We start from the raw sequence: 264,540 nt of genomic DNA on the forward strand, positions 1-264,540 counted from the left end.
TATGAGTACATGAAATGGATACATATAAGAAAAATAACAAGAAACAATAGGACAGGGAAGGTAGGCACATTGGTGCGCTTACACACGCCCGCAACAGACCTCTTAGGAAAGGGGTGAGGTCAATAGTAGACAGTCTAAGGTTAAAATTTTTGGGGTTTGGGGAAGAAACCACAGAGTCAGGTAGAGTATTCCAGATGTTGACCACTCTGTTGCTGAAGTCGTATTTCCTGCAGTTCAAGTTTGGTGTAGTTAACCTTGAGTTTGTATCTATTGTGTGCTCTTGCATTGTTATGGTTGAAGCTGAAGTATTCATTGACAGGTAGGACATTGCAATGTATGATTTTATATACTATACTTAGATCGGACCGAAGGCGGCATAGTTCTAGGTTTTCTAGGTCTAGAATTTCAAGTCTGGTGGCATAAGTTTGACCCCCAAGGTCAGAGAAGGCAAGGTAGGTATCATAATGTCCATCTTTAAAAAGCCTATTTCATTTGGGACTAGAAAATGATGCATCCAGATAGAAAGAAGTCTATATAGACAGGGTTTCTGTATGATTAATTCCCTTAATATTGATTTAGCAAAGCCAGGTACCCCATAATAGTTCTCAAGTTCCAATTCTGCTATCTACTGATTTCTGCCAAAATTTTATTTTGCAACATTGCGGTTTCTAAAGGAGGTGTGTGCACATAGCTTAACTGCTGAAATTTGTGCAAATATTAATGCTTGGGTATAAATAGGTACATAATGTTGTCATCTTTACCCTATATTTTTGGCTGTGTAAGAGCTAGGTTTCATTTCCAGCTGCCCTCTCTATCATAAGAGAGATGGGTCCACAACTTTTTTTTAATGTGGATATTGTACATTTGGGAAATTATCTGTGTAAATCCATAGGAAATATTTTTTTTAATCTGTAAGCTAAGTTTAACAAGGGCTCCCATGCCTTCAGATTGCATTGATAGAAACACAAATGGAAATTAAAGCTACTCCTATGGTCTCTTTTGGGGGCAAAGCAAACTCTCGGGGTCAAAGTGTCAACATTTTGATGTTACGGAAAACTTCAAAAAATACAACTTCCCTACTTGCTTGCGTATACGCCATGAATGATATTTTACAGCTGCATTTGTTCCTAAAATAATCTTCCCTTAACCTTGCTGCTTCCAACTTCAAAGCTCTTAATCCAGGCACAGTAGGGAAAATTGAACTTGTCATAAGTAAATATTTGAAGGGGATAAAGTGTGCCTGAGAAAATATTACCTCGCATATGGAAAAGTTTCCTTGGGCTGGTGCAGTTCCAGTCCAACCTTGACTGTGATTTAGGAAGTTTAGATTGCCCAGGTACTATAACTCACCTGGGTGAGCTCAGCCAGACATCACTGTGCCCATATATACTATATTTAGTTATGGCATTTGTGTGATGGGTTTTGTCATCCACGGTGGACTAGAGGAGAAGCTCTCACCTCATAATCAGGAGGCTGTTAGTTTGATCCTAGGAGTGGTAGATATTTCTCTCCCTGGGCACAAAGAGAAACTATCTGCTGTGAACTCTGGTAGGCGTCAGGAAGGGCATTCAGCCAGTAAATGCTCAATTAACTCCACCCAGATGAAAGGGAGTACAGGGTTTTTAAAAGAAAAAAAATGTATATATTGTCAAACCACATTTGATAATAAACATTGTAAAATGAAAGAAAGGTGAAGGCTTATCCTTACTAACAACTATTGTTTGGTTTGAAGTATCTTTCTAAATGTCACTTCAACCTTCTTGTCGACTTATGTCATGCCCCAGGTGGAGACTGACTCTGAGGGAGAGGAGGAACAGCCGACAGGAAGTGGAAGTGTGGCTCCGGAGATTGTGGAGAAGGCTGGGGAAGGGCAGAGGCCGGCTGAGCAGTTAGAGGAGGACCCAGGCCCATCCCCTCTCCATCCTATGGTACGTAGGGAGGAGAGGATAAGGGAGAGACATGGTCTACTTGGGAGGAGAGGGCTTTGATCCTTCCGATTTTCTTTTACATCATGTATAAGTATAAATTTACATTAAGATTTTACTCTGTTTGCAATGTAACTTTCATTGTTTTATTGTCTACTACTTTAATAACCAAACCCATACAACATAAATTCATATTTTTCATTTTTTGAAAAAAGTTTAGAAGGGGCTTCCGATCAGCATTAAAATTAATATATTTTCTCTAATTAAAGCTGTCAATTTTGCCTTTCAAAAACCAGCCAGCTCCATCAACTTCATCATCTATTCTTCCATTGTAGGTAATGTTAAATCTTTCCAGCATTGTGCATATAAAAGTCCAACTATCATCATATAATGTATTTTAGGAGAAGGAGTGGCAGAATCTGGATGCAGAGTCAAAAGAAGAATCAGCGTAGAATTATTATATAGTCATAAATTGATTTCGTTTAATCTTTCTTGAATTCCGTTAACCCTTATCTAGTGCCAAAGTATTGCTAACCATCGGTTGATTCCTGTGTTTTGCACAAGTAATAATAAATCAATTTAATTGGAACTTCATGGATACTCCTGGTCTTTTGCACCTGGCATATATAAAAACAAAATATCATGAGTTATTATTCTGCAATTGTTTGTTCAAAAGTAATGTATATCTCTGGTTTCAAATGTATGTTACACTTTTGAATCTTCTGAATCTATTTCTCTACATCTATCTATCTATCTATCTATCTATCTATCTATATCTATATCTATCTATCTATCTATCTATCTATCTATCTATCTATCTATCATCTATCTATCATCTATCTATCTATCTATCTATCTATCTATCTATCTATCTATCTATCTATCTATCTATCTAATCTATCTATCTATCTATCTATCTCTCTACTATCTATCTATCTATCTATCTATCTATCTATCTATCTATCTATCTATCTATCTATCTATATCTATCTATATCTATCTATCTATCTCTATCTATCTATCTATCTATCTATCTATCTATCTATCTATCTATCTATCTATCTATATCTATCTATCTATCATCTATCTATCTATCTCTATCTATCTATATCTATCTATCTATCTATCTATCTATCTATCTATCTATCTATCTATCTATCTATCTATCTATATCTATCTATATCTATCTATCTATATCTATCTATCTATCTATCATCTATCTATCTATCTATATCTATCTATCTATCTATCTCTATCTATCTATCTCTATCTATCTATCTATCTATCTATCTATCTATCTATCTATCTATCTATCTATCTATCTATCTATCTATCTATGCAGGATAAAAAGTCCTATCTTAGTCACATTTCCAACATACATTCAAAGTACCTTTATATGTTTTAGTTCTGCTCTTAATGAACAGTTTGTTCAGTGTTTTTTCCTGTAAACATTTTTATGCACATTTAATTGATTCAGGATATAAAAACAAGAAATTGGCTGGGCCTTTTCCTGTCTCTGTCCTATCATCCTGACACAATAAATCATGACCATGCATAGGCTCGCTCAGAGTTGTGTTGTTCTAACCATACAAATGAGCCAGTTAAGTATGCACCCTGCTCTGCGTTTGGCCTTTTGTCTGTTCTTGGAACATGTTTGGCAGTTGCACAGTACAATTTATTAATGCAAGATCAGATTCCAGGCACCCAAAATCTTTCCCCTTCTATTGGAACAGGCTTTGCCCTGCTCCTTTGCTATACTAAGCTATTAAGCCTGGGTTATTCCCCCCCCCCCCAAAAAAATTAATAACTAGTTGGATTTCATGATGAAGCTTCTTGGATGAGAAGCGAAACATCTTGTTCTTCTTCTTTCTCACAGAAAAAACAGTCCAAATTGCTTTTTGAAAAAACATCTTTGACACAACTGTGACCTGGATCAGGGGTCTCCAACCTTGGCAACTTTAAGCCTGGCAAACTTCAACTCCCAGAATTCCCCGGCCAGCCTTGCTGTGTGCTTTGCTGGCTGGGGAATTCTAGGAGTTGAAGTCTGCCAGGCTTAAAGTTGCCAAGGTTGGAGACCCCCGACCTGGATGCCCGAAAATCTCCACAGACAAGTTGGATTTCAGACATTTGTTTTAACCAAGGGAATAAAGACAAGAAGCAATAGACATAATTCCACAGCATATAATTGTTATAAATTTTAAAAAAAGGGAAATTGAACAGTTAGCTGTAGAAAATCTGATCTTCAGCCATCCGCTGATATTTCACATATGAAAGGGTAAACAACAAACAGAAGCTGAGTACAAGCAGAGCACAAACAGCTGGAAGGGCAGAGGTGCTTCTCCATCCCTTCATGCATTTTAGATAAATGCATGGGGAGCTTCTAGCTTGGTGTTTTCTAAACTTGGGAGTCTCCAGTTGCTTGGACTTCAACTCCCAGAATTCTTAGCGATGGCTATTGTTGGCTGAGGAACCTCAGGGAATTGAAGTTCATGCATCTGGAAATGGCAGAAACAGTGCTTCTGGCTTATGGATCAGTATACCTGCCAGCCTCTTCTTTCATGGCACATTGCTAGAAAGATAATGATCAGGGTAAGTCTTCTTAATGTTATTGATTTTCTATAGTGAGAGACTACATTTGCCTATGGCAGGGGTGTCAAACTCGATTTCATTGAGGGCTGCATCAAGATTGGGTTTGGCTCGGGGGGTGGCGGCCAGGGTGTGTGTGGCCAGCTCCATGTCACTCATCAAGGCTCCATTTTTGGCCGCAACGGACTCCTGCAGTCCTTTGCCAGCAAAAACAGAGCATGCGGCCTCCTCGGGCTCCATTTTTGCTGGCAGGGGGTTGCAGGAGGCCATCGTGGCTGAAAACAGAGCCCGGGCAGACTGTGCGCAGCCCTCCATTTTCACTGCTAGAGGCACCGCTGGCCAGATCTAAGTTTGACCTTGAGTTTGACAACCCTGGCCTATGGGATGACACATCTTTTGTTATTGGTCAAGGAAAGAATTTGCCATCCCAAGTTTTTTTGGGTCAGCTGAGAAATTGAAACTTGAATATGGAGATGATGATTACAGAAAATATGTCCATTTAATGATTTCACATAGAATGTATACTTAAGCATTAACTTTGACATTTAGGTTTTGTGTTACTGTTATTGTGTAACATCAGTAAGTTGATCTTCTCTGCTATAACCCTATTTAGACTTTTTTCTCTGCCTCAGCTTGTCCAGCTAAGCTGTTTTGGGATCTTAAGGACACAAATTGTATTGCAGATTCATATTCAGCTTGTTATAATTTAAAGACTCTTTCTCTTCCCATATCTATTTTTGTGTACTATTCATATTCATGTGGACCATTTAATATTGTTTTGATTGCAACCATAAATAAAAAACATTACATTAAAGAGGAAAAATGTTGAAAAAATAATTTCTAAATTGTTATTACTTTGTACTGACAGCCTTTGAGAATAATTAACTAAATCAGTGTGATGTCATGGAATGTTCTATTGTTTGAAATATGAAGCAGATTGCTGTTTACCTTCTATGCAAAAAAGAAATATTGTCATTATGAGTAGGGATCATAAAACATCACAGAGGGAAGGCTAATGATTGGAAAGAAGTCTACAGAGATTTTCTTTAAAAAAAAAATTAAAAACCCATTTTGTGTTTAATGAATTCTGATTTACATGGCCATTCCTGAACTACAAGTTATCTTTATTTCTTAAGATTCCTAACATATCAGCATCGGGACAATTCCATCTTATATTATGACTCATTAATCTCAGCCACAAATAATTTAGGAAACCTAGGCATTCCTAGGCTTATGAAGGCAACTAAGATAATCATGACATTATAGGCATATATGACATTTAGGACTTTTTGGTTTAGATAGAGCAAACAAGGAAAGGTTATTCTCCCTTTCCCAAATACTAGAACTAGAGGTTGCCAAGTGAAATTAAATCCTGGAAGAATCAGGACAGACTAAGGATGAACATTTCACACAATGCCTAATCAAATTTTGGAATTTCCTACCACAAAATGAGATTTGTGACAAGCAATAATCACTGTTTTTTTTTTTTAAAGACCATTCAAGATGTTTCATAGAAAGCATGCTAGGAAAATGGCATTGCTTCCCTTCCTCTTTTTCTGTAAATTTGAGCATTAGTTTAGTCAATATGCAAAAGGAGAATACTTAATTCATGCAAATTTCAAAACTTATGAAAAACGGAGGAAGTTTTTCATAGCATAATTTAAATGTTATTATCCATTTCCAAGGGAAATATCTGATTTCATACAATTTAAGGGGTTCTACCATCATAAGATTGGGTTTATAGATAGAATAGCAATAGCACTTCGACTTATATACCACTTCATAGTGCTTTACAGCATTCTCTAAGCTGTTTGCAGAATCAGCATATTGCTTCCAACTATGTGGGTCCTTATTTTACCAACCAGACTGAATCAACCTTGAGTCAGTCAGGATTGAATTCCTGGCAATGAGCAGCCAGCCTACAATACTGCATTTTGCTACAACAGAATGGAATAATTAAAAGTGGCATATTCATTTCTTGTCCAAACCTAGCCCCAATGAGATAATTAATGTTTTGGTGGAGGGTGGGGGTGGGCCTCACAAATTTATTATTTTAGAATGTCACAGCACCATGAGGTTTGAGAACCTAATTTTTAAATTTAATTTTGAGTATCAAGGTGATTTTCCTTTCCCAGTAGAGAATGAATGTGTCAGAAAAGTATGTGTCAAAATATTTGCCAGCAATCGATGTCAAGCTGAGGATGAATGGATATTCTCATGAGATGATTGATATTAACTTTTAGATGATGTTTGTTCAATGAATAATAATTTCTGCCTCAGATAAGAAGCCATGCTTAATTAAGTAGCGCACTGAGTGACAACAGTTAAAACTGATTCTCCATCTCATTTCCTGTAATGAGATTATTTTTTAAAGACCCTGGGGTCATAAAGAGGTTAGTAGCACTTTGTGATCATCTGTCCCTCTTAAAATGGTCAATGTTTTAATAAGTGAAATATTTGAAAGCGGCCACTGATTTTTTGCATTCAGGAGACCCGAGAAGCAAATAAGAGAACAGAAACTGTTGTATCATTAGAAACATATTGTATAGTTAAAGATCCAGACCTGGAAAAGCCAAATAGGTAAATATTACTGGTTTTCAGGCAAGCTTAGCCTAGCCTGAAAATTCATTGCCATGATAAGAATGTTGAGATTACATAGTAAATCTGTCATGAAAATATATATGTAATTTGCATCTGGCAGGATGGCTAAGCCAGACATTTCAACACACAAAGTCACCAGAATACAATTTTGATTTATTTATTTTGATTTAGACTTTCTTCCTTTTCTGTCCAGTGGATTCAGTGGCTTGCTATGTTCATTCGAGCTTTGTTGCTTTTCTATGCAATGATTTATTTATTTTGGCTTTGATGGCTACTGTCTGCTAGCCTCCACATCCCCTCCCGCTTCCAAATATTATCTACAGATCATTCCTATGAGATAATTAGCCTCTGGAGAAGATGTGTGTCAAGGAGCCAAAGAGTTCAGTGACATTTTCAGCCAAGATGGGATGCATGCTCTGAAGGCAGCCATTTTCTGAGTAGCACCTATAACATTTTCTCAGAATTCCAAATAAATTCCGAGACACCCCAACACATTGAACAGGTCTCAATATAAGCAAGAAGGAAGCATGACCACTGAATTAAACAAGAAGAGTGTATTGTCTAAATTAGTGAATTCTGTATTAATAACAAGGTTTACAGGCTGTAGAGCAGAAGTGAGCAAAGTAGTTAGACTTCTGTAACCAAAGATAGATCCAGAGACAACATCGAAATGCCAAGGGTTATTAGGCATGTACGATATGCACATAAGCCATGGGTGGTCCAAATGCAACCATTTGCAAATCCAAGAAATTGACAAACATAAGCAAAGATTTATGTTTTTGTTTTATTTATTTGTATCCCACCTTTATTATTTTTACAAATAAATTCAAGGAGGCGAACATATCCAACATACCTTCCTCTTCCTATTTTTCCCACAACAACCCTGTAAGTGACTGTCCCAAATCAATCTTCCAGTTTTTTTACACAGACAAGGATTAGGGCCTGAGCAAAATGAGTTAGAAATTAGGATTCTTTTTGTAAATCCATCTTGTTTAATAGTAAGATCATGATGAGTTGTATAATCTCAGTCGTAATTGATCCATTAAGGCATAATTTTGCCTCATCTTCCATATTCTGACAAATATCTGAAAAGAGGGATTGGGAGTAATGAAGAAGAAAGGGACAAGATTTCCATACTCCTACTTACACATTCTTAAGATAACAATAATTTTATTACGATTAACACTGGCCAGGCTATCTTTTTGATTGATTTCATTATGTATTCATTTTTCAGTGTAAGTAGGAAGGTTACCAGTTTTATTATGACTTAAAAACAGTGCTATGGATAACACTTCTCTTTTCCTGGCTGGGTGGGCATCTCATGTTTTGATCTAACTTGTTAACCATACGGTTGTTGATTTTTAAATGTCCCTACATAGATGCATCCTCATAAACTATTCTTTTTCAAAGTAGGGACCATGGCATAAAAAAGTTCTAAAAATATTAAATGAAACAAATTAAGGAACAAAACAACAAAGTGCTATTTCACTAGATTTTCTTAGACATCAACAGCACTCACTGTATTTCTCATCAGCATCTGTGTGCTGAGATCATCAAAAAAGATGGTGGCTCTGCAATTGAAGCTTCAGCTTATTCTAACACATTTATTCTAATAAAGAAGAAGGGGCTTTGACTGCACAACTGATTTGTCCCATGCTGATACCTATCAATGTTTCTTATAATGTCTGTTTTTGCAAACCATCTTGTATCCATAGTACCAATTAATACCCTAAGTCTCTTCTTGACTATTTTTTTTTTAACCTAATAACTGGACCTGCTTAATTTTTAAAATATTACTAATTCAATTTTTTTTCCATTTTTACATCCTAAAGTCAATCTTTCCATTGTGAAATGGGTATATGATCCATGTCTCTTTAAAACTTGTGTTGGATCAGTGTTTAAAACAAAGGAGATTAAATCCTGGTGGGGGGAGACAGATCTACTGTTTTCATACATTGCAGAAAGGAATGTAACTTCAGTCAAATTAAGTTGGTATCTTAAGGATTTTACTTTTTATTTTGCATAAGCGAGTCAGCACCAATTCATTTATTAGGATGCTTCCTTTGTCAACAATCCAGATAAAATGGTTCAAGGAGAGACTGAGCCTTGAATCCATAAATGTTTATGTTTATAACATAAATTCATGTTTATGGGTAAGTATAGATAACACATTATTTAGATGTCGATCATTCACATACTATATCTTCAGTGGCCATTTTATAGTTTTATTTGGATAGCTTTCTTAAAAAGTTGGAGAGCTTGAAAACATAACATTTCTATGGGAATATTTTCCTCAACAAACTGATTAGTTTTAAAAACCACTCTAGCTCTGCAAGCATTAGCAATAAGTTGCATACAGACAATACAATTTACTCAAAGGAACTCAGGAGAAATTCATGTGATGTTCCCCTCTTTTATATCTTTGATCTTTCAGCCCCCCGATTCTTCCAGTCATTTCAGTGGATCTGTCTTAAAATAAATATTTTGAGTCTACGTTTAGATTTGCTTTTAGAAGGCAGGAGTTTATTTTTTCTATCTCTCTCTCGCCAAGACATTTAATTTGTCTTTGCTCACTATTTATTTTCATACCAGAGTCTTGTGCTTTGTGTGGCAAATTTTATTATGGCTGCATATTTTCATGCTAAAAATAGAAGGAAATGAAAATAGAATGAAAAAAAAAGTAGTATGTCATCTGCAGACATAGTTATTGATAGATGCTCTTGGGAAATTAAAAGCCAGAATGCTAAGCCTGAGACTGATCAGATGAAATTTATATTTTTAATATAAACTACTTTATGCACACATTGCAGTTAGCATTTGTTGAGCCCTACAATTTAGCTCAAGATTCTACATTCATTAACTTTCAGTTAAATTCAATCATGACTAAACTGTAAAAACTGCAATGTGCTGTAAAGTACTTGCTGAGAAATAAATTTCACTAAAGATAGAGGGAGTTCTTTCTTAATATCCATAGGACTGCATTGTCAAGTGGCAAGCATAGTTTTTCTAGAGAAAAATGTAAGTTATTGTACGGACTGAGTAACATTCTATAACAGGGGTGTCAAACTCACGTAGTCATAGCGTTGTCACGTGTTGTATCGTGACTTTTCCCCCCTTCGCTCAACTGGGTGTGGGCATGGCCAGCATGTGATGCATCCGGCCCATGGGCTGCGAGTTTGACAACCCTGTTCTATAGTATGCACCATTGAGGAATCTGGTGCTGACAACTTTCTCAGTGATGCAAAAGCCCTTTTCACTGATTACATTTTAACCAGAGTTTACAAAATCTTAACTAAGTTTTGCAAAAGCTTCACGGTAGACATTGCAAATTCACTATGCCCCATTTCTTGAATGCAAGTTAGTTTTAGTAACTTCCTCAAATGGCAAGATTGGCAATCGCTTATTGGTTTGGCCAAACTTGCTGCAGACATTTCTGTAGATCATACCTTCAGATATTTGTTCCTAGGAGGAGTTCTTTTCATTCATATGTGATTTGCTATATAGACTGTCACCCCAAAAATGTGAAGAAATTATTCAAGCCCCCAAAATGCATTCATTCAGAAGACTTTCCCCTATAATATACTTAATGAAAAAGTCAATTTCAAAGTTCAAGTGAAATGCCTAATTTGTAAGCCACATTAGAATAGAATAGAATAGAATAGAATAGAATAGAATAGAATAGAATAGAATAGAATAGAATACTTTATTGGCCAAGTGCGATTGGACACACAAGGAATTTGTATTGGAATAAATACTCTCAGTATACATAAAGAAAAGATACATTTGTTAAGAATCAAGAATCATAACGTACAACACTTAATGATAGTCATAGGGTACAATCAACAATCAAATCATACTAGGAAACAGTCAATATAAATCGTAAGGATAACTTCTGGTTTGAGCTTCTTCAACGACAGACCGAAACCTCGTCTCTGCGAGGGTTCGATCCATGCTCGCCGCTGGAGCGCCCTGAGCTGGCTGGTTTTGGGGCTAAGCCACCCCGTAGAGGTGGTGAAGAGGGAGGAGACTGCCAGCAGGGTTGAGGAGAGCCGTATCTCTCCTCCCCAGCTGGCCATTACTCCCTTTCCCGAAGGCGGTTGTAGCAGTGGTCAGAAATGGCCACCACAAAGAACTCGACCGAAAAAGAATGTGCAGGAGGAAGATAAGAAGAGAAAGTTTTGGTTGACCGGGTCAAACAGCAAAAGCAACAAATAAGGTATCCTGGAATTGAAACTGTTAAAAAACAATAACATTGTTCCCTAAGAAGTTTTTTAAGCTGCGAAGGAGAAAGAAAAGGGAAAAGATTTGGTTTTCTCCTTTTCCTATACTGACAGCTAAGAGACTTAAGCAAGAAATTGGAAAAAAAATCCACTTTGACATCAATAGGCATTTAATGCTGAAAATAAAAAGTCAAAGGGATAATAAAGATTTCTGGATAATTAAAAGCTTTTGAAAACAGGAAAGGAGAGAAAAAGAATAAAAGGGTAGGATCTGGAAGGGAGGAAACTGCTTGGAATTAAAAAAGAACTCACAGCAAAATCTCAACAAGACTTCCAAAAGATACATTCTAACTGAAATATCACAACAAAAACTCCAGGAAGAGAAAGTCGAAAAAGAAATAAGAAGATATAACTCAGGACTATCTGGATTACTTGATGATTTCTGGATTCTTGGTTATTGTTTTGAATGACTAAAATCAATCAGGTGGTTGTTTAAAACTTTTTAAAACGGCTCCACTTTTAGAAGAACTGAAAATGGAACTTAAAAAGTACAAAGAAGATGCACACGAAGGGAGAGGTTCTTTTGGCTTCATATTTCAGTTTTTAGAAATGGAGATTTGGAATTATGAGAAACAACAAGAAATGCCTGCAGAACAAGAAGATTGCGACAAAGAAGAAGCCATCTTTAATGAACAAGTAATCTTAGATGGGGGGAAAAAAGGAAAGGGGGGGAAAGAGAATGGAAAGTTTAAGATTGGGAAAAACAACGCCAAAAAATATAGAGTGAAAAATAAGTATAAAATCAGAAAGCAACAGAAGAGGGAAATGCAGAAGAGAGAATTAGAAGTAGAGACAAGGGGGTAAAAAAGGGAGGGAGTAGATGAGAGGGAAGAAAGAAAGGAAAAGAAGTTATAAAGGACAGAAGCAAAATATAGAGAAACAGGGCCTATTTAGAGATAATGGGTGAAAACTTAATGGAAAAAGGGATCCTGCAAAGGTACATAAGATAGTATTGTTATATTAGAAACAGAAATAATTTTAGAAAATATGAAACAATGTATGATTAAAATGTCTGATAAAATAGCTATTGTAATTCAGTGGAATGCTTGTCAATAAATATATGTAACAAAAGGTATATAATGATTTATAAAACATATGTGAAGAGAAATAAGGGAAAAATTAATTATGGAGATTATATGTGTTTTTAAGAAAGTATGATATTTAATTGAAAAGAAGTGTTAAAGATGTGATTATTAATGATAGAACTGAACTGGAATGGAATGAGGGTTTATAATTACATATATTTATAATCTTTCTTTTTAATCTTTTTTTCTTTTTATAATCTTTTTTTTAAAAAGAATATAGTGTATATTATAAGAATGTGCCAAGCAGAATTCAATTGGAAGTTATGTATTATGTATTATATTGAAGGTCATAACCTTGAGGTATATATTGAAGTTTAAATAAGAGTTGAATGGATATAATTAAAAGATATAAAGGTGTCATACTCCAATTAGTAACTACACGAGAAAATTTGTTTAATGAGAAAAGATAATATGAAATTGAAACAGAACAGACAAAAGTATAAATATAATGATTTGAATTGAGATGAGATAATCAAAATAAAATTGAGAAAATTAAAAGAGGGGAAAAACTATATAGAAAATGTAAAATAGTATAAGATATGGAATAGAATACAAAAAGGAGCATGAAATTGAGTTTTGTGTCTGTATAAAGAAGTTCAACCCGGGACCATGCTATTTTCAAAAAAGATGTTTTACTTGTATTTTGTGTGTGAAAACCCAAATAAAACTTTATTAATATATATATATCATAAGGATACAAGTGACAAAGTTACAGTCCTACAATCACAAGTGGGAGGAGATGGGTGATAAGGAGTGATGTGAAGATTAACAGTAATAGTAGTGTATACTTTGTAATAGTTGAGCAGTGTTGAGGAAATTATTTGTTTAGCAGAGTGATGGCTTTTGGGGGAAAAACTGTTCTTGTGTCTAGTTGTTCTGGTGTGCAGTGCTCTATAGCATTGTTTTGAGGGAAGGAGTTGAAACAGTTTATGTCCGGGATGTGAGGGGCCTGTAAATATTTTCACAGCCCTCTTTTTGACTCGTGCAGTATACAGGTCCTTGATTGAAGGCAGGTTGGTAGTAATTTTTTTTTCTGTAGTCCTAATTATCCTCTGTGTCTGTCCTGTTGGGTTGCAGAACTAAACCAGACAGTTATAGAGGTGATAGACTCAATAATTCCTCTGTAGAATTGGATCAGCAGCTCCTTGGGCAGTTTGAGCTTTCTGAGTTGGTGCAGAAAGAACATTCTTTGTTGTGCTTTTTTGATGACGTTTTTGATGTTAGGTGTCCATTTTAGGTCATGTGATATCGTAGAACCTAGAAATTTGAAGGTCTCTACTGTTGATACGGTGTTGTCTAGTATTGTAAGAGGTAGTAGTATGGGAGGGTTTCTTCTAAAGTCTACCACCATTTCTACGGTTTTGAGTGTGTTCAGTTCCAGATTGTTCCGGTTACACCACGAGGCAAGTTGTATAACCTGTCTGTATGCAGATTCATCATGAGACCAATCGCTGTTGTGTCATCAGCAAACTTCAGTATTTTAACAGATTGATCATTTGAGATGCAGTCACTGGTATATAGGGAGAAGAGAAGTGGAGAAAACCTTGAGAAAACCTGTGGAGAAAACCGGTGCTGATTATACAGGTATCGGATGTGATTCTGCCTAGCTTCACCTGCTGCTTCCTGTCTGACAGGATGGTATTGAATGCTGAACTGAAGTCTGTAGGTATTTGGAGATTCAAGGTGTTGTAGAATGTAAAGCAGAGCCATGTTAACTGCATCGTCTGGCGATCTATTTGCCAGGTATGCAAACTGCATGGGATCTAACAGCAGATCCGTGATGGTTTTCAGGTGGGACAGCACAAGCCTTTCAAAGATTTTCATAACTACAGATGTTACAGCAACTGGTCTGTAGTCATTCAGTTCCTTGATGGAGGGCTTCTTTGGCACTGGGATGATGGTAGAATGTTTGAAGCAGGAAGGAACATAGCACATCTCTAGTGATCTATTGAAGATTTGGGTGAAGATGGGGGCCAACTGGTCAGCACAGAGTTTTAAGCAAGAAGCAGTTATCTTGTCTGGCCCTGGTGCTTTTCCTGGCTTTTGTCTGTGTAAAAGATCTTGCACTTCTTTTTCTGTGATCACCAGAGGTTGTGAACCCAATGGATTGGGGCCAGTTGTAGGAGGCTTGACTGTTGTTGGTGTGTTTGAGGTGTGGGTTGTGGAGATAGGTGGCTGTAGTTTCTTTTCAAACCTGCAATAAAACACATTCAGGTGATCTGCTAGTTGTTGATTTCCTTCTGCCTGGGAAGGAGGTTTGCTGAAGCCAGTGATGTTTTTAAGAGTTTTCCACATGTGTGCTGGTTCATTTGTTGAGAACTGATTCCTTAACTTTTCAGAGTAGCTTCTTTTTGCTGCTCTGATCTCTCTTGTTAATATGTTTCTGGCCTGGTTGTATAGCATTCAGTCACCTTTTCTGTAGGCTTCCTCTTTGGAACGATGTAGCTGCTTAGGTTTAGCTGTGAACCAAGGTTTATTGTTACTATATCTTTGCAGGTTCCTTGTTGGTTCACATAAGTCTTCCAGAAGCTGACGTATGATGTTACAGTATCTGTGAGCTCATCTAGGTCTGCAGAGGCATCTTCAAAAACATTCCAATCAGTGCAATCAAGGCAGGCCTGGAGTTTCAGCTTTGCCTCATCCGACCAAGTCTTCACTGATTTAATTCTTGGTTTCATGGTTTTAAGTCTTTGTCTGTAGGCAGGTACAAGGTGAATCATGCAGTGGTCAGAGTGTCCCACAGCTGCTCCTGGTAAAGACCTATAAGCATCTTTTACTGTTGTGTAGCAGTGGTCAAAAGTATTTTTGCCTCTGGTGGGACAATTTACATGCTGGAAATATTTTGGGAGCTCTTTCCTTAAATTTGCTTGATTGAAATCTCCTAAAATGATGGGAAGGGAACCTGGATGTTTGGCTTCAGCCTCCATAATTTGATCAGCAAGGGTTCGTAATGCCTTGTTTACACAGGTTTGTGGAAGAACATACACAGCTATTAGGAGAAATGAGGAGAACTCATGTGGAGAGTAAAATTGCTTGTAGCTGATGTGTAAAGACTCTAAGTTTTCATCACAGAACTTATATATTATAGTTATATCCTGAGACCAGCTATTATTGATATATAAACATAATCTTCCACCCTTTGTTTTACCTGATGTCTCTTCAATTCTGTCTGATCTAAATGTCTGAAATCCTGGGATGTATATGGTGTTGTCCCCGTGAATTTGTGGATTAAGATTAATTAGGTGAATGTTCTGCTCATATGTATTTACTCTTATGTAAGAAGTGATAATTTGAGATTCATAATGATACCGATCAGTACGACCAAGTTTGAGAAACAGTGCAATAGATTATAGTGCAAATCAAATGCAAATCCTACAAAAGGAACACAATTAAACAGTAATCAGCACTAACATATTTGAGACATCCACCCTTCAATGAATCTATAGGAAGAGTAATAATGTTGCAATAATAATTGTATTATTATTTTTCCTTTACTAGCAAGCTGTTCCATTAGCTTCCTTTAGATAAGAGGTCATTTTAAAGGGCTCACTTTGCAACATTTGCTCCACTTACAGTGGGTGGAAACAGGTGTCTTTGGCAGGCAGCACAGCTGCTGATTCTGTATGATTCTCAGACAACAGCTGTTGCTGTGGAATCTTCAAGACCACATTTCAGTTTAGCTAACTCCAGCTGTCTCTTCTCTAACTTCAGGCTGAAATTTACGTTGCTCCCTCACACTGCCTGCGGAACATTAGAGTAAAATTCCAATTCTGCATGGGGATTTTCTATCTAAAGAGCCATCGGCAGATACTAAGGTTGTCATACATCTGGTTACACTCGTAGGATATTTCAGCTAGGAAGTCAATCCTCACATCATACTACCTTCTTCTCTCAGAGGAGGTCTGGATACTCCATGGCAACCTAAATGGCTTACAGCTGCCCGTTCCAAAAAAAAGAAAAACAGACTTGCTAACAGCAGTTGAGAACATGTCAAAGGATACATGGCCATGATGGTTTTTTTCCTTCTTTCAGGCTAGACTCTTTTTTTTTTAAGTGTGAAATATTTACAAAGCTGTTTGGCAAACTCTTGGAAATGACTCGTTCAAAGTAGACTTTCTGCAGACAGCCAAATTCTTTTCCGTTGGTCATCAAATTGTAATTTCTTGAACCCCTTGAGATATGCACACCTTCCTATTACTTAAATAATTTTTCTGTGTTGTACTTTACGAAGACATAAGAACTACCATAGGTGGTTTGGATAAAGGCCAATAAGCTGTCACTGAAAAGATGGCAGTACTGTGAGTTACGTTCTTCTTGGGTTTGCAAAATCATTATAAGAACTGTTTGGATAAGACTACACATAATTGAAAGAACCAGTGCATAGTTTGGGTGGGAGTCCTTTGATATCTAGCTTTGTCTGGGGCCTCCATATGGGTGTGGGGCCTTAAAGATGAATGGCAAATACTGCAGTCTATTTTTAAAGAGTCATTATGGGGATTCCTAGATGTATCATATTCTGTTCTGTGTTTAAAAACTGGCTCTTTTCCAAAAAATATGTAAGCCTGGGCCCTCATTTTTTCCCCTAGATTTGTTTCCATTATACAGGAGCCCTTTTACTTTTCACTGTTACTGTGAAATCCTTCCATAATTCATGGTTGCCAATTGTAAATAAAATTATGGAAATGGTATTCCCCTTTGAATTACTCTGCCTAGAAGGAAAAGAACAAAATAAATCCTTCTCCAACGTCTTAGGATATTGAGCACCATAATCTACTATCTTTGGCTTAGAGAATGTATTCTTCCCTCTATGGTGATATATATTTTCCTTTGAAAAAAAATGTGTATCTTCATTTATCCTTCACAAGTTTAAGATTTTCTTCTTAAGGCTAATTTTGACAGGTCCTGTTGATTAAAAAAGCTCACCTTGTGGGACCCAGGAAGGGCATCTACTCTGTTACAATTCCTGGCCAATGTAATGACCTCTTCCCAGATATCCATAAGGATCTCAATCTTACATTGTTCAGAAAGCTATAGATCTAATCGTTCCCTCAGGCCTTGGTATAGTTGCTGTGTCCTCTGTTTGTCCTGTGGCTGTTTTATTCTGCTTTATTTTGCTCTTCCAGATAGTTGCATATATGATTGGAGATATCAGATATGAGATGAGATATACTCCCCTCACATACACACATACATATTGAATCTTAATTATAAGCTGCCCAGAGTCTTTTGGAAATCAGGTGGCCAAAAGATAAATAAAATAAAATATTCACTACATGCCTTGCAGAAAAGAGATTTTCAAAGTACCAATTAGACCAATCAGCCTAATATCAATACCCGGGAAGATACTGGAAAAAATATTTAAAAATCAGATTTGTGAACATCTAGAAATAAATAAAGTTATAACTACTGGTACTAGCACAGGTTTGTTAAAATCAGGTAATGCTAAACCAATCTTATTTCATTCTTTGACAAAGTGACTAAATTAGTAGGCCAGCGAAATGCTATAGACGTAGTATATTTAGACTTCAGCAAAGCATTGACAAAGTAGACCACAACCTACTTCTTAGTAAGCTAGAAAAATGTGGGATTGACAGCATCACCACCAGATGGATTTGTAGCTGGCTGACAAACAATACTCAACAAGTAGTCCTTAACGGTACCACATCAACATGGAGGGAAGTAAGCAGTGGGGTACCATAAGGTTCCTTCTTAGGCCCAGTACTCTTCAATATCTTCATAAATGACTTAGATGAGGTAATAGAAGGAGAACTCATCAAATTTGCAGATGACATTAAACTGGCCGGAACAGCCAACACCCCAGAGGACAAGCTCGGGATCCAAAAAGATTTTGACAGACTTGAACAATGGGCCCTAAAAATTAAATTTAATGTGGAGAAAAGCAAAATTTTACACCTGGGCAGAAAAAAAACCCAAAGGTACAAGTACAGATTAGGTGAAACCTGGCTCCAAAACAGTAATTATGAGAGGGACCTTGAAGCCTTAGTGGACAGTCGCTTAAACATGAGTCAGCAGTGTGCAGCAGCAACCAAATAAAGCTAATACAATGCTCGGTTGTATAAACAGAGGCGTAGAACCAAAATCATGTGAAATATTAGTACCATGTTATAAAGCCTTGGTAAGACCACACCTGGAATACTGCATTCAGTTTGGGTCACATTACAAAAAAGACATTGAGACTTTGGAAAAAGTGCAAAGAAGAGCAACTAAGAAGTCCTGGAGACTAAAACATATGAAGAATGGTTGGAGGATTTGGGTTTGGCTAGTCTAGAGAAAAGGACAAGGAGAGACATGATAGCAGTATTCCATTATTTGAGAGGCTGCCACAAAGCGGGGGTCAATTTATACCCAATTGTGTCTACCGTCCCTGTCCTATTATCCCCATTTATTCGTACCTATTTCCTGTGTTCTTACTCATGTTTATACTTATACCTATTATCCTGTAAGTGATTAACAAAATCAATAATAATAATAATAATAATAATAATAATAATAATAATAATAATAATAATAATAATAATAATAAATCGCATTAACGTCAGTAGTGATGAAATGCTTCGAAAGACTGGTTCTCCAACACCCTAGGACATGCCTCCCACCAGACTTTGACAAACATCAGTTTGCCTACAGGGGGAACAGGTCGACAGACGACGCCATAGCTACTGCCTTACATTCTGTAGAGAGCCATCTGGAGAAACCAGGAAACTAGGTCAGGATCTTTTCATTGACTACAGCTCGGCCTTCAGTACTATCTGTGGTGGTCTCCCATGGAAAGAATGAGACACAAACGTGTGTACTCGGGATGGAAGCCCAGAATAATTTTCAGTGCTCCCTTTTTATTGAGAATTTTGTACATAGTAAGCATTCACATTGTGGATTACAATAATTAAATATAGTACATAGAATTGTTTATACTTTTCTGAGCTGATTAATTGTTTCTGGTGTTTGCTTTTAATTTCCTTGCTTTATCTCGGTGACCTTTAGGCAGACATGTATGTATAAGGTCTTAGACTAATCATTACCCAATACTCAAGTCAAAGTTTATTCCCACATCTCCCCTGTTTTAGTTTTTTGATTATCGCGGATGCCTCGGTAGCTTTTCGCCATCTGCAACAACAGTTCTCCTTCCGTAGGCTTCACCCGACACATTCCTAAAAGTCCAGGGAGACATTGGATACAACAGCATACACAAAGAGAAAGTATAAAAAGCAATATCACTCCAGCGATTAGGTGACGAATCCATGAACCATCTGGCAACCAGGACCAAAGTGCAGACCTCACGTCCAGTCCCTCATCCTCCAATTGTAATGGATTCTCATTCAGGGTTTGTTCCATATCCTGTATAGTAGCTGTAATGTTTGGAGAATAATCAGAGATATACATGCAACAATGCGTATGAATCACAGCGCAAACTCCCCCTTGTGCTGCCAAAATAGTGTCCACCGCATATCTGGTTTGCAGGACAAAGTCAAGGATTTTTCCTTGCTCTTCTTCAAGCAGCTTTAGCATTTTAATGGTGTCTTTAAACATAGTAACTGTCCAATTGTTTAAACGATGTAAATCTCTATAGTTCATCATGACTCCTAAAGGAGGAATAACTCCCCTTGATATCTGTGTCCAGTAGTCATGAGTCAAAACAGAGTTTACTTCGGTTGCGGAACGCGCATTGCGGATATGAGCAGTCCCCAAAGATTTTTGAATGAAATGAGATGGGATTACTTTCCCAAAGGTGCAGACCCCTTTCCATCATGCTGGCATGCGATCATAGGCCATCCGTCCACACAGCAACCATAGATTTGCTCCCAGGAGATGACCAACCGTATTTGGTTCAGCATAGATTAATTGTGCAAAGGATTCCATTAACATAGCCAAATAAGTGGACGGTGGTGCGTATTTCCTATTCGCACATTTGTACAACTGGTTTTCTCTCGTGGTGGGACAACATGTGGCAGGAATATATGGACACCTATTTTCATTGATCAAAGATGTGATATCATATCGAGAAATGTTATGTACAAAGTAAATGAGATTTTTAGTTTTCATATCATTCGAATAAAACCGACTTCCATTGCTAATAACAATTGTTTTGTTGCAAAACGGATATGTCCCCAAGTAAGTCATATTTTCTACTGTCTCATTGTGGGTCCAGCAGATACCCGCCACCTCTTGGATTCGGTTTCCAAGGTGCAAGGTATTTATGTTACTTGTAGTCCAACTGTTAGACCACATCCCTGAACAACCATAGCATTGTCCCTTATACCAGTCACCTTCAGCCAGAGGTACTGCAACCATTGGAAGCCCTGATGTTTTGTGAGTTGGCATGTGCATACATATCCAACAATCAGTTTTATTATGAAGGTTTGCTAGCTTCTCCCATGTCCTGGATCAACGTGTTTCTTTTCCATTCCCCAAATCCATCCCCTTGCCCCTTTGGCTGATGATAAGGATGCACACAGCGAGCAGGAACCCAAACAACTGTCCCCTCATCTTCAACAGCAGCGTATCCTCTGCCCCAAGTTATCAGCGGGACAGGTCCTCTCCACATTGGATCTGGTAGTCTCCTATACCGAACTTTCGGTCTTGGCGTACCTGCAGAAGGGAGGAAGCAAAATGCCTACTGGCTGCCGTAGCAGCTGTCATGTTTAGAAAATTTAAAGTATATAATGTAATATTAAGAATGTTTTGTATGTAAGGCAAGCCATATCCATCCACTTCCCCCGTTTTTGTTTTTATGTGAAGGAGTGCTTGTTTGAGCATCTGATGAGCTCGTTCCACAATGGCCTGACCAGTGGAATTGTTGGCATTTTGATGAAAATAGCTATGTGAGTCCCACAGAGTAACAGGGGAAAGCGAGAGACAGGACATGGCTGAGGCTGCTGCGTCAGGCACGTCATTCCCTTTCTGCAGCTCCCGGGAAGTGGCTGGTGGCTGCGAATGTGTGCGATATGCAGAAAATGTGTGCGAGAATGAAGACAGCTTTGCAGGGCTAAAAACAAACTCATAAGATTAGCATCAACAGAAGGAGAAAGATAAGCAAATTCAATGTTAAGTATCAATTCATAAACGTAAAGAGAATCTACAATAAGATTTAGCGGTTCTTGTGCAAATTCCTGTAAGGCCAAAATAGCAGCAGCTAATTCAGCCCTTTGTGCTGATTGCTGAGGAGGGGTAATCTCTGTTTTCCATACCCCTTCCTGTCTCCATGCACAAGCACCGTAGGTCTTACCACCGTCCGCATAAACGGTCACTCCCTCAATTGGCTGCTTAGCAATAACTGAATTAAAATTTACAGATATGTTTCGAAGCAACTGGAAACGAGGGTCACTGGGGGTGTGGCAAGAAATCTTCCTGGCCAATTTTCAAGAGCAATTTGCAATTCAATGGATTGACTATACCAAGTTTCCCACAAAGTGAGGGAGATAGGTAAAAATAACTGAACTAGATCTATGCCATATAAATGCATACTGCGATTTGGCCTTTGATGATTAACTCACTATAAAGCATAGCCATAGTAGAAACTGTTTTTCTGGGAGTGTTTTGCAAATGCAACCATTCAATGATATAAACCTGCGCTTCATGTAATTGAAATAAAGCTGCAGTAGGCAAGGCTGGGGTTTGTATAAAGCTATAAGCTTTTCTTTTGGAAGTGGCCATTGGTCAATCCAAACTGGCTGAGAGGTTAACAATTGTAATTTTTCCATTATCCAATAACAATTTTTGTGCGAAATTGTGACAGCAAATCTCTACCCCACAAGTTTATGTGCAAGGGCAACACAAGAGGTTGAATCCTTGCAGTCTCACCAGTTTCTCTATGCAATGCCTTCAACCAATGTACACTACTTCTTGCAAACTGCATACCACCCACTCCACGAACAGCCGGAGAGTCCTCAAGCGCCCATTCATTTGGCCATTCCTTTTGGCGTATCACAGAGACATCTGCTCCGGAATCTATAAGGCCAGAAAATGATTTTTCTTGAATTTCAATTGTCATTTTTTGGTTGGTCTGTAGGCAAATTTTTTGTCAGCGCTAGCAATTCTGCAGCAACTAGAGAACTGGCCATTTCAGTGGACCCAAAACCGCCAGTTCGTGGGATCCCAATTAAAGGATTCATAGGAATGTATGGAAGCAATAATAACTGGGCAATAGAGTCACCGGCCATTAATGATGTAGGAGTATCAGTGTACAATTGTATCTTAATAACCCCTCTATAATCTTGATCAATAACTCCTGGAATAACAAAAAAAACCTTTTTCTGATGCAGAAGACCTGGGAAGTACCAATCCCACTGTTTTTTCTGGCAATGGCCCATGCAAATGAGTGTCCTCAATGTACACTTGATTAGGAAAAGTCACATCAATTGAGTTCAACATTTTTAAACTCAAACCTGCACTCCTAGTAATTGCAGGCGATGCTTTTGTGACAGCCTTGGGAGCGGGGCTAGCTGCACGCCCCAAATTTAGTTTCCCGGATTTTGGTTCTGATCAGAGCGACATTGATTTGCCCAATGAAACCCTTTTTGCATTTTGGACAGACCGATTTCGGCGAACGTCCCTATTTTTGGTTTTGTTAAATGCCATTCCCCTCCCCCAGGGGCACGGCACTGGGCTTTAAAATGGCCAGGTTTCCCACAATTAAAACAATTCCCTGTAGGTTTCATCCTTTTTGTAATGCCATAGCCAAAGTCTCCATGTTGTAAGCCTGAGAACCCACCACTGCACATGCCTTTAACAGATCAGCCAGAGTAACCTCACCTCTAGCCACCAAAGGCTGTAAGATATGCTTGCAGTCAGTGTTTGCATTTTCAACTGCTAATCTCAGCAAAAGTTCCTTTGCTGCTTCCTCATTAGAGATTTGCCTGGTAATAGCCAATTGTAGCCTTTCCACAAAATCGTTGTAAGACTCAGATGCTGTTTGCTTAATTTGAGAAAAAGACTGTGCTGGGGTTCCCACATCCTGGATGCAGGACAATGCCCCAAGGACAGCTGCCATAACCACTGGAAATACGTGATCAGGCAAATTAGCAGCTTGATCAGCAGTGGATTCAAACAAGCCTGCCCCATAGATTTGGTCTGGCGTATACAGCCCCCTGAATTCCTTCCCTAGTGATAGCTTCTCTTTGATATTCTGAATCAAAAACCACATACTGAGTAGAACTCAATATCATTCTCATTAAATCTTTCCAGTCATTAGGAATCATGCGTGAGGTAGCCAAACTTGTCAGGAGCCCCTTTGTAAAAGGACTTTGAATACCATAATCTTTAACTGCTTTTTTAATTTCCCTAAGAACAGCTAAAGGAATCGGAACCCATTCAGTTTGCAGATTACCTTGAGCATTTATTTGCCTATTAACTGGAAACAAATTCATCTGGGGAATCTCGTCAGGCTCTAATTTCCCTTCATTGAAAGCCTGATGCATCATTGCTTGAACTTTTCCCATTTTTGGTTGGATTTTCTCATCCACTGGAGTAGGCGCTGTTGGGGGTGAGGAAACATACTCCAGTTTTGGGGTAGGAGGGTGCAACACAACTCCTTTATAAGGAGGAGGTTCTACTAAAGTTTTTAAAAGAGGTTGTTGCTGGGTTTCTAAAGCAGTCATAACAACCTTCCAATATATCAAAATTTCAGCTGTTGCCCGTGGCTCTTCATGAAGGATAGTTCCAATTCTCCTCCACGTGTCTAACTTTAAAGATCCCTTCTCTGGATACCAGGGACATTGTCTGCCAGATCTCTTGCAGCAGCTCTTTCACATTACCTTTTGAAAGAACTATTTGCTCCCCCCAGAGGGTTTAAAGATAAAGAAGTTTGTCCTGACTAACTTCAGCAGCTCACTAACATGCCGTTCCTGTGGCTGAGAAAGTTTTCCCCCCATGTTCCCTGAAAAAATCCTATTGTCCAGCAATAGTTAAGTACGTACTTTACCTATTCCAGGCGAGGAAACACGGAGGTCCGGACACGTACCACCTGCAGTGGATCACGTCGGGGTCACCACTTGTGGTGGTCTCCCATGGAAAGAATGAGACACAAACGTGTGTACTCGAGATGGAAGCCCAGAATAATTTTCAGTGCTCCCTTTTTATTGAGAATTTTGTACATAGTAAGCATTCACATTGTGGATTACAATAATTAAATATAGTACATAGAATTGTTTATACTTGTCTGAGCTGCTTAATTGTTTCTCGTGTTTGCTTTTAATTTCCTTGCTTTATCTCGGTGACCTTTAGGCAGACATGTATGTATAAGGTCTTAGACTAATCATTACCCAATACTCAAGTCAAAGTTTATTCCCACAACTATCCTGCCGAGCATCCTTATCGAAAAGCTGACTGACTTGGATTTTTCCCTCTTCCATCTGCGACTGGATCAAAGACTTTCTGAGGAACCGACCACAAACAGTGAGGGCTGGGTCTGTTGCATCCACCTCCCTGAAGTTTAGCATTGGCTCCCCACATGGCTGTGTGTTCAGTCACTACCTGTACTCACTGTACACACATGACTGTGTATCATCTGACCCATCCACTGTGATCATTAAATTTGCAGATGATACTACTTTATTGGGTCTCATTACAGGTGGAGACAAAATAGCGTACATGGGGAGAGGTTCAAAAATTATCCTCGTGGTGCCTAGAAAACAACCTGCACCTAAACATCAGCAAGACAAAGGAGATGGTGTTAGACTTCCGGAAGAAGAGAGAGGAACCTGCCCCACTTTACATCGAGGGGGGCTGTGTGGAGAGAGTTTCCTCCTTTAAATTCCTGGGAATGTACCTCAGCGAAGATCTTACCTGGAAAATCAACACAACCCAGATGGCCAGAAAGGCCCAACAGAGACTCCATTTCCTTAGGGTCTTGCAAAAGAATAAAGTGGAACAACTGATGACCTCCTTTTACCAGTCCACAATTGAAAGTGTCCTCACATATTGCATTATGGTGTGTTATGCTGGTTTGACAGCTGTGGACAGAAAGACATTACAGAGGATGGTGAGCGCAGCACAAAACATTGTTGCCTGTTCCCTGATACCACTATATGACATCACTAGGGCTCGCTGTCTTAGAAGAGTGAGGAAAATTTTCAGGGATGACTCACATCCCAGTCAGCACTTCTTCCTACCATTGGGTAGGAGATATAGAAGCATAGTCAGCCGCACCAACAGGCTGAAGAACAGTTTCTACCCGTGGGCTGGCAGACTTCTGATGGAAAATAACACAGACTTGTGGGGCCGGCATGTTGTGCAACAAGGTCACATCGTGTAATAAGATTGGGACTTGGGTTAGGGACTTCTGTCCTCACTGTGAGTTGTGTTGGGGGGTTGCATGAAGGGAGGCTCAGCCAATCTCATTGTACACATGTTGTAATCTGACAATAAAGGTAATAATTCATAATTCATAATTCATATTCAAAGAAACATCTCCACTGATATGTCTCTTTTTTGGAAGATTTTCTGCAGGTTCCTTTTATGAAATACTTTATTCAGTAAATTAAATGAAATGCCTTTTTCAACAGTGGTGGTGAAGCTATAGAATTAATATAGAATTATTTTTTAAAACTCTTGCAACGTGTAAATGTTGCATTAATTACGTAATCTTATCCAAAGCTACTCAAAATATATTACAGAATATAATAGGATTTTCTGTTAAATAATACTATTAGATGGGTTTGTGTTTATTTCATTCTTGTAAGGAAGGGTCTTAGTCCCTGGATTAAGATTAGTATGAAATTAAATATCTGATCCTTGTGGGTACAGGTTATGCTTTTAATTTAACCTGAAAACAGCAACAAAACTATTGCAGTATCGGAGATAGAAAATGCTTCTTTTTATACTACTATCCCAAATTAGACAAGTGTCTTTACTATTTACAGTTGGTTCTTTTGGTATCAGTTCTTCCTGTCTGAAACCCAACTTAAAACATTTGTGATACCCTATCTGTGGGTATAAGAAAGTCTTTTCACCATCAAACAGAAGTCATTCCAAGTAGTTTAAAAAATAAGCAGCCTTTCCAGCTGTGAAGTCTGAGCTAGGATGGGGCCCTCAGAAAGGAGGAGAATAAACGAATATATAGTATGTGTACATTCTGCACAGTGTCCACGAAACTCACACCATAACTTTGACAGTGCCGAAAACCAGTTAGATTTATAGCTTTAAGGCTGAAATTCCCTGGGGTTGTAGGAGGGTTCCAAACTGGATGAGATTTCTATGGTTTAAGAGTACAGAAATAACTAAAGCCTGCAGGATGCTTTCCTGCAGCCCTAAGGCTTTGTAATAAAGACTCCCTCAAGGTACTTTCACATTTTGCCTCTCCAAAGCTGTGATTTTCAAATAGGGCATGTGGTTATTTTTGGCAAAGCATGTTGAGCTTTCAGTTTTTTTGAGGGTAGTTATTTTTGCAGACCCCAGTTAGAGTTTATAGCATTAGGCATGGTTTACTCTTATCTGCATAAACGTATCTCATTGCATATGCAATGGAAAGGTTTGTTCTCTCTGCCCCTGTTGATCTTCATCCCAGCTTTTGTCTGGCCTCTGCAAACCACAAAGTCTTTCAAATGATTAGGCTTTCAGTCTCTCAGCCTTTCTTAACCCAAATCTAATCCAGGATGTTTTGATTATTTGGAGATCTACTCAGATATTTGATGCTACATGTTTATATGTTTGGATGTCCAGAAACCATAGAGAATTATCGTCCAATCAGTGCTGAGCAGATTATTGCTAGCCAATCAGTGCCTGCTTTCAATCTGTTTCGGTCTGTACTCAGGTGCAAACCTGATTCCATTTCACAGACAAATTACTATCTTTCCATGTTTGGGGGCATACATTTGTCCTTTGGTCTTCAATAAAACCCTATTTGGTGTGGAAGCTGTATGATGGGCACAAGACTGTTAAAAGTTAAAAACAAAATGCATTCAAAGGGTTTTTATTTGCCATATTAGCAAATCTCAGTTGCTTTTCTTGCTCTGAATACTAGATTACTGCATTTCAGCTCTTTTTTCCAGAAGTGACCAGCACACTGCTAAGACAGGACACCAAAGTTCCCCCAATAGGAACAGAAAGTATCAGTTCATGGTCAATTTGATGCACTGAAGTTGCAAACTAAATAGAGTAAATGAAGGATTATTACAGAAAGATTTGATGGTGGATCACTGTGGCAAAGAACTAACCATTTTTGACAACTTTGATATAGGGATGGTGGGGTATTTGGGGTGCTAATAAAGCTTCTATGAGAGGTTATTTTTTATTCCAACATAACCAAAAGTTTTAAAAAATTAAGAAAAAATACAGGCCATTTTGTATGAAATTATTTATTAGATCCCATTTTTATTAGATTATAAGTAACTCAAGGTGGCAAACATACATAGCACTTCATCTTCTTTCCATTTTCCCCACAACAATTCTGTGAGATGAGTTGAACTGAGAAAGACTGACTGGCTAAAGTTAAACTCAAAGAAATTAGAAGAGTTACAGAATACACTGATAACTGCAACAGTTGCATATCAGATTAAACTCCTACAATTATTTATATTATGTGTATAGAAAAAAAATGAAATATGTAAAACAGAAGAATTTTGAGTTTGCAAATAAACCTGAGAAATAGTTTCATACAAAATGAGAAAGCAAAGATAAAAAAGATATTGAAAATTCAAGGAGATAAGGTATTAGTGGACAGTGTCAGTGTACAGAAAACTATTTTTGAGTACTATTCTAATTTGTACAAAATATATTTCCTTAAAAAAAGGAATATCTTAAAAAATAAAGTTTACACAATGCTTTCCCTGTTTTAATCTTTCATATAGCTTCCAGTATTTCCATAATACATATACAAAAGGTTAAAACGGAAAGTACCAGGACTGAATGGATTACCAAGTTCTTAAATGTAAAACATTCTTCAAATGTTTTGAAGATCAACTCTTGCAACCCCTTCAGAAAAAGATGAAATCTATTTTACAAACAGACACAATGCCAGGATCTTGGAAAAAGGCCAATGCCAATACACATAGTCCCCAACTTACAACCACAATTGAGCCCAGAATTGATGTTGCTATGTTAGAAATTTGTTAAGTGAGTTTTGTCCCATTATATGATTTTTCTTGCCACATTTGTTAAGTGGATCACTGCAGTTGTTAAATTAGTAATCTGGTTGTTACGTGAACCTGGCTTCACCATTGACTTTGCTTGTCAGAAGGTCACAAAAGATGATTATATGACTCCAGGACACTGCAACTGTCATAAATATGAACCAGTTGTCAAGCATCCAAATCATGTTACCATGGCAATGCTGCAACAGTCATAAGTGTGAAAAATTGGTCATGTCACTTTTTTTCAGTGCTGTTGTAACTTTGAACAGTCACTAAATAAACTATCATAAATTGAAGACTACCTGTATGGTATTGTTATCAAACGAAATACAAGATCACTAAAGATTGCACTAAAGATTATAGACTAATTTCTTTATTGAACAGTGATTATAAAGTGTTTTCATCAATTATGGCAGGTAGGCTAAAAAAATTTCATGAATAAACTATGCAACTTTGTTCATGAAAATCAGCATGGATTTAGCTAAAAGACAATTAAAAGATAGTTAGAAGTGTATTGGACATAATAGAAAATGTGTTTTCAAATAATTTTACCCTGAGTTCTTTATTTGAAAAGGTTTGCAAAGTGGCCAACAGATCAATGGAATGAAAGACAGGTGGGAATCACAATGTTTGCAGAAGTACAAAGAAGCCTGAAAGAGAATAAAATGAGATTTTAAAAACTGTGTACTACGAAATGAGCATGATCAGTGTTGATGGAATGCTGATGACTGAAGAAATAGAAAACCCGGAGAGAATTGAATGATTTATCCAAAGAGAAGCATTACACTGGAATGTTTTATTGCAGGAGTCTCATTTCCCCCCCAATCTGAATCTTAGCCAAGACAGAGGTCTTCAAACTTGACAGTTTTAAGACTTGTGGACTTCAACTCCCAGAATTCCTCCTCCAGTCATGTTAGCTCAGGAATTCTGGGAGTTGAAGTCCACAAGTCTTAAACTTGCCAAGTTTGAAGATCCTTGGTATAACCAAATGGCATTGCCCAAAGTAAACAGGAGGAAAAGTTCTAAAATGCGCAGAGGGACTGAATTTGGAACCAAAACAGAACAATGTAGGCTAAACATGTTCAGAAAGTGGAATGCTGGCTGAATTCATTTTTCCTCAACAGGAAATGTGGAGAGGAGGAGGAACACAAGATGACACTGTTTGATGAAAGGGACCCAGACTAGGACGTCTCTGCTAGATCTGGTGGGCCATGCAGAAACAACGGGAGACAGGCAAATAGCCCAGTCCTTTATTCTTTTAATGTGTAACATTAAAAAAAAGTTGACATCAATACATTTAATCTTAAGATGATCCCTGCAGGGAAATATAAACATTTCTTCAGGGGAAAAAAGCAATAGTTTAAATGGAATAGTTGTGCCAACTGTTCAGCTGTGGATCACTATTAGTTGAGGGGGATGGAGAAACCAAGAGCACCATGGACAGTAGCATCCTTATGGAATGGCTCCAAAAAATCACAATGAGGACCATAGTGATGCAATTAAAGCTCATGGAACACAAAATAATAGGATTGGAAGGGACCTTGGCAGCCTTCTACTCCAACCCCCTGCATTGCAGGAGATCCTATAGTATTCTGGACAAATGGCTGTCCAGTCTTTTCTTGAAAACCTCCAGTGATGGAGCTCCCACAACTTCCAGAGGCAAGCCGTTCCCACTGATTAATTGTATGATAGCTCAGGTTCTTTTAAAAATATGTTGTGCACATAAAAGGTCTTTGGCTTTGAAGTGGTCATAGGTGATTTTTTTGGGCAGCCCCTTCCTGTTTGTTTGAAGAATGAAGAGAGAAAAAGAGATTAAAAACCTATTTCATTTGTGCTGGGTAGAACATTTCCTCATTGAAGCTGCAAGGCTTACATTTTCTAGAAATGGAAATAATCACACTCAAAAAAAGAAAGGAGTTTGGAGGTGGGAAGAAAGCAGGTAAAACCCATCCTTTACATAGGTCCATTATTGTCAACTGCTTTGTTTCTTCTGGGTCCTTAAATAATTTTATTGCATTTTATTTATATGGTTATATGGTTTATAAGCTTCTTTGCAAAGTTTTATACTGAGATGCAGAATAAAACTAATTGTAGTAAGAATGTATATAAGGCCTTAGGGAAGTACAATACTTAGCTATGACTCCAATTTAATGCTTCTGGAAGTATTCAGTGCACAGTTTAAAACTGTAACTTTGTTTATGAAAATTTCAAAAGAAATAAAAGTTCCATATTGTAGGTGGAATGTGTCTGCGGCTAAGCAATAGTAACTTAAGGCATTCCTGAATTCATACTGAACACTGCGATTCAGACTATGAAATAATTCACAACAATGCTTCGATGTTATACAGAAGTATTTCAGAAGACTTAGAAAAAAAAGTTGACAGGAATAGATGTATGAATGTTGGTTGGTATTAATATTTCATGCTTTAAAAAAGGGATGGCATATTCTTAGTCAAACATCTCCCTATATTTCACCAATAACAGTAAGGATCAGCAGTGGTATTCAGCAGGTTCTGACCAGTTCTGGAGAACCAGTAGTGGAAATTTTGAGTAGTTCGAAGAACTGGAAAATACCATCTCTGACTGGAGATTTTACAGTATCCTCCCCCTGCCACGCCCACCAAACCACACCCACAGAAGCGGTAGTAAAATAATTTGAATCCCACCACGGATATGGATCAATCTACTTAGAGATCCCAGATAACTTCTTGGTTGCGTGAAGATATCTTAGGATTCTCGGAGTAGCATATATGGTAGATCAGATGTAGTTATAAATATATATTGATAATAAGTTTTGTAAATGTAGCAAATCCCAATTAGATCCAGAATTTCTGTTCAATGTTTACTTTTTCAGCCTTAGAGTTAAGAAATACACCTTCACCAGAGATCAAATTCCAATGGAGGGTTCAACCTATAGGAAATCATGTTGCTTTGTGGGCTTTTCAGCTCCTAATTTTTTAATTTGGTAGCTTTTGGTAGAGATACTTACAGAAAGAAGTTGGGAAAATATGTAGTGTTTGCAAAATTATTAAAAAAATTAATTAATGAGAGAGAAAAACAGTCTCACTGGTAGTGAAACTTTTCTCTAGACCTAGACTATAGAGCAATAGTTCCCAAAGTGGGCGGAACCGCCCCCTGGAGGGCAGTGGGATACCTTAGGGGGGCACTAAGAGGCAATGGGGCCAGCAGGAGGGGTGCTATGATGTGGCAGGGGGCGTTCAAGGTGCTGGCCCCACAGGCTCACTGACTCACGGCCACGCAGCCCATTGACTGTTTCATTGCTCCGTAGCCGCCGCCTCGAATGCGGAACCCACACGCGGTGAGCCTTGCCAAGCCTGGGGGGGGGAGAGAGGTGGGAGGTGGTGGAAAGAGGGCGCCTTAGCTTGTAAGCTGCCTTCTCCGGTGGAAGTGGTGGAGGCACACCAGAAGGCCCGAAAGCAAAACCCTCCCAAGGCGCGCAGTGGAAGGGGTGGGTGGTCCGGCATTAGAGCCCCCTTCCCTGGAAAACAAGGGAGCGCACAGCGCCCACCTGGCCTCTGCCTCTCCAGCCAGCCGGGCTTGCGCACAGGATGCGGGTGGGTGCAGTTGCGGCTCTCCAAGGCACGTGGCTCGGTTCGGTTTGGCTCTATGTGGCCGTCCCAGACCTAGAACCTAGCCTCCTTCTGCAGCCCGGTTCTTCTGTCTGAGCCCTGAGCTTGCTTGCTTGCTTGCTTAGTTTCCAAGCGATCGTCCCCTCCGCCTCCACCAGTCTGGGCTGCTTCCGCATGCCTTCCTCCTCCCGGGCGAAGCATAAAGATGGGTGGAATGCTTCACTGAAGTTGGGAGTCTCTGAGTGTGTGCAGAGTACCTCCCCTTGCTTGGCCCGATGGAAGTGGACCTTGGGTTGAAGCAAAGAGGGTGAGGTCAGCTGCATCGCTGCCTCGTGGAGGTTGGCATTGCAAAATTGGATGCCAAAGGGGGCTGGAGAAGGGGCAGAGGGGCAGCTGCAGGGGGCTTCAGAAGGGGCAGAGGGGCAGCTGCATTAAGGAGCAGGAAGATCTTAGCCATGGTTTATTCACTGACTAAGCCAGAATCAAACAGCATGCTAAACTCTAAACCAGAATGGCTGGGTTGATATATTCAGCCCGTGTTTCTCAACCTTGGCAACTTGTGTGGACTTCAATTCCCACTCTGGCTTTGCTTTACTTTCTCAAAGTGCCGCCGCTGTCGCATTCTTTCTTTCTGTCCATCCATCCATCCATCCATCCATCCATCCATCCATCCATCCATCCATCCTTACATACATCCAAAAGATCTGTCTGCCTGCCTTTCTGTCTACCTACCTACCTACCTATCTACCAATATAGATCTATCTATACATCTATCTATCAATCAATCTATCCATCCATCTATCTATCCATCCATCCATCCATCCATCCATCCATCCATCCATCCAAAATGTCTGTCTGCATGCCTTCCTGCCTACCTACCTACCTGCCTGCCTACCCGTCTTTCTGTCTACCTACCTACCTACCTACCAATATAGATCTACCTACCTACCTACCAATCTACTTACCTACCTACCTATCCATATTCATTCAAAAGGTCTGCCTGCCTGCCTATCTACCTATCTATCTACCAATCTATCTACCTACCTACTTACCTGTCTCTCTCTGTCTGTCTGCCTGTCTCTCTCTCTATCCATCTATCCATGTTCGAAGTGCCAGCCCCACAGGCACATTGGGAAAGTAGAGCAAAGCCAGTCTGGGAGGGAGGGAGGGAGGAGGGAGGGGAGGGAGGGAGAGAGAGAGAGAGAGAGAGAGAGAGAGAGAGAGAGAGAGAGAGAGAGAGAGAGAGCTGATGCATCTGATTGAAATGAGGCCTAGTTTAGACTGAGGCCCTTTTCCACATTGAAACATCTTTGCCAGCACATTGAAACCTCTTTGGCTTCTATTAAAGGTTTTTGTGGACGAAACATGGTCAAGACTATCAGGAAGCTCTCACATTTTATTGAGGCTTTAAACAGGATCCATTGGACCAGTTCTCCACCCTAAAAATTACTTTTCCCCAATGTATTAATTACAGTGCCAATTCTGAAGAAGGCAAAACCAAAATGTACTGGTAAATTACAAGGAGAACACACACACACACACACACACACACTCCCTTCTAAAACTGCTGGAGCAGGTGATTGGACTAGAATAGATATCTCATTATCTTTCTCCTCCCTCCCTCCTTCTTTATTTCTTTTTCTTTCTGTCCCTTCCTTCCACCCCCCTTTCTTTATCCCTTTTTTCTTTCCCCTTTCTCTTCCTTTTCTTCCTTTTCTCTCTCTCTCTCTCTTTTCTTTCTCTCTCTTTCCCTCTCTCTAGCTCACCCCATTGACTTGACTTGCTTGGGCAGGTCCCTCCAATGCAGTGGGCTCAATTGGGTGGACCTGTGGGGCTGCACCTAGAATGCGGCAGTGTCAGCATGTTTGAAAAGTCGAGCAAAGCCAGACGTCAGTAATTTTTGCTGCAAAGAATCACAAAAGCTTCTGGGTTGTGCACAAGAAGGGACACACATGTCAATGCAATTCAGCAACATAAAATAATGAGATACAAATAAAACAAATCAACAAGAATCGGCAAAACATCTCTGATCAGATTTTATTCACTGCTAGAATCTAATCAGAGATGCTTTGCCGATTCTACTCAATGACCTGCTCCAGCAGGGTTAGAAGGGAGTGTGTTTGTATGTGTGTGCATGGCTGTCAAAACTCCAAAAACGGGTCAAGTATCTCTGGGGAGGCCAGTCATAAATTAGAACACTTGCTAAACAACCGGCCATTAAGTGAGGACCACTTGTATTTGGTTTGCCAGTCACCTGGCCACGCCCACCCAGTCACATGACCACCAAATCACACCTACCCCATCATGTGACCAGCAAGCCATGCCCAGCCAGCAAGCCACGCCAGCCTGTCACGTGACCAGCAAGCCACGACCACCCAGTCACATGATCAGCAAGCCACGCCCACCCAGTCATGTGACCAGCAAGCCACACCCTCAAATTAGGCCATGCCCACAGAAATTTGAATCCCACCCCAGGGTGTGGGGCACCGAGGATGAGTTTGTAGCACCAAGGGGGCGGTGGACTGAAAAAGTTTGGGAACCACTGCTATAGAGAAATGGATAAATAGAATGGAATATTTTCTAGAAGGGAAACAATGGGTGAAATTCTACAAAAAGATTCCATGTGATACATATCAATATTAAATTATATCAGTAGTTCTGAAATCACACAAGCAATATACAAGGTTTTCTCAATTGCTTTCCTCACTGAACTGAAACAAAATATTGGAAAAATAAATGGATTTTCCTTGAATTTCATGTAACAACTATTCAGGAAGACCAATGTTTCATTATTGAGTTTCATTCTACCTTGTCAAAAATTGTGCAAACAACCAGATTTACCATAAGGGAACAATTCTATTTCATATGCAAGAATAATTCAATAATATCCATCCACATTTGTATTGCTAAAACATCTGAAAGGTAAATTGTGCCCTTTTTGCTTCTAAGTTGGGAGAGAGAGTTGTTTCTCTCATTTTTCTTTTATCATCGATCAGATTATAAACAGCATAAACAAAAGTGGTGTTATTTATTACCTCAAAGTGCTTTTTGTTAGAACACTTAGTTGGATGCAGCTTAAACATTAGGAGGGTTGAAATGTACTAGATATGTACAAATTCCTACATCATTTGAAGTTTATTAATAGACTGGCCTGGATCTAAGACAGTTAGCCATTATTCTTAGGATATTTTTTAAAAGTAGTTAATATTTTATGGTGAATGTGGCCTTTAGTGATAACTTAATAAGTATTAATTTGCTTCTTTATTCAAACTTTCAAAGTAACTTCTTTTGTCTTTTGTCTCAAAGTTTGTCTTTGTCAAGAAATTAGAATCATAGACCTATGCTGTTATAGTAAACAACTGAAAAGTTTCAAATATGGGATAGCCTAACTTCTCCTGAGTAGCTGGAGACTGTGCCAGATGCTACTTTAAAGCGGAATGTCTACAAATGAAAATGCAGACATGCAAATGGCAGATATTTCTCCTTTCATTGCAGGCAATGTGCAAAAATAAATCTGATTCAGACAATGCCAGAATGATAAATTATTTGAACTTCCTCAACATAAAACATTTCCAGGAATATAAAACAAAATGTATATAAAATGAATATAAAGCAAAAAATATAAAGCAAAATGCCATATCATTTCAGGAGAGTTTTGTCAATAGTATTTTTAATTTCATTGATAATTATACCACTTGTGGATAATTTATTTCTTGCTTATAGAAATAGCAATAATTCAATATACATAAATATTTTCCATTTGTACCCTGCTTGGCAACTTTATGATGTGTGAACATCAACTCCCAGAATTTCATGCTGGCTGATGAATTGTGAGAGTTGAAGGCCACACCTCTTAAAGTTGCCAAGTTTTAAAAACACTGCTTTACATTAAGGAGCTAAAATCAAGATACATAGAATCCTTTTTTGTTTTTATAATAGCTCTGCATTTTCTGCATACTGAATGATTTACCCCAAATCATCCAATGAGGTTTCAAAGATCTGTACTCTTGAGAATAGAGTTTAAAATGGAATGTGGCTCTTATGGCATTGACATTTGCTTCACAGTTAATCTGAAATATTTACAAAGCTAAATCTTCATTTTATGGGAAGGTTTCATTATATAAATCTTGGCAATGAAGTCAGTGTATGTCTTCAGAGGTCTGTACAATGTAACAGCCATTTTCTGAAAAATGTAATCAATGGCTACTGATGTTGCAAGTGAAAAGCTACACCTTCCAACTTAAATGAGAATATTCTATGTAAGTTCTTTTCCCCAGATGTTTACTTTGTCTTATTTTTTGACAGATACATATTTTAGGTTTCTTGCATTGAAAATAAAGGATACAATTCATCACTCTGTTGTGTTACGTAACAGTCAACCCTCTGTAACACTCACTGTTAGGGATGGCAGAAGGATATTTCAGCAAAGCCTATTTTGAAGAGGATATCTGATATTTCTTTGGGCAGATTCATTGTTTATAGAATCAGGTAACATTTTGGGAACTAGGGGGCATTTTGAGATTGTAGGACTTATATCAGAAAATGGGTATCACAGGAAATTTCCCTATTCACAAAAGGACCGCCATGCTAACCATAGCTGATCACAAAACACCCATTTGCCAGGAGGTAAACTAGCTTCCTATGATGCTAGCTATCATCACCATGCACTGCTGCCAATAAATATAGTGCTGGTGCTGTGCTTTGTACCATGCCAGCTGCAAAGCATTGTAGCATTGATATATATATATTTTAGAGGCAGGTGAATCAAGGAGCCTGATAGGCACCAAGGGATGTTATGGATGGACATATTACTTTCAATGAGCACCATACTGGCCACCCCTGCTATATATGTGGAAGACATAGCCCTTCAGATTAGTAAAGGGGGAATGTTTAGCAAGCATCTTCAATGGGCATCTTCTGTGGTATGCAGTATCTGGTTCTTCACTTCTGCATGCTTATTATCCTTGTTTGTCAGGTGTAGGCAATTTGTAGATGTTTTAGTCTTCAAGTCCCAGCAATAACACAGGAGCTCAGTTAGTTAGCAGGCTTTCAGAGACCAAGGGAGAGCAAATTTAAACAGTTAAACCCATGTCTCTTTTTACCTGGGTGAATGTGAATTTAGCCACCTGACAATCCTTGCTTTCCCTTTGCCTGCACAGATGTTGGGAAAACACAGCTAGAGGCATTTAAACGTGCTCCCCTTTTGCTTGTGCGTTGTAAAGGCAAAGGGTATGTGTGTGTATATATGTGTGTGTGTTTGTGTGAATTTTGAAAGGCTAAAGGCTGTGCCCCCAGGCTTGCCTATGCTGGCCCTGAGATCATGTTCTTTGACATAGTTGAACTACTACTTGAAAACAGGCTACCTAGTGGTTAGGGAGTCTCTTAGAAACCGTAGATCTACAGAAAGTGGATCCCTGAAATTCCAGGCTTCTCCCTTAAAATGTTGTCATTAAATTTTAATTTTAATGTATTGAAGGAGAAAATCATTACATGGGGAGCAGTTGTGTTAATTGCAATCAATTTCAATATAATTATTACATTTATGGATTATTGTGGCTTTACGGATGTTTGGATTTTTATTAACTGCTAAGTAGTTTTGGCAGAAGCAAGTAGGACAGAATAAATATAAATTAAATATATATCTAAATAGTAAATTCCAAGTAAAATGGTAATTGAATTACTTCTTTCAAAAAAATAGATTTTAAATTCTATATCACAGCATTTTTTTTACTATGCCTTTACTGCTCTAAAAGAGCATCACTAAGCCTACAAACACAGGATTCACATATTTACTGAACCAGTGATACTTCAGTAGTTATTGTTTAGGATATCCACTCTGGATTTAGAAAAAAAGTACAATCAATGAAACACAGTGGGATATCTATAAACAATAAGTTTTTATTTGATTTGAAATACAAGCTGAGCACCACCTAGTGGAGATTTGGCATCAACAGTTTTGTCTCATTTTGGCTGTGATCATATATATATATATTAACCCATGTGGCTAGTTTGTACAAGATGCTATACTGACATCTGGGCAGTCAGTTTGTGGTTTTGTACACTGGTCTAACAAAATCTTTATCTCTTCAATAGGTTTCTATCCAAAAATATTTTCTAGATGATCTTCCTTAGAATGTAAATTTTGTTAGAAATGACTGGTAAATAAAAGGAAAGTGTTTTTAAAATTTAACACACCAATTTATCCATCCCATTTAGAAAGATGCTATTCTCTAAATAGTGAGAAAAATCTCCAAAATGCAAAACTGCAAATTATGCGGCCGTATTGTAGCCAGCATGCTGGGCAAATTCAATTAGGTAAGTACATTATGGTTCAGTTTGTCAAGTGAGGCTTAAAAAATAGATAAAATAAATCTTGATTAAATTATCCATGAGTGAAATGTGCTGTACAAACACAGCCAGTGTTTTATTGTTACAAGACATCCCTTCCATTTCCTGGCATGGCAAAGTACAAGTCAGTGTACGAATTATCTAGTAATCCTGCCTTGAACAATTTTATACCCTAACCCTAATCCTAACTCTAACATTTAAAGTAAATATTCTCATGCATTGCTTATATCAATTCTTGCCCCACCCTTATTGACCAACTTCTCCATTGACTTCATCGCCTATGTCACAGTATTGTCAACTATCTTTCTAATGTTGCTAGCTCATGCATGTGCTGAGAAGCTTTCATTTCTTTACAGCTGGCATAACACAAAGGAATTGAAGAGTATTTGCCACAAGGAAATTGCATGTTGTCATACCAGTTAAGTAGTACAGGTACTCTTTGATTTATAACCATTCTTTTAGTGACCATTCTAAGTTACAACCGTACTGAAAAAAGTGATTTATGACCAGTTTTCACACTTACAACAATTGCAGCATCCCCATGGTCAAGTGATCAAAATTTGGGCGCTTGGCAACTGGCATGTATTTATGAGAGTTGCAGTGTCCTGGAGTCACATGATCACCATTATTAAATGTTCCAGGCAGCTCCCAGCAAGCAAAGACAAGGAGAGGTCAGATTTGCTTAATGACCATGATTCACTTAAGAACTGCAGCGATTTACCGAACTGTGGCAAAAAAAAAAGGCTGAAAAATGGGGCAACTCATGTAGAAACTGCCTTGCTTAGCAACATAAATGTTGAGCTCGAGTGTGATTATGTCAAGGATTACCAGTAACTAATGAATTACTTTGTCCAGGGGTCCTCAATCCCCATTCTGTGGATCACCGCTGGACCACAGCATGCCAGGTTGTGCAAACAAGCAAAACCCTATCCGCGGGATGCAGGTAGCACACAAAACCACACCCCTCCAGTCCGCAGAAAAACCTCTCTCCATGGAACTGGTCACTGGTGTCCAAAAGATTGGGGGCCACTGACTTAAGCCATTACCAGTGAAAAGTGCTATCCATCCTTTATGTCAGCATAAAATACACCCACAAAATTGGTGGTCTGGATCATCAGTTATAACCTGCTTCCATTGTGCAGCCAAATGTGTGAATTTGTTGCTAGTTCGTATAAGCATAGTGTTTGTTTTCTTCTGCTTTACTATTTACTTTGGCACATTAGCTAATGGGAAAATATAGTGTCTACAAATGTAGACACTGCAGCACAAATGAAGCATAACGTCACTCTGTAATTTGGGGATTTGCTGAATGTCTGGAGATAGGTTTAGCCTGCCTTTCCTCCCAAACATCATTTAGGTATCTCATATATTAAAAACACAAGATGTAGAAATGGATAGACAATGGCTGCCAATTATAAATATGTATACCTTCGACCATTTTAAAAATTAAGTTAATTCTAATTCAAGCAGATATGATTGGTTACACTGAGGGAGGCACAAGGAAAAAATAGCTCTAAGAAAACAGATACAGACTCTTCACTAGTGTCTTGCTAGCTGGATCATGGAGAACTGGAGAACTGAAACTGACTAGCCAATGGGCTTTCTTCACTTGGGAAAGTGATTGATGTTAAGAAATTGGTAATATAATTCAGGAAAGTTGTTAGACATTTTTCTTTATTTTAAGGATGCAGCATGTAAGAAGAACAGGACTACCACTTGAATCCTAATGCAATTTTAGAGTTCTGTTAATAAGGAGTTAAAAGGCACATTCCCCTTTCTTCCCTAAATAAAACAGAACTTCTTTTCCTTTCACCTATCTGGTTTAGAACCTGAGCTATTTATAACACTTGTTCCAATTACATTTGCCTGTCATATAGGGGCAGGATAGGCATGAGCTGGACCTTATCAACTAAAATGGCCCACACTATGGGACCCAGAGCACATTTTCTTTGTTGCCCTTCAATAAAATATTAGTCAGAAGGTTCCTAATTTTTTATCATCACCCTCTTCCTCCAAGGATACTTGGTCTTGATCCTGCTATCCTTTAGGAAAGCTTTAAAAAGTTAACTTTTCAAATAGGCAAAGATCAGGGCAACTTACTAATTTATTTTTGGAATTCTTCCCTCAAAGAAAAAATTAAGAGTGACTGGAACTATGCCATATATTAATACATTAATATATTGCTACTTAATATTAATAATACTATTAATGTATTAATACAGTAATATCACCAGAAGATTGGTTAATCTGCCTTGCAGGCACATTTTAAAATCCAACTTGTGTGTGTGTGTGTGTGTGTTTTCCCTTCCCCCTCCCTAGAAAAAGTAACTTTAAAAATACACTGAATATATCTTAACATGGAAGCCCTTTTCCTCATGTTGATACTACATTCACTTTGTAACCTTTCTCTCCATGTTCAAATTAAAAAGTGAAGAAAAATCAAGATTACCCCCAGGCAGCTAAATGTTGTTTCAAAACTTATTACCTATGTATCTACTGTAACATGTTACTTTTTATTGGTAACTGGTTTGGATTTCTGGTAATTTATCTGGTTAGATTAGAACACAAGTGCTCATGTTCCTAGCATGAAGACGCTTTCTGCTTTTGCCTCTTGCAGCAAAATAAACAAGCTGACCACATAGACATGTATTTGAAATGTGTGTAACAGTATCCTATTAATCTGAAGATAAAGGTGCTTATTGATGCATAGGGCTTCCCAAAATGGGCTGCAAAATTTCCAACAATATATAACTGTCTGGTTTGGTTCTGCAACCCAACAGGACAGACATAGAGGGTAATTAGGACTGCAGAAAAAACAATTACTACCCACCTGCCTTCAATCGAGGACCTGTATACTGCATGAGTCAAAAAGAGGGCTGTCAAAATATTTACAGACCCCCTCACATCCCGGAAATAAACTGTTTCAACTCCTTCCCTCAAAACGACGCTATAGAGCACTGCACACCAGAACAACTAGACACCAGAACAGTTTTTCCCCCGAAAGCCATCACTCTGCTAAACAAATAATTCCCTCATCACTGTTCAACTATTTACAAAGTCTGTACTACTATTACTATTAACCTTCTCATCACTCCTTATCACCCTCCCATTTGTGACTGTATGACTGTAACTTTGTCATTTGTATCCTTACGATTTATATTGACTGTTTCCTAGTATGATTTGATAGTTGATTGTACCCTATGACTATCATTAAGTGTTGTATGTTATGATTCTTGATTCTTAACAAATGTACCTTTTCTTTATGTATACTGAGAGTATTTACACCAAGACAAATTCCTTGTGTATCCAATCACACTTGGCCAATAAAGTATTCTATTCTATTCTATTCTACTCTATTCTATTCTATTCTATTCTCTACTCTACTAAAAAGAAATAAAATTAACAAAAAAAGAAACGATTTTAGGCCTGCCAGATAATATTAATTCACCAGGGGCCAGTCACTCTCTTTCAGCCCAACTCATCTCACAGGGTTGTTGCAGGAGGAAGGTGCGTTAAATATGTTCTCCACCTTGAATTACAGGTAGTTCTTGACTTACAACCACAATTGGGCCCAAGAAGTCTGTTAAGTGAAGTTTACCCCATTTAATGACTTTTCTTGCTGCAGTCGTTAAGTGAATCACTGCAGTTGATAAGTTAGTGACCCAGTTGTCAAGTGGAATCAGGTTTCCCACTGACTTTTGTTTGTCGGAAAGTCGCTACAGCAACGGTGGTTAAGAATGAACCAGTTTCCAGGCATCTGAATTTTAATCACCCGGGTCGGAATGCGAGGGTCGGAACGTCACGTTTTTTTAGTGCCGTTGTAACTTTGAACGGTCACTAAGCAACTGTTGTTTAAGCCGAGGATATCTGTATTTGTGAAAAATAATAAAGGCGGGAGATACCAAAAGTGAGAGGCACTTCGTAGTGTCTCTCTCTCTCTCTGAGGGGAAAAAAGCAGGCGATCACTGCAAGCGGCTTTATTTCTTTTTCCCTTTAAGCCCAACCCGTTGACATTAACCGCCCTTCCTCAAACACCTTTTGCAGGTCAATGGAAACAGAACGCGGCCGATTCTTCTGGATTTTAATAGCGAAGCCAAGTGCGCCAATAACCCCGCTTTCGCTTTTAAAACTCTACCCTTCCCTCAGCCGTTATATGGCCGCGTTCAAATGCCTGCTCACACCCCGCCCCCAGCGATCCAAAGTGGGCGAGGCCAGAGCAGAATTATTCGCATCTCCTTACGCTCGCTTACACCCATCTTCTATTTACGTCGTTGGATTTGAGCCTTTCCAACCAGGCCTCTACAGCCGCACGCGCGCTTCACCCTAGGACCCCCTTTTAGCCTTCCAAGCCAAATGCCTGACCGAAGAGACCGGAAGGGGGTGCTTTTTTATTACCTCTCCGTGCTCGGTCAGAAACGGAGCCCATCCCTAAATAAGCGAAGGAGGTCGTCCGCTCCCGTTTTCATCTTCTCCCGCCTCGGAGGGTTGAGAAAGCGTTATTTTTAAACAGGCATTCACGGGGGCGGGGCGGAGGCCCCCGGCGCGAGAAACGCGGGTGAAAGAAGGGGTCCTGGAAGAGAGTCAAAACGCGCCAAGTTTCTCGGTGCGGGGGGCGACCGAGTTTGGACTAATCCAAATATTGGTGACCTCCGTCTCTCTTCCCCCCGCATGTTTTACCCCTTTGGGAGCGCGCAGAACAGCAAGATGTAGCGGGTGAGGAAATTGCGGCCGCGGCCCGATCAGCGAAGGAGGAAGCGCGGGAATTAGTGCCGCCGGCCGGGCAAAAACCCGGCCTGTGGCTATGTAAAGCGCCATCCTTGAGGACTAGAAACTTAAGCTCGTCGTTCATCCTTCCCCCTCCCCGAACTGCCCGGGTTGAGCTGCATCGGCTTTAACAGCCCTGGAGCGTTGAGGGGAAGAAGGGTGGGGTGCGGTGGGGTGGGGTGGGGTGAATCAACAACCCCGCTTTCGGGCTAGGCTGAGGGGAACTCTTCTCCCGCCAACTGAGGAGAGCGGCGGGGTGGCGGCCATCCTTGGAAAGGATGCGTTGGGGATCCGCTAGCCGGGGTGGTCGCGGGGAAAGCCCTGCCGAAGACGGAAAGGGTTGACTGTCGTTCGTCAGGCGTGGTGGTGGCGGCGGGAACAGGGTTGAAGACTTGAGGCGGCGAAACTGCCCCCGTTGGTGGGTTGTTACACCGATGCGAAACTCGAGTCAAGCGCGTCCCTTGAACTGAACCCCCCCCCCCCAAAAAAATAAGAGTAGGGCCCGAGGCTGCGTTTCTCCCGATCAACGACTAAAAAATGTTATAACGATATAAAATGTGAGGACTCGAACTCCCTCAATGCCCCTAAGCCAAAAGTGGGCATAAGAGGCTTCTTTCTGCCCGCCTTTAGGAACTGCTGGTTTTTTTTAAAAAAAAAAAAAATATTTCCAAGAAAGATCTAAAAGCGCCCTTGAAAAGTTAACTTGCTTGCTAATTATATCCTTTTCGTGCAGAAGGTACTTTTTTGGTCCCGTTTCGCAAAGTCCAAAAACCCATCTTGACTTATGGCGCCTTGATAAAAAGGGCGGCTGCGATTTTACCAGCCCGCTTGTTTGGGCCGGGTCGTCCCTTTGGACTAATGCCCCTGTACCACTTAACAAAACGCAACCGTCTTTTGTGTGTGCTTCCACAGGAGCAACTTAGCTGCACAGGTTACGGTTCCCTTTCATGCCTTCCTCAACGTTTGGCTGAGGGAGGAGGAAATAATGCCTGGCGCGCTGCCCAGTGACAGCCACGGACTTTCAAGAGATCCGCCGGCCGCAACAAAAAGCAGGCTGTCGTTGAAGTTTTTCCAGAAAAGGGAAACAAAACGAGCACTGGATTTTGTAGAATCGGCGGAAAATGAACAAAAGGCTTCAGAATATGATGAGTCTACCGAAATGTAAGCTTTTCAGTTTGTTAAAGTTACTCCTTTGCATACTTAAACCACAGTAAAAGATTATACAGCAGAAGACTTTAAGCATACAAATGTAGGCTTTTCCAGCCTGGTCCAGTGTCTTGGACAGGAGCAGTCAATGGACCCTGCAAGAAGAAGGGGTTGGGGCAGGACAGTGTGTCATTTATGAAAAATATGTTATACTAAGCCGGTGATTTTTGATTTCTTGAAAGATATTAGCTTCTTCAATATTTATTTTCCTTACAGGAGGATAGATAATTTGTGGTCCCCAGTGCTGCCTTTTTATGGCTTCCATGGGCTCTGTGGCTTTAGTTGCTGTAGACAGTTTTCTTGGGGTTTTGAGATGAGAAGTACTAAAAAAAAAACCAGTGGAAGCGCTAAAAAATGCTCAGCACATTAAAAAGCAAATCCCCCCAAAAAATTCCATTCATAACTAAAATTTTACTCTATCCAGTTTTCATCATCCTCTATTCAATGTACCCCTTGATCACCAAGTGTTAATAAGTTCAGCCCTCCAATAGATTACCTATCTGATTTTATGCAAATAAGTGTTTCCTTTTTTAGGTTTTTGTTATCAGTTTAGATATAAAAAATGCCTTACTTCAAAAATTAGCTTGAGTGTGTTAGAAAGTACTGTAGTGTGCTATAATGTTAAGAAACAATACAATGTTGATTTTGTAAATATGAAAAGTGTATATTACTTTTTAAAATGATAATTGCAATACTGTAACTGTACCTTGAATATAACTCATAATTGTTTAAATACAAATTCATGTAAGTGTTATAAACTTCCATGTAGTTATTTGGGCAATCCATTAAAGTCTGTGTGTCTTCTGGAATGTTATATAAAGGATAGTATTATTAAAATGCATACTATATTTTTCATATGTATTTTGAAATTGATTTTTTTTTTTTTGTATATACTAGTGATCAAATAGTTCCTGCAGCACAACCTCTTTCACCTGCCTGTTGTGATAAAAAAGACAACATGCTACCTTTTGTGGGCTTGAACAATCTTGGAAACACTTGTTATCTTAACAGTATACTTCAGGTAAAATTTTAATATGGTTTTAGAAATTTAATGTTTTTGTATCTAACCTTATTGGATGAAGCAGGTTGTTTTTAAAAAGCACACATGAAGCAAATATTTCTGTATTTGTATTTAATCTTTGCTTTCTTGTCAACATTCTTTGTCATGATAAGATGCTGATAAGCTGTCTTTTTAAAGTAACTTTTTAGAGCTTGATTTTTACCCAGAAAAAAAGTTTTGTAGTGTTAATTTCATGTCCTATTTTCGGGACTTTTATCTGTTTCAAAGTTTAATGTGCTTTATCCCTTACAAGTAGAAATATTGATTAAAACAATTGTAATGCAATCTGAATATTTCCCCTGCTGATCACCCATAATTTACATATAAATACTTTCTGGGGTATTCTCATTCAAACTTTTTATAACCAGAACATTACTGCTGTTTTCCTTTTGCCCAAAGTACTCATTCACTTTTTACTAACTCTGAATTCTCTTCTAATGTCTCACTCCCTCTCTTAGCTTAGATGTCTGACTTCTAAATACCACACCCACTTTTGGCATTGTTAGGCTTGACTATCTTATCTGTTTCACAGAAGAGGAAGTAGTTATGTTAAACATAGATAATAAATTCTGCAACTCCTTTCCCCCAATTTAAATGTGATTAGGCCAAAACCCTCATACACATTAAAGTAATACATAAGCATAATTTGAAGAAAACTGTAAAGATTACCCAATATAATTACCATAATAAAAACAAATAAAGCATACTCAGTTTAAGAAACCCCTAAATAAAAATCGAACAAAAAAACATACCTCTCCTTCCCAAATATGCAGACATAGGCATGTCCTCCTCAGATTTGAAATCGAAACCCCATTACTCCAACGTAGAGAAAGCATTTTCTGCTTCTTGGTTGGATACCCTGTGCTTGCATGAAAAGGATGGAATCTCTTGCTATACAAATAACTACATGTGTACTATCGTGTGTGTTTTTATTAAATAAGTAGCTAATCAACATCTTTCTTCAGTGTTATAATAAACAAGTTTGGTAACATAATGAAAGTATGTCATCAGAGACATAGGTAATAGTAATGTCAGTTTACACCTTTGAGATATTAGCATGTAATTCAAGGTCATTTGGTGATTGTGAGCTTAAATACGATTTCTGTCCATTTATTTTCCATATAATGTATTCTTATTTTATTATTTTTATTCTAATTTTAGGTGCTCTATTTTTGTCCTGGCTTTAAAACAGGAGTGAAACAATTGTTTAATATAATTTCAAAAAGGAAGGAAAGTTTAAAGGATGAAATAGATAAGGTAAGTTTTACTGCCCACTATTACATATATCATAAGCAGCCTTTAGAGAATTCAGAATGATGGGGTAACAGTTTTGGTTTTTTAGGAGTTTATAAGAAACAATGGCAGTTATATTATCAGGATAATTTGTCACATATCCTGATGCAATAATATGCAGGTTTTTGGTGGCTTACCTCATGAGGAAACAATGCATAACCATAAAAAATAATTGAACAATTGAAAACCATACATACTGGCCATACTACCCAAATGAAATGTGTTCAGAAGGTTCCAGAAGGTAGTAGGGTTGCAGCCAAATGCATATTTTTGCAGGACACCATTCCAGCCAGTTGCTTCTCCTGGCAGGATCAAAGTGGCTGGGCTGACTCTAAATACAGGTCTGCAGGTAGCCCTGCTTATATAAATGTGCATTTAACATTGATTGAAAGGCTGATAATATTTACTACACTTTTTAAATATCTCCCCTCTCCCCAGAGATTCATGTCTTAAATCTTCTGCACTGTATTATATTCTTTGTACAATAAAGTAACTTTTGGCTGCATGAATGTTACAGTAACAAAAGTTACATCTATATGTCAATGATACAAAAAGACTATTTTGTCATGTAACAAAATAGAGAAGAATAAATTTGTAAAGCAAACTATTTTATGTCTTTATAGGAAACTACTAAAGAACATTCTTTTGGAAGTTGTGAAATGGTATGCAGCTTACACACTTTGATTATTTCAGTTGAACAGCTTCAGGCAAGCTTTCTCTTAAATCCAGATAAATACACAGATGAACTTGCTACTCAACCAAGAAGACTGCTAAATACACTTAGGTAAATGATGTTTTTACAATGTTTTCAAATATAAGAAACCGCCTCTTTTGAAATACTACAATAGCCTTCTGTAAGCAGTACTGTATTATTTGTATTAAGGTCATATAGTCTTATATTATTTATAGTCAGGGTATAGAAAATTTCTGGCAAATTATTAGTTTTAATAATTAGTTTTAATTAATGTAGCTCAATAATGATCAATTTAGAGTTTGCTCTTTGTGTGATCTCAATGGTATAAATAATAATTGAAATTAATAGTTGGTTTAGGCAGGCTTTTTATAGATTAATGCACATATAATCATTCTAAATGAAACTGCTTACTATAGTTTGAACTACATTCTATATAATTAAACTGCGGTTCTTGTATACCTTGGAAAACGGTTGCTAAGCTTGCTTAGACTCATATATCCTTCTACAGGTTTGATAAATGCTATTAGATTTAAGTTAACAATGTATTTTTTTTATTTCTCATGTACTTATAGGGAACTAAATCCCATGTATGAAGGATATTTGCAGCATGATGCTCAAGAAGTATTACAATGTATATTAGGACATATTCAAGGAACTTGTCAACTCTTGAAGGAAGAACTACGACAAAAATCACTGGAGGAACCTGCAGTTCAACTGAAAAAAAAGTCTAATTTGGATGCCAATGGCACTAGCTTTGAGGAAGATGACAGTGTGCTCCAGAGCCAAACTATAAAGAATTACGAAAACAAAACAAAAGAAAATGCAAAGAGGAAAAGTGTGATGGAAGGTGGCAATGAAAAGAAAAAATCAAAGGTCTCTAAAGAGAAAAACGGAATAGAAGAAAATTTGAGACAGACTCGGTCAAAAAGAAAAGTTTTAGAAGAAAAAGTAGAAAATCAAACTGAAGCTACCATCAAACAGTCTGTTGAAAATGAAAATACAAAACCAGTACATAAAAAATCAAGACTTAGATTAAATTGGTTAAAATCTTCCAATGACCAGCCTAGCATTTTATCTAAATTTTGTAGTCTGGGAAAACTGAAAACAAATTTGGTGTCCAAAGATACAGTTAAAGACATTAACAACTGTGAATTTACGGAAAGTTCTCTCAAGTGTGAAAACGATAGCAAATCAAGCGGACAATGTTGTGATTCCTCACCTACAAACAGTACAGTTGGAGAAAGAATTGAACGCTTTAGTCAAGGTTAGCCTATACCCATTACATGGGAGAATGGGAATTTTACCAACTTTGCTTCTCTAATGATCTGAATATCCTTCTGTGCCATCAAGTTTAATAGTAAAAGTTTATAACTGATTATAAGCTATAAGAAAAGGCAAAGTAAACCAGGTATCTAGGTTTCTTATCTCTGCACATGTGTTTACTTTCAAGTAAGATGCAGTTTTCCTATGAGTATTTCAAGCATGGTTAATCTTTCCATATGTATGCTCCGCCAACATAAATATAACTTTTTAATATTTTTAGCATAATTGTGTTCCAGTGTCATACCTGAAATGTTTAATTAAAATTTGTTATGGAGTAGAGTAAGATGGTCATGGACATATGAAGTCTTCCAACTGTTCTGCTTCAATCATTTTCATTTTTACTTCAGTTATTCAGACTCATTGATAAAATATCAAGGAATTTTTAAAAACATAATCAGAAACTTTTTTTGTAAACAAAATACATTGAAAGTATTTCACTTACAGTTTTTTTTTTTGTACAGAATTGGCTATCTTCAATTTAGTGGAGAGACTTTTCCAAGGTCAATTGGTCTTACGAACCCGATGTTTAGAATGTGAGTGCTTTACTGAGAGAAGAGAAGATTTTCAAGATATCAGTGTACCCGTTCAAAAAGATGAGCTCTTAAAAGTAGAGGAGAATGCTGAAAGTAAGTAGAACCTCCAAAGTAAAGATAGCTGGCTTTATGTTCATGATTTATAGTAGAACCTTATTGGATAGCAGGTGTTGTTAAAGAGTATTCCAGTGGACACTATGAATGAAAAGTAGTTTAGATTCTCTAGTGAAGCACAATGATTGTTATGGGATTAACTTTACAACTTTTGGGAGGAAAATTCAATAAATGTCATTGATGTCATAAATTCTAGAACCACTTCTATTTTTTGTCTAAATATTTTTGTCATGCTCATTGTCTATGAGATAATGTACATAAGCAATCTGAGTCTTTGTTCAATTTAGGGGGTTTTATCCTATTCTATTGTATTACACCATAAAGAAAGATACATAACTCCATCTTGTATGCTTATGATAAACACATATTACTGGAATGTTGTATACATTGCTTAGTTCAGAAGAAAAAATTTTAGGATTTTTTTTTTCAGTACAGTTTTAATAACCTGCTACACAAGCTAGTTTGGTATAGTGACTGAACTAGGAGAAGGGAAACCTGAATTGGATTTGCCCCAAATGTATGACAGTTTCTCAGTAGCAAAATGTTTCCCTCCCCCCCGCCCTCAATATATTTTTAAATCCTACTATAAATGTAGTTAAAGTGTCTATATTAATGCTGCCAGTGCAATGATGATGTGATACATAATGGACATTACTGATTCTTCTCTATCTTAAATTATGGCATTCTTTGACCCAATATTAATAAGCTGAGGACATAAACTTGACCTGGAAATTCTGTAAGACCAAAATATAAGACCCAATGTTTGTACTTAACATTGTTATTCCTTACCTTGTGCTCTTACAAGTAATTTGTTTTTCCAATTTTTACTGCTACTATAATTAACAGCAATTTCTCTTTATGCTTGCAGAACAGTATTAAATATTGTTGAATTAATTAGTGTTATCTTTTACAGTTTCCCCAGAGCCCAAAATGGAAGTAAAGACTTTGAAATGGGCAATTTCACAGTTTGCTTCCATAGAGAGGATTGTGGGAGAAGATAAATACTTTTGTGAAAATTGCCTCCATTACACAGAAGCAGAACGCAGTCTTTTATTTGATAAAATGCCTGAAGTTGTAACAATTCACCTGAAGTGCTTTGCTGCAAATGGCTTAGAGTGAGTATAGGGCATAAATAGTATGAAAAAAAATCTGAATTACTGGAAACCAATTAAAATGTAGACTAATGAAAAAATGAAAAAAGTGTTCTATTGAACATTATTCAGACATTAATGTTTAATAAACATTGAATGAAAAATAGAGCCCCATAAATTTAGAGGGGTAAATTGTAAGGTTTTATTCAATATGTAAGTTCTGTTCTCCAATTTTTATTTTAAGATAATTCTGCATATAAGTACAACTTCATTTGATAGTATGATTTAAAACAGTTTGGTACAATTAACTGAATGAATTTTCTTTATACTATTCTACTCTCTACTACTCATCACCCTTGATGGCTTAGCAGAAAAGTGCTAGCTAAAATGTGCGCCACTCAGAGTCATGATGTAAAATGGGCAGCTATATAAATTGAACGAATGAATGAGTACAACCTGAATGAGTATGCATACACATACACACACACACACACACACACACTCCCAGTAGGTCATGCAGGTTTACCTGTAAACCTGTACTGATTATGTTCTTTATTTAATGGGAAGTCTGTGATCATGGATAATCCATATGCTCATAACTTTCTCAAAAGTCTGATCATGGATAATCCATATGCTCATATAACTTTCTCAAAATTATGTAATTGGAGAGATATCTAAAATTATTTTTTAACTCCTACAATTGATCAGATTGCGTTTAGTGGTGAAAACATTTGTCTATTTGTAATGGTATATTGCATATAATTTCAGCAGTATGCTGGAAAAATTAAGTAGAATTTAAAGATTCAGTACTTATTTGAACATATGTAGTATCTGAAATTAGTATATTTGAAATATGGCTGATCAGATAAGATTCTTACCTTTGATTGCTTATTATGAACGCTTGAAAGATCTATGTGGCTGCAAGACATAAGATAATTGGGCCCTGCACTCTTGGTATCTGGCAAAAAAAGTTCACAAATCCTTAAATCCATCCTTTTGTAAAGGTGATATCCAGTCTAGTGGACTTTTTAAAATATAGCCAAAATAATGCCTTTCATAATAGCATAAAGATAAAGCAGTTAAACCAAGAAGCTATTTAATCATGGATTTGATATGATTTTAGAGATCTCAAAGTCAGCAACAGTGAGCCTATCTGTTGCAAAAAAAATTCTTGCCATCTTTTTGGCTGATGATTATAAGAAAAATCAGAAAATATAGTATGTTAATTTTAAAATATAATTAAAATATTTGTTTACATCTTTAAAATGATTGTAATGGAAAGCAGTGCTCTTAACTTTATATGTTATCATCTTCTCCAAAAGGTTTGATTCTTATGGTGGGCTCTCCAAAATAAATACTCCTTTGCAGACACCTCTCAAACTGTCCTTGGATGACTGGAGCATAAACCCAGCCAATGAAATCTATGGATTATTTGCCATCGTGATGCACAGTGGAATTACTATCAGCAGCGGCCACTACACAGCCTCAGTGAAACTCACAGATCTCGACAGCTTGCAAATAGACAATGATAATTTCAGCAGTGATGCTCTTTGTAAATTTTGCCCAGAGCCACTAAATGAACAAGAAGCTGTCACTGAGGACTATGATGATGGTGAGGTCTCTTTTACAATTGGAGAAAGCACTCAACCTAACAAAGGACTGAACAAAAAGAACATGGAAGGTGTGGGTCTTCTGGGCGGACAGAAAAGCAAGTCCAACTGTGATTTGCCAAATAACAAAGTAGCCCATTCTGAGAAAATTGCTCATGTGATGGGTGAAGCAAGAAATGCCGAATGGAACTGTCCTAAAGCAATCATGACATTTGAAGAGTGTGAACAAACTGGCACTACATCCACTGGATTAGACAATGAAGCAGTGCGTGTGATGCATTCCCTAAAACAGTATAAAGACAAGTGGCTACTTTTTGATGATTCAGAGGTTAAACTTATAGAGGAAAGAGATTTTCTTAATTTGTTGTCTCCAATTTCATCATCTACATCTACTCCTTATTTGCTATTTTATAAGAAAATTGTAGAGTGAGGTTGTATTTTGATATGCAAATGATAGTTTTTGAAAAGCATACAACGGCAATTTTGTAGATACCTGTTACAATTATTTTCATTCTATAAAAATGCACATGTGTTTTTTAAAGGCAATAATTCAATTTGTAGATGTTATACAAATTGTTTTAGAATACAAGTCTGTATATATTCTGTTGAATAAATAATGTCTTAAGAGCAAGCACTATATAACAATGATTCTAGCTTCATCGCACTACTTGTACAGTAAATATATTATTTTTTAAAAAATAAAGTTGCATGTATTCACAATCTTGCAAAAAATTGTAGCTGGTGTTAAAAGAAACATGCTTTTTATTAAAAAAAAAAAAAAAGGAAACTTTGTGTATGATTTGAGATTTCATTTCACATTTGAAAACCTCACATTCTTAACATGTTCTTCCTTTATTCCATGAACATTTTTTGTAAGTGTTCTAATTGAAAACAAGATGCTCCTCTCTTTCAGTACAGCCAATGTACAGCATATTATGGGTATTACAATGATAGTTGTATCATTGGCTGACTTCCATATTATTGGCTGTATTTCTGTTTCAATGATTTATTTGATCATAGTTAATGGTTAGTGATGGCATGCTTCAAATTGATTTTATTATTTAATGCTCTTTCCACAGCTGTTTTGGAAGGGAAATAGAAAACCCCATAGGAAACCCAATATTGGCCCTTCAATTCAGTTGCGATAGAAACCATAGCCTAGCTTTTGTATTGTCAGTTTTATAAAGACATTCACCAGTTAATTACCTAAACAATCAAGATAAACGTATTTCTCTAAAAGTAACAAATTTTGCTACATTATATGTAAGCTTCTCCCACAAATGGTACTATACGTCAGTGTTGGAAGCACTGAAGTGAAAGGATCAGCCAGTGACATTACCATTGCTGGGGGGTTGCCCAGTTGGGGGCTCCTCTCATGTCCCCATTAATGAGCCCATTGAAATGATACCTATTTACTCATATTCACACACTTTTGAACTGCTAGGTCAGCAGGACCTGGAATGAATGACGAGCTCATCCTATAACAGAGCAGCACTCGGGCTTCGAACATGGGCTTGCAAATTGCCAACCTAGTATTCTAATGATGTGAGCCTCTGCAATTTTTGATATTAGGGGGACAATTTTTCTTGTTTGTTTTATAGAATGCATTTGTATTGATTGATGATCAATCAAAATAAAGGGCTTTGCATTCAAAACTGGCGGAGACATGCCCCAATAGATAAGGCTAAGTTAAAAGGTGCCAAACCTGTGATTTGGGTTTCTGAACCACTTTTTGAATTTGATGAGAATTTGTCATCAAATTTCAGTGGTAGATCATGTTGGTAATAGAACTCTTATTGAATTCCATCAAGCTTACTGTAATCATGGAGATAATTTCTTTTCCAACTCAACAGAATGTTGGAGACAATTTATCTAAAAGAAGGATGAAAATGTCCATTAGTACCATAACACCATAATAAAAAATATGATACCAGATATGGTGCTAAGGAAAAACAATGGCACAAGAAAATTTACTTTCAAATGTGTTAGATCAGGCCAGAAACTGCATGGAAAACATTTCAGATAATTTCCTCCCTGTGTCCATATAGAAGAGGCACTTGGAAAGTAGCCAAGAAAGTTGTCCAATCATTACAAATAAAAGTGGATAACTTTACAGTGAAGAAAAATAACCAGAATGTGAACATTCAAATATGTAAATAAAATAGATGGATATAGTATGACAGTATATGATTATATCTTAAAATGTTACTTTAAAATTCACACCATCCTTTCAATCTGGTGTCCTAGTATAAACACTTTAGCAGAGATGGGGGATAAGATATATTTGTAAATTGTGTCTTACCTATTAGTCAGACCTTCTGTTTTATTTATAGTGGCCCCAAACAATATTAGAAAGTACAAATTAATACTAAAAACAATGTTCCAATCTACCCTAATAATTTTAAGCTCACATGTAATAATCATGCAAATATAAAATGAGTAAATTTATTATAGAAAGCATTCCTTTCAGCAATACCTGTTCATAATTTTAAAAAATCTCTGTTTGCACATGGCAATGAATAGAAAAAGCATGAAATAAAGTGGAAACTTTCAAATATTTAATAGTACCATTAATATAAACAAACACTATATTAAAAATTGTTTGCTTTTTCAAATGCTATTATAAATTAAATATACAAACTGGGAAAAAAAATCACATTGCAGAATGCTATAAATAAGGTTGATGAATTTAGAGTACCTTTGGATATTAAAAAAAAGAAAAAGTTTTAAAAATACTTTCATACTGTTGTAATAGATTTTACAAAAACAGACTTTTTAAAACTACATTTTCCAGGAGAAAAGATTTGGCCACTTAATGCTCTCATGCAAGTCAAAAGAACACGTGTTAGCTGCCCAGAGCAAATTCCACAAATTTTCTGGTATTGATAACACTGAACCTGCTTTTTCAGTACCTTAAACCTCTTTAAGTGCCTGAGGTGCTTATATGTCCATTTTGCGAAGGCTCATTCTGCTGAAGGAATCTCTGGAGAGTGGAAAAAAACATGAAATGAGCTACTACAACTTAAACAACAGAAGTTTATTTCTTGCCAATTGAATAAAAATCCGTTGCACAAGGTGTTGTAGAACAATTTCTCCCAACGAATGCAATACAGGTAGCCCTTGGTTAAGGATCAAATGTTCAACAACATTTCGAAGTTCCTACGGCACTGAATAAGTAGTAATTAGGACCAGTACTTGAAGTTCTGACTGTCTCACCACCTGAGGTCACATGATCACAATCCGGGTCCTTGCCACCAGCTCATGCTTAATGACTACTGCAGTGTCCCACATCATGTGATTGTCTTCTGCAACCTTCTCTGCCAGTTTCCCACAAGGAAAGTCAATGGACAAGTTGATAGGGAGAGTCACTAGTCACTCTCACCTTTGTACCCTACTCTAGCCGCTCTGCACTCATGCTGCACCTCCCTGGCCTCTCCGTCACCCTCAGCACCCTTCCCAAACATACCCTTCTCAAGTGCGTGCTGCACTTGCACCACCCCAGCCATCTGCACACTCCCAGATTCCCTCTCCCACCTGCCGGCAGCCACTTACATGTCCGCTGGTCTATTGGTGAGCCACTGGGACTTGTAACTTCCTGCCAACTTTCTCACTAAGTTTGATTGTTGGAAGTCAGCAGGAAGTTTTGAGGAGGACCTCACTTTGTCAAGTTGTGGAATCTCTTACTCTTTACCCAGAATAGATGGGGAAAGATGGCCAGGCTTTGAGCCAGGCAAAATGTAATACAGGTAATCCTAGATTTAACTATCTTTTGTTCCAGGACTGTTCAAAATCACAACAGCACTGAAAAAAGTGACTTACAGTTGTTCCTCGCACTTATGATCTCCACGGCATCCCTATAGTCGTGTGATCAAAATTTGGGCGCTTAGCAACTGGCATATATTTATGGGGTCATGTCCTGGGGTCATGTGATCGATCACCTTTTGTGACCTTCCCAGTAGGCTTTCAACAAGCAAAGCTTAACAATCACATGGTTCACTTAACAACAGCAGGGATTCACTTAAGAGATCGTAAAATTGGGTGTGACTCAGTTAACAACTGACTTGCTTAGTAATAGAAATTGTGGCTGTAAGTCAAGGACTACCTATATGGAAAATGGCACCATCGTATCCAATAGGTTACATTAGGTATAGTCATAGTAGGTTTTTTTTTCCATTCAGGAGGCCTTTGGGGAAAAATGTGAATGTTATATTAGAATGACCTGTGACAAGCAGCAGGTAGAACAGCCTTGTATAATTGGGGTATTTTTCTATTTATCAAGGGCTGAAGGGCTTCCTTGAGACGATGATAATTTCTTTCAAGTTCCCGTTGATACTCTTTTTGGTCTGGACCAATCAAGCTTTTGTTTTTGCGTAGTGCGTCCTCACACCTAGAACACAGTACAATGAATTTTAAGTGAGCAAATGATGATAAACGTATTAGATAATAATTAAACATTTTGTCAATTTATCTTTGTTCATCCTTAAGCTTCCTCGATAATGCTATCTATGCCTGTTTGAAAGTCCATGTCACATAAAATCAATGCAGCTTGCTTTTTGGGGGGTAATTATATTGTACTGCTGAGGCTGGTTTTTCAACATTATAGTTTCTCTATATTTTGGCACAGTTGCTCCCAAGTAATTCTAGACATCTTTTTTCTAATACGGGCAACTTTTTTTGAAAAAAATGAAACCAATGTACTGTCTATGCTATATGTCTGGCTTCCACAGCATTTTACAAATGTAAATAGGTAGCAGTTGACTCAAATATAAGAATGAACTGTGCTTTTTAATTAAAAAAAAGGGTAACATTTCAGTGATTTCTCAAAATTGTATTAAGAAAGTATCTCCTATCCATTAGACTGAAAAAGGTACTCAAATAACATAAGAGACATAGCAATAAGCACTCAAAAGATTTTCTCTTTTGGCTAACTCAGGAGAAAAACGTACAGGTCTTTACAAGAAATGACATAATACCTTTTTGTAAAGTCTTTGAAACAAAGCCTTAGTTTGTTATGGTGGCGGAAGAGTTTAGGATCATTGGGTATTTCAGATAAAAATACTTGGGCAACCTCCAGCGGCCCCTTAACAGAAAAAGAGGACAGAATAATGTTATGGACACAAAATGTAAGATTTCTTTAACATTATACACCAAAAGCCCCTAGACAGCCTAACTGTAATGCTCTTGGTAGAGTCGGACTCTGAGGAAGAGGAGGAACAGCCAACAGTGAGTGGAAGTGTGGCTCCAGAGGTTGTGGAGGAGGCTGGGGAAGAGCAGAGGCCGGCTGGGCAGTCAGAGGAAGAACCAGGCCCATCCCTTCTGCATCATAGGACACACAGGGAGGATGCAGAAGGCAACAACTTGGGTTGCGAGAGAGGACGCGGCCATGATCCTCCTCATTGGTTGCAGCTGGGGAGACTAGTATAAAGGAGGGGTGTTTCGAACACAACGTTGCCAGAAGCAAAGCGTGTTTTATTCCTGGATGAAGTTTTTATCTTGGTTGGTTCTTCCAAGGACGGTGCCTTGTTATCTTATTGAAGTTTGTAATTAATTATCCTGGTCTGTCGTGGAACTTTCTTCAGTGCTGTTTGTGTTTGTTTTTTTATTGTTCCGTTATCTGCTCTTTGAGTTTGGACTTTCTTTCTTTCTTTTGGAATATTATTTTGGAAAGAGTTTAATCTCCAACTGCGAACAATTGAACAGTGAAGCTAAGTTGGAGGCAATAAAGGAAATTTATTTACGTTTGGAAATGTATTATGTGTGTGCTGTTTCCTGGGTCATCACACTAACACAAAAACTGCATCACAATGAAAGGAGTAAATTGCCTTTGATATATTGTAGGAGAGTATTTTTGGACTAATTTGAGGTGTTGGTGTTTATTTAAAATTATGCTGCTTCAGTTGTATGACACTAAGCAACATAAAGCTACAACCTTGAACTATCTACAATATTGCAAAAATCAATAAAACTTCAGAATACAAAACCACAGATTAATTCATAAAGACACTTCTTAGTTATGTTACTGGCCCTACTTCTCATTTCAGCAGGGCTGGGCAACTGCCAGTATGACTCTTTTATGACCTGTGGACTTCAACTCCCAGAGTCGCACATTGAATTCATCTTTTGGTTGATCTGTATATATTGCCCAAGTCTCAAAGATACTGGGCAGGTCACAGCAATCAAATTACAATAAAATAAAAAATTACAAGCACAATGAAGTGAGAGGTCTCACTCTTTCTTGCCAAAGACCTGGACAAAGGACCAGGTCTTCTCAGTGGAGGCCATCTGGATCTTGGATGATTGTGGCTCTTTAGAGTCAAATGGAGTTGAAATTTTACCTCCCCTTTTGCCAAGCATAATAATTGTGTATTCTTGTTTCTTATCAATTCAGGGGCCAGAATGTAAACCATGCTACAATAGAAAATTATCCATTCTTTTCACCTTCATATATGCTAGCAGGAAGAAATCTGAACTGTGCTAAAATTGTCTGGTAATGCTACCTGTATTACATCTGCAAATGATTGTGGGAAAATAAATTCAAATTTCTAGCTTGTGCTCAAACATATTCAATAGCACTTTCCACTCATTTCTGTCCCACACATTAAGTTACAGTTTCTCTACATAATACATTTGACAGATCTAAATGATGGTCCAATCATCCATTTTATACCTTGTTCCATTATTCTAATGATCTACTATGGCATGCCTTTTAAAATCTACCCCGTAGCCATTAAAATACAGCTGTATTTAACAATGTACTCTAACTTTCAAATATCCAACCCATTGTGCTTAAGAACCCATTATGATAGTCTATATTCTTACCTGATTTACAGTGGTGCCCACTGAACCCTGAAGCACCATCTGGAGCATTTTTGGGTCTGCTGGATCTTGATGGGTTGCAAAAGCCAATTCTTGGGTTTTTTTCTGCATGTCCTCAATGGCAACTTCAATTGGTGTCAAAATTATCTGACAAAATAAAGACCCAAGAGATGTGCAAAAGCATTCAGGAATTGAAAGGAATTTTATTTTCCAAATAAGGGGAAGAAAACTTTTGGATTTCCCTCCCACCCCATTACTCACTGCAGAGTATTACTAAAAAAAATAGGGCGGAAGGATACCAAGCAATTGTACCTAAACAGGTGATCACTACTGCCAAATGTCCTAGGAGCCCAGCTCACGTTTCAGCTAATTTTCTAATGCCCTATATACTAGCTTTCTGCACTAGAAAACCTGAACAATCTGAAAAATATCCTGGGCAATTTAGTAGGCCAGAGACTCTAATTACTAATTGATGATGCCAAGATTCGCACACTATGTTCAATTGTGGTTTATTTTAACCACAGTTTCCAGAATACAGGTAGTCCTCGACTTACACTTCATTAAGTGACTGTTCAAGGTAACAATCACATTGAAAAATGTGGCTTATGATTGTTTTTCATAGTTACAACCTTTGCAGCATCCCTGATCATGTGATCAAAATTCAGATGCTTGGCAACTGATTCATATTTTTGATGGGTCCCGCGGTCAAGTGATCACCTTTTGAGACCTTCGGACATCCAAAGTCAATGGGGAAGCAGATTCACTTAACAACTGTGTTATCAACTGCAGTGATTCACTGAACCACTGTGGCAAGAAGAGTCATAAAATGGGGCAAAACTCACTTAACAAATGTTGCGCTTAACAACAGAAATTTTGGACTCAATTGTGATTGTAAGTTGAGGACTACCTATATTCCATAGTTATCTGGGTTCATGCACGAAATCCAAATCATGGTTTATAAAGCACACAGTATATGGATTTGTATGTAGTACAAATCCAAAGCCAAAACTATAAACAAAAACATTACTTAGTGTGATCTCTGGATCTAATCCGTTCACAACTCTCGGATTATGATAATGGTCATAAAGCAAAAAAAAGCTTTTATTTGTGAAAGATGGATACTACGTAAGTCAATACACGAAATAGTATTTTGAGAAACATACTTTGATTTGTAGGGATATATATTTTTAATCCTGAGAACTACAAAGCAAAATGGTAGAGAGATTCCCATTGCAGATGAAATACCTATGTTTTGTGGAGAAAAAAATGTTTCCCTCTGAAGATTGCACGGCGTTAGTCCTTTATCCAACTTTCAATTATGTTTTTTTAAGGAATGAAATTGAACTATGGGCCATTAATTTAATTTAAGACTGGAACAGATACAGTGCAATTTTTCACTTCACTTTTTCTTCTATTTCATCCCCTTTACCATATTTTAAATTATAACATTCTATAAATTCAGGATCCTTGTTTATTCAACATGTTAATAACTATGTTAATAATAGTAGCAGCAGGAGCAGAATTTTTTGACGAGCAAAGCATAGGCTGTTTTCTCAAAGGCTTGTGAAATGCTATCAAATTAAAAATAACTTGAACGTTTTTGAATGTTACAAATTAAAACTGAACTGTGTGAAAATATTGCCCTAAGCACATTGTCCATCATATCCTTTATCCTCCAGCCCCTTCATCTCTCTTCAAGGCAGAGTATAATGGAAGTGCAAGACTTACTTCTTCCTTATGAATGACATTTATCCTTGTCTTAATGTAAGGAAAAGCATGTGATGTTGTCAAGATAGTCTTCCTTTTGAACTGTTCGTGCAACTCCCCATGAGCTCTGCCATCCAACGTGAACGGGGTGCAATACATGAATCGGCGCAAATTGTAGTTTTTGTCAAAATAGGTTATCCTGTCCTTCATTTCGTAAGTATCAAAGTAGGGCTCAACGTAAGTGATTTGTATATAAGCCTGAAGAAAAAAAAATATTATCAGCAATAGAACATTCGAAAATAACTGTTCGTAGAAATGAGAGATTCTGTTAATGGTGGAACAAGTCCTTTCCCACAAGCAGTTCATATCCTAAAGGAACTTTTTCCGGAGGCAACTGGACTTCTCTTGTTTTTTCTTCCTCTCCTTTTAAACCAGGGGTGTCCAACCTTGGCAACTTTAAGACTTGTGGACTTCAACTCCCAGAATTCCTCAGCCAGCTTTGCTGGCTGAGGAATTCTGGGAGTTGAAATCCACAAGTCTTAAAGTTGCCAAGGTTGGACACCCCTGGTTTAAAAGGATGCTAATGACCAGCTGTCTACAAGGATAAGACATCTCTCCTTTTAGACATTTGTTTAAAAGGATGCTAATGACAAGGAATATAAATCCTTTCATTCCCCACCATCTAGTCAGAGCTGAAGAAGCTTCTTAATAATAATAACTGTTATTATCATTGTACATATATACAACGAAATTGATTTCTTGAATGAGAAGTGAAATGTCTTCAAAGAAAAAAAACAAGAAAAGTCCAATTGTCTGCTGAAAAAGCACCTTTGGGACAATCATGACCTGGATGACTGAGAATCTCCACAGACTTCAAGTACTTCATGGTTGTTTTGAAAGGGTTCCTATACTGAAATGATTTGTCATGGAGACACAGGCCAAATTCATACACAATGATACAAAAAAACCTATGAGATATTAATGCAAAGTCTTTCGTTGATATAATTACAGGTAGTCTTCGACTTACAATCACAATTGAGTCCAAAAACTCTGAAACTAAGCAACAAAGTTTTTAAGTGAGTTTTGCCCCATTTTACGACCTTTCTTGCAACAGTTGATAAATGAATCATTGCAGTTGTTTAGTTAGTAACATGTGGTTAAGTGAATCTGGCTTCCCCATTGATTCTGTTTGATGGAAGATTGCAGAAAATAATCACGACCCCATCCTAAATATGAGCCAGTTGCCAAGTGACCAAATTTTGATTATGTGACCATGGGGATGCTGTAGTGGTCGTGCGAAAAATGGTCATAACTCACTTTTTTCCAGTGCCGTTGTAACTTTAAACAGCCACTAAATGAATGGTTATAAATCCAGGAGTACCTGTATAGAAGTTGCAAACAGTTACAGAATCTAATGGGGTGATTATTTTTTCACACTGGCCTAGATTGGATGATTTTGTTTTATGAAATAAATGAAACATGTGCCAAACAGCATCATTTATTCAATCAGATTCTCTTCCCGTATAAGGAAGATTTACATGAAAATTTTGATTCAGGAACAAAAATATACAAACATTCAGACAACCAAAAATGGACAAACATATTTTCACACAACCATACCAGAATCCTCCACAACTGTACATTATCGCTCTGGGATAATAAATCCAGTCCAAATTCCTCAGGGTGAGGTTTTACGGTCTTGTGATGTATCTAACGCAGGTAGTCCTTGACTTACAACAGTTCATTTAGTGATCGCTTAAACTTACAATGGCACTGAAAAAAGTGACTTATGACCATTTTTCCACACTTCCAACCATTGTAGCATTCCCCATCGTCACGTGATCAAAATTCAGATTCTTGGCAACGGGTTCATATTTATGATGGTTGCAGTATCCCAAAGTCATGTGATCACCGTTTGTGATCTTCTGGATTCAATGGGGAAACCAGATTCATTTAATAACCATGTTACTAACTTACCAACAGCAGAGATTCACTTAACAAACGTGGGAAGAAAAGTTGTAAAATGGAGCAAAACTCACTTAACAAATTTCTTACTTAGCAACATAAATTTTGGGTTCAATTGTGGTCATAAGTTGAGGACTACCTGTACACAAGTTGACAGACAGAAGCAGTGTTAACAAGAGTGCAGCTTTATTCTTCCTGGTCAATTTCATTCCTGAAACAAGCTAAACATATTTAGATTGAAAGGGAAAATGTAAATACAATTTGTTATCCTTATTTTCTTGAGAGAAGTAGTCAGGTAGATTGAGGCCATTTTTAACACCAAAATATTCATTGAGACAAAGCCTAAAATACAATGTTTGATTAGAAATTAATATCTTACTTTATTGGCATCTAGTTTGCACTTGTCAACAGGGTTAGAATCTTTAATAACCTCAACAGCATCTTCACCAAACCTTTCTCCATAAAATCCCTGAAAATGATAAACATGATATTAAAAACTGAACAGAAGCCAACATTTTAAACGAAAGTAGAGCAAAAGCAGACATTCCATCTCATCATACCTGACTTCTTTTCCCCATCTTTAGAACTGGAATATACAGTACCTGCTATAAACCCAGTGATTTTATCTGATCTGAAAGCACCATTTCTTATCTCTTTAGCTTCAACCATTACTCATTCTTACCATGCTTTCTGCTATCACATTCTGAATAATAAATGAACCATAGTTTGTCTGATTTATGTTCTATGCTTTCAGCAGAGACCCAAGGTGTTCATACACAGCATTCTTTCCAACAATTTTATCCCCATAACAAATTTGTGACATACAGGGCTGACTATGGTAAGCCTAAAATTATTTTACCACAGCTGCGATATATCTGAACTTGGGGCTGCCATGCCATAATCTTAATTCACACATTCTCAGTTTAAGCTACCTACAGTACTGCTGATGTGGGGAAAAACAGAATGAAGCGCTGTATGTATACAACATTAAAGTTGTGACTGAAAGGCTTAAGTACATTTTAGAATTATATTCATTTTTCACAACTTCCTCAGAGAGGGACACTGCATTTTTTACATGTTCTTAGGAAGTTAATTTTCCCACTGCTAATCCTCATATAGACAAAATAGAATTATCTACAGTATCAGCATGATTTATTATTGTATACAAATAAAGAGAATTTTTAAAATCAAAAATATTGGTTGATATATATACCCCAAATTCCAATGCAACTAGATTATGAAAGTGACTTAGAGAGCAATGTAAACTGAAGTTACTAAAACTAGTACAGTTAAACTAATTTTGAACAGAGTAAAAGAAATAAAGCAAAACAATTTAAAATCTTTATTAATGTAAGCAAATATTCTAAGCTTGATAAGGAAATCTCACCTCTAATCTATGAGAAATTTCAGCAAGTTTTGTTATAGCAGGCTCCTTGTACATGAACTCCTGTTCATCCAAATCTCCAAATTTAGTTCCATAAAAGCCAACACGGAAGTATGTACCAAACATTCGCTTACCATCCTAAGGTACATAAAGTTATGTGATATTTAATGTAAAATATATTATTATTTTTTAATCTAAAATATAACCTCATGCCAGGATAAAACAACAACAATCAACTAACCTAAAGCACTAGTGATCATTTGTACAAGTTATAGCACAAAGGCAAAATTCAAACTCAAATTTTACACTTATGAGATCTATGGGAATCTCATGCATTATTTTGGGAGGGGGGCGGGGGAACCCAGTGGGTTAGCTCTGCATAGGAAGAATGGAATAACTTTTAATGGCCTGAATTTAGATAATAGGTGTATCAGTTGAGGAGGGTTCCTTAGAAATAGGTTTCTTTAACTATTATTTCTACTCTTATTGGAAGATACATTTCTAAATTCTACAAGTTTGAATAACTTCAGAATGAATCTGCACAGTACAGTCTGAGCACTAATATGAACTATGTTCAACATAATTCAACTCAACAGGGGCAACTGAGGGACAAGGAGGCAGATGACAAAACATACATAATGATGCCATCAAGCAAATGTTGTGATTTAACTTAATTGTATCTCATGGACATGAGTACATAATGGTTGCATTTTGTATGACGGCATTGTGTGTGTGTTCATTTTAGCACTATTGTGGTTTGACTGCACTCAAAACAATCCACTGAAGTGCCACAAATGTGTAATGACTGTTATTTGTAACTTCTTCTCTTAAAACAATGGCCAAAGATTGAAACAGCAACCTTGGTATAAAGTTCCATTTTGCTATGCAATGAACATGACATTATCCCAATGTCATATTGTGATGCTTGCTGTATATGTAATGTAGAGTGGAGAATGCCATGGTAACTCTAGAGTTGCTCTCAAGTATAATTTTAACTTCTAGAAGAAACAAAAACAATTTAGGAAGATGATTTTAGTTACACCATCACCAAGCTTCCTCCAACCACTGTCCCTGAGATCATTCCGTGTGTCTGCAGCTCCAATATCAGGGACAGTTTAAATTCTTCTGTCTGTAGTAATAAAATTTGCACTGGTAACACTGCAAGGGATACAGGTCATCACTCTACCCTCTGTGCAGTATAGGAATAATGGTTATGGTTTAAGAAAGTTTTGCCTGCCAGTTCTCCCTTTGTGCCACGAAAACCATGTGTATGTCAAGGGGGATTTGGGTCATGGGGTGCAGAGTTCCATAGGATGGGAAACATCCTATTTATTCTTTATAGGTTCCCATGCAGTTCCTTTCACTTGGGCATTTAATCAAAGCAACACTAACATCAAGGAGAGCAACTGGTGTTTTCCAGACTATTGAGATTACAATACCCAGAATCCATGACCATTGACGTACTAACCATGGATTATGGGGATTGCAATGGAAGGCATGTGGAAGGCACCAGAATGCTTATCCCTGATTTATAGCAGCAAAACTGAAAAGTACACTCTTTTATAAAGACAACATGTAACTGAAAGACACAAAGCAGCACAGAGTTTGAAATTAAGGTTACCAATCCTGGAATTTCCTCCCCCACAAAAAGATCACACTCCTTGAACAAAAATAGCTGAGAAAAGGACTCCAATGTTCACCTTGACTCTCATGGCACAATTATACCTTTCTTCTTTTTCTTAAAAAAACAACAACCACACAGATATATTTTGAATTATGTGTCCCATTACTATGTTTCAAAATATGTTTAATAAAGGAGAAAAAAATTAAACCAAGCCTCCAACTTAGTTTCCAGCTTTAGCCTGAACAGAGAAACTTTTAGGAAGATGCTCAGACTGCAATTTGCAAAAAGCTTCGAGGGAAAAGAGCTGCCTATTGTGGTTTTGTAAAGGACCTTATCATTCAAGCAATTAAAATTTTAACTATTAATTAATTAATTTTGTATCCAAGATTGGAGCCAGGCCTATTCTTTCAATGCTTATTGGTGTCTTTCCTCCATTTAGAACAGGAATATCCACACTTGGCAACTTTAAGAGTTGTGGACCTCAACTGCCAGAATTTCTCAGCCAGTATACTGTAGCTGGCTGAGGAACTCTGGCAGTTAAAATCCACAAGTCTTAAAAGTTGCCACATTTGGAAACTCTTGTTTTAGAAAATAGGGTTTCATCAACATCAAATGCAATCAGGTCCAGTTTTTAAAAGGCAAAAAAACTCATCATGTGAGCAGCATGGGTGAGGGTCACCCTTTTGAAGTCACATAAGTTTAGTAACAATATTTGCAGCCCAAAAGTCTTCTTGTGTAGGATAATATAATGCCAAGCCTTTCTACGATAGATTGTCAGTGAAAATAAGGTAATTTGCCTTGGTATCGGAAGGGAAATTGGCAACAGAACATGGAATCAATGTCATGTTTGCTTATTACGGAAATAGAAAAAATAATTTTCTGTCTTGCATTCATGGACCTGTGAAATGAACAGTTTTAGCCATATAAATTTAAACTGGCATCTTTTAATTCAGTCTTGAGCCTTAGAAGAATGCCAGCTTTCATTTCTACACGGGTGTCAAACTCGCAGCATGTTGCTGTCGCATGATGTTTTGTGACATTTTCCCCATTCGTGGAGCTGGGGTGGGAATGGCCTGTACTTGACTCATCCAGCCCACAGACTACCAGTTTGACAACCTTGTTCTAACACGACTTCAAGACTAGTAAAAATATCAAGTGATATAGACAAAACAAGCCTATATGGCTAATTCTGGCCATTTAGAAACAATAGGTTGTTTGGATTTGCATATCACCACATGGCAGTTCTGAAAAAGTCTGCCAGTCTATGATGTGGAATATTTTGAAAAAAGTTTCACTTTTTATAGGTCAGAATTGTCAAGCAACTAGTCCTCAACTTATAACCACAACTGGGATGAGAATTTATGTTGGAAATCATTGTGGTCATGCTGAATTGGACCTGGTTTTATGACCATTTTTATGATGGTCATTAAGCAAAATCATCCTGGACATTAAGTGAATTTATGGTTGTTAAGTGAACACCAGGATTGCAAGTAAGAACACAGATGCAAATTTCAGACCCATCTGTCAATTAAATAATTGGCCAAACAACTTAGAAAAGAACATTAATATCATTTTCTACCTTGTGTGGTTCTAAGACCATAAACCAGTGAAGATGTATTTTAATAATACGTTTAATTGGATCATTTTAAAGTGTAATTACTTATGGATTTGTAAAAACTTGGTCACTCTCAATTCAGGCTCAGTCCTCATATATCCCCAAGGTATTTGTAAAAATTATGAATTTTACAGTATAAGATAATATTCTACAAATAGGATTTAAGAGCTGTCTCACTACAATGAAGGTGTTTTCTATAGTTTTACTTTGCATTCTACCCACAAACTCATGGAGAGATAAAATACAGAGAAATTTGTCCTCCTCCTGCCCCTATTATTTTTAAAAAAATCTGTTAAACTAAAAAGCTATATGCTCTTCATTTCCCAACTGTGTGCTAGCTGATATAATCACAGCCACTTCAGATTTCTTTGATCGTCTGTCCAGGATCATCAAATAGGATCAATAATTTACTATGGGAAAATAGCTGATAGTCAGGCATATCGCACAAACACAGTTTAAAAGTAAAAGCTCTGTGAAGAATATGCTGGTTATTTGGCTACTGCTTTCAGTAACAGGCTATCCACAGAGTTTAAGGCTGCATATGGCCTTAGTCTAGCTTTGAGTTTGCAGTTTAGATGTCTCCACTGACAGCTGGATGGATACAGTCAAAAAATAAATGGGAGAATGAGAGAAGCAGCTAGAACTAAAATAATAATAATAGGGGAGTAGCTGAAAAAGGGAGAATGGGGGGACAATGTTGGCTCAAGCTGTGTGCAATCTTGAGTATCTAGTTCTGAAAGACTACCTCTACACACTGCCTGGGTGTGGTACACACTGGATGAATATCCTTATATGACATAAGCAAATTGCCAAAGAGGATGCATTCTAGTGTTATATGATTCCAACTGCATGGACTTCTTAAAACCAAAGCTTTAGATGCGTTGTGTCATGCCCCTGGTGGAGACTGACTCAGAGGGAGAGGAGGAACAGCCGACAGGGAGTGGAAGTGTGGCTCCGGAGGCTGTGGAAGAGCAGAGACCGCTGGGCAGTCAGAGGAAGAACCAGGCCAATCCCCTCTTCATCCTAAGACACGCAGAAGGCAACAACTTGGCTTACGAGAGAGGAAGCAGCCATGATCCTCCTCATTGATTGCAGCTGGGGAGTATAAAGGAGGGGCATTTTATTCCTGGATGAGGTTTATCTTGGTTGGCATTCTTCCAACGGACTGTGCCTTGTTATCTTCTTGAAGTTTGTAATTAATTATCCTGGTCTGTCGTGGAACTTTCTTCTGTGCGGTTTGTTTTTGGTTTTTTATTGCTCTGTTATCTGCTCTTTGAGTTTGGACTGTATTTCTTTCTTTTGGAATATTATTTTGGAAAGAGTTTAATCTCCAACTGAGAACAATTGAACAGTGAAGCCAAGTTGGAGGCAATAAAGGAAATGTATTTACGTTTGGAAATTTATTACATAAGTGCTTTTTCCTGGATAATCACAGTATTGTATTTTCTAAACCCAAAAGACATGTGCATAAGCAGATAAGAAGTCTGTGTTAAAAATGTCAGTTTTCATAACTTCAAACTGCTAGCTGTTTTGGGGAACACAATAAGTATAAGATTTTGGTCAATGAACGAGCATACACTAGAAGTAAAATTGTATTATTAACTGATTTTTTTAGTCTGGCATGTTTGCTGTGAACAGAGCAAACACGTGCTAGTGTATATTTAATTGCATGGTCTGATTTTTCTGAAGTTATTGTCTATCCAGAAATATTGCAACTGGGAAGAATTAATTAATCTAACATTGAATTAAAATGGAAACTGCAAATTGTTTTAGGGAGCATAAAACCAGATAAAGATACAGCCAGAGATTTTGTCTCACAGGTGATATCAGGGAAAAGGGAAGAAAATATGAAATCTATTCCTTTATTCAAAGCATGAACAGTTATTTAGGGTGACTGTCTATGTTCTATCCAATTTGACAAATTAACACAAAAAGAAAGCTTCTGTCACAAGCAGTATTGTTTACACAGAGGCAAAAAGCCTGTGTATTGTTATATATAGAAAGTATACACATATAGCCCTATTATGATCTTATTATGCATATGTGTATCATTGTAACTCCTTTTTTTTCCTGCATGGAAGAAAAAATATTAACCTTATGTTCTCTAGAGTTGGTAAGCTAGTCAATGTTAGGCAATTTTATAGCTGGCATTACGTACTGCTACACTGAAACAGGCTTGTCACAGAAGGAATCTTACAATTAATGTCATCCCCTAAGCCAGGGGTGGGCAATTAACTTTCACAAAGGGCCACATCAGAAACTAGGACTATTGTGGAGTACAGAACCAATAAAAGCTGTGAAGGTGCATAGGCACGCATGCATGTATGCACAAAAGTAAATTTGAAAAAAAATAGCAGTCACTTTCAAAATAAAAGCAATTCACGTGGGCTGGGCAGGGACAGTCAAAGGACCAGATGTGGCCTGTGGGCCTTAAAGCGCCCAAATCTGCTCTAAGCTAATTATTATAGCGGTCTAGCAAGTTTTTTTTTTTTTTGAATTTTTTTTGCCTCCAAGCCCATTGTACAAATTCTAAGACTGTTCTTATTTTATATGTGTAAGATATCTGCTTGATATCTGCTAGAAAATGTACACCTTTCTTTATCGGATTGCAATGCAACATTACCTAACAATTCAAGAACAGTGAATCTGCGATGCTCCAAATGAATTTCTGGGCTTTGGATTCTTCAAACTTTATTTCCCAATTATCCTATTTACAATCTACATGGAAGAGTTAAGAAAATGTTTGATGCCATGTGATTAATTAGAAGTATTCTATGATAATGAGTTTTAAACAGATTATCATAATTCTAAAACAATGGTCACCCAAGACAAATTAGGATTTGGCGTATGAAAGGAAGTCTTTTTCCATTTAGCTTCCATTTATTTGGGGGAGATGAGAATGCGTTGATGGGTCAGTTCCAAGGAAAATTTTATAATGGAGTGAATGCAAAACATGTTGGAATGAAATGAAGCATAAACAGGCAGAAAATGGAGAGGGCAATAACATCATAGGGTATCATGTTATTGTTCAGAATGTGAAATGGAAAATCTGATTTTGATCAAAGGTATTCACAAAAATCAAACTCTTGCTTTCAAGCCATAAAACACATTAATACTCCATGGTCTTTGTTTCTGAGAGATGCAAAATGCAGTTATGAGTAAGGAAGATATTATAAAAGCATTTATGTCTATTATTTTGAGAAAAATAATAGTCCTTGGGAGGCAAAGAGAATGAAGGTGAACGCTGTAGTCATTACAGATCTGGCAGAGCGGGTATACAGCCATCATGATTTATGAAGGGTTCATAATATGTTATTATGCACGGTAAATACCTGCTAGGTGCAAAGTTTTACTTTTTTTTCTTCTGCATATAGACCAAAAGCTTTGCCAACTGGGTTTACTTCACCAAAAATGACTAAATCTTACTTCTGTTGTTTCCAACAGGTAGATGAAAATAGCCCCAATTATCTAATTCTAAACTTACAATAATATCTTATAACCTGAAATAGAAAAATTAAAGCCAAAAGGTTTTGTTCCAGCAATTTCCTATCTAATCCAGCTTTTGAATTTATAACCCAAATTCTGAGTGCCATCCAAACTATTTACTTGAGGAAAAAACTACTCACACATCAACGGTGACCCAATCAGTCTCTGAGGTAATTTCCTTCCATCCCACCAGCCCAATTGAGGAGAATTTATATGGCATTTCATAAACCCCTGAGCTGGCATAAGTCTTTGATTTAAAAAAAAGAAAGAAATTATTGAGGGATGCCATGGTGTTAAGAATCATCAACAACTTAGTAGGAACTTACCACAACAGACAATAGTAAAAGTGGGGAGGAGAATCAGCAACCAGGGCAATAGAAGAGAAAACAGAAAGTATTTTAATGAAGGAAAATAAAAAAAAAACAAATAAGCAGCATTTGGCAGCAAATAAAGGCAAACAAGCATTCTACAAATTAAGAACTGGCTAAAAAGCATGCAACAGGGATTAAAGGCCACATTGGGAGAAATGTCCAGCAAGAGGAGATGTCAAGTGCAAAGCGGTGGACAAGAACATAAAACCATGGGTGTGTTTTACCATGCAATAAAACATTCCTTGACTATGTTAAAACTAACTGAGGAGAGGGTGTATTTCAGGGGTCGATTTAGCATCAGACATTGAAAAGACTCCCCTTAGGCTGTCCTGGTCACTGAACAGCCATATAACTGGGAGTGCCTCATCTGTCCCTTTGTATCTGTTTGTCTCTTGCAACAGATTTGTGCCAACTACAGGTAGTACTCAACGTACAACCACAATTGAGCCCAAATTGATGTTGCTGAGAAATTTGTTAGTTGTATGACTTTTCTTGGCACATTTGTTAAGTGGAATCACTGCAGTTGTTAAATTAGTAACACGGTACACTGCAACCATCATAAATATGAGTCAGTTGTCAAGCATCCAAATGTAAATCATGTGACCATGGGGATGCTGCTACGGTCCTAAGTGTGAAGAATGGTCATAAGTCACCTTTTTTCAGTGCCACTGTAACTTTGAACAGTCACTAAGAGACCTGTTGTAAGTTGAGGACTACCTGTATTAACCTCAATGGGAAACCCTTCCTTACGAGAGAGATATAACTCCTAGCAGGGGTGGGATTCTACCAGGCGAACCGGATGTTAAATTTGCATCTGGTTCACCGAACCGGTATTTGAACCGACCAGCTGGCCCCAGCCACCCCGCCCCACCTCTCCCAGGAGTCTCCACACAGCCCATTTTTGATGCAGGTAAGTGCAGTGTCCACGCGGAGGCTCTGGGAGAGGGAAAAAACGGGCCTTCCGGCTCTAAGAGGGCAAAAACGGTCTCCCCCAATCTCTGGAGGCCCTCTGGAAGCCAGAAACAGGCCTGTTTCCAGACTTCCGGAAGGCCCGGAAGTCTGGAAACAGGCCTGTTTCTGGCTTCCAGAGAGCCTCCAGAGCTTGGGGGAGACCGTTTTTGCCCTCTTAGAGGCCAGAGGGAAGCCTCCGGTCCCTTGGGAAAGCAAAAAACGGCCTTCCTGAAGTTCTGGTAGGCCACGCCTACTATGGCCACGCCCACCCAGCAACTGAGCAGCAATCCGGTTGCTGGGATTTTTGAATCCACCCCGACTCCTAGGGACAGACATTGCTAGGGGCAGCAGATGCTTTTGATTTCTTGTGATGTCAAAAGGGAGAAAACTGAAAGACTGAATAGGCTTTTAGGCCTTACCTTCCCCAAAGTAGCCAGGGTTTGTAGTGAAAATGATAAATGGAGACTATTTACCATTTCTTGCTAAATTGTCCTAAAGTCTGATCAAGCTCCAGATTTGTAATTATAGGAGGTCCTCGACTTACAACCATTCATTTAAGGTTAAAACGGCACTGAAAAATGTGACTTATGAGTGGTTTCTACACCTATGACCATTGCATCATCCCCATGGCCATGTGACCAAAATTCCAACTGGCATGTGTTTATTGTCCTGGCGTCATTTGCTCACCATCTGTGTAACCTTCCCAACCGGCTTCCAACAGTCAATAAAGGAAGCCAGATTCACTTAATGACTGCATGGTTCACTTAACAACTGCAGTGATTTGCTTAACAAGTGGGGCACAAAAGATGGTAAAATCACTAACAACTACCTCACTTAGCAATGGAAACTTAGGGCTCAATTATGATTATAAGTCGAGGACTACCTATAGTAGGCTTACATAGACGGTGTGTGGCCATACTTGGATTTTCTTCCGTGAGTAAGCTTTCAAGTGCTGCAAAGTTGCACGTTGGGTTTCAAAACAAAATCTGAATCCATGAGGGTCTTCTTGAAGCTGAATGGCCATGGGCCCAGGAAGTCTGACCTCATGTGCTCTGAGAATCTTTGGCTCTATTTGCCAAGTGTCTTTCTAAGCAAAAGTTCTTAAGATCCCAGTTCTGCAGTGGGAATGATCAAAATAAAGCAGCATGAGCCAGGAAAAAGCAGAAAACATTATTTTCACAGTACATTATATTGGTGTAGGGGTTGGAACTAATATAGTAACACCAAACCAAGGTGCAGATTTTTAAAAATCTCTTCTAAAACTTCTCCACATGAACAGTAAGTATTTGGATATGATATGCTGGCATTATTTTCAGAGGACGATCAACGTTTTGTTAGCACATATTCCACACAATTATAAGAAGGCCACATGCAATGAGTTTCCATTGAAATTAATTCAGGACCTACATGCTTAACTGCAGTGGATTCCATGGGAACATGACACAATCAGGAATTAAAGAGGCAAAATACCAAAGAGCAGAGGACAACTCCTCCACCAAAAGGAAGGGCTTTCCAAAAAAACGAAAGAATTAAAAGAATTTTTTTAAAAATATTATATTTTTACTTAGCTCGTAATTTAATTAGTTCAATTTGCATATCACTTTCATGGATGTAGTGTAAGGCAGTGTTTCTCAACCTGGGTCACTTCAAGATGGGTGGACTTCAACTCCCAGAATTCTCCAGCCAGCATTGTTAGCTTAGGGATTCTGGGAGTTGAAGTTAACACATCTTAAAGGGGTCCAGGTTGAGAAACACTAGTATATGGTGCAATCAAATGGACACGTTGCACTTAAAGCTGCAAAATTCTTAATCCTGACTAATGAAAAAAGTGTGTAGCTTTCTGAAGGTTTCCACCTTTTCTGGCTGAAAGATGCATGTGGAAAAGTTACACCTGCTGAATTCTTTGTGTTCTATTTGAAGTGTATACATGCATGGATGCCCCTGAAACCTAAGAAATACAGGTAGTCCTCGACTTACGACCACAATTGAGCCCAACATTTCTGATGCTAAGTGAGACAGTTGAGTGAATTTTGCCCCATTTTATGACCTTTCCTACAACAGTTGTTAAGTGAATCACTGCATTTGTTAAGTTAGTATCATGGTAGTGAAGTAATCTGGCTTCCTCATTGAGTTTGCTTGTCAGAAGGTCACAAAAGGTGATTGCATGACTTTGGGTTACTGCAACCATCGTCAATACGAACCAGTTGCCAAGCATCTGGATTTTGATCACGTGACAATGGAGATGCTGCAATGGTTGTAATTGTGAAAAATGATCGTAAGTCCCTTTTCTCAGTGCCGTTGTGACTTTGAACAGTCACTAAATGAACTGTTGTAAGTTGAGGACTATCTGTACAAAAAAAAATCTGTTGTACAAATGAATCTGACAATCTTGGTTGTTCTTTTAAACTAGCCACCCCTCACAGCTATCTATCAGATATACCAGACTTCAGCATTTAGAATTCCAAAGAATGATCAATAGAACATGCAGTGAGGCAAAACAATGGGGAAGCTTGTTTTATTCTCTTAACGGAGTGGTAAAGTAACAACCCACTGATTTGATCTAAATTTAAGGCAGTATCAGGAATAGTTTTGGGCTTCACCCAAAAAAAAACCACTGATGATAAAAGAGAAATAAAATTGATATGAAATCTATTGATTTGGATTATTTAAACTTATTTAATTTTTCATTTCTACCATTAAATCACACTTCTACCTAAAAGTAAGAAAGTTTGTACCAGATCAGGATTTCAAATTACAAAATTCAAAAGTGTGTTGCTGTTATTTGGCTTGCCCTTTGTGTGAGCAAATATTCTGATTAGTTTGAAACTATTAACCATAACTTCCCCATTTTGACCTAAATGAACGACTGTATTAATTTATTAAGCACCTATCTTAATTATTTGACTGTGGCCTTTCACAGAAAAACAAGACTGAATAACATTACACTAATGAGATAAAGTTGGTAGGTTATATTTAGATTTGTGGTTGCTAAAGTCACAGCTACTTTTACAGGTTACCAATTTTTGTATTGGATCATAATGTAAAGTAAATTTGAAAAGTACTAGAGACATTGAAATTATACATCAAAGCAAATATATTTACTCAATGGGTACTTGAAACCCGTGCTCTAACAGGGTATTTGGGAGCTAAGTGTTAATCTGAATTAATTTGGTTTTCGTTTCAGTTTTGTACAAGAGACAAGTATATACAATTCATAAATAAATACTTGTTATGTGTTATGATATGAATAAACTTATGCATTTCTATATTCAAACTCCTTGAACGTTAGAACTTAAATCGACCCCTGTGTTGGGGGTAAGAACATGGTAGGAAGAAATGATATTCTAAGTCAATATAGATGAGAAATAAAATTAAAAAACAAACAAACTCACAATGGTAAAAATGGTTCATTCCCCAAAGAACCTCATTAGTGTCATAATTCATGCACAACCTAAATTGTCTAAAATGACCACAACAGTTTTACTAATACTTTTTGGTTAATTAATTCAGGTCAATCAATAGCAGACAGCAACAGATACCCACAACTAGCATATGCGGGCAAAGCATTGGCAGGAGGCATCAAACCAATCTATTAGTCTTTTTTACTAGCTAAAACAATACCTACCTCCCAGCCAGTACTCTGTATAATAAAAAGTAAAAAAAAAAAAGTATGTAATAGAAACAAATGCAGAACTTTCTTGACATACCATCAACAATAAATCAGTATACATCTACAATGGTTTAATGATTTTTAGGGGCCACATTAATAGGGGCCACATTAGCAGGGTTTTTTTTCTATTTCACCAGAGGAAACATCACCTGGAAAGAAATACCTATGGGAATAAGACATTTTTGCTGAATGCATGAAGGCTAACTCTGCAGAGGATGTGACCATCCATTCTGCCTCCTATATAGATGTTTGTTCTAACTATCTGTTTTTTGCTTCATTGTGAAGTTCGAAGGAAGGAGAACATGACAAAGAAAATATCCAACATAAATGGGTTTAAAAGATTTGATGACAGGAGTACAGGGATTACATCCCTGGACTCCATTGCATTGGCAAGTATACACAAACTCCTGGCCCATACATATACACAGTGTGTTTGTGTGTCCAATTGTTCTTTTTTTGGATTATAAAGGTCTGAGAATCAAATGAGAATAGAAAACCTTTCTTACCACTGCAACATATTCATCATTTCAGCCTGAGAGTCAGACTGCAGAAATTCAAACTTTGTGCAATACTTTTTATGCAGTGCTTGTTGTGCAAATCTGGTACAGGTAGTCCTTGACTTATGACTGATCATTTTACGGCCATTCGTATTTACAACCATTCGTATTTACGACAGCCTGAGAACCAATGCTTTACAGCCTGTAAAGTGCCTCCAAGTCATCGTAAATGAGGTAAAGCCCTCATCTCCCCTGTGGCTCCATGACTGCATTTTGGGTGCTTAGCAACCTGTTCGCATTTATGATCTGTTGTCAAGTGGTCGCCATTTGCAATCTTCTCTGCTGGCTTCCCCATAAAGTGAATGGTGAAGTCAGAAGAAGCCAGCAGGGAAGATTGCAAGCAGAGGGGATGGAGGATCTGAGGTCTGTTTCCCCAGTGCACTGAGGGATTTCCCCTCTTCTCCTGGCAAGGAAGAGAAGGACAGACCTCGAATCTGGCAAAGTAGCTACTAAATGCAGCCTTCTGAGCCGTTCAGAAGGGTGACGTCTACTACTGTCTGGGGAGTGGCGAATACCAATCAACAACAGCCTTCTGAAAGGCTAAGAAGGCTGGCCTTTGCTAGCAGCATTAGGGGAGGGAAAAACCCCCATGAATGCCAGCCTTCTGGAAGACTCAAACAGACATTGTATCTGGCCAAACCACAAGTGCAAATGATCATTCAGAAGCCTCTTCAGAAGGAGCTTTTCGTATCATTGTGAGAATGGGGCTGACTTGCAAGATGGAACTGGGGGCCTTGGCAATCAGGAACTTCAGGATAACACAAAGGTAAGTGGATCTGGGTGTGCTGAGGCAGGGAAAGGGCCCGGAATCAGTGTTTACCCTCTAACCTTTTGAAAAGGGAAAATTATTTGCAATGGAACATTCTCAATAGTAGAGACACCAAGATCATTTATGTTGATATAATAGCTTCTAGAACAGATTTAATGGTTAGTAAGTTCTACACATCCTATATGTGATATGGCTGAAAATCATGTTTGAAAGATGGTAGAAATAGTGTAGTTTTATTTTCAATTTACAACCGGGTTTTATCATAGTTAGCTAAAATTATGATGCAAATTTCTCTTTGCTTTGGCCATGCCATAAAAGGCTTACTAGCTGTTGCTGTAGGATGCCATCCTGTTCTCTACATCCAAAAATACAGCCATCTATGTTCCCACCATCTGAACAACACAGGACACAGTTTGGATAAATAGTTTCTTGGATAGATGGTTATATAAACTGGATAAATAAATAAAGGACTAAAATCTAATGGGGAAAATGACCCACATAATAATTGTACTCAATTCTTTCATGTTTTGTGGAGCCAGCTTTCTGTTTGTACAATAGGCACAGAATAGAATGTACCAATGGATACAATAATTGCCACCTGACTTAAGTAGGTGGCTCTAAAAAAAATAGAATAATTATTTAGCCATTGTTTTGTCCCCCAAGCTGATTGCACACTTTGTAATACAACCCATGGACATCTCCTGTATTGTTCTGTTCTGACAAAGTGCATTGGTCTAATAGAAAATCAGGCTGATATATTTTGCCACTTTCTTGCCATAGATCCCATAGGCATTACCTGATGAACTATCTTGCTGAATGCATCCTGGAGTTTACCATGAATTGTGGCCAGTTTCTTGGCATCTCTGTTAGCTTCATGAATTGGAATAAGGATTTTGTAAACCTCGTTGACCGCTTCATACATACCAGCCTACAAAAGACTGCATGTCAGATAGATCTACTGCTTCACCAAGAAAACAAACATCCTAAGTGCAGCACATGATAAAAATGCTTCATTATGACAAAGAAACTGAAAAGCTTGTTTGCAATGCTTTCATTATTATAAGAGAATGTAATCTAGAGAGCACAGAATAATTCAGAGTGCTCCTTTTTGTACATTCCATGAAAAGGCATTAGCTATCTATCCATCAGCCATTTCCCTCTTTCCACTGCCTTTCAGAGGGTTGAAAAAAATGGCCCCATTATTTGCATAAACAAAATGTAACTGCTCTCCTTGTCTTCAAATTTCTTTCACTTTCAATCTAAACAAGATTTCAAAGGAATCCCGTTGCTGAACTAAAAGGCTTAATAGCAAATTTTGAGCAAATATAACAGTTGCATCTTGGCTAACTAAAAGTGTTTGAAAACTAACTTTGGTTATTCTCCCAATAGCACAAAAAATGTCATCTTATCCATATATATAATCCAGTCAATATTCCTTCCACTCCTATTCCATTTCAGCTCAGTTAAGCAACTGAAATGTAAACCCACTGGTTGAGATGTTTCATGTTCACCTCTTGAGTGCTCAGTGCTTTCAAATATTTACATCACATATCATCTGTACCAGGAATCCCCAACCTGTGAGCCATGGTCCACTAGTGGGTGATGAGGGGACTGTAACAGATCAGTGGAAATGGCTGGCAAGAGCACACACACACATGCGCATCCTCATTTGCATGAGCATTGGGCAATCATGTGTTCCATTTGTGTGAGCAGCATGCATGCATGTACTCTTCTTGTGCAAATGGAGCTGCATGCATGCACATTTGCCAGCCACTTGTGTGGAACCATCCCTTCTCTTCCACCCCGCCAGTCTGCAAAGCCAGAAACTTTGGAGAATTCTGATCTATTCTATGCAGCTATAAGGAAGTACCAGAGAAAATACAGAAAGTATGAAATTCTTCTACCATGGAAAAACAGGCTGCGGCTTGCTCTAGCAGTCCAACCAGACCCGCTTCGGTAAAATACTTTCCAGAACATATCCCTTCTTCATCTGGAGAGACCACATCGTCAGAAACTGCAGATTCTTCTAGAACATTTGAAGAAATGTTCTAAGGAAATAATAAAGCAAAATACTTTCATTAATGTCAATATGCAAATCTCCTGACCAAAACACTAAATCTTTTCTTTGACGTGCAATTGTACTCCAGTATAATTATATTCTGGTAATAAAAGCCATATTCCCTTTTCTGGTTTATCAAGAGAGAATCTCCATAGACAGTGAACATTAAGAAAAGCTATTATGGGGATGTCCAGATTATGCCTGAAAGTTACCATTCTCTGTTGTAAAGCAACTGGCTTAGATTAATGTAGTGAACATTCATTCATGGAGGGCGTACAGTTAAATATATACAGATTGTGATAACACACTATTTGTGATAATTCTTACGTAACTTTACTCAAACGTTGAATCTCTGAACTTTCTCCTACTTGCTGTAAGTTCCATTGGGACTGATGCAATCATTCTGTGGGCTTCATCTAATATACTACCAGCATTTCCTGGTATTTTGCATTGCTGGTAGGACAGCTACAATTCCAACAGTTTATCTTTCTGTATTGGATGTTCTTTGAATTTTGTCAAAATAGTCAGTAAAAGAGCCAAGCCACACAGTTTGCTTAAGATGAACCTTCCCCAACCTAACGCCCACTGGAAAGATGAGAATCACAACTTTTAACAGTTCTTGATCAAGATAAGACATTTTGGGAGGTGTAGTTCTAATATACGCCGTGTGCATAATATACATTCCACTGGGAAGACCCCTGCAAATGGAGAAATATACAAGTAGCTTTCCTACCAGGAATATCAAGAGAATGTTCTTAAAGTGAAGCATTATGGGAGAGTCAGTAGTCACTGAGAGATCACTGGATTTAAATCAAACAGATTTCCCAAGGGGCAAGTCTTGTTACTTCCTGAAGCTAAGGTAGGAATACAGGTAGTCTTTGACTTACAACCGCAATTGAGCCCAAACTCACTGTTGCTAAAGCAAGACTGTTGCTAAATGAGTTTTGCCACCATTTTACCACCTTTCTTGCCACAATTGTTAAGTTAACAACATGGCTGTTAAGTGAATCTGCTTCCCCGTCAACTTTGTCAGAAGGTCACAAAAAGTGATCACATGACCTGGGACACTGCAACTGTCACAAATATGAGTCAATTGCCAAAGTGTTTGAATTTTGGTCACGTGTACATGGGGAAACTGCAATGGTCATAAGTGTGAAAAATGGTCATATAAGTCACTTTGTGCAGTGCCATTGGAACTTCGAATGATCACTAAAGGAACTGCTGTAAGTCGAGGACTGCCCTGTACAATCCAGTTTTGTAATCTGAGAAATTTAAAAAAAAAACAAAATACCTGAAATGTAACACATCCCACAGGGAGATATTTCCGGTCCTCCAGCATGCTTAGATATTCAGCCACCAAAGCTGCAGAGTGAACCAAACACTGGGCCGATTCGGCGTGGTTATTTCTAGCGGAGTGTTTTCCAGCCATGTTCTGCAGCCAGGTTAGTCGAAGATCTGGGGAATTCTGATATCCTTTTGCAATCCTAGTTTTGGAAAAGCCAGAAGATTCATGTTAATGTGTATTTCTTTGCCTGCGATTTTTCTGAGAGAGAGGCGAACTCCCTTAATCCTACCTGTACATCAAGTCAATTAGCATTTCTGGATCTTCCTGGTGTTCCTTCATTTTAACTGTATCCGAGAGGATCATATGGAGATTGAACACAAGATCCTGTACCTGAAAATTTGAAAGACGAAAGAAATGAAATCATACTTCTTTATATATATTAATCTGTTGATATATCATTCACTCATTGCTCAAAGCCTGATAGCAAACTTTAACAGAACCAAAAAGATTCATCATTAGTTTAGTCTGGTTTAGAATTACTTGTCTTATTCAAATTTTGTATTGTCATTCATTGTATCAGATATCAGGTTTCTACTGAGCCCCAAATCATTATTTCCCCTGCCCCATATAAACTACTAAAGCTGGGGGGAGAAAGTCAAAATTTTGCAAAAGACATTTACAATCTGAATTGAAAAGTGAATTTGAATTTCAACCAATTCTGAAAGTGATGTTTATATCCAAACCACAACCTGAGTCAATACACCCATTTAATTTTAACTTCAACTTTCTGTGCTGACTTCCAGAAATGTTACTTTACATTTTCTATGACTAAATATTGACTTCACATTTTTGCATCAGTAACTCTTCTAAGATTCTGCATCGATTAGATCTTCTGAGAATGAACACTTGTTATGCTAAAAAATTTTTTTTTGTTTTTTTCACTAAATCTAAAAGCACATAGACTGAAAATTGAGGATTTTCAGTCTATGAATGGCAGCTTTGATTTGCCTGAACAAGCTGCTTCATGTTGCGTTTACCCTATCAAAGCAAACAGACAATCTGATTACCATTAATAAGCTGCTTTGCATCACTTCCCATAGCCCAGCAATTGCAAAAGTTGTAAGAAATTCCTGCACATGCACAGAAATTACTACTAAGTGTTGTAAGTATCAGAGGACCTGTAGAACTGTTATTGGACTGAGCTACATTGTGGTTTAAAGCAAGGGAATCCTGTTGCTTTATGAAGTAGTTTCAGGGTTCTTTACTTACAATTTTGTCAAAGCACCAAGCTCTTAAATATTGATACAAGACATCTCTAAGGAATTAAATACACTTAAAGGTAGTTCTCAATAATAGTCACCCAAAGTCACCTCAAGAGTAAGATGGGTGGCATATAAATTTAATAAATGAAATGAATAATCACCATTATTCTGATATTTTGGTTTTAAGGTGTTGTGATCGTTAATGGCTCAATTTTATGGCTGATTTTACTATGGTCATAAACTGCGTCAACATGTTTGTTAAATGACTCTTGTGGTCATTAAGTGAACCACATGATCGTTAAGTAAATCCATTCTCCCTAACGGGCGTATTTTGACTGAAAACCAGAAAGACACATCCCAAATAGCTGTCCTATGACTACAGGATGCTGCAATTGATCATAAATGCAAGCTGGATCCCAAGTGCCACAGGTGACCTCAGGGATAGGTCTGTGTAGCACACATAACTTTGAGGATGGCATTAAGTAATTTGGGGGGGAGTCCGTCATAACATTGAATGGTCATTAAGCAAAGATTACTTGCACTTTTCCACGCTGATAATTTTTTCAAACCTGGTCAGGGAAGGTTGTCTCCTTTAATTCCAGATCCTCTTCAGCATAAGTCAAAATGGTCTTCAGAGAACGTCTCAGAAACTCTTCATTAAAATTTTGAGAGGTTCCCACTAGAGACGAGAGTGACATTGTCACCTGCATTTTCACTCTAGCAAAGTTCTGAAACAGACAAATTACCCCTAAGTCATTAATCTGTTAGTAAGTTTCTTATTAGAAAAGCTTTATAAATTTCATAAACCCAAAAGCAGAAAATAATCTTGTGAGAGGCATCTAAACCATACTCCCCCAACATCAGAGGTGGTAATCAGTAGGTTCTGACCAGTTCTGGTAGCGGAAATTTTGAGTCGTTCGGAGAACCGGCAAACACCACCTCTGACTGACTCCGCCCCCATCTATTCTCTGCCTCCCAAGTCCCAGCTGATCGGCTGGGTCTTCTTTTGTCGCTCTGCACAGGAGAAGGGAGCTGGGAAGCAGGTTAGTGGGGTGGGGGGGGAATGGGGATTTTGCAGTAACCCTCCCCCAGGAGTGGGAAGGGAATGGAGATTTTACAGTATCCTTCCCCTGCCATGCCCACCAAGCCACGCCCACAGAACCGGTAGTAAAAAAAATTTGAATCTCAGCACTGCCCACCACTCTTTCTCCTAGTACCTGAGGTTCTCCAAGACCGAACTATTAAATGTGGGTGATAGAGCATCAAATGAAAGTAACACATTTTTACCTAAAGTTATTCAGCACAAAATTAAGATGGATATGTTAAACCAAGTGAACAAAGTAGAAGAAAAAGAAGTTAGCTATATCCCCACTGGTGAAAAAGAAATATAATTGTCCATCCCCTCCCAGCCTACATGACTTCCTAAGTACCAAAAGTTTACTTGTTCTTGCTTTAAGAAAGAGATAAGAATAATATTTATGTATTGATTTAGTTATATGATTTTGAAGCCATCCGACTCCAGATGTTTATATTGTTAAAAGAAAGAAGCAATAAGACAGGGAAACTGATTATGTACATCCAGAAGACTAAAAAAACTATACATCTCAGGCAAAAAACTTCAAATACCAACATGGCTTCACAACCTCCCTATTCCATAGATGGGGAGAATAGTGGAGATTTGGAATATCATCAGGGTGGGAGCTATACAAATCTATAGATAGGGGGATGCTATTCCAGAGAGGAGGCACTGTGACAGAGAAGGCAAGAGATTTTACTTGATATCCATCAAGTCTAATACAAGTCTTTTAGTCAGCACAAGGCTACTGAAATTCTCATTTTAGAGGAGATGTCCCTCCTTCCATAATTCCAGACACCCCACAATTTAGATTGGGGTCCCCAACCCCCAGGCCTCAGCTCACTACTGGGCCTGGGCTATTTGGAACCAGGCCGCATGAGTGGAGGGCAGATGCACGCACGCAGTTTGACTTGCATGAGTGACAGGCCAGTGTGCATTCACATGCACCCACAGCGCAACTTGTGCATGTTGAGCTGTACGCATGCACGCCGGCCCACCATTTGTGCAGCCCAGTTCTCCTCTCCCCCCCCCACCCGGGCTGAGCCGCCAAGCTGCCAAGGTTGGGGACTGCTGATGTAGATAATCTGTGCGCTTTCAGAAATAATGTACTCACATTTCCAATCTCAAAGTTTTGCCTCATGAGGAGATACAGAGAGGCACTGGCATGGGACCGTATCGTGCTAATGCTACTGCTGCAGTGGCGCAGGAGTCGGAGGCATAGATCGGCACATTGCTCAGTCTCTTCTTCAAACAGCAGTTCTGGGAACTAAAATGGCAGGATAAGAGGCACGTCATTCAACAAAAGCTAGAAACAATGAGTGTTCCAAATATCAAGATGATTCTACTGTGTTTCTCCAACAATACACCAATAGGAAGGCCCAGCATGATTTCTAGGCATGAGGTGAAATTAAGCCCTGCCCCCAATATTTAGGCTTATTTAAACCATACGTTTCCCCGCCATTTCTCACATCGTTTGTTAGAACTACACGAGGTGAAGAGAAATGGGGGGAAGGGTGGGGGGATGGGGAGAAAACTTGCCTTTAGGAGTGCCCTGCAGGTAGCCTAGGCTAGAATACCCCGATAGCCGATAGAACCTCCCAGAAGGCAGAGTCCCCAGCTGCTTCGGGGCATGGCATGGCTGCCCGTGTCCCCTCGCCTTTAGGCAGTCTCTTTCGGGCGATGGAAGCTCCCCAACTGCAGTCACCAGCCACTTCGATCGGCCAGTAGAAGCGGCCTCGGGCGAGGGAGTGTGTGTGTACTTGCCCCGAGGCCGCTTCTACCGGCCGATCGAAGTGGCTGGTGACTGCACTTGGGAGCTTCTATCGCCCGAAAGAGACTGCCTAAAGGCGAGGGACACGGGCAGCCATGCCACACCCTGAAGCAGCTGGGGACTCTGCCTTCTGGGAGCTTTCATCAGCCGACAGAAGCGGCCTTGCGGCAAGGGGAGTGTGTGTGTGCACTCGCCCCGAGGCCACTTCTACCGGCCGATCAAAGTGGCTGGTGACTGCACTTGGGGAGCTTCCATTGCCCGAAAGAGACTGCCTAAAGGTGAGGGGACACGGGCAGCCATGCCACGCCCCGAAGCGGCTGGGGACTCTGTGTTCAAAGGAGCTTTCGTCGGCCAATAGAAGCAGCCTCGCGGCAAGGGAAGTGCATTTGGGCCGCTCTAGGTGGGGAGGAAATTAAGTCAAAAGACGGCCTAGCCGTTTTTTCGGGGGTCAAAAAAAAATAAGGCCCGGCCTTATTTTGTGAGAAACACGGTACTTTATTTGTACTACAATGCTAATTATCTGCTCTCATCTTTCCTGGGATCCCCTGCTCACCAGTCCAAGTAAAGCAAGCCTTCAGTTGAGTTTTGCTTGCAGAAACCGTGGAAGTAAAGCTGTCCCGGGTGCAAAGTAAGCTCATTCAAGAGTGGCAAGGAATGGTAACGTACTTTGAGCTATTGAATTTAGATTAGTCTGTCTCAGTCCCAAAATTAAATAAAACCTCCTCACTCGGTACTCTATTTTCAAAACACTCACCTTTGAGACTAAAGCTCTTTGAGTAGCGAAGCAATGCTGGAGATAAAGAGCGCTCTGATTGCAAGCCATGCTATGTAGAAGAGCCTTCAGTACCCCACCAAGAATACTTTCCTTGGATTCAGTCACCGAAACCGTCTGTAGTCAAAGACAACAGGGCATCAGAAGCAGTCAAAAAAATCATTTTAAAGTGAAGTGCTGTAAATGCACAATGAAAAGCTAATCCTCATTCTGAGGCATCTATAGCCCAGTCACAAGAGCTGGGATGGGACTGTTGTTCTCAAAGAACCATTATGGGAAATACTAAGCATACTCAGGGCAATAAAACTAGTCCTATGCACTCTGAAGCATATGCTGAAGAGGACTGAAGCAGATCTTCAACAACACACAAGCTTATCCCCCAGAGCAGTGTTAGACTAGCTGAGGAATTCTGGGAGTTGCAGTTCACGCATCTTAAACTTGCTGAGTTTGAGAAAATACTGCCCCAGAGGCTAACAACTGAGAAGTTTGATGATTAAAAGCTCAAAAGTTTATATTCTACAGCAAGGAAGGAGAAAATATCGATATATTTTCAATCTTATGCGTATTTGCTTGAGGAGAATTCCCAGCAATATGGAAATATTTGGTTAATAAATACAAATTGCGGGAATTGTTATTTACAAGGAAGCAAACTGATGAAACCAATGAATAATAAAAACAGAAGAAATTTCACCAAACTTCCTTTCATTTTATGTTCAAACATTTCTTAGCCTGTTGGGCCTGTGACTGTCATACATGAGAACTGTTGCAATCCTGCCAGATTGGAAGGATTATATAAGATAATCGTTGACCTATCACTATTCATTCAAGTGAATATGATGGCATGAATGAATGTTGGTTAGGAGCAGCCCTCAGAGTTCCCGTTGTCGCAGCATATTACACATACACCAATTAAGTGATTGCAGTCTGGGAGCTTGGCACACTTGCAACCAGTTGCAGCGCTTCATGAAAACAATTTACATTTTCAATCTTCTCCACTGACTCCCCAGAAGTTCTGTGGGGAAACTTGCAGGGAACTTCACTAGGCACTGGGGTAAGTCTCCCAGACGCGTGCTACACTTGTGTTGCCCCAGCTATCCACATATCCCCTCGCACTCAGTCCATGACATGTCATTCTCTTGCTCTCTCCTTAACCTGTGCTGTGCCTCTTGCACATACCCTTGCACTCTCGCACAATCTTACCAATCCACACCATGCCTCCCTTGCGCCCTTGAATAGCATTAACCTATGATGTGCCTCTTGCGTACCTCCCCACCCTCATGTACATTCCTTGCAGTCTCTCACACTCTTCTTGAACAATACTCTGCCTCTTATGCACCCCCTTAGACTCTTGCACACCCTCCCCAAATTGTGCTCTCGCACAGCCCTTCCACCCTCACCGTGACTCCCCCACACCTTCCCTAATCTTGCCTTGTGCACCTCCCCATATCTCCTCATTCTGTCTGCCGAGAGCATCCTTTTACCTGCCTGCCAGCCTGGGACTTGCAACTGAATTTGGCTGTGGATATCTGTCATGACGTTGCTCGGCCTAACAACAATGGGATTCAGTTAATGGCAGCAATTAGGGCTGTAGAGATTACTGCCGCTGACCAATGCAATCATGCTTTACAACTGCCCTTAGCAATGAAAATTTTGCTCTCAATCATTGTTGTAAGTTGAGGACTACCTATAACCAGCATTCTCAGCATACATAGTTAGCAGAGGGGATCAGGAATTATATGAAAGAAAGTGATAACTACTCTGCCTCCAATATTTTACTTAGTTTCTATATTGGTTGCAGATGAAGAAAATGATTTTTACCTACTGCTGCAATGAACACAGTGGAGCAGAAGGTCTTCATGAATCTAAATGACAGAAGACTGTCTCACTGGCTTTGGCAAGATACCCAATAAGTCTGAACCTCCCTAGACCAGGACAAGAAATCTACCCCCATCAATTGGACCCAAGCAATGTTTCCCTCTTGGTTGCTTATGTAACCATCAAGGCAATCCTCTTTCCTCTCTAGGTTTGCATGGAAGATGAAACTCTCATATTTTTGTGGTCGCTTAAGAAACGTAGCTTTCTTCATAACAAGTTAGTATCAACGATTGGCTTATTTACCAAGCCAGCTGTGATGTCGATCGGTTTGCAACATGTTTTTGTAGAATTTTGCATTCTGAATTTTTTTTTTTTACAGAAACAACACATGTTGTATCCAGGTCATTAGAAACCATGTCAAATACTCCTTAGCATCCTCACCTGCACAATTATCTCTAAAGTATCCAATATGATCAGATTGGCTTCTGTTGCCAAGTTACCATCAATAAGTGCTTCATGTTCAATCTCTGCCCGGGACCTAATAGAAGTAAAATATACACTAAAAATCCATGTTCCTTCAAGACATAAAACAAAGGAAAACAAATGTCATTCTGCTTGGAAAATAGCATGCCTCCTAAAACCCCTCCTACAATATAAAAATAGTTCAAAAAAGGAGAAAATAAAACAACTAATATGTGTCTTGTTGTCTTTTCGCAAGTTTTTAAATCGTGCTTGGGATTTGAAGATGTTGCAGAACAGCAACACTTCCAAGGAGTAAAATTGGGCTGGATGGACCAATAATCTAGCTATTTTGGAGAAACATTTTTTCTGGCAAATACAGATAAAATGCAGGCAAATGCATACATATATAGAGATGAAAAAAGACAAATTATTGGCTTAAACAGATAATGGCTAGCCTAAATGGGATAATATTGTGATTGAAATGGAACCAGAAAGCTTAAGCAATCTTTTTGCTGCCCGTTAATAGATTTTTACATACTTATAATTTAGGTTTTCATTAATCCACTATTCTTTCAAATGTTGCTAGGGAAACAACCCAGTTGCAGCTTCACCGGATTGTTTTTGCAACTGCTTCTGATGTTACTGAGACTGTTAAAACATTCCCAGATTTTGTTTTTATAGCACAAGGATGATTATTTTATATTCCTCGTCCCACCGTGCCTTATATTGTTACATTTTTCTTTTAGTTTTCCTACTAGGTCAAAAGACTAAATGATACCACTGTTTCTTTAGCTGAAAAGAATGATTAAACGTGTAACCATTCTGTCAGTACAATTTTAAATCTCTTTTAAGTTGAAAAAAAACCCCAACATGATATTTGTATCAGTGAAAATGGCTTTCCATATTTCATAATGTGAACACAGGGTGGTGCTGTGTGAATAAGTGTCTTCCTAAAATATCTGGTTAGTAAAAATGGAAATGTGCATCTGGCAGATACCTTTGTTTTTCTATCCTATTCTTAAATGATACCTGCTTTTTAAAATCTGATAATGATTCCTCATAAACAGTACATCACACTACTCCAAACGAGTTGCGGACAATCTCCAGTTGTCTGTGGAATGTCAATGCTAAATACCTCAGAAGAAAAGCAGCGTAAGTTTGATTTTAAGTGAAGAATTTTATTGTTTCATAGTAGAAGCTGGTCCTGATCCATACTGACTTCTACTGGTCTTATAAAACCACAGCCATTGCTGAGAATTCTGGAAGTTAAAGACTACACAACTGGAAAGTATCAAGACTGGCTCAAATCCACATGACATGAACCTGGGGTCCAGATATTACAGCACTCTTTTTGGGTGCTCTGCAATACATCTTTGTATGTTTGGCTTTCAAATTAATGGTTCTGTGATCAAGAAAATTGTTTTCAGAAATTAGTAAGTAACTCAGGTCCTTAATATATTGTGATCACTCACTTTCTAAAATCTCCTTTACCTCAAATAATTCTGGGGCTGAGAAAGAAGAGGTGATTTCCTTACCCTCTGCGTCTTTCTCATTACAGATTGTTTTAATCTCCATCTACCACTTTTAACTGCTGCAAGATTTACCCAGATCAGGGCAACAGATTTATTAATTATGTAGTCTATAGCATAAATATTGTTCCAGCAGAAAAATACATTTCTTATAAATAAATATGTCCTATGACATCATGCAATCCTTGAGAAATATCCTTGGAGCTAATTTAGCCCTTGGCACAGTAGCGGATCCCCCATTGGTGGTGGTCCATGGCAGGGCCCCTGGGCTCTCTTGTCAATTTTTTCCAGAATCTCATCTATAGCAAATTAAAAAGGTATTAAAGATACAATTCATTTGGCATATAGAGCTGTTTCTGACCCTTATCAGAGATGTTAAGGGATTATGAGACCATATGCTAGATATGCAATAATCACATAATACAGACATGCCTCGTGCTACAGAACAGGAAAAATTTTTGTAGCAGTATATATACACACTCTCTTTGATAGCCAATAATTTTACAAAACAACTTCTGCAAAGCATCTCAGTCTACCAGGATCTTGGGATAAACAGCATGCCAGCCAGCCAGCCAGCCAGGCAAAGCTCTATTTTTATAGCTAATTAACCCCAATGTTCCAAATTCCAGCAATTCCTGATATAACAATAACTGCAGTAACACACAGGCATATAAAACCTCTGCAAAGCATCAAAAAACACAGCTGCAATAACAAAATAGGCAAAGGTACAAAGTTACAACTGAAAAACAAAACAAAATAAAACCCATAGCAGGATACCAATGCTACAATACCTGATCGGTTTGTGGCTTCTAAAAATACAGCACATGTAGAAAAATAATTAAAGTCATGGATTAGAAAGAAGCAACTTTTAAACTCCAGAATGCTCTAATGGACGAAGTGATTGATGACGTATCTATTTCCTGCATGTACAATTTATGGCTCTTGGCTGTATCTAATAGGATGCCATATCAGTTTTTACTACAGCAAAGATTACTTTCTTACACAGGTAGTCCTCGACTTATCACAGTTCATTTAGTGAGCATTCGAAGTTGCAACATCATTGAAAAAAAATGACTTATGATTGTTATTCACAATTATGCCATTGCAGCATCCCCATGGCCATTTGATCAAAATGCAGACAATGGCAACTGACTCATATTTACATATTTATGGTCAACGTGATCCCCTCTTACAACCTTCTGACAAGCAAAGTCAATGGCAAAGCCAGATTCATTTAACAACCATGTTACTACCTTAACAACCACAATGATTCCCTTAACAATTGTGGCAAGAAAGGTTGTAAAATGGGGCAAGATTCACTTAACAACTGTCTCACTTAGCAAACAGAAATTTGGGGTTAAATTGTGGTTGTAAGTCAAGGACTACCTGTAATAGCATAACTTAATATAATCCAACAGGTCTATTCAGAAGTCCCATTGAGTTCAATATCTTATTCCCAGATACACCGCAATAAAATTGCTTTAAACATAGCTTACACAGGCATTTAACCCCTTTCAAAGCCATAAGGTGAGAAATCCTTTCTAAATCTTTCCATATTGTAGCCCACAAAACTTCAAAGGAGACAACAAAGTCTCCATATGTTGTATGCCAGTTGCTCAATCTATTAACCTAATTAGGAAAAGATGACATTACTTGTCAAGTTTTTCAGTGTTCTGCCTCCAATGCGTCATGTCCTTCCGCCACCTCAGGTTCTCTTGACTTCCAAAAGCACTTCCAGAAGGACTTCTTTCTGCCATGGAATTGTAATATTTAACATGGGGCTATGAAGTGATTCAAAATAGGACAACTGTTCCTATGCAATTCCTGCCAACCTAGCAGTTCGAAAGCCTGCAAAGGTGAGTAGATAAGTAGGTACCCCTTTGATGGGAAGTTAATGGCATTCCGTGTGCCTTGCTGGTCACACAATCACAGAATGTCTTCAGACAAAGCTGAATCTAAAGCTCCCTTGGCTAAGAAACAGAGATGATTGTTGACCCTTAAAGAGTTGGACACGACTGGACAGGGGAAATCTTTATCTTTACCCAAGCAATAATAAATTTTGGTAAGTGTTACTGTTTAGTTTCCCAGGTATAACTTAGTACAATGATAAAGACTGCCTCAGTGGCATAAGGAATGAATTAATCAGTGTTTTCTCTCCCTCCCTCTCTCCCTCTCCCTCTCTCTATCCTTCTCATCATGAGTAGGTATATTAACAAATGGAAGACATTTGGTGTTCATCACATAGAATTTTCATGAGGCAGACTTGAGCATTTTACAGCTCCCTGGCCGACATCCAGCCCTTTGTGCAGCCCATGTGAATTGCTTTTATTTTGAAGGCAACTTTTTCTTTCAATTTATATATGTACGTGCATGCAGGCCTACACACCTATTAGTTCGGCCCAGCCCAACAGTCCATGTGGCCATTTTGGAAAATTAATTGCCCACCCCTGATTGGAAGGGATAATGCAACGATAGGAACTCTTCTTATTTCAAGTATAAAAGCAACAGTCCACTCACCCAATTGTCCTCTGCTTCTTCGTACCATTTCTTGCCTGGCCCCAATGCTCCCAAGTATAGCTTCTTCAAGTTTGGCCCGCATATCTTTTGACTTCTTAAAAGTCAGACTGTTCATTCTTTCAAACACTTTCTTCCCCTAGATATTTCACAAAATGACAAGAATATAAAAGAAGAACATTTTCTTTCTAAAAATTAGAAGTTCTTTCTAAAAAATAAATATTAAAAAGATGGGGAAGCCTGTAAAATGCAAGTAATGTTAGAGGAGAAACCAGAGTTGCTCTTGTTTCATCCAGAGAGAAACTTACAAAGTGAGGAATATATAAAAGTATTGGGAGGAAAAATACTATTTTAGAACAGAATTTAACAGAAAACAGTATTTTTAATTTGTTTTAATCATTTTTAATATTACCTGTCCAAAGTAACATATTTGAAATGAGCAGCCATATATAAATCTGCCGTATAAATAAACAAATAAATTTGACACACATATTTACAATATTAATACAAATCTGCTTTAACTGTCAGTGTTACTATTCTCAGAATCTTGAATTTGCAATTACAGTACAGGAATCTTCCAGCTAAGTGCACTCATTATAATTCTTATGAGGAAGCAAAGCTATTCAGTTTATGTGTCATTAAGTATTTTCTGGAAATATTCAGTGCAATTCAGGCTCTCAAGAAAATCATGCAGTATCAACAAAAGCCTATGTGTCTGAAAAAGAGCTCAACCTCCAATACAATTTAAAGACCTACATCGTGCAAACATTTGAAGAAGGCCCATTTCCAGTCAAAGGTGCACATTTTTAAGTAGGCAGTGTTATTTTACCTTATATTCAAAGCAGGAAATGCATAAATAAAGCAAATCCAACAAGCGATTGAGCTGCAACACAGACAGATCTGTGAACCATTTCTGCAGAACACTTTCGTCAGCATTCTTCAGGACCCATAAGAGACAGATCAAAAGGTTTCGACTGGAATCAGCTGAAAATGTTGAGTGTTGCCTGCTGGCCTGCATTCAGAGATAGAACAGATCAAAACTGTGGTTACCAGTTTGGTCCCGAAATAAATCTCGTCCAACTAAAGAAAATTGTTATGTTCTTTTGCAGATTTCAAAAAAGGGATGCAAGCTATTCAGATAGACCTAATGCAGGGTCCCCAACCACCGGTCGCGGACCGTGCCGTCCGATGGAACAAGTCCTACCGGGCCGCTGGTTTGCTGGCGCCATCTTTTTTGATGAAAAAGTGCTTCCGGTGAGCTTTTCGGGTAGAAAGCTCACGGAAGCTTTCATCAAAAAAGATGGCGGCGCTGCGCTTCGGTGAGCTTTTCCGGGTAGAAAGCCATTTCTACCCAGAAAAGCTCACCGGGCGCTAAGCGCCATCTTTGATGAAAAAGTGCTTCCGGTGAGGTCACCGGAACCACTTTTCATCAAAAAGATGGCGGCGCCCAGCTGAGGCGGTACCGGGCCGCGGCGCCCAGCTGATGCCGTACCGGGCAGCGGCATAAAAAGGTTGGGGATCACTGACCTAATGCCATCCTGCTTAGTATTAACTTATAAGATTTGGACAATCTACCAGACTCTGTATAAATGGGTCACAGTATCTCCCCCCCAGACTGTGGGATCCTATGTCAAACTGTAGATCACATTGTGACCAGCAATAAGCTGGGGGCATATACCAATTCGGGATCTGATTTTTTAAAAAATATATATAAACAATGCTGAGATTCAGTGCCTGAATGGCCTAGACCAGTGATGGCTAACCTTTTGCTTGTCGCGTGCTGAAAGTGCATGCGCGTGTCTCCACCTATAATGCAATGGGCGCGCAATCCTCCGTCCCCCTGCGCATTCCCCACCCTTGTACATGTGTGCGCATCTCTCACACACGCGTCTCCCCCACACATGTGCAGCAGATACCCGACAACCAGCTAGGTGGCGGGGGCACACACACACGTGCAGTGAGGCTGTTCCAGGTGACCTCTCGCATGCCGGCAGAAATGACTCTGCATGCCTCTTGCAGCACATGCCATAGGTTCACCATCATGGGCCTAGACATTGATATTTGAACACAGATCCTTTTAACATTTATATTTTATTGTGTTTTACTAATCCATGTGAAATTTTAATATGTACTGCTAGTCCATGTATGATATGCAATGTGCTAAATAAATAGCAAGGTATGGACAAGTCTTTCAACAAGTTTCAAAATGAAGAGAAATGTTATATCCTGATTGTCCCAAAGGTGCTTTTTCAAAAGGCAACTGGACTTTGTTTTTCCCTAAAGATATTTCACTTCTCATCCAAGAAGCTTTTTTTAGTTCTGAAGTGAAACGTTTACAAAGAAAAACAACAAAAATCAGTCCAGTTGCCTTTTGAAAAAAAAAAAAAGTACATTTGGGACAGCCATGACCTGGATGATTCATTCTTTAGTTTTCATGAAATATGTTAAGAATAGTGGCATCATTTCATGGCTTTCACCGAGTCTTCTTGTTCCTTGAATGCAGATTCCCAAATATTTATTTATACATAGATCTTTTGAAGGAAGATGTTTTTGTACCGTTGATGTGAGGAGAAAACTGGTAGGCCGGGTGAGTTGTGGGACAGAGGTTCCTGCAATGGCCATAGCAACTGTCTGACTGATCATGTTCCCACCCTCACTTTCACAATCTTCCACTGCGACGCAGCTTGGTCTTCCACGCTGATTGTGACTTTCTGCAGCAAAATAGACCAATTGTAATGAAATGAAACATTAATGCGGTTGCTCAAATACAGTTATATGGAATACAGACACTTAATAGCAAAACACAGAAAAGTTTCGTATTAGATGACATTATAATTAACCCACAGAATACCAATCAAAAAGGTTCATTTTAGCCATCTAGTCTAATTCAAATTAAAATAAACCCTTCCTAATTATTCCTATTCAAGTAGAATTTGTACTTAAATGCAGTAAGGTCCTGCATGCTGGAAGAACAGCAATAGGTATGAGCCTTTGATGACACATCCTTTCAGGTATTTCAGAACTTCATAGAATGTTTAGGTCAGGGCTGTCAAACTCGCAGGCCCTGGGCTAGATGTGTCAGGTGCTGGCCACGCCCATGCCCATTTTAGCAAAGGGGGAAAAAACCCCAAAAGACTTGCAAAAATGTTTCCAAACTTAAACCGTAATTGCTGGAAATGTAAAAAGGTGGAAGGTATCTTCTTCCATGTATGGTGGCTTTGCCCGGAAATTAAAAAATACTGGATCAAAATACAAAAATGGTTAAATGAAATCAGACATTACCAAATAGAATTGAAGTCTGAATTCTTTCTACTGGGGATTATTAAGGGAAAATATCATAAAAAAAATAAATATTTGATTATACATATTATCACAGCAGTGAGAATTGCACTTGCACAATCTTGGAAAATGTCCATTATACCAAGAGATTGTTTAGTAATCCGTAAAATTTTCAATTGTGCAGAAATGGACAACCTCACTACAGAATTAAATAAGGAAGACTCGGAATATTTCTCAATTTGGGGTAATTGGTATCAATGGATAGATAGTAGGAGTATGAAACATATAGATTAGAATAAGATATAAGCTTTGTATATGTATATGATTAATTAGAAATGTCTGGAAATGTATGAATATAGCTAAGATTTTTGTACTGTCAAAGACTGATGGTGAATTGTACAAACTTAATTCTTTTTTATAGTTTTATTTGTATTTTACTGTTTTAAATTTCAATAAAGGTTTAAATTAAAAAAAAAAGCAAACGGGGAAAAATCCTGATAGGTCACGTGATGCTGCCATAACAATATGAGTTTGATACCCCTGGTTTAGGTAATCATTTTTAAATGAATGAAAGAATGATGTCACTTTTTTAAAAATTTGTCCAATTAATGTTCCCCATCACACAAGTGACTCTAGCAGTTCTTTGCTTGTCAGAAGGTGACAAAAGGTGATCACATGACCCTGGGAGACTGCAACAGTCATAAACACATGCCAGTTGCCAAGCATCTGAATTTTGATCATGTGATCATGGGGATGCTTCAATGCTCATGAATATGAAAAACTGGTCATAAGTCACTTTTTTTTTTCCAGTGCCTTGGTAACTTTGAATGGTCACTACACAAGTGCTTGTAAGTCAAGGACTACCTGTATGGCATGCATTCATTTCCTACTCTGCAGGTAGTCCTTGACTTACAACAGTTCATTTAGTGACTGTTCCAAGTTACAACGGCCCAGAAAAAAGTGACTTTATGACCGTTTTTCACACTTACGACAACTGCAGCATCTCCATGGTCACGTGATCAAAACTGAGATGCTTGGCAACTGAGTCATATTAAATGACCGTTGCAGGGTCCCAAGATCATGGGATCCCCTTTTGTGACTCTCTGAGAAGCAAACTCCATGGGGATGTCAGATTCACTTAATAACTGGGTTACTAACTTAACATCTGCAATGATTCACTGTGTGCTTGACATGGGATTGCAAAGGTAAATAGACATTTCAAGCACACATTCAAACTTTTGGATGCAGTTTAGAAACTCTTCAGAAAAACAACAAAACAATTTGCTGCTTTAACTAACTATTCAGGTAGCAGTGCAGCTAATGGGCTAGCATACCAAATACCTGTGAAATCATACAGCTGGGGCACACTCTCCATGATCACTCCAATCAGAGGCAAGTATAGAGTAGCCACCCTGGCCTTTACTTGTGGGTCAGAGTACCGTGGGTCAGAGTCATGGCTAGATAGCAAATTGTGTACCATGTTGATGACTTTCTTATGCAATCCAAACAAACTATGTAAAAAAGAGTCAGTAGGATGAGTTAGAGCAGATATGGCATGGTAAACACACATATACACATACTCACATTCACAAATTTGACTCCTTTCAATTATATCCCTTATTGTATGATTTTTTTTCAATTTCATGTTATCCTTTATTTAGCTAATTTGAAGCAATGTAGCAAATATATTGCAGAATTAGAATTAACCTCCTAAACTAGAACGTGCAAAATAAGCCAGAATTAGCCACTTGATTCTGCATCTTTAGCTTCAGACACAAAATGTAGACAGTGGTTAATATATAAACTGATCTGCAGATAAATTATTATTATTGCGATGTGCATATATAACAAAGAAAGGGGAAGGGAAAAGAAGATACACAAACAAAAAAAGGAAAAAGAGGGGGAAATGAAAAAATAAAGCACAAAATACACAAATAATTTACAAACATCATTAGAATTTTTTAAAAGTTTTCAATGCTCCATTAATTTAAATCAATAAATGCAGGTCATCATTTTAAAAACTCCTAATCATTATTAAAAAAATATGAAAATCAACTGCAACAACAGTCAACATGGTATGTAAGTCATATAATAAAATTAAAAATTACAGGAATTTCTATCTAAACAATTAAGGACTTTATACTAAGAGAAACCCACATCTCAGATATGGAACAAGCCTATAAATAGTGTTGTAATCCAAACATATTTCCAAGTTGAATTACATTCTGTTTCAGATTTATTTTTGAAATACAAAGTTATTTTAGACACCTAGGCATACACCAAGAACTTAATTAGACATTCTTTTGAGTTTCCCAAAGGAAATGTGGACTACTCTTACAGCAGTTACCATAAATAAAACTAATTCAGCATACTTTGGGAGAATATGAGATTTTGTCATTCTGAAAGTGTTTTTGATGCTTGGTATGTTCAGTTTTAGATGGTTGATACTTTCAACTACTTTGCTTCATCCTATTCTTCCCTATTTCTGTTTTTTTTTTTTTTTTTTTTTTTGCATTGATGGCTGCAGCAAGAATGCCCAAAGATTAACTCTCAGAACCAGAGATAGCCACAAAGTAGCAGAACGTAATCTGTGATTATTCTAGTTATTGAATATCACAAACCAAGACTGGAGCACAACACAGATTGTTTAAGAAGTAGTGATGCCACAGCAACCCGTGTTAATAAGAAAACAAAAATGTGTGTGGTAACATCATAGTACAAATTTCTTCTTACATATTTCCCACCTAATATTGGACAAACATATGTACAATTTGGTATCTATGTCATTATGTTGCATTTTCATCACTTGCCCTCCATTGTAGAGGCCCACAGTTGTGCAAGAAAAGAAAATACACTGGGATGAATGCATAACGAAAGAAAAGAAAAACCAATCTAACTTTAGTTTGGAGCATTCACCTTTATTGCAGGTAGCCCTCAACTTATAACAATTCATTTAGTGTCCATTCAAAGTTACAATGGCACTGAAAAATGTGACTTATGATCCTTTTTCAGAGTTATGACCCTTGATCAGCATCCCTATGATCAAGTGATCAAAATTCAGACACTTGGAAACTGGTTCAGATTTTGCTATGTCCCAAGGTCATGTGATCACCTTTTGCGACCTTCTGATAAAACCAAGTCAATGGAGAAGCCAGATTCACTTTAACAACTAACTTACTAAGTTAACTTCCTAACTTATCAACTGCAGAGATTTACTTAACAACTGTAGCAAGAAAGATCATAAAATGGGGCAAAACTCACTTAACAACAGAAATTTTGGGTTCAATTGTGGCCATAAGTCGAAGACTACCTGTATTTTAATGCTTCCTTTGGGTTGAGCAGCTTGAAGTCTAGGCCAATAATTGAATGATTAATTGATTAACAAGCCCTATTCAAAACCTATATATGGAATTAAAAACACTAGTTCATTGCCATGAATTTTAGAGGTACTAATAGGTGCATTTTCAAAACCATTTGATACTCGTAAGTTATGTGTGAATAAAATTACTGCAACCAATCTTCCTTCAATGGCTAAAGATAGAGCAATTTCTGGTGACAAATACAGTCAAAGGGATCATTATCACTACTTGGACTCTGCTTATTCTTTTAAATTCATTATTTATTCATAAGCAACTTTTACGTCATACCATATCACAAGTAGTTTTATCACACATAGATAAATAACGGTCTTTTGTTTGGTTCTGAAGCATCCCAATGATAGTTCTCTCTAGGAAATGGGGACCTAGAACAGATCACACAACCTATAGACAAAGATTGCTAGGAATATTAAGAGAGGTGAACCCTGAACAGACATAACTCATCAAAACTGACCCTAATATAAATGGGAAATGTCATCTTTGCAGTTGGAAAAAAATATATGGGAGAAAAACATCAATAATACATATCATGTCTTGCACTGATGAAATGAAATAATTGCTATATTTTGGCTTTACATGCTTTATTCATTAACAAGTAATGGAGTGAGTTAAAATTTATCTACTACTTGCTCTATCTACTTACATTTTTCATTGTGAGTTGTTACTGACCCCAATTATTTCATATGAGATGATACTATTCAACCACAGACTATTCTACTGGAAAATAATAGCTTGGTTTAAAACAAAACAAAACAACCCTTTTCTAAAGCGTAATAAATTTTATCTTATTTTATATTTGTACAATTTTCTGGATGCCTGTGGATTCTCAAACCTGAGTGATAATTAATTTTTTCTGCCAACGGATAGTTGTCCAAAAAGACCATATAGTACAGTGGAGAATAGAAAACATAGTCTAGCAGTCAACCATGTATTAGCTATGGTTCCGTTTTTTATTTCTGTAATTAGAATATTATGCTAGGCTGCCCATGCTGAAAGCCCTTCAACCTTTTAAGAAATATGTGGCTGTTCTACTTATTTCCTGTTTTCAATGAACCTGATCTGAAAAGGCTGTTCTGGTGGGCAAAAATTGTACAAAATTGGTAGTCCTCGACTTATGACCATAATTGAGCCCAAAATTTCTGTTGCTAAGTGAAACATTTGTTACATGAATTTTGCACCTTGTTACGACCTTTCTTGCCAGAGTTGTTAAGTGAATCGCTGCATTTGTTAAGTTAGTAACACGGTTGTTAAGTGAATCTTGCTTCCCCATTGACCCAAAGGTGCTTTTTCAAGACGCAACTGGACTTTTGTGTTTTTTCTTTGAAGATGTTTCATTTCTTATCCAAGAAGCTTCTTCAGCTCTGACTGGATGTTGCGGAATGGAAGGATTGATATTGCTTGCAGACAGCTGGTCATTTGAATTTCCCGTTGACTTTGCTTGTCAGAAGGTTACCAAAGATAATCACATGACCTTGGGACACCGCAATCCTCATAAATATGAGTTAGTTGCCAAGTATTTAAATTTTTTATCATGTGACCATGGGTATGCTCCAACAGTTGTGAGAAAAATGATAGTAAGTCCCTTTTTTTTCAGTGCTGTTGAAAAGTCACTAAATGAACTGATGTAAGTGGAGGACTACCTGTATAATTATCTGAACAAATTTAAAGAATGGTTGAGTGTGAAAAGAACAAAGACTTGAGAAGAAATACATTCTTTTTCACAATCCTGTGACAATGTGAGAGAGGAAATATGTTTTAAATTATTAAAACATATTTCTGTTGGAAACAATTTTAAAATTTACCTATCTGCTTCAGGATCTAGAATGACAGCTAGTTCAGTCAGCACTAGTCCTGCCAGATAATGTTGTTGACGAAAAGGAACAGACAGTTCAAACATATTTGCAATCTTCTGATCCTGGACATTTGTTGAGAAGCCAGAACTCTGTAACACAAAAACACAACTTCTTGTAGATTTTATTATATGTATTAGTCCTAGTGGCCTCCACAACTGTGATCACATTATTTATTTATATAAATATATTCATAATAAAGTAACAGAGCATGAAAGAAGAAAAAACAACAACAAAGAAATACATTGAACCGTAGTTCGGGAAAAGAATTTATCTGTTTTTTTATTACTGTTCAACAGCCAACTGTACCAGGACTTGTTTATTGCAAATTAAAAGGGATTCCTGATATTTCTAGATGGAATTTATGAACAGGATTATTATTATTATTATTATTATTATTATTATTATTATTATTATTATTATTATTATTATTATTATTGATGTGTACTATTCAGTTTCCATTTTTATGCATTCAGCACAAATATTGGGTATTCAAGTTAGGAATTTTAGAAATTAAATAGTTTAACAAGAAATAACCATGTTGATAAGCTATAATAGGTGTGTGTGTGTGTGTGTGTGTGTGTGTGTGTGTGTGTGTGTTGTCACACTAAGGCAAAATTAATCAAGTAACTGGTTTATATTTATATTTATTAAATCAAGTCAAAATCAATCAAGTAACAGTTTGGTTTAACACAGTTGCAACTTTTTTTTAAAAGTCTGCATTTAAATTAGAGCAGAGCTAAAGAGGAATCTAATTCTACATGAAATCCTACAGTCCATTGGTTTATTATTAGCCTTCTAATACTACATTATACTTTTGGTATATTACCCACCTGTGATGTTGCTGATGACACGGAAGGAGATGGAGAGGCAGGCGGTGTTAGCAAACTACATGGTAGATTCAGAGTAACATAATGCTCATGGCTACAGACAATCCGAAGGAAATCCAGCCTCAAGGACACTAGTGTGCTGGGGATTGGTAAAGAATAAAGCTTGGAGGACACCTTGTGAAACAGGAAATGCAAAGTTAAAAAGTGACAAGGAAGCTGGGTATCTACAAAAGTAAATGTATCTCTGTTCCCCTAGACAACAAAAATAGAGAGCAAAGGACAGAGTCGTTAAATTTGGTGTTCATAATAAAATGAGCAAGATACTGTTACTTTCAATGTCAGATTTAAATCATTTTGAAGCATTTCCATGCTGCTTGGATGATATCCTTTCTGAGTACAACCATGCTGCTCGCCCAGAATATGTTCTATCTAACCCAATGTTTGTTTCCAACATCAAGAGCCAAAAAGATGCTTTGTTGTCTACAAACTGACTCCAACCATGATAGCATCCCTGGCATTTAGTCATCAAATTAGGAGGGGTAGAGAGAAGGGACAGAATTTTGGCCTCTTTGGATAACATCCTTCAATCTTTGGCGGGCCGGATTAAAAAGACCAACGGGCCAGATGTGGCCCGCGGGCCGTAGTTTGCCCACCCCTGTTCTAGTCAGATACCACAATGTATTTTACTCCTCCTCCCCTCTTTCCTTCCCTCTCCCTTCTTGGATGTAGCCAACTCCAAGGATTCTCTACCCCAAGCCCAGGACTACCTTTTACCTCAATCTTGCCACCGTACCTGCTTGTAGTAAGTCTTAACAAGGCTAAAGACAAATCCTCTGTCCATGACAGACAACAGATCGTTGAGAAAAAATGCTAAACTAGTGTTGAGTCTTTCAATCATTTCAGTATCCTGTATCAGAGGGAAAAAGAAAAAAAGAAGGAAAAGGACAGGATGTTTCAAAACAGAAGCTTCATGCCAAGGCTCTTATCCAACCACTTGTACGCTATTTAGAAATTATCTCTTCATATCGGGGTGTACATTTGACAAGAACACAGCTGAATTGCTTCCATTACCTTCTGAAACCGGGAGACTATATCACTGGCAATTGTGCTGACCAGCGCAGATATGTCATCCATGAAGCGCTCTGGAAAACGATTTTTCCTCGGGGCGTCGAGTTTGTCAGCAAAATACAAATGATGCACAATACTTTTTACCTGGAGGAAACATATATTACCACTTGCCATGCCTTGCACGAAAAAGGTCAGCTGTGGATAGCAGTATGATTTGATACTATTCTGTAAACCAGATTTAATCATTGTAACAGTGATTCTTCTTTTCCCATTGGTCTAGCTCTATCTACCATTTGGAGAGTAACTTTCAGAGGCAAGTAGATATTATCTGGATAACGAGTGGCTATTTTCCCTGAAAATATCTATCTGTGGTAGGGATCAGGAAAGAAGTCCAGAGGCAAGAACAACGACAAAAGATAAATAGACTCACTTTCTTTCTGATCGTCCCCCCCCCCTTTCCAATACAGGAAAGGAATAGGCAGGTCTTAGCAGAGATCTCTTGCATAAAGGATGTGACTTTTTAGGCTGGGGCACCTGAAGGTTGCTTATCCCTGCACTGAACAGTTTTTCTCATTCTCTTACCATAAGTTCAAAGAAGAACCATGCTTGCTGAAGAGCTGCTTCACGAACACTTCCACTGCAGACAACCCACTGCAAAGCCAGTTCTTCGTGAAAAAGCTAGCAGGATTAAAATCCATGTTTACTCATCCAGCATTTAATAATTCTTGAAACTAATTCAGACATTCCCCAACCCCAGGACCACAGCCTGGTCCTGGGCAGTGGTCTGTTTTGAAAACAGGCTGTGCAAGCAGCATGCGAGAACACATGCAGTTCCATTTGCACAAGTGGCAGGCAAGCGCAGGCATGAAGTTCCTTTAGTGCAAATGGCATGCATGCGTGCCTTCCGCTTGCACAAACAGAGCTGTGTGAGCTTTCACCTGCTGCTTGCATGGAACCATCCTGTCTCCCCTCCACTGCCACTGGTCCACAAAGCCAGAAGGGTTGGGGACTACTGCTGTAATTAGTAAAATAATATCATGTAATATACAGGGATGACAATAAGCAAAACATTTTTATGAACATTATAGCAATGGTAAACGGTTCTTTAACAGCCTTTTTAAAAGGAAATATTGCACAATGGGAAGTGTAAATCCAATCTATGTCAGGTAGAACTAAAGACAAATTGTAATTTTTGATAAAGTTATGGTTTAGTTTCTCCTGAAATGTTCTTCTTATTTCCGATAGAAGAAGGAGCAAAATGAGAGCTCAGGAGGAAAGAGAAGTCAACAGTTCCACTCTTTTCTCCAGTTTTACTGAGAAGAAGGTAAGGGAGAAAAACTTCTGATCTGTTGGAAAACTAGTAAGAAAGATCTTTTCATCCCCCCCTTGGAAAAACAAACCGGTGGGGAAAAGCCATCCATATAGATTTCCAGCTGCTCAATCCGATGCCTCCAAGCAGAAGCAGAATGTCAGTAATCTACAACAACGTCTTCCTACCTCCATGAATGATAAGAATTCACAAACCATAGAAGATAGTAAGTGGAAGCCCCTTGTAAGCTACACAGAAGCACACAGAGCATTTCTGCAATCCTTGCATTGCTCTCAAGTGTGTGGTCGAAAGGAATTAATGTTTTTACAAAAAATGAAGTGATTCATCTGGATTAACATCCAAGCTATTTTATATTTGTGGAACTAGAATCAAGCCACTGCAACTCTAGTTGACTCAGCACTCTTCAAATTTAGGACTGAACTGAACTGTTTATCACTCCTTGTCTTGCACAACAGCATGAAATGATCTTTGCTATATCTACCTTTTTAGTTGGCAAACGCCCTGTTAATGTTTGTAAGAAACTTGGTGTCTCCGTATGGGAAGACATACGATTACAGCTTCGATCTGCAGCCTGCAAAATAAAATGGTAACAGCACATTAAAATATGCTGTGGATGACACACACAGTTTGAGACAATGGGCATTAAAAAAAATAACAGAAATATTTCAGATTTCAACCTCTAATTCATTTCAATAAAAGGACAAGTAGTACTGAACCTTATGGAGATTTTGAAACTTATTAATAGACAATAAAGCTGTTTGTTTTAAAAAAAAAGGTTTCTAGGGTCTGAACGGAGATTAAACATTATGTAATGTTTTCGCTTAAAGACATGAAGTGTTGCAAAAGTATGAAACTAGTTTGTAATAACTTCCCCATTTCGCTGACATACAAGAAGACAACATCGTCTAACTTCTGTGTCATTCACCCCAGCTTAAAAAATATTGAGCTATTGCTCAAAATATCAATATTTATTGTATAGAACTAGATAGCCCTGGACTTACGGCCGCAATTGAGCTCAAAATTTCTGTTGCTAAGTGAGACATTTGCTAAGTGAGTTTTGTCCCATTTTACAATCTTTTCTGCCACAATTGTTAAGTAAATCCCTGCAGTTGTTACGTTGCGTTTGTTAAGTGAATCTTAACTTTGCTTGTCAGAAGGTCACTGCAACCTTCCTAAATATGAATCAATTATCAAGCAGCTGAATTTTGGTCACATGATCATAGGGATGCTGCAAAGGTTATAAATATGCAAAATGGTTGTAAGTCATTTTTTTCAATGACGTTGTAACTTTGTCCGATCACTATATGAACTGTTGTAAGTCGAGGACTACCTGTATACAATCAAATGGGGTTTTATTTATACATTTGGTTTTAACAACCATTTTTTTTTACTCTTTTACAAAATAATTAAGCTGATTAAAAGCTGAAAGCATGGTCAATTGGACTTCATTTAAATAATCCCACTATGTTAAGAAGCAAGCAACTAAGGTTAAAATTATCATGACACTAAGCATTTCGTATTTTGCAGTGTATTACTTGACACATTTTTCAACATTCAGTTTTCATCAAGAAAAATAACTTCTTATGAACTGAGAGATTCACACATTATGTAATAAAAACAAGGTGGCAAGCGAGGATCACAACAGATACAGATAATGATGATGAAGATACAAAATATAAGATTGGCCTCCTTAAAATAAAAGGAAATTAATGAGACATATTAATTAGATGTGGCTAATGTAAGTCCTAATTATTTCAGTAAGCCAATTTTATATATGATTAACGATGTAATATTTAGAAATGTTACATTTGCATGTTACATATCTCTACTTGGACTATATTACACGTGATGAAAAGCTATAAAACAAGTATAAAAATTAATTATAGAGAAGGAAAAAATTGTTCTGAACATGCGTGAGAGCAGAAAAAATTAGGGATGGATGATTTCTCATGCAAGCTGATGGATACAAGAGAAAGGAACCATGTGAATTCTTCAAAGCAGGTGAAAGTATGTGAAAGGGATTGCAGTGATGAGTCGAGGGAGAAAGATTTCTGTAGGGTGATTATCAACCAAAGATATTAAGAGGAAAGTAAGGAAGCTCTAAGGGAATCACCACCTGTGAAGTCTCTGCATTCGGACTGGGGTTGGATCCCCATAGGGCAGCTTTTGCAGCACCAGTGTTTACCCAAGAATTGGAGCGATCTAAACCCTGGGCACATAACAGAAAGCAGCAAGGAAAGGAAAGGAAAGAAATGTTACATGTTGCATGCCACATTTGCATTGGAAATCGGAGGAGATTAATTTCTTCAAAGAAACTCAGAAGATATACGGCACAAACACATCACCAATTAGTACTGTTAAAATAATTTGCTTAGTCCAAACAACTATTTGTATCAATAGAAGAGAATATTTGTAGCTCGGGATTGAATTGTGGGATCCTTGGTGCTCTTTGAGCATGCTTGTTTTCTTGCAGATGTTTCATTACAAAACTACGTAACATTATCAGCACCAAGGACCCCACAGTTATTTGTATTTCCCCCCCAGGTATACATGCTAAAATGTCATCAGACCAAGTATATCTTGCAGCAGCTTATATAGGCATAGCTAATAAGTGGCACCTTCTTCATTTCTGTTTACTTTTAATTTTTTTTCCAGTTCCTGTTTATTTATGATTTTACTTAAATCATTTAGGTGCTATATTTAGTAAGCTTGTAAATAATTAATGCATATACAGTAGTCTCAATTCTAAAGAAATTCAGTCAGGCTGCAAAGTCACTGAATATCAGGATATAAATTAACCGCATCTTCCTCTACTGATTTTAGCTAGAATAAAGCCAAACCAAATTTCTCAGGATTTGGATCATTGATTATATTTGACTACTTCAAAAACCATTTATTTTATAACACACTGTCTTATTTTCCGTCATTATTGCATAGTAGAAAAGATAATTCATATACATATATTTCTGGGAATCAGTTTTGTCTCATGGATTTATATGCTTCTGTAACTTGCTGTAGCCATCTATTGACACTACATAGGCATACCATAAATATATGAATTAAAAAATGGCTATCAAATAATAAATAAAAGACCTAGCACTCTATTTGTAAACCATTATATATAAACCATAAACACCTGAATTTGTAGCACGTCAGAAATTCATAGTAAATAAACTGAGGCCGAAACATCAGTCTTGTAAACTAAATCTCACTAAGAAATGTTCTGTGGTTGATTGGTTGATTGTCTACACCAGGGGTGTCCAACCTTGGCAACTTTAAGACTTGTGGACTTCAACTCCCAGAATTCCTCAGCCAGCAAGCTGGCTGAGGAATTCTGGGAGTTGAAGTCCACAAGTCTTAAAGTTGCCAAGGTTGGACACCCCTGGTCTATACTGTACATGGTTATTAAAACAATTGCCTGAGGACCACTGATGTGATTTGGCTTTTCAGGATAAAAGAACTCCCAATTTGGAGAACCTGCAGTTTCTGTGCCATAGTTCACACGCTTTACAAGGATCCCTTGATATCCTTGTCAGTTTTTTGGAAAGTGCTGGAGAATTCAAGAAACAGAGATGTTCTGCTATATCAGGGATCTCCAAACTTGGCAACTTTAAGACTTGAGCTGAAGTCCATAAGTCTTAAAGTTTCCAAGTTTGGAGACCACTGTGCTACATATGCATTGCATTATAGATAGTCCTCGACTTATGACAATTGAGCCCAAAAATTCTGTTGTTAAGTAAGATACTTGTTAAGTGAGTTTTGCCTTATTTTACGATCTTTCTTGGCATGGTTAACTGAATCACTGCAGTTGATAAGTTAATAACCCAATTGTTAAGTGAAACTGGCTTCTCCATGGACTTTGCTGATCAGAAGTCACAAAAGGTTATCCCATGATCTTGGAACACAGCAACAGTCATAAATATGAACCAGTTGCCAAGCATCTGAATTTTGATCATGTGATCATGGGGATCCTGCCAAGGCCATGTGAAAAACAGTCATAAGTCACATTTTTTTCAATGACATTGCAACTTTGAACGGTCACAAGAAGAACTGTTGTAAGTCAAGGACTACCTTTAATACATTTTTGAAATCAACTATTTATATCCTAATATCAATTTTAAGTGAGCTACAAGAATGAGCACAATGTCACATTTTGGTAAGTGGCATCATTCCATTTTAAAGGGGAAAAAAAATAAGGATTGAATGTCTTGAGAGCTTTATAGGATCCTATCAGGCAGAAACATTAGCTCTTCTAGTTTATTAAAAGAACGAGTATGCTTCTGTAAGAAAGCTTCTATCTATTTTATTGCCAAATTATTCAGGCCAGGCAGCTCATGCAAAACTTATCATCTCCTAGGTAAATTTCACGTGCACATTGCTCCCTCCAGCATTTCACAAAAAAGGTCAAGGTGGTTTAATTAAGCAAGACTATCAAATGAATATTAAAAGGCTCCTAGCTCTTCCAGACCAGTGTTTAAATGTTTAATAAGAACAACAAGTAAACCTTTTTGGAGGGTGATGGTTTCTTCCCCTCCCTTCTCATTAATTAAAGGATTCTTTTCTGTGCTTCTTGTATTCTTGTTTTGCCCTTAGTATACAAGGAGGCTGCTAATGTAAATACTCAAAGGGCTCTCTCCATTTGGGTGGGTAAATTTTGGGATGTAAAAATGCTTTTTAAATGCCTTCTAAAAGCTTTTAAAGTGGCTTATAAAATATTATTTGCCAGGAGGGAAAGTGAAATTACTTATGGTAAGTTTATGACAAAAGAATCTGTTCTTTGGTGTCATTATCCTCGCTGAAAAAGTTATCTGGAAATTCAATCTACTAACAGTGGAAGAATATACACAACATAAGTATCCCCGTAACCGGTTAGGAATCCTATGCTCACAATTTGTCCAATTTGAGGTAGACAATCAGATCTGGAGCCCAATAGGGTTCGTGACTTGACTCTTATTGATTAATAACAGCGAGCTGTTATTATTAGCCATCTTACCTTACTTCCAATGATTGATCGTACTTCATCATCGGGTGAGGTTGGAGTCCCTGATATGTCAGGGTTGCTATTACTAAGGCTCCTGGAGCGATTCAAGTTTAGGCTTGCAGGCCTCACAGCTGAACGAGCCATGGTAGCGTAGTGCATTGATCCTCCTAAGCCACTGGGAGCTAAAGAAATGCACAACAGGAGTTAGAAATTATCTATCTATCTATCTATCTATCTATCTATCTATCTATCTATATGCTGCCCATCTCTGCTATGAAGCAACTCTGGGTGGCTTACAAGTTATCAAACAAATAAAAAATAGTTAAAAGATTAAAATGACACAAATCGCAATATAATTATTAAAAACTATATTAAAACAACAGCTAAGATAGCTAAGAGACGGATGGGAGTGTACCTAAAGTACTAATATCACTGGTATCACTTTGCAAGGTAGCCCCAGCTAATTTTTCTCACTAACAGATACAGATTCCATTCTTCCATTCTGAAGAAAAAATCAAATTTGCCTGGAAGTCATATAGTAGCATTTATTATAAGTAATCCTAAACTTATGACCATGTTGACTATGGAGTTATGATCGTAAGTGGTGGTGGTCTTTAAGCGGGTCACCACGTTTGTGCTCAATTTTACAACATTTTTGCAGTTATTAAATGAATTCTGCAGTCGTCAAGCAAATACCATCATTGTTAAGCGAGCTTGTTCTCAGCGATGTTTTTTTTTTTTTGCTAGCAACTAGAAGCAAACTAGTCACTTGCCAAAAAACACCAAAAAGAGCAGTCACATGACATAGGACACTAACAGCCATAACTGCCGAATGCCAAAAACGTGATCACCCAATTGTGAGGTGATAATGATGCAGTCATTGGAACTTCAAACAGGTGGTAAGTAGGAAGTCTGTGCTAACTTTGAATGGTTGCTAAGCAACTGGTCATTAAGCAAGGACTACCTGTATAGATTTCCTTTCCTTAATCAAAATATCTATGTTTACTCATGACAGAAGTATCCTGTATATATGAGCTTGAATACAACCAATCACAGTCCTCCATTCTCTATACTCTCTCCATACTCCTAAACAGCTGTTCCTGTAGGTAATGGATTCATACAATGGTATAGACTATGACATAGGAAGATGTCAAAGAAATAAAAATTTGGCATAATTTTTTTGGGGGGAGGTGCTTTTAGTAACTAACCTTTCTTTATTAATTATTCTACATGTTTGATCACTAAGGTACGATTTAGAGACTAAAGTCTTGATGTCATTTGAATCCAATACAATTGCATTTTGAAAGTGAATGTACCTGGGCATGGAGAATTGGGAGATGTATTTGGTAACCGAAAAACATAATAAATATATGAAGTAAGAAGATTATTTCTTCCATGCTGATCTTGGTTTCCTTCAAGGTTTTTGTGAAGTCTGTTTACAATAGAGGCCATGGCTTCAAAAGATGCTTGACCTAGATTGACTAGAAAGAATATAAAGAATTAGATATCAAGCTGTTTATTTCTACTGACAAACTATCTGAGTGAGTGAGTGAGTGAGTGAGTGAGTGAGTGAAGGGAAGGAAGAATAGTTATCAAATTCAAATAATCCAACAGTAGCTTAAATATTTGTTGTATGAAAATCAATGGAGATGGCAAATGAATTCATTCAGCTCCGCCATAACGTCATATGGTCGTTGAACAATAGTCACAACTTAAAGACTACTAGTTCTAAAATTATCATTTATCTTTAGTTATGACTTGTAGTTGTCATGATAGCCAAAATAAGTTTCTTCCCAGAAGGTATGTTATTTTATAGTTAATTCCAAAATCTTACAATAAAAGTCAATATTTAAAATTTATCTGGATCTTTAATCTGTTTATATCTTTCCTAGATTGAAATCTTATTTAATTTTTATTTATTTATTTATCAACTTTGTTTGCTGCCCATCTTGCTGCAAGGAGACTCTTTTTGCTGCTTATTTCAAATTCTTTCAGTTAAGCTTGTAGTTCATTTTTATTTTGTTCAGAGCTGAAGACAAACTCACCCAATGAAAATTTTCCAGACTTGCTCTGAAGATCTCTAATAGCTTTAAGATATTAGAGACAATTTCTGAAGTGATTTAAAATGAAAATATCTATAAATTTAACTGTACCTATGGCATGTTAAATTATAGTGGAATAATTACAACAAAGAGAATTTATATTACAATAAAGAGAATTCATATCATATTTTCACTTAAAAACATAAGCCTAAGTGAAATACCTATTTGGCCCGCAATAATAGGAGGTCTTACAACCAAAAGAATTAATTTGTCAAGCAGAAGATGGAGAAACCGCACCACAGGCTCCAACTGAGATGAGTTCAAAGCTGAAATGCTGCTCTTTAATTCATTTTCCAAGTTGTTCTCCATAATTCTCATGTCACCTATCCGTACAGGGAACATATGTTCATCCAGGGCATGAACAAGGGCAAAGAACTTGTCAAGATAGGGGTCCTAAATAAAACAAATAATAATAATAATAATATTTTTAATGTTTAGCTATTCAAACTAATGTAATCAAGGCCAGAATTTAAAAATCATCAAATGATTCAAAGTGCAGATTGTGCAAAGAGGCAGAAGAAACAGTAGACCATATAATCAGTTCATGCAAGGATATTACACCAATTATAAACAATAGCATAATATAGTCACCAAAATGGAACATCTCTAAAAAATTATCATGTGCTAGTAATGAAAACACTGGTGGGGACATAGAGCTGAAAAAGTAATCAAGAATGAGCAGGTTAAAATATTGTGGCATTTCTTCACATAAACTGAAAACTCTTGGTTTATAACACACCAGATTTAATTGTGGTTGAAAAGAGAAAAGTATGGATAATTGACCAGGGGATAGAAGAATAGAAAACAAGAAATTGAAAAAGATCACAAAGTATCAGGATCAGAAAATAAAAACTGAAAGGTTTTGGCATAAACTGGTTGTGGTGGTCACAATTTCCACCTGACACTTACAAAAGGCCATACTGCTTATAGATCCATACACCGCTTGCACCAATACATTACAATATCCTAGGTTCTTGGGAAGAACTCATTGTGTATCAGGGCCAACACCAGTTAAAGAACTGGTAATTGTGATTTCACATTTTTGTATTTTAGCACCAATCGATTGCAAAAGGCACTTTACCTGGAGCAGCTTATAACCTGTGACAAAACCTTTAAAACAACCTGTTCCAGGTCCTTAGAAAAGGCTTGATAGGTGGTAAAAATGCCAAATCCAGTCTTTGATACAGGCAGTCCTCGCCTTACAACTATTTGTTTAACCATTATTTGAAGTGTCCGATCCTTACACTTATGACCAACTCCCTCTAGCAACCCAGGAACAGTATATACGCCTTTGGCATAGATAACAGGAAAAGTACAGTGGAACTGGAGGGAATCAGAGAGTACATGAAGTCAAAGCATGCTTCCACTTCTTTTTCCTTCTGTCTTTTTCTGTCACCCTCCAGCTGGTCTCTCTCCCTCCCCCCTTCCCTTTTTTCTCCTCCACTATTTTATGCTTTCTCTCAAAGTCACCCTCCTCTCTCTCTTACACACATATGTCTTCTCCCTGTTTTTGCAGTTTCCTAGAGAAGCAGGCACCACCAAACTGATTACTGGAGAAGGTCAGCTTCAGCTGTGCTTCCTGACCATTAAAACCATCAAAATGATTCCCCTGAGAGGAAACAGATCCATTTTCATATTCTTTCCATCCATGCCAAAGGCACAAGTGCTCTTCCTGAGGAGAGAAGTTGACACCAGGAACCACCACAACTGAAAAAGCAACCCTCCCCAACTGTTTCTTTGCTGGGAGATGAAGCTTCTCTACAAACTTATTTCAGTAAATCCCTGTTACTCCTTTGCAGTCAACTGTATAGACATAGAGACTTATAATACTTGAATTTTGGCAAGTGCCAAAGTGGAGAGGCAGCGGTAACGTAAGGATTGTGGGCTGTCTCAGGTAGGTGAAGGAGACACAGTGCAAGCCAGGCATGAGTGTTTCTCTGCTCTGACACTGAAACTCCGCCTTGTTGAAACCCAAGCGGAAAATTTGGACTTTCCAGGGAAGATTGAAAATAGGGTCCACATGATTGTTCGGCACTGTGCAACTATTCATAAGCACCAGTGGGTTGTCAATTCCCAAGACTGCAATCACAGGACGGGCAGAGATGAGACAATTTGTGATGGTTGAAAGTGGGTTATAGGTCATAAAGCACTCTTTCCAAGCCGTCAAAATTTCAAACAAACATTAAATAACCGGTCATAAGTCGAGGAGTACCTCTACACCCCATAATATTAGAGCAACCTTATTCACTGTTACTTTCTTTATGTTACGGGATGCCTCTTAATACATACCTGTGTATGAATGGTTGACACAGCAATTATTTCTACATTAAAAACTCCTTTATGGTTGTCAACCCATTTCATTCCAGGCAAAGGCACCTGACAAAAAACAAAACATAATAAAGTGTAGGAGATATCCAGGCTGACCCCGAGCGAGGGGTCAAATGCGCCGTCGGTCTCGAATCCCTTCGCTCCCACAAGTCACCTTGAATTCTACTGACTCTTATCTACCGCCAATTTGTTTTGACCATTAGTAGTTCAGATTCCGTTCAGATTATGCAGAAAACATAAGCTGGCAATAAACCCATATATTCATTTGAACTGTTTGGTCTTCTGATTTTTCCATCCTTCACATATATAGTAGTCAGTTATGACTTTCATTATGGTGAAGGAATAGTTAGCAAAAACAGACATTTTAATCAACAAATGTGGGTAAAAATGTTTCTAGAATTTACTTTCAAAATAGATATTCTTAATATTTGGGATATTTGTTGCTTAACCCACTTTACTGAGTCAAACCCACTATAGGAAGTTGCTAACCTCTGGAGAAAGTACAGAATAAGCTTGTGGTGGCTTCTCCAAAGAAACAGGCAGGCAGAACTGGCCTGTTTTTAATCGTCCATTTTGTAGCATCGGTATCCACTTGAATGGGAAAAAAGAATCAAAACATCATTAGCGCCTACCAGATATACTGGAAGTCTTTACTTATTCACTTACCTGCTTCAATTTTTATAGCTACCCATCTCACACCCATTACTCTGGGTTGGTCAAGTTAAAATAACCCAAACAAAGCCATGTAAAAGAATTAAAACAATTAACCAGAAATGTACAAAAACTGACTTAAGCGTTATTCCAAATTAACATGTACGGAAACAGTATCAATCAAAATGAATTCTGCAATGCTGAAGGTCAACATGAAGGCAAGAAGGAATGGAAGACGTTTTGTAGCAGCTGTTTACCGTGTAGCCAACAGGAGTCTCAAGTGGTGTGTTTTGTTTCTGTTGGCAACTGACATGGTAGAAAGTGAAAAGCAAGTGATGATGGTCCGTTAGAGTAGCAGGAAGCTTGATCTTGATTTCTTCATGGAAATCAGGAGATCTGTTTTGAGGTAAATAGAGATTTTATCTGTAAACAAAAAGCTTAGTTTGATTGGTTTATAAAGGAGCCCTATATCCTGCTTTTTCCTTGGAGACGGTTCGCTTCCCATCCGAGAAGTTTCTTCACTTCTGTTGACTCAGAATTGAGGAAGCATCTTGGTTGAGAAGTGAAACGCTGTCAAGAAAAAACGAACTCCAGTTGCCTTTTGAGAAAGAACTTTTGGGACTGCAACAGACAAATTGTCAACAATTCCAAAGTCATTCTGGCAATAGATCATAAAGTTACACGCGACATTCTGCAATCCCTCAATCAACACTACACTTGATATCCTCTCACTGAAGGTAGTTTTCGAGATTATTTACAACAGCTTCGGAGCCAAAGCTCTTCCTGGTAGATCATATGGCCTCTTTGGGATTCTTTCCAAACAAAAACTTTCCCATGAAACAAAGCTAATCTTGGCAGTTCTCCCTCTCCGAGGTTGGAGTGCTCTCTCTGACCTGGGAGGAAAACCCAGAAAATCTTGTGGTCCGTGGAAGACCTTTCAAGGAGCTCCGGATTGTAGTTTTAATTGCTTAAGGCTTCTTCCCACAGTGTTCAATTATTGTATTGCATTAGTTAAAGAGAACCTTTTCAGATAAAATGTCAAAAGAAAGATTTCCTGGGATAATTTCCTATTTTGAGATTTTTATTTTTTTCTATGGGCTGATGTATTTTCCCTACATTCATCTGCATTTGTTTAGTTAGTTAACTATTTCAGAAAATACTACAAGGTTTTTAGATGTACCCAATACTACAAGATGACAGATTCACTCTTACGATTATTCTCCAGCTCCTGCTCACAACAATAAATATTTCATTGATTTGTTCTACTAATAAACATTCTCCTTTCTTCAGCCTCCTAATCATGTGCAAAGGGAGAAAAAGGCTTCTATTCCTTTTCATACGATATCACATATGCAGAAGATGTGACCTCTCTGTGTGCATAAGCCATAATTTCAGCAATTCAGACCATCATGATTATGGGATTATGAAAGGAAAAGGCGTATGAACAAGATGCTAGAGATCAGATACATGTAGTTAGTCCTAGAATTACAACCATTTGTTCAGCAACTCTTCAAAGTTACAGGGTAGCTATGCTTGGTCTTCAAAATTACAACCATTGCATCATCCCCATGGCCACATGATCAAAATTCAGATGCTTGGTAGTGTGCTGCTTGCAGGGGCACCTCAGTTCCCTCCATCTGCCTAGATCTTCCTTATCTCTGCTCTTTTGGCTCTTTTGTTGACCCTGCCAGCCTACACTCGCTGGTCCTCCCGTGCCCTGTTATCCTTGCTGCCTCCAATTGACTTTCATTATGTTTTTCAGTCACTTTTGACGAGGTGTGCCTGGACTGGCCTCGTCAAACAAGGCAGCTGCTGGATACACTGGGCCTTCTTCCCTTGTCCAAATCCAACATGGCCTTATCCAAATCGCATGTGGCCTTGTCATCAGGTTTTGGAAAGCAGGTGCACAGAAGAAGGCCCTAGCAGCATCAGTGCAAAAGACGGTCCCTTTTAGCTGGGCCCTTCTTTCATGCTGTACATCTAAGGCCTTATTTTGTGCATTCTAAAAAGCCGCACACAATTCGGATATGAGATGGGCACCGCTTCTGGAAGAAGGCCTGGAGCAGCCAGCAGCTGCCTCACAAAGACCAGGCTGAGCGTGCCTTATCAGTAACCAGAGGAAGATGGCAAAGGTCAGCCAGGGGCAACAAGATTGGGAAGGAGGCAGGGCCAGAGAGCAGAAGGCAGCAAGGCCAGTAGAGATGGCCTAATGCAAGACAGCCAAAAGGGCAGAGATCTGAGGGAAATAGGAGAGTAGGCGGAATTGAAGACGAGGTAGTCCCTTACCTTACCAAGACTTGGTAAGGCTGGGTGGAACCAATTCAGGAATGGCTTGACTTGGGGTGGGTCCTTAGCTAACAACCAGTGGGATATGGTTAACAATGGCAATCGAGATTACTGGGATTGCAGCATTAAGTGATGTAGTCACATGACATCAGGCTTTACAGCTGCATCCCTTAGCGACAGAAATTCCAGTCCTAATTGCCATTGTAATGCAAAGACTATCTGTGCTTACATGATCATGGCTAGACAACTACAGAATCTCTGCTTCATTATAATCAAAAGTATGAAATTCTTGTTATCCCGAGATCACCTTTGTAACATATGAGTACAGAATATGTTTTGTTTCTGATCTCACAATATGATATACAGTGTCAAATAAAATAAAAAAGTTGCTTTTCAGAAAGTTTCTGCTTTTTACCTGTTATGGTAAACAACAGCTGTATAAGCTTCTTTTGAAAATTCAGCACAGCTAGATTTTCCAAAGATTACCTATAAAAATAAATGATCATATGTATTTTCAAAAAACACTCATTATTCTTCAGAACGGGAAAATTTACTAAGTCAAAAATGTGTATCAAGATATCTATTTATGTGGCATATACTTATAACCTTGAAAAATATAATTTAGTTTATATTTCATATAATCTAGTTTATATCAATACTGACTTGTTAAAAATAAGAATATTGGCTGCAGAAAGTTATTAATATTTCAAAAGAAAATAAATTTTGTATATCTGCTGCATATTGAGTGGTGTGAACTATGTGCAGAAGTATGTAATTATTACTCATTTAATCACCAAGTGACTCAAGGTGGCTTTCAAGGGTTCAGATGCCATAAATAGTAAAACCAAAATCAGATAAAACTTGGATCACAAACATTTCAGCAAGTTAACCCTATTAAGTTACAAACGGAAAAGTGCAGAAATGCCGTTGAGTAGATTTAAAATAACACGAAGGATTAAAAACAAAATAAAGTGTGAAGAAACAAATTCTTGAATAACTAAAAAGTCTGAGAAACCAGTGATCCAGTCTGTCTCAGCAGGAGTACAGCCTGGTATAGCACAACATTTTGATGTGCATCTAATGTATAAAATACAGAATAGATAATTTACAGCATCAAAATCATAATGGAACAAATACACACAAACACACACACACACACACACACATACCGGCATTGCATTGCTTGGATCCTCTCCAAACATAAACTGCACTTTTACAGTAATATTCCGAGCAGATCCTTGGCGATTGGCAAAGTTAAGGCTTTGTGGATAGACATATAGAATATTTCTACAAAAAAAGAGAGAGAGAGAGAAAAGTACAAAAATTACATAGTGACTAGGTTATCTGAGTTATCTGTGGCTGATGAATTATAAAAACATGCATCAAATAATAGGAGATGGAAACTACTTAGCCAGAGATAATAAAAAGCTGCAGGGACAAATAAAAGTTAGCTGACACATAAGCCTGTAATTAGTTAGTTGATTAGGACCCCATGAAATCAATTGGGTAAATTAGGGACAACTTAATTCTTATTGATTTCAATGTGAACTAAGCATAGCTAACTTTGATTTATTCTTTGGTTCTGTTTCCAGGTATCTGTTGAATGGGGAGAGAAGGATAAAAATTGATCACCCTCGATAAAAGCTGGCAGTGATAGAATTACACTTACGTTATGAACCAGTGATTCCCTTAAATTAACACTCAAATTTAAATCTACAACGAAGATGACATAGCCCTCTCCTTATTTCCTGAAACTATTATAAACATCTATTTATTATAATATTTTTTCCATAGAGAGAATATTATTATAAAAGCTTTTGATTCATGCCTTTTCATGCCTGTGAATTATTTTATTCTACAATATGTGCAATATACAAATCAACCGACCACAAACATAGTGGCTACTTCATGTTGTTTAATCCACAATATCAAAACAGACTAAATTTGCTCTTAATAAATTAGGCTGGAAGTTTAGTAATCTTTACATTCAATATTCATGCATTGGCTTAAAAATCTGTACAGATAGAATGTTACAATGACTATTGTACTGGGAAGGAATGGCACTATGGAGCACATTGGAAATATCATAGAATTTCAAATCAGATGGGAAAATTTATATTTTAAAAAACCTCCTTGTGAAGTTTCCATCTTTGTTGAAAAAAATTGCCAATTCTTTTGTTGTTTGTACACATTTTTCATATAACATTAACAACAACCAGATCTCATTATTTTTTTCAAAAATGCTAGATAGTTTTATTAACTCTCATTTGCTGAATGATAGATGACCTTGCCAGTCAAAATAATAAAGGAATAATTATATCCATATTTGAAGCAAAAATAGGATTTGAAGATCCTCGCTAATTATATATCCCAAAGATGTGGACCACTGCTCCTGTCCTTCATGACTACCAGCTTATATGCTTAGGGTAGACTAAAAAGAAAGACCTCTGTTGTGCGTCTTGAACAGCATGCGTGACGATAAATGAATGGACATGGCAAGGTCTGTATCAGTTATTCCAAATTGCTCAAAGCTTTCAAAGTTAAAATAGCACAGCTGGCATAATATGTGTGCCATGTAAACTGACAGCCACATTCACGTTGCCAAGTTCTATATCAACTGAACATTCCTAGTCATCTTTAAAGGTAACCCTTATTTACACTTAGCATAACATTTGCTATCAGGAAATGTTCATCAGATGGGCTCAAAGAGCCTAAACAGGACACAGGTTACATTCATTCAGGTTTAATTATCAACTACCTCAACTTGAATTTTTTTTTTTAGGACTGAACATGCTATATGTATTTATAGGCATACTAGAACTCTCCCAGAGAAAGACAAATAGCAAAGGGGGACATTTCTTTTCCGAACTAGAATAAGCAGAAAGAACATGAAAATTATTCTAGTATTAGTTTTTATGATTTCTCTAGTAATTTCAGGTAGACTAGATGATCACTTGGAATCAGCAACTCCTGAGCCTAAGTCAAGATTTGCTATGTCTGATGATGTGCATTTGCTGGCCACTGGACTACTCCAGCTTGGGCGTGGCCTTCAAGACTTTGTGATCAAAACCAAAACCCAGATGGATGACATCTTTCAAAGGCTTAACATTTTTGACCAATCTTTTTCTGAGATCTTGCAACAAACCAATGAAATGAAAGAAGAAGAACAACAGTTAAAAAAAGCCACAACTAGATTGCAAGCAACTGAGGAAGAGATGAGAAATGAATCTTTGCAGCTTAATTCCAAAATAGACGTCCTTTCCATTGAGAAGATTCAGCTGAAGAACAAATTAGGGAAGCTTGAAGAAAAAATAACTGAACTTGTACAGACCCAGCTTGATATCCATGAGTCAAGAGAAATTGCCTCACTTAAAGTAAGTAGAAATGAAACATACTGAGTATTGCCAAAGTAAATTGTATTCTGTGTAATGAGGTAATTCAAAAAGATTTAGTCATTCCTGTTGCTGCTGGACTAATGTGCTGCATTTTTAAGGAATAAAACCAGCTTTTTTCTTAATGCTGCTTTATTATGCTTTGAATGCTACCCATAGCCATTAAGGGAATATATAGCATGTAAAAAGTCTTAAAAATAAAGAAAGTAATGACTGCTTCTTGAAAAAAATTTGCTCTGGCAGTTTGCCTTATTAACACACAATGTAAGTTACTACTTTTATTTTGAGTTTGGCATAACTGTGAACATTTAGACTAAAAGATGTAATTAACAAGTGATAATTTTATGCCAAAAAAAAAAAAAAGGATAGTAAAGTTAGAAAACTGCCTTTTCCTTCACCCTATAATGCTAATAGGTATGTGCTTTTTAAATAATTCATTTGTACAGTTCATAAGGAAGAAATTGACATTCCTTCACTTTTAAAAACCTACAGCTCAATCCCAGGCATAAAAATTGCATCTTAAAGTTGTTAATCTGATTTTATATACTGAAGTTGGCCAGTAAAATTTGAAAGATCATTTTAAAAATAAGAATACAACATTTGCTTACTTCTACAGCCAGCTTCAATAATACATTTCTGAGATACAGTGTAATTATGGTACATGCACTAATATTTTAGCCATTAGCTGAAATGGACTAGAACTGTACAGTTTGAGTTAGCAGACCATACTGTTTACAGCTCTGAAATGTGAAAAGGCTGTCCAAAACTGAACATATAAATAAATAAAAACAATGCTTTCCTGAAAGATATACCACAGATAGCACTTGGAGACAATGCAGTCAACAATTGAATAATATCCACTGCACTTTGTGGACAACTTTTTAATATGATTATCAAATTTATATACCAATCACTGATGCAGAAGGAGAGGAGGCTGCTGCATTTTGTGGTCAAGTTCAACCTAAAATCAATAGAATATTCAAGCAGCAGGCTGGAGAGTTGAGTGCCAAAGTTGGAAATACTAAGAAGAAATATATAATTGGACTGAATCGCCTAGGAAAGAAAAATGAAGCAGGAGAACAATTTCTGGCAATCCAATGAGTTCTTTATCAGCAGTCTTCAATCAAAATGATGTCTATATACTGTACATGGATTTTACTTGAAGATGCACACCGAAATCAAATTGATTACATTATTAGTACAAGAAGATGGAACAGCTCAATTATAATGACATGGCTAGGATTGATTGTGGAATAGATCAAAAACTGCTCATGTCCAACTCAAATTAAAGTGGAACTACTAAGCCAATCCATTTCCATGATATAATCTTCAGCATATATTCACCATTATCAAGGAGAACATGAGGAACTGCTTTGAAGTCCTGAACTTCATTGAGAGAACCAGAAGAATAAGGAATCTAATCAAAGTAAGTTTTTAAGGATGAATTTGAAGAGATTGCCAAGGCTGAGAATCAGAAGAAAGCAAACTGGATGTCAGAAGAAATGGCAACAAAACAGAGAGAAAAGTCAAAGCAGAAAAAAATTCAAGGAGAAACTGTCCATGAATTAAAAGAAGTATTATGACGACAACTTTAAGCATATAGAATATGGGCACAAAAAAACCAAAATCTTCCAAAGGATCTCTAATCTCAGGAGTTTCCTGTCTCAAATTAGTATGCTAAGATTAGAAAGAGGTCAGTCAAAAGGAACCTTAGCAGAATGTGCAAACTGTCACATAATATACAGTATTTTATGTGTTTCACAATGCTTAGAATTATCCACTGCAGATTACAGCCCAACATGGAAGATGAGCAGGTTCAAAGTATTGTTTTGGAACATTAGCTCTCTTTAGTGGTGGGATTCAAAAAAATTTATTACCAGTTCTGTGGGCGTGGCTTGGTGGGCATGGCAGGGGAAGGATACTGTAAAATCTCCAGTCAGAGGTGGTATTTGCCGGTTCTCCAAACTACTCAAAATTTCAGCTACCAGTTCTCCAGAACTGGTCAGAACCTTCTGAATACCACCTCTGGCTCTCTTGAGAAGACAACAATGCTAGGAAAAGGGGAAGGAAAGAGACAAGATAACGGCAATAAAATAGATAGACTTGATTACAGAGATAATGGATAGTGTTATTAGAAGACTTGAAGGGTCATATGGGGACTGATTATTCTGAAGAGTGTTACATAAATGATCAGCAATTTGATGACACATAATCTATCAATCAAACATACTGTATGCTATCCTCATTTTTCATCCATAAACTTCAGAAGACTGCACCCTAGGGAAAGCTTGCTATACTAGCCTATGTCAATTTCTTAAACTTGATGCCTTCCATGTATATTGGACTATGGTTCTTTTCAACATACATTGAGATGACTTAAGGACACACTGGCCAAGAAATGATAAAAATTTTAATTGCGTGTTGAATATTGGTTAATAATTTTGGCCAAGAGTAATAAGGAAAAAAAACATACATTTTATTACTCAACAATATGATATTGAATATAATCTTTATTAATTTTGGTCACAAGAGTAATAATTAATAGGGAAAGAGAATAGAAAAAAAGAATATACATACATACATACATACATACATACATACATACATACATACATACATGGCGAGAGTTCCAATCTTCATTATAAGTATAAACAAATTTAGTAATATTCACCCATGTAAGATTATAGTGTAAAAAAAGTACAGTGATTTTGGTAGAAATGAGTGGGAAGATGGGCAACAGAACACTCAACTGGAGACTCAATTTTTAAACATGTGCCCAATGATGGATATATTTAATGGATTTTTGAGACAGCTGGCATAAGGATTTCTACATGGATTGCGATGGCCAAACATTTATTAAAACATAAGGCAATAGTTTTGAGAAAACTGATTTGCCCATCTACTTGGAGAAGCACTTCTGGTTTGGCAAATAACACTAGGTAATGAGTTTATCTGGTTAAGCTCTTGTATAAAATCTCTGCTGCTTATACTTCTGCAAAAAGTAATATAGATATATTTTATGCTTCAGATTATGATCCTTTAGGTCTAAGCTATTGTTTTCGCTTTCTCTATAGAATTTTGTTGAACAGCAAGATGGCCACCTCAAACACCTTCTCAAAATTGTTCAATTACAACATGCTCAGCTCACAAAACAGCAAGAGCAAATACAGGACCTGGAGGAAAAGGTAAAATTGCTGAATTTTAATAGCAATTTCTAATCTAGGTGAAATTTCTAAGGGTTCAAGTGACTTATAAGAAGGAAAGAAAACCGCAGCTTACAGAAAGTTTTTATACAGTAATTTCTACATTATCTAATGACTCCAACTTTCAGCTTTCATAATCTCATTCCTATATATGAAAGATTAAGTTTACCAACAACCAAGGTACAATTATTTAAAGAGCCAGGATTGAGAACTCTAACTATATTTGAGTTTGCCATATTTAATGTGAGAATGCAGAGGATTTTTATTCACGTTTAAGGCTTGTTGCATTCAAACGAGCTTCATCAGAACATATGTTTAGGATTGCAGATTTCATTTTCTGTGTACCATAAGAGGATTCAATTACTGGGTTCATATATCATGCAAATTATAATTTGGTTTGTTTGGTCAACAAATTATGTGAATTCAGTCACTGTCTAGATAAATTATGGTTTATGGATTAGCATGTGTATGAATGCCACCCATGTAGCTCTTTAAAAAGTCTAGCGTTTTCTAGTTGAAAGAATTTACTGCTCATTGAATTGGTTAAAGGAAGCTATCTTAATCTTCCAGATTTGGGCTGCAAATATTTGAACAACTACTAGATGGGAACAGAGTTAGTTTTCTCCAGGTATTTTAGCCCTAAAATGGCTATGTTTAACTTCATCACATGACATGGTTGATACTGCTGTCCCTAGTCAAATTAATTTTTTGCATAATGTTTTTTTTTCTTTCTGATAACTTTTCTTTGGCAGAAGACATAGCTTTCACTCAAGCATACAGCTTCATAGTTTCATATCACAACTCTGAATGTAATATAGGTGGTCAGAACAGACATATGCAAGAATTTTTGTCCCCAAATTTTTTCCTGGCCTACAAAGATAAAGGGACTCTTGTCTTTCCCTCCCCGCCCAACCCTGATGCTCCAATAATTTGAGCTCCAAAGTGTTCTGAGAACAGGTAACCTGCCTTACTAATGAAGTATAGATATAGAAGTAATTTCTTTCTATTTTCAGATAAACAGCCCCAATTTTCAAGAGGACTCACAATTATTTTCTGCGAAGGAAGATGACAGACTTCCTAAATTGAAAAAAACAGCTAAAAATAGCAATTCTAGAGGTAGATGTGCTTACGGATTTTTTTTTAAGTAATTCTAGTGTTTGGAATACAGTACTATTTTAGAATACTGTTCTGGTGTATGTTTTGATACCAATAGTGTTCATGTAAGAAACAGATTTGATTGATTATGCTTATTATTCTCCCAACAACACTAAAAAGCATTTAGTTAAAAATAAAGGTGAGATCTGAAATAGAAAGTTGTGTCTTGCCTATCTCCTGAAATAAGATTAAGTGTTCTTGTTAATCCTTTCCTCCAAAACAAGACATTCTATTCAATCTCCCATGATTCTCTTATTGAAACAGCTGTACTAGCCTCTAGCTATTTTCTGGGTACAATTCAAAGTTCTGGCAAAGATCTTTAAAGTCCTGAATGGTTTGTTGTTGTCTATTTATGACTTGATTAACATTATTTTGTCTGCCAGTAATGGCTTTTTTAGGATTTTTTTAAAGTTCACATTTCTGTTAGTGGCACATTATCTTCTCTTCGGTTCCTTTTCAAATGCCTTTGATTTTTACAAGTATTCTGGATTTTCTTTAATTACTCTTTTATCTTCATATTATGTGACCAAAATTTTAGCTCTTTTATGGCTTCCAGAAAGCAATCAGATTTCACTTCATCTAGAACTGAATTATTTGTTCTTCTTACAAAGAGGCATTTTCAACCATTTTCTCCAGCACCATAATTCAAAGGCATCAGTTTTAATTAATTCAGACTTTCTGGTGGTCTAGCTTTTAGAAAACTGGAAAACCATGGCTTTGATGACAAATAGGAATGGCTTGAAGTCAGGACATTTGAAATATCAAACTGCAAATCCACAAAAATCATCTTCAGAGGACTCCTTGTTTGTCCCTACAATTCCAGAGAACCTTGATCTGCTTCATGCTATCAGATAGACCTGTCTCATTTCCTCACTAAAAGCTATGGGAAGTTATGAAAAAAAATATTCTCTTTGCCTTAGGATAGTCATCCTGCGATTTCCTGCTGCTGTTTTTATCAAACTGGCTTGTAATTTATTATTTTTTAATCACTGCTATATATCACATGACTGCACCCAACTTAAGCCATTTGTTTTTGCTGCAATCATTAATCAACACACTGTGGGTAGTTAACTGTAGTGTTATGTGGCCGTGACATGCGACTTCCTGTTGGCTTCCCCATTTACTTGTTGGAAGCCAGTGGAGAAGGTCACAAATAATGACCATGAGACACTGTGACTATAGTGAATCCTTGTTGGTTGCCAAATTTCCAAATTGGGACCATGTGAATGACTGTGAGGATGATGCAATGGTTGCAAGTTTGAGGACTAGTTGTAAATCTCATTTTTCAAAGCTGTCGTAACTTTGAATGGTCACTGAATGAGCATTCAGTAAGTGAGGATAACCTGTTGTCATGTCCCTTTTTTCATTCCACAAGATATTTAAGTACATGTGAATGTCATTCTCATAAGCCTTTATCTATTTCCAAATTTTAAAAAATATTAAATAGATTCAAAGTTTGTTTAAATTACTGCTCAAAAAAGTAATGTACATTCTGAAAATATTGCATAGATTTTCCTAAATTTCTGTTTCTTTTAGGTAATGCTACTGATTGTACTTGGATTTACAATGCAGGGGAAAGATCTAATGGCATTTATTCTATTAAGCCCAATGGATCCAAGGCATTTAATGTTTATTGTGAAATGGAAGGAGGTATGTCCTGTTACATTAGCAGTCTTCTTTTTAAAAATCGAATTCTTACCTTTTGCAAAGTGCTGACTTCCTTATATATTTCTTTATTAAACAAACTTGCTGTCACCATTCTTATTTGCTGAGAATGCAATTTTAATCAAATAATAAGTAGCACGAAGTTATTTGGATTTTTAACTATAGTCAATTGTTGTTTAGTTTAGAAAATATGTAAATCACTAAGTCATTGTCCAATTGGGTTAGACAAATGCATATTATAATTGTCTCCGAATAGAGACTAAATTGGATAGATTGAAGTTCATGCAGAAATGCAAATTCAGTCAACGTTGTGCAAATAATTTTTTTGTTAAAGTGTACTCCAGCTCTCTTCTGCATACAATCTGATGTACAGCATTCATACAGATATATTATACTCTGCAAGCTCTAAAAATGATTTAAAACAATCAAATGGTTGTATTAATAGTTTATCATCTTCATCCACAGAAAACCCATGGACAATTATTCAGAAGAGATCCAATGGATCAGTAGATTTCAACCAAACTTGGGAGAGCTATATAGATGGGTTTGGTAATCTTGATGGTAAATATATTTTACAGTTTTCTCGAAGTAACATTTATGTGTTTGTTGACTATAGTTTTTGAAAGGAGAAGAAAAACCCTAGACCAAGGGTCTTCAAACATGGCAAGTTTAAGACTTGTGGACTTCAACTCCCAGAATTCCTGAGCTAACATGACTGGAGGAGGAATTCTGGGAGTTGAAGTCCACAAGTCTTAAAGCTATCAAGTTTGAAGACCCCTGCCCTAGACGTTGGTAAATGAGATTACTTATTTGGTCTAAGTGGTTGGTCTCAGAATTGTTTACTCTTTTCCCTCCCTTCAACCATGTCTATTTAAATTCCTATGCACAGGACACCAGTCATATAAATTATTACAAGCACATTTAAATAGATTTGATTTAAGCAAGTACAGATCTAGTTAGTCATAAATGTAGATTTGAATAGATTCTATTAATGCACATGCTACAAACATTTCTGAAAGAGGCATGTAATTTGTTCCGTTCCTTTCTAAGATTTTCAGGTGAGAAAGAAATGGAATGTTAGGGTTTAACACTTTTTCCCTGGAAATAGTATAGAACAGAAATAAGGAAAAAGATGAGATTTTCAGCATCTTTGGAACCTGAGTCATTGAACACAGATTTGAAATTAGAAAAGTCTACAAAGCCTACATGACTGAGATCAAAGCCATAAGTTATAAACTTAATGGCCAGTTTGCAATGTAAAATAACAATTAATGAAGCATAGCTTGCTGCAGTGAAACTTGCTTATATAATAAATATATCCAGTTTTAAAGTTGCAAGACTGCTGTCCTTGCTGTAGCAGATTCATACAGCTATTCTGTTCAAACCTCTATTTTGTTAAGCAATGTTTTTCTCTGTTTCTCTTAAACATGCTGCTTATTCAATAAGGTTTACTTCTCAGGCTTATGCTATACAGTCCACTTAAAATGCTAAATTTATGTGTGTCATAATATTGCAAATGAACTCAATATCCATTAAGGGTATTTCTCCCCCCCCCCCTTCAAAAATTATAGTATATATTTATATATACCACTTGCTTCACTTATTACACAGATTCACTTACATATATACTTTATTTAAGAATGTCTTTACCATCCTTTGCAGACTTTTTCAAAGTCTTTTTCTATTTATACTTAGCTTTAGTTTCCTGCTTTATTGTTCATTGATGAATATTGTAAAAGGGATAAGCCTTTTGTAGGTGATCCAAAGTTCAAGGACTTCCAAGACTCAAGCTGACTGTGTAATTCATGCAACTCTCAAATCTAGCACTAAAACTTGCATCTTCCTCTCGGATCTGCCTTAATTGTTCTGTTTGTCCACTTGTATTTTCAGGAGAATTTTGGCTGGGCCTTCAAAAGATCTATTCCATTGTAGATCAAGCTGACTACATTCTGCGTATTGAGCTTGAAGACTGGAAAGCTAACAAACGTTATATTGAGTATACATTCAAAATGGGAGGTCCAAACAGAGATTATGCGCTCTTTCTCTCTAGGATTACTGGGAATATTCCAAATGCTCTACCTGAACAGAAAGAAATTAAATTTTCTACTAAAGATCATAGCAACAGCACTGAAAGAAAGCTTAACTGCACAGAAAGTGACTCAGGTAGATATTTTCTGTATATGCCAGTGTTTTAAATTTTCTTATAATCTGGGAAAAAAGTGGCAGGGGGTAAGATTTTCATAAATGTACTATGCTAAGAACAAAACACTAATAATATAGTGAGAGAGGGAGGGAGAGAGGAAGGAAGGAAGGAAGGAAGGAAGGAAGGAAGGAAGGAAGGAAGGAAGGAAGGAAGGAAGGAAGGAAGGAAGGAAGGAAGGAAGGAAATGAAGGAAAAAATAAAAAACTATATATGAAAGAGGATTAAATGTCCCTTCAATTTTAAAAAAGTGTATTGCATGCAATAAGGTAGTACACAATAGACAACCCAATGTTTTAGCCCATTTCACATAATAGCTTTCCACAGATTGAGATAATTTAAAGAATATATCATGTTACTTTCTGTCAGCACAGAAAGCATTACCCTGAAGTTCTCCTGAATATGTAATTGTCTCCAGATAACCTGATTAGAAAATATTTTCTTCAAAATACAGTTGTTGTCATCTAGTTACCTTAAAAGGTTTTATGTATTTTTCCATGTGGTTAATATATTGGTATGTCAATTCAATGATGTTTCTATTATGAACTTCAGGTGGTTGGTGGTACAATGTATGCGAAGAAACAAACCTGAATGGAAGATACATCAGGTCAAGCTCAAAAGGAAAACTAGAGAGGAAGAAACGAGGACTGTATTGGAAGCCTCAGAAAGGAAAACCTTATCTTCTCAAGTCAACCAAACTGATGATATATCCTACAGATTTTGAAACATTTGACTGAGCATTATCAAAGTTTACCTAAGAAACTGCAAGTACTTCAGTCAGATTCCAGCGACAGCCCTTTCTGGTGTACAAAGAAAATAACATTAATGATGTAATCAAATCATAATAATAATCTTCCTTTGGCTATATATTTCAGTGTGCTTTGTCCTGTTCCATATGGTCAAGAAATAAGCAGAGCTTTGCTGTGAGACAAGGTCAATTATCCTTAGTAGAATATTTCTTAGTATCAATGCTACCTCAAGAAAGACAGGAAAATGGAAAGTTCTCACACCTTCCTTGGAACAAGACTGTGCATTAGGGAGGGAAGGTGAATCGTCACTACTTCACTTCTGTGAAGTGTGGGATTGGGGAGGGGGGAAATTTTGTCTCACAGGATGAGGTAGAAAGTGTCTAATCAGATAAAGAATCACTATATTCATTTTTGCCAAGGATAGTAGTGGTCTCTATTCACTTCTTTGCAGGGAGATCAAACTGTTTGTTTTCAAACAGAAGGGCAGGGGACAGCAATCTTAATGCTTTAGGCACAGGGCGAGCTTTTTCTCTTTCTCTATTTAGTTTTATGCTTTATTTCAGTTCCCTAAAGCAAAATGTGGGCTGCTTTTTTGCATCTGGGAGCCACAGAGGAATGTATCCTTGGAGTTGTTTAACAAAAGAAAATAGGAGTATGAAGTTTAGTAGAGGCTTAACATATCTATTTTCTTCTCTTGTTTTTTTTTAACGAAACTATCACAAATATGATCTGGGCAAGGATTAGAGAGACTGGGGTTGGCTGCATATGGAATATAGACCATGGATTTTCCATCTCTTGTTAAAGCAGGAAGCAAAGGAGATGCCTAAAATTGGAAGTCATTTAAGGGGGAAACAGGCAAGTTATGTTGCTCCTAGCTGTACAGCTCTGTTCATAAAATCCAAGCAAGATCTTCCACTGAAATGAATTACATAAAACAAATGAGCCTCATGTTCAAAAAGTTCAGCTGGGACATAAACATTGTGCATCCCATTGGGATTGCACAACCTGCAAAGTGCACCCCTTTATTCATTTTTTTCTGTATACAACAGCCTTTCCTAGCTTTGTGTTCCCTCTCTGTGGTGTCTACATATGTTGGGCTCATGTATTAAATAAACAGACTGGTTGGGAACCTGGAGTATTGCTCTGACATCCCTGACATTTACCCTTTGGGAGAAATGTGACTTCCTAAATATAAATATCTTAAATATCACCCTAGTGAACATAACTAGTTCTGAGAAACTAATCTCTAATGAGGGAAAACCAATATGTGTATTGTCTGCCACATTAAAACCTTTCACTGTAAGTCTAATATTCCTCCTCACTTTTCTAATAATATAAATATCTTTATGTCACAATGGCTTCTTAAAATAGGCTTCGACTAAGAAGATAACTTCAAATAGCTCCTTGTTATTTCAAAATTGTAAATTATAAATTATTGCAATTACAATACAGATAACTACATTATGGTATAGAATGCTTGACTTGTATTTTTGAATTTTGTTGTTGTTGATGATTGTTTGATAAACCACCACAAATATGTAAATGAATTGGTGGTATACCAGTAGAGTAAATGAAGGAATAAATAAGCAGGCTTCCTGTTAAAATAATATATACTTATATACATACACACATACACACACACACACACACACACACACACACATATATATATATGGTATTCAGCTTTGTTCGGGTATTTTCCCACGTCATTGTAGTTGTGCTTTTAAAGTTGTAGCAATGTTTCGGCAGAATCTCATCTGCCATCATCATATATATACACATACATACACATATACATTTCTAAAGTTCCTCCCAAATGTGAGGACAAATCCAATTATATACTTCACTGGAAGTATACAAAATTTGAATCAGAGTATCATGCTTATGCCATTAAATTACAGTATTTTGATGTCATTATCTATATAATTCATATTGACAATAATGTTAAACATTTAGGCCTATGACAGATTAAGTTAGAATAGTTCTGTGAGAAATTATCTCATAAATCAACTGCAATTCTGAAAACAACTGATGGTTTATAAAACCATGAAAATTACTTGCTAAAGTGGAAAAACAATCCTTAGATTTACACCAGCAATTTTGTTTAATCAGTGGACTTTCAGAGGGCTTTCAGATAGATGTAAACAATATACCCCAACTAAATATTTTTTTCTAATACATGCCAACAACAACATAGATTAAATGTGCACATTGCCAAAAGAAAAACTATGTTAATGGACAATGCATACAAAATATATGTTTCATGCTTGCAGTTCAAGTCTTCACAGAAATGTCTTTTTAATGTGAATTTTCTTTTTTAGACTGAATTATTAGTATTGTATCTGGGCAATTACATAAGATTGTATATTATCTAATTAAAAATCTGTACCCATTTGAATCATTTTAATAGTTCAATAAAAAGACTGTAGAGCTATATTTCATTTATACCATCTTTCAGTTTACAATAATAACCAGAGGTTTGTTTGGTGGTAATTATATCACAATGTGATACTAAAATATTATATCTATAATGAAGTATTTTAAAAGTCAACATAAAATGCCCATACAGTGCAGAATTCCATATCAAAATTAAGTGGCACTGTTTTAAATTTAGAAATCAGTGCTTTTAAAGCAAGGAAACATCTTTTAGCAGTTAGGCATTCTGATTCAAAATTTGTATCCTAAAGTATCAGTTATTGGGGGACTTTTATCTGGAGGATAGCTATGGATGTTCAATATTATGACCAATTAAATGAAAGCAAAATAACATCACCTGATCCTGGGAAACAGTACTGGAGAGAAACTCTGTTGTACTCTCTCACTGCTTACCTGTGCATGGATATTATTTATTGCAGGATCAATGTTTGTGTGCCCCTGACAATGACCACCTGCCCTAGGACTGCTTTTCCAACAACGTTATTTCTCGATAGGTTATTTTTTAAAAAAAAAAAATCACTGACTAATGCTTTTTCTATCATTGCTTCTCACACAGCTGCTATCTGCTCTATCTCCAGTATTTAAGATTAAGAAATCTGGGCTGCAAAAATCTGGATGGTCACTAGATGGTAGCAATGAGTTCAGAATTTTCTCTCTTTAATGCTATCTAGGTTGGTTGGAAGTACAACAGCCCTTTCAAGAGACTGCGCTGGCACAAACAGCAATGAATCTGAAGAGGTTCTGTCACACTACTGCTCACATAAACTGATTGTTCACACAGTTATTGCTGCTGGCAAGCTGAGATGGACTCCTGAAAACTGAGGCCTTTTCTTCATGTTGAAGAGTTTGCTTATGACACATGTTGCTCAAGTCAGAACATCTGGTAACACAAAGTACATTCCCTAACTATTTGCATTTGGGCTCTATAGAAAATCTATGAAAACACTTGTGATTTCCCCCAAGCTTTTAACTATTAAATTATTTATCCAAGTTGTTCATGTTTACATTCTTTGTTTTGTGGGGGGAGTTAGTAGCCTTGATTACATGGCAAAGGAGAAAGGTAGAATATCATCTATTAAATAAATGAAAAATAATAATTAAAGAAAATAACAACACAAAAGCAATTCTGTCCAAAGATATTAAATGCAAATTCTGCAACTACTGAATAAAATCCATATTATATTTTCCTATATATTAGTCTGCTACCCAGAATCTTATTTAATATACTTGTTTGAGTGGACACATGTTATTACTATGCAGCAATCTATAAAATATAAAGAAGGGAGTTTAAATCTGCAACTAAATGAATAAGTAGCTGGTGGTTTATTCCTTCTCTTTGAAAGGTGAGACATAATTCAATTGTAAACCATAATCTCAATAGAAAAAAAATTCTGGCATAAAGTTTTCATGTTTTTATTATAGATATATTATTCGGTACCATTCTGTCCTTGCTAGGACTTTTACTCGCATTGATTTATTGCATACTACCTAATGGTTGGTTGACTGCAACTATTATCCCTCTTCCCCAATCCCTAAAATATATATAGTTGTAAGAGATAAAATTACCTCCCAAACGTTCTTCTTGATATGGCATTGAAGATGATTAAATTTCTCCTTCAGAAATTAGAAATTTGGCTTGCTCCCTCCAAGAACTCTCAAGTTTTAGAGAAGGTTGTTCCACAGGTTTCCCTAGCAAAATGCTTCTTGAAGAACTACTGCATTTTTTGATAATTTGTATATTATCATTCATAGTGGTCAAAGTGCTAAGCTAAAGAAAAAAAGTTTGGCATAGTGGTGAGGGCATCAAGCTAGCAATTGGGAAAATGTGAGTTCTAGTCTTGATTTAAGCACAAAGCCAGCTGGGTGACCTTCAGCCACTCATTATCTCTCAGCCCTAGGAAGAAGGCAACAGCAAACCACTTCTAAAATTTTACCAAAAAGGCCTGCAGGGATTTGTCCAGGCCGTTACCAGGAGTCAACACTGACTCAAAGGCGCATGTGCGCATATGCGCACACACACACACACACACACACACACTGAAGTGGTTTTAAATAAGATTATAATGAAAAGACCAAAGGTTTAATTTTGATATACTATTCAAAGCATGTGATACTGTTCTTGCTTTGCCTGAAGGGGCACATTGAAAATTGAAATAATAATGCACAGATTTGATTAGCCAAGAGCTCAACAAATTCAGATGAACTAGCAAATCCATTAGGAAAAATTACTCTTTTCTGGCCCAGTTTTTAGAAGAAAGATCAGGCTGACATTTTATGAATATCAATTGATTAATATCAAAGGAGTTGGTTGGCTGATGTGGGAACAAAGATAAAAAGTGAGAAGCCCTTCTATCACCCCAGTTGGTAGAAGAGTTAGAAGTTAGCTGAGGCTGCAGGAAGTTGTGCTAGCAAGTGATGACAAAACATCTAGCAAGCAGTCAACCCCTATGCCAGCAAGCAGATCCCAATACCTTATTTGCAAAATAATGCTTTTAGTCTTTATTTAAATGATCCTGTTTTCAGCATTGTAAGTCATTAACTGAAACAGGTAGCATGTCTCTCTAGCTGTCATATCACTTTCATAATATAACACTAGGATACTTAAGCATGATAAATGTCCATATAATTTGCAGCGGAAAAGAACTAAAGCACAGAAAGCTATCAAAGCTAATAGCAAACACCTGAATCTTCACAGATCAAAGCAGAGTTCATTTATTATATCTTTGCATCATCTAGAGCAGGGGTGTCAAACTCAAGGCGCGCGGGCCGAATCTAGCCCTTAGATCTGGCCCACAGGGCTGCCCTGGAAATAGCGAAGGACTGGCCCATGCTACATTTACCAGTGAAAACAGAGATCGGGAGGGCCGCACGCACACACCCCCAAGCTCCGTTTTCACTGGCAGAGGACTGCAGGAAAGTGTTGCAGCCAAAAATGGATGTCGAGCTGGCCTTGCCCAACCTGGCTATTCCCCCTGGCCCCGAGGTCAAACAGAACCCTAATGCGGCCTCAATGAAATCAAGTTTGACACTCCTGATCTAGAGGTTTTTTCTGCATTTTTCCAGACCCAATCTCGTACTGTACTATATATGTTCGCATATATGGTCATCCCCAGATAAGCTGATCCTAATCTTTTTTAACCAAAATACCATGAAAAATTCTCCAGCTGCACATAAGCCAACCCTCATATTGGTCATCTGTTTTAATTTTCACAATTGGCTTATCATAGACAATCAGAAGATTATCTATTTTTCATAGTATTTTGGTTAAAGATTACAGGGTCAGCTCATCCAGTGATGGGTGTATACACAAATATAAATGGAATACACAGGTACTTTAATTGACTCTATATATACAGTATATTGGGAAAACACAATTCCATCTAATTCAGAATATTAAAGGAATTGAATTATTTGCATATATCATATCAGCAAACAGATATATATATGTAAACAATCAAAAGGTTGCATCTCAGTGGTAAGCAGACAATTACAACTGGCATAGTGTCACAGTACCTTCCACAACCATAGTTCACTTTTGATTAAAGTGAAAATGCAATCCATTCTTGAACTAGTATCATTAACAATAGGAACACACAATTCATCTCACTGTATTTCCTTCATCGAAATCTTAGTGGAGTAGCACACTAAATTACGTTGCAGTCCTAGTACTTTTACTATAACAGGGGCATTGTATAATTTAAATATTCCATTCTATCCACACATATTCCCTTAGCAGTGATGTTTTTTTGTTTTGATCTAGTAGTGATATTACACAGCTAAAGAATAGTCGGAATCCAAGCAAAACAAGATTAATTCAACACTTATATCTTGGAATGTAAAGACTCAACGTTTAACTATTGAAATTAAATGAACACAAAAATAAATTCTGGTAACTTACCCTTCGGTGTCATAAGTGATCTTCTGAATATACTCTAAACTGAAAACCAGTGATTCAAATTGACTCTGATACAATTCAAAAACAACAGCATAAGGTGAACCTGGTTTAGGTTTAATGAGGAACATAAAAGCTATCTATATCAATTAGTCCATTATTGAAAAGGTAATTTGTCTCAATGTGTTCCACAACTTATATACAATTTGCATCAGCCAATTATGTTTGCATGAAGAATAGCAGAATATGAGATAAGTTGCCAAACTTAAATGTGCTAAAATTATCTTTTTTCTTCTTACCTGTAAGTTGTATTTGGAATATAAACATCTCTTGCAGGAAATTCCAAGATCTCTCTTGTTGGTCGAACTCTACTATCTGGGTAAAGTTTTACTTGCAACAGTTCTGGAGTTAGACAATAGTGTGGGTTCTCTGGGGCTGGAGAAATATCAATCTTCAACTGAGCTATGGAATGACAAATTATAGTATAATCAAACTTTAAAATAGCCATTTGCCTAGAAAACAAAAACTGATCTTCAATATGGTTTTCAGCAGTGATATGTACACTATACCTGTGATAGGTCTCAGGCGCCTTAGAACAGAAGAAGGCCTCTTCATGTCTGCAAGGAATTTGTATAAATCTTCATCACTCAACCTGTCACCTTCCTATAGTTGATAAATAAGAGAAGCAATCATTTCCAGCCATATAACAAGTCTCCACCAGTATTCCATGTTGTCCTCCTCTAAACAAGTCATTGACTTACAACCATTCATTTAATGACCATTTGAAGGTATAACAGCACTGAAAAAAAGTGACTTATCACCATTTTTTTCAGCATTCCTATAGTCAGGTGATCAAAATGACTGCAACGTATTTATGGCTGTTGTAGTTTCCTGGGGTCGTGGAATCATCTTTTGCCACCTTCTGACAAATGAAGTCAATGGGGAAGCCAGATTCACTAAACAATTGTTTTACTCATTTATTTTCATAAACAGGCCCTATCCTTTTTTATTTTTTTGCATTATAAGCAAACCCAATAAAATAGATCAGACGGAGTTCAAACCAAAAGGAATACTACATGTTTTCTGCATTCTTTCAAAAGTGAGAAAAAGCCTTTTCCTGGACTATCAGTACAACTCTTTTAACTTAGTAATTACTCCTATTTCATTGCATCCTTGGAGCTACTAAACTTAGAAAAGCATTAGAAATAGCCAATTTAAAATATGGTACACTTTCCTAATTAATGGTGCCACAGCCAAACTATGTTACACAAGGATGTTGGAGAATTCAGTGGAAAATGGTGCTTCAAACACGCTGAATGATGCTTATGACACACAATTTATCTCATTTGAAATCATATACATCAGAGTGAGAATATAAAGCTTAGTGTTACATGTCCTCTTGCGCTGACTCCACACATGAATTAGGTAAGGAGATAGAGGCAGGCTGAGAGGATGCACCAAACTCTTTCCCCTCAAAACTTTGTGGCTACCTTGATTCCTTCAGAGATGTATGTCTGAGAAAGTGTGAAATCACAGACCACTAATTAAATAGAAATGCTATACAAGAAAGGAGTTTCAATTTGCATTGGAAGCTTACACAGGTAAAAATAATATAGCTTTAATACAAGGATGGATGGAGACCAAGTTTGGTGTAGTGATGAAGGAATCAGGCTAGAAACCAGCAGACTGTGAGTTCTAGTCCTATCTTAAGCACCAAGGCAGCTGAGTGGCCTGGGGCCAGTCAGTCTCTCTCAGCACTCGGAAAAAGACAGCAACAAGCCACTTCTGAAAATTCCTGCTAAGAAAACTGAAGGAACTTTTCTAGGCAGTTACCAGGAACCAACATTGACTCCATGGCACCAAGACAAAAGAAAACAAATAGATTGGATACCTCCAAGCTATGCATCAATACTTGTCAACAAGTCTCACTGTATTTCTACAATCCATAATCTTGGTTAAGAAAGTTATGGAATAGGTGCTATTTATCAAATATATCACCAAAATATAGCTTATTTGTGCCTATCTAACTCATGGAGACTACCTTGTTTCTATCTGATGTTACACTGGCTTTTTTGTGCACATATGTGAATACAATTTATAGTTTTTGAAGGCCTAATGAATAACGTATTATAAAATAACAACAATAACAACATATTAGTTGTAGCAAGTGTTACTATATGAAGAATGGCGGAATACCTGTTTAAAAAAGTTTGTCACTGTCAGAGTAGCTGGTCTAAAGTTAGTAAGGTTACAGGCCTCGTCCCCACTCGTGGTTCTTTCTAGAGAACGCCTACCAACGATGCTAGAGTTTCTTCTTTCAGACCAAGATCCTTTGCGTTCTTTAAAAAAAGAGAGAGAGAAATAAAACTTTTATAATTATTTTTGAAGGCTAGCTGTATGAACTTTGGGAAAAACAAGATAAAGAGACAGTTATGCCAATAGAATTTTACTCCTGAGGCATGAAAAATGCACAAAGCAGTAATTATCCTTACTTGCCTCACAACAACCATACCAAATGGCTTGTGATTATAAATCATATGGCAATTTATGTCTTTGTTTCTGAAAAAAATGATGAAGTTAGTCATTATGAAAGATATGGGTGATTTAGAAATAGGAAATACAAACAAGTAAAATTCTGAATATACTGAATACTAGTATCCAACAATATAATACTCCATGATACTTCACGATAATAATCTCCCTCTTGTAGAATATGTTCACCAGCCAGTAACACTTTCACAGAATTAGCAGAATAGTTTTAGAAAACAGCAGATGGACTAGGAATAAAATCCCTAAAATATCATTCTATTTGTTATTGCAGGATTATCATTTTATTTCATGGGTTGCACACAAGGATCCTTAGCAACCCTGGTCTTCAGTTGGTGCTGGTCAATGCCAGGTTGATAGAATAAAGCAGTGACAAGATCTATGATCTCATAATGAATGAGACAACTAATTTGAGATGAAACATTCAAACCTGGGTAATCAAAGTGTGTGATCACCTCTTGCATATCAGATATGCTCATCTGAGTTTTGGTTTTGGCACCAGCTGCAACCCCAGGGATTGGAGTAGCAACAGTCATCCAAATGCATTAACAACTTTCAGAGGATCTATACCATAGATAACATGTTTTGAGATCCTAGGTGGTCTCTAGAAAACAGATTGGTTTGTGAATGTTATACTGGCCACTAAAGCTTGCTTCCGTTATCAAGTCTGCGGGCGGAAATCTGCAAAACTGTTAATTTGGGGAAATGTTAACTTGCCCTTATGTGCCAGAGTAGTTATGGCCAGTGTGGCAACCAGGGGTCTGAACCAAATTTCTGAGGGTCCAATATATGCATTAGGAGCACATATTGGATCTACTTTTGGCTTGCTAGTGCTGCCCTCTGTCCACGGAAAAGTCAGAAGCTACATGATTCGTCTGTTCCAAGTGACTAACAGATCCAGATGGATTTCAGAAAGGCTGAGATTTCTTTTCCTGGGGATCTGATGATGGTCTTAGTCTCCATCTGAAATAGATGTGCACTGAGGGTCTTGGGTCCAATTAACATCAATGCATTTTTCTGTGTTTGAATCCCATAGTACTCCTTGGTATTCTAAGGGGTTGTGAATGATAGACTAGTAGAAGAAATGCCTAGATCACTACTGAAAAAGGACAAGGGGAGAATCAGACCAAGCATATGTAAGAAACCATATAAGAGATTATACTTGGTGCTAAGAGCAGGAAAATGTAGTTATTCTTCTCTTAATGCTTATTCCTAGTGGGTGAAGTTTTCCTGGAAAATAATGTAAACTTGGATCCATGAAGTGGTAAACATGTTGTTGAAGTAGTTTTTATTCTCTGTGACTAGTTCCAGTTTATGTTGACAAGTGGAAGGAGGTCTATCCAACCACATGGTTTGCATGGTATCTCAGGGCTTCATACTCTCATCTCCCCTGTTTATCATCTACTACATGAAATTACTGCCTGTTATTCAGCGACACGAGATAAGATATCCTCAGTAATGTTATCCCATAGTTATGCTATGTCAATTCATGTCTGTGTCTGAAGCTGCCTGGACCTAGATGGGGAGTGACAAGCTAAAGTTTACTCCTAAAAAGACCTAAAATACTTATGGGTATACAAATTGTCTGGTCCTGTTGATTTCTGATCTTTGGCTCTGAATGGAGTTGCACAGAGCTGATATGTATGGTACTTATCCTGAACTCATAATTCCTGCCTGCTCAATAGTGGTAGGTTCTTTGTACAGAATCATCTAATGCACCAATTGTTCATCTCTCCTCATGGTCATTCATATTTGGTCACTTCAAATGTGGATTACAGCAATGTGCTCTACATGAAGCTACCTTTGAAATCCACTTTAAATCTACAGCTCATGCAGAATGAACAGCGGAAAAAGTTTATGGATACATCTTGATAACTCCTTGAAATATCTCTATGTGAATGTTGCAACTAAGCTTCCAGTTGCAAAATGGTGGTCACCAACGGTAAACTCCTTTATGACATTGAACCTGGCTGAGAGACTGCCTCTCCTTATTTATTTCTGCTCATCCTGTACTTCAAATCTCATTCAACTGGCAGTATCATAGGGTCTTCGCTGTTCCTACCCTTTGGGAATGGCCTTCAAGCATTTAAGCATTTCTTTACAAACTGTGTTTTCCCACAAACTCTGATAAGATAGGTTGGTGATATGAATATTTGAAATATTTGGCTAGTTTTTGTAAAGATATGGCTTTTCCCCTTTTACGGGATGTTCTTTTTGTCTTTATTGTTTTTATATGTTGTGTTGGTTTTAATTGTATGCAAATTGTGTTTTTTAATGGTTTTTACAGTTTTTTTATTGTTTGTAATGCTGTTTGTTTTCATGTATCTGGTTATTTTTGCACTTTTCTGTGTGTTTTTAACTTTATAAGCTATCCAATATCATGTATGTGAGATGGATAGCAATATAAACTGAATAAATAAATAAAATACCAGCCAACCAGTTTGTCTTTGAGTTGAGATAGCTTTAGGAAGGGAAGGAGGAAGGACTTAGTAAAAATGAAAAAAAAAAATGAAATGCAAGTTAATAAATATGTAGTGTATGGCATATTCAATCCAAACTCTGTGACAGTCAAAGAAATACAACAATAATTTACATTTTGTAGAAAAATAATTAGTATGTGCTTGGACAGTTCTATATTATTACTAGATTTTTATTGTATGTGTATGTATAGCAACAAATATACCTAATACTTCTGTTTCCTATTTTCCCTACAGTAAGAAACCAGTGAGATGAGCTGGGCTGAGAAAGTATGACTACCTCAAAGTTACCCAGTCAGCTTTCTTGCCTAAGGCAAGAGGGCTAGAACTAACCATTTCCTGTTTGTAGGCCAGCGCCTTAACCACTACCAAACTTAGCTCTCTGTTCTATGAAAGCAAGAGCTAATCTATTTCTGGAAGAGGTTGATATATTTGCCCTTTTTGTCAACTTCCCTTTTAGTCTCCCCCAACAGCTATTTGTACCTTGCCCTAATGCTCTACGCCTTTCATAAAGGCTTAAAAACTTGCCTGGGCTCCTGGCCTCTGGTGCTGAATAAGTTAAGTACCCAATTTCTTGGCTATATTGCTAAGTGACCAAGTATTTTGCTCCTATGTATATTTAATCTGGATATTTTAATGTTTTTATTGGTTTAAAATGTTTTAGTATTATTAATTAGCAGCTACTGAAATTGAAGGAAAGGTGGAAAGAAGGAAAAGAGCGGGGAAAGAAAGAAAGAAAGAAAGAAAGAAAGAAAGAAAGAAAGAAAGAAAGAAAGAAAGAAAGAAAGAAAGAAAGAAAGAAAGAAAGAAAGAAAGAAAGAAAGAAAGAGGGACGGAGGGAGGGGAAGAACAAAATAGAACAAACTTGGATTAAGATAAGGGAAGGGGAAGAATTATCTGATATTTTAATGTTTTTATTGGTTTAAAATGTTTTTAGTATTTTTAATTAGCAGCTGCTGAAATTGAAGGAAGGGTGGAAGGAAGGAAAAGAAAGGGGAAAGGACGGAAGGAAGGAAGGAAGGAAGGAAGGAAGGAAGGAAGGAAGGAAGGAAGGAAGGAAGGAAGGAAGGAAGGAAGGAAGGAAGAAAGAAAGAAAGAAAGAAAGAAAGAAAGAAAGAAAGAAAGAAAGAAAGAAAGAAAGAAAGAAAGAAAGAAAGAAAGAACAAAATAGAACAAACTTGGATTAAGATAAGGGAAAGGGAAGAATTATCTAAACCAGATGAAAAGAAAAAAAAAGGAAAGGGAACCTCTGCTCCAGCATTACAAACCCCACTCCCTTCTAGAGTTGAAGATGTTACCTACTCAGGTAATGAAACACCTGCAAGAAAGCAACAACGCTCAGGGAGCACCAAGGATTCCACATTCCCAAAAAATTAAAATTCACCAGACACTAAAACCCACTAAGCTAACCTAGTTTTTCATCAGCAAAATCTGCAGTCCTTTGCATCTCTAATCCATTTGCTTGTTTTCAGCAGCATGTTCTATATTCTAAATATATACTATATATTAATTTATTTCCTAGTAATGAAATGCTATTTTTAAGTGATAGGTAGTATGTAACTCAAAACAAATATTGCGGCTAGTAAGCAAGTAGTTTTAAAAAAGTAAGTCTTCTGCTAAAACTTATTTTCAATTTCTTGTACTATGTTTAGATATCTACCTCCAGTAGCAATTTCTACTTCTGCAGAATCTCTTTCCAAACTTCCAGCACTGCTGACTATATTCATTAAATGAATAGCAGTCCACGCAAAAGGCATACGATATTTGCCAAGTCTTTGGCAAAATTGTTCTGATTGGCTTTTCAGTTTGTCTAGCTTTTCCTTGTTCTGCAAAAACAAAAATAAGCAAATAAACCCATTCATACAACTGAAATATTTCTACAACATTAATAGTTCTCTGTTAATTATAACATGTCAGTTCATGTTTAAAAGCTGAAACTTGGCATATTTCTAAAAAAACTCTTTTTCATAGATGGTAGGAAATAAAAAGTATTTTTTTTTATTGAAGCATTTGATTGTATAGACATTCCTCCCACGAATTAAAGATTTTTCCTAATATTGTATTAAGTAATGCAATGAACCTTTAAATGTGGTATAAATATGCATGGCGGAATGATAGGACTTGCCTCTAGTTGAAAGTGAAAATCACAGCATTTGCAATCGAGTCAGTAATAGAACCTAAGAGAATTCCCAAAATATATCTCTAAACAAGTACAAGCTACACTGTAGCTAAAAGAGAAAATATCAAAAGGAGACTGATGCAAGATTATAAAAAAACAGCACAGAGCTGTTATTTATTTAGAATTCTTTTTAGATTTATGCCAAGACCTCAAAAATATTAACAATATCTTATTTTTATTTTAAAATACGAGTAGTCCTCCACTTACAACCGTTCAGTTAGTGACCATTTGAAGTTACAACAGCACTGAAAAAAGTGACCTATGGCTGTTTTTCACACTTACAACCATTGCAGCATCCCCATGGTCATGTGATCAAAATTTGGATGCTTGGCAACTGGATCCTATTTATGACAGCTGCAGTTTCTTGGGGTCATGTGATAATCTTTTGTGACCCTTTGACAAACAAAGTCAATGGGGAAGCCAGATTCATTTGAACCGTGTTACTAACTGAACAACTGCACTTAACAACTGTAGCCAGAAAAGTCATAAAATGAGGCAAAACTCATTTAACAACTGTCTCACTTAGAAGAAGGAAAAATTAGGCTCAATTGTGGACATAAGTTGAGAGCTTCTTGTATTCTTTTACAAACCCTTATCTTGCTAGCTTTCCATTTATTATAGCACATAATTCTGTTTGGAAGGCAAGCACTAAGGGGCAACAGTAAACCACAAATTTTCATTGAAAGAGGAAGAACAGGGGCATGATGCAAAGAGACAAGAGCAGGAGTGAAAATGCAAGATTTTGGCTTAGTCACATAGTGACAAATATAATTGAGCAATATGTCTAAATCCTCCCAAGAACTTACTCAAGCAAATTACCTATGAGAAATTATATTCAATTGGGTTCAAAGAACAGGATAGATAAAAACTTTAGCAATTTTGGCATCTCCAAAAGGCTAAAATACAAGGGAAATGGGAATTACCACAAATTGCTTTATACTATTTATACTATACTTTATACTATACTATACAAATTCACTTTATACTATTTGTCAGTAGAATGACTTACAATTCACAATTTGTATCTCCATGCAAACTCTAATATGTGAACTGCTCCATTTTGTTTAATGAATGTAGCAATCAACTGTTAAGTGCAGGGCACAATCTACTTTTGGATGAAAAATTTATAAAGTGCTTACCTTTGCAGTATCTACTTCTTTCATAATCATATATGGCTCAGCACATTCCCCAATATCTCCTTGCTGTAGTACCTTTTCCAACTACTCAAAGAAAAGGAAGCAAAAAGAAAGATTGTAGCTTGTAGTATCTGTCCTTTCAAAGAACAGTCAGGATTTATTTCCTTTAAGAATGTTGTGTATGTATCTGCATTTATATAGTGCCTAATCTATTTGGCTCTGCTGTTTCTCTTAAAATATTTCTCCCTTGCATATTTCTCCCTACATATATAAAGAGAAATGATTACCTACAAACAATATTCAGTCTTATGAAATCATATCTTCCACCAGATTTTTAAATGACTTTCGTCTCTAATTTTTAAATACTCATATATTGGATAGCTATATTCCCAACCTTTATCATCACATAAAATATTCTCTTTTTGAACAAGAGAAGAAAAATCTTACCTTTATTACCAGGAAGACATCTTGGGAAGGGTATGTAATAGAAAATATGGCTGAACGAGCCAAAGTGGTTATGGCCGCAGGGGGGACGTGAGGCCGCAACATGCTTTTCATTTGTTCGGAGTTCAAATCAAAGTAAAAATTCTCTGAAATCTAAAATAAGACGGTGGCTAGTGGCAGGTTATTAGGCAGACAGAGAGATATTCTTTGATGAATCCAAAATTTTAAAGTATCAAATCAGTTCACAACATAGCTACTCTTTAAATTGCTAGAGATGGTAGTAACTCAAGATACTTTTTATATTTTCACATAGTTTTATGCCATTTAGGACTGCACAAGTCCAAATTAGGTTGCTAAAATGTGATTTGGAATGGGGACGGTTATGCATACTTGTAAAAACACTTTAAACCAAACATGGTTTAATTGACACTGGGCATACATGGACTTCTGGATTAAGCCTAAAAATGTGTGCGCTATTCATACATTTGCTAGAGTCAACAGTGAGTTAAATAGTGACAGTGAGTTTTTAGTTATTCTTCAAAAGATTTGACTTTTCCGCTTTTGAATTGTCGATGTAATCCTTGTATCATGATAGCAGTAGCACTTAGACTTATATACTGCTTCACATTGCTTTACAGCCCTCTCTAAGCAGTTCACTGAATCAGCATATTGCCCCCAACTCTCTGGTTCATCATTTTACCAACCTCAGAAGGATGAAGGCTGAGTCAGCCTTGACCAGGTGGGAATTGAATTGCCGAACTGCATTTAACTGGCAGCCTGCAATACTGCATTCTAACCGGGACTTCCGGTTTGAGCTTCTTCGGCGACAGACCGAAACCTCGTCTCTCCGAGGCTTCGATCAGTGCTCGCCGTGGAGCGCCCCAAGCCGGCTGGTTTCGGGGCTAAGCCACCCCGTAGAGGTGGTGAAGAGGGGGGAGACTGCCTGCAGGGTTGAGGAGAGCCGCATTTCTCCTCCCCAGCTGGCCATTACTCCCTTTCCCGAAGGCGCTTGTAGCGGTGGTCAGAAATGGCCACCACAGAGAAGAACTGAACCGGAAAAGAATGTGCAGGAGGAAGAAAAGAAGAGAAAGTTTTGGTTGACCGGGTCAAACAGCAAAAGCAACAAATAAGGTACCCTGGAATTTAAACTTAACAACATTGTTCCCAAAGAAGATTTTGAAAGGAGAGAGAGAAGGGAAAGGATTAGGTTTTTTTTCTTCCCTTCCTTATACTGACAGCTAAGAGACTTAAGCAAGAAACTGAAAAAAAAATCCACTTTGACATTAATAGGAATCTAAGCTGAAAATAAAAGTCAAAGGGATAATAAAGATTTCTGGACATTTAAAAGTTTTTAAAAGCTGGAAAGGAAAAAAAAAGAATAGAAGGGCAGGATCTGGAAAAATGGAGGAGATTGCCTGGAATTAAGGAATGGAACTGTAATTAAAAGGAACTTACAGTGAAATTTTAACAAGATTCCTCAAAGATACATTTTAATGGAAACTTGGTAACAAAATAATAGAAACCCAGGAAGAGAAAGTGGAAAAAAGAAGCAAGTACAAACAGCCTTGGATTATTTGGATTACTTGGTGATTTTTGGTTTTTGCATCTAAATTGACTAAAATTAACTGGGTGGTTGTTTAAAAGTTTTAAAAATGGTATCACTCTTAGAAGAACTGAAAACGGAACTTAAAAAATGGACAGAAGACGCACAAGAAGGGAGAAGTTCTTTTGGGTTCGTATTTCAATTCTTAGAAATGGAGATCTGGAACTATGAGAAGCAACAAGAAACGCTTGCAGAACAAGAAGACTGGGACAAAGAAGAAGCCATCTTTAATGATCAAATAATTTTAAGGGGGGGGGGAAGAAAAGGGGGGAAAGAGAGTGAAAGGTTTAAGATTAGAAAAAACAACCAAAAAGAAGAACAATTTGAAAGATAAGTATAATATTAGAAAGCAACAGAAGAGGGGATTACAGATGAGAGAGTTAGAAGTAGAGAGATGAGGGGGTAAAAAGGGGAGGGAGAAGAAGAGGGGGAAGAAGGCAAGGAAAAGAAGTTGTAAAAGACAGAAACAAGAAATGGAGAAACAGGGAAAAGATATAAAGATTGTAACCATAAGTTTGTTTAGAGATAATGGGTGAAAATTTAATTGTAGAAGGGATTCTGCAAAGGTACATAAGATAGCTTTGTTATATTACAAATAGAAATAACTTTAGAAAATATGATGATGGATAAAATATTTATTGTAATGCAGTGGGATGTTTGTTAATAAATAAATGAATTAAAATGATTGAGAGAATTAAAAGGGGACATTTTTTATTATTAGTAAAGATTTATAAAAATATAAGTGAGAAATATGGGGGGGGAAAGAATTAACTATGGAAAGTTTATAAGTGTTCCCAAGGAAGTATGATATTCAATTGAAAAGAAATGTTAAAGATGTTAAGATTTTAATGCATATTAATGATAGAATTGAATTGGAATGGAATGTGTTTTATTTACATATATATAACTTTTTCTTTTTAAGAATATAGTGTCTATTTTAAGAATGTACCAAGCAGAATTTGATTGGAAGTTATGTATTATATTGAATGCTATAATCTTAAAGCTATACATTGAAGCTTAAATAAGAGCTTGAATGGATAAAATTAAAGGATATAAAGGTGTCATACTCTAATTGGTAACTACAGGGAAAAATTTGCTTAATAAGAAAAGATAATGTGAAATTGTAACAGGACAGACAAAAGTATAAATATAATAATTTGAATTGAGATAATTAAAACAAAGTTGAGAAAATTAGAAGAGGGGAAAAACTATGTAGAAAATATAAAATGGTAATAAGATATGGAATAGAATATAAAAATGAGCATGAAATTGAGTTTTGTGTCTGTATGAAGAAGTGATAACCTGGGACCATGCTATTTTCTAAAAAGATGTTTTATTTGTATTTTGTTTTTGTGAAAACCCAAATAAAATTTTCAAAAAAATAATAATACTGCATTCTGACCACTGAGCCACTAAGGCAAACAAAATATCATTACAAGTGCTGATCACAGAGACATTTGTATCTCAGATAATGTACAGCATTCAAGTTCCATCTAGAACAAGTAAGTCTCAACTCACCTTCTTCTTTTCTTTAACATCGTACAATGCCAAACTTGCAAAAATGGGCTCTATTTCAATTTCAAACCTTCCAAAAAAAGAAAAAGATAAATTACAACCAAAAAGTAGCAACCTTATTTCAATCCACTATATGAACTCTACAGGCACACAGATACCAAATTAAGATTATGATGGATTACAATGATTCTATTTCTATAACGTTAACAACAGTTTAACCCGTAGCATTGTTCAAGGTATTCCACCAAGATGCATACAATAGCAACCAAAAAAAGCTTTGAGCACAAATGCAAGGATATTATAATGCAAGTATTTAATAAGACAAAATCAAATATTTCTGAATGCTGCTTTACATTCTTAAAGTTCCCTCAATATATCTAGCCAATAAAAAGAATGAGAGGTATTCAAGGGTTCCACTGGTTGTGCAACTGCACATTTTTCTAGTCTGTTTTTAACACTGGATTCAACCAACACCTATATAATCCATTTGATCTTAGGCTGTATTTTCTGCTATTTTGCCCTGGAATTATAAGCCTGTATTTTGTTTTTGTTTATTACTTGTATTTTCTGCTATCTATTTTACCCTGGAATTAGATCCTGTATATTTTAATTTTTTTATATCATTGTATTACTAACCAATTAATAAACTTTCTATCCTTCTATATAATCCTAACACAGCCTATAAATGTTACAAATATACTTATACATAACTGTTCTCTATGAATTTCAATGGCATTTTCACATGTCCAAAACCAAAGTTTCATCTTGTGAAGCTTCAAAAAAAGGCATAATAATTTGACTTCCCAATTTGAGAGATTCTATGGTAAAGATTTCTGACCAAAACAAAAAATTAAGCTTTTTGCTATTGTTACTGTTTTGTAGACAGTGTGATTGTGTGCTTGCATACAACCATCTTCTTCAGAAATAATTTTCACTAAGGATTAAACTAACAGGGAACTTTAAACCTTTGTAGTCCAGACTGAAGCTCTTATCTGATTTCTCCAAAGTAAAACAGGAATCGTAAAAAACAAATAATGGTTTACAATTATAACTTGAAAAAGGAACAAGGCTCCACAACTCAGGATGTCATGTTAAAGTTTACATTCTTTTTTTAATGTGGTGATTTTGTTCAACACAGTGAACATATTCATATATATAAATGGCATGTCCATACCCACACTGAGCAAGAAAAACATATGATCAATATAACTGCAACTGACACCATTTTTCCCCATATATTTAATAATTTTTTCCTTTTGCCATGCTAAAACTCAATGGCAGTTGTTGAAACTCGGGGGGAGCCACAATCAAGGCTTTGGGGCAACATTTGTGGCCCCAGAAACAGAGGGAAGGAAATTTGAGTGCTCGCTTGTAGAAGGAACAAAGGCATCTATTTCAGCACACAGCTTAGGCACAACATGAGAATACCCTACTGTTCTAAATTACTGGCAGTGTTTTAAGCCTTTGTTTTCTGGAATATTTTCTTTCTTATTTCCTGATTCTATTTACCCTACAGTTCACTTAACAAAGATGAAAAGTGCTACTTGTTTTCCAGACCGTGGATCTAAGTAGGTACTTGACAACACCCATATTCATTTACAAAACAAAACAAACTAGTGATTCTGCTCATCATCTGTGTCCCCCATTCTTGTAAGTGATAAATTGAGATTTCTTCTGACTTTGTGCATCCTAACAACAATATACCAGGGTGACAGATAGTCATAGTAATAGCACTGCTTTATAGTGCTTTACAGCCCTCTCTAAGCGGTTTACAGAGTCAGCATATTGCCCCCAACAATTTGGGTCCTCATTTTACCCACCTCAGAAGGATGGATGACTGAGTCAACCTTGAGCCCGGTTAGATTCAATCTGCCAAATTGCAGGCAGCTGGCTGCAGAAGTACTGCACTCTAACCACTGTGCCACCGAGATGTGACAAACTTCAAGACTTTCATTATCTGCTGAATTAATATATTTAAAATGGAGGCTCCCCAGCTATCACACTTAATAAAATAGATTTATAGGTTTTCCCTTTGCATTTGTACTGGACTGACTGGGACAATTTTGAGATTTTTACATTTGGCATACAAGGCCCCAATCTAGTGGATCTCAGCCTTTCATATCCTAACTCCCACCATTCAATCTACCAAAGCATATGAGTCCCTTTTGGGGACACTTAACAAAATTCTAAACTGCTTCTGGAACATCAGTACAAAGTACTCAGGAGCTCTTTATGTTAAATACCCATTCTGGGATCCAGCAGAAATAGAGCTCAACAAAGGGCCAACTGATATATTACTTCATTGCATGTGTACAACTTCATGCTGTAGAGTCTTATACAACACTGTAACAGAAAAATGTTCAGAATTAGCTAAATTACTGCCAAGAATTTTGTTTCCCTCTGGGATGGTGTGGGCAACTCTGGTCCCTTTACGACCTGTGGACTTCAACTCCCAGCTGGCTCAGGAATTCTGGGAGTTGAAGTCCACAGCTCGTAAAAGGGGGCAAAGATGCACAGCCCTTGGACTTAAGTCCCACTTACATCTCAGTTTCAAAAGCTGTAGTAACTGGCGCTCCCTAACAAAAAATGTTGACAGAACTAAGGACAGACAAGATGAATAAAGTCATGTGGAAAATCAGTTTTGTGCTTTATTTCTCTAAGGGAATAGCAGTAAAATTTTACCTCCTGTTATTAGAGAAGAGTTATAGGCAATGAACCAACTACAGGTAACCCTCTATTCTGGAGCTCCACTTCATTAAACTTGTTTAACAAGTTTCCTGGCTCCCCGGTGAATGCTTTGCTGGCTGCCTCAAGACTCAAGGTTTAAAGAGAGTTTGGATTTCTGAGCCTCAGTTTGCCTTTTAGAAGCAATGGATTGCAACTTCCAGAATTCCCAATCAGCATGGGAATTAGTGTTGTTGCATGAGTATCAGGGTAGCTCATGTTTAACCCACCTGGTCACTATCACTTTGGAGAAGGTGATCTATCCCATCCAGCAAATTCTATGTATTAGTTACATATTCTAGGCTTCTATTCACCATTTCTAAACTCTTTCTTGGGTTTTTTCTTATTTTTATTTATTTAATTTGTGTCCTGTCTTTATTATTTTTACAAATAACTCAAGGTGGTGAATATATAGAGCACACCTTCCTCCTATTTTTTTCACAACAACCAGGTGGGTTGGACTGAGAGAAAGTGACTGGCCCCAAATCACCAAGCTGGCATTCCTGGCTAAGGTAGGACGATTTGAACTTATGGCCTCCAGCTTTCTAACCTGGTGCCTTAACCACTAGACCAAAAATCCAAGTCTTCATTGCACAGATTGAGTTTTAATATTATGAGAAAGTAAGAAGTTCTCTTTTTCTATTTTCTCCGTGCATGCTGTTATAAATCTCCATCTTGGGTTCTTACAGTCCATCAAATTCAAAAGCCTTTATATTTCAGTTTACATTTTCTTCAGAAGAAATATACCTCAGCTACTCCTTTTTGGGAAGAGGCGGAAAGAGATAGAAGTAAATTGCAACTAAGGTGTATATTATTTATAGTTGTGTTAGTTGTGAATATGAAACATTCAGACAGGTAATTCGCCTCAATCGTCATGCACCGAATTGCTATTTAATAGTGCTTCAACTATTTAAATGCTATTTGGAGAATGTGGAAATGGTATGTTTGTGTCAAGCCATAGTTACAAGTTTCACAATTTTACAGAAAGAGTGCATGCAAGTATTTTAAAAGTTCATTTGAAAAATCTAAAGGATTCAGTGTGTCTGATCATCCAGCACATTCTAGTTGAATAAATTTTATCAATTAGCCTGGGTCAATAGCTGAGCAGAATTCAACCAAATTGAAAACAAATAGATCGAAGGTGCAAATGACTACAAGTGTGACTGAAAGACATGGATGACTCTGAAGATTATTCATTGTTTGGGAGGAAGTGTTATCTAAATTAATTTTAAACCTTAATTATTAAACCTTATTATAAAAAAATCCAAAGTGCGATTTCCCCCCCTCTTCTGTTCCCTAATGCCTCATCCCGTTTTGTTATCCACTGCATCTCCTTTTCTTTCCTACACAGTGCAGCTACACCTTTCTCCTTCATTCTTTTTTGCTTCTTTTGGAAAAAAAGGAAGAAATGCATTTGTGCCTCCACATGTCTAAATTCTATATTATCATGTGCAAGAATAGTCTTTGTGTATGGGATAAAAGGGCTGAGATACGAAGGGGGAATTAAGTTCGCATTGCTCATGTCAGAAATACCAAGGCGCTTCCAGGTTGAAAGGATTAGCCAGTGATACCACCGCTGTCTGAGGGACACCCAGTTGGGGGCTCCCTTTATGTCCCCGGCAGGAGCTGGAACGAAGGACAAGAGCTCAACCTACCTCATGACAGCTTATAATGGTTTAATCAAGTGTTGTTCATTTAATTTGTATCTATCAATTTATTTTGGAACTGGGCAACCTTTCTGGGGAGCAGTGTGCCTTCCAGAATGTATATACACCCACCTATGCATTATACAAGTGCACCATATGAACATACATAGCATCTATCTCATGGAAATTTTATGGGTCCATGTTATGGTGGTTTTATTATGGTTTTATCTTAATTTAGCAACAGCACTTATACACCATTTACCAATATAGACTTATATACCATTTTATAGTGCTTTACAGTCATCTCTAAGTGGTTTACAGAGTCAGAATATTGCCCCCAACAATCTGGGTCATCATTTTATTGACCTCAAAAGGATGGAAAACTGAGTCAACCTTGAGCCAGTCAAAACCAAACTCCTAGCACTGAGCAGTGAGTTAGCTTGCAAAACTACATTCTAATCACTGAGCCACTGTGTCTCTTTTTAATATATTAACATATTAAACTTTTAATATGCTATGTCCTATACTGTATTGTTCACATCTTACATACACACATACACAAACACACACACACACACACTTGTTGATGCTTTATTTAAACTAAATTTGTATATCAGTAATTGCACAACCTCTGTAGATGCCATATGCTAAATAAAGAAACACATTTATTTCAGGGAAAACACTGGAGCTGGCAACCTTAGTTTGACAAGGTAAGTATTATGTACATGTATGTGTGTCTGTGTATACATGTGTCCATGTGTCTGTCCTACTTTCTCCCACCCCTAACCCGCAATTATTTTAAACTCAGAGTCGCTTCTAATAGAGGGGAAAATACAACAGCATTTTTTTTAAAAAATCATCAAACTGGCTGAGTTAATACTTACTTTAGAGACAAACACTTGACAAGAAGCCTTTGACCAAAGTGCTCTTTGGGGATTTCTGGAATGCTGAGCCTTTCTATCGGCTCCTCCTAGAATTGGGCATGAACCATGTAAGAAATGAATGCATCACTTCCGTAACAAAGCATAGCATCAAATAACAAACAAAAATGCAAGACAGATTCCCATCCATCCCTTTCTAAAGCATAAATGCAATTTCAAAATTGATCAACTGGCAGCAACTAAAAATAATAATACATAGAGGGGATTAATTTCGGATTACAGACCGGAGGCCTATAAATGTAGATCTGCCTGTCTATGAAGATTCTCAGTCACCCAGATCATGGTTGTCGCAAAGGCAACCTGGGACTTTGTTTTTCCTTGAAGACATTTTGCTTCTCATCCTAGAAGCTTCTTCAGTTCTCTGTAGATCTGCCTATATATGCAAGGCAATCTAGATTAACTTCAATGAAAACCTTCATGCTGCAAAAGTGCCACCATCTGCCTTATTAAACCAAACAGGAATGTCATTTTTTTTTCCAGATAGGAGCTTTGAGTCTCTCTGCATCCAGTTCTGATGCACACAGAAGGTGGCAGAGAAATTGGCATGAATGGAGCACCACTGGAAAATCCTGGTCCGGGTACTTTTCATACCAGATGAAATTGCAGGAAGAAAGCGAAGCAGTAAGATCAAAACAACATAGCTGTTTCACTTCTTTCTGCCAAATGAAAGGGTTGCTCTGCTTTGCATAGGACCTTCAGTAGGAACGTTGTCAACTGAAATACCTTTTAAAAAAAGCCCTGGAAAGCAATATCTAAAGGATTATATTTTTATTCCTGTTTCTTCAAGCGAAGTTGTTAATAATCCCATAAAATAAACTAAGGTGGTATGTGGCTAAATAGTAGCTGTTTTATACTTGGCAAAGGTTGTTGATTATTGGCCAAGAACTACCACACCAAAACCTGCATTGTGATGGAATGTGGTGGAACAAGCAAACATTAGCATTTGTTTTAAAGCACACAAGGCTATGGAAGAGAGGAAAAGAACATATGGGCAATTCACACTGTAGGACTGTGTCAATTCAGAAATAACTCCTGCTGACTTATTTATAGACAATTCATTCTCAGACAGGAAAGGTCATAGAAATATCTTTATATGAGATCTTTCCCTTGTCTGGATTTGTAATTATTATTTTTTGCTTATTTATGAAATTCACAGCTGTGCATATACCTAGTAAAAAGCAAGTGCTTACTAACTTTTTACAAAAATGCCAAACACATACACAAGAATTCTACTTATGTGTCCATAGCATGAACGAGTATGAGTGAACTTGAAGTATTTATTCATTCATTATTCGTTTGTTTGGTTTATTCATTGGTCACCCATCTTACAATAGGGTAACCCTGGGCAGTTTACAGTCATAAAAATATGTCTATACATATAGAATTTAAAAATTAGCAACAAAGTACCCAAACAGTACCTCGTCAGGTGCTGGATGCAAGGCAAACAGCTCCTTGTGCCTGTTGGATTTCCTCTGCTCATCATTTTGGTGATCGATTTCTTCATTTGGGGTCCGATCCAGAAGATTAGAGAGCAAAGCATCGGGAAGTGAATTTTTCAAGTCAAAAATACTGCAGGCCCAGCTACCTCGTGGTGTATCATCTATTGACATGGACCGTCTTTTCAGATCATCCTAATGATAAATCGAATGGAAGAGACTATAGCTCAGGATTGAATTTTTCAGTTCTTGGTGCTCTCTGAGCTTGGTTTTCCTTTACAAGAAAACCACCAAATTCAGAGAGTACCAAGAATCCAACAAATTATACAGAGTTTGCAAAAGGAATCACAATCATAAAAACCCTAGCAAATAATTTTAATGAAGTAAACTGAGCAATATTACTTGTTCATCCTGGTAACTGTTGCCATCTGGAGCTTCATCAGACTCAAAGATCTGTTTGGGCAAGCCCTTTTGTCTTTCTTTTTGCTTGTCCAAGGTGTTGGGATTGAATCCTGTCCCTAGTTTGTGGTACCTATTCAAAAGAAAAGAAAATTATAGCCCTGCCTCAATATTAAAAGCCCAAGTTATTGACTCTTGAAAGCTTAATCCAGTCATCAGAAATAATTATCAATAGTCAAAATAATATTTGTAGCAGTATATACCAGGAGAAGCTGCTTTGGGTCTAAGAAAGTTCAACTGGTTTCACTAAAGTACATTTAGGATTGTAATCCTCAATTTATATAGTTCCTTTGTTCCAATAAACAATTACTGCTAACAAGTATAATCACAACTGTATTACAGAATATAAATGAATGTTTAGCAATTAATTCCAATAAATTGTGACATGACAGTCAATTGAGAGGAGGGGAAAAGCAGCTTTTAGTTGTTTTTTTTTTACTGTTATAGCAATTTTATATTCTGAATTGTTTTACATTGTATATTCTGATTTTAATAGAGAGATAGCATTTCATATTCTCTTCTACAAGCATATGATACTTCCATAGTCATACAGAATCTAGTTAATTATAAGTTAATATTTCCCTTGAAATACTGGAAATATGTCCTTTAGGGTCATATCTAGTATATTCAGCTAGAGTGCAATTATCATAGAAATACAAATTTCTTCAGCACAATTCAACTGAAGAAATAATGCATGCTCATAATAAATTCCATTTTGCTGTTTCAGTTCCAAACGCGTGTTCTTTTACTGTTTGTGTTGTTTCTATTTATCTTCCTCCACCAGTCTTGGCATTTCAATATCTAAAATTCCTTTTTTTTTAAAGGAAAAAAATTATCCCTAGCATCTCCATTCTAAATGCAGATGCATAAAGAACACAAAATATCTTGAAGGTGAAATCAGGCACAAGACCCTTAACAAGAAGAACTGTCAAATGGAATAGATAGGTTGAAAATGCCAATATATCAACATGATTGAGATTGTATTTGATTTGTATTTCACTTTCAAATTTTAAGCTCTTAGGGTTTCATTCTGGCCATTCTCTCTGGGAAACCCTGAAGGTATACAATAACAAGAATTTATATTCTATATAAAGGAGAAACAGAACTGTACTCAAAATAACTCAGGACTCTTCACTGGCTAAAAAGTGTTATTAGGAAACATGTAAGATGGCAACACAATCCTATACATTTCTTTCTATCATGAGCCTTCGTGACTATTGATGAGTAGAAATAATCTCATGATACTGTAAATGTAGTTCTGTTACTGTACAACAAGGTGAGCACCCTGAAGTTCTCCTACCGTTCTGAATTCCTGTTCCTCTGAGCATATTAAGCATGGCCAACAGGCAAGTTTTATTACTGTCAGGTTCAAAAAATCTGAAATGCTCAGCTTAATCCCACAAGAGACTAAATTTGCTATTTAGAAGTGGAATTTATTTCATATAATTTTAAGTATTAGTGGCCATACTTCAAAAGAGGCAATCTTTGGCAACTTCAGATAGAACGCCATTGAGCACAAACTAAAAAGGGGAGCCTCCCTCCATTTATTTTCCCCACTTCTTTCTCTGGTTCACCTTTTCCCTTCCACACTTCTTTGATCAACTCTTTAATTTCTCTTTTAAAAAATTCTAAAGAAGGAAAGACAGGAAAAACGGAAGCGATGTTTACTGATAATAGATGTTTTAGACTCAGGCATAAATGGCATTTGAACAGACCTGCTAGCAGCATGTCATCTACACAGTGCTGCATACCTAATCCAAAATTAGCAACCAGAACAGCGTGAATACTGTTTGAGATGCCAATATTAAGTTTTTATGAACCCTCTCTATAGCACACAGAGGTATGGGATGTATTTCATGCAAGTTAAGAATCAAATCAAATTGAGCCTTGTCTTTCTAGTACCGCATCAAATCTTGAAAGAAGGTTCCCCTGAGGGCAATGGTCTGTTCTTCCTGCAAAACCAAATTGCTGCCTAGGAGCAAACCAATATTTACAAAAAGTTCATTTTTATTAATGAAAATGATAATTAGTGATGGCTGCTTGACAGTGTTCTGAAAGCACCACTCCATTTTTATAGATAATGGCCTCTGTTTATACCCTCTTGCACAATTGTTTATTAAAATATAAACACTTACTTTCTATTCACAATAGCCCAGTCTTCTGTATAACTTCTTACACAGTCTCTCACATGGGGGTCCATTTCACTGCAAATAAAAGAGATGAAACAAGAAAGAGGTATGACTATTTTTTCCAGATCACAAAGATCTCAAAAATCTTATTTCTAGTTGGCCAACAAACCTCCACCATACAAATATTTATCTTTTCTTTTCAATTCAATTTATGTCCCCCTTCCAAATATATTGAATGTTCAGGGTACTTAACCAAAATAAATTTAAATAAACAATGTCTCCCTTTCCTTAATTTGAAATTTACTGAAGTATAACAACAGAGAAGAAGGGCAAAACAGTTGTGAATTGTTGCCAAGAAAACAGATATTGACCTGTCAGTGAATTCTTCAATAACTGAACTTTACCTTGAAAGTGATTTTTTTAAAAAAATCCAACGAGGAAGAAAGAAGCAAGTAAGTACATACTAGAGTGGTACTTCAGGACTTATCATTAATTTTTTTCCAGGAAGAAACGATGAGTGCCAAAAACAATGAGGACCAAACAAATTTTTCCAATAAGAAATGTAGGGAGTCACAAGATAGCCAATACTAAAAAGTTCTAGTAAGCAAATGATGAGTATCGGGACAAAATATAACAAATATCAAAGGGGTAGAGTACCAGGGTACTACTGTATACATACATCTCAAATATACATACAGTACATAGGTATCTGCATGTGATCTAGTTACATTTTCCCCTATGTTTCTTACCTTTCCTCTGGTACAGCTGACACCAATGTTCTGCATTCTTGAGGGCTGTAGATGACTTCAGTATCATCAGAAGGAAATTCAAACAAGTCTCTCATAGGGCCGGAATCCACTGCAAGTGGATGTGTAAGAAGATAATCCTCCAAATCCACTGGATCCACAGGCTCAGTAAGAGGCACCTATTAAAAATGAAAGAGAAAAGAAAATGACCAGCTTTTTAAATACATAGTATATAATAAAGATACACATTCATTTTTTCCCTACTGTTTATTGGGTCTTTTCTGGTATCTAAGCATGATGTAGAATGGCCATTAAATATGAATATTTTTATACCATATTTGAACTGGCTTCCAGGCAACCGCTAGATAATTGTGAGGAGAAAAAAAATCCAGATGTGTAATGTAGCACATTTAACACCCCACCCTACCAGCCTTATGCTTGCAAACTTCAGTCATCATCTCCTAGATTGTGTCAGAGTGTTCTTTAAGTACAGGTAATCCTCAACATACAACAGTTCACTTAGTGATCATTCAAAGTTACGACAGCACTGAAAAGTTATTTATTACCATTTTTCACAATTATGACCTTTGTAACATCTCCATGATCATATGATCAAAATTCATATGCTTGGCAATTGGTTCATATTATAACCACCGCTGTGTCCCAAGGTCACATTGTGCAACCTTTTCACAAGCAAAGTCAATAGGGAAGCCAAATTCACTTAACAACTGGTTACTAACTTATCGACCGCAGTGATTCACTTAACAACTGTGGCAAGAAAGGCAAAACCCACAACAAATATCTCACTTAACAACAGAAATTTAGGGCTCAATTATGGTCGTAAATTGAGGACTGCCTACAAGAAGAGGAATAAAATTAAATATTATATGAAAGGCATGATCAATAGATCAGATCCAATTCTTACAATCTGTTCTGAAGAGACCTTGCTGGAATTGTCTCAAAGTCTGGATGGAAAGTTACTTAGGAATTCCACGTCAACCATATGAAGTTTCATGACAGAGTGTCAACATAACGCTATTTCAGATTTCCCAACCTGGTCCCCATCCAATGCATCAAGCATCAATTCCCCAATCCCCCACATAATTTAGATTTTTAAGATGCAGAAGTCCAATACATCTGGACGGCAGCAGAGTGGTGTAGGTTGATTTATATGGATTCTCTTATTTCTGAGCTATATCACTTTCTATTATACTACAAGCTTAGGCATCAAGGTGACTCTGAAGACAGATGTTTCCACCCTGAAGCAAACCAAGTCATGAAATCTGAGAAGTGCTTAGCTGCAATGTCAGGTTAAAGTCACACCGCTGAGGCAGTTCCTCTACTATTTAAAACTAATTACGGATGCAAAACAAAGCCTCTGATCTGACTTTTCTTCTGGGGAAAAGAAAAGATGTTTTACAACCTTCAAGCAAGTTTTTCTCAGCTCAGCAAGGGAAATACGAACAGACACTGCCAAGGTCCAAAACATCTTGTAAGGCCTGTCATATTTCAGGTTTCCTTCCCTTTATGCAAATTTGCATTTGTGTTAATGAATATTGTCATCCCAGAATTTGCTTTAAGTGAGATATATTTATATTTATATTATTTATATTTATATTTATATTATTTATATTTATTTATATTTATTTATATATATATATATATATATATATATATATATATATATATATATATATATATATATATATATATATATATGGTGTTCAGCTTTGTTCGGGTATTTTCCCACGTCATTGTAGTTGTGCTTTTAAAGTTGTAGCAACGTTTCGGCAGAATCTCATCTGCCATCATCAGGCTTCTGTATTGTGTTCGTCTGTATATATGTATATATATCAGCATATATATGTATGTATGTATGTATGTATGTATGTATGTATGTATATGTATATGTATATGTATATGCATATGTATATATATCAGCAATTACACAATTTATACCAACACAGTCAGTTTGCACTAGCGGTCTAAAAACTTTTTCCAAACCCCTTTTTTGTGTTCATTCATACATTTAGCATCCAACTGTACAATTGTTGTAATCGTGTGTTCATGCTCTCGTTCCCTTTCCTACTATTATTGTTGCTCCAAAAGAGCCATCAACTACTTGCCCAACCCTTTCCCAAAAGAAAAAGGACTGTTTAAATAGAAAAATAAAGTTGGACATATTAAGAGCTCTGATGGTGCAATAGGTAAAGTGCAGTATTGTAGAGGAGGAGGGTAAATTTGAGTCTGCAAAAGAAAAGTGTGGAGCTGAGTATTGGTCAGGATCGGGGCTAAGAGAATGCTAGCCTGATGGAAAAGCCTCAGCTGGGTCAATCTGACCAGAGACAGGCTGAGGCTGGCCACTGCAGCAGGTTGGCCAGGAGGCTCCAGGCAAGGAGAGGGAACAGCTGCCACCCATTAGCAATGAGAAGGTGGTGGGGTCCATACACAGAGCAGAGAGAAGACAGGCATAATGTCAGTCAGCTAGATTACTCATGAGGAGGCCATCTTGCCTCTCATAAAGGGCTGCATTGCGTACTTAACCCTGACCTGAGAATTTGAGTGTTGCTAGAGCAATGTGCCCAGTGTATCCTGGCTGTTCGACTCCTGGACTGCTTTCCTGGATTTTATGTGTGGTCATTGGACTGAGTTATCCAGTGACTATTGCTGGACTGAGTTTGGAATCCGGGACCTGCGCAATAGGGGTGCTTCCCAAGGACCTGTCTGGGGGGAATAAATACCTGTAGAACTTTTGCCATACATTGGGGGAGGGGCGTACCAAGGTAGCACAAGAACATGAGACAAGGAATAAAGCAATGATGACGAACCTGTGGCACGCGTGCCGCAAGTGGCATGCAGAGCCATTTGTGCGAGCATACAAGTCCCAGGCAAACGTACCTGCACTGCGCACGTGTGCTCCCCTCAGCTGATTTTCAGCCTGTTTGAGGCCGTTTTCGCCCTTCCAGAGGCTCAAGGAGAGCCTCTGCAGCCTCAGGAGGTTGAAAAACGGGCCTTCTGGAAATACCAGAAGTGGCTGTTTTCAGCCTCCGGAGGGCCTCTGGAGAGGCTGTTTTTGCCCTCCAGGAGGCTCAAGAGAAGCCTCTGCAGCCTCAGGATGCCGAAAAACGGGCCTTCTGGAAATACCAGAAGTGCCGAAATGGGCCCATTTTCAGCCTCCCGAAGCTCCAGAGGGTTAGGGTTAGGGTTAAGGTTAGGGAAGCAAGGGAGGACTTTGGTATGAAGAATAAGAATACAGACTACTCAGTTACAGGAAAGCTGCAAGGTTGCAGATGGGTATCCTTAAGCTGAGACTGCTAAAGAGAATCAGAAATTAGAAAGGGAATAATATATAAAACTTGTTTTACTGAATCAGGGCTTGAACCAAGGCCCAAATGGCATGATAATCCCTATTTGTAGCTCTGTTTTATTCATGTGAACATGAGCTAATATAAAAAATTTCTGAAAAAGAGAAATTATTGGCCTTTATATAAGTCAACATATTACCCATTAATACAACTGTGCAATGAAAGAAAGATTTATCCCAAAGTATATTGTGCATATATACTTATCTGTGGGTTATTAGGCTGATCAGGGAAATTATCCAAAAGTAGCATTGCACACATTCTATTTACACATTCATAAAAATAGCTAATGGTTAAGCATGCAGATTTTTAACAGACGACTACATGAATCAGCTATGCATATAAATATTGTATTTGATTAATTCCGCAGCTCTGAATTCCTTTGAGATTTGTGTGCATGTTCAGAGGAAGGATGAATGAATCATAAACTAGGATAAAAGGCTGTAAAGATATTAATCTTTTCCATCAGGGAAATATGAAATGTACACAGAACAATAAAATTTCTATTTTAAATACAGACAATGTGCCAATATTTCTCTTCAAGGATTGTATATCCTTTACTGATTAGGAAGCAGAGGTGCCAGTCACTGAATCACTGAATTGTAGGGTAGGAAGGGGGGTACAGGGTCATCGAGTTCAACCCTCTGTCATAAAGTTTTTACCCTGAAGCAAAAACTCCATCCTGAGACATTTTTGCTCCTGTATTTTTTTCAAATATCAAATATAGCATGAAGATATAAAACAACATAAATATCAAACTAAGAAACCAATATTAATCTCACCAACCTGGCAAGAGTAAGAAATGCTGCCTATCAGATGAATAAACATGCATAACACAAAGTCATAGCTCCAAAGAGGAATCAGTTTGTATTAGCTTATTGAAAGAAAGGTAGAAAGATTTGTAAGTCAGCCTATCTCCTTTCTGGCTGAAGCTAACAATAAAAGGAGATAGTTTTAAAACTGTTTCACCCAACTATCCCTTTTCCAGTCTTGAATAATAAATGTACAATAATTACACCACCACCAAGATTCTGTTGTTTTACACATGCAGTGACAGTCCCAAACGGAATCTTCTATTTATAAGCAAGTACAAATTGCTTCATTAGCCCCAGTATATGCCCAAATATGGTGTTTGGGAATAATTACCCCTCCTCCAGTTTAAGAACTGGTGTCATAAGAGATCTGTTGATATCACCCTTCTAATAAATAGACAGCCAAGTCCTATTAAAAAATAATATTCAGGCCTTTTCTTTCATAACTGATTATCAGAGGATGAGAATCTCTCAACTTCTTTGTTCAATAGAATATCACAGGAAAGATAGTTTCTTTTGTTTTAAAGATAAGTAGTTTGCATAATCCAGAAAATGAAAACTAATTTGCAACCAGACAGGATATTCCAGCTTAATTTTCTTTCTTTCTTTTTTTAAATGCAGAAAGTCAAATTGATTCAACGTGTCATATTTCTCCTTTTCTGGCATCAAGGCTTATCTGTTGCCATGTTTCATGTGCTACGTAATGTGCAGTAGAATCTGGCACAGACAGAATATTATGTTCTTAGTAGGCACTACAACTATTCCTTCCCATTACAGGCCTACAAAGACTTGATTTCATGTGTAAATGTATGCATGAAAAACTCCCAATACTACATTGAAAGTCATTTTAAAGCAATCTTAAATCAGTATAAATGTGCAAATGGCCTTTCACAAAAAAATGAGATGCAAGTTTATTAGATAAGGTTCATATACACTATCATCTTTCTAACCTATTCCGTCTCTCAGGATGCACAGGGAGAGTTACCGCTGTCAATGCTTACATTATAAAATCCTGTCTCAAATGTTTATTACTGGATGACTACAAGGACGTTGAAGCTTTTTGCCTTTAAGGCTCTGTTAGTCTTCACTGCTATAGTACTTTGCAAGATTGAAATCTGCTTATCAACTTTGTCCTTCCCTGGATGTCAAACACAGTATTTTGATGTATTTTAACGCTTTTCCCAATCACCCAGTACTTGTTTCTGTTTGGTCTCTTACCTGCCTGCCTATAATACCACATGAGGAATGTGTTAGCTAAGCGTATCTATCCATTATTCCATCTATACAAAACTGTTGTATTTCCTACAGCTGTTTTCATTTTTAAAACTGTCAAGGAATTTGATACATATGCTGTTTTGTCAAAACAGGATCATAGTGTTGCAGATGGATCAACATAGCTAGCATAATCTATAGCCTGTATGCTAAGAGAATCTGTAAATGTTCTTCTCTTATATAATTTTACCTAATTATTAAGATTAAGGAATACTTGTGTAATAGTTATTAATTTGTAAGAAGTTAATGAAACCAAGTGTAAGTCCCACAAAATACAATTTTATAACATAAGGCAATCACATAGGAATACCAATAGCACTCAGATTTATATACCACTCCATACTACTTTATGGCACTCTCCGAGCAGTTTACAAATGCCAGCATATTGCCCCCAACAATCTGTGTCCTCATTTTTCTGACCTCAGAAGGATGGAAGGCTGACTCAATCTCAAGCCCCAACTTTGAATTCTTGAAATTTAATTCAAATTCACATGTACATATCATTATAATTATTACTGTTGTTATATTCCCCAACAAAATGTTTAATTTTCCCAAATATAAATACAACAGACCTCGGGTCGCGAATGCTTCTGTTTGCGACCAAATCGGGTTCGGACCAAAAAATCTACCCAATTTTTGAATCCGGTCACGATTCAAAAATCAGGTGGCGAACAACCTGACTGCAGCAGATTCCCTTTCTGCGCCAATTTCCCCTTCTGTGCATGCGCAGTCCACACAAATTTTTGTCCATGCATGCACAGTTGGTCATGCTTCCGGTCACAACCAAATGGGTTGCATCTGTGGATTATGGGTCACGACCCGAGGTTCCACTGTATTTATAAAGATGTTTCACTGTGAAGTCTAAATAGCCTTTTTATACTGGAATTTATTTCCAAGAATTACAAAATTAAAATACCTCATTGTCGGTATTCTGAGAGGCTGATCCAACCGACAATCAGCTGCTCATGCTAAACCAGGCTGTGCTGAAGGTGACCAGGCTGTTTGCTGCAAGGAGGCAAATTGTTGGGAGGCAGAGGCCGAAGGGTGGGGGTTGGCGGGTCTTTGTCAACATTCACTGTATAAGATGCACAGACATTTCCACCACTTTTGGAGGGGAAAAATATGTCTTATACACAGAAAAATATGGTATATGGGTTGTAATGACCTGTGTGTGTGTGTGTGTGTGTGTGTGTGTGTGTGCAGGTTTTGGCGTGTTCGGGTCTTTTCCCATGTAAAATTGAGAGTATCTTGGCGACGTTTTGGCGAGGTCCCACTCGCCATCTTCAGGCTGGTGCTTTCGGCTTTGTGCTTGTGCAAGCAAAGCGTGATCGGAGCTGCCGTCTCTCTATAAATACTGGTGGGGAGGTTGGCTGTGTTGTCATTTCTTGATTGGTTGATGGAGTTGATGTTTGCAAATTGGCTGGCTTTTTCGTAAGAACATGTGTGGCTGAGGTATTGGCTATGTGTCTATCAGCCTCCTGTGTTGTAACGACCTGGGTAATGGGCTGTGTGATGACCTTCTGAGTTCTATTGTTGTGACATCCTGGGTCTTGTGCTGTAATCTCCTGGGTCGTTGGCTGTGTTGCTGGGACTCATTCTATTCATAATCAGGGAAGCCATCGAAATAGAGAAACACCCCCATAACATGAATAAACAGGACGATACCTCCTGCCTACCACATCTGGAAACTAGCCCTTATCAACAAATGAGTTCCAGCCACAAAAACCAACACTGGACCCAAAACAACACATGACGCCACCACCAATCTCCCTCACCAGACTCAAACCCAAACCCACCCCATAGACGAAAGGCAACCACTGTCCAGAAACCAGACCACGGCTGCATCACCAGCTGCCACACACCCCGACCCCCAAACCAAGCAAACTGACACATGCCATGAACACATAGCCAGGTCTCAAACTCAGAGCCAAACCAAAACCCGGAACGTCACATCACAGCCACCCGCTCAAATCACATTCACGGAATTCAGGAGGTTACACCACAAAACCTCAGGATGTTACAACACAGCCAACGACCCAGGAGATTACAGCACAAGACCCAGGATGTCACAACAATAGAACTCAGAAAGTCATCACACAGCCCATTACTCAGGTCGTTACAACACAGGAGGCTGATAGACACACAGCCAATACCTCAGCCACACATGTTCTTACGAAAAAGCCAGCCAATCTGCAATCATCAACTCCATCAACCAATCAAGAAATGACAACACAGCCAACCTCCCCACCAGTATTTATAGAGAGACGGCAGCTCCGATCATGCTTTGCTCGCACAAGCACGAAGCCGAAAGCACCAGCCTGAAGATGGTGAGTGGGACCTCGCCGAAACATCGCCAAGATACTCTCAATCTTATACGGGAAAAGACCCAAACACACCAAGACCTACATACCTGTACCCATGAAAATCTACGAATATATATTATATATACATACATACATACATGCATACCAGGGCTCCCAACCCCTGGGCCCTAGCTCACTAGGAACTGCAGCCTATTTGGAACCAAGTGATGGGAGAGTCCATGCGCGCAGCTCCCCTAGTGCAAGCAGTGGGTGCTCACAAGTGCAGCTCCATTTGCATAAACTGTGTGTATGAGAACATGCACCTACCACTCGCATAGAACCATCTTCCCCTTCCCGGCTGGGCCACCAAGCCCACCAAGCTGGTATATATCATCAAATATGTGGAACTCTATTATACCTACCTGACCTTGGCTAAGGTAAAAAAAAAAAAACTTTAAAGTTAAACTTTTTTTAAAAACCGAAAAAGTATTAAATCTAATTTGTACTTAAAAGCAAGATCACATTATAACTCGGAAGGAAGTCGTATAAGCTGCAGGAATTATCAGGAGTCAGGTTTTACTCAAGGGGGACTTTAGCACTGAATAGACAAGGGGTCCATTAAGCCTTTATAGTCTTTCCCCAATGCATTATTTATTTACACGCCTCCTCGCTTTATATCTCATCTTTCTATTTAACTGAATGTGCACACTGGCTAAAGTTTTTCAATATTTTGTGGCACTGCTCTCATCAGTCCTAGCTGGAAAGTTGACGAGGAGTCACCCCTCCCATTCCATTAACAAGATATTATTTGCATTTTAACTAAATAGCTAAAAGAAAAGTTTTGTGCATAGACAGGTGGATACATATGGAAATCCAATAAACCTCTCGTAATGTAGTCTTCAAATTACAACCACAATTAAGCCCAAAATATCCATTGCTAAGTAAGACAGTTGTCAAGAGAGTTTTTCTCCATTTTATGACTTTTCTTGTCACAGTTGCTAAGTGAATCATTGCAGCTATTAAGTTAGTGACACATTTGTTAAGTAATCTGGCTTCCCCAATGACTTTGCTCATCAGAAAGTCACAAAACGTGATCACATGACTCTGGGACACTGCAATTGTCATAAATACAGGCCAGCTGCCAAACGTCCAGACCTTGATCATGTCACCATGGGGATACTGCATTGGTTGTGTAAAAAATAGTTATAAGCCTCTTTTCTTAGTGCTGTTGTAACTTTGAATGGTCATTAAATGAATGGTTGTAAACCGAGGACTATCCGTAGACATTTAGACTACAAACTCATAGGATGAAACGCTAACCTCCAAAACAAACTTAATCAACACATGGAAAAACTAATATATCAGAACGCATTCCTTCTTAGTAAACATTTTCCCCATTTTTGGTGCTGTAGTTTCAACAGGAGGGTTCCTAACATTGGAGATACTTAAAATATTTCACAAAAAGTTAAGCCTCAAAGCTGAAGAGATTTGTTTGTTTGCTTTTTAGAAAAAAACTTTTGCTAGAAATCTATTTCTTTTGTGCAGGCATGATATTCCCCTCTGAAAAAAAAATCAGGGCCGGCCAAAAGAGACCCCCCACCGCGCGCCAAGAAATCGCTGCCCAGCTCCCTTTTCCTGCCGCTCAGCGGCCTCCGCTCGCACCGCCCGCCACTCGCACCGCCCGCCCGCCCGGGCTCCGCTCACACCACCCGCCGCTCGCACCGCACGCCCGGGCTCCGCTCGCACCGCCCGCCGGTCGCACCGCCCGCCGCCCGCCCAGGCTCCACTCACACCGCCCGCCGCTCGCACCGCCTGCCGCTCGCACCGCCTGCCCGCCCGGGCTCCGCTCGCGGCGATTCCCAAAAAAATCGGAATTCCAATTTTAATCGGAAGAATATCATGTCTGGTTTTGTGCAAGCTCCAATTAAATGAGGAAACCTTTAATTACCTTTGTTTCTCATGCCATCAAAATCTGGAAACTATGATTACCACATTGGAACAAAAACAGCATATTAACCTATACTTTTGGTAACTATAGGTACTAAAATAAGGGAGTAATTTCCTACTTTAGAAAAATGAAGTTAACTTTCTGGTTGGTAGACTCACTGTGGGGAGCCAGCATGCCAAAGATTTCTATTTGTTTAATATACCGAAATATAATTAAAGATGTACAAATATATTCCAGTTTCCACTCATTAATTCTGCAGCCATCAGAAGCTTTTCTTTATCTTTATCATCATCATCATCATCCAGATGTTTAGATTGGATTTGGCATTTTGTCCAACAATTAAATCCTTTCCAAAGACCCGGCAGTCAGATGTTGTTAAATAATATGAAATGTATCAGCACGGGATGTAAGCTGTTCCAAGTAAAGCTGCCTTTTGTAATTGACTGATTATGACATTGTTAATGCCAATGGTGGTACTACAGATATTTTGGGATTACATCCATGGTGCTTCTTATAATTGGTATTATTTTAGCTTTCTTTGCAAGTCTTCATATTTTATTATTTTTCTCCAGTTCTCTCTCTTTTATTTTGCTGTCTACCGGTACTGTGAAACCTCCACTAACCAGACTTTTTTGTCTTTCTTATCAACAATTGTTAATTCTATGTTAACTCTGAAGTATCATGTGGCAGGTGCTTATTTGTTTGAACGTTTTAGCTTCTTCATTTTCTATAACTTTTGAGTGTGGAACCACAAAACAGACAAATAGGCAGCAGCATATCTTCAAGCTCATCATTTGAAGTAGCTCTTAGGAAGCACTTGTCTGATAAGAATTGAAGCAAATTCATTTAGAAATGTCACCAGAACTATTTGCAAAAGCTTTGGAAACTGTATTCTGTCTGATACCAGTAAGTTATTTCATTTCATTCTTTTAATCCCAACCAATCTAAATCCAGAGCAGGCTATAAATTTTTATATTTTAATTAAGACATGGTACTTCAGCAAGACTTCCTCACATGCTGAAATGTATCAAGACACAATTCTTAACCAGTTCACAATCCATCAAATAATTGGGGCCTAAAATCTCACCCAATCGATCGATTTTCTTTTTCCCTTGCTGGTAGAATAGCCACAACTCTGCTGAAAAGAATGAACTTCTTTTAATAGACAGAATGAATTCTCATCAGTCCTCTTGATAAATCTTGCTCTAATTCTCGTACCCCACTGGGCAATAGCAAATGTTCAAAGAAATGTCTCAGAAATGAAAGAAAAGAGTAAGAGTCGTTGACCTTTTCATATTTCAATAAAACAAGATTTAACAAATGCACTGCCTTTCATTTAATTTCTATCTGACTTTTACATTATCTGTCAGGTGATTTGCAGTCTACCATATAATAGTATATGAGTAGGCCATCCATTAAAGTTACTGTCCTGTCACAGATTACATGAACTAAGCATGAACGCACAACCCAACTGCTAGCAATTAAAGAATTCAGTGGGATTAAGAAACTGACTATACGTAACCTTATTCTCATTCTGGGTAGGTATTCTTTTAAAGAGGAACATCCAGAATATAAAACCTGATTTATAACAACGGAGCTGCTAAATTTATCAGCAAGCAAAGTCAGGATTGCTAGCTCCCTCTATTCATTTACTGGAAATGTACAGAAACTGTACAAGTGACATAGGATTCCAGTAAAGTAGCAAACTTGTATAAAGATTTTATTGTAGAAATTAGTACCGTAATCACTGTGCGCACACGCACACACTGCTACCTTTCTTTTTCTAGGGGGCTATTCAAATGACACCAATTTAATTTTTAATAGCTTCCTAAATAGAATTCTAAATAAATGGCTAATATTGTATCCTAGAAGTCTTCATGTTTGCTAGTAACTCCATGAGCATACCAATTTATGTTTAATTAGAATAGAGATTAGATAGGTAACATTCTTATACCCACATTCAATGCAAACCTCCTGATTTTTAGGGGTTAGGAATTAAGATTCCCTATCTAATTTGATTAGAGAAAAATTGGACATAAGAACCCACACACCAAATCAAAGTTCTAATATGCATTGGCATGCCCCCTTGCTCAACAAAGCCTATTGTTATTGTGGCCATTATTGTTTAATTGGTTAACAATAAACAAATTGCATTTTACAGGACAGAAATAAAAACCCCAAACTCAAACAACAATGCTGTATAATCTTGCACATTCCAAATATCAGTAAATAGACTGATTGAATCCAGAAAACTTCCCGCTGACTTCAACTTTTGCTATTACGCAAATAATACCTTTTGTACTTGGAATCCTACAAATTCCAATGCAATTCATGAACAACCAAAACATAATTGTTCTTAAATTTGGAAAGGTAAGCTTAATCTGATGGTAATATGCACTGGGCCTGCTGCTTACAAATCTAAGAAGTTACTTACAGTTGTATGGTGGGATATTGTGCCCCCAATATTAAGGTTTTTGAGAAGTTGTGGTGATCCTCCATATTGCCCTGAAATCTGTTTCCGTACTTCAGCGGCCACCGTTCTAGAACAAGACAAGTGATGGTACTTAATTACAGAATTCACTACTTTGATCAAAAGGAAATAAAATATACAAACTTTATGGAAAAAATAGGATATACAGTATATTAAAAAGCTGTAACAATATAGCGAAACCTTGAGGCAACAGACCTTGCATGGAAGGAACCAAATTCCACCGTTAGATTCAATATTTTACATAATTTCCCCACTATGCAAATAAACACCCTTTGTATAATGTCATCGCATCCATGACACATGTGATACCATCTGTATTCATTGATATTATTTGTACAATGATGTAATTTTGCAAATATCATTTACTGCATCATCACACTAACAATATAAAGGATGTAAATAATACAAATTGTGTCACATGGGATAATGTCATTATAAAAATGATATCAAATTGTAGTAGGGATGTGCTCTTCAGTTTATTGACCTTTGTTACTAACAGGCATTCCAAGCTATAATTAGTCCATTAAAACATTTAATTCTAGTGATCAACAACTGGCCTAATCCAACATGCAGAACATATTTCATTTCATAGTAAATGAAAGAGTGGTCATTGTTATTTTAACTTACTTAACACATCTTTTTATCACTAATTTTGTATATACCACATAGTGATTAATACCTATAAAACTTATAAGAGTGGCAATGGGTTTTATCTTCCCAAAGGTAATATTAAACAAATCCTCCACAATTTCTCTTTTAATTTACATGATTCAAAAATTGGTATGTTATTTTAAGATCAGTAATTCTATTCTAAGAATAAACTAACTTTTGTACTAAAGTTCAGCAGATATCCATTGTCACTAAGGCTTCTGTTGAAGTCCAATCCATCTTAATGCTTCTAAATTAGATGGCCAAATATTACATGAGTAAATTTGCCAAAATTTCTTGATTTTGATTCCAGCTAGTCCTAAGCCACAATATATTTATTGTAATTATTGTTTAGATTTTTTTTTATCCTCTTTATTAGTTTTATAAATTCCAGCTAGTTCTAAGCCACAATATATTTATTGTTATTATTCCTTAGATTTTTTTAATCCTCTATTAGTTTTATAAATAATTCATGGTGATGAACATATTTAATATCCCTGCCTCTATTTTCCCATAACAACAATCCTATGAGGTGGGTTAGGCTGAGGGAGAATGATTGGCCCAAATTACCCAGTCAGCTTTCATACTAAGTGGCATTAGAATGCACACAAATCATCATTTTTGATTTCATGCAAATTTAACAACCGTAACTTAGTACCATGGTTCTCCAACAATACGCGCCCCCCCAATAGGAAGAGCCAGCATGTTTTCTAGGCATAAAATGAAATTAAGCCCCTCCCCCCAAATTTGGGCCTAGTTTAAAACATGCGAAATTGGGGGGGAGGCGGGGGGGAACTTGCCATTAGGAGTGCCCCGCGGACAGCTACGCCTCACCATCAGCTGCTCCTAACAGCCAATCATGGTGGAGCATGGAGGGCTTCCTTACCCCTCCCTTATCCTGGTCAGCAGGTGGGCGTCGTTGGCGTGGATGTCCGGCAGCATTTCAGCCGCTTCTCAGGTCTCCGTAGCCTCCCCGGTTCCCACTGGTGCTGGCGCCTCTCTCGCCAGCGCCGTCTCCAACAACAGCGTCTGAGTCGCTCCCACTTTTCCCCCGTCCCCGTAACAACAGGGAAAAAAGAACATTTTGAGGTACCTGGGAGCGCCACGCGCTGCGTTTTGGTTTAATCCTGAGCAGCTGGGTGGGCATGAGAAGAGCCGAGCGAGTGTCTTTGCTGCTGCTACCCTTGGTGCTCCAGCCTTGGGCTCTGCACGTTTGCAAAAGTCCCGGTGCGCAGCCCGTTCCTGCATTCCAAGCGCCCAGGCCGAGCTGCAGCTGTCCCTCTCTCGCCAGCGCCATCTCCAACAACAGTGGCAGCAGCGGCGGGAACTGTGGAAGTTACGGAGGCGGCTCCCCCACCCGAGAAGCGGCTGAAACGCTTCCACGGTTCCTGCCGCTCCTGCCGCTGTTGTTGGAGACGGCGCTCCCAGGTACCTCAAAATCTTTTTTTTCCTGTTGTTACAGGGACCGGGGAAAAGCGGGAGCGACTCAGATGCTGTTGTTGGAGACAGCGCTGGTGCGCAGGGGGGGGGGAGAAATTAAGTCACCCCTGAAAAGACATCCTAGCTGTTTTTTCGGGGCTCAAAAAAAAAATAAGGCCTGGCCTTATTTTGTGAGAAACACGGTAATAGCCTAAACAATCTTGGTCAGCATACTAGGATTTAAAAATTCTTGGTCGACGTTATATATAAATCAGGATAAAGGCCTTTAGGAAGCATTCAATATGCAAACAGATATAAATACAAGATCACAAAGATAGTTACAATATAATATTCAAAAAATAATGTATAATGCATCAGCCATAAATTCAAGCAATGCATTACCAAACTAGTTCTTTTGTATCTTAATAATCAATATTCAGAGCGCCAGAATTGAATAACCTTTTCAGAGTCCATTAGATGTTTTGAAAGTTTTTTAAGCCTTTAAAGCATGAAAATGGCAATATTTTCATCACTGAAATAATCAAGCTAGGGAGAAGACAAATAACTAGCAATGAAGATGACTATTTGCCAAGACTATTTGCCAAGAATAATGAATTTAGAAGACAAACTACCGTATTTGCCGGCGTATAAGACGACTGGGCGTATAAGACGAGCCCCCAACATTTCCACTCAAAATATAGTTTTTGTTATATACTCGCAGTATAAGACGACCCCCCCCCCACTTGGAGGCATGCTTTTCAAGGCAAAAAAGTCGTCTCATACGCCGGCAATCACGGTAAGTTGTAACACTTGGGGTATTCTGGATATAATTCTTGATTGACACCCCAACCCCTTTCCCCCAAACTTACAAAGCCACCAAAATGCTTTAGAGAGGCAGCTTCGCCTTTCTCAGGCTGGCACTCAATTCCTCTCCCTTTCTTTGTGACAGCCCCCGCGTGCGTGCCATCGGGACTCCAAGGGTGGGGGATGGACAGCTGCCAACTCTCTCTCTCTCTCTCTTGTGTGTGTGTGTGTGTGGTGTGGAGGGTAATTCCGGCTATCTCTGGCCTCCGCTCGGTTTTAAAGTCGCTTGGCCGGTTCCCAAGTCGCAGCGCGCGCTGGCCGGGAGACGCGGCGCCGGGTGGAAGCTCGGTGCAGGGGAGGCAGATCTTTCTCTCTTAAGCGGGGAGGGGAGGAGGGGACAAGAGGAGGGACGGGACGGGACAGGGGGCGGGAGGAGGGCGCTCGCCTTCTTCCACCGCCCACCGGACCCTTTTCTTCCCAAGGGGACCCTGGAAAGCAGCTCGGGAGCCGGGTGGTCCTGCCCAGCGGGGTCCCATCAGGAACTTCCTGAGGACACCCCCCCCCGCCCCAAGCACAGCCCTCCCGGTCTTTCAAAGAGGGAGGGAGAAGCGGGAGGAGCAAATTGCCGCCCCCGCCCCGCTGCCCAGAAGGAGGGGCGCCACAGTCCACCCCCACCACCTTCTCCCCCCCCCACTCCCCGGGCCCATTAGCGGCTCGGGGCTGGCTGGCGAGCGGCCCGCCAGAGACCCTCCCGCTCCACCCCCACCCCACCTCCAGATTGGCCTCCGCAGCGCCCGAGCCGGGCGGAGGGTGGGTGGGTGGGTGGGAGGAGGAGGAGGAAGAGAGACTTCGGCTGGGCTTGAAGGGGCTTCGCAAGTTGCGGAGCTCCGCCCCGTCGCTCTTGCACCGAGTGACAATGTATTTACCGGCGTATAAGACGACCCCCCCACTTGGAGGCATGTTTTTTAGGGCAAAAAAGTCGTCTTATACGCCGGCAAATACGGTATAAGGAAGAAATATACTCATAACTCTAGAACTTGATGTCTACTCTTAAAACTTATTGACAGAAGATTCAGAAGATAAAAAGACTTCCTCATACCCCACAATATTTACCCTTATGAACATCACTTCCACAAGAGAGGTTGATGGCTATTAATTTACTGTCTATGGCAGGGGTATCAAACTCAAGGCCTGCAGGCTGAATAATTTTAGTTCTGGCCTACTTCCTTTTCCATATGATAACCTTCAGAAATGTGAAGCCTGCTACTATAAATGTCTTCTATAGGCTAAATATATCAAGATCCTACTACTTCCTTGCAGGATTCAGTTTCTAGATACCTCACCATTTTAGCAGCCCTTCTGAACCTGCTCCACCTTCACCATGACCCCTCTCAGTTCTGATGTCAAGAACAGGACCCAAGACATCAAGTGTGCTTTATTTAGCATGAAGAATAATGGAAGTATTGCTTCCTGTATTCTGTAAATTCTGATTACAATGCTTCTGTAAATGCACAAAGGAAAATAAAAACAAAAAAGGGAAGAGTTATAATCAGAGGTAGTATTCAGCAGGTTCTGACCAGTTCTGGAGAACCAGCAGTAGAAATTTTGAGTAGTTCAGAGAACTGGCAAATACCACCTCTGATTGGAGATTTTACAGTATCCTTCCCCTGCCACACCCACCAAGCCACGCCCACAGAACCGGTAATAACAAAATTGTGCACTGAACCAAACAATAATCAAGAGAATGTATGTTTATATAACAACATAAAAATTTCTGAGGAACATTCCATCAGGAGCTCAAAAAAGTAAACACCCATGTACAAGAAAGGCATACTAGCAGGTTTCAGGGTAGCTCAACATTTGCAAAGTACAAAACAAAAGCAAGCAAAACAAAACCTTTCTAGAAAAAAAATGCTCTAAAGAGGTGTGATGACCCAGGGCGTGACACACAAAAAACCAATTCACAAAAATAGAAGAAAGACCCTTTAAAGCCTCCAACTCGGCCTCAATGTCCAATTATCCTCGGCTGGATATCAAACTCATAAAGAAAACAGTTTATGGGGGGAGTAAATGCAGTTCGCACCCAAAGTAAAGTTGAAATAAAAAACCCAACTTACCACACTGAAGGAATTACTACAGCAGGCAAGGATGATTAATTTCAGACTTCTACCAGATAACTGCAGCAACCACAGTTGGGAGGAAGCCAAAACACAGATAAGCTCCGACAAGAATGCAGGCTTTGCTTCCATCAACTTTGGCATGCGCAGTTTGTCCTTTTAAACAATCCTCCCAGCTGCAGCCTATGAAGGGGATCAGGGCCCCTTCCTCCCCCATAGACCACGCCACTCACATTTCTCCCTTATCCACTCCTCCCTGTGTGCCCTAGGATGAAGAGGGGATGGGCCTGGGTCTTCCTTTGAATGCCCATCCGGCCTGTGCCCTTCCCCAGTTTCCTCCACAACCACAGGAGCCACACTCCCACTCTCTTGTCAGTGTTCCATTTCTCCCTCAATTCAGACTCCAACAGGGGCATGACAGAGGGATTGGATGAGAAAGGAATCCAAGATAAATCTGCTCTTGGTTTGAGAAGGGAAAAAATTGCTGAGTCAGGGAATAGAAAAGTGTGTCTTTAACCCTCAAGGATTCCATGTTGCAACATTTTGTTGCAGAATTCTATTTATCATTGAATGATTTTGAAAAATCCGAGTTTAAGTACACAAATATTTAAAAATATAAAACAAAACTGGACTCCTTTTTGAACTGCGGAGCCCAGAATTGATGGCAGTATTCCAATCTGACCAGAGAAAAGTAGAATGGAGTAATTATTTCTTACAATATTGACTTTGTGTTCCTCTTAATATACTCCCAAGATAGCCTTTTTTAAGCAGCTTCATCCTACTGCTAAGTCATATTTAACTTAACTGGCTGAAAGGAAATTTAATCTCTTTTACGTGTATTAAAACCAAGACCGGTTATTCCCAACTTATGCCTTTCATTTAACCTATCCAGATGCATAGTTATTATTTTTTTTCATATTCTATGCCATTAATTTCAACCCATTACAGGTACTCCTGGACTTAAAACAGTTCATTTAGTGACAACAGCACTGAAAAAATGCTGTTGTTTATGACATTAGAGAGGTGGGCTGGAAAATTTTCTGGGATCAAAATTTCCCACAGAGAATATTCCACTTCAGGCAATTTTGGCAGTTTCATATATTTTAATCTTTTACTGTCTATTGCTCAACATTGTTTCCAACATAATCATATGTTCTCCATATATCAAAGCTCTTTTCCTGAATGTACAGTTTAAACTTAATAAAAAGGTAGTTGTAATTTTTTCACATCAAGTAATGTTGTCAATTACTTGTGTGTGGACTACATATATATTGGAATAAATATGCTAATTTGAATTCTGTTTGTTTGCATATTTAGGTACACACCTGAATCAATTATAGCACATTGCTCATATAGAAAACATTCTAAAACAGCTCAAATGGTGCACTCCAAGTGTGGAAGACTAGTGCTTTCAAAATGTTCCATCAATATGGTTGAGTGGAGACTAATCTAATTCCAGTGGTGGGATTCAAATAATTTAACAACCAGTTCTCTGCCCTAATGACTGGCTGGTTGGGCGTGACTGGATGCTGCAATGACTGTAAGTTGAAAAGCAGTCATTTCAGTGTAACTTTGAATGGTCACTAAATGAACAAGTCAAGGATTACCTGTATGTGTAAATCATCTGTGTAGTGTTCCTCTGAAATTATAACAACATGCATCAGAATGTAATTATTGTTCCAAGGAACTTTGCAACTGTAGTCTATTGTAAGCCATTTTACTACTTAAGATTCTCAGAATTCCATGAAGAGAACCATCGTATTATTAGGAAATATGATCATAAAATTATTAACACAATGTATTTCAAAAAGTCTAATTAAAAATCCTTTACTCAAATGGTTGTCACTGGATCACTGATTGTTGGCTAATATTTTGCTAAGTTTCCGTTACAGAATAACTACCACTAATCACTATCCCCATCCTTCTCCCCAAAGAATTATAATCGTAATTCTTCATAATCACTGATCAGGTTTACACCAATGTAAACAAAACCTCCTGCCACAAAAACACTGCATTTACCTGGTCTTCCTTTCCCTTTGATTTTCTCTCTTCTATTTTCAGAGTTAAAAATGGAAATTCAACTGCTTTAAATTTTAAACTAATGATTTTTCCAGGAACATACCAAAAAAATCAGTCAATCAGTGGTAGACAAAATGATAGGCAAAGCGACATGGGTGCTTCCCTTGGTGGCTGACTCTTTACCCCAATAAACTCCATTTGTTTTAAATCTTTTAATTAAAAGTAAGAACACTACCATAGTAACATGTTACAAGCCACCATTGTTATTATAGCCACCATAAATTTTATTATCAAGAATGTCTCTTGGGCCCCACAGAGCATAACAAACATAAAACATAAATGATACACAGCTCCAATCCAGTGCTTCTTTGGTAAATATGCCCATATAATCCAGAAAAAGAGACACAGATAAATTCATGCAGTAGAAACATTTCTGGAAGGATTAGAGTGGAAAAAGTAGCTGGGGTTTTATTTTATTTTCTGTTTTTATTCATAGCTATATTGAATACATGCATACATAATAATTTATAATCTCATCATTCCAAATTTGCTTATCAGAACAAAAATAGTTTGACAGTCCATTGAATTTCTTAAGTTTAGATCAAGAAGCAAAGCAACTGTCTTGCTCTTTCTTTTCTCCCTTTAAATCTCTGAGATTCTTGAGGAAACTTAAGATTCTATGGAATTGAATTTGAAAAGGCCCACTTTACTAATATTTTTTTCAAAATGTATATATTACATGACAAAAAGAAATCTGCTTCATAGATAAAATCACATCTAATAAAATTCACTTTGATTTACCAAAGATATATCAGTCTAATAATCTATCATATCTTACAAAAATCATTCACTTGGTAAACATAGTTGCAAGATCGGAAAATGACTGGAGGATCTCTTCCTGAATTCACATCTCTATTGTGATGAATATTTGTCATATTTAATTGTTATATTTGCTAGCACAATTTTTAAAAAAGAAAACAAACAATAGTAATTAAATATATCCCTTCTCTTATTTCACAACACTTCTTAGGATAGATTTCCTCATTTTTCATTTGCTGTAAATAGCTTCAGTTATTAGCGCATGTCATTCAGGAGAAGCAAAATAACATCCTTTCTTTTGAACAGCTATAATTAAAGCAATATTTGACTAATCTGGAGAAGCCAGTAGCTGAAAGAACCAGGAAGTACATAAATCAAATGTCTTGATCACACAGTGCTCTGACAAAATGAAGAAAAGTTTGTGTTGAATCTGTTTTAATATGACTGATTGGCAGAGTGGAAAAACATCCCTATATCTTTTTTTTAAATACAGGTAGTTCTTGACTTGCAACCACAAATTGAGCCCAACATTACTGTTGCTAAATGAGACATTTGTTAAGAGAATTTTGTCCCTGTTTACCACCTTTCTTGCTATAGATGTTAAGTGAATCCAGCTTCTCCATTGACTTTGCTTAACTGACAGTCACAAAAGGGGATCACATGCTCCCAGGATGCTGCAAATGTCACGAGTCAGCTGCCAAGCATCTGAATTTTGATCATGTGACCCTAGGAATGCTGAAACTGTTGTAAATGTGAAAAACATTATTAAGTCACCTTTTCAGTATAGCTAAAGTAATAGTAACAGACTTAAACTTATATACCGCTTCACAGTGCTTTACAGCTCTCTCTAAGTGGTTTACAGAGTCAGCATACTGCCCCCAACAATCTGAGTCCCCATTTTACCAACCTTGGAAGGATGGTAATCAGCAGAATTAGCCTGCAATGCTGTATTCTAACCACCACAGCTCTTATAACTTTGTATAGTCACTAAATGAACTGTTGTAAATTGAGGACTATCTGTATATGCAGAAGTTAATCCTGTTAATTTCAACGGGCCTACTCGATTCGGCTTCCTTTTGAACATGTAATTTCCAGAATAAAGTTATTGGCGTCATGAAATGGAAGGTGGGAACAGAGGATGGAAGGAACGGTTGTTAAATCGAGGGCTACCTGTATGGACTTCAACCTCCAGAATTCCCCAGCCTTATTTTTGCTGCAGATCCCATATCCAGTGTCAAGATGAAGAGATGAGACAGCATTTTATCAATGCAAATTTTAATTTTGAATTATTCACTTTATATTATCACAATCTTAAAACCGATGTAAAGATATAGGCAGATTTCATGTAAGAAAAGATAGAATATTTGCTAGCTGCTACCCAATCTCCCTGATCCTAACACATTACTAGCTAAATAACAAGTTTCACTGAACACAGCAGGAATAAATTGACACAGATTAAAGGTAGTCCTAGGCTTGCAACCATTCATTTAGTAACCATTCAAAGTTAGAACACTGAAAAAAATTGACTTATGACCATCTTTCACACTTATGTTCATTGCAACATCCCCACGGTCATGTGATCAAAATTCAGACACTTGGAAACTGGCATGTATTTATGACAGTTGCATAGTTCCGGGGGTCATGTGATCTTTTTGGAAAGTCAATGGAAAGCCAGATTCACCTAACAACTGTGTTACTGTGTTACTAACTTAAATGCAGTGATTCACTTAACAATTAGTCATAAAATGGAGTAAAACTCACTTATCAATTGTCTTGCTTAGCAACCAAAGCTTTGGACTCAGTTGTGGTATAAGTCAAGGACTACCTCTACAGTAGGAATCTGTTAGACCCATTTCAGGTTAACAGGTAACATAAAAAGACATTAAACTTTTAATTTCTTTTCATCCAACTGATGGAGTAGCTAAACTGATGAAGGTTGTTGTTAGCTTGAAAGGGAGCTACCAGATTCCTGATTTTTTGGCTACCAGAGACTAACAGGGTTGTTTCCAAAAACATCTACAGTATGAATACATTCTAAGTTCTTACTCTTACAACAAAACTTTCTAAAATGCACAGATGAAAAACTCTATAGAGTTTCAAAGGCAGTACTTAAGATAAAGTGTACTTCATTAATGTGTCGGTTGCTATTTACAGTACAGAGGGTATGTTGGAAGACAGCATAAAGTTCTTTCCACCAACATTCAAATTAAGAATGGGATATAAAATAAAATCTGAATGATAAAATATAATTAAAAGTAAAAAAAAGTAAAACTAAAAAGTAACAAAAGAAAATTTGGATAAAATATTTTCAAATCAGGTGGCTTTTTTAGCCTATACCTACTTAAGTTTGGAAGCCAAATTATCCATCCATCCATCCATCCATGTTTGGAAGCCAGATTATACATAATACAGAAACTGAAATTTAGAAGTCTGGATTTCCCCCACCTCTCTCATGTGCACTGGTGAACATTTCGACTGAGAAAACGCTGCAGAGAAAGAACTTCAGGGAATGGATAATGCAACCACAGGAGAGAGTATATGACAAGTCCAGCATCAAGCTTGGCAGCAAAAAAAAAAAAAAAGTCAAGACAATTTTTAACACAATTAGAGGGAGCTGCTCTGCTCCATTAAACCCCCGTGATTTTGTCTTCTAAAAGTTACCAAGAAATCTGTTTCCAATTCTTCCTTATATAACCCTCACTTCAAGGCCAAGGGCTTAAACACCCCGCCCACACACCCATCCATCCGAACATCAATGCAAAAACCACAGCTCACCCTGTCCGAAAAGGACCCTCCAAAAAGAACAGATTTGTAGGCAGCGAACCCGAACGCAAATCCCAGGAAGGACCATCTACGTATAAGGCCAAAGGACAAAGGAGGAAAGGGAGCAGATCAACCCGCAATCCTGCAAATCCTAAAGCCAGCGCCCCTTAAAATAAGAAAATCCCTAGAAAGCCCATATATACATACATACATACACAGAGAGAGAGAGAGAGAGAGAGAGAGAAGCAAGCAAGTTCTCTACAATCAGTCCCATGAAGGGAGCGTGCTTGGGAATCAGCCTGCGCGCAAAATGCATCCGGCTTGGGAATCAGCCTGCGCGCAAAATGCATCCGGCCGCCCACGCGACGGCCTGCCCTTTGCTGCCGCTGCATAAATCACATCCACGGCTATGGGATCGGGCTCTGGCGCAAACATACACACCCCCGCCCAGTCGCAGTGCCACGCGCCCCGGAAGACCCCCCCACACACACCCACGGCTCGGTCCCGGCCTTTTGCACGGCCGACCACACAAAGCGGCGCCAACGCATCACAAAGCAACCCACACAATAGGCGCAATTCCCGGCCCTTCCCTCCCTCCCTCTCTCCAGGCCCCAGCCAAGTCTCCGGAATCCCCCACGCCGGCAAGACCATCTCCCTTCGTAGGGGCGGGAATGCGTCTCCCTGCTAGGCCCCCCTCGCGCAGCCCCCGCGGAGCTTAGGATGCGGCTCCCTCCCTCCTTCCTCGCCGCGCACCGGCTTTTTGTTTTAACCTGCTGATCTTCTGCGCAAAGGCGCGGCGCTCGGCCATGGCCGCTTCGGCTCCCAGCGACCCAAAACGCTCCTCGGCTCTTTCGCCGCCGCTGCCGCTGGAGAGCAGTCAAAGGAACCTGGAATGGGTGCCGTAATGCTCTTGAACGACGCGCATCCCAAAGTCGTGGCGTTGATCCATTCCCGTTTCCAGCGAGAAGTGGGTGGGGGAAAGCTTATGCGCCTCTCCTAGCAGACATATGCTCCGTCACGGGCTCTCCAGACAAGAATAGGTGGGTGCGGGCTACGGAGGAGGGATCGGAGCGTTTGCCTCCAATTTTCTTTCAAGAGGGCTGTGGAGCTGCACTCGGACTTGGACTGGCGGCTGTGGATAACCGCGGAACCCCGGAGAGCGCAGGAACGTCCTTCCTAAGTCCCTCCAATACTCCTGCCACGAAAGAGGTGGCACCGGTTTCGCTGGAAAATGCAGGGATGGTCTGTTTTCCTGGAATCCTTGGGGGAGGTTTCCATTCAGAACAAGTGCAAAGATATCCAGAAGATCCGATCCACTGGAGGGGGATCACGCCAAAGAAGCCCTGAAGGCGAAACGGAAAGGGAGATTCGGTTCTGTCCTCCCTGCGTCCCCCGGGTAGAGTTGATTCTTACCAGTTCTGTCGAGTTTTGCTGGTTTCGCCGTCCATTTGAATGATCAGATAGTTGCCTGGAGGGGTGTTTTTTGAGAGCAGAAGCTTCTTAGGGCTGGCAGAGAGTCAGTTGATGGCATTTATTTTTTTTATTTTTATTTATTTTATTTTGTCAAGCGATTATTAGATAACAGGTATAAGTATAAACATGGTTATGAAATAACCATGAAATGGATACGAATAAGAAAAAAAAAGGAAAGAAACAATAGGGCAGGGACGGTAGGCACGTTGGTGCGCTTATGCACGCCCATCCTGAGAGATTGTGAATTTTATTTATTTATTTATTGGTTAAGAAAGTATTAGATAACAGGTATAAGTATAAACATGGTTATGAGTACATGAAATGGATACGAATATCCATTTGTGGCCACTATTGCCACAAAATCAGCTGGGTCACTCACTGACTCACTCTCAGCTCTAGGAAGGAGACAATGACTAGCCAATTCTGGAAAAAAAAACTTGCTAAAAAACCCTGCAAGTTGTGCAGGAAGTTACCAGAGTCAAAAACTGACTCAAAGGCACACAAACTTGTTAACATGAGAAAGATCACCATATCCCTCACCAGCCACATGTAACAATTTAGGAAGCAAATTGTAAGGGGGATGCATAAGTGCACAATCCTGCCTACTGTCGCTGTCTTATTGTCCCCATTTATTCATACCTATTTCCTGTATTCTTACTCATGTTTATACATATACTTATTATCTTGCAAGCGATTGACAAATAAAATAAATAAATAAATAAATGTCTGTGTTTAGTTCCACAGAAGTTATTTTATCATTTAAAGTAGAGCATCCAAGGGTTGTCCCCTCCTAAGCATCACCCAGGGCCAGCTGCCAAACTATTTTGGCACATGACATCCAAATTCCAGATGTTCTCCCCTTGCCTAGCTGTAACACACAATATTTATAACGACGATTTAGCATTTAATGTGTATTCATTTAAAGTATATCTCATACAAGCATCTCCAAACAATGTACACATTTAAATAACTGCTTAAATTATTATGCCTTTCATAATAATAATTCAGAATCACTTGATAGGTTGATTACTTTCACTGTGGTTGAACAGTTGCATATATCCTTGTTTTTGTCCAAGAACATCCAACTGGCTTTACATATATGTAAAACTGAATCTTTGGTAGATACTATTACTGATTATAGGAATTATAGTGAGGTTTAATTTTCTTTCCATGAATGAGCATAATGTTTTTTTCTGAATGTTCCAGTCAGAATCAATCAAACTCAGACCAGCACTGTTACAGAACTTGCTGTTTGATGTGCCTTTCAAGATATGCCTTTGGATTATGTTCATTCCAAAATAGATAACTTCACACGATGCAGAAGAAAGGGGCAAGGAACAGTTTTGAGATCCCATAATGTATAACAAGAAGAGAAAGTTGGGAACATGGTAATATCATGCCCCATGCACAAATAAGCACATCTGAAAAATTAGGTGAAAAGTCAGAAGGATTTAGGAGAATGGTACTAAAAAACCAACACACTGCTTACCACCTTGCTGTCTGTAATGTAGCAACTGGGAAAGGATTTCTGAGTCTGTCATTTCATGAAAAACAAGATTATCAATGCTATTATTACTCATTAATGTGCCTCAAATCCAATTGCTATGAAGCATAAGTAGGAACATGTTATTTCCTTCCTTCCTTCCTTCCTTCTCATGGGTTATAGATATACACTTCCCTAAGTAGAATTCTACTCTTGGTGATCTTGATGGATTCTAGATGCTGGTGCAACTACAAAAAAGTGAATTATAAACACACAGCAATTAGCATAAAAACCTATCAATAACCATATGAATTCAGTTCCAAAAATGACAAAAGGAGAATATCAACTTTTAGATGTTGCTCAATGTTCTCATATTAAGTTCTTTATATTTAGAAAAATACAGATGTTTAGTACAAAATATAATTACGCTTTCTCGGCTCGTCCTGAACATGAAGCATAAACTACTATGCTAAATGAATTATGCAACTCACTTCACTGAGTTTCACTATAACTATCTTAACTTTCAAGTGAGCATGTCATACCATCAGCCTATTTGCAAAGGAAGCGCCTACACAAGAAGAAGTATAATTACAGACAATTCAAATGAATGATAGGTTTCTAGCTAACTCCCACTTAAAAAAAAAATTCTAGCCTTGAGAGGAAGGCCAAAACTCCAATATATTTTTCTGCTTGGGAAAGATAGCAACCCTTCCCTTATTGAAATCAAAAATAGCTTTCATTTATCTGTCCTCAGGCACAAATAGATAGCATTACTCAAGCAGTTGAGGCAAGTTGAGGCCTCTCTTGCGCCTGTCACGATTTTATGCCAACCCTCACATCCAAATTAAAAATAAAGAGACCACACAAAAATAGTTTTCAAGAAAACAAATGTGTTAAAAAGCTTGCTTTCCTATACTAACCCTGTTGGAAGACAGTCTGCATCTCACTGTACAATGTGATCAAATACCAGTAATCGAGGACATTGACCAAAAAAAGGGAAAGTATATCTATTTATTATATTCAGTTAGGCTAATCAGGCAGGAAAGGTATGGCGAACATTTCAGAGCAAACCTCTATATTTTTCCAGAGAGGAAAAGAAGAGGAGAAACACAGTTGCAACACAGTTTGCAAGATTTTATTAGTGCAAACTTGAAATAAAGATAGAACTAGTATTCCTCTTATGCTTTTTGTCTGGACTACCTCATAGGACTAACATATAGTGCATACATGATGTAAGAGCTATAGATCTGAAGTAAATGTATGTATGACTACAAGCCAGAATTGTAATCTGTCTTTATATCTGAGTTGCTATATTTATTTATTTATTTTTATTTATTTATTTGATTTGCCAATTGTTTACAAGATAATAAGTATAAGTGTATACATAGTTGTGAATACATGAAATGGGTACATATAAGAAAAATAAAAGAAGAATAAGAGAAACAATAGGACAGGGACGGTAGGCACGTTGGTGCGCTTATGCACGCCCCCTACAGACCTCTTAGGAAAGGGGTGAGGTCAATAGTAGACAGTCTAAGGTTAAAGTTTTTGGGGTTTGGGGAAGAAACTACAGAGTCGGGTAGCGTATTCCAGACATTGACCACTCTATTGCTGAAGTCGTATTTCCTGCAATCAAGTTTGGTGCGGTTAACTTTGAGTTTGTATCTATTGTGTGCTCTTGTGTTGTTATGGTTGAAGCTGAAGTATTCATTGACAGGTAGGACATTGCAATGTATGATTTTATATACCATGCTTAAATCAGACCGAAGACGGCGTAATTCAAGGTTTTCTAGTTCTAGAATTTCAAGTCTGGTGGCATAAGGTATTCTACAACGAGTAGAGGAGTGGAGAACTCTTCTTGTGAAATATTTCTGGACTTTCTCAATTGTGCTAATATCAGATACGTAATGTGGGTTCCAGACTGATAAACTGTATTCGAGTATTGGTCTAGCAAATGTTTTGTATGCTCTGGTTAGTAGTGTGATATTACCAGAGAAAAAGCTACGTAGGATTAGGTTAACAACTCTTAATGCCCTTTTGGCTATGTAGTTGCAGTGGGCTCTAGCACTTAGATCATTAGAGGTGAGTATTCCAAGGTCCTTTACAGAGCTTGGGTCATCAACAAGATCTTGACTATTCAGCTTGTATTTTATTTTCTGATTTTTTTTGCCAATATGTAAGACAGAGCATTTATTTGTTGAGATTTGAAGTTGCCATTTGTTTGACCATTCTGATACATAGTCAAGATCTTTTTGTAGGGTAGCAGTATTGTCTGTGGTATTGAACAGCTTTACATCATCAGCGAAAAGAACGCAATTGCTCTTAATATGATCACAGAGGTCGTTTATGTAGAGTATGAAGAGAGTTGGTCCTAGAACACTGCCTTGGGGGACACCACTATTGACAGGTACAGAATTTGATAGGACGCTCCCAATTTTGACCATTTGTTGTCTGTTTGCCAGGAATGCTTCAATCCAGTTATTCAGTTGTCCAGAGATACCATAGGATTTTATTTTTAGGAGTAGTTTGTCGTGTACCACTGAATCAAAGGCTTTACAGAAGTCTATGTAGATTGCGTCTATTGCTTTGCCCTGGTCGAGTTGTGTCGTCCATATGTTTTTGCAGTGTAAGAGTTGCAGATTACAGGATAGTTTTTTTCTGAAACCAAATTGTTTATTGGAGAGTAGGTTGTTTGTCTCTAAGTGGAGGATGATGGATTGGTTAATAATTGATTCCATGACTTTACAGGTGACGAGCATAAGGAGATTGGTCTGTAATTTTCAACTAGGCTTGGGTCTCCCTTTTTGAAGATGGGGATGACTGTGGCTTGTGACCATAGGTTAGGCAAGGAGCTGGTCCTGAAAGATTTTTCAAAGATTATGCTTAGAGGTTTGGCTATGGCAGTGGATAGCTTTTTTAAGAAGTAGGCACATATTCCATCAGGTCCAATAGATAGAGATGGTTTTAGATTGCGTAGTGCTTTTTCAACATTGTCTTCTGTAAAATCGATATGTATTAGATCATTGTTGTTATCTGTGGTACGGCTAGGAAATACTGGGCATGATCCATTGCTGTTTACAAATACTGAGCTGAAGAATGTGTTAAAGATGTTGGCTTTAGTGGTGTCGTCGTTGCAGTCTTTACCATCAGGTCCTATCAAGGGTGGGATCGACCTTGAGTCTTTTAGTTTGTTGTTTACAAAATTGTAAAAAGCACGGGTGGAATTGGTGCTTAGAAGGTTTTCCTCTTGTTTAATGTGATAATTGATGCATTCGGTCTTTATCTGGTGGCATAAATTTTTGTATCGGCTTTTGAGATTGGCAACGTGACCAGATTTGTTTTTCCGCCAGAGTGATCTCTTTTTGGATTGAAGTTTCCTTATTGTTATGGGTAATCTGCTTTTTTGTTTTGTTTTGGGAGTTGTTGTTGGTACATATAGTTTGATGACTCTTTTGACTTCAAGTAAAAATATGTTGTAATGGTCTTCAACAGTATTGCATCCAGTGAATAGAGATTGCCAATCAAGGGATGAGAGATCGTTGTCTATAAGATCATAGTTGCCTTTTTGAAGTTACAATTGGGGATTACATCATTGTGGTGATTTTTGTGTGGGCGTATGTTGAGACAAAAGTCAATCATATTGTGGTCACTGCTGGAAAAGGGTTCTTTAGTTTGTATTCCGTAAATTAAATTCAAACTATTGCAGAAGATGAGATCGAGGCAGTTGTTTAGTCTAGTGTTGTTGGTTACTAGTTGTTCCAGTCCCAGATTTGTAATAGCATTGTAGAAGGTTGTGTGTATGATTTCAGTTGTACATTCATTTAGGGTCCAGTCAATATGAGGTAGATTGAAATCACCAAGAAAGATAAAAGGGTATGGGCAGGATGCAGCCCATGTTAGTAATGTATTTAGCTTGTTTACATGTTCGATGTCATAATCAGGTGCTCTGTAACAAAGTAAGAATCGAATTGTGATATTTAAGGATAGTTCACAGATGATGGTCTCAGGAAGAGCAAGCTCCTGGGTAACTTGGATATTTTTTAGATGTAAGGACTTTTTATAGAAGATAGCAACACCACCTCCTCTACGAATTTCACGATCTGATCGGTAAACATGATAGTCCCTTACTGTGGTAATGGAGTCAGGGAGAGATGCATTGAGCCATGTTTCACAGACAAATATAATGTCGAATTTAGCCATATTTAGTAGGAGGAAAAATTCAGGTATTTTATTCACGAGGCTTCTTGCATTGAGTAGTTTGCATTTAAGGCCAGTAGTAGTTGGAATTGAGGTAGTTAGGGCGTGCATGCCTAGTCTTGGGTGATGGTGGATCGGTTGAGGTAGGGTTGTGGTTGAGGGTTAAAGCTGAGTTGCGGGTTGTGTGGCTTACTTTTGATACAGTCAGCATGGTAGTCAATGTACAGGTCCTTCTCTCCATTGTCTAGACGTTTTTTGAGTTCAGTGCGGAGTACACGGGAGCGGGCACGTTGCTGTATGGTTAGGTCAGGGCGACAACGGAGGTTCTTATGGTTGGTGTTGGTTTTGGCGAGTGAATTTATAGTGTAAATGAATTTACGTTTGCTTGATTCATTTTTGCAAATGACCCTGCACAAGCGTGGGGCCACAGAGCCGTCTCTGTTTTTGAGCTCTCGGCCAATGCGGGAAATGTCAAGTATTTCATCAGCGGAGATGGTTGATGCTTGATAATCACTGATGATGTTTCGGACAGTTGTGATGTCATCATTGTCATTGATGTCCTCTAGACCAAATAAGATGGCGTTTGGACGTTTCCGTTCACGCTCAACGGCTTCTCTGATGAGGATTGGGATATCAATATTATGCCTCTACTGTAAATCTATAATTAAATAAGAGTACATAAGTATTCCCTTTTGGTGTAGCCAAAAACAAATAATTACAAAATTAATTAGGTGCAATATAATCATAAAACCAAGCTTAACAAACACACTGCAAACAATTGTTTTCCTAAAAAGAAGCTATTATTAGCAATGTGGGAAATATTCGAATAACCACTATTAATTAATTTAACTCAGTCCTTTGTTTTCATTAAAAAAACACTTTCTATTTCTAGCTATATTCTAATCTAAATGCATTCATTTTTCCCACTGGCACCAAATAAATGGCATTTTCCCTTTTAATATTCTGTATGTGTCTATTTATTTATATTTAATATTTCTAAACTTCCCATCTCTTTCAAAGAGGCTAAACAAATCATACCAAGGCTTAGAATATTCAGTCCTTAATTCATCTTCAAGAATGCTAGAATCTAGGCAAATGCCAGGTATCATTCTTCGTCCACCACAAACAAAATTCAATCATAAGAGGTGAATCAGATCAAATCAAATCTTTATTACAATCATAAACCATCATATACAAGATGTGAATACCATAATCCTGGTGTGAAGCCCTAGTGTGAAACCCCCTAATGTTAACATAATACAACAGTGTGCTCCTAATGTATCTGGATAAATTGACCTCTCTTTCTGAGAGGCCTAAGTAGATAGCCTTCAACATTTGTTTCCTCAAATTGCCCCACTAAGGTAAACTCATTTGCACAAGATTAAAAAGGCACAAAGAAAAGCATACTGCTCTCCTTCTCATTCTTCCAAGAATTCTTTAAGAAAACCAATTTTGCTGAGCAGAATAGGACATCACTAATGGAGCGTTGCTTCATGGGGCAAGACCATATTCAGTCCCCAAATGTGCTTTTCCAAAAGGAAACTGGACTTCCTTGGTATTTTTCCTTGAAAATGTTTCATTTCTTCTCCAAGAAGCTTTTCCAGTTCCAAGTGAGTGGTAGGGAATGGAAGGAATTATATTCTTTGCAGTCTCACTCTGATGGTGGACCCACTCACCATAAGATCTCCTTCTCCCTCATCCTCGCTGTCATAGGGGGGGTCAGGTGGTATTCCTTTCTGCTGTCGCTCCCCCTTTGTCCGCTGGTGATACTGGGACTTCACTGTCTGGTGCGCCACCCTGGATTTCTTGGTGGTTTTCCTGGGCGACTTTCTAGGCTTCCCTATCCCAGGAGATCTGGCTTTCGATTGCAGGGTAGGGCTGGACACTCGGCCGTGTGGTGGCCTGGTTGGCCACATTGGAAACAATGGATAGGTGGCCTTGCAAGTCTCTCCAATGGGGCCAACACCAGAGGAGGCCCATCTGGTTGATAATTGGTTGTTGCTCTGGGAGCCTCCGCGGCCTAGGATCCACCTCCTAGGCCTGTAGGCACAGGCTTGGTGTAGGCACAGGCTTGGCGTAACATATGTTCCAGGCCTGCCTTGAAATGGTGGACCAGGACCAGGTGGACCAGGAGCCATTCTGACCATGGCTGCAATTTACCAATGATGTGGGAAAACTCTCACAAATAATCTGCCACCAGTCTGCCCCTCTGCTTCAGTGTCAGGATCTTTCCTTCGGCCCACTGATCTCGGGTCACATCCTCGAAGCAGTTCCACAGTGCTTCCAGGAACAAGCCCCCAACTCACAAGCATGCTCAGTGTGGAGGTCTGCCACTCACTCAGCGGCCTCTCCCTCCAAAGCTGCTGTCACCACCACAACCATGGCCATAAAGATGGGCATAGCAGTACAGATGGTTGATCACCTGCCTCAGGAACATGGCTAATCTGTCAGGGTTCCCATCGATGGTGGCTCTCAAAATTGATGGCTCCAAAGGCATAGGGTGGGGTTGCCAAAACCCCATAGGCCACCCAGGACTCGACGGGGTCTGGTCAGCCTAACATTGGTCTGAGGTTCTAGGTTGGTTGAGGGCCCTCTAGTGATTGAGAGGTGGGCTGAATGGCCACAGTCTCAGCCACTGGATCCTACTGTTCACCAACCTCATGGTCTCTTCCAGAACCAGTCCCATTCATTCTCTTTGCTCATCAAGGAGGATGCCTGTAACACTCCCCTTACCAGCTGGGGCTCTTGGGACTGGCTATAGCCCGCACCCAGGTAGAGCTTTGGGCTGGCCAAATGCAACCGGGTGGACAGGACCACGATTGGTTGACCGAATGGCAGCCTCACCTGCCAGGTGGCTGCCTCCCCGCCCCCCCCCCCAGCTCCCAACATTGCCAGGAGCCAGCATCGTGGAAGCTGGCCTATCCAAAATGTTCCCACAACTGCCCCATCGTCTGACTGCCTGGACCATTGTCAAGTAGCTCCCCTCCCCTCCTAGTCGCCGTCTATCAGTCTCCTTTCCTGTCATATCAAATGAGTGCCAGAGAAGCTTGGGGTCCCATATCCAGCCACCTCTGACGAGCTGTGCCACCAGTCCCCTGCAGGCCCCAACTCTGCTCTGCTCCTGGGCCAGCTATACATCAGCTGGCCCCTTGCGCTCCTTGGGGCGCACATCCAGCTGGGCATCTCCCCCAGCCTGCTCCGTTATGAGGACCGCTGTGGGGGCAAGTTCCCCCACCGCTCCAGAGTTGGCCTCTTTCACCATTCCTTCTACCATCATCACGATGCTCCCCTGCCTTCCGGCTGTTCCCAGGGAGCACTGTAGAAAAGCAGCTGTAAAAGAGTTTGGGATCACTAGCCTTACTATCATGTTCCGAGCTCTAAGCCAATGAAGTAGGATGCCACACGCTTCACGGAGTCTCAACGCCTTTATTCACGCACGGAATCTTGGAAAAAAGTGAATCTATGCGAGCTAAACTAGCTATACAAGCCTCCCAGCTGCTTTTGAAGGGCTGGAGCTCCCCGTCCCTCCCTGTCCAGCTGCTTCAGAATGCTGGCAATCACTCTTGGCATCTTTAGTTATGAATAAAACTAAAAAGCTCTATGAATGTTTTCTGGCCATTGCAGGAAAGGGTGATTGTGATGATACCTCTGGATACTTCCCCAGATACCTCTCCCTTCCTCTCTAGTTTGGAGGAGGATGAGCCGGTCCCCAGCAGGTCAGGAGGGGAGGCAGCTGAGGGCTATGAGCCAGGAATGGAGATGCCCAGCACAGGAGAGCAACCAGACAAGCAACCGGCTGAGCTAGAGACAGGAGAGGCACAACTGCAGGTGGAAAACCCAGAGGCTTTGGGCGGGAAAGCACACAGCTGACGCTGGGCAATGGAGATGAAGGACTTTCTCCTCCCGATCCAAGAGCACATACGGCTGAGAGGAGGCAGGCACAATGAAGGTCATCCAGGCTACTTGCGAAGTGGCAACCTCATCCCTTTTAATAGGCTGCATCAGGAAGCAGTTATTTAGCTCAGCAAGGGGAGTGAAACGATGCTGGGAACAACATGTCTGTTTCCTTGCTGTGTGTTCTTCAGCCATTGTGATTCTGGCCTTCAGATTGTGCCTCTTGAACTCTGGATTTGTCTTGTGGACTTGCCTTGCTGGTGCTACCAAAGGGAATTGCTGAGGAATACTAATTCACCCTTGGAAGCCTTAATAAAGACTCCTAACACCTGTGGTGTGTGTGTGTGTGTTTATATGTATGTGAGAGAGAGTGGAACGGACAGCACAGTGACTCTAGCAAGATTATGGCCAATAAGAGCTTCTTTGAAAACTGTAAGAAAAACTACAATGTCAAATTGGTATAGAAGAGACGCTATCAGCAAAACGTGAGGCAGCATCCAAATTAAGAAGGAAAAATGGAGAATTGCTGTCCAAGTTTTCAAAAGAGATGAAATTCCAACACCAGTAACACAGTGTGCAGACCTTTCCATCGTGGAGAAGACTCTTCTCCAAAGCAATCAAGTTCTTACTTGTCTCATCTTCATTATTATCATTATCATTATGATCATTATTCTTATCATGATTAATTCTTGATATCTTCATCTTCATCATTATTTTCTGCATGGGCATAAGCACAGCAATAATACTAAAATTGATTTATTTGATTTTTTTTTAAAACCACAACCGTCTTGTTAATATTTCAGAAAAATACTTTAGTAAAATATGCAGTATTCTAAACTTCCAGTACCAGTGTAAACAACATAAGGGGACATAAGGGACAGTTTTGAACAGAGATATTAGACAAGATGAGAAAATAACAGGCATAAATTTTTAAAAGGAAGTTAATAAATTGAGAACATTCACTGACAATTTAGTCATATTTTTGTGAGACCCAAAAACTGGTATAGAATACTTGATGAAGATAAATGACTTTGGAGCTTTAGTAGGCTTCATAATAAATAAACAGAAATCAACAATGCTCATCAAGAATACGGCTTTTCAGAATTATGAAATATTGACCCAAAAACCAGGTTTTAAGGTGGGAGGAAAAAAGTGAAATATCTTGAAGTTACATTGACAAATACACAGTCCAAATGGTTTCAAAACAACTTTGTGGGATGATATCAAAAAGAACTTAGATGGGATAAGATGGCATAATCTGAATTATCCTTAATGGCTAGAATCTATGTAATTAAGATTAATATTCTACCAAAGATCCAAAAGTCCTTTTTCAAAAGGAACTGGACTTTATTTTTCATTGAAGGCATTTTGTTTTCATCCAAGATTCTATCAAGTCTTTCACTTCTCATTCAATTCTACCAAAGATGTTATTTTTATTTCAGACTTTACCTTTATTTGAACAACGGTAAACGTATATTCCCACGTTCATATGGTAAAGAAAAAAAATGTAAGAATTAAATGTAAACTACCACAAGACACTACAGAAAGAGGAAATTTGGGTTTACCAGATTTAAAACTATTTTGATGCCTGTTGTTTGATCATGATGAAAGAATGGCTGACTCCAAAACAAGAGACTACTTGATTTAGAGGACGATTTGCTATTTATGGTGTGACAAGGTTAAAATAAATGTTTATTTCAATAATTGTTACATATGCCATTCTTAAAGATTTGGAACAAATATAAAATAATGTTCTTTGAAAGTACCTCTTTGGCTGTCACCTGAGGAAGCCTTTTTTTAGAAAAAGAAATGATGGCAAGACCAGGCTGATGGACTTAGGGTCAAGTAATATTTTTTAATCAACACAAACCTACTCGCAAATCCAAAGAAAATGAGGTGTTAGGCATTTTTTTGTGTATGTATGTTTAAATATCCAAATAAGGATTACATAAACTTGATAAATGTGATAGAGATTATTAACAATGTTAGCATGAATTGGATCAATATGAATAATAGCTAGTCAAATTTGTTCAGGTACGATAGAGAAATGTTTAGATTGAACAAGAAGATAGAGATGAAGATGAGGAGTTAAACATTTTTCATCTATGTTTGAATAATACAATGAGGATTACTTAAAATGGATAAATGTGATGGAGACTATTAATACTGTTTTTTTGAATTGGATAAATATGAATGATACCCGGAACTAACTCTGTTCACATACAATATGAATTTAAACTTTAAAAAATAATAAAAAATATATTCAAAAAAATCTAAAGAAGAGCTGGAATCCGAAGGGCGTATTTATCATTGTTTTACATATGTACACTTGAAAGAAAGGTTTAAAATAGATTTTAAAATGTAATTGGTTAGACATGTAAAAAATTAATTGGAAATTGAGCTGTGTAATAATGAACATATTATTACTAAGGTATATATACTGTTATTGAAATTCAAGCTCTGCAAAGGCCTTCCAAAAAGATCATCATTGAGGGAGCCAACGCGGCTCTCCTAGACATCAATTTTGGTACTTCGAAAGGAGCTTCTTTGTGACCTCTTCAAATTGCACCATGGGAAGGGTATGTACCGTGGGAAGGGTATGCACCCCCCCCCCATTATATCGGCAAAGTGTATGGCGTGGTGAAGGCATACACCACCCGCATCGGTGTGGGGACTTTCCCCACCGAACAAAACAATGAGATTGGCAAGACGCTCCAAACATGAGGATGGGAATTCGGCATCACCATGGGCCATAAGCAGTACTGTGGCTGGCTGGACCTTGTCCTGGTGAAATACGCCCACATGATCAATGGTTTCAGTGCCCTCACTGTGAGCAAGCTGGATATACTTGACACTTTTGAAGAGATCAAAGTGGATGTGTAATGTCATCTGGATGGGAAGCAGATTCCATATTTCCCAGCCAATCAGGAGCTCTTGAACAAAGTCACAGTGAAATACAAGGACCTTCATGGATGGAGGTATAGCACTGAGGGGGCTTGCACCTGCCGACTTGCCCGCCGAGGCTGAGGCTTACATCCAGTTTATCGAGGACTACCTGGAAGTGCCAGTCAAGTGGACTGGCATGGGGAAATCTCTCAAATCCATCATCAAGCTCTTTTGAGGTCTCCTGCCTCCCCACACGGATCAAAGGCAAAAGCTGTTTCTCCTCTCAAGTTCGTTGAACAAGCCGCTCAGGATGCCCGCCTACCCCTCTTGAATGCACTCAAGCCAGCCCCCCACCTCTTACTAGAGAGAACCCAGTGCCCCTTCCTAAGTTTCCCCCATGTAAAATTTCCTCTTGGCCCTTGATTCTGTCCCTTGATTCTGTCCCTTGATTGTTCGAAAGAGAAATAGGACAGACCTGCCTGGCAGCTGAGATTTACACATTTTTCCAGGACAAATTACATTCCATTTTTGCACCCCATTCCTCCCCCCCAATAAGTTGCCATCGATCACCCCTAACGCTGATCTGACCAGCATTCGTGGTTCGCTCTCTTTCTTCGTTACTAATCCCTTTGGTTATTCCTTGGCAGTCAGCCTGACCCCATGATGGAGGTGTCTCTCTTCCCCCATCCCCTCCAGTCAGGTGGGGAGAGTGGTTCATGGGAATTGTAGTCCTCTGGTGCAAAAATGATGGCCTTCCGTTGGCTGTCTACTACAGTAGGAATTCCACCAACTATCAGCTGGAAGTGAGGAATGTTGGGAGCTGTAGTTTCAGCATCCTATCTACTGTTTATAACCGGGCGGTAAGTAGCTTTCAGGGGGAAAAGTCCATTGTAATTTCATCACAAAGGGGATCCATCGTAAATCAAGGACTCCCTGGGCCCTGTTCCTGTCGCAGAAACTAGTGCATTGTGAATTGTAGACGTTTTGTGTTGTTGAAAACTTTTGTCGCTGATTGTTTTTTCTACATTTTTTTCTACAGCTTTCTACATTTTAAAAACAACAACAACACACTTTCTGTGTTAAGTGTAATTGTGGAGATCTCCCTCCTTCAGTGATCACTAAATTGCGGAAGTATTCACTGTAGTTTCTGTGGTTTCTTTTCCCCTTGGGAACCTTAATCAGGACTAGCCTCTTTAATTTATGTTTTTGTTAACAAGTGTAGCAGCCATTTAACACAGCAGCCAATGGAATGCTAAAGCTTTCTACTTGCACAAACCTCTCTCACTTTGTCCAAACAAACGAAACTTTACTGCTTTAGAAGGAAACCTGTCTTGTTCTCACATTGTTTGTTTTTTTTGTTTCTGGCAATTGCCAAATCTGCCACCCAAAGCAATAAATAATCATGATTTATTTTTATAAATAGGTTGGAACAGTGAAACAAAACAAAAAAAAGAAATTGAATTTGGAGAATGAACATCTGAAGTATTGCATGATCCAATGGGCAGTATAACATAATGCTTGAACAATGGGAAAACGAGTGGGTAAAGGGTTTAAGGTTTAAATTATAATTTAAAAGAAAAAAATTATACAATGATGTACCATTGTTATTTAGCACTAAACTGTCAAAAATGCATAAAGGTATTTCAAATGTATGTTGAAAATGTAAAGAAAGAACTTTTTCTCATCTTTGCCAGACCTATCAGAAAGCAAAACAAAAACTTGGGTAAAATTCATATTTTAAGGCAGAAGTTTCTTAAAAGTGAATATAAAAATAAAACTAGACTTTTCTTTTAAGTTTAATGGACAAAGAGCTTGAAAAATAATTGAAACTTTGGTATTTTATACTTTGACAGCAGCAAAAATGTTTTACGCAAAAAAAATGGAAGGATTCTCACAATAGATGATTGGTTGGAAAAACTGAAAAAGTGTTATTATATGGCTAGTACAATAAATGGCTAGTACAGTATATATAGTGGTATATAATAGCATGTAAAAGTAAAAGGTTGAGGCTATAACATTATTTTCCTATTCTACTGCACTAAAAACAATCAGAAGTCAATGCTTTTCTTTCTTTCCTCCCATTTACCCTATACTTTTTTCTCTTCCCTTTTTCCTCCCGCTTTTTCCTACTATTTTTATTTTCTTTTGTATTTTATATTCTGATAAACTTAATAAAAATGAAAACACAAAGTAAAGTATGTAGTTTATATTACATAAAATATATATTATCAAAATGTACTGCCCGTTTTACTATTCTTACTATTTAATAGGATAAATTCTGACTTTGTTTATTGGCTAGATCCCCAATGCTATTTTTTTGCATAAGGTCTAAATGTAGAGCTATAAATTAGCCACCCACAAGAGTCTTCAATAATAGAACCTCCACAGTTTGCAAGGTATCATACAATTACACCACTTATTTCTGCAAAGTAACACCTTGCAGATCCACTAAAGTCAATGGAAAATAAAGATAGAGAACTGTCACTTTAGTAACTTTCAAGAAATTAAGGAAAGAGGCTCTTTTTTCAAAATATTATTAGGTTTCCAAAAAGAATAAAATACAGAAAGTCGAAGGAAGAAGAATGAACAAGAAAGAGGAATAAGGAAAAAGCAAAATTGGATAATGCAATTATAAGATACTTTTTTTGCATAGTTTTACTTTTTTTACACTCTCTGTAAAGGAACGCTTTCTATAAGTATTTTCATGACCCTTACAGCTGTGTTATAAGCAATTATACTAGTGCCAGTGACCTAAAATCAGAACAGATAGGAAATGGCTAATAGTATGCATGACCTTGTAAGGCAAAACAACCGATATTGCAGTCTGACTCAGTGCAAGGAACATTAACCAAACAAACTGAAGGAAAAACTGATCAAGTCTGAAAAGGTACAATGTAGTCTTTGCCTCTCTTACTGAAACAAAATGATCTACCAACATTCATAAGAACACTAACTCTGTGTTATGTAGATTGCAGGCATCATGTTTTAATGCTATCCCTGATCAGTTATGATCCTCTCTTGCTTTCAGGCTGCTTTGCATGAGATTGCATTCTTTCTTCACTGTAAAAACAAAACCCTACACACGTATACAGTTGTTAAATTTATCGCAGAATTCTTATATGCCATGTCAACATGCCTAAGTTAATCTAGATTTCTCTTTTAGTTGCATTATATTCACCTTCAAATGGAGGTGTTCTTTTGTAAGAATGCTGGGTACTCATGTTTGCTCTATACCAAATTCAAAATCTGTTTAGCTATAATATGAATAGAGTTTTGGCTCCAGGCTCTTAGCTCTCTTAGTACAGTTTTTAATAAATATTTTATTAAAATAAAATCTGTACAGTTTTAGTGTTTTCATATTTTAATTATTTAATTACTTTTAAAAAAACTTGTTTTGTGATTTGTAAAGCCACCCAGAGTCACCTTTCGGGAGAAATGGTAGGCATAAAAAAATAAATCAATAGTAACTAAATATATGCATTTGAGTATATGAAGTAGGAACAGGAATGATATGATAGACAGGATCCCTAAATAATTTTGATGGTCATAGGAGCAGTGGATTGGTCCTGAAGTGAAGCAGGGGAGAATCCTTTGTCTTTGTGAATGAACAAGAGGTAGATATTTGGGGAGGGGTGTATGTGACAAATGTACCAATTATTTTGCTGTGTGCATGATAAAATAGCCAAAGACCCGAGTCTATAGACTTCATGTAATAAAACTCACTGCTGCTGATAAATCCCAGATATCCTTTAGATTGCCTGCTGAGTAATATTGAAACAATTGAATGAATCATCTGCATAATATATACTTGTATTTGTATTGCTAGTTTTGCACCAGAGCCATTGATTGCTATTACCATAACGTCCATATTCACTGATTCCAATTTAATACCATGTAAGCATTATGGGGCCTAAGTGGGAAAATTTACAGCAAGCAGAAAGTGATGTCACAACATTGCAAACAAAAGAACTGTGCGGAGGATAAATGGGATGGGAAACTGAAAATAGCTGATAATAAGACACTAAGCTGTCAAGAAGGAAGTAACAGCAACACTAAAGTCTCTAATAGAACACTGTGTTGTTTGTAAACTAAATTTCCTGAAACTTACAAAAGATTTATGATATAAAGAGAACCTGGACATGTTCCAAGGAGCGCCAAGCCGATTAACACAAGGAAAGACTTGTGGGAGTGTAGATGCAGAATCAAAGGTCTGGCTTCTGCCAAAATTCACATGTCCTGACGGGAGATCTCTTCTGCTATATGAATCAACATATTTCTAATAAATAATTTATTGAATAAAATTGAGATTTATTGAACTGAGGCACTGATCTCGTGCCAGGGCTGTTCAAGCTAACAGTACAGGATGGGTAACCAGTTTATATGAAGGGAAGGTTAGTTAAAGAGAATTGTACTTAACTATGCATAATAGTTAAGCATAATAAAGCAATAGCAATTAGCTTTATAAACCGCTTCACAGTGCTTTCCAGCCCTCTCTAAGCACTTTACAGAATGAGCATATTGCCCCCAACAATCTGGGTCCTCGTTTTACTGACCTCAGAAGGATGGAAGGCCAAGTCAACTTGGAGCTGGTTAGAATCGAACTGTGGCAGTTGGCAGAGTTAGCCTGCAATACTGCATTCTAATCACTGTGCCACTATGGCTCTTGTGTACAGTATAACTATTTTGTGCAGAAGATGACAGATGGTTACTCTGTTACGAAAAGAGCTATTTTACCTCTTGTACAGGAAGCTTCTGAACAATCAACTCCTGGCCATTCATTTCCTATGACTTCAGTTATTAGTATTAACACCTTTCATCTGTCATTGTCCAAAGATTGAGGAAATGGCTTGCAGCTAATGATCAACATTTGTGTACTTCCCTTGAGACATGGTTATTATGATATGCCATAATACAAAAGGGGAGGGGGTATGTGGTCATGCATGGATGTGCAGAAATGCAAATTCTTACTAGATACAGCAAGCCCTGATAAGCATTCCAGTAAAATACATATGAAAGCAGCTGTATTAGCTATATTTCACAAAGAGGAAACTTAGTGTGTGACTGATTGGGAAATAATATGCAAATATTTATTTGTCTGATCCTTGAAAATATTTTGTAACCGCACATCAATAGGAACAAATATTTATTTCAATACCTACATTGTTGACTCAATCAGATGTATCATATATACAGCACTTATGCATACAATATATGTCAATGCTAATATTAATTTATATAGTAAGTGCATGAAGTATTGTAGATCATCTTCTGATGGATAAATTTCCTTGCACAGATATTGCTCTGGAGTGTTTTTCTTTTGGTCATGCCGCTGTTATTACTGCATTTTAAATATATGTGTTATTGGATGTCTCCCTAAGGTGCCTTTTGGTAGATGGCTGTAACAAAACTATTTAAACAAATTACTGTGCTACGCATAATTGACATGGAGGCATTATAGGACACATTAAAAATGTAATTCTTAGCTCAGAATAAATGGCCACTGAGTAAAATGTGCTGAATTTAAAAACTCAGGCATTTCACTCATCAAAATAAGAGTGTCCCAAAGGTGCTTTTCAAAAGGCAACTGGACTCTGTTTTTTTCCTTGAAAATGTTTCGCTTCTCATCCAAGAAACATCAGTTCTCAAAATAAGAGTGAATTCTTCACAAGTAGCTACATGAGAATATTGCAGGCACATTAAGTACTTTTAGTGTGTCAGAAAAAATTAAAATCTTGCATACTATGGAAAATGAATGACTTGCTATAAGGAATTAAGAATACGTAGTGTGATGTTCCTCAATGTTTAATATCTCTTTAATGCAGTAAATAAGTCAGGAAATATATAACTTTGAAGCAGAGGTTTCAAACTGGTGGCGGATGCATCACATACAGACCATGGCCACCACAGTTCTGCAAATGGGAAAAACATCACAAAACGTCATGTGACGGCAATGTGACACCATGAGTTTGACACCCATGTTCTGAAGTGTGTTGCCTAGAGAACTGAAACCAATTGGCTTGACCATTATAATCAAAGAGCATTAAACCAGAGAGTGGTTTCAAGTGGAATGCAAATTAGTTTCAGTGCTGGGCTTCAGTGCTGCCACACTTTTCTAAATGACTTGGATGAAGATATGAAGGAAATGCATAGCAAATATGCAAAGGTCACAAAAATGAATTTGTAATATTTGAGAGACAAGAATAAAAACTTCAAAATAATCTTGACATGGTAGAATAGGCTGAAAAGAATATATTACATTTAAGAGGATCAAATCCAAAGCCATTTATTTGGGAAACAGAAATCAAATGAATAGACACAAAATGGAATGAGGGATACTAGCTTTGCTAACAGTAGTATTTAGACTTATTAATAGATGTATATTTTCCACATTACAGGACATAATTCCATTTCATTCTGCGATGGATAGACTCCATATTGAATATTATGTTCAGCTTTTAGGACACACTTCAAGGATTTAGACAAACTATATCAGATTTAGAGAAGATAAGTGATGATGACCAGTAACTAGAAGATACACGATATCACTCTTCAAATACCTGAACAGACATCACACATCAGAAGATTATAAGTATGTTGCCTATATTTACAGAACAAAAAATAATAAATGTAAATTACAGGACATCAAATTTTACCAAATGATATGAAAAAAATCTAACAAAAGAATAATGTATCCCCTTCACATTGAATCTGCTGGGGATAGTTTATTTTTGGTTATTCTATGGAGCAAGGGCTGGAACTTGATAAACTGAACAAAACTAAGCTAAGTGATCCCTTATATGATTTTATACATTTATTTACATAAACTCAAACATGAAATCAGTATGCATCGTCTTCTGATGAAGTTCACCAACAAGCCATTTAATAGTAATATGATAAATCAAAATCAAAGAATTTATATTAGAATTTGGTGTGATACTGGTTCTGTGTGCCTATGAACTTATTAATTTAGAGCAATTATCAATATTCAATGGGCAACTAATACAAGACAAATAGTGGATGTAAAGCTCAGTTCAGGTATTTAATTTGATTTTGACTGCACTCAACTCCAAATCAACCCTGGACAGCTCACAATACAAAATGGAATGCAGAGACAGTTAAAAGACAAATTTAATAAATACAATAAGAAAAATAACAGAATGACAATTTGGACCACAGTAGAAGTAGACATGCTTTATCATGGAACGGATTTTATTAGGACATTTATAAATGCATGTACATATGCTGGTCGGAACAATAACAACTACATTATAGCTTATGTGCACCATTTTTAGGCCATGGTTTTCAAATAATGCAGATGAAGCTGACAGATTACTTTTACTTTAGAAAGTACCTCATAGGATAATTGTTGTGGCAAATAATAGGAGGAAGAAGTACTGTATATGTCACCTTGAATTCTGTACAAAAAAAGGTAAAAGGTAAATCAAATTTATTTATTTATTTATTTTTTTATTTATTTGATTTGCCAATTGTTTACAAGATAATAAGTATAAATGTATACATAGTTGTGAATACATGAAATGGTTACATACAAGAAAAATAAAAGAATAGGAGAAACAATAGGACAGGGACGGTAGGCACGTTGGTGCGCTTTATGCACGCCCCTACAGACCTCTTAGGAAAGGGGTGAGGTCAATAGTAGACAGTCTAAGGTTAAAGTTTTTGGGGTTTGGGGAAGAAACTACAGAGTCGGGTAGAGTATTCCAGACATTGACCACTCTATTGCTGAAGTCGTATTTCCTGCAATCAAGTTTGGTGCGGTTTACTTTGAGTTTGTATCTATTGTGTGCTCTTGTGTTGTTATGGTTGAAGCTGAAGTATTCATTGACAGGTAGGACATTGCAATGTATGATTTTGTATACCATGCTTAAGTCAGACCGAAGACGGCGTAATTCAAGGTTTTCTAGTTCTAGAATTTCAAGTCTGGTGGCATAAGGTATTCTACAGCGAGTAGAGGAGTGGAGAACTCTTCTTGTGAAATATTTCTGGACTTCTCAATTGTGCTAATATCAGATACGTAGTGTGGATTCCAGACTGATGAACTGTATTCGAGTATTGGTCTAGCAAATGTTTTGTATGCTCTGGTTAGTAGTGTGATATTACCAGAGAAAAAGCTACGTAGGATTAGGTTAACAACTCTTAATGCCTTTTTGGCTATGTAGTTGCAGTGTGCTCTAGCACTTAGATCATTAGAGGTGAGTATTCCAAGGTCCTTTACAGAGCTTGGGTCATCAACAAGACCTTGACTATTCAGCTTGTATTTTATTTTCTGATTTTTTTGCCAATATGTAAGACAGAGCATTTATTTGTTGAGATTTGAAGTTGCCATTTGTTTGACCATTCGGATACATAGTCAAGATCTTTTTGAAGGGTAGCAGTATTGTCTGTGGTATTGAACAGCTTTACATCATCAGCGAAGAGAACGCAATTGCTCTTAATATGATCACAGAGGTCGTTTATGTAGAGTATGAAGAGAGTTGGTCCTAGAACACTGCCTTGGGGAACACCACTATTGACAGGTACTGGATTTGATAGGACGCTCCCGATTTTGACCATTTGTTGTCTGTTTGACAGGAATGCTTCTATCCAGTTATTCAGTTGTCCAGAGATACCATAGGATTTTATTTTTAGGAGTAGTTTGTCGTGTACCACTGAATCAAAGGCTTTACAGAAGTCTATGTAGATTGCGTCTATTGTTTTGCCCTGGTCGGAGTTGTGTCGTCCATATGTTTTTGCAGTGTAAGAGTTGCAGATTACAGGATAGTTTTTCCTGAAACCAAATTGTTTATTGGAGAGTAGGTTATTTGTCTCTAAGTGAAGGATGATGGATTGGTTAATAATTGATTCCATGACTTTACAGGTGACGCAGCATAAGGAGATTGGCCTGTAGTTTTCAACTAGGCTTGGGTCTCCCTTTTTGAAGATGGGGATGACTGTGGCTTGTGACCATAGGTTAGGCAAGGAGCTGGTTCTGAAAGATTTTTCAAAGATTATGCTTAGAGGTTTGGCTATGGCAGAGGATAGCTTTCTTAAGAAGTAGGCACATATTCCGTCCGGTCCAATAGATAGAGATGGTTTTAGGTTGCGTATTGCTTTTTCAACATTGTCTTCTGTGAAATCGATATGTATTAGATCATTGTTGTTATCTGTGGTACGGCTAGGAAATATTGGGCATGATCCATTGCTGTTTACAAATACTGAGCCGAAGAATGTGTTAAAGATGTTGGCTTTAATGGTGTCGTCGTTGCAGTCTTTACCATCAGGTCCTATCAAGGGAGGGATGGACCTTGAGTCTTTAGTTTGTTGTTTACAAAATTGTAAAAAGCGCGGGTGGAATTGGTGCTTAGAAGGTTTTCCTCTTGTTTAATGTGATAATTGGTGCATTCGGTCTTTATCTGGTGGCATAGATTTTTGTATCGGTTTTTGAAATTGGCAACGTGACCAGATTTGTTTTTCCGCCAGAGTGATCTCTTTTGGATTGAAGTTTCCTTATTGATATGGGTAATCTGCTTTTTTGTTTTGTTTTGGGAGTTGTTGTTGGTAGATATAGTTTGATGACTCTTTTGACTTCAAGTAAAAATATGTTATAATGGTCTTCAACAGTATTGCATCCAGTGAATAGAGATTGCCAATCAAGGGATGAGAGATCGTTGTCTATAAGATCATAGTTGCCTTTTTGAAGTTACAATAGGGGATTACATCATTGTGGTGATTTTTGTGTGGATGTATGTTGAGACAAAAGTCGATCATATTGTGGTCACTACTGGAAAAGGGTTCTTTAGATTGTATTCCGTAGATTAGGTTCAAACTGTTGCAGAAGATGAGATCGAGGCAGTTGTTTAGTCTAGTGTTGTTGGTTACTAGTTGTTCCAGTCCCAGATTTGTAATAGCATTGTAGAAGGTTGTGTGTATGATTTCAGTTGTACAATCATTTAGGGTCCAGTTAATATGAGGTAGATTGAAATCACCAAGAAGGATAAAAGGGTATGGGCAGGATGCAGCCCATGTTAGTAATGTATTTAGCTTGTTTACATGTTCGATGTCATAATCAGGTGCTCTGTAACATAGTAAGAATCGAATTGTGATATTTGAGGATAGTTCACAGATGATGGTTTCAGGAAGGGCAAACTCCTGGGTAACTTGGATATTTTTTAGATGTAAGGATTTTTTATAGAATATAGCAACTCCACCTCCTCGACGATTTTCACGATCTGATCTGTAAACATGATAGTCTCTTACTGTGGTAATGGAGTCGGGAGAGATGCATTGAGCCATGTTTCACAGACAAATATAATGTCGAAGTTAGCCATATTTAGGAGGAAGAGAAATTCAGGTATTTTATTCACGAGGCTTCTTGCATTGAGTAGTTTGCATTTAAGGCCGGCAGTAGTTGGAATTGAGGTAGTTGGGGGCGTGCGTGCCTAGTCTTGGGTGATGGTGGATGGGTTGAGGTAGGGTTGTGGTTGAGGGTAAAAGCTGAGTATTGGGTTGAGTGGTTTACTTTTGATACAGTCAGCATGGTAGTCAATGTACAGGTCCTTCTCTCCATTATCTAGACGGTTTTTGAGTTAATAATAATAATAATAATACATTATGGCAAGAAAAAAATACAGACATAACGTAAATTATCCAGACATTATATTAACAGAGCCATCTACTGGCAACTATTAAAATGTGCTAAATGTATTCCTTTGAAAAGTTTATATTCAAGATTATTCAAGGCAGAGAAACCACATTTTCACCTGTGTTTAAGGTAATGTATATTGTCCGCTAAATCTGGTAACTGGCAAGTTTTTATTTTTATTTATTTGATTTGTCAATCGCTTACAAGATAACAGGTATAAGTATAAACATAGTTATGAATACATGAGATGGATACATGAGAAAAATAAAAAGAAACAATAGGACAGGGTGTATTGTATTGGTGCGCTTATGTACGCCCCCTACTTATTTATAATTTGTAGTTATAAACTACCACTGCAGTTTTTTGCATGCCTTATTCAGTTTAATTGTAACATCATTCAGGAATCTAATTTCTGCCAAGGGTGTATATCTATTAAACTAAATTACCCACATTTATATTGTAACTAATGCTGCATAGAAATGGTCTTTGATTTATCATGATAATGCTCATCTTCAACCTATTAAAAGAGAAGGTTAGAGTTTGTTTAATTGATGGCAATGTAGAATCGACTAGAAACCCTTAATCCGAAAACCCAGCGGGTTGCATAAACTGAAAAACTAGATTTCTCAACTGCCATTTCCTCGGATTCCCAACATTGCAACTTTTCTCAGCTGGAAGCCTACATTTCCCAAACAGCAATTCTTCCCCGAGGGTCCGCTTCCGCCTAAAGAGCAATGCTTTCTGGGACATGGAGTCCGTGCCTCGGTATCAAATGAGACGGCCGCAATGTCGGATTCCCCCAGTCGATAGTACAGTATACTGTACTATTTGAGCATGCAAATTTCGTTTCCCTTTCCGGAAGCGAGGCCTTTGGGAGGGGGGGATAAATAACGGGAGCCGGAGTGGGTCAAAAGAATCGGTGGTAAGTCGAAACAGTTTTTTTTCTCCCCTTTTGGTGGGCGGGAGGTATCTCCCTCGCTTTAATCTAGCTCCTGTGTCCTGGGTGAAGGCGACCGGGGTGGGATTCGAACGCTTTGATTCTTCAAGTTCTCTTCGGGGAGGAAACAATCGATTCCGAACCCCGAGCGAGGCTCCCAGTGCGTGGAAGACTTTTGCAAAGGGTGAATAATAATAATAATAATCCGAGATCGTGGGGTCGGATGGAGCGCGGGTAGAGAGAGTGGATCTCTGAAATTTCTGCAGGGGAAAAAAGCAAGGGAAAAGTTTACCTTATTCAGGAAAGGTCTGAAATGTTGGCTTTTTAAAGTGTGCCGAAAGTCGTCTAAAATAGTTTTTTAAAAATCGCTTTTATTCTGCAAGTCAAGGGGTTTGAAATAGAAGTTTTGATCATCTGGAGACTTGGTTGGGGACAGCGGGTAGCAATGGAGCAAAAGCGAAGGAGTGCGTGTGTGAACGGGTTTAACTCGGAGGTGGTGTCTATGTATGAATTAAATTCAATTGAAATTGAATTCAGTTGAAATTGAAATCGAAGATTACTCTGATTTTTCTGCAAAGATGATAGGGTTTGGAAATTACAGGGCAGTAATTCCAGGAATGAATTTCAATCTGAAACTGGGGAAAATCCATTCGGTGTGGGGGTTTTTTTTTTAAATGCGTTTTGAAAATGGGAAGTACCTCGATCTCCTTTAGAATGCTTGTTTGGCAAGACACTAGTGGGACACAGTAGTTTTTCTTCATATTCTGCTAAATGCTATGAATTTATTGCCTTTGGACATGAACATCTAGCCCTCAAATCAAAGCAATAGCTTTTAAAATCCTTTTGACAGCATTCTATAAATTTGGACAGAAGTGGCACGGGTCTACTTATTTTGATTTTTTTAAAATCCTGATATTGGATAACCCTTTCAATTTTTGGATCTATATATACCTTGTATTGTCTTCTTTCTTCCCTGATAAATGGATTCACAAAGAATGGAATAGTTGTAAAAGCTCAGTATGTGTATGTTTGAATGTGTAAAAAAATAATTCCCACAAACTTTCCTTCAGTGTTTTGGAGAAGTGGAACCATTAGATTTATAATAGTTTGCAAGTTCTCATCTTCTCTGGACCTTGTATTAATAGGAACGAAACAAAGAATCACAGAGTACAATGAATATAAGATTAGTTGGCATTTTCAACATTAATTCCTGTTGATTGCATATTAGATCTGCTTCTCTTTTTCTTGCTCTATTGACTTTCATTGCAGGAGTTTGAAAGAGAATGAAACAGGCCTGACAAGTCCAGATTCAGTCTCTACTATATATTTCCCTTAAATCCTCCATTATTTGAACCCAAAAGTGAATTAGCATTTCAATTTTTTTCTGTATTCACTCTACAATTGTATATATTGTATCTTAAATGGGATGATTATTATATACATTGGACAAAAAGTGCTTATGCAAAGGGAAAGTTAAAAATAATTATGAAGCTTCAGGGCAATAGTAATGGATACTCTCAAGTTAAAAAGAATGCACTGCAGTAATCAGTGTAATGATAAACACTGCATACTTGTGTTTTCCAAGATAACTTTACTGAATCCAACAGTATTTAATTTCCAAGGAAATGTATATAAGATTATAGGCTAATACATTATAATTTGTCTTCTCTCATACTAAGTGCTCTTTCTCCTTTTTGAAGGTGGCTCTCTTAATTTTTTTAACAAAAAGCATGCAGCCCTCCATAAAAATCAAATTGAATTAATTGCCTTTGGTGTCAACATACAGACTGATTTTCAAACTCACTTCTGTTGAGTTTCCATATAGATTACTTTATGTATGATCTGCTTAACTCCAAAACTATTGCTTGCATATTACAGATCTCATACATATTGTATATTTCTTTGAGAGGAAAATTGGAAGGCATCAGTTGATAAATTCTTGTATAAAGCAGTGCAGGTAACACACACTAGATAGGATTTTTTATCACTGGATTTATACCATCAGTTTGACTTAATAGCTAAGTCCAAAATTGTTGATTGTACAATTCTGTGAGACATAAAGCAAATTATATTTAAAGAGTATATAAGAATTAATCACTATGAGTAAACTGACCTAGCAATCAAATAAGTAAACATAATGAAAGGTCATCTTGGATTACTTTCTCCAATTCCAGGTTTGAACATTGGACAGTTTAGCTGAGGAATCTGCTCCTGCAAATACGAGAATTGAAGAGTTTTGCTTGGCTATTCAAGACTTATTAAGAGTTCTCCAGGCATGTTTTGAACAATTGGAAACATTAGGCTTGAACCCATCTAAGGAATGGTGAAATCAGGTATTAATCCTGCAACATTTTCTACAATAAAGGGACCTGGAAACATTTAAATTGGTAGGGAAAAGGAAAGTTTCTGCACAAGATCACTTAAGGCTACGTGACATCCCTGAAAATAAACAGGAAGAATTTCTCAGGTTGCTGACTTGCAGACCAGCGATGAAGCGATGTCCTTTGATCTGAAAAAGACAAAAACCTCAGTAGAGAGATAAGTGGTTATCTGCTATTAATACAACAAAATCACTAGGCTATGGCAACTGATTCCGTTTATGCAAAAGTCAATCCCCCCCACAGCTGTGTAAATATAACTTGTGATATGGGGTTTTTTTTGTGTGTGTTTTTTAACACCAAAAATGCACTTCATGGTTTTCATACAAGATGATTTGAGTAAAAGACAATTCCTGTGCCTTAGCAAAAGGTCTTTAGAAAAAGTCATATCAGTTTGGTAAATATTTGGAGTGAAAGATAACTTGGCAAAGTAGAAAGGCTAATCCAGATACATTAAATAACATATCTGGATGTGTGGTAATTTTCATTCTCTTAAAGCTGTTTTGGGTTAATCTTGCACAACAAAATGTTTCTTTATCTTTCTTTGTGTTTCTTACTTTTTTAAGCACGCTCTTCTTTTTATTTGCATCTTTTCTGCTTCATGCAATTTGGATTGGGATAGAACCCAGCTTTTTAAAATAGAACATTAATATTGATAAGCCTTGAGTTTTGCTGCAAACTGAATAGGCATAATATAAAGCGGTGTCCCTTGTACAGCAATTCAAACATTTTCCTCTGCCTTCCAATTAGCCTTTAGATGATCTCAGTTGCACAACCACATGTACACGCTTGCCGGATAGTTTATTGTGGAGTAGAAAGCAGTTGGAGGACATTATGTTTTATTTAGCTTTGCAGGATAATTTTACCGTTGTATATTTGGGATCAAATGTTATTATTTATTCATAGAACTTACAATTGCTTTTCTGTATGCAAATGGATGTTCTTGAGATTTTATTTCTTTTCCTGGTCATAATGGATGTAAGTACCTAATAACACAAGTACCCAGTTCTGTCCTGAGTAACAATGGCTGGGATTACTCCTTTCCTTTTGCAGGAACAAAATCATCAAGGTCCTTGAGAGAGTGATGGCTATTCATCATAAATCTGAATATGGAGGCCACTGGGACAGATGAAGTAGAGAAAATAAAATCAAAGTTTATATCTGCATGGAATAATATGAAATATAGTAAGTGAAATGTAATAGACTTTTAAAGCATTACTTTTAAAAGTTAGAAAATAATGCAGGCTAGCTTTTGCTGACCATTAATATATTTATTCAAATGACTGCCAACTCTGGCTAAGGTATTGCTGGTTCAAGTGAAACACATCAATAAGAAAAGGAAAAGAAATTTGTTCCGAAGAGATAATGAGGGGAAAAAATAATCAATTTTAGACCTTTTAGGCTGCATGATTTAATTTTGAATGAACTCGTAAGCAGCCAAGTGACTAAAATATTTCAATTCTACTTTTAATTACAGTTAGTATAGTATTGAAATTAATGCTAGGAGCTAGTCTCTGAAATTATGAAGGCATTGAAGGTAGTGGAAAATTTATTTACTTGGATTAAATAAACTGTTTATTAGTGGCATAAATTTAAAATATTACAGAGTTGTTTGATGGGCAACATACAAATTTAATAAATAACTAATCCAAGAATGTTTTTAAAGGATGACTGTCATGTTTTCTATGCCAAAGATGTAATAAATTTGAAGGAAGTTTGCTAGCCATGTTATAGGTGTGTCTATTGCAATTTTTTATTAGTTAGATGTTGTTATTATAATGAACGAGGAAATTGGCAGGCATCTATAAGACAAGTAAAATAGTAAATTATGTACTAGAAAAGTGGAACATCTTGATTTAGAAAGAACTTTTGATATATTGGACTGTTAGAAAAAGGTGACTATTTACTCCTGAAATAAATCTTGTGTGCCAAACTATAAAAGTTGTTTTAATGAAATTTGTCAGCTTTCAGCCTTTGAATTAGCTTTGTATTGAAGAACAGATGAGACCAGACAATACGATTCTCAATGTTCTAGTCTGAATACACTGTTTAAAATTTGAATAATAACAAGGAAGTAAAAACAGCAAAATATAACCTTGACACTCCAACTGTCTGACATATTTGTTAATGGTGTTTTTGTATGGGTTGATTATTTTTGTTTAGTTGCTCAGTTAAAGATTTCCCCCCAACAGGCTTTTTAAATCTATTTGGTCTTTTATGTTTTTCTTCTTTTTGTTTTGCTTTTTAAAAGTATTTTTCCCTTGAGTAGTTCCCTCCATGTTGAAATATTATTTGTCTTTTTTTATCCTGCCTTTATTATTTTTTGTAAAGGACTCAAGGCAGCAAATATATCTCATACTTCTACTATTTTCCCCACAACAATACTGTGAGGTGAGTTGGGCTGAGAGAGACTGGTGGCCCAAAGTCACCCAGCTGGTTTTTCATGCCTAAGGCAGGACTAGAATTCAGTCTCCTAGTTTCTACTCTGGTGCCTTAGCCACTTCCTGATTGTAAGAGACACAAATAGGGATAAAAAAAATCAAGATGATGCCTGTAGGACAAATTATGCTATCATCCAGTGTTTCTATGAGGTCCAAAGAAAAGATGCTGCTGCCATGTTTTCCGGGTTCTGGAAGAACATTATTGCACAGTTGCAGTCCATCTGTACCACCTGAGATGAACAAACATTGATCAGCAGTTTTTGAGTTGCCTAGAACAATCAATGATGTTCAACCGGCACTACCATCTGCATTTTTGTGGTCACTCCTGGAAGTTATTTCTCTGTTAGAAGTCACCATGACTTTGCTGTCTAGGAAGTCCACTACACTTGGCCTGAACCGTATTTCTGCTTCTGATCTCCTGACAATATACCAGCCTTGACTAGCAGCTATTTCAACTTGCTATTGGCAGTTGATGGTCTGCCTGCACATTTGGCTTGCTCTCAGGTGGTTTTTCTGTCAAAGACGTAAAACCCATTAACTCCAGGAGATTATCAACTCTTGATTGCTTCCACCATTCTTCGCACTCTTCACAAGATTCTTGCTTAGCACTTTTATTATAAGCTTAAGTTCTCCTCTTTCCAGCCTGCTTTCTTAAAGAGGAATGTCTGTCTCGAGGCAATGATCTTGCTTCATTCTATTTTTTTGGGAGGGTCCATACCAACCAGGTCCCTTGTGCAATGTTATATTTAAATGTCACCAAGGCGTTTAACACCATGTCCCATCAGATGCACTTCTGTATCACTGTCATGGCCCCATCAGATCCTGGTTCGGAGGAAGAGGAGGAATCAGAACGGGACCATCCAACGGGGATTGTACACTCCCCTGGAACTTCTGGAGAGTCCGAAGGGGGAGGGGAAGTGGTTGGGGGAGGGGAAGTGGTTGATCAGATGGGGAGCTGCCTGCCTTCATGAATGCAGGGGAGATTCAGCTGCAGACAGGCAGTGGGGACAACAAATCTTTGCTGCCACCCTGTCCACAGATGCTGAGAGTGGAGTGGAAGGAAGCTCAGAGGAGGTCTGCAAGGCAGCCCACAAGGAAGCTGTTCCATCCCTCTTCACAATAAACAACTGGCTCAGGATGATTTAATCAGAGGCTGAGGGAGGGTGCATTCATTGGAAATAACTAATTGTCTTGGCGCTCACGCCTCTGGATTTGCATACCCTGCTTTGTAGACTGACTGGGTTGTGACTTATGGACCTTGTTTTGCAACTCTGCACTGGATTTGTGGGCTTTGACTTCCTGTTTGGGGGCATGGTTCTGGTAGCTCTTGGACTCATCTGGTGGGACTAAGTTACATTGATTGGTGGCGGTTGTTTGTGATGAAGAGTGGAGTTTTACCAACACCCCTGGAGGGCCCGTTTGTCTTGTTTAGCAGTGCAGTAAAAGACTTCATTGTTGCCTTCATCTACCTATGCGACCTGAGTCAGTACAGTTACCTCCACTGCAGGCCTACCTTCTCCACTGAACCTATATCTGAAGAATCTGTATCAGTGTTCTATGGGGCAGCTTGCAGATTCTTCCATCAAATGTGAAAGGGGTGTATGTCAAGGCGCTCCTCTATCCCCACTCCTACTCATGATGGTTATCAACAACATCTTGCGAGCTTCATTGTCTTGCGTTGGGTTCAATTTTGATAACCAGCAGATCAACTTGGCCAATGACCTGGTTCTTCTGGCAGAGAGATCCACCAGACTGCAGGAAATGTTGGACTGTGTATCTAGAACTATCCACTCACCCAGTCCTTTCACCTCATGATCCCCAAAGGCAGGAAGCTGAAATATATGGCCCTGTAATACCAACCGCCTATTACTTTGTGGCATCGCCATTCGCTCACTAGGCCCGGGATCACTTGATGTAATACCTAGGCCAGCAGTTTAACTGGAAGGGATGAGTCATCCCCAAACATACCAACATCCTGGATGGCATGTTGCAAGACATTTCTGAGACATTTCTAAGGTGCACTAACATTTGGCTGCTGCAAATCTTATTTGGTGTGAAAATTTATTCACGAATTTGTTCTTGGTCAAGCACATTATAACATCTTAAAGAAGCTGGACTGCTTGGTCCATTCCTCAGTGAGACAGTGGCTGCGAGTACTAAAGGATACTCCCTTGGCATACCTTGGTTCCAATGTCAAGGACAGGGAGCTGAGGGGGAAAGTTCCCTGTTTCTCCACCTCTACTGTGCTTCTACAGAAGGTCCGGCTTGAAAAAAATTGCATCGAGTTCCACCACACTGCTCAAGTTGTCTAGCAACAAGACACATTTTGCTCCCTTGGGAGCCAAATAAAGCCATGCAAGGTGACTCTGTTGCCATCACCTCTAAAGTAAAAATGTGGACTGAGTGGAGGAATGCTGTCGCCCAATCCCATCGACGACCAAGAGTCAAGCATCACTGACATGTACAAAGCCAGTCATGAGTAGTAGTTGCACTCACTCTGGGTGCTCCCTCGCTTATATTTATGGGACATCCAATCGATGGGCAGTTTACTCTCTGTCAAGTCAAGGAGTGTGCGTGGCACCTGTCATCAGGTGGTTGATTAAGTGCTGCAGAGGCACCTGCTGTGCTCCTGAAACTTTGAACCACATGCTTCAAATTTATAAAACTACCCATGATGCAAGATGCGCACCTCCCAATCGTGTTTTCTGTCACTTGGAACAACTTTTGCGGCAAGACTGCGTCTGCTCCTGGGTTGTGAGCCTATTATACCATCTGGGGCCTCATTCATCAAACCAGATTTAGTCTCAACAGCTGTGGGTTTTGGATGTTTCTTAAAGTTTCTGGTTATAGATGGATGGAATCTTGGGACTTTAAAATGGCTAAGTACAGTCAGGCTGGTCGCATCAAAGATCTTCAGAGCTGGCCAGGCTCTTCTGCTCAGGTGTACCATCTGCCAGTCATCATTTCTAACTAGGGACTGATCCATGGGTTGTAGTCTTTGGGCATTGGTGATATCACAGATCTCTGTTTACTAACCATTAGCGGGTTGCTCAAATATTGCAATTTATATATTTGTGAGACTAACACTGGTTGTGTTTGATATTTTTATGAACAATCTCAAACATTTTTGTGTTACCACCTGCTGTGCAGCAATCCCTCTTGCCAGACTGTAAAATAACAATTTGTCACCTTAGAGGGTTGACTTGTGGAGGGAAGGGTGGTTTGTTGCAAATTCCTCTCCTATATCATTGTCCTTTGTAATAATAAATGATACCTAGTTTCTAGCCTGGTGCTTTAACCATCTTTGGGGTAATTGAGATGGGCACAGGGTAAAAAAAAATCATGATGGTGCCTGTACTCGTACAATCAACACCCTGCTTCGATGATTGCATGTTAAAAGGGGCTGAGTTTTAATTCTGTGGCTATTATCTTGACAGTGAGCATTAGGGGGGATTTCTTTTTACTAGATACCTGTATGTTTTCATGTAATGTTGCTTTGATATATAATGAATTTTAAGAAATGTTAATTGTAACATCTTAAAACTTAATTTTTTAAAAAGAGAAACTGACTTAAAGAATGAAAGAAAAATACTTGTTTAGAGAATTAAGTTAGTTTGAGGCTTAATTATGATATTTTGAAAACTAAGCCACACCTTCATTTTGCTCCCATCTTTAAAATACGCTAGAATGTGTTTCAGTTTAAAACAGAAAGTTACTATTTTTAATTTCCTTGATTTATTTTTTACTTTTATTAGATGGAACAGCTTTTTAAAAGAATCTATGTTTGTCTTTGTTTGTAGGCTGGGTACTGAAAACCAAAACTTACTTTAGCAGAAATTCTCCTGTATTTTTGCTGGGAAAATGCTACCATTTCAAGAGCGATGGTATGTGTACCTAATTTTATATCCGAGTGGCTCTTGGCTTTGTTCTTACATTTACAAAACAAAACCTTGCATTTTACTTTTGCGGGAGCTTCTGAAAATACTTGCGTATTAGATCAGTTCAGATATATGCTTACCTCCTGAAGGGGAAAAAAAGACTGCAAAAGAAGTTGGAAACATACACAAGTTCTGAAGGTGACGTCTGAATCTGTTCTGAGCAGGAGAAAAAGATTGTTTCTGTTTTGACAGTTCTTTCCCATGAAAGAATTGTAGGGTTAAGACTGCTTTCTTTGTCTTGATTTATCTTCTGAAGAGAAGAATATAGTAACTTTTAACAAGATCCTTGAACTCTATTAAGAGAACATGTCCTTGCTGTTTACCAAAAGCTGTTTGTTTTATCTTTCTTCCGGTGGCTGAGTCTGTAAATGCTATTTAAAGCTGTAGAAAATGACCTTTTCTTACAATAGGATGTACGGTGTTAATAAGCTGGGGATAATATGTTCATGTTTTCACTTCTTTTACAACATGTACCTCTTACAGATGATGTCTCTCTTACAGAGCCCAGTGACCAGTCACCAAATGGTTCCTGTGATGACATGACAGAAGAAAAGTTTTCCAGAAATGTTGAAGAGTTCCGTAAAGACTTTGTTTCTAGGATATGGCTGACTTACAGGGAAGAATTTCCCCAAATCAAGGGTTCAGTTTTAACAACAGATTGTGGTTGGGGTTGTACTTTGAGGACTGGCCAAATGCTTCTGGCTCAAGGACTTATTCTCCACTTTCTTAGTAGAGGTAAGTTACTCAAATTTGTGTGGAAGAAAATTTTTATGCTTGATAAATCTTAAATTTGAGGAGGCTTCTCTTATCAGAGTTTCTAACCAGCACAGACAACTTATCTGAAAAAATTTAAATGTAAACCATTTAATTTCAGTTAAATCTTAGTACAATCTCATAGATATAATGCTAACTTTCTTGGTTAATATTAAATTATAAGGACAAAATATTTGACAATAATTATCATAATTGTTTCTCTTGAACGGATGTCTTGTGGCTGTTGTTACATTGCTGGCTTAAGGTCAGTGCTGGGATGCTGCTGGTTTGGTAGTTCCGACAATCAGTTGGCTCCACCCACCCACACCTGCCCTTCCCGTCCTTTATTTCCTGCTTTATAGCTCATCATCACGCAGCACAGCTGATTCCCTCCCTAGTTCTATTTACCGCTGCTGACATGGAAGGTAAGCAGCTGAGCTTCTAAATGCTCTATTTTCAGCACGGTACGCAAGTGCCTTAGGCGCACGTTCATCGAACCAGTTGTTAAACCAGCAGCATCCCACCACTGCTTAAGTTCCATATTGTTGTACATTTATGCATTTAGTTTAATTGAAATACTTATTGTAGAGTTGCTAAATTACCCATATGCAGCATTTTCTTATGGAATAGCTAACTTTAAATATTTAATATGAAACAGGACAACAAAGAGGTAGAAATGTCCTTAAATAAGTTAATGCCAGAGCAATCTGTAATCTTCACCGACCTATAATATAATATGTTTTTAATCCTATCACAGACTGGACTTGGGCCAATGCCTTTGTTTTTGAGAATCCAGAGTCTGAATCGTGGACAACTCAGACAGTAAAAAAGCTCACAGCATCTCTTGAAACATCACTTATAGGAGAAAGAGAATTCAGGAACCAGTCAAATCACCCTAAAAGTCCAATACGCATCCAGGAAAATGAAGAAAGCATAGAGGAGCAGTATCACCGAAGAATCATATCTTGGTTTGCTGATTCACCACTTGCCAATTTTGGCTTGCATCGGCTGATAGAATATGGAAGGAACTCTGGAAAAACAGCTGGAGATTGGTATGGGCCAGCGGTGGTAGCACACCTTTTGAGGTAAAAACAAAATTCTTGACAGAACAAATTTGGTTAAAAACAGTAGACTTTTAAAAATGGGTCCTGATTAAGCATGAAAAAATGTCTTCAACATTCCTTTCAATTTCTGATTCCTGAAATGTTCCCATGGGGCCTCGAGACAAGAAAGATAACCTGATACATTATAAACTTAGCTTTTAACTCCAGTATCTTTTAATGATATGTTATAAAAACTAGAACCGTAGACTTCCTGTTTTAATATACTGATAGTCTAAGGCAGGAGTCTCCAACCTTGGCAACTTTAAGACTTGTGGACTTCAACTCCCAGATGCAGTTCTGGGTGTTGAAGTCCACAAGTCTTAAAGTTGCCAAGGTTGGAGGCCCCTGGTCTAATGAGCTGTCAGAGATTTAAAAAAAAAAACATCAGTTTTAAACATATGAAATTCTTGTGAGATGTTCAATGTATAGGTTTAGTAATAATTACATCTAAATAAAAGTAAAAGTTTGACATTCAGCCTCGTCTTTATATGAAAGTCAAATTTCTGAGTATAAATTTCTGTTGCCATTGTTTGCGACAATATTTTTATTTTTATAGTTTTATGCTTTGCAATTTTACATAGTCTCCTAATGAAAATAATCTAAAATCCAGGTGTAATTATATCTATATATCTATATATCTATATATCTATATATCTATATATCTATATCTATATCTATATCTATATCTATCTATCTATCTATCTATCTATCTATCTATCTATCTATCTATCTATCTATCTATATGTATGTATGTTCTGTCTCACTTTTCTTCTTTCCCAATATGTTCTCACTTTTCTTCTTTCCCAAAAGATGAAAGAATACAAACTCACACAAACACAGGCAGGCAAGCTGGCTCGGACTTCACAGAGTTAATTCTTTGGAACTGATAATATCCTTGGCATTCCAACACTCTCTGCCTGCCAAGTCCGTACTGATAACAAATAAAAATCTACTCACAGAAAATTACAAGGCAGTCCACAAAAATCATTCACGAAGAAAATCTGAAGTAAGATTAAACTTTGTCCTGTACAAAGTTCCAGCCGAAAACACACCCACTTTTATCTGCTGTGGGGTGTGGCTCAATGACTCAGCTCACTCTCTGCCCCTCCCACGCCTCCTACGTTGCTGCTCACGTTTCTCCCTACGACGCTGCTTAGGATCAAGCCAACACTCTTCCTCTTTACTCCCTGTCAGGGGCTGCTCCGATATGCCTTCCTCCTTAATTAATCTCAGGCTGTTCCTCTCGGTTGTCTGATGAAACCTGAGGCATTATCAGGGAGGAAGGCATTGCCAGAGAGGAAGGTCCTGGGGAGGAAGGCATTCCCAGTTCCTCCTCATCTTCCAGGTCTTCTTCCTCTGACAGCATAGGCTCGGGAATCGGGGCACAACATACATACATACATACATACATACATACATACATACATACATACACATACATACATACATACATACATACATACATGTGGAAACCCAGCACATGGCTTTGTATAGCAAGAACAGTCTCCTTGAATGAAATTGTGGTAAAATAATGTAGTTGTCTAAGAGTTGAAGTTATTTATGTAGCCTATTATATTTGTAAAAGTAGTTAATTAAATTAGCACAGAAATTTGTTAATTTTTCTCTCACATTTTGGTAAACAATTTACATGCTTAGTTGATATATATGCTTTTGGAAACAATTTAATTGGCCATTTTTTCATTGAAGATCTGTTCTTTCCCTCTTCAAGTTTTGAGTTAAAAGTTTCCCTCTTCAGGTATAGAGTTAAAAGTTAAAAATTGTGCTTCTTTGGAATTGCTTGTTATATCAAATAGTATAACAAACATATGCGTAGTGACAGGCTTGGTATAACATAACCAAAATGCTTCTGTCCCTCAATGGCAGCTTAGGTCACATGCCCTCCAAATAATTTTGATGGCCTCAAAGAAGGATGTTCCAAAACATCAGGATTATCATGGAAAAAGCAAGACTTTAAGTCATCTCACTTGAGACGGAACATTAAGCAGTACCTATTCTTGTGCATTTCTTTCAAACATTCTGATACTACTTGTGAATCTTATGACCCTGTCCACTTTTTGTTTCTTTGTACCTATATCAATACAACATGATAAATTTAATAATGTATTGGCCTTTAAAAAAAAAGTGTTTATTATATTTTACAGTCTAAGTTGCATGTATTTACATTTGTCATCTTTTAAAACTGGCTTTTTAAACTCTTGTGACTTTTTCTAGAAAATATTTCCTGAGGACTGTGCAGTTTTAATTCTTTTTGTGGCTTACTTGAAATGTGTCTCTCGTGTATATTTTTAGGAAAGCAGTTGAAAAGGCAAGGGACCCTGAATTACAAGGATTAACCATCTATGTTGCTCAAGACTGTACAGGTAAGAGAAAGTATTATATGCTTCAAAAAACATTTATTGAGAGCCTGAAAGTATAATATTAGAATCAAAGGTTCTTAGATGAATAGCTTCTCGTGGTATAAGGTGTTCTTTAAAATTAGACCGAAAGTGTTCCATCTTATTTAATTCTTAAAGAATTATACATTTACAGACTTATAGTCTTGTAGACTTATATATGCCTAGCCTACAAAAGGAAAAGTGTATTACTAAATTATTTACAATTTTCTATATCAAGCCATTACAAAATTACATCTGACAGAATTTTCTGTTCAAAACATATTAAAACATTTTAAATAAATTTAACAGGAATGTATGGTTGGTTCAGCATTTGACTGAAAAGAAAGCAAATCTTTTGGTATTTTACTTAGGAAAGTAAAGTACATTAGGATCACATGAGCCACTTAATTGGGTCAGTGGGTGGAATGTGGGATGTTGCATAAACACTAACAGTGAGTTTATTGATCCACTAACCGTGAGGGCACCAATTGTAGCTGGGCACTAATTGTAGCTCAAAACAGAGCTGTGCTTGAACTTCTCCTAGTGAACAAACCCCTGTGTCACCTACAATCTTTATGGAATGTTAACTATCCTTCATGACATCTGTCAAAGGGGATGTAGAAATGCATGGGGATAAATTCAGAATCTGCATTCCTGGAATTTAATTTTTTTTTGTTGCCTTCTGGAGGGGGAACAGACCAGCATGTTGCAGGGCGTAAGAATCCTAAACAATGATAATTGCTGCATGGACTTCTACATTTTTAAATAATATTTGGAAAAGAAATGTGACTGAAAGAATGTGAAATGCATATTCTGATTTGCCTAGCAGGATGTGCATGTTCTCAGTTTCTTTAAAATCTGCCATAAAATGGTCTTCTGAACTCACTGGCTCCATTTTGGACTCATTCTTTTTTCTTGTAATATGTTAAGTGATTTTTTTTTTGCTCGTCTCTTACCTACATACAATAATTACTCTATTGGTTTTGGAGGTTAAATGTTTAATGCAGAATCCCAGCAGTATCTGCAAAAAAATGTGGGTTGGGAGTTAAAGTCAGTAAGATATTTTGTTGTAACGCAAACAACCCTGTCTCTTTTGTTTGTGGGTTGATATTGTAAGTACAAAAGGGATGGGCTTGTATTCATTCATGAAATTTATCTGCCATCTTGTCAGTTTTAACACACATGCGCATAGTACAGGCCCCTATCAAAGCCATCACTGGTTGGTGGCATTTGTTGCGTTTTCACACATCAATGCACACTAATAAAATGAAATGACAAGATGGTTTTTTTGCTTTTTTTAATCCATATAAGATGTTTTGACAAAACTCAGTTTGTGCTTAAAATGCATTTCAGTAAAGCTTTCTTCTGTTTCTCTTTTAAGTTTACAAGTCCGATGTTATTGACGCTCTCTGCCCTTTCACGGATTCTGGAAAGACAAGTGCCAAATCTGTGATTATATTAATTCCTGTCAGGCTTGGTGGTGAACGGACCAATATGGAATACTTTGAGTTTGTGAAGGTATGAAATGAGTCTATCACTTTTCAGAATGGGACACTAAATAGCACGAAGATTGAAAATGGTAATTAACCTATTAATAATTGAAATTTCAGTATGCAGCTGAGATTGAAAATCCTAAGTATTAAAAGTAAGCTAGTACAGCTATCCCGGACCCTAAATATCTATCTTTCTGCTGTAGAGTTCACCATAAAGACTGAACTTGTTTCACACTTTTGGCCGATTCCTTCAGGGATCAGATAGCTTCCAATTTTTTTTTCATAAAATGTAAAGATTATTACTCCCAGTAACATCAGCAATAGGCCATCTCTGAAATTGGTTTTCCCATCGAAGGATAAAGGACCACTGTGTTAATTTAGTAGGTACATAGATTCATATTAGGGGTTCCGCGAAGTGTTTTGCTTCTTGAGCCAAATATTTGGAGAGAGAGAGCAAATTAGGTTAGAAAACTATTTGTAGTGGGAAAAAATAGTAGGGGGTTGTACCCTTCTTCCAGAGTATCTGGTTTTCTTAATTATTTGCCTTACACTAGCTAAGTCTAGTTCTTTACAATACAGTAGTTCATATCCTGCCTAGCACACAAGCCACGTAAACCAAAAGATCCAGTAACCCCAGAAGGAAAAACAGGAGCCATCTGCAACATACAATGTAAGAACTGCAACAACCCCTATGTAGGACCAACAGGCAGAAGACTGACAGAACTCATCCATGAATCCCAACTGGCAGTCTGAAGACATGATGAAAATTCTTTAATTTCACAATATATAGAGAGATTTAACCCTAGTTTCAATTGGGAAAATGTGACAATCCTAGACCAGGCCAAGTCCCAAAATGACGGGAAATTTCTAGAAGCCTGACACTCTAAAAAAACCAGTGATCAATAAACACATAGACATTAACATCTGTAGACTATGCAAAAGAGACAATCAACCAGCCCAAAAGAGAAAAAGACTCCAGCACCTCTCCACCAGTAATCAGCACTCAGATCAGCATAGATTAACTCCAAGGTTAACTTCAGGCCAACAATCAAGTAAACAATACCCCAATCAAGAAACTGCCAAAGAGCCATCACACCCCAACCAAAGAATCTCTTAAGACCGCCCCTACCCACACAGGCAGGCAAGACACCAGAATATAAACTGACAGCAAACAGCACTCCTTATTAGCACTGATGATGTTATCTGGTTAGGGTAATGAAATGTCTGTAAGAAAAAAAGCAGGCTCAAAGAGCACCAAGGACCCTTTTCAACTCTGAGCTACAAATACTTTACTTTATTAGTTCACATCCTTCTGTCAGTTTATTTGCACACTTTCCTATCTTTCCTGCAAACCCTCCCCCGCCCCATTATCCTTTGAAAAAGAGATCTAAAAATGAATTTGAAAAATAATTTACTCTTGCCCTGTAAAAATGCTTTGAACCAGTAGAGGCCTAAGGATAGAGAGAGCATAGAAGCTGTGTCAGCAGGCATTTGGCTTTTGAATCTCATTGGAAGTATTTAATATCGGAAATGACTCTTTCATACATTGTCCAGAATTCTTGGATGTGCTTTAAATATTGTAAATAAACAAATAAACAGGGACGAAAGAAAGAAAAAACAGTCTTCACTTTCGTTCTCATATAAGAAGAAGCCATGTCATTATTGAGGGCCTTATATGCTGTTTGAAGATGCAACAGGAAAAATACAACAGAAGCCATTTGGCTGAATCGAAGAAATTATAGTATTTTCTCTCATTTAGTAGCTATCATGTAAGACAAGGAGAGCTGTGACAGTCACACAATTACAGCATATTTTGCCTATGTTGATATGTTGCTTGATAATTATAAGCACCAGGAAAACCTAATATTCTGATAAAACTTGTTCCATAGGGTCAGGATAGTTGGAAGAAATCAATTGCCAACTGAAATATTTGGATTTTTAGTCTCTTAAAATAAAATGTGGACGTATTCTGTTAAAGGAAAGTAACACAGCACGTATCTAAAGAACCTTTTGGTTCTTTAGGAACCGGAAGTCTGGATGAAAAGATAAGACAACATCAGACAGATGTTGCAACAAAGCCATAGTCTTTTTTATTAGTATTCCGTAAGGTAACAGTCAAGGAAATGAAGATGGTGAAGAGGAGAATGGGAGGACAGGGTGGAGACAGATTTAACAGATGCTAGATCTTTCTCATCTATAGCCTACAAAGATAAAATGGACTGTAACTTCCTCCTTTTTTTGATTAATAGCTGATACAGGGGCCAGAACTCCACTGATTCTTGGGCTAACAAATCTCTATTTTACAATCTTACCCTAGGATGTTTTCTATAATTTCCTACAGTATTTGAAAAGCTGCAATCCAGAGCTTATGCATGTAGGATTTATTGTTCCTGTTTGTAAAAGATTCTATTTATACATAAGCATTTGCATATTGAATGCCTTATTATTTTTTATCAGCTAAAAATAAAGAGTTCATGTTTGTGCACTAAGGGATATGCAAACACCTTGCATTATTCTAAAATCAAAGGCCAAAGGTCTAAACTTGTTACATTGCAATCTCCTATCATAAAAGTCTAAATTTCAGTTCATCTACTCTTATGAAACAGGGAATTTTGAGTCTTGACTACTGCATTGGCATTATTGGAGGCAAACCTAAGCAGTCATACTACTTTGCTGGATTTCAAGGTTAGTGTTTTAACATAATATATACTTTTTTTTTAACATGGCATATCTCTCCCTCTTTTATCTTTGTTCCAAGAGCTTTGGAGTTATTATAAGACCCACAGAAAGAAAAAAAATGATTAAGAGATTTCTTTATTAATTTATCAGACCCACAAAGTCCACTCATTTGTCATTTACCCCATGTTATAATTAGATTCTGTGAAAACGTATATTTAATTTTCCTTGTTGCACAAACAAGGCATAATTTATCTCTTCCATCAAACTCTCTGAGCCTTTTCCTGCCCACTTACCTGGCAGATCCTAGTTATGTATTTATCCTTTAGTAGTTTAAATGGTGCAAGTTGATGATCAAATGACAAGCAAATATGTTCTTCCTGTCACAGTGAGGAAATACGATGCATTTTTCATATGCAAACTCAAGGTATATAATTGTGTGTTTGTAAAAGTAATTTCATCTCCAAAAATTAAATGACAGTCTTATCGCTTTATCAAAATTCTGCTTCTACAAGCATCTTTGATTATGCAGAAGTTAATCTGTCCTGGAAAAACCTCAGTCAATGAATATACTCTGGCAGACAGTGACTTGTTGAGGGGACTCTTACCTCTACCCCCCTCCTGTTCTGCATAGAAATTGGATTGTAAGCAGTGTAATAATATGGTGTTTTTTGAATTACTTGTCTTTTGTTTTGTCCTTGTAGATGACAGCTTGATTTACATGGATCCTCATTATTGCCAGTCTTTTGTAGATGTCAGCGTAAAGGATTTCCCCCTTGAGGTAGGATGGATAAAGAACAGCAGTGTTTGCTTCATGGATGAACCAAACACTAATTATTAAATCATCCCTTCCTCCTCATGTTCCTTTTAGATCTAGAGTAAACAAAAAAAAACCACCTCTGTCAAATGTTGATCTTTTATATATAATATCAAATACACTGCCATAGTTTTTGTGAGGTTGCCTGGATCACATTTTTAACGTGAGAGAATTCCATATCTTAAAAGGACCCCATTGTGTTAGCAGCACAGTCTCTGTCCTGTGACTTTCCTCCCTCAGGCTAGTTTGTCCTGTGCTGCGGTTAGAAGAATTTCAAATGTTGGATATCCAATTTCACTGCCGTAGGAAGGAGAGTCTTCCAGAGGTGTTTGACACAATTATGTTCATAAATGTTTAACCCAAAGTCAAATGCTTCAGGTGCTGACACTACCCTAATAGGAAAGCTATTTCTTTCTCTCAGATGCAGTAGGAGCCTGGAAAGTATGAGGCAAGGAAACAAGCAGACTACCTGCTGAAGCCTCCAATCAAACCTATATCATTGACTAATTAATTGCTAGATTTTATATATTGCTTCCATTCATTGCCCCCAGGCTAGCCTTTAAGTTGTTGAGGTTATGTGTTATACATTAAATGTTCAGGCCTCTGTTATGTGGAGATCTTTGACCTATGGGAGCAGACCATGAGCAGATGAAACTCAGTGTCTTGTATATATTGTGTTCTTTGAAAAATTGTGTGTGTGTGTGTGTGTGTGTGTGTGTGTGTGTGTTTGTACTGTACAGTGAAGATTGTACAGGAAAATATAGGGCTTCTGATTCTACTTAAAAAAATTTCAGACCCAATGTGGGACTTCTCCTAGATCTTACAGTGCTGCTGATATATCTCCTTGATACTATGCCCCAGAGAATTGTACTGATTATGTTGCCAGCTGTTCTAAATACTCTGCAGTGAATTTGAAGTTCTAGGGTTAATCCTGCTTCCCTCTTTGAAACTTAGAAATGGACATCCATCTCATTGATCAACTTCAGTTAGTCCTTCAGTTATTTGTAGCTTTTCAAGCTTACATATTTCTACTAGAAAACTTCATTGAATTAAATTGCACAATTGCCTTTTACTTGAATGTAATAATCAGATATATCAAATTTGCTTACTGTTGTGTTTTTCGGATATTTTGTAATCATCTCACCTTCTATCTTGAATATATCAGAACTTTTGAGATATGAAGACAAAATGATAATTTGTTTTTCAGTGTAAGAAATTTATCTGAAACAGACATTTTATGATGTGGTGAAACAAATTCTAAAGCAGCTAAAAATATTCAAATATCTTTCTAGTTTTCTATGTTTTTTTAGTTTTCTGTATTGAAGATTTGTAGTACTATGTGCAACTGAACATTATAGAGATGGAAAGTAAAATATAAAAATAAGAAAGTAAAGAAAGTAAAATAAGAAAGCTCATTAATATAATTTTTCAATTGTTTACCCACTATGTTGTGGTTGATCCAAAAAGCGTATCAATTAGTCTCAATTATTACTACATACTAATAAAGTAACATTGCACATTGAGAACATTGAGAAACTAATTTATGTAATGTCTGTATATACTGATTTCTCTTATTATATTAATTTGTTGCTTAAATTTCTGTTTTCCAATTAAAGGTAATTAATAGCGGCTCAAAAACAATTTCTCAAAATGTCCATTAGGAAATTTGCCATTCCATTAAGAAATCTTTGCTGGCTGATGTGCTTTTAGTTTGGTATTCTAATTCAATACTATCTTTACTGTTTGGCTGAATCTCTCTGGGATTTCAGAGTGAAGTCTTCCAGTCCGCCTCTACCACCACTAGCCCACCATCAGCTTTTTGCGTGTTGGTTTCATTCAGAAGGCCGAAAGATCTCCGAAGACCTTTCCCCCCTTTTATAGAGAGGAGAATATGAGGGTTGGACTTAAATATCTTTTACCAAATATTTTAATGCTCGCTATGAATAATAATATAACAAAGTTTACACGTTCATATGGGGATTGAATAATAGAAGAAAAATGGGGGGGAGAAATGAAGCAAAACACACTTGTCTGAATAATTCTGTCAATGTGTTTGTTCCCCCACCTCAGTGTTATACCACATGGTAGGTGGCTGAAATATTATTTGAGAAGCAAATGACGGTTATGGTAGCGTAATTTATTTTTCCTGTTGAAAGCCTAACCTTCATCTGTTCCATGTAGATATTTGATAACTACTCAGGAACATTTGCATCGTAGGACTTTTCTCTGATGCTTATTAACCATTTGAAAATATTATATGCAGTCTTTCCATTGCCCTTCTCCAAAAAAGATGTCATTTAAAAAAATGGATCCGAGTTGCACCATAGGATTGTATTGTCGTGACGTCCAGGGTTTTGAAAGGACTGCTGAAGAAATAATGAAGGTAAATTTTTAGATGAAGAAACCAATGTAATTCTCATTTGCTTGGTTCTATTTTATGCTATCCATTTTAATGGTACCAGAAGAATTTTAATTACTGTCCTAGTACGCCCAAACCACCCCCCAAAATAACCCCGTCTCAAAGGCTTGTTGTGATCAGAGGTGGAATTCAGCAGGTTCTGACCAGTTCTGGAGAACCGGTAGTGGAAATTTTGAATAGTTCGGAGAATCGGTAAATCCCACCTCTGACTGGAGATTTTACAGTATCCTTCCCCTGCCACGCCCACCAAGCCACACCCACAGAACCGGTAGTAAAAAAATTTGAATCCCACCACTGATCCTATTTAATTGGTGCAATTAAAATCTGCAAAAGATTTAGAAACATCTCAAGGAAAGATTCAGTAACAAGCAGAGTAATTGTAGCAAAATTTAATATATTTGCACAGCATTATCTCTTTTTCTTATTGAGATTTAACTGCATTTTAAAGTGCACTTTGAAGTGACTATATTATGACAGAATATGAACGTAGAAGATATGCACATAAGGGTTTTATCCAAGTTAAATTATTTCTGATACCATAAGACAGTCTTTCCTAACATGGTAACCCTCTAAATGTCCTGGGGCTCTGAATTCTGAGTGTTCGGGTTCTAGCAAACCTAGCAGTTTCCAAATAGAATAAAAACTGGTTTAATTCAATCCTTCTCCCTGACAGTCAAGTAGAGGTTTATTCCACCAGGTGGCAGCATTTAAACAAAAATATATCTACAGAAAATCCCTTTTCCAGTCATTAGGCTGAAGAAGTATATTGTGACAATCAATTTCTAGGGGAGGATTTTAAATGGAAACATTAAATCAAATAAATTGTAGATTATTTCTTCATTAGTTGAAGTATGTTCATTACACTTACACTTTAAATATTATGGTGTTTTAGCACCACTTTAAATAAAGGTATTTCCCAGAGCATTTGTTCTAGTGTATTTGAAAAAAATTAAAATAGTTATACTTAAGGCATGGAAAGAAAGCTGCTACTATATTTTTGCAATAAAATATTTCATTTTCACTTTATCTGTGCTTGTCCATATCTGCTAATCTCTTCATTTTCCTCAAGCTGTCATACATGATTAATTTTGTCCAATTAGATAATTTTATATGTCACTTTATTGGGATGATTAAATGGACTTTTATATTGTACTTTTATTTTCTTCTTTCAACGTCTATAAAATTCAGAGCTACTATGTTTATTATTTATTAAATTTAAGGATTAAGAAGCCAAATTGTGTAGGTCAAAATAATATACTGTTAGTATTTTTTAGTATCTCAGGCTGATTTAGCCTTGCTTTTTAAAATTATTTGATAATTCACATAAAACTTTTTGTCAAACCTGGGGAGGGGAAAGTAAAATGTATGCTTTACCATGGGTTATTTTTAACTTCACTTAAAAAGAACTTCTTGGGCTGTAGGAAGATAGAGAAAGGGTACTTCTTAGGGCTGGAAAGTTCATAAGTGAGATGACATTTGAATTAGGGACTTTAAACCTTATAGTTTGCACTGGCAGTCAAATTCCCAGTAGCTTTCAGGTATGAGAATTCTCATATCACATTTAAAATTACTTTTCCTCGGAAAAAAATTCTTCCTGTTATTTCTAGTTTTCTGGTTGGAGGGTAACATTTTACATACAATTCGTTCCAAAATCATCTGTGTGAGAAAAATAGTGGTATTAGAAACCAACTGTTGATCAGGAATATAGAAAGCTTCAATTTTATTAAGGAGTGCCTTAATAAAAGGAAAAATATTCTGCTAGTGGGGGGGTGGATTAGATCTGCGTTTATTTTAAAAGCATAGCCACAGTTAGGACCGTGTTCTTCTGGGGGACACATTCTTTGCTTCATTTTTGAAAGCCAAGTTGTATCCTGGATATTTTTAATCAAGAGAAAATCAGAACTAAATGCCAAAAGTTTGGAGAATGTCAAAAAGAAGCCATGAAGGTGGTTTCTGTTGGGTAAATGAATTTCAGATCGCCAGTGGTTTATACAGCTGTCACATATCTTAAGAATCGTCAGTATAGGGAGAACGAAATATTAATACAATTATTTCCCAAAAAATAGCTACTGTAATATTGCACTGTTCTAAGTTGCCATACATTTTCTTTAAATTTAACTTATAGGATGGTGTAATTCACTTCAGAAAGTAGAAGCCTCGTCTTGTGACTCAAACAATATGTAATGTTGTATTGCTAGACTAAGCTCAATTTACATTGTCTGGCTAAGTGATCTGTAATGTGGCAGCTATATCCTGAACAAAGAGCAAAGTAGGTAGTAGTGAGATTCTTACTTGGTGGTGGCTGTCAAGTTATAAGACACCTGTCAATTAATAGGAGGAGTTAGCCTGCCAGCTAATTTCACAGGCTACCAAGCAGGCATCAGAATGCCATGAACTTTTGTTATTGATGAGAGCTGAATTGATCCAGTAGCCAAACAATAAAAAGTCTCTACCTAATTATCATGTCCCTTGAGATGCTTTGTCATGAACTGCCACCTTACAGATGTCCCTTTCTGATTCTCCTTTTTCTTCTTGTTTCTCAATCCTACTTCTTTTCTGGATTATCTGGAAGATACAATTCAAGAAGCGTAGAATAAAGTTGAAAACTACAGAGCACAATAAAATTCATGGAATCCAAATTTACTTCAGACAGTTTTCCAGGAGCTTGCTGGTTCTCTCTAAAACGCTTTATCCCATTTGAATAGTTTGCTTTTTTTTCAATACGTCAGATTAATATTGCTATTAATATTTTTCCGATATAGATTTTACCAGATCCTTATGCACTTTATCTGTAGACCAATATGCTGTAGTTTTATAAGATATTGAAATCATTTATGCAATTTAAATGATTAAAATTCTAGCAGTCGCCAAAGCCGATGCAGAATAATAAATATGAGTCAGAATATTGTTAGTTCAATTTTGCCTTGCCCAAGAAGTGATTAAATGTTACTTTAATAGGAAATATTTGTTGACTGTGTTGTCATTATAAATATGGTTTACAGTGTGCACTTTGCTGAAGAGGAACATGAGAAGAAACAAAAAAAATTGTAAGGGGGATGATTTAAACAATTGTGCATTTTGCTTCAAACTGATATGCTTATACTCTTGGTGTTGGTCTTCTAATTCATGTTCTTTTTTCCAATACATTTCACTGTAGATTCTAAAATCCTCATCTAAAGAGAAATATCCCGTGTTTACTTTTGTAAACGGACATTCCAGAGACTATGATTTTGTGGCGAGTCCAGTCCAAGAAGAGAAGACAATGTTCCCTGAAGATGAACACAAAAAGTTGGCGTGTTTTAATAATGAAGACTTTGTCTTGCTATGAGGACATTTTTATTTATTCATTTAAATGTTTTTTTATGCTCAGTCTTCACAGATGTTACAAAATGGCTTAACTAGAGGCTGCCAACAACATAAAAATCATAATTAAAAGTAATTAATAAAAACTTGTGGCATTAAGCAGTAGACTACCAAGGACTATCATCACTAATCAGTTGTTGAAAACTTGTTTTCTGACTCCTAGCAAAGAGGGTCCTAGAATTTAAGTCTAGGCACCACTGCCCAGTAATCTTTGCTTTGCATAACGATGTACATCACTTCAGTTGGGAAATGACAGAATGGACACTCAGTGGCGACTCAAGTCTGATGTACTAGAATCATCAGTCTTTCCAGCAGGAGATATTAAGCCCAAACTGTCTGAAGTCTGTTAGTTTAGGTAAGAAAGAAAAGGAAGTAAATTGGACAGGAGGAATTCTTCATGCGAACAACGTAAAGCAATATTACATGGAACATTTAAATATTCCCTTTAATTGATAAAAACATAAGGTTTACCAGACAAAGCATCTATTGGCATACAATTAATAAAAACAGACTTGTAGTTAATATGTCAAAAAGGTTAGGAATCAGTAGTTCTTTTCCTGGTGATTAAAGAAATAAACTAAAGGGAATCTGTACTGTGAAGGCTAATTAAACTTATGAAAAATGATAAGAGACAATGTTGATGGCCTACCATGCTCAGTGCTGAAGATGTGCTTAACAATTTGCTCATCATAACAGTCAAGTTTGGCGCATTCTAGTGCATTTCAAAAATTGTAGAGTATCTTCCATACACTAAGCTTCTGCAGAGATATCTTTTTGCCAGAGCCATCACACAGCAGAAAAAAAAGGGATATACCTTATGTGTATAGCAACAGGTATGCCTCCTGGCCCGTGGGCATTAGAAAGTCAAGAAGGGCATCAAGATCTTCTGACGCCTTTTAGGACTAGTTGTCAGTTCTGAACTGTCCGACCTACTGTAGTATATCTAATCCTATAGTCTGCATTTCTTAGTAAATACATCGATATAGCCATTATATAGTGTTGCTTTGCAGATCAGCATTGAGCTGCATGACTTTCCTTAAAGCAGTGTATCTACTGCAGGTGACATTTTGGGGACCATTTGTCTTAACAATGCACGTCTGTAAAAAAAACTCTGCTAGGATAATTCTTTTACTAACAGGTAGCATTTATATGTATCGAAGTGACCACTTCTGGTATTGTATCCACCTGCTCCAACAGATTCAGGGAAATGGTAGCATTTGAAGAGAAATGATACTCTCTCCTTGAATATCCGTCAAATCTATTGAATATGTTCTCACAGAATCAAGAGTAGGTCTTTTGAAACATTTTAAAATGTATATAGCAACTTATTTTATTAGTAATGAATATAATGGCAATAAAACAATACTAAGCTTGAGATATGGTTAAATATTGATGCGTTTGCCTAGTTTTCTCATATTTCTAGCTTTTCCACAATTTCTATTTTGAATTCAGACCAATTCTTGACTCTAAAAGGATTCACTGCGATGTGGTTATCTACTGAGGTACACTGCATATTTTAAAAATATTTTTGATAACACTTGATAAGAGAGAACCTAGGATTGAAGTATTCCAAGGACCATGATGTGATTCAACTGATCCTCATTTAACTAATTTAAGACAAAGGAATTGGCTAGTTTGCAAAAGCAGACAGTTTGTTGGAAACCAATACTTAGAATGTATCGTTAAAAACTTAGGCTTAATGTGCATAAAGAACCAGGGAATCAAAATATTAGTGTTATTTTGTGTCAATCCCTATAATGTTTAATGATGTAATCATGAAATTCCAGGCCAAGCATTGTGGTCCAATGTATTTTTACTTTTTATCAGTGAAGCTTGTGTAATTGTAAGCTGAAGAGTGAGTAAAGGTTATTATTTAACAATATGATCTTATAATGACTACCCATTATAGTTGTAATTGGAATCTAACAAGAACTTTTAATATAATATTGGCTCCCTCTTCTCATTTTGTTATTGTTATAGTATAGCCTATAATGTTGGATACAAACAATGCTTTTAACGTCAAAAGTCTTAAATGTACCGTAAATTAAAGTTGTGGGGTGAGACATCAGCAGCCGACATACAGATATATTACAATATGATTTTGTGAAATTTTTGCATCTCTGAAAGAACTGATCCCTTATATACATAAGGTTTCATTTCATTTAAACACTGGGTTTAAAATGTGATTATTTTCTCCTTGAAGTGATGATTTCATTCCATTTTCTAAAGAAATAAGCTGTGTAAAATGTTTGTGTAACCAACATTAACATTCTGACAGAGCTGACTAACTGAATAGCTAGCTAGTTGTATTACTTTTTATATGAATGGCAAAAAAAAAGTTTATAGAGGTTTAGAACATGTCTTGAAATTAGGCCTAATGCTGATGAATGGAAATCTTACAGAAAACGTGAAATAAAAGAGCTGGATTAAGTATATTTGGAAGTCATGCAAGACAATCCTGTATTTTTTTGAACCAGAAGAGTTCCATAGTTTTGTAGCTTGATTTACATCATAAAATATATTTAGGGTTGCATATTTAAATGTGCTTGGCTGTTCCTGCTTTTAAGATGAAAATGGCCTATGCATTGCTCTGTGGATCTATTCATTTTTTACTTATGCATTTTCCATATGGATGTCCAAGTAAGGATAGCTAGTTGGAGGGAGGCAGAGAGAGGGTTCTGCTTTACCAGTGAGGATTTTAAATTGCCTGTTAATGTTAATGTTTCTACATTTAGTCACAGATTTTTTACAGCATAATACAAAACTATTTACACATTTCTAAACTGCTAAGGCCTCTTTAACTGTCCTTTTACATCTTGGTGTATTTTTTAAAGAAAAAGTATTTTTTTTGCCAGTGATCATTTTCTTTGCTAAAATAAAAGTAACTTCTGTTAGAAGTTATGCAGAAATAAAACTCTTTAGGGCAAATCAGTAATAATCTCCACTTATTCCTGGGATAAAGATCTTATGTAAGCTACTAAAGACAATTCAAAACTACCCAGTACAGCTTGAGATAAAACAGAACTTTTCAGGAAAGCCTTTGTTCTGTCAACAAGTAACTCATTTTCAGTTGCTCTAATCATAAGAAAAATCCATCATTTAACAGCAAGCTTCTGGACAAAAAAAATTTCAAAAAGCTTTATTGAATCTGGTTACCACCATATACCAAAAGCAAGTCCCGGTGTCTTACACTATACAGTGGAAAACTTCAACATGTAAATGCAGCATAAAAGAAACAAATGCAAAACTTAAGTGATGACTACTTTGTTAAACAGACTTAAGGTGTGACTCGGTAGAAATGAGACGTAGCCCTGATCTCTCTTGATAAACCAAACACGTTTGTTTATTCAGCTGAACAAAAATGGGTCCCTCCGTTAAGTTGAAAGAACTTTGAACACAGTGTAAAGCAGATATGTAAATAAGTAAAAGTAAGAAATCTAAAAGAGAAAGCTAGCACATAACAGATAAGGTATGGAAGTTATAAAATACGTATGCCTTCTGTGGTTTTGGTTATATGCTTAACCCACAGGCTTGTGGTTTCTTATGAACTTTCCATAGTTTTGAAGGCCTGCCGAGGCCTGAACTTTAGTTCTGCCATCTCAACATTTGTATCTTTTAACCAATCATCATCAGGATTCCTGATCAATATAATTGAACCAACTTCATTCCACAAATGTCCTTCAGGACAACCGTCTTCGGAAACTTCCTTAATCTAATCTCAAATTGGGGCTATTCTACAAATTAAGGCTTCTGTTTTTTTTAGGTCTGTAACCCCTCCATTTTATGGACTTGGGAGACAAAAAATGACATGTACACTGAATGGATCAGAAAGGCAGCCTTTATGACAAAAAGTAAGTCCTTTAATTCTCTAGGTTCTAAACCACACATGGTTTTATAGATTAAAATACCAGTTTGAACTGTTCCTGGAAACCTACTACTAATCAGTGTAGTGTCTTTAAAACCGGGATTATGTGCTGTAGTGATGATTTGGCATTTTGGACAAACTATAGTTTCCAAATGGCCTTCAAAGGCAGGGTCCATGCAGACAATTTTTGGAGTATTCCAACCAGTGACAAACGTTTAATCCTTGTAAGGGCCATTAAACCTTCACTTTTCAGATTACATGGTTACATCAGCATCTGTGGAACTTTTCTAGTCAAACCATGAGATAAGCAATTAATACACATCCTTTCCATTTTGCTTATGGAAGGTTTAAAATTATTGGATTATTGTAACAATTCCATAGCAGCCCAGAACAAGACATTCCTCTGAACTGAGCTACTTTGGGCACTAAGTAAGAGCTATTATCATAAGTTACTTTGCAAAATAACATTTATCAATTCAGCTTTGAAACTTGAAAGCATCGTTTCATCATCAAAAGCTAATATATCAACACTACTAGTCCCATCTGCAGTGGGTCCCAGTTTCATGTTAGATGCATTCCTAAACTGTCCTTATCCCTAGATGTCTGTGGTGGCGTGGTGACAAGTTAAATTTCCAAGTTACCATAAATTAATGTTTTTCAGTAACTGCAGGGGCCTTTAATTTGAAACCACGTTAATTACAAGGTGATTTCTTCTTACCTCTGTTGCATTATCTTTCTGAAATCTCTGCAATTAATTTGTGTCATTATTGTTGCTGCTGCTTTCAAACAGAAACCATCCTAGCATTCGTTATCACAAACCCAGCAGTAGCCTTGTTCTCTTAAAGATACCTTTGTAAATTAAAACCTGGCTTTAGTTACTTAAGATACATAAGACCAAAGATTTAAGATGGGTTTTAAACAACTAGAACTTGACGAGGGTGGGAAAAACTATTGCTAGATTATAAAGTATTGTTAGTCTGCAGGCCATCCTATTTATCTTTAGAACTAGCCAGTTTTGTTGGGTCTACTATGTATCTGATCAAAAAATGTGCCAAGCCTTGTAATGATATCCCTTTAATTTTTGCCATGAGTTTGAGGCAAAAAGACAACTTTTAGAGTATGTAATCTTACCATCTGCTCATTTTTGCAAACATTTGATTCCCTATCCATGATTTGCATAAAAAAGATCATGCTTTGAATTATCTTCAGATAGACAAAGGCACACCTTTTATATAATTTAAGCCTGAGGAAATATTTTGTAATCAGTTACATCCTGCAAAAGCTAGCCAATCAATGTCAGCCTTCCAGTCTTGTGGAGTTCATTAATTTCACCATGCAGATTTACTTTCTCCCCTGCTTTTCTCTGCCACTGAGAAGGCATCTGCCCATATAGCATGCTAAGAATATCAAACCAATATATGTGTGGTCCTAACCCAGTTCTTTGAGCTAAAAATAGCTGTTCCTCTAGTTTTTATTTGTAATACACAAACATAATCAACAGAATAGCAAAAGATAAATTTTGTGGTGTCAGAGAGGTTTCCTACAAATGCCATTTATCTATTGATTGTAATTTATCTATAGTCTCATTCTAGAAGTTCTAATAAACTACAGTAGTTTGTCTGGGCTCAAGTTTTTAAGATTACTTGCTAAAGACTAGATGTCAATGTCCTTCCATGGTCTGTTCTGAAGATAAGCTCTAAATATTACATTGTGGAATACGTTCTGCTTTGTGCAACGGTGGTCCCCTACAGATCTCTAACCTGCAGTGATTATATTTGGAGAAAGCTATAGAAATATCCATTTTGAATCTGAGTTAACAACAAACCTCAGTTATGGGTATACATACTCAGAAAAGTTTCTTCAGACAATTAAGGAAACATGTTACTCTCTACAAAGATTCATTTTGATGGGTTAGTGTCATAGGTTCTTTTTAACTACACCCAATTTGGTGGACTCAAGACACAAAGGAGCCAAAAGCAGCACAAATCTCTAGACAACACACACATTCATGAACTATTATTCACTACTCCACTTTTTCCCAATGTTACTACTACTAGAGAAAATACTTTATGGTTCTTTTATGCTACTTCATTCCCCATCTACCATACCCACTGCCTCTCAGCACAGCTTTTATAACCAACCTTGCTGTGCTGGCTGAGGGGAAGGGCTTAAAGAGGCAGGACAGCAGCACGGGTGCTGACCATTTTCCAGGCAACTCTCTGCAAGCAAAACCCAAACTGCTTGGTTTAAGTGACTGCATGTTGGATTTTGTTGCTTCACTTGAAAAACTGATAGGAAAAATACATTCTAGTTAATTCAGGACCCAGTTCCAAAACATTGGCAAGTAAACTGCAGCTTATATATATGGGTAAGAAGGAAGACAAATAGTTTGAAAAAGACAGCAAGCTTAGTCCTTTTGCAGATTGTGAAGCTGGGCTGTCAAAGTAGCTAAGCCTCAGTTCAAAGGACTGCTTTCTCTAGGATCCATACTCCAAGTGGTAAACTCTATCTTTGGTTTTTTCATCCTCCCAAGGGGAAAGTGACTTGTTGGGTGGAAAACAAAGAACAGTAGAAATGATTCTATTTTTTTTTCCAAGAAAGCAAGATAGCATGAAGCAATAGCAAAGTAATTTTAATTGTAACTCCATAGCCTTTGCCAGTGGTAAGATTTCTTCTGTTCTGTTTTAGGAATTGGGGTGCATAGGGCATCAGAAATGGACAACATGACCTCTTGTTCTCAGGATTTTTGTCAGCCCTACAAGAAAGAGACCTTGTGTTGGGATGGTCTACTCTGAAGCTGTTCTCTGTTTTGTGTGTATTTACAAAGATTTATGAATATTTGATTAATGAGTCATGGTCTCTGGAGAAATTTAATAACTGTACTGCTTTACAAAGCAAGCTCCTTCACTGTTAACACAGCTGCTAAGGGTGTCTGTGACACTGAAGCCCTTTCTGAATCTAAATGTATGCTAGGAAGTGAATTCCTGTCAACACAAGAGAAGATTGTGATACACTCCCCAGTTTTGAACTTTTGCAAGCTCACTTTGCTGGCTCTAATTTGTAAAGATTTTTCCTGTGGAAACCATCTTGGACATGCGAGCTGTAAAAAGCCTTTGTGTTTGCATGCATTTGATAGGAAGGCCAGGAAGTCAACATCTTTTCCTTCAACAACTTAGAGGGAAAAAGAAGCTCCATCCATTCCACTCCTTTTAATAATTATATCATAAATGACTAATCTTTTAGATGAATACATAATGATATAAAAAGAGACAACTTATCAGATGCAGCATATGAAATAGTCTAAAATTAGGTCTTTTAATGTGTACAGTAGAATAATATATTTATAATATATTTATAATGTAGTTTGATACCCTTTTCTCCAATTTGGGTATCTTTTGGATGGCAGACTTCTATTCCCCAAATTCTCTGGCCATTAGAGCTTTACTGAGAATTCTGAGAATTGACATCCACACATTTTGAGAATGGCCAAGTTGGAGAAGTCTGTGGAATTGCTGGTCTTCTCTGTTGTCTTAGCTTGGTTGTTTGCTTGCGGCCCTTTCCTTGCTTCACTGAGTAACATCTTCACCACTCAAGTTGCAGTGGCTTATCTGTAGCCTGCATCATGTTTCTTAAAATGCAGGTGGGGTGGGGGGGAGATAAGTACTACAATCCTGCCCTTACAAATCTGATTTCTCTACTTTCACAAGACAGATCTAAGATAAAACTGTTATCATAGATTCCTGACTGCATGGAGCACTGTAGCTGGAGAGGTAGATAAGACCCTCTTGAGGCAAGATAAAGTTGGTTTTTAAACTACTTTCTTCTTTCTGTCCTTTGGATTTGGTAACATCTGTGAAAAAAATTCCATATGTTTGCTAAACATTGAATCCCATTAGGTTGAATTTGGCTTCGTCCTAGGTTAAACAAGCTTTGATTAAAGAAAAAAAATATACAAATATTTCCATTTCTACTTGGAAACCATTTCTGGACTTTGTGTTTGAAGTGGAAAAAAAATGAAACTTTGATTTTGTGTTTTATCCATTAGATAGATTTGTTGTTCTAGAAATGGCTAGTTTCTGTTATGAAAAATTAAAAAGTTGAAGGTAGATCTTTAATGCCTTACTTTACTGCACCATAGAAGTCAGAAGTCAATGCCTTCCCCCCCTTTTTTCCTTTGCTTTCCCCCACTATCCACTTCCCTTTTTCCTTTCTTAATTTCCCTAATATTTGCTTTTGTATTTTCTTTGTATGTTATATTATATATTAATAACATTATTTTTTTAAAAAGCTGAATTTGGCTTCATCCTAGGTTAAACATGCTTAGGACTGCAGCCCTAGATATAATTTCTGAGTTAAGAATCTAGATCAGGGGAGTCAAACTCACGGCCCACGGGCCGAATGCATCACATGCTGGCCCTGCCCAGTTTAGCGAAGGGGGAAAAAATCCAGATATGTCACGTGACAATGCTGTGACGATGTAAATTTGATACCCCTGATCTAGATACATAGGGAAGGAGGATACCCAAGTATGATTTCTCTGGTCAATTATTAATATATTATAATATATTAATTGTATTAACTATATTAATATAATAATATAAGTGTATACATTACTATTTCTGAGATGATCCATTGTCTGCTTTGAAAGAGAATTTGTATGTGTCTTCTAGTTTCTAATTCTCTTCAATGCCTTAGATTTCTATCAGCTGATTTATATTTATCAATTTATATGTAGTTATGGATGACAAAAAATGCCCTATGCTAAGTACTGTGAGTAATGCTGGTCTGTAAGAAAAAATAATTCCAAAATCAGCTGCTGCATAATTTTTTCAGTAGGGCTAATCAAATATACATTTAAGGGGCGAAGTCTTCTGCTCTTGTGCTTCTCTCTCTTAGACCCAGTGTGGTATGGTGGCTAAGGCACTGATCTAGGAAGGGAAAGACTCAGGTTCAAGTTTTGCCTTAGATACCAAAGCCTAGTCATTCATTTCCCTCTTTTACTCCCAATCTATTTTTACATACACTTGCTAAAAAAGTGTTAGAACTTCTTTGGATAGAGCAATTCCCCCTTTTGAGTATCTCAAATCTGCTGGCTTTTCTGTTTACATTATAATACATCTATAATTTCAAAGATGATTCTTTCTACTACTTTATTCTTATAAGGATGAAGTTATTTCCCTGTATCCTTTGCCCTTATTTTAGAGATTTCACTCAGATAAAATGTCTGAATGGAAATTCATGTGTTAACCAACAGAAGTGATCACATTTGCCCTTTGGCTTTGGGCAACGTGTGTGTGTGTGTGTGTGTGTGTGTGTGCGTGTGTGTGTGTGTATACTGTACGAGAGAGAGACAGAAAGAGATAAAGTTTTGTTTCCTGGTAATATGCAGAGACAATACTGTATATTTGAAATATAGGTAGGTGATCACATGGCCCTGAGATACTACAACCATCATAATTATGAGTTCTAATAAGTCTTCAGTTATGAAGAAACCAATATTTATATTTATGTTCCAGTATGTTTCATTTGCAAACTGGAAGACATTCACATTCATTGGCAGAAGAGTAAAGAATAATTAGGACAAAAAACCGATGTCCTATGCTTGTGATCAAAACTATAGTCCGCCGACTTTGTATTTTCAAATTATTGTTGACCTACTAATATTTTTGCTATTGAGCTTCCCCCATTTGTTCCTGTTCCATTTTTATTTCTCACATCTATGAAAAGGTCAAATCTTCCTTAGAATGTTCATTAAAGAGTTTAGGGCAGGGGTCTCCAACCTTGGTAACTTTAAGCTTGGCGGACTTCAACTCCCAGAATTCCCCAGCCTGCGGGCTAGGGAATTCTGGGAGTTGAAGTTTTCCAGGTTTAAAGTTGCCAAGGTTGGAGACCCCTGGTTTAGGGGTATTGCTTCAGTGAACCTACTTGAAGCAATGAGAAGGCCTGCTTTTTGAAAAGAGAGAAAGAATACAATCCAGTGCAGCAGTTTTAAGTGCAACTTAGAATTACAGCTGCTCTGCAGAATTTCTTGCAACCTTTTCCTTAGGGCCATACTGCATTACAGCAGCCGTGTAATGAAGCTGCTATAAAATCTCTGGTAATTAAGGGGGATTTGACAGTAATTGTAACAGTGAATCAACTTAATTATTACCAGCTTCAAAGAGAGCTAAACCAATGTTCTAATCTAACCTTTTCTATTTTATAAATTGGGAGTTTAAGCAAGTATATGTAACATTTAAGAATTAAATCGGTTGAGATGGAATGCAAATTCGGGTGCTTTTTTTTTACACACACAAACACACAGACATGCTTGCAAGTGTATATTGCATGTACACAGATGATTTCAATAGCAGTTATGATTCAAACAAGCACTGAAACATAGACAATTTGTTTCTATATGAAGTGGATTTAAAAAAAACTTTTTATCTGTGATGCAAGTCCTTTCCTTGACTACTAACAGAAGAATGCATGAAAAGCTCACAGCCATAAAATTATGCAGCTGGCCTCATTTTAATTTCATTGCAGTACTATTTTAGATATTCTCAGAAGTAAATTCTCCTGAACTGAGCAGGATTCAGTTCTAGGACGTGAAATGTAACTTAGTAGCTTGATAAAGAACACTAATTTCTTGATCAGTTTAAATAAACCATGCTGAATCTCTCTCTCTCTCTCTTTCTTCAATATATCTAGAGATAGTATTCAGCAGGTTCTGACTAGTTCTGGAGAACCGGTAGCGGCAATTTTGAATAGTTCAGAGAACTGGCAAATACCACCTCTGACTGGAGATTTTACAGTATCCTTTCCCTGCCACGCCCACCAAGCCACGCCCACAGAACTGGTAGTAAAAAATTTGAATCCCACCGCTGAATATATCATATCCTATATCACATCATTATAGGTAGTCCTCGACTTACAACCACAATAGAGCCCAAAATTTCTCATTTTATGACCTTTTTGCCATAGTTGTTAAGTGAATCACTGTAGTTGTTTCATTAGTAAATATAGTTGTTGAGTGAATCTGACTTGCCCATTGACGTTTCTTGTCAGAAGTTCGCAAAAGGTAATCACATGACCCCAGGACACTGCAATGGTCATAAATATGAGTCAGATGCCCAGCATCTGAATTTTGATCACGTGACCATGGAGATGCCACAACAGTCGTAAGTGTGAAAAACGGTCATAAGTCACATTTTTCAGTGACGTAACTTTGAACTGACACTAAATGAACTTTTGTAAGTCGAAGAGTACCTGTATACCATGGGTCCCCAACCCCTAGGCTGCAGCCCACTACCGGGGCTGGAGCCTATTTGGAATTGGGCCCTGCAAGTGGCTTCCAGGAGCATGCACACGCATATGTGCAGCTCAACTTGCGCAAGCGGCGGGCTGGCGGGCACTCGCACATGCACACCCCCTCCCGCTGCTCGTACAAGTCAAGCTGTGTGTGCATGCCAGTTTGTCACTCATGTGGCCCAAATTCTCTTTTTTTCCCCTCCCACGAGACAGGCCACCAAGCTGCAAAGGTTGGGGACCTCTGCTGTATGTCACTAACTTCATATGGACCCTTGATAGTTTATAAAAAAGTCCACATTTTATATATGAAATGTATCACACGTATAACTAATAACAATAAAACTCTGCATCAGTTATTCTCTAGATCAATTAGAGAACAAGTAGAGAGTCCTGCTAATAGCCATCATGAAGGGGTGATTCAAATTTTGGGAGGTAATGTATTCCAGAGGATGAGTCTTAAACTGGAAAAAAACCCACCATACGTTGCTTCTTCTTCCTTGAATCTCACCTAGAAAACAGATACTGGATGGCTCCGCTCTACATGGGAAAAGTGGTTCTGCAGATATCAAGCAGCAAAGCCATCTAGGGCTTTAAAGGAATGATCAATGCTTTGAATTATGAATGAAGTCGAATATACATGTCCCAGATTAATGTTGAGGCTGGTCACTGGAACCAGAGGTTTTGTCTTCTGAGCTTTGGACTCGTGCTGGAGCCCATCTTCAGGGAACTTCTCTCTAGCAGAACACTTTATTTAGAAGCCTAGTCACAACAAATACAATGGTCAGACTAGTAACCTAATTTAAGTTCAGTGACTCATCACACCAGAATACAATCTGCACCATTTGCAAATTCTGAGTAACCCATATAGAATGTACTGCAATCATCCAGCCCAGTGGTGGCAATTGTTGCCTATGTAGGAAGAGTCCTGAGTCTAGAGTGACACCCAAGTTATGGACCACTCTTTCATGGAGAACATGCCCCTCCAACATGATGGAGCTGATGAAGTCTAAACAGTTCCCAGACAAATTCAGTTTCAGTGTGATATGCAAAACTATCTATGAAATAAACTATGAGTTACATAATGAGTTATCACATCACATAATGTGTTATGTAAAGGTGCACGTTCTCTTTTGTAATCTCTCAATGTTTAACCAATAGGAAACAGAGTGTAAAATGTCAGTGGAAGTAACAGAATAATGAAGTTGGAAGGAACCTTGGAGGTCTTCTACTTCAGCCCCCTGCTCAACCAGGAGACCCTACACGATTTTGGACAAATGGCTGTCCAATCTCTTCTTCCAACCAAGGAATGTAAAACTAGAACTAATGCTGTTTATTTACAGTATAAAAACAGGAGTGACTGGCCAGCTGAACTGGTCAAATTGTTGCATGACACGAATTATTCAAAGAGTACATAGCGAACTCCAAAAAGATCCATCCAAACTCAATAACTACATGAGAAAAATGATATAATATTATTAATATGGTAAAATACATTAGGTATAAATGATACTCTTTTTCAGACCTACACTTCTTTTTCAAAAAAGTATTCTGGAAAGGCATTTACATATTATTCTTTTTATCCTTACTGTTATTGCGTAATAGGGAAATAATAAACAAGTTGTTCAGTGGTGGGATTCAATTTTTGTTTACTACCAAGTTCTGTGGGCGTGGCTTGGTGGGCGTGGCAGGGGAAGGATACTGCAAAATCTTCAGTCAGAGGTGGTATTTGTCGGTTCTCCGAACTACTCAAAATTTCCACTATTGGTTCTCCAGAACTGGTCAGAACCTGCTGAATACCACCTCTGAACTTGTTCTGTTTCAACAAACTTAGGTGCATAGAATCTGAACTAGAAAGGATCTCATAAGTCTAAGCCTGCAATCTGCTCTTCACTGAAAGAATCCTCAATACAGCTAGTTCTTGACTTAGGATCATAATTGAGTCAAAATTTTCATTTCTAAGTGAGACAGTTGTTAAGTGAGTTTTACCCCATTTACGTTCTTCTTTTGCCCCATTTGTTAAGTGAATCATTGCAGTTATTAAGTTAATAATAACTGCATAATAATAACTTATTATGTGAATCTGGCTTCATCATTGACTTTGCTTTGATCATTGTCAGAAAGTTGCAAAAGGGGACCACATGATCCCAGGACACTGCAACTGTCATAAATATGAAGCAGCCATCTGAATTTTGATCTCCTGACCACAGGGATGCTGCAATGGTCATAAGTGTGAAAAATGTTCATAAGTCACTTTTTTCAGAGCCATTGTAACTTTGAATGGTCATTAAATGAACTTGTCATGCCCCTGGTGGAGACTGACTCTGAGGAAGGGGAGGAACAGCCAGCAGGGAGTGGGAGTGTGGCTCCAGAGGTGGTGGAGGAGGCTGGGGAAGGGCAGAGGCCGGCTGAGCAGTCAGAAGAGGATCCAGGCTCATCCCCTATCCATCCTAGGTCACGCAGGGAGGAGAGGATCAGGGAAAAGCGAGGTCTACTCAAGAGGAAATTACCATGATCCTCCTCGTGGCTTGCAGGTGGGAGCTATGTATATAAGTTTGCAACTGCGCAGTTAGAATTTGCAGGCGTCAATTTTAGTGTTCACCTTGAAAGAGGTTTATCTGTGCTGGCGTTCTTCCCATGGACTCTCCTCAATTATTTTCCTGGAGTTTATGATTAGTTATCTTGGCTTGCTTCGGAACTCTCATCAATGAGGTTTGTTTTGGTTTTCTGTTTGCCTCATTTGTTACTTTTGTGTCTTTAAACTGTGCCAAATAAAACAGTGAAGTTAAGTTGAAGGCCTTACCGGACTTTAATATATGTTTTGGGTTATTTTGAGAGACTACGGGTCATCACAGAACTGTTATATGTTGAGGACTACCTGAACACCAAGGGTGTGTTCAACTTCTGCTTTACTTTCACTTTACTTTATTGATTAGCACTTGGGCCATATCAAAGTGCAGAGTTCCAGATACAAATTATTACTAAAATCTAATAAAAACAATTTAAAATGGAATTGGAATAAAATATGATTTAAAATGAAATTGGAATAAAATACAGTTTAAAATGAAATTGGAATAAAATACAATAATTTAATATATAGAGATAAAATGAAATATGATAAAATTATATTTTGGTATCACCCCTACAATCTACCCCAATCAGTCCCACATATGCCGATCTCAACCGAACCATTTTGCTTAAGTACTGTGCCATGTTAAATGTTATTTTCAGATTCTGGCTGCACATAACTCTTGTATGTTGAGGACTACCTGTACAGTAAGGGTGTGTTCAGCTTCTACTTCAATACATTGTACGACTAAAAAAATCAACACTTGTCCTAGATAATTGATTTATCAAGCCAGTCTTGTTCCTAGAATGTTTTTCATGATGCTCACATGAAATGTGCTTCTCTTTAACTTAAACCCATTACTACACTGAGGTGATAAAAAAGACCACCATAGTTTTCTTTTATATGTCATTCCTGAAGGGTTCACTTACCAATGTCCTTTTTTTGGGGGGGCAACTTTTCCTTAAGGCATTTCCATTTACAGTGATAACTTGGTACCCATTTGCTTTGAAACTTATTAACTTTGGTACTCGATGCATTTTGACAGGAAAATTGTGTCTTTGTACTCATCGTTAGTTTGGTACTCAATGAACAACTAGAACTTGTTCATGTCAGCTGCCATGTGACTCACTAGATAGTTTCTTACAAGAAAAAATTGTTTGGTACTCATCATTTTTTGTACTCATCACGCTTCCCACAACCAATTAATGAGTACTAAACTTCCAGAGGTGGTATTCATCAGATTCTGACCAGTTCTGGAGAACCGGTAGCGGAAAATTTGAGTAGTTCGGAGAACCGGCAAATACCACCTCTGACTAGAGATTTTACAGTATCCTTCCCCTGCCACGCCCACCAAGCCACGCCCGCAGAACTGGTAGTAAAAAAAAAAAAGAATCCTACCACTGCAAACTACCAATGTATCTTAAGTGTGGTGACCAGAAATGGAAAATGCATGCAGAACAGCTTCTATTACTATTTATTTTGGTTCAGTTTCATTTTATCATTCTGTATCCAATTATTCCCATTCCATTCAGGTTTTTTTGTTACCTGCAGATTTCTATTCTGCATTCTCTCCAGTTTCTGCACCTCCTAGTTGACAGTTTTTTTCTAATTGGTTGACTCAACAATGACAAGTGCTTCTGACTGCAGTTTGGTCCCCAGTTGTGAGACCATCAAATAGTAGCACCACCACAATGATCTACCTTACTAATCAGCAAATTATGCAGCACTTTTTTGAAGTCAAACTTTATCATATACCATGATCTAACAAGAAAATGTATTTCGCAGTGAAATATGTCTAGCTTGGTAAATTTAATCCTGACAATCTTTCATTATCCCTATAATTACTGCATTGGTTCAAACTGTTTACAAATACTTTGTGATCTTTTCTAAAATTTCAAATTAACCATTCACCCTGATCACTGGTTTTGTTTTTCCTTTCCCTTTTTCCCATTATGAAATTGTTCTAAACATTGTTCTGTGTTTATTAAAGACACCTAGCCAATAATCCAAGGTCTGTTTCTGACTAAACTTATTTTTGCATTTTCCTGCAGCAGAAATGTCTCAATTTTTGTGACACTGAAAATAAAAACGGGGGTTTTTTTTAAACAAAAAAAAAATCTTACACCACATAGAAAGACTGCAAAGCACTCTGTAGTAATAGAACGATCAATATCCCTGTTACAGAATCTAGTTCTTTTTCTCTCTTTAAATAAATCTTTGTGGTATATCACTGGTGCTCTTTCAAAAGAATGCTAAGCCTGTGTTTATAAGGAATCTCCCTGAGGCCTGATAAGCAGTAATCTTTTTTAAGATTAAATTTTAATGATTCGGCAGATGCTTGTGGTTTTGAAGATAAATCTTTCTATCTATAATGGTTAACCTTTTGAATATATCTTTTAAGTATTTTCAGCCTAGTGACCTTTGTTTAAGCAACTGTGTGTTTAATTCTCCAATCCCATTAATTGTTAAGAGACCAGATTTTTGAAGCACCTCAATCTTTTAGGAATCAGGTTTGCATGTCTGAAAGTGCCCATTAAGGCTCTATATGTTAGTGACACTTTTTGAGAACACATTTGAACCTGACCAAAGGGGCATTTTTATTGCCCTTCAGAAGAAATAGGTTTCCAATGGTTATTGACCAACATATTTTATATGGATTCTTCTTTAAAGATGCTGTTCAATAGAAATGGGTATAAAGGCACTTTATATATCCAGTAGTCAAAGTCATATGCCTCGCTTTTGACAGCCAATGAACAGTAATTTAGAATCTCCAAATGCAATCTGCCTGGTTTATGATTAAACCAATTTCTTAATGGATATTTTTACAACCTTCTCGTTCTTGGAATTCAGAGACACCAAGTCCCTTTCAGGAAACTTTTTGGGATGAGAACCAAAATGAGAAATGTTGCAGGCTTAAACCTATCGTTAGTTCAGATGAGTGTGTGTATTTTATTAATTTTGCTTCCTACAGGAGTATACAGCCACAATTGGGACCAGAATTTGCATTGTTAAGCAAGTCAGTTCTTAATTAAGTCATTCCTGATGTTGCGACCCTTTTTGCCAAGGTTGTTAAGTGAATCACTGAAGTTCTTCAGTGAATCACGTGGTTGTGAAGATAATCTGGATTCCCTCATTGACTTTACCTGTTGGAAGTCAGCTGGGGAGATCACAAATGGCGATCTTGGTGACCCCTTTGTGCTGCAATCTTCATAAATACATGCTAGACGCCAAGTGCCCAAACTTAGGACACATGACTGTGGGGATGCTGCAACAGTCATCAGTGCAAGAATCAATCATGAGCCACTTTTCAAGTGGCTGCTAAACAAATGGTTGTAAGTCGAGAATTATCTATACAATGGAACACAGCTAAGTCCTTGACTTCCAACCACTTGTTTAGTGTCCAAAGTTACAAAATTCATTTATGAGCAGCTTTCACACTTACAACCATTGCAGCAGTGGTAGGATTCAAATTTTTTTACTTCCAGTTCTGTGGCTGTGGCTTGGTGGGCATGGCAGGGAAAGGATATTGTAAAATGTCCAGTCAGAGGTGGGATTTGCTGGTTCTCCAAACTACTCAAAATTTCCACTACTGGTTCTCCAGAACTGGTCAGAACCTGCTGAATACCACCTCTGCATTGCAGCATCTCCATGCCACAAGATCATAACTCCGGCACTTGGCCATTAGCATGAATTTATGATGATTGCAGCACTCTTCTAGGTCATGTGATCACTATTTATAACCTTCTCAGTTGGCTTCTTACAAGCAGAATCAATGGGGAAAGCCAAATTCTCTTAACAACTGCACAATTCATTTAATAACTGAAAGGATTCGCTTAACAACTGTGGCAAAAATGGTTGTAAAATGGGGCAAAACTCAACAAGTATCTTGCTTAGCAATGGAAATTTTGTCTTAGTTGTAGTTTTAAATCAAGAATTGCCTGTATACTCTTTGAAAAAAATTCTCTCTCTCTCTCTCTGTTATGAATCAATAAAAGTAACTAGCATAAAATGCAAAGTAGGGTTTGAAGGCCTGCACACCTGATTGGTCCTCAAACAACGAACAGGGATTGGTCAGGATGAGGCCACTCCTTATTGGTTATTATTTAAACTTATCACAAAGGTTATTGGTTAATAGGGTAGCAGCCAACCCTATAAAAGGGTTACTGCTGCCCATAGAGTTGCTCTGTTCTATTCCTATTCCTGTTATTATTAAAGAGTTGAAGTCACTGGTCAGATGTCTGGTCTCCTTATTCTTCGAACTTAACACTCTCTCTTTTAATTTAATCCTGAATATATTGAAAAATACATATTTATAATTGGTTATGGGCCTGTCTTTTTACATCCCCTAATTGAAAAATTAGGAAGTCACTTTTGGGAAGTATGGTGTCTTGATGCCTTAAAAAAATGATAGTTGAGAACATAGCTTGGCTTCAGCCATAATGTGGCCTTTATTCATAAGATATAAGAAGTTTATTCCATTAGGAAGCTATAATCCAGTGCTGCTTGTGATCATGAAGATATTGAAAGAAGTAGGTGTTTTCCTGCCTCACAGGGTTTTGTATCTTATTTTGTGTCTATAAAACTAATAATAGGCAAAAGAAATACCTCCTTAAAAATGCTTTTATAAAATGAGCTTTTAGGGTTAGGAATAGAGGAAGTCCTTCAAATGATTTGCTGTTCATATGGTTGTTCATGTCCATAAAAATCTGGGATGCTTTAGCAAGTGTTCATGTTTGCTATTTTTATAACACATTTTAAGATGAATGAGAAATCAACACAGGACAAAATATTTAAGATGCACACTCAGGTATTATTTCTTTGTAATGTTTAATGGACTCAGGGTTGAGCTCCACTAAAATCTGAATTTATGAGAAACATTTCATGCATTTCAATAGAGTTTCTCATCATGAATGTGGATATTTTACATTTTTTACATAGAGCTGATCCTCTGATTCATTAGGAATGTTCCATTATAACCAACAGACCATTTGTAATGTTTGTGATTTTACAAGAAAGCCAGGAATCAGTTGTACTGAAAACAACGGCTTCTTGGCTTATCAGCAAACACTTCTATGTCCCTTTGTATCTCTAATAAATTTTATAGACATATATGCTCCTTATATTTAAAAAAAAATAAGCAAATAAAAAATAGTTAAGGAATAGGAAAAAAAACCACACCATTGATTGGTATCCTTCCGACCAGGCTTTGTGGAATTTTAAAAGCTTTGAATTAACAATTGCCACATTTAAAAAATAATTTATATTTTTTTACTCAGATTCATAGTAAATGTCACGGATATCTAAGGTCCACAAATTTTGTTAAACTATTATTGCTTAACCGTAATTTATTGATTAAACTATAACAGGTCAGCTTCAGACAACATATTAAGTCACAGATTATGATTTACAAGCAAGAGTGAGTGAATTCACATCATATTCTACGTCAAATCATAACAAACCACATTGTGTACATTGTACTATATGATTTCATCTATCTCTCCTTTCTTCTTTGTATTAAAGCTATGATGAGTTAGGATGAATTTTTAAAAGCTATTTAAATAGCTGCCAATCAGGAGTCACACATCTTTTGCAATCTGTTTGCAGTGAAAAGGACTCTGAGGGCAAATCCCATAGTTAGTTTGTAAGAAGTTTGCAAAAAGTCCCAAGCTGAGCCACTGTACAAATCCAGTGCCAGCTTAGATTCCTAAATAGCCTTAAAATCTTTTGTACTGCACACATTTTATGTGACTCTTCTTTTCCTACTCTGTACTACAGTTGTTATTCACCCAAATGTTGATGTCATTGCATCTAAGATATTCTGCTAATTCAAATGACCAGGAAAAAAAATACAGCATTGTTTACATGATGTTATATTTGCTTGGAGATAGCAAGTCACAATTTCTTGGAGGTCGTTTATAGAGTGACTAGATTCTGGACTGAACAAAAAATTCAGCTAAGCATATAATTTTTTTTTTTTTTACCATACCTGGCGATCTTGATTTAACAGATTAAAAATTGAATTGCAGCTTCCCAAAATACCTTTCCTAAAGTAATTTATAGTTATTGTGTTATTCTGTCTCCAAATATAATAAGATTGTTTTTTCTTTTATCAGGTTTCCCCCATAATTGTGCAATCCCATAACCTCATAATTGTGCCATCCATTTCCCCCCACTATTTTTCTCGGTAGGAATGGTCAGAGCAGAACTGTGTGAATCTATTCAACAGCCATCATTCAACGGATGCTAAATTGGTTGCTTCTTCTTGTCACTTGTCACTGAGGCTGTGAAATAACAAGTATTAGAAACAGCCCCACTGAAGACCTTAGAGAGCAGCTGTTAAAGCACAAGTCCTGTGCTGACTGGCATGGACCATTCAAGCTGCATTATATGTTTCAATTTTATCAAGGGATATCATGCTAATTTAATGGCAAGAATACAGGGATGGATATATTGAATTTGTCTATTGCCTTTGAAGACTTGAATTGGTTTGAGAAGAAGTGACACTAGCTTTGCTCAATGTGCTTTAGCCAAGGAGGACCTGTATTCTCCCAAAACCATTGCATATTATTTAGCAAGATAGTTTCTAGTTACTTTGGGTGTAGTCACAGTACATCTAAGTTTACAGCACCCTAAGATATTGAGAGACCCTGGATGAATTTATGAATGAAGTTCAGCAGGATTTCTTTGACTGAGAGAGAATGTTCCTGCTCTTCCCATAGACACTGATTCTCCCCCCCATTTTCTTACCCCTCTATCTGGCAAAAGCTATTTGGGAAGAATACAGATCCAGTGTAGAATCTGCTTGTTCTGGGTAATTATGATTAAAACAACAGTGTGATTTCAAACTCTTTCCTAATCTCAAGGCAGCAGCAATAGCACCACAAGGCAGTCAACCTCCTACTCACTCCAATGAGTTACAGCAGTTCATCATGTCAAGCTCGGCTGCTGAATGCTGTGTTTAGGGCCTCTGGCTGTCAAAGGCAGGAATTCATTTTGTAGTCCCTAAGGCCACCTTGGAAACTGAACATGTTCAGTTATGCTGCGTATTGTCAGACCACATCTATGCACGCTTTTAAGTTTCTAAAGTTGACCTTCAGTCCAGGGACAATCGCATGCACATATATCCACCAACAACAACCCCCCCATGAAGTTTAAGCAGCATTTAGTCACAAAAGAGTTGTTTTAATTGTTGCTTTTACCTAATCCCTTTTTTATTTCTTTTACAGTAATTGAAGACTTGTCCAAATGATACAGATTTGGGACAATGGAATCTCTAGTTTTAAGCTTAGCCTCTAGTTCTGAAAGCTGTTACAAATATTAGAATGTTCTGAGATAATTTTAAAGATCGACTATCAGAATATTGCATTGTGAAACAGGTATTTCTACCGTAATAGTATAGTGTACTGCTGTGTGCAGTTGGGTGTATTTTTATGTACCAATGTGCTCAAATCTGACCCATGATTTATTTACCCTATTCCATAGAAGGCAAATCCTCATCACATTGGGAAGGTAACTAGATTCTGTACATATTGTTCTAAGCTGCCTAGAGTAGCCCCATGGTGAGATAGATGGCAAATAAATTTCATAATAAAAATAATATTTCACTTTGATATATGTGAAATCACAGAAAGACTCTGGTCTTGCATGCTCAGTACAGACAGTCCTTGATTTACAACAGTTTATTTAGTGACCGTTCAATGTTATAATGGCCCTGGAAAAAGGAAGTTATGACCATTTTTCATAGTTACCTGTGATGACCCAGAGAGTAACACAAATGTAACAAAATCCAAAACATAAATAAATGTCCTTTAATGCCTCCAACTTGGCCCCACTGTTCAATAATTCTCAGTTGGAGATAACGTGCTCAAAAATAGTCTTCAAAAGAAAACAATACAGTCCAAACTTAATGAGCAGATAAAGTGAAATAAAAAAACCAAACAAACTACAATGACGAAATTTCCACAACAGACTAGGATAAGTAATTACCAAATTCAAAGAGATAACAAGGAACAGTCTGTTGGAAGGACGCCAACCAAGATAACTTTAGCCCAAGATAAAATACACTTTGCTTCTGGCAACACTGTGTTGTAATCATCTTTCTTATATACTAGTCTCCCCAGCTGCAACCAATGAGGTTGCATGGCTGCCTCTTCTCTCGCAAGCCAAGATCATGGCTGCCTCTTCTCCATTCCTCCCTGCGTGTCCTAGGATGCAGAAGGGATGGGCCTGGTTCTTCCTCTGATTGCTCAGCTGGCCTCTGCCCTTCCCCAGCCTTCTCCACAACCTCCAGAGCCATACCTCCACTCCCTGTCGACTGTTCCTCCTCTCCCTCAGAGTCCGGCTCCACCAAAGGCATGACATTACTACTGTTGCAGCATTCCCATGATCACATGAGCAAAATTCAGATGCTTGGCAACTGGTTCATACTTATGACCTTTGCTGTGTCTTGTCAGGATCATGTGATCTCTTTTTACCACCTTCTGACAAGCAAAGTCAATGAGGAAGCCAGATTCACTTAACAACCAGGTTATTAACTTATCAACCGCAGTGATTCCCTTAACAACGGTGGCAAGAAGAGTCATAAAATGGGGCAAAACTCATTTTATAAATGCCTCACTTAACAACAGTAAAGTTGGGCTCATTTGTGGTCATAAGTTGAGGACTACCTGTAACTTGGAGTTGAACAGCAGATTTTTTTTCCTTCTTTGATCAGCTTACCAGATCTGTTCCAAACCAGTCTTAGAAAACTGATTGACTTCTAAAGACAATAGCCATATCCTATTGAGAACTGTGAATGACAAGTATATGCCAAAATCCCTCTGGCCATATTAAAGTTGCTACCCTTTAGATCCCAGCTTTTCTTTGTTGGCATATTTTTCACAAGAAACATCAAATTTTATTTAAATAAGAAAAGAAAAGAAAAAGTTTCATAATAAACTTTTATTATCAAGGTAGAGAAATCATAAAACCCTGTAGAGAGGAAAGTAATACTGACTGCAATTTTGAAGCCCATATTGATTGAATATTTTGGCTTAGATTCAAAGAGCAGAACCATTATTTATGTTAGGACATTTTCTGAACAATTTTCTGCTGCCTCCCCTACACATCCCTGTCGGATTACCCTCATTGCTACAATGGAATCTTCTTTAGACATAGATAAATAATACTATATATATATATGACTGAAATGTGGCATGGAGATTGCTTGACTGAACCATTAGGAAAAAGATCCAAAATGTCATCAGTGCACTTAGACAAGTTTTTTCGATGCCCCCAATTAACATATTTTTTTAAATTTAAAATTCATATTGATCAAAATGGGACAACTTATAGCTTTTTATGTGCCATAGAAAGACAAGAACTTCAAGCCGTCACTTTAATTTCTTTCCATCCATTTTATTTTCTGAAAGCTTCAGGCAGTAAGAAATTAAAGACTTTACCTTTATTTGTAATGTGCCTTTACGAGTACATTTCATTTTTTGGGAACAGATCTCCCAATCATATATTCCTTAGAAAAATAATTTCACTTCATTATCACGCATGGGTTCTCACAATACTCATATTAATTGTCTCAGAAAAAAACATCTCCAATAACTCTTTCCTTATTGTCATGTTGTCTATAAATATTTAGCAATGGCGCACATTTGTCTGAGCCGCGCCTGCCTTCGAGAGCAAGAGGCAGCATCTGCCGAAATTGAAAGTGGCCACATTTTTGCGATTGCTTAATTAAATGCCAAAATTTATCTACATTAACAACAAAGCGGTAAAATTTATTGATCAATTCACATGATATAAGTTGACAAAGGGCCCGAGCAATTTCCATAATTTTCGACACGTGTTAAAATTTGTAATGGGGGGGGGAAAGGGGGGGGAGCACTATATTAAGATTCAATGGGGAAGGGAAGGGAGGTTTGGTAATGGAAGTGAATGCCCTGCAGCGGCGTACTTTGTTTGCAGTGGCCTGTCCAGACTGAGTCTGTTTGAGCAATGTACAGATGGGACTCTGACAGTCCTACAGCTGTTCCCCTAATTGTCCATTAAGTGTTCTATTGATTCCTTGATTCAAAGTCCTTGTCTTTCAGTTCAACCTATCGTGTGAAGTGGCAGGTACATTCCTTGCAGAATGACAGAGCTGCCTGAAACCTAACATTGTGGGCTGCCAGTTTCAATTGAGCCCCCTGCTTTCAAAGGAAAAGGCTTGGTTAAAGCAGCTCTGTAATGGCTAGATGGGTTTTTAAGTTTCCAAACTTTGAGCATCAATCAATTAAAGCAGCCTTAAAGGGAAACGACCTTTAATTCTTCCTAAAGGATATTCTTCCTGCAACTGGGTGAATGAAAACAGTGGGCATGGTGTTACTAGACTTATTCAGATTTTCTTCAGGTCATTATAATGTGAGCCTTCAAGATCCTATTTTAATTACAATTTGTATCTTGTTCTCTCTCTCTCTCTCTCTCTCTCTCTCTCACACACACACACACACACACACACACACACACTTGTACATAAAAAAGCTAGATCATGGCTGATTCCGGATTATGTCATTCAGAAACTTGTTTAAAATCATCTTTCTCAAACCCAAAAGAAATGAGACATAAGGTGTGTATTTGTAGAGCGGACCATAAATCTTCAGAGAAGCAGATAGCCCCAGATAAGACTGTAAAAGTTATTTAGTTCTCCACAGGAAGAGGTTTATTAATCTAAAATCTCCAGTCCACTGTGCCATGATTTGGTTTTCATACAATATTTCATTTCTTACAATTGCAGGAAAAGGTTGTACCTTAGGCACAAAAGGGATAGCCTCAAAGTTGAGACCGAAGCAGCACAGAAACAAGGATAGAAAATGTATTAATTCTCCTCCAACCTTTCAAATTATATTATTTAAAAAGTTGTGATATCTAATGCTAGTTTTGAATCATTAGCGTTACAATTGTCAAATACAGTTTTAACTGTAATGTTTTGACAAAAAATATTACTATACCAGTGTTACAATAATTGTTTTAGGTTTTTCAGTTTCATCTTATCTGAGCTGTGTATGGTATTTTAAAAGGTTACAATTTCACAGTTCTATTATTTAAAATTAGATATTGAATGTTGAATCAAATTCACTGTATAAAGAACATTACGGTACCTCTGCACATTCCCTTTCACCAGCAACATATGTTTCTATATAAATGTTTAGGCAACCCTAGCTATATTGTATGTTTCAATTTGACCAGTTTGCCTAAATATTTGTATACAATGGTAGTTAACTAAGTGTCTGTTTTTGCTCCAGAAAATTTTCCTCACTCTTTCTTAAAGAACTCTTCATGCTCAGAAATATTTTAAGACTTCTTGCATCCAAGACTGCATCTTTCAGATCTTTTTGCAGACTTTGAGTAATACAGGTAGTCCTCTAGTTATGACTGCAATCGAACCCAAAGTTTCTGTTGCTAAGAAAGATACTGAAGTCTAGAAACTATAGAGATTATTTCAATATTTTTATCTCCAAAGTTACCGAGTTCTTTATGGTCACTTTGGGAATATGTTTGAAATCATTGTCTCATGCAATACCTAACCTTTTGGGGGACTTCAGTTTTGTGACTGACTGTGGGATATTAACTTGAAAGCTAACTAAAATCTCTCCTAGAACTGTCAGAAAACAGAATCCATAGATTACTGCAAATGACCAGCTAAAAGGTTTGGACCAGTAGCTCACAATACAGTATTGCTTATACAAGAATACTCTGTGATGATAGTTGTCGAAAAGAACCTTTTTTTGGTAAATCTTTCACAAACGCCATGATCGAAAGCAGGGCTGTAAAAATTCGTGGTCCAAGGGCTGGATGCATCATGTGCTAGCCACACCCACCCCCCAGTTTAGTGAAGGGGGAAAAAGTCACGATAGGTCACCTGATGACAACATGACAACGTGCGTTTGACACCCCTCATCTAAAGTAAGCAAAAAGAAAATTCAGTTAAACCTGAAACATGGCGGATAATGTGTTAGGGACTAATAAAATAAACATTGGGAAGCTACAGCAACAAAAGTTACCTTTGGGAGGAAAAAACATTTGAAGAATTTGCCAAACATTAAGCACATGGATGGTACTATTAGGCTTTAAGATTACATAAGTACCAATGGCACAGGAAATATTGTGCAGATGAAAGAAAGAATGGATTCAATAAGTATAAACATATCTGGAAGTGAATATCAGAATGTCTGAAATGATATAGGGATTCCGGCCTTAGCAGTGGGTTGGACTAGAAGATCTCCAAAATCCCTTCCAACTCTGTTATTCTGTTATTCTGAATAACAGAGCCTATTCTGAATTCACAGCCTATGTCAGCTCTGAAAATAAAAAACTGACTGATGTCAGCTCTTAAAATAATAAGATCCCACAAACTGGACTGGAATTATACCACATTCATAGAAGTTATAGCCATATGGCTATAATTTTGAAAGCCGGAGTTTTGTCCTCTGTCCCGCCAGTCACGCAGAGCTTCTTTCTCAAGCTTTCCCTGTTTCCCAGGCCTAACATGTTTGTCCAACCATTGTCTAGTGTCTCTCCAAGGTTATTTTTGTGGCTGTTTTCATAAGTCAGACAATCTTGCTGGGTGGTGATATTTTGTGGAAGGAACGGATTCAACCAAATGTATTTTCTGAATATGAGTGAGTCCACCCAAGCTATATTTGCTATATTTTCTGAAAGAATCTCCATACAATTAATGGAGCAAAAGGCCGTGTATAATATGGATTTTCTTGGGCCTGCTCAATGAGTTAAATCTAGAGAAAGTCTGTAAGAGTTGATTTGGAGGGAAAGATACAACATCAGAGATAGAGCCAGCAAAATGGTCTAATTTGTTTCCCCTTCACACAGTGTATAAATGAGGAACCTTTCTCAATCTATTGCTATTCATTTATTTAGCCAAAGATCCTCTTTGTTATAGGATTTGGTTCTGCCCTCTGGATTATGACTGACTGCCAGCTGCCTTCAATTTGGCAGTTCGAATCTCACCAGACTCAAGGTTGAACTCAGCCTTCTTCTGAGATGGGTAAAATGAGGACCTAGACTGTTGGGGGCAATATGCTGACTCTGTAAACTGCTTAGAGAGGGCTGTAAAACACTGTATAGTGCTGTATAAGTCTAAGTGCTCTTGCTCTTGCTATATATCTAGTCAGGTAAATATTAGTTCATCTTTATCTGTAGCATGTATGGGACTAAATTTGAAGCACCATGCAATAGAAATTGCAATATTGAGATGTGAGGAATACACGCAAGCAGGATTTCAGTCCATAAATACCATATACAAATATTTGTTGTGCATTTTCAGGAGCTATAGTAAAGCCTATTTATGTCAGATGGTGATTGGCTGGAGACATTTAGCAGTAAAACTAATCTGGTCAGACACTCAGCACTTTTCAACATATACTTAGTAGGAATTCTTGTAGGCATTTTCAGGTACCGACTTTTGTCTTGTTGAATGAACTTCAACTACACTAAATTTTAAGTAAATTTGTGATGACTGAGCAATCTACATTGGCTGAGTTGAAATCCAATAACCCACAGGACAAATTAATTTTCAACAAAAAGGGCAGAAACCTCAAGTGCCACAAGCCTATGGAATCTCTGATGCTCTCTCTGGAGCCATTTTTGCAAATCACGACTGCTATTCATAATCTAAATCAGTCTCTTTTAGCAGCAGAAAGATCTTTTTTTTCGTGACAAAATAGAAGATGACTTTCATTAAGGCCTAACATGTACAAGCTATTTTAAATTTATTGGTGCTTTTCTATTAGATGGGTTAAGGTTCCTTTGTCTATGGAAATAGGCAAATTTCAGGTGTAAAACTTAAAAATATACATTGTTATGCTCTCCAGAAAGTTCTGGCACTCTCTTTTATATCATTAGTAAAGTCAGGTGATTAAACCTTCCAGATTTTCAACTTTAATGTTTAGCAAATGGGAAAGAATGAAGTGGATCCGTTTTAAGTTCAATGACATGTTTTTAATTTTATTTTTCCCAGCATTTATTACCCATGTTTTTTCCTAACCAATTGGCAAACAGATTGATCTCCAACATTCTGTCTTTTCTTTCAGACCTAAAATGTTCTGTACCCATCTATAATACTTTAGGTTGGCTCAGTTATTTACTATGTCTATCCTCAGTAAATACCCTGAAATGAAAAAAACAGAGAACATGTTTAATTTAGAGATTGTTTTAATGGCCTAGAGTTCCATCAGAAAACAGAGAAGGCTTGATTGACATAGATACCTCAAAAACCAATGAAATTTGTTCTTTACTTAATTATGCAATTTGTAGCCACTCATATTTCTTAGGGCAGTGTGTATGACACCACCCTATATATCCTCTTTAAAGATGGATGTTCCAGTGACAGTTTTTGGATTTCACATCTTAGTAGTTAAATGAACTCTCTTTCTGGCCACTCTATTTACCACATTACACAAATTTTGGTGTAACTGCCATGATATAATGTTCTTTTACGTGAATATGCATGATATTTTTCAACAAAATGATAATCCTGAAAATTAATTTCATTTTGGGACAAAATGTAATTGTATAGAAGGAGATCTATTTTGCATAACAATGTTCAAAACGGTCTACATGAACTGAATTACATCTTTCTTTTCCTACTTAAATAAGCATTGTCCTTCCCACCCAATCAACAGCAAGGACACCATTTTGTAGACTTATATGAAGGTGATCAAGTATGACAGGCAAGGATTTTCTCTCGCTCTTATTCTCTTGAATGTTAAATGTTCAAACTTTCATGAAATATATTTATGAAATATAAATTGGGTGTCCTGGTACTTGATAATAAGTAAGCCATGTCTTGTGGTTTGTTCACCCTATAAATGTAGTATATTCTCTTGGGCAGCCAAGAGAAGTTGTTGCACAGACCTCTGGTGCCAGGGTTATAACATTTAAGATACAGCAAGGTTCGTGTTATGGTCCAAAATCAATATAGGGAATTTTGAAAGACAATTCAAGATCACGATTCAGTTTGTAATCATATACAATCACACCAACAATCATTTTTCAGTTTGTAATCTACTGCACCATAGACTATTTTTGCCTTTCATCTGGATCCAAATAATACTTTCCTGATGAAGTGACCCTAGCTGAACAAAGAGCATACCAAATGTCAGCTAAGAATAGCTGAAGAACAATTCAGAAGTGTAATTAAATAATTATTTGGGCCATTCCTCAACAAACTATGCACTTGATGCGTTGGGAATGGGCAGGCGGGGGGGTTGAAACCATTTCAGAATGGAATATTATTCACTGACCTATTTTGGAAGAGATCACAAAAGCAGGGGAGCAAGATGTACAATGTCAGTGTAGTGCAGATCTTAAATTGTGTACTTATGGTGATTGTTTCGCCTTGTAACCCCCCTGCCCAAATCTTTTTTTAAAGGTGTTTTTTTTTTTTTTTACAAACATTCCATCTTTTCTTTAAACAGTGTATCATCTGGGTACAAATATCTTGTGCCATAATATTTATGGTTAATACAATTTCCTTACTATAACAACAATAATTACATTCTTATTTTAAACTACTATACATAATATATCTTATCGTTGCCCAAATCTGAACTGAATTTATTTATTTCCAAACACAAAACTTATATATTCATCTCCGTTTTCTTCTTATTCTTTTCCTCTCCCTCACTTGCCATCTTTTTATAAGACTAAAATAATACTGAATAAGGGATTGTCTCAGTATTAGCCATCTCAAATTTACAGTAAACACATGCTGTGGAAATCCAATGAAGAGGAAAAGGTTCATTGGGGCCTTGCTGTATGATCCTTGCTAGGAGAAATTAGGAATCTAATTTAATTTAATTAAATTAGGAAATTAGGAAACTGGGTTATCCAATAAAGCTATGGACAATCATTCCCCCCTCCCCCTTTGGACGAGGAGTTTCAGAAGAGATATATTTGTTTATGCATGTACATACACATAAATCCAGACATTTTAAATTAGATAGATCAGAGGTTCCCAACCTGGGGTGCTCGCACCCCCTGGGGGTAAGAGATGATATTCCAGGGGGTGCGAGAAAAGTCCAGGTAAATAATAGGATATTGGCTATATGTTGGCATTTTTATTTATTATACAATGGATTAACTTTGTTTTCATTTTAGAGTTACCGTATTTGCCGGCGTATAAGACGACCCGGCGTATAAGACGACCCCCCCCCCCCCGGTAACTAATCATCCAATATTTACACAGTGTGTATGTTATTCTGTGTTGGGAGTGAAGGATGTTTGAACTCTCTTAGATGGACTGTCTAAAGGAGCGTGTCTCGGAGTAGGCAGGCGTTACTCCAGAACCCTGGCCCTTCCCGGCGGAGTCCCTCAGGCTTTCCTGCAACAGAGTCCTCTTGCAACGCGTCCGCTACGTCAGCCAAACGATCCCAGTGGGGTCACCGGAAACGCCCTCCAGAAATCCCTGGGGCTGCAGCGGCAGGGCGGAGTGCCAGGGGCTGTGGGAGGAGCAGGAAGGCGGGCAGCCTTCACATGGCCCTGCCTGGGGTGACAGGAGCGACCCACGCTCTCGCTCCCCCCAGTCGCTGCAGCCTCGGGCGGAGCGAGGCGAGCGGGATTCGAACCTGATTCAGAGACCCGGGGAGGCTCTTGGCGGAAGCGACGCGGGGGATCCGGGAAGCCAGAGGCGCCTTTGCTGCGTCCCACAAGCATCCGAAAGCCGGCAGTGGATATACCAGCGTATAAAACGACCCCCCCCCACTTGGAGGCATGTTTTTCAGGGCAAAAAAGTCGTCTTATACGCCGGCAAATACGGTAAGTATTGTTATTTAGTGGCCGTCACATACATAGCTGAAAAGATTCAATCCTACCATATATTTAACGCGTTCAGTAGTTCCTAAAGTCTAAATTTCAGGGGGTGCGAGGTTCGAGTGAAATTTCTTTAGGGGTGCGGGGCGAAAAAAAGGTTGGGAACCACTGAGATAGATACATAGGTAGGCAAATAAATAGATAGATAGATAGATAGATAGATAGATAGATAGATAGATAGATAGATAGATAGATAGATGATAGATAGATAATTTTAAAATATATTTTAAAATATATTTTAAAATACATGAAACGGCTGCCTCACCTGGTGGCAGTTGGTTATTCCATGCATTTATTTTTATTTATATATCCTCACAGGGTTGTTCTACATATTTATATGTAGAACAACCCTGTGGGCTGGGCTGGGCTGGGCTGGGCTGAGAGAAATTGACTGGCCCAAAGTCACTCAGCTGACTTTCATGCCAAGTCAGGGCTACAACTCAAGTCCCTTGGTATCTAGCCTAGTCTCTCAGCCACTAAACTAGACCAAACTAGCACTGAATCTTGATGCTTTTCAGATAGCATTATGTTCAATTTTCTCTTCCTGATGTATTTCATTGCTGACTCCTCTCTAATGCATGTGCATATACTTGGTGTGTATTTAGTTATATCCACAGAAAAAGAGACCCAGTTTGGTGTAGTGGGAGATGGTAGTTTCTACCCCTGCCTTTGTCAATGATGGGTAACCATGGGCCAGTTACTCTCTCTCAGCCCCAGAAGGTCTCAAAACCTTGCCCAAAAAACCTGTAGACTTGAAGACTTGCCCCAAAAAACCTGCTGACTTGAAGACTTAAAAAACAATATCAAAGGAGAAACAGGGGCCAAATTATTCACAAATATGAATAATTTGCTTTGTTGAGGAAGAAAAAAGAAATCCCCCCCAAAATACATATGTGGTCCAAGAGATGACTCCAATCCTTGAAATTTCAGGTGACCATTTACAACCTACCCCTTTCTTTATACTTTGGAAGCAGCAGAATGATAAGTCTGATTAAACATGATCCAAAAAGGGCTTGCAGGTAGCATTGTTTACTAACATTTCAATTTATATGCCTCATTTATTAGTCTTAGAATAAAAAGGTTAGCGGGGGGCTCAGGATTGTCTTTAACCTTGATGATATTCCACTGAAGCAGCATAATGACTCTTAATTGCTTAAGTGAAGAGCACATGTTGACATGTCCTTCTTGGTGCTTAAAGCTCTGTGCCTAAACCATTATGCTAATTCAAGCATTATATACACTGAAGTATTTATGGGACTGACACAAATGATGTTGCAAGTAAAGGGCTGTGAAATGGTCTGTAAACAGAGAGAATTGATTCCAGGCCCAAAGCCGCGCTTGTTAAAGTCACAGGCATTGAACAGCCAGCCCCACCATTTCTATCCAGATTGTCAAACTGGGTCAGTCGGTGTCAGCAGGTCTGCCATTATAGATCAGATGGGTAGTTTCATAATATGCAAACCAATCACACAAATGGAAATTAAACCCAGAAGCTATTGATACCTATTGCCTGCTGCTTGCTCTGGAAAAGAGCAATTGGAAGTGGGCTGTGCTAGCAATGAAACATTTCTGAGTTCAATATTTACTACTTGGCAAATGATACCTAAAGTGTAGGAAGTGTAATGAAGAGATTAAAATACACATACACACAATCTGTTAGGATTTGGGGGCCCAGTATTTTTTCACTTTCTAAATGGGAAGAGCTACATCAGGGGTACCCAACCCGTAGTCTATGGACTGGAACCAGTCCGCAGCATGCCAGGAATTGGGCCATGTAAACAAGCAAAGCCCCATCCACAGAATGCAGGCAGCCCACAAAACGCCACCTCCTGTCCACAGAAAATCCTGTCTCCGCAAAACCGGACCCTGGTGCCAAAAAATTGAGGGCCGCTACATTACACCTACCTCCAGTCAGATTGTTTGCTTAACTTGGCCTAATAAATACAAGTAGTCCTCAACTTATAATCACTATTGAGCCCCCAATTTCTGTTGCTAATTGTTGCCCATTTTATGACCTTTGTTGCCACAATTGATAAGTGGATCACTACAGTTGTTGTTAATCAAATGGTTGCAGGGATGAGCTGCTGGGAATTTGCAGGGGTGCGGGAGAGCCCCTAGCTAAGATTCTGTGCAGTTTGGAGAACCCCCAAATGCTACTCCTGGCTGGCCCCACCCACCCCTCCCCTCCCCTCCCCTCCCCTCCCAGGAGTCCCCATGCAGCCTGTTTTGGATGCAGGTAAGTGCAGGGTGTGCGTGGAGGCTCAGGAAGTCTGAAAAATGGGTCTCCCAGAAGTTTGAAAAGGCCGGAAATGGGCGTTTCAGGCTTCTGGAGAGACTCAGGAGGACAAAAACTGCCCTCCCCCTCAGCCATGATGCAGGAGACCAACTAGGCCATGCCTACCCTGGCCACGCCCACCCAGCAACCTGGCAGAGAACCTGTTGTTAAAATTTTTGAAGCCCACCCCTGCATGGCTGTTAAGTGAATCTGGCTTAATCATTGACTTTGCTTGTCAGAAAGTCACAAAGGATGATCATATGAGCCCAGGATACTGCAACCATCATAAATAGATGTCAGTTGCATCTGAATTTTGATCACGTGACCACAGGGATGCTGCAACGATCATAAGAGGAATTTTCTGTATTCTGTATAGTGATGGATTTGTAAGTTGTACAAATGCAGATAGATAAACTCAACAAAACATCCATAACAAAGTACTTTTATTGGTTCATCAGGTATCCTCATAATTCACATTTGTGACGAAGTTCTTCTTTAATGACCAATCCTTTGCATATCTGTCTTGTAGGTAAAAAGGTGATTTATCTTCTATCCTTTTCCCCCCATGTTGTAGCGATAGAAGTAGAGGAGTTACCACGAGTCCATGAGTTCAGCCAAGAGTGAGGAAAACCTCCCCCAACTCCTCGAGGGTCAATTTAGTGACCAATAAGGGTTACAGATGCGGTCACATGATATGGACTAGGATACCTTAACTACATTTTCCATGATGCATTCCCTTAAGGGGACAGCTCACAATTGCTACCTAACTATCCAATTCCCGTACACTGGCTGGACAGCACAAGTAAAAAACGGTTATAAGTTACTTTTTTCAGTGCCATTGTAACTAAACGAATGGTTGTAAGTGGAAGGCCACCCGTAACAGTTCCATTTTCACTAATTAATTGAATTTAGTGTTAAAATTAATATTCACAGAAGAGTACAAGTGATGACCAATGCAGGCTTCAAATTTTTTTTCCTTCTATACATTATTCTGTAATTTCACTGAAATAACTGGAGGTTAGAGCATGCTATGTGTCCACGCAATCAATCCTCTGATTTGGATATCTAACTTGAGCAAAGACCAGAGAATTATAACTATCACAGGAAGGCGTGATAAATGCAACTACTTCCATTCAAAAGCAGAAGTAGCTGTAAGAGAAGTGACCGCACATTAGCAATGATGGACAAAGAATAGGCCAATCGACCCACTGAGACACAAAATGAAACCTGAACACTCTTACAGGTAGTCCTTGATTTACGACTATAATTGAGCCCACAATTTCAGTGTATGTCATGATGTTCGTAAAGCAGGTCTCCATATGGCTGGACTCAATTTTATGACTTTTTTTTTTTTTGCAGCAGTTGTTAACTGAATGCAGCAACCGTAAAGCGAATACCGTGGTCATTAAGCAAATGCTTGCAGTTGTTAAACGTTCTCATTGTTCACTCTGTGATGTGTTTTCTTTTTTCTTTTGCTGAAGACCAGAATTAAACAGCAAAAATGTAAATCACGGTCATGAGGCCACAAGGCACTGTGAACAGCTGTAAATGCAGGCTGGCGGCCAAGTACTCAAAATAGGGTCACGCGACTATGGGAGAAGGGGGCAGATGTTGGAACTATGGATCTGAGTCCCCTTTTCAGGGTCTGTTGTAACTTTGAATAGTTGCTAAGCCACCAGTCACAAGTTAGAGACTACCTGTATATCCTGCTGCCCCCTTGTAGTTCATAGGTCATGAGATCAGTGGTGGGATTTAAAAAAATTTACTGCCGGTTCTGTGGGTGTGCACTTTGTGTGCACACATGTGTGTGGAGCATTCTAAAACAGACAATTTTAAACTTGAAAACTTACCTTACCGTTAGCACCGAGGAGTAAAACAGCTGAGGCGTAGCAATCCGCTCTGCTCTGCCTATCAGCTGAGCTACAAACAAAGGAAATATAGGACAGGAAAGGGTGGGTGTGGGTGGGCAGGGCCAACTGCTGACCGGTGATACTGGATCGCTAGAACCCGTGCGAACCAGCAGCATACCATTACTGCTAAATAATCAGGGCCCTTGGATTTAATTGCCAAAAATGATGATGCTTGTCAGCCTATTCACGTAGGCCAGATGAGTAGGCCAAAGCCATTAAAGCAAATTCTCATTTTATTATGAGGTTAGAATAAGAGGATCTTACTCTAGTAGGGGTGTCAAACTGCATGCAGAGCCATTTCGCCCGGCACGCGAGAGGTCACCTGGAAGAGCCCCACTGCGCATGCACCCGACAGCTGATTGTCAGGTATCTGGGACGCATGTGTAGGGGGCAGAGGGTGTGTGTGGGAGACATGCATGCATGTGCAGAGACACGCTGTGTGTGAGGAGGGTCGCGTGCGCATGCGCAGAGATGCATGGCGTGCGAGGGGGGGTCATGTGCACATGTGCAGGGGGAATGGGGGGGGCCAGCACACATTGCCTTCTGGGTGCTGGCACATGAGCATACGTGCGATAATCGGCACAGGAGCCGAAAAAGGTTAACCACCACAGCTCTAAGGGCCTTTTTAAAAAAGAAAATTAAAAGAAGCATCTTGTGGGTTTGCCATAAAAATTATGACCGAGAAGCTGCCCACTAATTTGTCAAATGTGTGCATAGGAGAATATACAGTATATATGAAAGTTAAGTGTTTAATTGATTATAATGGTTATGTTGTTTTGTGTACAGAAAGTCTGCATCGTGCAAACACAATTAAGCCCAAAATTTCTGTTGTTAGGGGAGGCAGTTGTTAGGTGAGTTGCACCGCATTTTATGACCTTTTTTTGTCATGGTTGTTAAGCAGACCACTGCAGTTGTTAAGAGAGACATGCAGTCATTAAGCAAATTTGGCTTCCTCCATTGACTTCGCTTATCAGAAGCCGGCTAGGAAACTTACAAAGGGTGATCACATGACCCTGGGACAGTGGAAGTGTCATGAATATATGCCAGTTGCCAAGCAACCAAATTTTGATAACGTGACCATGGGGATGTTGCAACGATTGTAAGTGTGAAAAACGGTCGTAAGACACTTTTTTTCAGTTCTGTTGTAACTTTAAAACAGTCACTAAACAAAAAGTTGCAAGTTGAGGACTACCTGTATTCATTTAGATCAAAGTGGTGAGGGCATCAAATCTGTATGGGCCTTGAGGACAGGCTTTTCCTACTAGAGCAAAGGGTTCCAAAAACTGTTCCATGTTGCTAAGTCCAAGT

General features: G+C 37.7%; 4 protein-coding genes and 2 pseudogenes across 20 annotated transcripts; 4 read left to right on the top strand and 2 right to left on the bottom strand.

Moving 5' to 3' along the window:
* Positions 1-18,113: 18,113 nt before the first annotated feature.
* On the bottom strand, positions 18,114-21,389 carry LOC148131227 (uncharacterized; annotated as a pseudogene).
* Positions 21,390-42,878: 21,489 nt separating this feature from the next.
* USP1 (ubiquitin specific peptidase 1) lies at positions 42,879-52,908 on the top strand. Its single transcript, XM_026665973.2, has 9 exons — positions 42,879-43,213; positions 44,177-44,425; positions 45,368-45,491; positions 46,692-46,787; positions 47,447-47,607; positions 48,090-48,781; positions 49,302-49,466; positions 50,401-50,602; positions 51,901-52,908. Exons 2-9 carry the CDS (start codon positions 44,250-44,252, stop codon positions 52,616-52,618), a joined length of 2,334 nt encoding a protein of 777 aa, XP_026521758.1. The 5' UTR covers positions 42,879-43,213; positions 44,177-44,249; the 3' UTR covers positions 52,619-52,908.
* Positions 52,909-54,727: 1,819 nt separating this feature from the next.
* Positions 54,728-180,091, bottom strand: DOCK7 (dedicator of cytokinesis 7). Of its 8 annotated transcripts, none has more exons than XM_087960382.1 (50): positions 179,951-180,090; positions 168,535-168,640; positions 156,407-156,582; positions 155,664-155,732; positions 153,472-153,601; positions 153,052-153,264; positions 151,577-151,662; positions 146,326-146,392; positions 143,208-143,357; positions 142,764-142,844; positions 141,106-141,271; positions 136,618-136,760; positions 134,991-135,084; positions 134,721-134,883; positions 116,899-117,016; positions 116,145-116,215; positions 113,701-113,839; positions 113,282-113,383; positions 112,754-112,840; positions 110,626-110,857; positions 109,679-109,843; positions 108,375-108,544; positions 105,498-105,590; positions 103,863-103,952; positions 102,634-102,729; positions 102,055-102,195; positions 101,777-101,890; positions 100,987-101,157; positions 100,106-100,245; positions 96,268-96,437; positions 94,204-94,358; positions 92,477-92,659; positions 91,651-91,786; positions 90,787-90,883; positions 87,584-87,680; positions 85,310-85,444; positions 83,899-84,051; positions 82,279-82,437; positions 80,737-80,837; positions 80,454-80,646; positions 79,008-79,151; positions 77,900-78,031; positions 75,733-75,747; positions 64,064-64,189; positions 63,056-63,145; positions 60,733-60,969; positions 59,008-59,151; positions 57,162-57,268; positions 56,408-56,575; positions 54,728-55,171 (listed from the first exon to the last, which is right to left on the bottom strand). In XM_087960382.1, exons 1-50 carry the CDS (start codon positions 179,986-179,988, stop codon positions 55,129-55,131), a joined length of 6,396 nt encoding a protein of 2,131 aa, XP_087816508.1. In that variant the 5' UTR covers positions 179,989-180,090; the 3' UTR covers positions 54,728-55,128. The 8 variants fall into 8 exon arrangements, with proteins under 8 accessions (XP_087816508.1, XP_087816507.1, XP_087816511.1 ...); XM_087960381.1 differs by having other exon boundaries at positions 64,064-64,198; XM_087960385.1 differs by lacking the exon at positions 105,498-105,590.
* On the top strand, positions 118,557-128,211 carry ANGPTL3 (angiopoietin like 3). The gene is made up of 7 exons (XM_026665974.2): positions 118,557-119,103; positions 122,196-122,306; positions 123,338-123,440; positions 125,016-125,129; positions 125,610-125,705; positions 127,035-127,307; positions 127,897-128,211. The coding sequence occupies exons 1-7, from the start codon at positions 118,618-118,620 to the stop codon at positions 128,079-128,081; spliced, it is 1,368 nt and encodes a 455-aa protein (XP_026521759.1). The 5' UTR covers positions 118,557-118,617; the 3' UTR covers positions 128,082-128,211.
* Positions 180,092-189,044: 8,953 nt separating the features above from the next.
* Positions 189,045-193,459, top strand: LOC113429060 (adenylosuccinate synthetase isozyme 2 pseudogene; annotated as a pseudogene).
* An 11,150-nt stretch (positions 193,460-204,609) lies between these two features.
* Positions 204,610-230,915, top strand: ATG4C (autophagy related 4C cysteine peptidase). 10 transcript variants are annotated; one of them, XM_087960391.1, is made up of 12 exons: positions 204,610-204,677; positions 206,867-207,025; positions 208,124-208,255; positions 213,312-213,395; positions 213,933-214,184; positions 214,960-215,287; positions 217,616-217,686; positions 219,083-219,219; positions 221,801-221,879; positions 222,575-222,651; positions 224,951-225,070; positions 228,264-230,915. In XM_087960391.1, the coding sequence occupies exons 3-12, from the start codon at positions 208,180-208,182 to the stop codon at positions 228,432-228,434; spliced, it is 1,395 nt and encodes a 464-aa protein (XP_087816517.1). In that variant the 5' UTR covers positions 204,610-204,677; positions 206,867-207,025; positions 208,124-208,179; the 3' UTR covers positions 228,435-230,915. The 10 variants fall into 10 exon arrangements, with proteins under 10 accessions (XP_087816517.1, XP_026521760.1, XP_087816519.1 ...); XM_026665975.2 differs by having other exon boundaries at positions 213,951-214,184; XM_087960390.1 differs by having other exon boundaries at positions 204,630-204,876.
* Positions 230,916-264,540: the final 33,625 nt, after the last annotated feature.

Source organism: Notechis scutatus, chromosome 3 (assembly GCF_049901735.1).
Source record: "Notechis scutatus isolate UNSWTSFEM ecotype Mainland chromosome 3, rNotScu1.2, whole genome shotgun sequence".
Taxonomy (NCBI): Eukaryota; Metazoa; Chordata; class Lepidosauria; order Squamata; family Elapidae; genus Notechis; species Notechis scutatus.

Excerpts from the sequence above, each read along its gene's own strand:
- ANGPTL3 (XM_026665974.2), top strand. The coding sequence starts at position 118,618 with ATGAAAATTATTCTAGTATTAGTTTTTATGATTTCTCTAGTAATTTCA. Across the intron at positions 125,706-127,034 it reads TGGGTTTGGTAATCTTGATG|GAGAATTTTGGCTGGGCCTT; the intron begins GTAAATATATTT and ends TTGTATTTTCAG. Across the intron at positions 127,308-127,896 it reads CTGCACAGAAAGTGACTCAG|GTGGTTGGTGGTACAATGTA; the intron begins GTAGATATTTTC and ends TATGAACTTCAG.
- DOCK7 (XM_087960381.1), bottom strand. The coding sequence starts at position 179,988 with ATGGCCGAGCGCCGCGCCTTTGCGCAGAAGATCAGCAG. Across the intron at positions 151,663-153,051 it reads TGCATCCAGCACCTGACGAG|GAGGAGCCGATAGAAAGGCT; the intron begins GTACTGTTTGGG and ends GCCCAATTCTAG. Across the intron at positions 91,787-92,476 it reads TTTCCTGCTTTGAATATAAG|GGGAAGAAAGTGTTTGAAAG; the intron begins GTAAAATAACAC and ends TGAAATATCTAG.
- USP1 (XM_026665973.2), top strand. The coding sequence starts at position 44,250 with ATGCCTGGCGCGCTGCCCAGTGACAGCCACGGACTTTCAAGAGATCCG. Across the intron at positions 46,788-47,446 it reads TAAAGGATGAAATAGATAAG|GAAACTACTAAAGAACATTC; the intron begins GTAAGTTTTACT and ends ATGTCTTTATAG. Across the intron at positions 49,467-50,400 it reads AGTAGAGGAGAATGCTGAAA|TTTCCCCAGAGCCCAAAATG; the intron begins GTAAGTAGAACC and ends TATCTTTTACAG.
- ATG4C (XM_087960391.1), top strand. The coding sequence starts at position 208,180 with ATGGAGGCCACTGGGACAGATGAAGTAGAGAAAATAAAATCAAAGTTT. Across the intron at positions 213,396-213,932 it reads CTACCATTTCAAGAGCGATG|ATGATGTCTCTCTTACAGAG; the intron begins GTATGTGTACCT and ends TACCTCTTACAG. Across the intron at positions 225,071-228,263 it reads CTGCTGAAGAAATAATGAAG|ATTCTAAAATCCTCATCTAA; the intron begins GTAAATTTTTAG and ends ATTTCACTGTAG.